The following is a 280,851-nucleotide window of genomic DNA, read 5'->3' as shown; positions in this document are numbered from 1 at the left end:
AATTATTTAGTAATCATTTTCTTGTTTTATAATTATTTAATTATCATTTCAATGTTTAATAATTATTATTTAATAATCATTTCATTATTTAATTATTTCAGCTTAGGGGCTTTGCAGTTCCACCTGCCTGCCGGCCACAGCCCAGCTTGGAGTCTGAGGAAGTCGACCTGCTGGCCAGCCCCTCCCAAGCCTTGGGGCTGAAGAGGGCTCCCTGCTGGCCGGTCCCTCCCTTGGCCTGTGGGCTGAGGAGGTCGATCTGCTGGCTGGCCCCAGCCCTGCCTGGGGGGGGGGGTCTGAGGAGGTCGACCTGGAGGCCGGCCCTAGCCCGCCTGGGGGCTGAGGGGCTCGACCTGCAGGATAGCCCCAGCCCTGCCTGGCGTTAGGGGAGGTCGGCCGGCTGGCCAGCCCCAGCCCAGCCTGGGGGCTAGGCGGTGGACCTGCAGGCGGGCCCCAGCCCTGCTTGGAGGCTGAGGAGGGCTCCCTGCTGGCCAGCCCCAGCCCTGCCTGGGGTATGAGGAGGTGGACTTGCAGGCGGGCCCCAGCCCTGCCTGGGGGCTGAGGATGTCGACCTTCAGGCCGGCCCCAGCCCAGCCTGGAGGCTGAGGAGTTGCACCTGCAGCCCGGCTAAAGGATAGCCTGGGGGCTTACAGGTGCATCTGCGGGCTGGCCCCAGCCCAGCCTGGGGGCTGAGGAGTTCGACCTGCAGGCGCGTCCCAGCCCGCCTGGTTGCTGAGGGGGTCGACCTGAAAGCCGGCCCCAGCCCTGCGTGGGGGCGGAGGGGGTCGACTTGCAGGCCGGAGAGAGCCCGGGAGAGTCCAGATGCCCCGGCCCGCCCGCCCTGCAGCCCCCACCCCACCCCGGATCCCGGCCCCTCCGCCCCGGCCCGCCCGGAGAGTCTGGGTGCTCAGGGGCCCGGAGCCTCTCCCCGGGGGCCTCCCGCCCGTCCCGCCCCGGGCGCCCGGCCGCGCTGTCGGGGAGACCGCGAGAGGCCCTCGCCAGCCCCCGGAGTCCCAGGACCCTCTGCCCGTGTGCTCGGAGCCCCCGGAGCCGGCCCCGCAGCCGCCCCCCGGCCGTCCTGGGCGGCTGGACCCGGCGCGGACGGGGACGCTCCCCCCAAGGCCTCGGGCGGGAGCGAGGGGCGCGGCTCCTCTCTGCGCCCACCGGACACCGCGCCGAGGGGGACGGTGCGCCCGGCGGGGGCGCCGCGGACGGACTTAGCCCGCTCAGAGCAGGTCTGGGGTGAGCGTCCCCCAAGCTCTGCCCGAGGAGGGGGACGACCCTGGAGGCGCCGCGGCCCCCCCGAAGGCAGACGCGGCCCGGGAGCGGCCCGGGGAGACCCGGGGGGAGGGCGAGCTGCCGGCGGGGACCCGCCCGGGACCGCGCAGACGCAGCGGGGGAGCAGGAGCCCGACGCCCCCCGTCCCCCGCTGCACCGGGGCAGCCCACGGAGGACGGGGCGGGGGCGCCTTCTCAGGGGGAGCGAGGGGCCCCTCTGTGCCCCCGGAGAGGCGAGTCGGGGTGCCCCAAGCGGCTAGCGGGCGGGGGTCTCCGCAGCAGGCGGGAGAGTCTCAAAAAGCCGCTCAGACCAGCCGAGGCGGGCGCCGAGGCCGGGGCCCTGCCCGTGGGGGACGAGCCGCGGGGCTCCCGGAGCAGCGGCGCCCCTCGCGGCCCCCGTGGGGGAGGCCCGCGGGCGGGAGCGGCGGGGGGGGCGAGGGCGGAGGAGCCTGGGGCGGGCGGGGCCGGGGCCTGCGGGGGCGCTGGAGCGGCCTTGGGAGCTGGTCTCCAGGGCCGGGCGCGGGGCCACGGCAGCGGGGGACGAGACCTGGAGCGGCGGGACGGCAGTGAGCACCCCGGGGGCTGGGCGGTCACCCCAGGAGAGCTGCGGTCTCAGGGCGGGGGCGGGGGCGCCTGGCGCTGAGCCCGCGCCCGGAGAGGCGGAGCCGACGCCCCTGCGCGGGACCGCGGGGGCCGCCCGGACGGAGCGGTGGTGCCCCCGCGGGGAGTGGGGGCCGTCGGGAGCGACCATGGGGGCCCTGCTCACGGGCGCCTCGTTCCGCCCTCGGGGCGCCCCGTCTGGAAGGAGCGGGTGTCTGTGGTGATGCTGTGCTCGGGGGCGCCGGGTTCCGTGGCCAGAGAAACCAGGTGGGGACGGTCCGGAGACAGCAAATGGCGGGTGGAGGAGGGGTACGGGAAGATGGCTTCCTTTTGGGGTTTGCGCCCGACGCCGTTGTGGCAAACCTGCAGCTGGGAAAAGTGGGGGCCGTTGGGAGTGTGCGCTTTGCGTCGGTTGCCTGAGGGGGAGCACCTGGGGGAAGAGGTGGGCAGGCTCACGCCGCACACCTGACCTGGGGGGCTGCGAAAATAAAGGCTGCTGCAGAGAGCAAGGAAGCGAAGAGGAACAACCAGAGCAGCGCCCCTGGATATAAGGGACGGGAACGCGGGTAGAGGGGCCAGGGGTGTCTGGCGCCCCCTGCCGACGACTCTGAGAAATGTCACTTTTGCGCCTGCGCAGTCGGGGGGCGGGGTCTGCTCACCTGGGGCGGCGCCTGGGGCTTCACCGCGCTGCTGGGCCAGGTGAGGCCGTTTCCCCTTCAGGGATGCGGGTTGCCCGGGGCTTGCGCGTGTGGTGGGGCGTCTGGGGGCCTATTTGCATTTTCTGGCAGGGGCCGCGGTCACCGTCTGCCTGTGGCTACGGGGGTGTCCTCCCTGACAGTGACCCCGCCCCTCCGCCCAGGGCGTCTTGGGGCACAGCCTGCCCCGGGGGTGTGAGTGCGAGCGGAGGGTGCCGGTGTCTTTCTACTCTCCGGAGAGTGTGGCCAGGGCCAGGGGGTGCTAGGAGGGTTCAGGGAGTCCTGGGGATGCAGTAGCTGGAGATCGGGGGGGGGGCGGGCGGGGTGCTTGCGCCCCTGCTCTGCTTGGAGCCCCCCGGCGTCTCAGGGTCGCGGACGGGGCCCTTGAGCGGCGCCGCCTCTGCTGAGGGGGGTCGGGCAGAGAGGCTCTGGCCGGGGTCAGCACGGGGGGAGGGGGACCCTGCCCTGAGCTCGGTCACTCCATCGTGATCCCCATGGCGGCGCCACTGTGGCGCCGTCTCTCCTGCAGCTCAGCTCGTGCTCAGCTTCCCCATGAGAACTGGGAACCATTTCAGGTCATGACATGGGCCTCCCGGGGAGCAGGGGGTGCTGATGGAGATCCCCAGCTCTGGCCAGCCCCTGCAGAATGAGTCCACCCCCCCGCGGGCCAGGAGCAGCCCACAGGGCGCAGCAGACCTCCCCGTCTCCCCGCTGCTCCCCTCATCCGTGGATTTCAGTCCATCCGCCACTTCTGCTCCCCACTCTGTCTCTGGTGACTTCTGTCACACACCCCGCCCCCGGACCTCTGGCCTGTACTCCAGATCTTGTATGCAAAAAGAAATAAATTTTAAAAAATAAAGGAGGAAGCGTGGAGCTAAAGAAGCGTTTATTACGAATGTGAGGTTTGGTCTGAGCTGCTGGGGCGCATCGGATGCAGCTGCAAGTGACGGGTCCCGCAGGGAGGAATGCACAAGTTGGTCTCCCCCATCTCGGGCATTTCCCCCCTCGAGTGACAGGTGTGTCTTCTCCCCTTCCCAGGAGCTGAGGAAAGCAGCCTGGAGCTCGCCCATCTGAGCCCCCCCCTTCCCCCTCCCCTTGGCAGACCCTCCCTCAGCTTCCCCTCTTTCCCCTTTGCATAAAGCCCCTGCCCTCTGCCCAGAGCAGGGCGGGGTCTGTCAGACATGAGTCCGCTGCCCTCAGGTTTGTCCACACATTCAACCACTTTCCACTCAGTTTCCTTTTTTCTTCTTAGATTTCATTTATTTATACAAGAACTGGCCTAGGGGTCAGAGGTGCTGGAGGGTGAGGCAAGTCACCAAACACAGAGCGGGGAGCAGAACAGGCAGACAGAAGGAGGACACTGCTGAGGGGAGCAGCCGGCGAGACAAGAGAGGTCTGTGGCGCCCTGTGGGTCACCTTCCCGGCTGGGGATGGAACTGGGGCTCCAGAGGCTGCGGATGGCTTCACAGTGCGGTGCTGAACCCCTGCCCCACCAGGCAGGCCTCTAGTCGTGCTTTTATGTCAGCTTCAGGTAAGGGGATTTTTTTTTAAAGATTTATTTCTTTATTTATACAAGCACTGGGCACAGTCAGAAGGGCGGGAGGGTGAGAGAATTCACCAGAGCCAGAGCGGGGAGCAGAGCAGGCAGAAGGACCGAAGGACACTGCTGAGGGGGCAGCGGGCGGCAGGAGAGGTCTGCGCGCCATGCGGGACCCTCGCCGGAGGCCGGGGATCGAACCGGTGCTGCAGAGGCTGCGGGCAGCTTCGCAAGCCAGCGCTCAAGCGCTGCGCCACTGGGGAGGCCCAGGTAAGGGGATTTTTAAGAATAATTAAAAAAAAATCTTTCCCAGAAATTCGAGAAACCTTGTTTGACGTTTCAATGACTAGCGGATAATGTAGAGTCACACTATTCCGGGCGAGGAGGAGACATTTGTCTGCATCTCAGTGTTTATTTGAGCCCCGCCCCGCCCCGCCCCGCCCCGCCCCGCCCCGCCCCGCCCCGCCCCGCCCCGCGCACCTGGGGCACCTGCGCCGCTGCCGCGCATGCGCCCTCGCCCAGGCCGGGCCCCAGGCCCTGTCGGCCCCAGACTCAGGGTGAGGTTCCGGCTGGGGTGAGCCTGGTCCTTCAGGAGCCCCGCGGGGGCGCCGCTGCCCTAGACCTGGGGAGCCGGCGGCGGGGAGCGGACAGGTGAGGCCGGGGAGGGAAGGCGCGAGAGCTCGGGGCGGCCCCAGCGCGCGGGCTGGTTGTGGAGAATTTGGGCTTTGGGGGTTCATCTTGGGGTCGGCGGGACCAGGGCCCCGGGTCCCTCCTGCTTGGGGCCCCGCCGCTCCCCGAGGCGTTTGCTCCCGACTGCGGGTCCTGGGCCTCCCTCCCCGCGGGCCTGTGCGTTTCTGCCCCGGGGGCTACAGTGCAGTTTGGGGACCGGGGTTTCCACTTTCCCGGGGCCCGTCCCTGCCCGCCCCGGGTCCAGCCGGCAGGAGGCCGAGCCTTGTCCTGTCTCCCGGGCTTTCCTGAGCCTTGAGTAACCAGGAGCCACGCGGCGGCTGCACTCCGGCTGCTCGTCTCTGGTTTTCTAAAATGGGTTATTTTTAACAGACTGAGTGTAGTGAGAGCAGTGGCCCTCTCCCTGTCACCAAAGGACCGGCCCGAGAAACAGAGCAGGTGCAGCCGGGCGCTGTCACCAACGAGGGGTGCAAAGTTCTTCATGGAGGATCATCTGAGACCTGGAACGGCCCTTTCCTGAGCTCTGGAGATCTTTTCTCTATGACCCCTGGTGCCAAGAGGATTCCTCCTATTTCAGGGGCTCCATCAGCCACAGTGACTCGTTCCCCTGGGAACTGGGCATTTTGTAGATAATCCACGTCGCCTCTTAACCGTTTTAACGTGTTAAAGTGATGTTACCTCCTTCCTTGAAAATCCCTGTTAGGCGGAGAAGTTGGGCTCCTCCGGGAAGGAGAAAAGAATCTCATTTACTGAGCACCAGCTGGAGGGGACCTGAGACCCTGCCGTGCACGCGCGACTGAAGTGAGTGATCTACGTTAATGATACTATAGAGATTTTTTTTTAAGCATTAACAATCTCCATTTTAATCATATAAGTTTAACAAAAGAGCTCAGGTGTGAAAATACAAATCATTGATTGAATCAATATCTACATTGATACTCTGTTAATATATATAAATTATTTTATTTTATATAATTCTTACATCAGTTTTCATTTTTGCATAATGTATGCATTTTCATTTTGGTTATATTCCCCATACAATTCCCACCCCCTTATTCTGACCCTAATCCCTCTTCTCCTCCACCCCCCCGCCCCCCACAGTAGTGTGTCTCTGATCTACAGTTGCTTGTTGATTTTGATTTTTACTGTATTGCAATTAGTCTTTTTCCTGGTCCCTTATTTAGGTTTTCTAGATTCCTGCTATGAGTGAGACCATCTGGTATTTTTCTTTTTCTTTCTGGCTTATTTCGCTGAGCATGATCCCTTCCAGCGCCATCCATGTTGCTGCAAATGGCATGAGCTTCTCTTTTTTGAATGCTGAGTAATATTCCATGGTGTATATGGACCACATCTTCTTGATCCAGTCATCTATTTTTGGGCATTTGGGTTGTTTCCGAAGCTTAGCTAGTGTAAATAGTGCTGCTATAAACATAGGGGTGCAGGTGCCCTTTTGAATTCATGTTTCTGTGTCCTTTGGGTAAATACCTAGGAGTGGAATTGCTGGATCCTATGGAAGCTCCCTCTTTAGCAGGTTGAGGAATCTCCACACAGCTTTCCATCGTGGTTGGACCAGTTTGCACTCCCACCAGCAGTGCAGGAGAGTTCCTTTTTCTCCACATCCTCACCAACATTTGTTGTAGCTGGTTTTTTTAATATGTGCCATTTTCACTGGTGTAAGATGGTGTCTCATTGTAGTTTTGATTTGCATTTCCCTGATTGCAAGTGATGCTGAACCTTTTTTCATATGCCTGTTGGCCATTTGCATTTCCTCTTTGGAGAAGTTTCTTTTTAACTCTTCTGCCCATTTTTCTTTAAAGATTTTTTATTTACTTATTTACACAAGAACTGGGGTACAGGCCAGATCTGCAGGAGGGTGAGAGGATTCACCAGAGACAGAATGGGGAACAGAACAGGCAGACTGACTGAAGTGCACTGCTGAGGGGAGCAGTGGGCGAGACAGGAGAGGTCTGCCACGCCATGTGGGACCCTCGCCGCCCAGCTGGAATCAAACCGGAACTGCAGAGGCTGACAGCTTCACAGAGCTGTGCTCAACCGCCTGTGCCACCAGGGCAGGCCTTTCTGCCCATTTTTTGACTGGATTATTTTCTTTGTTGTTGTTTTTTTTTTTTTTTTTAGTCTCATTAGCTCTTTGTAGATTGTTGTGATCAGTCCTTTATCATTAGGGTTGTGTGCAAAAATTTTCTCCCAGTCAGTGGAGTGTCTCTTTGTTTTGGTTACTGTCTCTTTTGCTGTGCAGAAGCTCTTTAATTTGATGTAGCCCCTGGTGGCTCGGGGGTTAAGGCTCAGTGCTATCACTGCTATGGCCTGAGTTCGATCTCTGGCCAGGCGCATGGTGGCCTCATGGCACAGCAGACCTCTCCTGTCTTGCCCACTGCTCCCCACAGCAGTGTAGATCACTGTTCAGTAGATTGACTTGTTCTGCTCTCCACTCTGTTTCTGGTGAATTCTCTCATGCCCCACACCCCTGGCCTACACCCCAGCTCTTGTATACATAAATAAAATAAATCTTTTTTTTAAAAAAGAGGAAATTTGGGCACAACAGGACACCATGGCTGCTCAGGCTGAGGAGAAAGGCCACATAAAGAGGCAACAAGAGATCAGCCATCTACAAGCCAAAGAGAGAACACTAAGAGGAAGCTCACCCTTCTCGTCCCTGGATCTTGAACTTTCAGCCCCCAGAACTGTGAGAGAATAAATTTTGTTGTTTGAGCCACCCAGTCGGTGGTGCTTTGTTATGGCAGCCCTGGCTGATGAATACACATACCTGTTGTTTAATTTGTTACTTGTAAAAGCATCCCTGATACTTTTCAGTTCTTTGAAACTTATGCTGGGAGTTTTTAGAACCCAGATTGAAAAAAGTCAAGTCTGACTAACATTTTTTCTCAGTAATGTAACTATTTCCCCCTCAACCCCAATGTCTTTAAACCTTTTTGGTGGTAATTTTCTTTACAGCCTTCACAATGCTCCATCCATAGTTTTTAGTGAAAGGACCATCACCCTAAGTAAATAAAATGTAAGTGACACCAGAGTTGAATAAGGTGCCATGTGGATAAAATTTCATCATTTAATAGCTTTCACAATAAAGAATTAGGAAACTTGACAGCTGTTACCATGAATGTTAATATAATTATTGAACTGACTTCTTCAAATACCATTTACACACCAATATAATGGGGAGGAGAGGCAGTAATGGGATTTGACCTTGTCAAATCAGATGTACAGAAAGGAAAAGGGTCTGTCTGCAAATGCCAAAGATTTCAGAGAAACATTATTCCAGGAATCACTGAGTGTATGAGCTCACAACCACCATCTTTTGAAAGCAATGATATAGATTGAAAATAGTTATACCTTAAGTTCTAAGAGAAGATAGTGATACTTGACTTAAAAGGTAATGTTGATGAAGGAAGTGTTAGGGGGAAAGGATGTCCTGAGCTAATCCCATACAGGCTTTGTGGACTCCACCCCCACTCCAGACCAAGCCATCAGGACACTGGGAAAGACAAATCCCATCACCATCAAAGGGAAGGTGGCTGGGACCTGAGGGTGGAGTTAAGCAGCCAGGTTTGGTATAAAAACCAGACACGTGGGCCTTGGGGTCTCTCTCTCCTCTTGGCTTCACGGCTCGTGGCTCGCAGCCAGCTCTCAGTGCCATCGGGATTCCAGGGCAGCAGAAAGGGTAGGGCGCATTTAAGACTTTATTTCCCTCTTTTCTCCCTGAGTTGTACATTTCCTCATTTCCCCTTCCCTTGTAAATAAACCTTTTATTAACCTTTTTGTATGTGCCTGCAGTAGAATATTAATAAGTCCTTTATAAGCGTGCGGGTGAGGACCCACAGTCAGGCAACCCATTTTACATCGGGGCTGCTGTGTAACAGAAGTAATGAAGGAAAATATTACTAATTTTGCCCCCCCCATTTTAACTTTTACAAAAAATATGCAGGGTCAAAATATAAACAAAGGAAAAGTTTCTACCTCACATGAGCAAACATGGGCTTCTCCTTATTTTACAAAGAGCTCGTCGTATCAGCAAGAAACAGGTAAACGATTCTATTGAAAAATAGATTATCAACAACAGTTCAATGACACTAAAAATGCAGAGAGATGTCAAACATGGGACAGCTCTCTCAGTTACATTCATAAAGAAATACAAATCAAAATGATGGTGCAGTGTAAATGATCATCTGCGTAACTCTGACACCAAACAAATGGACACAGTCTGGTGAGGTTTGCCTGGAGGTCTGGTGGGAAGGTAAATTTGCACAACATTTTGGTGCACAAAACCTGTCAAGATGTAAAATGCATTTCCTTTGCCAGTCAATTTTATCTTATGGATATATTTGTAAGTACATTATCTCTCTCTCTCTCTGTATCCTCTATCTGTATCAATATTTGTATCCATCTAATCTTACCTGTTTCTGTGCCTAAGGATATTTCTAGCAGCATTGCTTCTAAGGCAAAAAAAAAAAAAAAAAAAGAAAAGAAAAAAGAGGGGGTAGAGCTAAGTAAAACTCCTATGTCCACAAGTAAGAGACTAGATAAATTAAGGTGTATGCATATCATGGAATATTTTGTGGTTATTAACAGAATGAGATAGATCGATATATGCTGACATGGAAACTTCTGCAAGTCATAGCACTACTAAGTAAAAAGCAAGATTCAAAGCCACATGCGCAGAAACACAGATGTGGGTATATATGTGTATACAGGTGTGCTATATATTTCTGTGTGTATATGTGTATACTGATAATTTCATGTGGGTATGAATTTTTATATCAGAAGGCAGTGTAAGGGGGAAGGGTCTGAAGGAAATGGAGTTTGTTTGGGGGGTCAAGGTGCCCTTTGTTCTGATTCAGTCCTTAGCTCCAGGAGATCTGTGACTGGGGAGATGGATCCTTTCAGGCTGTGAGGTTGGTTTCAGCTGACATGAAATTGAAGCACACATTGCAGCATGTTACATAATTACAGTATAGCCTTTTTATAAGACACCAATTCAAGGGTTTCATTTTAACGTTGGGAAGTATCTGACGAACAAAGCAAACCACACACACCCAGGTGAGTTTCACTGTCAAAACCATTGAAACTGGGGCCTCCCGGGTGGTGCAGCAGGTTGAGCGCAGTGGCGTGAAGCTGTCCGCAGCCTCTGCAGCATGGGTTTGATTCCCGGCCAGCCAGGGAGATACCCACATGGCGCGGCAGACCTCTCCCACCTGGCCCGCTGCTCCCATCAATAGTGTTTTCAGTCTGTCTGCCTGTTCTGTTCCCTGCTCTGTCTCTGGTGACTCCTCTCACCCTCTCACACCTCCTGCCTGTACCCCAGCTCTTGTATAAAAATAAATAAATCTTTAAAGAAAAAACATTGAAACTGGCTTGGATCCATCTGGCAGCAAGATGGTAAAAATAGGTCCACATCTCGCTACCCACTGCTTGACTGAACACCTCTCCTTTTAGACTTCATGGGGAGGGGTATAATTCTGCACCTTTGTCTCTTGGTTTCTGGTGTGCATCTCCTGTCTTGGTTTCTTGGAACCCAGATACAAGGAAGAAGCCTCCACAACCTGGACCTTCCAGAACATGGATCCTGAGATTCTGCCAACAATGCCTAAGCGTCCAAAAAGCATGTCCACGGGGCAGTCCACAGAGAGGGTTTGGGAGACATTACTGCCTTGAAAAAAAATAAGTTTGCAGAAGCATATTCTTTAATTTTGTCCAGTTTCCCAAAAACTTTCCAAAGAAAGTGCTTGTCTTCACTCTAGAATGGCAAGGAACATTTCCCCCCCAAGAAGTAAAGCAGGAATAAGACAAAAAATACCTGGTGTCTGTTACTTTTATTATAATAGATGGAAAATGGGTTATCTTTGTTTTACACTGACACACACAATGAGAAAAACCAAGATTTTATATTTTTCATAAGAAAGTTTCGATTGCTGCAAAAAGTTTCAAAACTGTGGCACCGTAGTAAGTCATAAAGATATGATTTAGTTATAAAGTAAATTCATCTTTTTTCCATCCTTCCTCCCTCCCTCTCTCCCTCCTGCTTCTTCCTTGTCTCTTCTCCTTTCTTCCTACTCTTGACTGCCTTGCACTTGTTTGAGGACATGTTATCCATCTTCTCCACATGGAAGACTGCCTGGGCGTTTCCTGGAACCTCTTCCTTCCTGAGGGAACCCCAATTATGCTGAATAATACATTAACTCGAGGGCACCTCACAATTGGCTCCAAGTGCACGAGTCCCTTCCCTTACCAGAGGTGGGTCGAGGAGAAAACGTATGACCCAGTGTTGGCCAGCCTGCGTAAGAGGAATTCTGCTGGTGCTACTTGGAAATATCCCCCTTCCTGGTAGGGAAGAAAGGTGTAAGAAGAGGCTTTTGGCTTCTCTCTTCCTTTTTTGGTTGTGACTATTGGGCGGTCCCATGATGCCTGCAACTGGGGCAGCCGTCCTGCCACATCCCAGGGTGCTCCCTTGGCCCAGAGCCAGTGATAGCAGAGAAGAGGGACAGAAAGAACCTGGGATTGGAACAGTTCCAGCCTCCGCAAGAATTCGTAAGTAAACTAGAATTTTCCTAACGGTTCAAGTCAGGTTTTTCTGTGACTTGTAGCCACAAAAGCATTTCCCTGTACACCTGGGCTCTAAAATCAAGTGGAAAGCTCTATTACATTAAATAGAAAAGTAATCATGTTAATTATGATGACAGAAATATGATGAAAGAGCTTTGGCTCCAACCAAGACTGATAGTAGCACTGTTCGAGGAGAGCGCCCCATTCTGTCTCCAGGGAGGAGGGGTGGGTTTGGTGAGGCAACTGTGGTCACGGCTAAATCATCCTGAACAAGTTTATTTTTTTTTAAAGATTTATTTATTTATGCATACAAGAACTGGGGTACAGGCCAGGGTTCTGGGGTGGTGAGAGGATTCACCAGAGACAGAGTGGGGAGCAGAACAGGTGGATTGATGGAAACCCACTGCTGAAGGCAGCAGCGGGGAGACAGAAGAGGTCTGCTGCCCCTTGTGGGTAGCCCCCTGGCTAGCTGGGCATCCGAACTCGTGCTGCAGAGGCTGCAGAAGCTTCATAGCTTGCGTCTTAACTCCTTGCACCCCCAGGGAGGCCCTGAGCAAGTTTTTAAACCCAAGTGCACCCGTTTTGCCATTTTAGTGGCTTCCTGGAGTTTTCGTTGGTGTATTTCTGGAGAAGACAGGGCTATTTGCCTCCCTTTGAATTTCATTTTCCGGCTTGTCCGGCTGCCGCGGGCCTGTGCAGTGGGCGTGGCCACCGAGGGCGCGTCGGGGCGTGGCCGCCCCCACCTGCCCCACCTGCCCCACCTGCCCCACGGCACGCCCCCCCACGCATGCGCGCAGCGCAGTCGCTGCTGCTCCGCTCCCGCGGGCTTCCCCGACCTTGGGGGGAGTTGGGGTTGCTGGGACCTGGTCTCTGTGGACCCAGCCGGGAGTCGTCATCCCTGCGATTATTGGGGTCCCTCGGGCGGCAGAGAGGAGGTGAGCCGAGGGCGAGGGCGGGGGGACATCTCCCTGAGGGCGGCTGACCGCGGGGGGCAGGGGGCGCACCCAGGGCGAGAGGGCTGGAGGTGGAGAACTGGGGGCATTTGGGGTGCGTCCTGGGCCTGGAGGAATACCGGGTCCCGGCTCGTTCCTAAGCGTGACCCTCCGTGTCCGCCTCCAGGGCTGAAGCGCGGCCTCCGGCACCCGGGGCTCCCGGGCTTCTGCGCCGCTGGCCTGGGTGCGGGTATCACAGCGCGTTCGTCATGGAGTTTGGGGAGCAGGGAGCGTTTTCTGGGGCTGACGTCCCCCTCCCCGGGTCTAGGCGGCAGGAGGCGAAGCCGCCCCGAGGCCGGGTCTGAGGAGCCCCCCCCCCCCCCCGTGGCCCTGGAGGCGGGGAGAGAGGACGTGAGGAGGACGCTCCGCCTTTGGGGCTCGCCAGGCGTCCTTCAGAAAGAAGGTGAATCCTCCCGCATCGGCGTCTGTCTAGGCTGGGCCGGCGGGATGGAAGCCCCTGCCCAGGACCGGCGCATCCTCCGTGTCAGGGACTCTCTCCCCGGAGAAGCTGAATTCAGATTTGTTGTTTGGCGTCGTTCGCCCAGAATCACCCTGACCGCTCCCTGCGTTCAGAGCCTCACTTTCGTTACCTGCGAAATTACCTCCAGGGGAGACTGTTTCGTTCACAGTTTGAGTCCGGGAGCGAGACGCCTCCAGTCTCACTGGGGGGAGTCGGCGCTTCTGGGCCTCTGCGCCCGCCCCAGCGCTCCAGGAGGGTCAGTTTCTGGGAAAGCTGCCGCGGGGGCTGTGAGCAGGCTGCGCTGACGCTGTGGTTTGCTCTGGGAAGTCTGCACCTGTCAGTACGATTAACTATTCCCAGCACAGCACAGAGTCGCTTTCCCTTCATTTCAGCTTTTCATTTCTTTCACCGGCATGCGCTGCTTTTTCAGTGTGCAGGTTTTTCTTCATTAACTGTGTCCCCAGGTATTGCATTCTTTTTGACGCATTTGTACAGTTTTCCTATGGTGGCGTGATGCTTCCTGGCCGGGGATGGCACTCAGGCCACAGTAGCCTCCGACAGCTTCATAGCACCGAGATGAACCCCTGCACCCCCAGAAAGGACCGATTCTTCCTTTGTGGGCTGCTCCTCACTGATGGGATTCCCACATTGTGTCACAGAACTGCCCTTTGGGCCACAGCGTGGAGGGGTGCGGGGGGGTGCAGAGCCGGGAGCTGCATGCTGTGGTCCAGGGAGCGGCTCACGGCAGAGGCCTGCTCAGCAGGCTCCGTGTCGGGGCTGCATCCTGCACGGTCCAGTCACTCACGCTCCTTCCACTATGTCCATGTGACTGTCAATATTAAGACAATGGAAGGGCCTCCCTGTGACCCAAGGGGTTCAGCACTATGAGGTAATCTGCAGCCTTGGCAGCACAAGTTTGACCCCCCCACCAGCCAGGGAGCTACCGGCATGGCGCTGCAGACCTCTCCTGACTCACCCACTGCTCCCCTCAGCAGTGCATTTCTGTCAGTCTGCCTGTTCTGTTGCTTTGTCTCTGGTGAATCCTCTCACCCCCACACCTCTGGCCTGCACCCCAGCTCTTGGATGCATAAATAAATCTTTAAAAAATATATCTGCACCCCACACAGGGCCCTGCAGGACACACAGATGCTGGGACTCAGAAGTGCAAACGCGTCCCACAGCCCCTGCCCGCCCCTCCCCGCTGCCATCTCCTCCAGGAGGGCGTCCTCAGCTCCGTCTCCGAGGCGCGTCCGAATGTGTCCCCTGAGCTCCATCCTCGCCACCTCCTCGCTGCAGGCGTGTCCTCTCCCACCTGGCTTGTTGCAGCAGCCTCCTAACGGGTCTTCTCCTTCTAGAACATTCCGGAGCAACATTCCTGGAGGCTCCTCCTGGCTGCACACCGCCCCAAACCGGCAGGTCCAGGTATGGAGACGCCTCTCAACAAAGGGGTTTGGGTCCGACAGTCCGACGGGCGCACCCCTAAGCTCCGGTGGTCTCGGGCTCCCACTTTCCTGGCCCGTGTCCCCCCAGAAGGACAGGGAAGCCCTTTAGGCCTCGATCCCTTCTCCTTCCGCGGCATCTGCCGTTGGGCTGTTGGGCTCCCCGAGATGCCCGCGGGCGCGTGCGCTGGACCCTGCCGGTGGGTCAGTTGTGCTGCTTGTCTGGGTCACGGGGACGGCTCAAGTGTTTATCCATTTGCAGAAAAAAGTTCCATCCTCGCCTCAAACCACTCAAATAAGTCCGGAAGGGCCGAGCCCCTAAACACAAGGCTGGGACGTAGGCGGCGGCACGGGAACGGGAGCACCTGGGGGGGCGGGGGGAGCCCAAGAGATCAGCGCTTGGCCTCGGCCAAGGCCCCAGACCCGAGCCCTGGCGGGGCTGGCAGCCCGGAGGCCCCGCGGAACCCCTGGGCGCGGGGAGGCGGGAGGGGCGGGGACGCGGGAGGAGCCGCTCCACTTCTCAGGCCACAAGGAAAGGGGGGCTCCCCGCCGTGGGTGGTTTGTGGGACTCTGGCGGCGCCGGGAGAAGCGAAGGGCGGCGACGGCGCGCGCAGGACCCGGCTCCGCGGCTCTTGCTCTCCCGGCGCGGGCGCGGTGGGCGCCGTGGCTCCCCCATCAGGACGGGAAACTGAGGCCCGGGGAGGGCGCGGTAGTAACAATGGGCGAAGCCGGCCCCTGACCCGGCGGTCTGCGCCCCCTCCGGGCCGCCTGCCGCACCCCTGCTCCCGCCCGCCCCCCAGCTGCGGCCCCCCCAGAGCCGCCCCCCAGCCCCTGCGCGTCCACGCGCGATCCTGGCGCTCGCCGGCGCGCCCATCGGGTGGGCGCCGCGCCCCAGTGTGGCCCCAGCACCCGCGCGCCGGTTTGGGGGACCGCACCCCCCAAACGGAGCCGCGGACCGGAAGGCCCCGCGGTCCCCGCGCCCGCTCCGCCCCGAGGGCGCCCGCTCCGAGGGACCTGGGCGGGGACGGCGCCCCCTCCCCTGCTGCCCCCCCCCCCCCCCCCGTCCCCCGCTCGCCCCGCCCTCCTCCGCGCCTGCGCACCCGCGGTTGCTGCGGGCGGGCTCCGCGGTCCCGGGCTGGGGCTGGCCGGGGAGGTGAGTCCTGGCGGGGACCCGCGGGCGGCGGGAGGGGCCGGGACGGGGCGGGGGTGGGGTGGGGCGCGGTGGAGGCGCCCGGGGTGCGCGCGTCGGGCAGCGGCGCGGGAGGCGCGGAGGCTCTGGCGCGGGGTCTCCGAGCTGGGTTCCCGGGCGGGGTCCGTCCCGGCGGGTCCGTCTGCGGCCCGGGGGGCCCTCGCTCGCGTCTGGGCCCCGCGGAGGAGGGTCGTCTCGACCCGAGTCCCGACCATGTCCGCGCCCCGGTGACCCGCTGCGCGCGTGCGCCCCGCCCCGGTCCGCGCTGTGCCTGCCTGGGGTCCAGAGCGCGAAGCCCGCTGTGGGCGGGGCCCCGCCTGTCCCCGCCCCGCCCCGGCGCTGCCCCCCTCCAGGCTCGGCCTTCCCGCAGGCGCGTGCCCGCCCCTGGCCCGGATCCGCGGCCGCGCGCCCCGCGCAGCGCCCCCGCCTCGGTTCTGGGGTCACGTCAGGGAGGACGTGGGGCGGGGAGAGGCCGGCCCGGGGGTGCGCGCAGAGATGACTCCAGGGGGCAGCTCCGGGCCGTGGGCTTGTTCTGGGGCCCCCCCGGAGAGACGGGGGGGGGCGCAGGCGGAAGTGCGGGCGCCGCGGGCTGGAGGGGCCGGGGGCGGGGGCTGCCGGGGGCGGGTGTCTCTGGCGCTGCAGCCGCGGCCTTTGCTGCCGGGGGCCGCGGGGGCCGGCGACGAGGGTTGTCCTGGCCGCCGCGTCCACGGCCCCTCGCTGCCTCCTGTGCGTGTGGGGGGCACGGAGGGGGGCCGGGGCGGCTGGGGGGGAGGCGCGAGGGCTGGACGAGGTGGAGGGAGAGGGACTGGGGGCGAGCGCCCCGGGGCACCCCACCCCGCACAGCGGGCGCGCCAGGGCCTGTGCGGGCCTTGAGTGGGTCCCCGCTCCGGCCCCCGGCCCCTCCCAAGGCGCAGCCACCCCCTGCGGCCTCCTTCCAAGAAATGGGGGGATCTGCGGCCGTCCCAGGCGGGTGGTTCTTCGTGGGTTCAGGCAGGGACAGAGGCCGGCAGCACCAGGATGGGTCCATCCATTTCCCTCCAGCTTTGAGATGTTTCCCTTCATGAGGTCTTGGGTTTGAAAAAAATGTGTTTCTACTCCTCGTGTCACTGTGGAGGTGACGCCTTTGTGTTCTCCGACGGCACATGATCCCGTGGTGGAACCAGCCTCGGCAGCGTCTTGAAGTTGGACGCCCCGTGTTTATGTCACACTGTCCTGTTTCTAACGTGCAATAATTGGACTGACTCAGAAAGCCATTATCTTGATTTCTGGCTCTGCGAGGAAATGTGGCGTCTCCACCTCTTTCCCGAGCTTTCCGGAAGCCTTGGCTGCGGCACCGGGTGTGTGTGTGTGTGTGTGTGTGTGTGTGTGTGTGTGACATTTGAGGCTGATTTTCCATGTGTCGAATCCCAAACTCGGCTCTGACCCTGCGTGCGTCTTATGTTGGCCCGCCCGTGCCAAGCCTGTGAAGGTTACGGAGAAACCTGCCAGGACGAGTCTATTTTCTAATTTTTTGCTCTCCAGGCGCAGCAGCTGTGACTAGACATAGACTAGAGCGTCACTCTGCCGAGAATATGGGATTCACGCAAGAATCACAAATGGTGAAAGTGAGTCCTTCTGTCACTTGATTGGGATTCCAAGGGTTTTTTCCTGCTAGAGCAATGAGAACATGCAGGGTTGAAATGGTGGCTCTCCCCATCGTGCTCCTGGGGTGCAGTCACCCCAAGAAGAACGGGCATCGAAAGGGAAAGGACACAAATCTGAATAGGGTCACTGTAGTCACTTCCCTGTCCCCTCCCGCAGCAGCCCGTTGTAACGCCTTGCATCCTGTCCTGCCCCATCGAGTCCCGCCGTCCCCTTCCCGCCCCGTTGAGTCCCGTCGAACCTCGCTGTGCCTCGCCGCAACCCTTCCCACCCCGTCAAATCCTGCCATATTTTCGCGCCCCAGCTGAACAGGCCATCTGGTCGACCTGCAGAAACGCCTGCGGGTCCCCGGGCAGCCAACTGGTCGACCTCAGCAGGGCAAAGCCCCTCCTCCTACTGGAACCCAGCAGTGAGAAGTAGATCCAAGAGGCCCAGCTACAACCTAGAGACCAAAGCCCACAAGAGGTGGTGCTTGTGGAAGGAGACTTACCCTGTACCAGCCCAAACACTTGCACAAGCAGGGATAGAACCAGTGCACATGTAGTGCTCTCCTTAACAGCATTACTCCTACAGGCCCATGCAAGAGCTCCCCCCACTATAACTAGGCTGAAGCCCAACCACCTAAGGTGGGTGAGGCCTCACAGGTTGCATACTGTGAAGGGTACATAGCTCCATAGGGCAGAAACACAAAGAGCCAAAAACAGGAGCATAGGGTGAGGGGCAACATCTCACCTGGCCCCACCCCAAGGGCCTCCTGGAACTGGCCGGCTCAGGCCCTGGTCATCATAGTCTCCAGAGCAGAGTCCACACAGGAGCCTCTGACAGGACAGCGGTCAAGGAAAACAAACTTCCACCAAGGGCAAGAAACCTGCAGGGCCTGCAGTACCAACGCACACATCAATAGCCAGAGAACCATCACACACAGGGCCAGGCCCAAGCTGCTGTGGGAGAGAGCCCAACAGAAGGGCACTGCTCAGCAAAGGGAAGCAGCCACCTGGGTGGCACAGCACCCCTTCTGGCAATAGTGACCACTGCAGCAAGTTGAACCAACTGCACACCACCCCTGGCACCCTTCTTTAGCCCACTCTCACATCCCTCCACAATGTGGCAACATTCAGCCAACCATGAGCTAAGGCACCCAGCAGGGGGGTCAGGTCGGAAGGACTGACCTGGTCCAGCCATAATCTCCAAAACTGTAAGGCCTAGCCTGGGAGCTCCACTCCCGAGCCACCCCACAGGGTGCAAAGGCACCAAGCTCCCATAAGCAGCCCTGTTTTTGGGTACAAGCACTTCCAGCAACCACATACATCAAAATCCACACATCAGCCTGATGGCCCAGTTTCCCCCCACAGATCTCTGGTTCCCCTTCTGCCAAACATGCTGCTGTACCTCCCACAGGGCCAGGGTGACTGGGACACATCTCACTGACACAACCCCCCAAGCACCACTTAAACACCAAAACCTGGAGACCAAGCCCATGTGCTGGGGGCACAAATGCAAATCAACCCAGACACCACTGAGGGAGCGCCCCTGATACAGCCAGGGATGTCCAGTGCTCCAGGAGTAGCAGGTATAGTGTACCAGCCCCAACTTGCCAAGGGTCCCTGCACCAAGGGGTCCCAGGCCCCCCGCCAGTGTAAGACCATAAAGAGCCCTCCAAACGCCTGTAGCTCTGGGGCTAGCAGCAGATCAGTTATCCCATACTGCCATCCTCAGCCACGCACACTTTTTCCGGACGCATTTGAGGGTTTCCACACAGGTTTTGTGCCCAGGGGAACACGTTAGTTGAAAAGCAGGTACTAAGGAAAAATCAGCTCTTCACTGTCAAAGCCCAACAAACACTGGGAAATAGCCAAGCCGCCCCGCCCTGGGAGAGAACCCCACAAAAACAGCTCTGCTGCACGCACACGGTTCAGACAATACCCCCACGCTGTTGCTCCCGTGGTCGCGACCTACAAGGGCTAAAAGAGAGCCGCCCCCAAAGGCATGTCTCCCTACACCCACACACGGCCGCAGAGCGCCAGCTGCAGAGACATCAGATGCGCTGGAAGCGCACGGACGGCATCACCAGCAAGAAGCGCACAGCGCCCCAGCACACACGGATCTCGTTCTCGGAATAGCGCCATTTTCACCGCGGCAACGGGCGGGGCTGGCGGCAACAGCCGGGCATGCCCCTGCCTTCCTGAGACCCCACACCCGCAGGCAGGTGAGCGCAGCTTCGCGCACAGCACCCCATCAGCTCCAGGGAACTAGGCCCCACCCTTGGTGCACTCTCGGGGGAACTCGGCCCTGCGCCTGGCGGCGCATCCACGTGGCGACAGGCATGGGACGCGGGCTCAGACACCAGGGAACCCCCGCGCATTGGGGCATGATCACCCGTCGTCAGGAGGGGACGGGCTTGGTAAAGCCGTCCAGAAACAACCGATGAGTCGGAGCCTTGACAGGGCTGAAAACACTTGCAAGGGGATGACGGCTCCCCTTCAACAGGCACACGGGTGCGAAAACACCTCGCACGGCGTAGCTGACAGCGCTCACAAGACTCGTGCACCCCGCAACGAAAAGCTGGGTTTTGGGAAACCCAAAGAAACTTTCCTGCTCTGTCCAACAGCGCGTCGCGACACACAGAGCACCACATCGCTGCGGCCGCGCGGGGCCGTGTCCCACCAGGAAAGTCTTCTTGTTTGTGCGACGTGCTTTCGACTATGTTAGCAATGTTTTCATTCCACACAGTAGCAAGAAAAGCATCCACATAAAGTCGGTAAAGCCACAAAATAGCTCGCGCTGGCGGGGACACTCGCGGCCCCGGCGCACGCAAGGTTTCAGAAATGCAAACAGGACCGGAGGAAGCGCGTGGGATTTCGCCCAGGTAGGGGAGCCACCCGTAGCCTGGGGACAGAAATTGTTGATTTTGGGCCAGAAAAACCTGGGTGCCAGGGGCGGGGCCAAGCCGCAGGTCCCCGCGGGCCTCTGGAGCGGCGCCCCGAACCCCGGAGCCCCGCGCGACCCCTTTCCCCGCCCCGGGGCTGCTGGGCGCCCTCGGGCGCGGGGCGGCGCGGGGGGCCGGGACCCCGCTGCGGGGCTGTCCAGCTTCAGCCATGGGGGGGCTTCTCCGCGCCGGGGGCGTTGCCCGCCCGGCTCCCCCAGCGACCCTCCCGAGGGCGGCTCCGGCCCGACCCCGCCAGAGACCCGCGACCTGCGGCTGCGGGATCCCGGGATCCGGCCACGGGCGCCCGGCTTCAGCCCCGGCGCCCACCCCGGTTAACGGCCCCGGCCCCTCCGCGGGCTTCGGCGCGTAGCTCGCTCCTCGCGGGGCTCGCCCGGCCCCTCGCGCGGCCGCCCCCGTGACAGCGCCCGCCCCCGGTTCTCGGCCTGCTCACCCACGGCTGCCGGCCCGACTCCGGCTGCAGATCCCCAGCCTCGCGAACGCGGGCCCGCCCCGCAACTTGGCTAACAGCCGCGGCACCTCCGGCTTTTGGGCGGGACTGGACCCCCGTCGTCCATCACACCCCTGGGCACCCCGGGGCTCCCTCCCCCGGGGCGGGACGCAGCGGTCGGGCTGACGGAGATGCAGCCCCGGGCGCGGGACAGCCGCTGCCTCCCCGGGGCCCGCCCAGCAGATGCGCGCCCCGCTCTGGCCAGGTCCCGCGGGCCGCGGGGGTCCTGGGCGGGCTGGGCTCCCGGCGGGCTGGGCGCCTCAGGCTTCGGGTGGGCTGCGGGGGTCTTCGGGCGGGTGGGCGTCCCGGGCTCCCGAGCGGGGGATCCCGGCGGCTGCGGGAGGAGGCGCGGCCCCCGCGGGGAGCTGGTCGACCCGTGCCGCGCGCAGCCCCAGCCCCCCCTGGAGAGCGCTGCCCGCGCCCCTATAGCCCTGCGCCCGCAATCCCCCGGCGTCGGACGCCCCGCGCACAGCCCGCCCGCCCGGCCCGGCCCGCCCGCGCGCCCCGGCCTCCAGGAACCGCGCGCCGGGCGCCGCCGCCAGATCCGCCCCCTTCGCGGGTGGGCGTGGGGGCGGCAGGCGCCGTCTGCGCGGCCGCCAGGGGGCGCCCACGGGCCCCCCGCCCGCCCGGCTCCGCCTCGCGCGCGGCTCTGGCGGTTCCGGGCGGCCGCGCTCGCGGGGAGACGCCGAGACCCGGCGGCCGGGGCGAGGGGGGTCGGCGCGCCCCAGCACGAGCCACGCGGGGACGCGGGACACGACCCAATGGCCCCGGGCCTGGGAGGCGGGGGCGGAGGCGGCCGGTAAGTCCCTTCTCCGTCGGCAGGAATTGGGGAGCGGGTGTCCGGCGCCCGCCTGGGGACTCGGGGCGCAGGTGGGGCCCGGAAGTCAGGCCTCCTGCTGAGCAGCCGCGGGGCGGTGGCCTCGGGCCCTCCCCTGGGGTCGCCCCGCCTGCGCGGCTCTGCGGGGGTGGCTCCTGGGGCCCTCCCAGCCGGCTCAGGAGGACCTACTGTGTGCAAATGGCTGGGTGCAGGAAAGAACCAGAACGCTTGCCTTCTGACTTGGAGGGCCCCCAGGACTAGTGCTGTGGATGCTCACCGTGCATCTGTTCACCCCAGGACTCGTTCTTCCTGAGGACCCACTGTGTGCTGAAGCCTGGGTGACATCCAGAGTGCAGGGGAGATTCAGACCCCACGATTCTTGACCTGCTGGGCACCAGGGCCAGGCCAGGGCTTTCCCCACTTCCTCATTTCCCCGGATGTTTTCTGTGGACCTACTGTGTGCCAGGGCCAGTGCAGGTGATGCCAGAATGGAAGCAAAAAGCCCAACAGTCCCTGGTTCCTTGGCTGAGCTGAGCTGAGCTGAGCTGAGTGGCCTCCCAAGTCTGGACTCTCCTCCTCCAGTTATACACCCGCAGATCCTTGGTGCTTAACTTATTTTCAAATCATGTTTTTCAAACTTTTAGGGGTGGAACAAGGGAACCTGAGTATGGATTGTACAGGCATAAGAAGAGATTCATTCTGTTGGGATGACGTTGTGGCTGTTTAGATGATTTTCCTTAGACACGCGAGCAAAGGTATTTACCACCGAAGCGAGGTCAGATCTTACCATTTATTTCAAAATAAATTTGGAAACAGACATTTTCATGACCTATTTTAAAATCGGTTATCTGTTATAAAGCCTCGTAAACTCTTCTTTTTCTTGGTGATGTTTAAAATTTCAGCGGTGTTGGATTAGGGAATGCACCATGCTGTATGTACACTTTTTAGTATAATTGGAAACTCTCGTTTTTTTAAACGTGGGACTTTTGTGTAGACCTGTTGTCCCAGACACAGGACAGTTCGTCAGTTGACGTTGTGCCCAGACTGTGGGCACCTCGGGGTGCCCCACGTGTAAGGTGTAAAGGAACGAACGGGATCCCCAGGGGCCGCCCCTGTGGGGGCGCATTCAGGCAAAGGAGCCAATATTCACGCGAACCCTCACTTACCAGGACTTATGAGGAAATAGGGCAGAGGCAGCCCGGGGACTACAGACAATGGTGCCTGGGGGGCCCTTGGGAGGACTCTGGGGGGACTCGGTGCCTGTGGGGTGGGGACTTAGTACCTGGTGGGGGCTCGGCGCCCGGGGAGGGGTGGCTGGTTATCTTTCTGACTGCACAAGTTGCCCACCGCGGGGCCGTGACCGGTGAGATGATGTCGGGGTCCTGCTGGGATCATGGCTCCGAGGGAGGCCGCGGCGGACCCGCGCCCAGTGGGCCACGCGGTGCTGCGGCAGCGGGGCGCCCCGAAGGCGGCGGCTTCTGGAAGGGGGGGTCCTTCGATGAGTGGTGGCGCTGAGCCTGGAGGGCCGCCCCCCGCGCCTCCAGGGCTCCCCGACCCCGCGGCCGCGCTGTGTCCGTCCTCCAGCCCGCGGGAGGCGCCGCGCGGCCAGTCGCTCCGCGGCGGAGTCCGGCGGGGCCGCAGCCCGTGCGTCCAGCTCCCGGCGGCTCCGCGCAGTCTCGGTTCCGGACCTGCGGGGCAGACGAGGGACCCCCGAGCCGGTGCCCTTCGTGCCGGGAGCAGCGGCTTCGTGGGGAGCTGGTGGAGCGGGGTGGGCGCACGCGGGGTGGTGGGGCCCTTGCCGGGCGGGGTGGGCAGCGAGGGGAGCAGGGGAGGGGCGCGGAGGGGGAGCGGGGGCGGGGGGCGGGGCCCAGGCCCGGGCTGGGCAGCGGCGGCCACGCGGGCGGGGGTCAGATCGCGCAGGGGCTCGGGCGCTGCGGGCGCGGCCCCCCCGTGCTGGGGAACCCCGCGCCCTCGGGCTGCACCCCTCTCTTCCGGGGGGGCGCAGCGGGCGTCGGGGAGGGGACGGGCGGGCTGGGGGGGAGGGTGAGAAGGGGCCGGCGCGGGGGTCGCCCCGCCTCTGCACCGCCTGGGAACAGACGTGCACTCGCGCAGCCGCGCCCTCCCCGTCCGGGTCCCACGCCGGGGGCTTGGGGCGGCCTCCGCCGGGCGCGGCGAGTTCGGGCCGCTTCTCCTCGGCCCGGAGACCCCAGTCCCGGCGCGGGGCCGGGAGGCAACGCGTCCGGGAAGCAAACACTCCTGGGAACTACAACTCCCAGAAGGCGCCGCGCCCGCCGGCGCGCCGAGACTACAACTCCCAGAAGCCCGCGGGGCGGGGCCTGGGGCGGGGCCGGCGCGCGGACCCGAGAGGCGGAGGCGCCGCCCGGGGTCACACAGCGGCCCGCGGCGCCCCCAGCGGCGCGTCCAGCCCCCGCCGGTCACGCGCGGCTCGGCCGACGCCCCAGCGCTGGGCCGAGCGAGCTCCCCGCAAACGCCGGGGCGCCCCAGTGCGAACACGGGTGACGATGACAGCCCCCCCGCGCCCCGACGCCGCGGCCCCCTCGCGTGTCTCCCGCCGGCGGGACCCGAGGGGCAGAATAGGGGCGCCGGGGTCTCCGGGGGAGGAAGCGCCCGGGGGTGCCGGGAACCGTCCCGATGCGCAGCGACCTCTCGCCGCCCCCGGGGGTCTGTCCAGGGGACGGGGGCGCCCTCGGGAGCCGGACCCGCGGGGCGTCTGCGCCGAGAACCGGCTCCCCGGGGTCCCCGCGGGCCTCCCGCTGCCGGGACGAGGCCACCGGCGGGCCGGGGTCGCCCCGAGACGGACACACGGACACGAGCGCAGCCGCCGCCGCCCAGACCGAGTCCACTGGGGGGCCGGAGCCCGAGCAGGCACGCGGGACCCCCGGGCTCGGGAGGCCGGGCCGGAGGGGGAGGAGGGCGGGGAAGGGCCCGGGCGGGACCCCCCACCCCGGGCCCGGGAGGGCGGGCAGGCGCCCGGAAGGCGGGGAGCCCCTCCCCGAGCCCCGCCCTGGCGCGGGGTCCTGGACGCCGAGGGCCGCGCGGGGCAGGACGCGCTCCCGGGACGCGGCTCCGGGGCGCGAAAGGGCCGCGACCCCGAGACCGGCGCCCCCCGCGGCCTCCCCAGGGCCAGGCCCGCGGCCGTCGGGGCGCCGGGGCCCGAGCTCTCGGGAAGGGAACGGGGTGTCCGCGGGCCCCGAGAAGACGCCGGGCGGGGCGCGCAGGAGGCCGGGGCGCCGCGGGGTCGGGAGCCCGAGGCCGGGTCCGGGCGGCGCCGGCGGCGATTCCGGGGACCGAGGCGGCCGCGGGGAACCGGTCGGGGCCGCCGCGTTTAGGGCCGCGCGGGAGGAGTCGGCGGCTGCCCCGCCCGCCCGCCCCTCCGGGGCCCCGCTGGCCGGACCGTCCCCCGCGCCCGGTCCCGCCGCCCCCGCCGCCCGGCTCAGCCCGCGGGGACAGGACCGCGGCGGCCAGGACGGGGCGGGGGTCGCGGGGGGAGGGGCCGCTCCGCCAAACTCCTGCCGGACCCCGGACCCCGACGGCCGAGCCGCGGCCCGCAGCCCCCAGCCCGCTCTCCCGCCGGCGGGGGGGGGCCCGGGGCGCCCGGGGCCGCGGGAGCCCACGGAAGGCCCCGTCCCTGCGGCTCCGCGGCCCTCCCGGGCGGCTCCCCGCGGGCTCCGGGGCGGAGGCTGCAGGAGGCGGGACGCGGCGGGCCGGCTGGAGGGACCCCGGGCCACAGGGGCAGGTGACCCCTTGGTCTCACTTCCTGCCCTGGGGGGAGCCCGAACCCCGCCTCTGTGGGGCCCCCCACGGAAGGAACCGGCGCCGGCTGTGCGGCTGGAGCAGGAGACGCGAGCGGCTGTGGGGGGCGCCCCCAGCCACCATGTCCCCCCCCAGCCACCGCGTCCCCGCGGCCCCTCCTCCCCATCCTCTCCCCTCGCCGGGGCTCCCCCAGGCCGACAGGCCCCCCAGTGCGCCCCTCCCCCCTCTTGAGCAGCGCGGCCCGGGACCGGGAGACTCAGGGGGCGGCGGAGCCCGCGGGCGGCGGGGCCGGGGCGGGGGCGGAGGCGCTTCCCGGCCGCGCTCACCGTGTGGGGCGAGGAGCGCGGGGTGGGGCGGGCGGGGCGGCTGCTTCCTTCCTGGCGGCCGAGAATTCTCTGGGAAATTCTCTGGCCAGGCAGCGGCTGGGGCGGGCGAGCCGGGTGGGGCGGGGCCTGAGTCTGAGAACCCGCGGGCCCGGGTCACGCTGGGTAGGAGTGGGAAGGGGACCCGGGCCTGTAGGATGCCTGGGGTGCAGCGTCAGGACCCTGGGAAGGGACACGGAGCGCCCCCCAAAGCAGGACGGCGGGAGATCTGTGCAACTGTCATCTTTATAAAAACCGTTTCCTGAGAGAAATGCCTGCCCCTGCCGCTGGAGCCGTTTCTCTTTCGCCTGAACACGCTCATGTCATCCACCCCGGGGACGTCTTTTCTGTTTCAGGCTCATGAATGGCGCCCCTGACGTGGACGCAGCTCAGGGAGACCGGGAAGCTCGGGTAAGTGACACTCGGATGCGAGAGCTTGGGTTGCGACGCGTCCATGAAAGAGGAATCCGTGTTGATAAAAACCGTGACCGATGTTGTCCTCGCCTCTGGAGATCCCCTCACTCCTGGCTGCCCCACACAGGTTTCTTCTCATTTTGAGCTGGCATTTTGAGTTTTGTGACAAAAATATTTTCACAAAACTGCAATGAAATAAAATAAATTGCATACAGGTAGTGAGTCCCCCCTGACATGTTCCTTTTCCCTGTTATGAAACATTCATAAAACAGCATTTAAAAAACCCACATTGGTGATATTTTTCTTGGTGTGATTTTGGTGTTATTTTTCTGGACACATTAGATGTGCTTGGGGAAGATGTGCGTGGGGCGCTACCACAAAGGGTCACGTGAGTGTTTTAATGTCCCCGTCTTTCCTACTGCCTGTGAGGTCTCCACTGAGTGAACCAGGGTTTGAGCTCTAGGTGAGACAGAAAGTGAAAGCCACCGTTGAAGTATCAACTATGACCTTTGCCAGGACACTGGATTTATGCTAACCTGTGACAGTTTCAGCTGGACACAGGAATTCCATTCTATTCTATTCTGTTCTATTCTTTTTTTTTTCTTTTTGTAAAGGCAAGGAACTGGTCACAAGGAGAAGCTTTCAGTTATACAAAATTGTGTTTTAGGAAATATCATGGCTCCATTCATTATTTTGTCTTGCTCCTCCCATAGGTGTAGACAACTTTCAGGACTCTTGTATTTGGAAGCTGGAAGGGCCCAGACTTTGAAGTAGTGTCTTGTTTTCACTGCTTTATTTTTAATTAAAGCTATACACAGCTGTGGACTCAACAGTAAATTTATATATTTAAAAATGAAGAAAAAGGGGAAAAGATGTTTACTTGGGTTTAAAAGCTAGCCAGAGCACAGGTTCAGGCTAGAAACCCAAACCCCCTCACTAAAAAAAAAAAACAAAAAACAAAAAGAGGCGACCTTGACATTAACTCCCAATGCTGCTGCTCTGCCCTTACCTGCTTGGGTAGCAGGAAGCCATGTTTCATCCTAAAATGTTTCTCTGTTTTTTTTAAAAAGATTTATTTATTTTCATACAAGAACCGGGGTACAGGCCAGATGTGCGGGAGGGTAAGAGGATTCACCAGAGACACAGCGGGAAACAGAACAGGCAGACTAGAGAAATACACTGCTGAGGAGAGGAACAGGAGAGACAGGAGAGGTGTGCTGCGCCATGTGGGGAATCTCACCTGCCGGCCGGGATCGAACCCATGCTGCAGAGGCTGCGAACAGCTTCACAGTGTGGTGCTCAGCCACCTGTGCCACCACGGAGGCTCTAAAATGTAACCACAATGGAATTCTTAAGACTTTTTAGAAATTACTTTTCCCCTGCCAAGGAGCAAGGAGGTCATTTTACCCATGGAGTTTTCATCAATTTCTGTTACTGGTCCTGATAATGATAGGGAGTTGTGTACATTATAGAAAACATAGAAGTTGTGTACATTATAGAAAATGTCTATTGTAGAAGAGTAGAATAAAATAGGATGAACAGTATCAAAAAGTACTCTTATGACTTTGCACGTCTCCTTCCAAGTTTTTTCCCCCAATATTTGCAATTGTGAAGTAGAATACCTGTGTAGAAGATAGGTTGTAGCTTGAGAATTACAAAATGAGCTTCCTTTAAATAGGTCAAGGAATGTAAAATCACATCATCTGACCTTCGTCCATAAGGAAGCCCCTATATGGCTGTCACTCTTTTTTTTCTTTGCTCTTCACTACATATCCTAGGTATGTATCACTGCATGTATCATTAAAACGTGAGTTTAATTCTGTGTGAAGTTTATTATTTAAGTTAAACATGTTGTTTCTGTCTCGGATGTCACTCAACAATATGAAGGGAAGACTCGTCCACATTTTGGATGCAGCTAGACTGATTATCCTCCCTGCTGTGTCACGGCGCACTCGATGCAGTTGTTTACATTGTGTTCTGCTCACACTTAAGGGGTAAGGAGAGGATGTTTCACTAATATTTTCCTTTTGTGGTGGAATGACAGCACTGCTACAATTTTCCACTTTCAACATTTAATACTAATCAAGGACTTTCCACGTCATTAAAAACTATTTAGTGTTATTGTACCTAGTTTTTATATTTAATTTTGTATATATTGGCGGGTTTTATTTAGTTTCAAATCACTGTACTGTAAAGAAAGTGTAAGTGAACATAGTTACACACAAAGATTTTTTATCCGAATTTGAAATCATCTCCTTAGGTCATTTCCAAAAATAAAATTACTATTTCCATTGAGAACGTAGGTATTTTGGGGCCTCCCCGGGGCGCAGCGGGGTGAGCGCAGCCTGGGGAGCGGCCGCGGCCGTGACCCCGCGGCCTCGGGGCAGCCCCAGGGCGCGGCCCGTCTTGTCCCCGCTGCCTCAGCGGGGTGCGTCGACGGCGCCCGTCCTGCGCCCGCGCCGGCTCTGGCGGAGCCTCTCGCCCCTGCGCACCCGGCCGGTCCCGGCTGTTACATAAATACATAAATATTAAAAAAAAAAAAAAGAAAATGTAAGTATTTCAAATTCCCAGCTCCCCGCATTTGTTCTGCCCCGCGGTCCTGCCCAAGCCTCCCGCCCTCCCCTGCGGCGCGGCGCGGCCCTCACGCGTCTCAGCTCCCGCCATCCTCTGCGCGGCCCGCGGCGCTCTCAGGCCTCCCGCCCGTCCTTCATCAGCCCTTCGCTGTACTGGCCCTTTAAGTGCGCCCTGGGCAGTTACGTCATCACTCTGAGACTCCCAGGATGCACCGGGCGGAACGTGGCGGCTGCGACAAGAGCGGCTCCCAGGGGCAAATTAAAGGAGCAAGAGGAGCGAGTGTCGCCGCCTTGTGGACTGGGGTGGTATCGTGGGAAAATCACAGCCAGAAACCCAAGCGGGACCAGAAGTGGACGCGCCAAGAGCGACTCCTGGGGGCGAAATAAAGCGGTGAAAAGAGCGAGTTTCGCCACCTTGTGGACCCGTGTGGTATCGTGGGAAAATCGCAGCCAATAGGACAGCCAGACCGGAAGTGGCTGCGTGAAGAGCGGCTCCCGGCGGCAAAATAGAGGTGTGAGAGGAGTGAGTCTCGCCGCCTTGTGAACTGGGGTGGTATCGTGGGAAAATCGAGGCCTGAAACGCCAACTGTACCGGAAGTGGCCGCGCCAAGAGCGGCCCCCAGCGGCAAAATCAAGGGATGAGACGTGCAAATGTCGCCATCTTGTGGACTGGGGTGGTATCGTGGGAAAATCGAGGCCAGAACCACCAGCGGGACCAGATGTGGCCGCGCCAAGAGCGGCTCCTTGGTACGAATAAAGCGGCGAGAGGAGCGGATGTCGCCGCCCTGTGGACTGGGGTGGTATCGTGGGAAAATCGCCGCCCGAATCGCCACCCGGAATGGAAAGGGCTGCGCCAAGAGTGGCTCCTTGGTGCGAAATAAAGCGATGAGAGGAGCGCGTGTCGCCGCCTTGTGGACCGGGGTGGTATTGTGGGAAAATCGCGGCCCGAACGGCCAGGCGGACCGGAAGTGGCCTCGCCAAGAGCGGCTTCCGGCGGTGTTATGAAGGCGCGGTTGGAGCGGGTGGTCCCGCCTTGTGGCCCGGATGGATAATTTGGGGAAAACGCAGAATGATGATGGCAGGGGGGTGGGGAAGGGAATGCGCCAGGAGGGGTGAGAAAGTTGGCGAGCAAGGTGGGAAACGGGAGGAGGAACGAGGTCGCGGGGCCAAGCACGGAATACCGTGCGGGCTGGACTGTGAATAAGCTTCAGAGATGTTCCAGGGCAGTGGAAAGGGCGGTGAGGATCTTGTGAAAAATAACGGGGGAGGGCGCCGCCTGGTGGCCATCAGTGGCGAGACAGCACGTCCCTGACAAGTGGCCAAAGGGGAGGAAAGGCTGAGCTTGGGGACCACTAAGGGGGCCTGTGGGGCAGAGTCGAGTGATGGCGCGGGGACCAGCCATGACAGCCCGCGGGGAAGGGGCGGGCAGGCGCAGAGGCAGTAGCAGCAGAGCGTGGTGGGAATGTGTGTCCAGAGCCTTGAAGGGGAAACCCGGATAGACTAACATGTTTGTGAGCCTAGGACATCTGTCCTCACCATTCCTGAGAAGTAAGTTCACAACCCCTCTGCAGGGAACTTTGAATTTAAAATACTTATATTTCCAATGGAAATAATAATTTAATTTTTGGAAATGACCTAAGGAAATGTTTTCAAATTCAGATAAAAATCTTTATGTGTAAAAATGTTCACCAACACTTTATTTACAGTAAAATGATGAGACTATCTAAATAAAAATCCCCAATATATACTAAATTAAATGTAAAAACTAGATAGATACAGTAACACTGAATAGTTTTTAATGATGGGAAACTACTTATATTGCAGTGTTAAATGATGAAGTAGAATATAAAATTTTAACGATGATATAAGCATCCTCTCCTTAACCCTTATGTGTGAGTAGAACACAATGTAAACAACTGTACATCGAGTGGAATATTATACAGCAGTGAAAATAAGTCTCAAGCTGCATCCAAAATGTGAACTACTCTTGCCTTCATACTGTTAAGTGACATTCAAGACAGAAACAGAAATGACTTAATTTATTTAAATATTAAATACCAGACAAAATTAAAATCACGTTTTAATGATACATGTATCACTATACATACCTAGGATATGTAGTGAAGAGCAAAGAAAAAAATTCAGTGACAGCCATATAGAGGCTTCCTTATGGAGGAAGATCATGCTATGATGTGACTACATTTCTTGACTTATTTAATGGAAGCTCATTTTATAATTCTCAAGCTATAACCTACATTCTACATAAGCATTCTATTTCACAATTGCAAATATTGGGGGGAAAACTAGGAAGGAAACGTGCTAAGTCATAAGAGTACTTTTTGATACTGTTCATTCTATTTTATTCTAGTCTTCACATTTTCTATAATATACACAACTCCCTATCATTATCAGGGCCAGTAACAGAAATTGATGAAAACTCCATGGGTAAAATGACCTCCTTGCTCCTTGGCAGGGGAAAAGTAATTTCTAAAAAGTCTTAAGAATTCCATTGTGGTTACATTTTAGGGCCTCCGTGGTGGCACAGGTGGCTGAGCATCACACTGTGAAGCTGTTCGCAGCCTCTGCAGCACGGGTTCGATCCCGGCCGGCAGGTGAGATTCCCCAGATGGTGCAGCACACATCTCCTGTCTCACCCATTCCTCCCCTCAGTAGTGTATTTCTTTAGTCTGCCTGTTCTGTTTCCCGCTGTGTCTCTGGTGAATCCTCTTACCCTCCTGCACATCTGGCCTGTACCCCGGTTCTTGTATAAAAATAAATATTAAAAAAAAAACACAGAGAAACATTTTAGGATGAAACATGGTTTCCTGCTACCCAAGCAGGCGAGGGCAGAGCAGCAGCACTGGGAGTTCATGTCAAAGTCACCTCAGTTTTTTTAGTGAGGGGGTTTGGGTTTCTAGCCTGAACCTGTGCTCCGGCTAGCTTTTAAACCCAAGTAAACATCTTTTCCCCTTTTTCTTCATTTTTAAATTTATAAATTTATTCTGTTGAATCTACAGCTGTATATAGCTTTAATTATAAATAAAGCAGTGAAAACAAGACACTACTTCAAAGTCTGGGCCCTTCCAGCTTCCAAATACAAGTCCTGAAAGTTGTCTACACCTACGGGAGGAGCAAGACAAAATAATGAATGGAGCCATGATATTTCATAAAACAAAATTTTATGTAACTTTTTGCCTTTACAAAAAGACAAAAAAAGAATAGAACAGAGGGGCCTCCCTGGGGGTGCAGGAGGTTAAGATGCTGCACTATAAAGCTATCAACAGCCACTGCAGCACGAATTTGATCCCTGGCCAGGGAGCTACCCACATGGCACAGCAGACCTCTCCTGTCTCCCCACTGCTCCCCTCAGGAGTGTGTTTCAGTCTGCCTATTCTGCCCCTTACTCTGTCTTTGGTGAATGCTCTCACCCCCACATCTCTGGTCTGTGCCCTAGTCCTCTCTGGTGAGAGGACTCACCAGAGACAGAGTGGGGGAACAGAATAGGCAGATCTACTGAAATCCACTGCTGAGGGGAGCAGCGGGCGAGTCAGGAGAGGTCTGCTGCGCCATGTGGGAAGGCCCCTTGCCGGGGATCGAACTCATGCTGCAGCAGCTGCAAACAGCTTTATAGGTTGTGTCTTAACCCACTGCGCCACCAGAGAGGCCTCTAAATAAATAAATTTAAAAAACAAAATACAACAGAATAGAATGAAATTCCCGCATCCAGCTCAAGCTGTCACAGGTCAGTATAAATCGAGTGTCCTGGCAAACAAGATCACATTTGATTGTTTAATGGTGGCTTTCACTTTTTCTCTCACCTAGAGCTCAAACCCTGGTTCATTCAGCAGAGACCACCCCCCACCCCCCCACCCCCAGCAGGAGGGAAGACCGTGGCCTTAACACACTCACATGCGCTTGTGCAGCAGCTCCACAGTGGCCTTACTGCAGGGCAAGCTGGCAAACCATCCAAGGTCAGGAGCACCAAGAACAGAGAAAGTCAGTCCCCTCCGGGAACCGTACAAAGGCCAACAATATTTAAACCCCCATTTTAAAAAGGGTTCCCCCCAAAAAATATTTCAGTCTAAATGAATTTGTCAGCTGTCACGGGAAGAACGTGCCTCCCTCACCGTGGACACCTTCACAGCGTCCGCCCTCCCCTCGAGGCCCCCTGTTCTCACCTGGCGAACGTCAACCGAGCAAGGACAATAAATGTGAAGAGCCTCAGGCTCCGCCGATTTCGGCGATTGGGAAACCAAAGTGGGCACGAACCAAGTAAAACCTGTGTCATCACAAACATTTCCCGAGACGGTGGCGACACGTGAGCCTTCCCCGGGGGCCTCCGCGCTTTCCGGTGAACGGGTCCCCGAGAGGGCGCGGAGCATGCGCGCCTCCTCTCCCGGCTGGATTTGCAGTGTCCCCGCGCCTGCGAGGGCCGTGGCGGGGAGGCTCGAGACGCCTCGGTCTCCCCTGGAAGGGGTCCCTGACACGCACCGGGGCTCGGGCGGGGCTGCCTGGAAGCAGCGGAGACTCGCCCCGAGAGAGCCGGGCAGGAGACACGGGGCGCAGGAGACACGGGGCGCAGGAGACACGGGGCGCAGGAGCGCGCCGGCGAGGCACACGCGGGCGGGATGCAGACCCGGGGCCGGCCCGGCCCGGCGAGAACAGCCCGGGACGAGCAAACCCGGCCCGCAGCGGGTGAGCGGCCCCTGGGGCCGTGCGCGTCACGGACGTGGAACCAGAGCCCGGGCCGGGACCGGCTCCACCTTAGGGCCGTTTCACCTCCGGGGCAGGCCGCGCCCGCGCCAGGGACGTCAGCCCCACTCGCGGGACCGCAGTCCGGGCCCCGCGGCGCAGCGGGACGCCCTCCTGAGGCGGCGCCCGGCGGCAGAACGACGTGAGCAACACGCTTCCCCGCCGGGACGGCCTCGCGCCTTCCCCGAACGCACGCAGCGTGTCCTTCTAGAAAAGAGCCCCGAGGGGGTTTCTGAGGCTGTTTTAGGCTGTTCCCCAACAGGGGGAAGGAGCACGTCGGGGGGGCTCACGCCCTGCATGCCGCTGATTTCGCGTCACTGGTCTGGGAGGAAGAGTTTCTCTCACGCGAGCAGAGACCTGCGTGGGGGAGCCACGATGAGGGGCTCGCCAGAGGCGAGGACAACACGGGTCACGGTTTTTATCCACACGGATTCCTCTTTCATGGACGCGTCGCAACCCAAGCTCTCGCATCCGAGTGTCACTCACCCGAGCTTCCGGGTCTCCCTGAGCTGCGTCCAGTCAGGGGCGCCGTTCATGAGCCTGAAACAGAAAAGACGTCCCGGGGTGGATGACATGAGCGTGTTCAGGCGAAAGAGAAACGGCTCCAGCGGCAGGGGCAGGCATTTCTCTCAGGAAACGGTTTTTATAAAGATGACAGTTGCACAGATCTCCCGCCGTCCTGCTTTGGGGGGCGCTCCGTGTCCCTTCCCAGGGTCCTGACGCTGCACCCCAGGCATCCTACAGACCCCGGTCCCCTTCCCACTCCTACCCAGCGTGATCCGGGCCCGCGGGTTCTCAGACTCGCCGCCCGGCGGCTGTGCAGCTTCTGCCAAAGGGAGCCGCTCCCCTGTGCGAAGGTCTCGGCTCCCGGCGGGGGGCTCCCATCCGGGCGGGGTCTGGAATCAGAGATGGGGCAGCTCTGGACTCGGGGAGCACTCACAGAGCTACTGGGACTTCACCAGAAGAAAGGGGAGGGCAGGAGACAGTGGTTGACACAGCTGCAGGGGGGCGGGGTACAGGGCAGAGCCCCCAGAGAGGAAGGCGACGCTGTGCTTGGGGTCAGGGCCTCAGGTACCCACCATCATCTCCGCCAAGGCCCCCAGGCCCCCAGAGTCATAAAGTCAGCGAGTTGCCTGCGCTGTCGGGGAGAGGCGCTGCGCCAGCAGAACGTCCAAAGATAGGAGGGCGCCCACTTGGAAGTGGGGCCCGCGAATCAGCTGCTCTTTCAGTTTGTGACACTGAGGACAGGGAAAGAAAAGAGCAGGGGACAGGGAGGGCCTTGGGGGTGCAGTGAGGGGAGCGGGCAGGAGGGGGGGGGGAGCAGAGCAGGGGCGAAGTGTGCAGGGAGGGCCTTGAAAGATGGGGCCGGCGGGCAGGCCTTGTGTGAAGGTGCAGACGCCAGCGGGGTCCGCCAGGCCTAAGACCACGTTCCGGCTCCTGCTCTGGCCACCCCCTGGGGCACGCAGAACCGTGTACCGTGTGGCCTCGGGAGCGGGTCTTAAGGGGAGGCTTAAGATAAAGGGGAGCCCGCTGCCCTCAGGGGCTCCCCCATGGGGGAGAAGGGGAGGGGGGAGATTACAGGAGACAGGACTCTGCAGGCCACCCTAACAGAGGGGGAAGGGGAGACACCCCCCAAAGACATGGACCCCTGAAAGGCACTTGGGGTCAGCAGACTGAGGAGGCGCCGCCCCTCCCCATGCCCAGGTACTAGTACTGCGTTCATTTCAGTTCATTTTGCTTTATGGTGCAACCTAGAGAGTCTTCCAAGGACAGGGCGCCAGCTCCGACTGCCAGTGTTTTCATGTTCCTCAGCCGAACAGGTAAACCTGCGCTTCCCAGCGTCCAGGCACAGAATCCAAAACCATACCAGCCCCGGCCGTAAATATCCTGATCTCCTGATTTGGTAGCAAACAGTTTCCAAAGCGCTCAAGGACGACCTGCTGCCTACTCGGCAAATGTGCACGTCGCAGCATAAAGCATACGCGGCCGTTACTAACATCCTACACCTGAAAAACTTCATTTTGCATTAACTTTGGGGAACCATCCTGGGTTTCTCCCAGGGCTGCCACTGGCGCGGAAAACCCCGGCAGGGCTTGGGCGCCGCCTGCGCAGGGATTGCGCCAGGGGTTTCGGCCAAGAGTAAGACTCCGTGTGCAGAGGGAGCGTCTGCGCGGCAGGACACGCCAGGCCTTTGACCACCAACAAAAAGGCAAACCAGTTTTAAAAGGGACCCGAGGACTGGAGTAGAGGCTCCTCCGGAGGACACGGACCAACGCCCCACAGCCCCCGAAGGGCCTGTCAGCATCGCCAGTCGCCACTTAAGCCTCAGCACAGGGAAGCTGTCCGCAGCCTCTGCGGCGCCAGCTCCAGCCCCGCCAGGGAGCTGCCCACAGGGCGCAGCAGACCCCTCCTGCCTCCCCGCTGCTCCCCTCAGCAGTGGATTTCGGTCGATCTGCCTGTTCCGCTCCCCGCTCTGTCTCTGGTGAGCCCTCTCACCCGCCCCCCACCTCTGGCCTGCACCCCAGCTCCTGTATGCATAAATAAATCTAAAAAAAAAGAAAACTAAACCCACGTCCCGCTCCACGCTCGGACGGGAGGAAGGGAGGACACGAAACCGCCACACGCGAAGCGCGCGCAGGCGGACGGGCTGCCGTCTCCCTGCGGGCACGAGGCCTTTCCCCGCGAGCAACAGACGGCGCTGCCCCCCTTGGGCGTCCCCACTCCGGACGGGCGCCCGAAGACCTGGAAACGGGTGTTGAAGCTCCAATTGGCACACAACTATTTACAGCGGGGCCACAGTGGGGTGACGTGGGGCGCCCCTCCGGGGCGGAGAGGGGGGACCCCCCCGCAGCTGCGCACACCCGGGCGCCCGCTCTGCCCGCCCGCGGCTGGCCCAGGGCGGGAGGGGGCTCAGCCCGGAAAGTCTACAACGTGCGCCCCGAACTCCACCCTGGCCCGGCGGGAGTGCAAACAGCCCGCGGACAGAGGGGAGCCCGGCCCGGGGCGCCCTCAGGGCCCCGAGGAGCCGGGAGCGAGCCCGCGGCCGCGGGGGGTCACGCTCGGGAAAGGGGCGCCCGTGGGCTCCTCCGGGCCCAGCAGGAGCCCCGGAGCCCCGCGTCAGGCCCTTCCCGCCTCCCCAGGCCCGCCTCCCCACCGAGCGCGGGGGCCGGTGCCCGCCGCGACCTCGCCCCAAGTCCCCGGAAGCTGGCGCGGCGCAGGAGGGGCGGCGGGCGCATGCGTGGCAGAGGGCGCGGGCGCGCACAGGGCAGTGGGCGGGGCGAGCGCGGAGCCCTCCCGTGGCCACGCCCCCCGCGGCCAGGCTGGACGCTCGCTACGGAGGCGGGGGCGGGGCGCCGGGGCCGCCGCGAGGCCGTCCCCCAACGCGCCGGTGGCCGGGGCGGGACGCGCCTGCGAGGACGTGGAGCGTCAGGGCGCGTGAGCTCAGCCCGGAAACCCACGCCCCGCACTGAAACGCGGGGTCACGCGGACGCTGAGGCCCCGGGGGCCGCCGCTCTTGGGAGCCTGGGGGCGCCCCGAAGCCCACGCTGCCGCCCGGACCCCGCGGAGTCCCCGCGCGCAGAAGCGTCCCCGGCTGCGTGTCGGGGCCGCGGGCGGGCAGGGCGGTCGCCGCGGTGTTTTCGGCAGCTGTAGTTGACCCGTTCTGGCCATAAACGGGCGTGTGTGCATTACAGAAAATCTGAAAAGTAGTAAAAAAACAATGAACAATATTCGACTATGATTCTTCCATCAAAAGATACTTTCATGAGCCAGCTTATTTTATTCCCAGTATTGCCCAACATTTAAAATTGTGAACTATAGCACCTGAGTGTAAGGGTAGACGGTACCAACGTAGAGTTTGAGAATTACAAAATGAACTCCCATTAGCCAGGTCGAGAAATATCAAATCACATCATATCATAATCTTCCTCCATAAGGACGCACCAATATGACTTTCATTAAAATTATTTCCTTTGCTCTTCATTTTAATATATCATCTAAGTATGTATCACTAAATGCATAATTAAAACATGATTTTAATTTTGTCTGGTATTTAGAATTTAAATAAATCAAATCATATTATGTTTACTGTGTGTCTTGTCTCTTTCACTAAACAATATGTAGGCAAGATTAGTCCACATCATTGGCTATAGCTAGAACTTAATTTTTTTCACTGCTGTATAATATTCCACTTGATGCAATAAAATAATTTTTCGATTTTATTCTACACACACATAAGGGTTCACGACATCCTATCTCATTGATATTTTCCTTCTGTGGTGATATTACATTATCTCTAGAATTTTACATCGTACCTTCAGTTAACATCATACCGTAAGTATCTTTCACATCATTAAAAACTTCAGAATCTTGGTATCAATTGTTACATTTCATTTGTGTATATACTGTAATTTATTTAACCATTCCCTAGGGTTTTCATTTCCATTTCCAATTATTTGCTACTATCAAGAAAATGCTGGTGAACATTTTTACACATAAAGATTTTTATCTGTATTTCTAAGCATTTCCTTAGGCCATGCCTCCCAAATAGAAAGATGTATCAAGCAGCATAAATATTCTAAATTCACAGTTCTCTGCAGAAGAGATACTAATTCAATCTTTCTCAGGAATGAATAGGACTACATATTTCACCTCACCCTTGCCAACATTTCATTTTTTTTCTATATAAAAAGGAGCAGGCAGAGGCAGGAGCAGTGGTTACACTGCAGTTGGATGCAGAAGTTAGAGGTGAGAGAGGTTCTGAGAGGTCCACAGTCTGGAATTTCTTTCCACGAGGTCTGCACACGTCTTCCCAATGACTGTCTGCCAAGTTCTTGCCAAGAGAAGGACTCCATGAGTCTGGGTCTCTGAATGTCTAGAGCCTTGATTACATTCCTGGCCTTTTAAGCCCGATGCTTCCATTTTACAATTTCAGCTGTCTGACTGGAGCTGGTCCAGTGCCAACCAGACTCTTCCAGACTCTTCTTAATCATCTCAAAAGCAAACCCAGGCCTCTGCTGAGGTCAGGAGGCCTTGCTGGTGGTGGACTCAGGGGAGCCACGGCCAGTGCTGACTTTAGCAGGGCCTGGTGCTTGTCCTGGCTGGCGACGCGGCTGGACGTTGGGGCTGGTCTGCTGGCTTCAGGCCACTGGTTCTTAACCCGTCCCCACCCCGTGGTAGCAGCAGCCCTGGGGCTTTTGTTTCAGGGCCACTTGCCAGGTGCTCTGCTACAGCCCACTCCGCCTCAGCCCAGGCCTGCGGGTCTTAACACATGGGACCGACAAGCAAGCGCCCTTCGACAGGGGTTGGACAAAGGAACCGCGCAATACAGAATCAAGGGGCTGCTGCTCGGCCGTGACAACTATGAAGTGGTGTCTTTGGGGACAACCTAGATGGGACTTTAGCTGATTCTGCTAAGTGAAGTAAGTCAGAAAGTGAAACACAATTACTGGGTAGTTTCACTTATTTGTGGAATATAAATAAGCAAATTGGTAAAACAAACCAAAAATAACTCGAAGACTGAAAAATAGGGCGGTTACCAGAGGGGCAGGAGATGGAGGGAGGGAGGGAGGGGCGAGTCCTGGCCCGGAGCGGCTGTGGAGGGTCATGGTGGCTGACAGATGAATGACGTTTGCGGGGAAACCCACAGAAATGAAGGGGCGAGTGCTCTTTTTCTTTTCAAGAAGGACACAAACTCCCTTTAACCTGCCCCAACTGACCTTTCCACCATGATGTCCTTGCAGAGTTTGCTCACCTCGTCCCGGCTGCACAGCCTCAGGGAGGGCAACTGGCTTCTCCATAGCTGCCCAATGTCCTGGGTTGACATGAGCATTTGGGGGGCAATGGGTGCTCTTGGGGACACTGGGGATATGGATTGAGGTGATGGTGGTCATGGGATCTTCCTTGGTATCCCCTCCTCCCCTCACAGAGACCGCCCCACAATTCTCCTGGGTCTCTCTCTCCTGAGAAACCCTCTTAAAAAACTGCTTTTTGGCCAAGCAGTCCCTCCAGCCCGAGTGTGAAGCAGAGACATGGCCCTCCCCGCAACTCCGCCACTCCTCACACAGTGCCGGGGTGTCTGGCCTGGGTCGGCTGGAGGCTTGGGGAGGAACTGAAATGGGAAACCAGCAGGTTTCTCTTTCCCTGCTCAGCTGGGGTCCCCTGGAGGCTTTTACAGGCTCTCGCCAGACCCAGAGACTCAGTGGCTAGAGGCTGCTCCCCCCCAGACCCACAGCGCCGTGGGCACAGTTCCTCTCTCCGCTCATCTCCTGCGGCCCTTCCCGGCCTGCGGCGGTGGCCCGCGGTGTGGCCTCCTCACTGCTTCAGTCTAAGCCCAGGTGCCGACGCCCCGGCCCAGCCCCTGTCCTCCCTGCCCACTCACCGTGGCCCAGACAGCTGGTCCCCAGCAGGGCATGAGGGAGGCCGGGGTCCCAGGCACAGGAGGCTGCGTTCATCCCCCATGGAACCAGGCCTCAGGCAGGAGGAGGGGCGCATCAGGGCTTCCAGGGGCACCGACTCCGCTCTCCCTCAGCTGCCAGGACAGCCATGTCTGCCTACCCGCAGCGCTGTCCTCAGAAGTGGCTCCCGCACACTCTGGGCCAGATGCAGGCCTGGAGGGAGACACAGATGAGAGGGGTCCAGTCTGGCAGGATTGTGTCCCTGCCCCCTGTGGCCTTCTGTGGGCACCCCCGCCCCAACTCACCAAGACAGAGCAGGGTGGGAAGATGTGGCTCATGGCCCATGTGGCCTGCTGCTCATTTGAGGAAGGCTCCTGCGAAGGGGGGAGACCACAGGAAGCTGTGGGTTAGCCTCACCCAACTTCCTCACCCAACCTCCTCCTGGTGGGCATGCAGGCCGCAGAGGCACGGGCGGCTCTGAGGGCGGCTTCCCCCGCTGCACCAGGTCCTCTGTCCACGCTTGCTGCAGCTTCTCTGTGGGAGAACAGGGTCCTGGTGTCCCACACCGTGGTCATGGCCTGGGATCGGGAAGCCTGGTTAAAGATCTGTGCTGAGAAGGGGCTCCCCAGGGCTCGGAAGCTGATGGGAAATCCCACTGCTGAAATGAGGCTGATAGGACAAAAGCAGCTCCAGTGGGGTTTCCTTTCTCTACACCAGCGGAAAATCTATCATCTATTTATTGGCCACCCACCCACCCACCCACATCACCTGTCCTGTCCCAGCAGAGTGTCCTGTCCCGGGACACAGCACACTGTATTCTAGGACTATTTCCAGCCGTGCTAGTTAGCAGTTCCTTGCTCTGAGGAAGAACTTTTTGGAGGAAGGTGCAGAGAATGGACTATTGAGCTTTAAAACCTGCTGTCTCGGGCCTCTCTGGTGGTGCAAGGGGTTAAGCACAGCACTGTGAAGCTATCTGCAGCCTCTGCAGCACGAGTTCTATCCCCGGCCTGCCAGGGAGCAACCCACATGGCACAGCAGACCTCTCCTGTCTCCCTGCTGCTCCCCTCAGCAGTGTATTTCAGTAGATCTGCCTGTTCTGTTCCCCATTCTGTCTCTGGTGAATCCTCTCAACCCCTGTACCTCTGGCCTGTGCCCCAGTTCTTGTATGCATAAATAAATAAAAATCTTAAAAAAAACCAAAACCTGCCAGCTCTTTTCATATGCCCCAGAAATAAGAACAATTTGTCATTTTTATCTGATTAAAAAAGGAAGAGAAAACATGCCATGACTTCCAAACATGCCCTGCAGTTCAGTCTAAGGTCTAATAAGGGCAATTGTTCTGGGACACACGCTGCTTCTGTGACACTGTGTCACCTCCGGTCGCTCCTTGGATAAGAGCAGGGTCGGGGGGTCAAGAGATGGAAGTGACTCCAGAACCCCAGATATGTACTAGTGGCCTTGACAAAGAGCTGTCATTAAAACATGGCAGAGACAACAGATGGCATCTGAGAAAGTGTTCCGAGAGAACATTCTAGAAGTTCTGTGCATACTGATCACTGGGGAGATGTAGGCGAAGAGTGACTCGGGGTGGGGGTCAGCAGGCTCTAGCAGGGAGTGCAAGAGCCCACGATGGGCGAGGGAGGCTAAAGAGACAGTGACGGGTGTGCAGTCACCTCGTGTGTCCTTACAGGACACACGGCCACAGCGGCCTAAGTCCAGGACATCATCACGCACTTCTGTGGGTGGTAGGTGAGAATCAAGTCGCCCCATCGCCATCTTAGGAGCTGGGGCTAGTCTTTCTGTGATTCTGTTGCTTTCATCTCCTGCTTTCTGCCCATTTCCCTTCCAGACAAGGCAAGCCCCGAGCAGCAAGACCGGGCGAGCCTGGGAGCATGCAGCACCGTCGATGCCAAACGAGACCCCAGATGATGGTTCTACTTGGGGGTCTGCTTTCCACAGCCCTTACATTTATTTTATTTATTTTTTTAAAAGATTTATTTATTTACGCATACAAGAGCTGGGGTACAGGCCAGAGATGCGGGGGTGAGAGGATTCACCAGAGACAGAGTGGGGGAACAGGCAGATTGACCAAAGTACACTGCTGAGAGGAGTAGCAGGTGAGTCAGAGGAGGTCTGCTGCACCATGTTGGTTGCTCCCTAGCCCCGGGGATGGAACTTGTGCTGCAGAGGCTGCGGATTGCTTCATAGTGCTGTGCTTAGCCCCTTGTGCTATCAGGGAGGCCCAGCCCTTACATTCAAAAACAAGAGAGAGATGCTACTGGAAGGTCCTCAGCGTTTCTCCCCCAGCCCCTCGCCTTCCCTCCAATCACACCCGCCCTGCAATGGCCACCTTGCTGCGTCACCGGCCACGCAGCGGCAGCGCTCTCCTCAGTCACGTCCTGTCCTACGTTCTCAAGAGCAAACATTTCACCCAGGCCTGTGGACACATCTGAGGGCACAGCCGCTGGCCGCCACCGGCACCAAGCTGTGCTGGGGCTAACTCACCCCACCTGCTCACCTCCACCCCGGAGCCCGCGGTGGGAGCTTGCTTGGCAGAGGGGGCTGTGGGGACTGAGTGAGGGGAGGGCAGGGGTTATCCTGGGTGTCCAGGTGCGCCTGTGTGACCATGAGGGTCTGGACTGCAGAAGCAGGGGTGGGGTGGGTGGTGAGAGGCAGGAGGGGCCAGCACAGGGGCAGATGCTGCTGGCCAGGATGTCACCCAGAGGAGCCGCAGCGTCAGGGTGCAGCAGAGAGCAGGCATAGAGGCAAAGCTCAGAAGGCCAGAAATGAGACCAAAGGAACACAGGTCTGGGGATATGTTTTCAGACTCTGCTCTTGGGAAGCAAGGAGAATAAGCGTTTAACCCAGGGTGTTTATTCTGTCTGTCGCACACGCGATCGGAAGCGAGTCCACTCCATTGTCTGGGGTCCACTCGGCAGGGCTCCACGGTCCCGGCCCCCGGGGTCCACACCATCCTCAGCTGTCAGTGGAGGGTCCCCGTCTGTGTCTGCGCACAGGTGGGGCTTGTGGGAGCCCCTGTGAGAGCATCTTCCAGCTGTGCCAGGACTCAGCCATCACGACCAGCAGGACCAGGAGAACCAGGCCAGCCAGGCCCAGCTGGACCTGACACTCGGCAGAAGGAAGGTACGCTGCGGGCTCTGAGGGAACAGGACGGGAGGTCCGAGGCCGCTCTGCTCCTGGGCCCTGGCGGCCCAGCTCATCTCTGCAGAGGCCCCGGCTGCCGGCCTCGCCCATGGGCAACAATACCTTCCTGTCCTCCTGTCTGCTGAGCTGGGTTGTTTTTTAAAAAAGATTTATTTTATTTATGCATAGAAGAACTTGGGTGTAGGTCAGAGGCGTGGGGGTGAGTATTCACCAGAGACAGAGCGGGGAGCAGAACAGGCGGATCTACGGAAATCCACTGCTGAGGGGAACAGCGGGGAGACAGGAGAGGTCTGCTGCTCCCCGCCTGGAGATCGAACTCAGGCCACAGTGGCTGGCTACAGCTTGATAGCGCTGAGACTTAACCCCTGCACCACCAGGGAGGCCCCTGAGATTTTTTTTTTCTTTGTGGAAGTGAAATCTGTTACCCAAATCTGGAAAAGCACATTTATTTCAAGTTGAATCTCTTTCTGGAATTTTGGTTAATTCAGCTGGTTACCTCAGAGCTGGAATATGGGGTTCACCTTGATGCCATTTGATGCTTTCCCCTGTCATTTTATTTTGTGGCCATGATTGTCAAAGATCTCAGCTGTCGCTGACCCAGCTTTTATCAAAATAGCCTGGCGCTGGCCCAGCTTTTTGAAACACTGTGTGACCCCCGTGTCCTTGACAACCTTCCCATGCTTGGCCTGCACCCAACACGGCATTAAGAGTTACTCAGGCCTCCCTGGGGGTGCAGGGGGTGTCTCAGCACTGTGAAGCTGTCTGCAGCCACTGCAGCCCGAGTTCCATCCCCAGCCAGGGAGCTGCCCACAGGGCGCAGCAGACCTCTACCGTCTCCCCACTGCTCCCCTCAGCAGTGGATTTCAGTAGATCCCCCTGTTCTGCTCCCCACTCTGTCTCTGGTGAATCCTCTCACCCCCGCACCTCCGGCCAGCTCTTGTATGCATAAATAAATAAATCTTTTTTTTAAAAAGAGTTACTAGGTGACGTGGCTGTTGCTAACCCCCAAGGCGTCCCTCATCCTAAAGACAGGTGGCCGTCATGGCACCATGAAGGGAAATGTAGAAAGTGATAATCAGTTAGAGGCTGACTTCCCAGCAGAAGAAACAGCTCTAGCAAAATATCAGGGCTCGGCACCCCCTAATGTGAATGTGGAGAGAAACCGGCCTGTGATGGAGACACTCCTGTCAAGGACAGCTACGCAGACGGTCACTGCAGACCCCGGTGGGAGCCAGGCCTGACCGAGGGTAACCAGCGAACTTGTCAGAATCCGCCCAGGACCACGGTCAATGCCCCAGGCCCGCGGGCGCCCCTCCGGGCTTCCACCCAGCCGAGCTGACCACAGCAGGGCGCAGAGCCGGGCCAAGCGCGGCTGACGGCCACAGCCACAGCGCGTGGGCGCTTACGCCGCACGGTCCCGAGTCCTTAGTCGACTCAGAACACACCTCTCTGGCCGTCTTGGTTTTCTTATCCGCAGCTGGAACATCGAGACATAAACTCGTCTTTCTGTTGACTCAGCTGCGGCTGGCTTTCCAAGCTCCCTGAACTCAGTGGCGCCCCACTCTGTTGTCTGGGGCCGTGGCTGGGTCATCGGGAGCCTCTGTGAACAGGGGTGGGGTGGGCTCCTCACCACCTCCTGTCTGAGCCCAGGTGCTGACGCCCCCGCCCAGCGCTGCCCGCCCTCCCCACTTGGCGCGCTGGACGGCTGGTGCCCAGGGGGACACAAGGGAGGCACGGGGGGGGGGGGCGAGCTCACCTTGGACCGCCAGCTCCAGCGGGCGACTGGGGTGTGACCACACGTAAGGGCTGCTGTGGAAGGCGCCGTAGCACCTGTAGACCCCGGCCTGCGTGGGGCCGGCGCGGAGTATAAGGAAGGTGGCCTGGCGTCCACTGCCCTGTGGGCTGGCGCTTCGGTTCTGGGCGGTGCAGACGCCGTCTTCTTTGGTGAGGACAAACATTTCAAACTTGAGGCTGGAGGAACACTGCAGATTCGCGTCCTCGCCAGAAGCCAGCACCGTGCCAGCTGGGCTGGAGAGGGAGGGCCTGTTATAAGCGCCTGAGGGACAAGCAAATTTGGTGTGAGGTGGGGAGCTTGTCCCTTTCGTCCCGGGGGCACACGAGGCTCCTGCTTCTTCCCTCTCCTCCTGTGCCCCCGGGGGATCCGCTCCTGGTAACCTGGGCTCCTCCCGAGGGCAGAGGCCTCCCTCTGACTGTGCGCAGAGCCAGGGGGCCTGCAGCCCCTGAGCTGGCCCGGCAGGTGGTGTCCCTCTCACCGCTTATCGCCAGCTGCAGCGGGGCGCTGGGCCGGGACCACCGGCCTCCGGCCTGATAGGTGCACTCGTACAGCCTCGCGTGGCCGGGGGTCATCACTGGGATGTGCCAGATATGGGAGCTCACAGCCTCCGGGCGGCCCCCCTTCGGCCCACTGCCCACCTGAGCTATGCTGTAGGTGTCAGCGTCTGGGGGGCCCTGGCACAGGAGGGCCACGTTTGTCCTCCATGGAACCACGGCCCCGGGCAGGGCTGTGATCCGAGGTGGGGGGAGATCTCCTAGAAGGAGGGGAGCGTCAAGGGGCTTCCAAGGGCACCGTCTCCGCTCTCCCCACTATACCCTCAGAGGCTCTGGCCTCATGTCAAGTGCTCCCCCTCAGCTGCCGGGAGAGCCACGTCTGCCCAGCCGCGGCTGGGTCCCCAGGAGCGCTCAGAGCGACACTCACCCTTCTGCTCCTGTGTGCTCTGGGCCAGATGCAGCCCTGGAAGAAGACACAGGTGAGAGTGGCCCAACCTGGCAGGATTGCACCTCTGCCCCCCACCGACTCACCGAGACAGAGAAGGGCAGGGAGAACGGGGCTCATGGTCCTGTGTCCGTGCGGCCTGCTGCTGGTTTGAGGAAGGATCCTGTGGAACGGGAGACCACAGGAAGCTGTGGGCTGGTCTTGGGCCTCACCCCCAGGGAGGCTGCCTCTCTCCCACTTCCTCCTGGCAGGGTTGCAGAGAGCCTGCATCTTGGGTGGTTAATCATCTGAACTTTAGTCAGCCATAGTTGACTCTATTGTCTGTCCCTAATCCCACATCAACATTTTAGTCTGGCAATAAGAGAACTATACATTAAGCAATACAAGAAAAAGAAGTTCTGAAACAACAAAAATTACCTGAGAAATGACACTGTCACTGCAGACAAGTCCATATTCAACAGCATACTGACTCAATCATGTCAGCTTTCGAGGTTACGTTCATTTTCAAATTGGAAACGTTAAGAATAGCTGCGCTTACAGCGGTTGAGCGCTGGGTTGCGAAGCTGCCCACAGCCTCTGCAGCGCTGGTTCAAGCCCCGGCCACCGGGGAGGGTCCCACATGGTGCGCAGACCTCTCCTGCCGCCCGCTGCTCCCCTCAGCAGTGTACTTCCGTCCTTCTGCCTGCTCTGCTCCCCGCTCTGGCTCTGGTGAATCCTCTCACCCTCCCGCGCTTCTGACTGTACCCAGTGCCTGTATGAATAAATAAATAAATCTTTTGGGAAAAAAAAAGAATAGCTGCGCTTAAATAACTAAGAGAGTGTAAGCATCATGAAAACCAGTTACCTTTTCTTTTCTGTGGGGCTTGGATCCCATCTGCTTCTGACAAATGCTATATGGCCACCGTCGCCGTGGTTTCACTGACACTTCGTAATGTCATCAATTTTTCATTCCATAGAGAGAACATTTGCTGTCCACCCTCTCATCCACTTTCAAGCACACAGCTAACTGTACACTGGAGTCTGCAGGTCGTGCCCATCTTATCCGTGTAAGTCTGTACCCCGTAACCCAAATCTCCCTGTTCAGTTCACTCCCTTTCTACCTTATCCCTTTATCCCCCTCTCTCTCCCTCGCCCTCTATTTCTTCAATTTAAAATAAAATGGACAGAGTAACCAGCAAAAGTAAGGCAAATAGGGCGGGCGCCTTGGCTTCCATTCTGCTGTTGGACAGCGCCTCGGGGGCGTGTTCTCGCTCCCTCCTGTCCACCCTCAGCCCCATTTCAGGCAAACACTGGCTCGGCCTCCCCTCCAGGCAACGCCACCGCAGGGCACTGGAGTCCCACGGGGCTGGCTCCACGGCAACTCACTTGCAAGCATTCCAGGGTCGCTTTCAAACCCCGCATATACCCAGAGGCATATGCCCAGGCCCTGGACAGCCACGCCTGCCACGCCATATCTTGCTCACCTGCTCAGCTCAGCGGGGGTGCCCTCTTCTCCCCCTCCTCACAGCGGTGGGCAAGGGATGGTCTGAACAGGACAAAGTCCACTGTGGCCACAGGGCAGTCCCTGGGGAGGAGCGTGACTCACTGGGACCTCGGTCTTGGAGGGCAGGGGCGCGTGTTCATTAGCGTACAATAAATCCTGCAGAAGTCGCATACCCATTGGATGCCAATGCCTGTTCTTTCTGACGAGGGTATTAAAAGGTAAAGTCCCTTTTAAGGTAAAAAAGATAAGTATTCACGTAACATGGGTTTGTAACGTTACTTAGGTTTCCGGTATAAAGACGCACATGTCAAGATCTGCAGACACGACATTACGCCACCACCAACTGCGCTCCTCTCTCCTCTTCCTTTCTCCCTCGCTCTCCCTCCCATGCCTGTGCCATGGAAATCAGCCTTTCCCTACATTCCTCACAACCCACTGCCGGCAAGTCATAGGGGACTTTCTTTAAAGGTAACTCCGTGACCATACCTAAGGGGAGAAAGGACATATGGTCCCCAAATTAACAAGGACGTAAGAGAGAAGTACATCATGAAACAGTCAGTAGCTTAAAATAAACAGTAATTCCGTGTCCCCAATTACTGCGCACAGACCCCCAGGCACCGACAGACTGAATAATCTTACTCCTCGCTGAGTATTTCCACCATGCTTAGCAGGAAGCTGCATTACCCCTTTGTGAGAAGGTTAACATGGAGAAGTGAAAACCTCATTTATGACATCAAGGTTAATGATTCAGGGTGAGGGTCTCCCTGGTGGCGCAGCGGGTTGAGCGCAGCGTTGTGAAGCTGTCCGCAGCCTCCGCCGGTTCAATTCCCACATGGCCCAGGGAGATTCCCACATGACATGACAGACCTCTCCTGTCTCACCCGCTACTCCCCTCAGCAGTGTATTTCGGTCTGTCTGCCTGTTCTGCTCTGGTGGATTCTCTCACCCTCCCGTGTCTCTGGCCTGTACCCCAGTGCTTGTATAAATAAATAAAAATCTTTAAAAAATGATTTCAGGGTAAAATTATTACAGATTATAATATACATACATTAACTATAGTTAATCATTTACGTGGAAAGCTTAAATAACAAAAAATTCTTTACTTTTTGATTCAGGATTACATTTTACTCAGTGACGTTTACTCCCAACAGTTCTTTTTTTTTTTTTTTTAAAGATTTATTTATTTATTTATGCAACATCCGGGGTACAGACCAGACGCGTGGGAGGGTGAGAGGATTCACAACAGAGAGAACAGGGAACAGAACAGGCAGATTAAAGAAATACACAGCTGAGGGGAGCAGCGAGCGAGACAGGAGAGGTCTGCCATGCCATGTGGGATTCTCGCCAGTCAGGCGGGACTGAACCCGCGCTGCAGAGGCTGCGGACAGCTTCACAGTGCGGCGCTCAATTGCCTGCGCCACCAGGGAGGCCCCCAACAGTTCATATCTGCTGGTTTATAATCCTAAGGATGCAAAACCCCATGTTCTAAACTTTTAGATCAGACAAAGATGTCTTTTTAAATCTAATTTTTTTAGAGGCTGAACATTATTTGAAAAATATCTTTTTTTTGAGGTGATGATGGTTTACATACTATATGATTAGGGGTGCATGTCACCACACCACACTCACCACCAGAGTACCCACAGTCCCCCACTCTCACCCACTGGGCCCCCCCCACCTTTGCGCTCTGCCCCACCACCCTCCCTCACCAGTAGTCTCAGTACTACAGTCATATTTAAAGGGTTTGTTTGGATTAGTTTTGCCTGTTCCTTTTGTTCTCTGTATTCCACATATGAGTGAAACCATCTGGCATTTGTCTTTGTCCTTCTGGCTTATCTCACTTAGCATCGTTCCCTCCACCTGCATCCACGTTGTCACAAATGGCAAGAGTTGGTCTTCTTTACAGCCGAGTAGTATTCTACGATATATCCACGCCACATCCTCACCCCCTCCTCTGTCCTTGGGCACTTAAGTTGCTTCCTTAACTTGGCTGGTGTAAGTAGCACTGTCATGAGCAGTGGAGTGCAGAGATCCCTTTGAGTTAGTGGTTTTGTATCCTTGGACAGAATCCTAGGAATAGAATTGCTGGATCATTTGGTAGATCTATTTTTAATATTTTGAGAAAACTCCATACTATTTAAAGATTAGTCTTCCCCTCCCCGACAATTTTCTTATATTGTTGTTCATTTTGAATGATATTTGATTTTTCCCCTCAGATGTATTCCCATAAATCTCCCATCACCACCTCTCTTTTCTCCCCTGCTCTGACCCCTCCTCCTTCCTCTGCTGTATGTCTCAGATCTATGGTTTGCCTGCCATTTTTGTCTGTAACCTTAGTCTTAAAGAATAACTTGCCCACAGCAAATGCCAATCAAGAATACTCTGCCCTGCAAAGCTCTCCTTCCACTATGAAAAAAAATAAGGACCTTCTGAGACAAACAGAAACTCCAGAAATTCATTACAACTAAACCCCCACTCCAAAAAATTGTACAAGAAGTGCTAAAGCCAAAACCAGCAAAGGAATGATCAAGAAGAACAGAATAAAGTAAGGAACAAAATCACAAAAAAGACAAACAAAATGGCAAATACAGATGTCAACGTAAATGTAAATGGATTAAACTCATCAATAAAAAGACACAGAGTAGCACGCTGGATTAAAAAACAAAATCCATCCTTCTGCTGTCTCCAGGAAACACATTTAATCACAAAAGATAAACACATACTGAAAGTAAACAGTTGGGAAACAATCTTACAAGCAAATGAACCAAAAAAGAAGGCAGGAACAGCTATACTTACATCACATGAAATGGACTTCAAATTAAAAAAAGTAAAAAGAGACACAGACGAACACTACATTTATGACCAAGGGGACAATACATCAGGAAGATATAACACTCATCAAAATATACTCACTAAATGAAGGAGCACCAAAATATATTAGACAGTTACTATCAGCTCTGAAAATGGACATTAAAGAAAATACATATATAGTGGGAGACTTCAACACTCCACTCTCACCAATGGACAGATCAACGAGACAAAAAATAAATAAAGACATAGAACTCATGGACTTAACAGACATCTATAGGACACTGCGCCCAGAAAAATCCGAGTACACATTTTTCTCAAGCACACACGGATCATTCTCCAAAATCGATCACATACTGGGCCACAAGACAAACATCAACAGATATATGAAGATGAAAATCATTCCAACTATCTTCTCCGATCAAACTAGAAATAAATCATAAAAATAAAACAAGGAACCCTCCCACTTCATGGAGATTGAAATACGCAATACTGGAAAACCACTGGACTAATGAGAAAAAGAAAAAATTGCAAAAAAAGAAAAAGAAAAAAATTTTAAAAAAGAAAAAATATCAAAGAAAAAATTAAAAAATACTTTGAGTTGAACGACAAGGAGCACACCACTTTCCAGAATGTATGGGATGCAGCAAAAGCAGTAATAAGAGGAAAATATAGGGCCTCCCCTGGTGGCACAGGTGGTTGAGCACCGTGCTGTGTGTCCACAGCCTCTCCAGCTCCAGATGCCAGCCGGCCAGCGAGGGTCCCACATGGAGCGGCTGACCTCTCCTGTGGCGCCCGCTGCTCCCCTCAGCAGTATATTTCATCAGTATATTTCTATTCCCCACTCTGTCTCTGGTGAATCCTCTCACCCTCCCACGCATCTGGCCTGTACCCCTTTTCTTGTGTAAATGAGTAAATAAATCTTTTAAAAAATGTATTTTTTTAAAAAAGAGGAAAATATATAGCAATAAGGCTCACATCAAGAAACAAGAAAGAACTCAAAGAAACAACCTAACCTCACATCTCAAAGAGCTAGAAAAAGAACAAGAAAAACCCCTAAAGCCACTAGAAGAAAGGAAATAATAAAAATCAAAGCAGAAATAAAAGAAATAGAAATTAAAATAACAATCCAAAAGATCAATGAAACCAAAAGTTGGTTCTTTGAAAAAAATAAACAAAATAGACAAACCTCTAGTCAGGCTCACAAAGAAAAAAATGGGAGAAAAAACATATAAATAGGATTATAAATGAAAGAGAAGAAATCACAACAGACTCAGTAGAAATCAAAAGAATAATCAGAGATTATTATAACACTTATATGCAAACTACTTCAACAACCTAGAAGAGATGGGCACATTCCTAGAATGATACAATCATCCAAAGCAGGACAAACAAGAAATAGAACACCTAAACAGACCAATTACAAGCAGCAAAACTGAGGCAGTAATCAAAGCACTCCCCAAAAACAAAAGCCCAGAGCCAGATGGCTCCACAAATGAATTCTACCAAATGTTCAACAGTGAATTAGTGCCTATTCTACACAAACTCTTTCAAAAAACTGAAGAAGAAGGCATACTAACAAATACGTTCTACGAAGCCAACATTATACTAATACCAAAACTCAACAAAGACAGCAAAAAAAAAGAAAGAAAATTACAGGCCAATCTCTCTAATGAACACTGATGCAAAATTCCTCAACAAAACCCTTGCCAACAGAATCCAACAATGCATCAAAGGGATAATATACCACGATCAAGTGGGATTCATACTAGGGGCACAAGGATGGTTCAACATATGAAAATCGATCAGTGTAATACAACACATCAACAAAGAGAAAAATAAAAACAATATGATCATAACAATAGATGCTAAGAAAGCATTCCACAAAGTCCAACATCCATTTATGATGAAGGCCCTTGAAATTCTCGGGACTGAAGGAATATACCTTAACATGATAAAAGCCATATATGACAAACCCACCGCCAATATTATTCTCAATGGCGAAAAGCTGAAGGCCTTTCCTTTAAGATCAGGAACAAAACAAGGATGTCCTCTCTCACCACTGCTCTTCACTATAATACTGGAGGTCCTAGCCAGGGCAATAAGACAAGAGAAAGACACACAAGGAATCCAGATAGGGAAAGAAGAAGTAAAACTATCACTGTTTGCAGACAACATGATAATATACATAGAGAACCCTAAAAACTTCACAGAAAAACTACTCAAAATAATCAACCAGTTCAGTAAAGTAGCAGGATACAAAAATCAACACACAAAAATCAGTAGCCTTCCTATACACAATCTGAAGAAGAAATCAAGAAAACCGTCCCTTTATAATTGAAACAAAAAAAATCAAATACTTGGGAATAAACCTAACAAAAGAGGTGAAAGATATATTCAAAGAAAATGATAAAACACTGTTAAAAGAATAGAAGAAGATACAAAGAAATGGAAAGACATCCCCTGCTCATGAATTGGAAGAATTAACATTATTAAAATGTCTATCATATCAAAAGCAATACACAGATTCAACGCTATTCCAATAAATTTCTCAATGACATTCTTCCAAGATAGAACAAATACTGATGAAATTCATATGGAACCACAAAAAAACATGAATAGCCAAAGCCCTATTGTTGAAAACAAAGGAGAAAGGAGGTATCACACTTCCGAACTTCAAGCTATACTACAAAGCCATAATAATTAAAACAGTTTGGTACTGGAACAAAAACAGATGCACAGACCAATGTAACCGAATAGAGAGCCCAGAAATAAAACCACACTTACATGGACAACCGATCTTTGACAAAGACGCAAAGAATATGCAGTGGAACATGGACAGTTTGTTCAATAAATGGTGCTGGGAAAACTGGACCACTGCATGCAAAAAAAAAAAAAAAAACTAAACCACTACCTTTCACCATGCACAAAAATCAACTCAAAATGGATAAAAGAACTGGACATAAGACCTGAAACCACAAAATATATAGAAGAAAATATAGATAAAACACTACAAGACATACATTGTAATAACATCTTTAAAGACTCCTCACCCAAAGCAAAGAAAGTCAAGGAAAAGATAAACACCTGTGATTACATCAAACTGAAAAATTTATGCACAGCAAAAGAGACATTAACTAAAACAGAGAGACACCCCACTGATTGGGAAAAAAATCTTTGCATTCCAGTCAACTGATAAGGGACTGATGACAAAGATATACAAAGAACTCACACGACTCAACAAAAACAAAATAAACAATCCAGTCAAGAAATGGGCAGAAGAACTTAAAAGACATTTTTCCAAAGAGGAAATGCAAATGGCCAAGAGGCATATGAAAAAATGTTCAACAGCCCTTATCATCAGAGAAATGCAAATCAAAACTACATTGAGATACCACCTTACACCAGTAAGAACGGCACATATCAAAAAAACAAGCAACAACAAATACTGGCGAGGATGTGGTGAAAAAGGAAGTCTCCTACACTGCTGGTGGGAGTGCAAACTGGTCCAACCACCCTGGAAAGCTGTCTGGAGGTTCCTCAGTCTACTAAAAACGGAGCTACCATACGACCTGGCAATTCCACTCCTAGGGATCCACCCAAAGGGCACAAAAACATTGATTCAAAATATTATTCAAAATAATTGTGGGCCTCCCCAGTGGCGCAGCGGTTGAGCGCTGGGTTGTGAAGCTGCCACAAGCCTCTGCAGCGCTGGTTCGATCCCCGGCTGCTCCCCGGTCACCGGAGGAGGGTCCCCCATGGCGCGCAGACCTCTCCTGCCGCCCGCTGCTCCCCTCAGCAGTGTACTTTGGTCCTTCTGCCTGCTCTGCTCCCCGCTCTGGCTCTGGTGAATTCTCTCACCCTCCCGCGCTTCTGACTGTATCCAGTGCTTGTATAAATAAATAAATAAATAAATCTTTAAAAAAAAATAACTGTTGGATTTAAAGTGCACAATAAAAATAACTTAAAAAAAAACAAAACAAAAGAACACTTGTACCCCTATGTTTACTGCAGCTCTATTTACAATAGGTAAAACCTGGAAACAACACAAATGCCCAAAAATAGATGATTGGATTAAGAAGATGTGGCACATATACACAATGGAATATTATTCAGCAATCAAAAAGATAAACTCATGCCATTTGCAGCAACGTGGATGGCTCTAGAAGGAATGATGCTCAGTGAAATAAGCCAGAAGGAAAAAGGAAAATATCGGATGGTTTCACTTATAGCAGGCATATAGGGGAACCAAATAAGGCATCAGTGTAAAAAAATGAAAACAGTACAGAAACACAACAAAGCAAAAACGGACAATTATAAATCAGAGACATCCTGCAGGGGAGGAGGCGGGAGAGGGATCAGAGGAGGGAAGGGAGGAGCACAGGGGACTGAGGTGATGGTGCACAGGTGCACTGGGGAAGGAAACTCTATGGGGACTAGACCTGAGGGGGTGGGGAAAAGCAAATATTGTTTAAAAATGAACAATGATGTAAAAAATAAAAAATATATAAAAAATAAATAAAAATTTAAAAAAAGAATAACTTGCCTGGCACACAACTGACAGCGGCCACTTCTCATGCCTCTCTGCCCTGGGTTGGGGCTTGGTCCTCACTGTGGACGCATCTGTGCTGGGTCTGACCACCACGTCTTGTAGCCAGTCATTCCTGGCATTCTGGCTGTTGTCAACACAGTTCCTTTTCTTTAGAACTTCTTTTTGGGAACTGTCCTGTTTAGGCATACATTTCTTTTTGTTTATTTCTCATTTTATTTGCTTTACCTTTCAATGCTGCTCAGGATTCAGAACTTTTGGGGAAAAATTTAGTCTTCTTTATAGACTGTCTCTCTCCTATCTTCTATATTGTCTCGTCGTATCTCCCATGAAAACATACAGCTTGAAAAATCTGGGTTAGGCCCTTCTGCTGAATATATTAAATACATTTTGGCTGAAACGTGTAAATGGTCCAGCAAAAGTCCTATTATTGTATCAATAAACACAAGGAGAAGAGTCACGGCCTGATCTGGTATAGCCTCGAAGAAGCCAACCGAGTCTTGAAACCAACGTCCATGGGGCTGTAATGCCTGAGGCTTGTATGGCAGCTCCCTTTGTGCAGAAATGAAAGTCTTAGGGAATCTGGGGACAAAACAGCAGAGTTGACTGAGGACGGAGATTGGCCGACCCTGGGCAATGCATCATTGTTGCCGCCAGGGGGCGCTCCAGGCATCCAAGCGGGTGGAGACGGGGAGGCTGCTGAACACCCCAGTCTACGGGCGCTCACCCCCCACAAAGAATGACCCCGCCCCCAATTTCAGTGGTGCCGAAGGGGGAGCCTTCCCTCATAAGCAGGAGATGGTGACCGTTACATCTCAGAAGAGGGAGGCAAGGCCTGGAACCTTCCATCACACGCAGGGGGCAGCCTGCAGGGGAACGTTCTAGAAGTGGATGCGGGCGCACCTGCCATCCTGGATCTCGGCCCTCGGGGTCTCCCTGAGAACGCGCCCAGATCTTGCTCTGGGACCCGGGCAGCCCCCCATCTCCTCTGGCCCCCTGGTTCTCAGTGTGTGTGGGGGTGTCTCTGCCTCCCGGTCTCCGGAAACACTTTTGGGGGCATTCACCGGGTGCAGGGGCGCCACTGACACCTGCTGCAGTCAAACACCCCACAGCCACAGGGCGCGACCTACCTGGCCCCAGCGCCAAGCGCCCAGGCTGGTCCTTCGCGGGAGAACCCCCCGTGAGCGCTGCATCGCGGGGGGGCGGGGCTACGGCCCCCCAACTGGCCGGTCAGACACCCCGAGAGCGGGCACGAGGGTCCTGTCCATCACAGGGATTTTAAAGCAAAGCCTGGGGACGTGCACAGGGGGACGGCGTTTACGAAGAAAACCCTGAACGAAAGTTCTGGGCCCGGCCCTGCGGCCCTCATGAGTTCCGCTCTCGGGGGGACCCCGGCCTCAGCCCCCTGCGCGGCTCCTGCCCGCGCCCTTCCCGCCCCGTCGCCGCGGGAGGCGGCGCGTAGGCCCCGCCTGGAGCCCGCGGGGCGCGGGCCTGGTTCCCTCCCGCCCCCCGCCCCCCAGCCCGCGACCCCCGGCCCCGCCAACCCCCGCGACCCCCCACACCCCCGCAGACCCGAGACCAGGCGCGAGTCGCGGGCCGAGCAGCTCCAGCGCGCCCCGCCAGCGCCCCGCGGCCTCACCTGGCGCAGGTAGGGTGGGGCGGGACTCGCCGTCCAGGCGCCGCGGCCGCGGGAGGCGGAGCCCGGGAAGCCGAGGGTCCCGGTCCCCCCGCCCCGCCCGGCTCCGCCCTGACGCCTGCGCCCCGATGCCCGGACCCCGCGCGCGGGGCCCCCCCCCCGCCCCGCACACCCGGCCAGGCCCGGGGTCCCGGCCCGCCCGCTGGGGAGCTGCGCCCAGGCCTGCGCGGGGCCCGAGACGCCCCCACCGGGAAGCCGGCGCCCCACGCGCGCCTCAGAGCGGCCGGACACAGGCGAAATGGAGCCGCCAGGGAAGTCGTGGCGGTTTACGAACAAGCAAACAAACGAACAAGCAAACAAAGCAGGGCCCTCCCTGGTGGCGGGCGCGAGGGGTTAAGCACCGCCCTGTGAAGCTGTCCGCAGCCTCTGCAGCACGAGCTCGAGCCCCGGCCAGGGAGGAGACCCCCAGGGCGCGCAGACCCCTCCTGCCCGCCCGCTGCTCCCCTCAGCGGTGCGCCTCAGTCAGCCTGCGGGTTCTGCGCCCCGCTCTGTCTCTGGGGAATCCTCTCAGCCCTCATATCCCTGGCCTGTACCCCAGCTCTTGTATGCATAAATAAATATTTTTTTTTTTTTAAAAAAAAGAAACAAAGTAGGGCAGGCCTCACGAGGAAACACGGTTCCCCGGGATTCGAGGCAAGAACTAGCGCCACAAAGGACGGAGACGCAGCGGGCGCAGACGTGTCCGTGATGACGGAAACACAAAGCCCTGCGCTTGGACCGAGGCGGCAGGAGGCACCGCGAGGGCGGCTCGAAATCCCCATTCCCCGGCCAGACCTTGGTGGCCTCCTGCCTCCCTCACATCTCCCGAAGCATCGTTTCCCTTCGTGCTTCTGAGCGTGCAGCCCCCGGGGCGCGGGGCGGGGGGGGGGTGGGTTTGCTGCGGTGACCACGTCAGGGGCCGGCTGGCTGCTGGAAGCGCCCCCGCGTTTCTCAGAAGGCCGCCCTGTGTTATGTGACGCCGCCTGTGGTCAGGAGAGAGGAAAGGACGCGAGGGCGAGGCTTGAGCCCTGCCCTAAAGGCCATCCCACTGACGGCCATGCTGTGGGGAGATCAGCCAGGACTTTCCTCCCAGTTTCCCAGGAAGTGCTTCCCTGCAGCCAGCCCCTTAGTTGATCCTGGATTTCTGAGGTGGCCTTGCAGCGCTTCCTCACAATCCCAGGGGACCCTGCCCTGCCCCTGGTCCACCTCATTCCCGAAGGACAGCTGGCCTCTCCTGGCCCAGGAGCCAGCTCCCCGGTGCTCTGGATGGAGTCCAAGCTGACCAAGATGAGCAAATGAAGACACATGATGGGGGAGAGGCAAGTCAGGATGCTCGCTCAGCTGCAGGGAGGCAGCTGCTCATCTCCTCTCCAGAGAGGCTGCCCGCTCCCACGCTCGGGCAGCTACATGTTTGCACAGGCTGGGGGTGACAGCAGGCCTTCCTGTGCAGGCCTCTGTCCGCTCTGTCTCTGTGTGGTCAACGCGGAAACTCTGATGGGCGGCTCTGGCTTGTCACCACCACTTCCTCTGCACCCATCTTTCCTGTGCACACATCAAGGGAGAGCCCTCCACATCATGAAAAAAACCAGAAAATCTAATCAACAGAAGCGTTTCACTTTACCCTTTGGAGACTTTCCATGTGGACACACAAGAAAGTTGCAGCCCCATGAGCAACCCTGTTCACAGCAGGAGCTGAGCCGCTGAGCTTTAGCTAGAAGCTGCCCAGGATCCATGTCCAGGCTGGCATCTCCGTCAAGAGCCAACAGCTCACATTAGATTATCTGTTCCACAATAGCATGTGAGGACGGTGTTACAGACACAGGGGGATGGCTGCCCTCCACGTGGCATAAGGACATTTCTGGGGGAGACTGTCTAGATGAGTAGAATGGATGGGTGCTGGCGGGCTGCAGTGGGGGAGTTTTGAAATTTGTAGCTGAGGATTGAGACAATAGAAAAGAATGAAAATCCTGTTATTTACAAGAATGTGGCTGAACCCAGGGGACGCTGGCATCAGACAAGGAGGACAAATTCCGATGCTTTATGGGAAGATGAAATTGTAGTGTTGATTGTAGTGTCGGCTGCATGACTATGTGGATTTATCACAATGTGTAGAACTGAATGTGCAGAGAGAAGAAAGTTAATGGGAAATAGTCAGCAACATCCAAAGAAAGAAAAGATAACAGATTGGGGAAGGATATTTTCTCATAGACCATGAGGCGGAGTGCACATTGGTATACTGTTTCGTGGTTCAAAAATGGCTTAGGCCCTTTGAGAAACAGGACGAGGGACACATTTTGAGTTGAAAATACAGTAGAATATTTAAGAATCGAATCTTCAATTTCTGCGTTATAACAGCCTGAAGGAGTGTACTTATGTAAGAAATAGAATCTACTTTTGTATTTAAAAGTAGTGTTATTGAAACGTTATAACAAATCTTTGAAGATGATAGTGTAATCACTACATTGTGATGGAGCCGATTAGCTTATCCAGGCATAAGGATGCTGGTTATTGAGGGAATATTAGTTTACAACCCTGTATCAGTTTCAGGCACATAGTTTCTCACGTCGGCCAATGTCCATCATACCATGCATTCTGCCCAGTGTCCAGTCACCACCCACCACCAAGTGCCCACCACCAAGTGCCCAGGCCCTTCTCCCACTAGCCTCTCCCTTCTTCCACACTGGCCATTACCATACTCCTGTCAGTGTCTAAGCGCTTATTTTTGTTTTAGTTTTATTTGCCTTTTTCCCCTTTATATACCACAAATGAGTCAAATCATACAGTATTTGTCTTTTTCCTTCTGATTTAATTCACTAGCATCATCCCCTCAAGATCTATCCAAGGTTGTTGCCCATGGCAAGATTTCATCCTTTTTAATGGCTTAGTAGTATTCCACCGAGTGTGTATTTAGCACACCTTCTTTTTCATTCATCTGTGTCAGGCCCTTGGGCTGTTTTCCTGTCTTTACCATTGTTGAATAGTGCTGCAATAAATTTTTTTTTAAATTCTTGTTTCATATTCTTCAGGTAAGTACACAGAAGTAGGACTAGTGGATCACATGGTAGTTGTATTTTAACTTTTTTTGGGGGGGATCTCCAGACTGTTTTCCAGAGTGGCTGCACTAATTTACGTTCCCACCAATCCACAAGCTTGCTTTCCCTTTCTCCGCACCTTCACCAAATCTTGTTATTTCTTAGCTTTTTAATAATCACCATTCTAAGCAGTGTGAGGTGAAATCTCATTGTGGCTTTGATTTGTATTTCCCTAATGATAAGTGATAAGACATCTTTTCATAAACATGTGGCCCATTGGGATCTTCTTCAGTGAAATGTCTATTAAACTCATTTGTCCATTTTTTCAATTGGGTAACATGTTTTCTGCTGTTGAATTGGATGAGTGGCTTTGTATATTTGGGGCATTTACCCCTGCTCTGATGTGTGGTGGGTGAATGTCTTCTCCCATTCATTTTGGTCAAAATGCAACATTTTTGCATGATCAGATTTTTTTCCCTATTTCTGGACATAAAGTGCACATTTCAAAATTTAGAAACTGTCCCAGAAATGCGTTCCAGGAAGGGCAGACAATTGGCAGAGGACTTGTTAACCCACAGATGTGGTCAGAGACAGGGGTGGAAGGGAGCTGTTTACCTGCTTGCACTGTGTGAAAGCCCCATCGCAGCTTCACCCACCACATCCTGGGTGCCTCCGGCCCATGGGCTCAGTCCCGCCTGCCTGGACACCAGCCTGGTACATGTGCCGGCATGCCTTCCCTGCTCACTGCCCTGCTCTGCATCGGTGAGTCCTGCCCTGGGGGGAGGTGGGACCCAGGGTCCGCCTGCGGTGGGCAGTGCATCTCACGATTCCCGACTTCTAGGCCTGCCCCTGAGCCAGAGGATCAGCACCCAGACGCGTGAGTCCTTCCCACAAAGCCCCAGAGTCACCCTTCTGGGTTCAGACCAAGAATCCCCCTGATAACAATTTGAGGGGCAGGGCCTCTGGCTGGTAAGGAAGGCCAGAGGCAGGGGCTGGTGGGGATTCATTTGGGAAGGGCCCAATCTGGAGCTCCAGACTCTGATTCCCTTCCAGAGACGGTCCCCAAACCCACCATCTGGGCCGAGCCCGATTTCAAGATCCCCTGGGGAAAGCCAGTGGCCCTCTGGTGCCGGGGAGCTCATGAGGCCGTGGAGTACCAGCTGCACTTCGAGGGACAGCTCTCCGCCTCAGTGCGACCCAGCCCGCCTGAAGTGAGGGTCAGAGTCAGATTTGACATCCCGGCCATGACCTTAGGCACCGCGGGGAAATACAGCTGCGCCTATCAAAGCGGGGGGCTCTGGTCAGAGCCCAGTGACGCGCTGGATCTGGTGATGACAGGTAACCGTACTCTCGCCCTGCTGCCCATGCAGCTCCTCGGCCTGACCCCGGCGCCAGCTCCCGGCCTGGCTCAGACACTGCTGGCCGTGCACGTGGCTCGCTCGCTTTCCTGGGGCTTGTCTCGAGAAAGTTGTCTCTGTCAACAAAGATTTGCCCTCAGCCGGGTTCTCCGGGCAAGCCTCTAGAGGGATGTTTGCACGAGAGGGGGTTGCTGTGGATGAGGGGGCATGTTGCTGGGTGGGGGGCTGGGGGCTGTCTCCATGGAGACCATGGCAGAGGGACTCCGAGCCTGGGGCGGCCGCCAGAGCCCTCCCAGGATGCGGCTGGGGCCTCCGGGCTTTGTCTCAGCCTGGGCCCACGAGCACCGGCTGAGGGCCCTGCTGGGGAGGCACCAACTGACTTCCCAGCGCATCTGTGAGCCATCCGGACAAGACAGACCCGAGCTGAAGGGCAAAGGGCTCGCTCAGGTGGCCGCGAGGAGGCAAGCATGGCCGGGGAGAGAAGCAGAACCGAGCTGACTTGAGTGGGAGGCCAGACCCTCTGGGGTCGGGGCTCCCTGGGCGGAGGAAGGTGATTCTCAATGCCAGCAAATATCGGGATGTCAAGAGGCCTGTGGGGATGCAGCACCCCATGTCTGTGGCAGCTCTGTCGCAGTAGGCTGAAGGTGGGGAGACCCCTGTGTCCACCCATGTGCGGACATCCAGGGGAAGGGTGGGCTCCAGAGGACGGAGTGGGGTTCGCTGTGGAGAGGCAGGCCCACAACGAGGGGTGATGGTTGGTGGGGTGGGAGAAGTTAGAATCTCAAGGCACAGATTTTCAGTTTCCCGAGGTGAAGGGTTCTGGGGGCGATGGCTGGGAGGGATGTACGGCGTGTGAGTGCACTTGGTCTGCCGGACTCGGGTTCTTTGGTGGCGGGGACTCATGTACGCGGGGACCCCAATACTGCCCCAACAACCGAGATGGGTGTAAAACAACGGGACTTCCCGAAGGAGAAATGAGTAGGCTGGTAAATTTCGTGTTCTGTGTATTCTCCAATTCAAAATGACAATAACTTTTAAAAATACAGACGGCTGCCCCAGCCTGCATTTCTCACGCAGTAGGCCTGGGGTGGGGCCCGGGCACCTGCATTTGTAAAAGCTTCCGGGGCGGGGTGCCACGGGTGCTCAGACCACACTCAGAACCACTGGCCTGAGACAACTCCGGGAGGAGAGTCCCTTGAACACCCTGGAAGCCACGGCCGGGCCTGTCTCTGTCTTGATGTGATGTGAGGGGACAGGGCAGACGTGATCGTGACCGGGACAAGTTAAGGAGCTAGAAGGGACCCGGGTGACATCCCCCAAGTGACAACCAGGGGGCTGGGGACACAGGATCCAGGACAAGATGCTCTCGACCTACCAGCCACCTTCTCCCACAGGCATGCATGACACACCCACCCTCTCCGTGCACCCCGGGCCCGCAGTGGCCTCGGGGGAGAACGTGACCTTCTCTTGCCACCTGGAGACAGGAACAAGCAGGTTCTTTCTGCTCAGGGAGGGCAAGGCCAGCCGCCTGCAGCAGAAATACGGCAAGATCCCGGCCGAGTTCCCCTTGGGCCCCGTGACGGCAGCTCACAGGGGCACGTACAGATGCTTCGGCTCTTACAACAGCCACCTGTGGTCTTTCCCCAGCGAGCCTGTGGAGCTCCTCGTCACAGGTGACAAGCCCCCACTGCACCCCTGGTCCTCTCTGGAGGCCCAAGGGAACTGCAGCCAGCGAGGGGGCGGCGCAGAGGTCACACCCCCCCCCCCCGTGCCGTCCCCCACGCCCATCCCCGAGCAGCCCTGGGTGGCCATGAGGGCGGACGTCAGACTTAGGGCGGGGCAGGGCGTACAGAACGTGTGGGGAGACCAGAGGAACCCCACATGCTTACTTTTTCCCGTCCCTTCGCCAGATGTCGGCAACAGCAGCGTGGCCCCCCCAGAGGACACCTCTCCTCCCGGTGAGTCGGGCCTTCTTCCAGACTAGGGGGGACCCGGCTCCTCCAGCATGTGATGCCAGAGTGTGAGGCGGCGCGTGCTCGAAACACCCTGTATTGGGAGCCCTCTTGGCAGCCGGACACAGGTCCTCGCTCTGTGGCCTTCGTTTTCTAGCAGAGGCAAAAGCAGGATAGAGAAATCAGCCCCAGAGCTCAGGAGGAGGAGGTGAGGGTGTGGAAAGGGAGGACAGATGTAACGGGATGAAGGTGATCTAGTGGGGGGAGCACCTAGATGGAGTTCTCCCAAGGGACCCTACCGAGAGGGGGACCCCTGGCAAGGAGTGGAAAGGCTGAGGCGTTAGCCTCGTGACTCTGGGAAAGACCCCAGGGAGGGGGGCGCTCCCCGCACGCGCCCGACGGGAGGGCCGGAGGAACAGAGGGACAGCAGGGAGGCCGGGAGGCTGGAGGCGATGGCAGAGAGGAGCTGCTGCGGGCTGGTGGGGCCCGTGGGGAAGAGAAGAAATGGCGTTCGTTGCCTCCGGGAGGAGACTGAGGCTCGGCGAAGGGGTGGCTGGCATGAAGACACGCGCTTCTTAGCCCCGGAGCGGAGTTCTTCCTCGGGTCAGCTGCCTTTTGACGCCTCTCTCTTCCTGTCAGAAGCTGCTAGGACCTGAAGTGGGGGGTCGGGACCCTGAAACACTACGATGTCATGGGGTGGGTCTGAGGGAAGGAGGCGGCGCCTGGAGGAGAACGAACCATCTCTTTCCCTCCCACCTTCTCCTCCCCCGCCACCTGCAGACTCTTCGGACACCTACTTTTTACCGACAGAGCCAGGGCTCCAGGGAGGTAAGCAGGGAGCTCTGGAGGAGCTAAGATCTAGACGGGAGGGCGGGCGGGAGGGGGGCGAGGGAGTGCCCGCCGTGCTAACGTTCTTCTGGCCCCAGAACTCGCCCTCTGGAGCCACAACACCCGGAACCTCATTCGGGTCGGCCTGGGGTGCCTGGTGCTGCTGGCCCTCGTGAGTCTCCTGGTTGAAGACTGGCTTAGCCGGAGGAGGACTCAGAGGGGCGCCCAGAGGGCTTCGAGAAAGGAATGAGGAAGGTTCTGGAAACAAAGAGCCCTGGACAGAGGCCAAGCTGTGTGGTGGGCATGGTGGGAGCGCAGATCTGACCTTGAGGCTGTGACATCTCTGGTACCCAGAAAGAAGGACACGCTGCGGGAAACTCAGGGACACGGCCTGGAATTTAGCGGACGCCCCAGAGGCGGCACTGAAAGTGCCAAACTCCCTCTGCAATCCCAAGAGCGCTCGCAAGTGCGGCTTGTCCTCTTACTGCAAACCAGTCTTTCATCACCCAGGACTTTCCTGAAAAAAAAAAAAAAAAAAAAAAAAAAAAAACCAAAAACCAAAAACCAAAAACTCCCTTTATCAGTGTGGCCACGAGATTATTTCCTTCCCAGTCTGGTCTCTGTCTCCACTGCGCCCTTCCTTTCTGTGCAGGGGTCACGCAAGAGGTTTGACAGCCTGTAGGAGCGGCCACTGCTCCGTGGAAACAGGGAGACGACGCACAGGCCCCACCTGGGGGCCGCCACCCTCTATGTCCCCTGTCATCCACCAACACGCGACTGTTGCGTTTTCATGGAGCGAGCGCGGGCTTGCGTCATGATTTGTGTCACCGACGCGTTCCTGAGCGGCGCGGGGCTACGCTGTGAGCGTGTGAATTCACATGCCGGGCCCAACGCCTGTGCCCGCCGCCCCACCCCGAGAGCGCCAGGGACGTGTGATGGGCAAAGGCTGACACCGATGTGGGTGCGGCGTGGAGCTGGGGCTCCCCAGCGTGGCCTCAAGGGCTGCCCGGGCACAGGCATCCTTTCCATCGTCAGCGCCTTTACTCCACCAGCCATTGTGCTCCCGCCCCTCACACCTCCCCAGGCCAGTCGTTCCCGGACTTGGGGGTTTCTGTTCAACACCAGCAAACAGCAACTCCAGCCTCGGAGGTGCAGCATTTAATGAGAGAGTATCGAGGCGCCAGCTCAGGTGCTGACATAGGTCAACGTGGTCATTCCCAGGAATGGAAAGTTACAGAACTTACCACCTCCTTACCTGTGACCCCAATACCAAATTCTTTAGTTTATTCTTGTCTACGGGGTGTTCTAAGGTACAAGAAATTAATATCAAATTATAGTCTTCTTCATCCCCAAGTAAGACGGACAATCCAGATAGCCCCTTCCAGACAGCCCATTGCTGCTCTAGGGCAAGAAGTGCAGGTTCTCAAGGTAAAAATGTGTCGGAAATATTTTAGGTCTCAATATGTAGAAGCAGGGGCTTGCGCTGGCGGAGGAACCGCCTCTGAGCTTCCTCTTCTCACCAGTCCAAGTCAAAACCTTCCCCACCCGGTCAACAGGGAGTTACTCTTTTTGAAATACTCAACCTGGCTTGTATTCCAGACAGCAAAAGGGAGGCAAGGAGAGAGGGAGGGAGGGAGGCAGGGAGGAAAGGTGCCTTTTCCTCCCCAAGGCTACTGCCCCTTTTCTTAGGCCCCATAAGCTCACTGGGCCGACAGGTGACAGGTTCCCTGCTCTGGGCTCCACCGTGTGATGTGATTAAATTAGTCTTTTCTCTTGTGATCTGTCTTGTGTCCATGTAATTGCCTTGCGGTCACAATGGACCTAGAAGGTTCGAGAAGGCCAGCTTTCTCCCCAGCAGGCAGAGCGCCTCTGGGCCCTCCTCAGAGGTGGGGCTTCGCTTGGTCTCACCTGATCTGGCCACTAATGTTCCTTCCTACACTTATTTACTCACAATTCCACAGTATTTTATGTTTTCTAGACCTCACGATGAGCCGGCAGACTACGGAGCTCAGAGGGCTGAGACAACCCTTGGAGGCGCTAGTTGGACTGTTTCCAGAAATCTCTTTCCTTTGCATTGGAGGAAAGAGACATTTTCAAGGGTATCAGTGTCGGAAGAACAGGGTCCTCTTAGCAACGGGGCTAGCATGTGTCATACACATGTCAACACGGGGAAAGCTAGAAGCACACACGTGCCATCGCTATATGGAGTGCTGAGGGCACAGTATCCATCATTAATTATTAGTATTAATCGCTAGTGGAATCTTAAGCCTTAAGGTCTCAAGGAGGAGCAAAGCTGAGTTCTGAGTAAGAACTCCGGGAGCAGAAGGGTACAGAACGGTGAGCGGGACACTGGAGAACGCTTCGTGCTTTTATGGCAGGAAATGAACAAAGCCGAGACTACACAGCGAGGGTTTTATCACCAATGTCCAGGCAGGTGGGGGGCAAATACATCAGCTTCACATGATAAAGTAATAATCGATTGGCTTGAAAACGAGCTCAGTGACCCTGTGGGTGACTCTCTGCCCTTTGCAGTCTCCATGCGGCTCGTCAGGACTCCAGACGTGCTGGGTCACGTCTGCTTCGGGGCCCAGTGCCCACTGTGGCCGGTGGGGGCTCCTTCAGAGCTCCACGCTGCCTGGTGTGTCTGTTTACTCTGGTGTTTGCCGTCTCCCCCGCCTGGCACCTGCCGGCTGTGCCAGAATTCGGCCAGTAGGGCCAAGAGAGCCACGAGGACCAGCCCGGACGTGCCCATTCGGATCAGATTTTCCACGGTGTAATCTTGGTTCATGGTGTGCGGCCAAGGGACACAAATGACAGGAGAAGAACAGTCATTGGCTGTGCTCAATTCTGCCTTCAGGAGGACCCCGGAGGTTGGCTGGGGAGCACCAACCAGTGACCATGAGGGCTGGGGCATGCCTACCTATGGCCACGAGGGCTGGGGGGCCCCAACCAATGACCATGAGGGCTGGGAGCACCTACCTGTGACCACGAGCTCCAGGGCATTGCTGGGGGCCGACCACACATAAGGGGTGTTGTTGTGCCAACCGTAGCAGCTGTAGTTCCCTGAGAAGCCGGCGTCCACGGGCCCCAGGGTGAAGAGGCTCTGGTGTCCATCATGCCGGCACGGGGCCAGAGTGCGCCCGTTGTCCGCGGTCAGCGAGAACCCGTCGAACAGGCTGTGCTCCGAGCAGCACTGGAGGGGGACGGTCTCTCCCAGCTTCACCACAAGGCGCTGGCCCGGCGCCAGGCGGGGCTTTTCGTGTGAGCCTGGAAAGGAATGGGGGAGCGTCAGCTCGGTGCTCCCACTGCCTTTATCCCCCTGCTGGCGCGGGCTCTGTGCTCCGAGGGTCGGTGCTGACGTCTGCGTCCCGGAGGAGTGGGAGCCGAGTCCATTCCAGATGGGGTGTGCCAGTAAACAGCCTGCGGGGCTCAGATGGGGGCCCCACCTTAGAGGGAGAGCAGCCCTGGTCTCTCACGCCAGAAGAGCTGCGGGATTCTACTCCCAGTTACCAGGGGGTTGTTTTCCTTTCCCACGTCACCAAGTACCTGGAGAGCCCAGTGGGACGTCCGACACCTACCCAGTTCTGACGCGGTCAGGACGTCGGAAACCACAGGGGCCAGGCCCAGTCATACCGGACTGACCCCACCCACCTTTGCTGCCAACCCCAAGTCCACGTGTCTCTGTGCTCCTGAGGGTCAGTATTAACTCAGAGGTGGCCATGACTCCCTCCTGGGGTTCAGCTCATTGTTGGAGGGCCTCGCAGGACTCAGAAAAAGATCTCACCGGCTAGATGGCCAGTTTATTACAAAAAGGATACAAGCCAGGAATAGCCAGATGGAGGGGTGCGTGGGATGAGCTGGGGGAAGGGCACTGGGCTTCCGTGCCTTCTCCAGCACCCCACTATTCCCAGCACCTCCCTGTGTTCCCCAGCTGATTGCTCTCCAAACCCCACCCTTTCGGGTTTAATGGAGGTTTAGTGACAGAGGCAAGATCTTTGTAACTGAATTCAATCTCGGGCCTCCCCAGGGGCTGGGGGTGCGACGGACAGTCTCAGCCCCCCTCCCACCATTCTTGGTCTATTCTCCTAAAGACCTGACCCTTCCCTTAGGTGCTTTCTAAAAGTCTTGAACTCAGGTATGGCTGAAGGGATTTGTGAGGGTTATCACAGCACCTTGATAGCTTTGATCATTTAGGAGATTCCAAGGGCTTTGGGGGCTCTGTGCTTGAAGTGGGGGCAGAGACCAAATGCATATAATTCCTAGACATCAAAATATCACAAGACATGGACTAGGGAAGGGGAGTGTGGTATCCAGAGGGCTTGGGGACTACGTTAGGGACTGAAGGAAGAGACATTAGGTGAAAGGAAAGTCACAGGTCAAAGAAGCTGGAGTCTAAGGTGCATCCTTCTAGAAACACAGGCCTCTTTGAAGATAGAGCTGAAAACTGAGGGCTAAACAGGTAAGTCCCTACTGCATTGATACAGGCAAAATGCAGTGATTTCCTTCCACCTGGGAAGAGCGGAGGGAGGGTGAGTCACCGTACCCCCTCAGCCCGGGGCCATCTTCACAGCGCTGTGTCCCGGTCTCTCCCTCCCGCCTCCTGCCTTGTCACGGGGAAAGCATCCTTTTCCTCTAGTGGAACAGCCTATGAAATATCTGGCGAGCACTCTCCAAAATGGCCCATGTCATCAAAGACAAGGAAAGTCTGAGAAATATCTGTGAGTGTGACCAAGGAGCACCCAGGGACCCCAAACTATTAAGGGGTGCATGCTCTAAACAGGGCCCAGTTGTCCACATGCACCAAGGCAAGAAATCACACTGTTAGTGTGAAAGACTTTTAAGACTTGGTGTGCAGAGAGAGAGAGAAGAAAGGATTTCAAAAAACAGTTGACAGTAAAAGTCCAAATTGGGCATGTCCTCAGATTTGTGGCAAATGTCCAGTCACCGAAGCTCAAAAGCTTGCCACAAATCCAAGGCACTGTCGTGAGGGGAACCACAAAAGTGGGAGGAAACAGATCCCAGAGAGCTGGGGCAGGAGGAGAGACGGAGAGACTCAGCATTCATAAAGTACCACCCAAGCTACCGTGGGGCGGAGATAGTGCCTGGCCATGGGCCAGGAGCAGCCTCGCTGTGTCTCGCACCCATGGGTCTCCTCTCCTGTGTCTCCTCCCTTCCTCCATCCCACTTGCATTCACATGCCCGCCTCATCCTCCCCAGCACCCCCACGCAGGAGTCTGGCTCATGGCGGGCTGGGATTTGTAGTCCACGGGGCTGCATGCGAGTGGGGTGGGAAGATGGCACCTGCTCATGGCTGCGGCCTCTGCTCTTTCACAGAGATAGCTCTGCACCCTCCACGGCCAGGACGAGCCTGAAGGGCCACGGAAGCTACATGCGGGATGGCGTCTGGAGTAGAGAGAGGATGTTTGGTAAAAACTGAGGAATTCCAAATGCACGATGGGCCATTGGTTCATTAGTGGTAAGGAACGTGCCATGCGGGGTGCTGGGTAAAGGGGGTGCTGCGTTGCAGTCACTCAATTTTCCCGTAAGTCTCGAATTCTTCGAAAACAGTCCATCAAAGAATAATAATAATAGGGCCTCCCCGGTGGCGCAGCTGTTGAGCGCTGGGTTGCGAAGCTGCCAGCAGCCTCTGCAGCGCCAGTTCGATCCCCAGCTGCTCCCCGGCCACCGGAGGAGGGTCCCACAGGGCGCCCAGACCTCTCCTGCTGCCCGCTGCTCCCCTCAGCAGTGTCCTTCGGTCCTTCTGCCTGCTCTGCTCCCCGCTCTGGCTCTGGTGAATCCTCTCACCCTCCCGCGCTTCTGACTGTACCCAGTGCTTGTATAAATATATAAATAAATAAACAAACAAACAAAAAAAGAGTATCTATAAAAAAAAAAAGAATAATAATAATAAAAGCCCATCCTGAGGGCCGGGGCCTTGACTGTCCCTCACCTGTCACCACCAGGTCCAAGGCTCTGCTGTGAGGGGACCAGCCGGTCTTTACCCTGTAGCGGCACTGGTAACGCCCCGCGGTGCTGGCATCCATGTGGTTAATGGTGAATTCGGCCTCCTCCTGCAATACCAGTTTCCTCTCCACCTGTGTGTATGTGGAGTTCCTCAGCATGTCCAGCTGGTACAGGTAAGATAAGTTAGTTCCCCGGCACAGGATCGTCACAGGCTCATTCCAGGGAATCGGAGAACTGGGTTTGGCAAATATAGCAGGAAGGGGAAGGTCCCCTGGAAGAAAACAGAGCCAGACTCAGGCGGCCTGCTGTGAGGAAGCCATGTTCTTTCCTTCTCTGTGGGGGGAGCACAGATAAATCAAGGTGTGATGGGTTTACAAGTCCTTCCTTTTTAAAACAGTTTTCTAAGGGCCTCCCCGGTGGCGCAGCGGTTGAGCGCTGGGTTGCGAAGCTGCCCGCAGCCTCTGCAATGCTGGTTCAATCCCCGGCCACCCGGCGAGGATCCCACATGGCGCGCAGACCTCTCCTGCCGCCCGCTGCTCCCCTCAGCAGTGTACCTCGGTCCTTCTGCCTGCTCTGCTCCCCGCTCTGGCTCTGGTGAATTCTCTCACCCTCCCGTGCCTCTGACTGTACCCAGTGCTTGTATAAATAAATAAATAAATCTTCTAAAATAAATAAATAAATTAGTTTTCTAGGGTGGTATTTTCTAATTGTGTTAATTAGATCTACAGCATAAAAAATATCATGTTAACCATTTTTAAAGATATAGTTCAGTGACACGGTGCACACAGAGCTATAATCACCATATTGTGCAACCATTACCTCTACATATTTTCACAACCTTTTTATGACCACAAAAAACACCCTATAACCATTAAGTAGCAAGCCCGCCTCCCCCTCAACCTCTGCCACTTCCTCTGCCCTCACTCACGGGTAATTTCTAATCTACTTTTGGTCTCTATGAGTTGGCTTATTCTAGGGGCCTCCTATCAGTGGAGTAATAGAGTACTTCTCTTTCTGTGTCTGGCAATTCCACTGAGCATAATGCCCCAAAGTTTCAACTCAGCTGTCGCGCATGTTAGAATGTCCTTCCTTTTGATGGCTGAATAGTATTCCACTATATGTATGGGCCACATTTTGCTCATGTATTCATATCCGTGGATATCCGGGTTTTCTCCACCTTTTGGCTCTTGTGAATAATGCTGCTCTGAACCTTGGTGTACAAATATCTTTTGGTTCTCCACATGGAAGTGATCATATGATTTGCTTTTCAAGAACTGAAAAGCTTTTTGAGGAACCAAGTGCCTTCTTTTATGAATTAATATTTTCATCTTGAGGTGGCTTACGTACCATAACGTTAACCATTTTTAAAGTGCATGATTCAGTAGCGGCACAATTCTGTGCCACTCTTGCTGCCTGGTACGCTTCTCCACCCCTGCAGGAGACCCCACATCCATAACGTTCCTCCACCCTCTCTTCAGCCCCTAGCAATGGTGTGTGTGTGTGTGTGTGTGTGTGTGTCTGTGTGCGCGTGTGCTCTGGTTTGTTGTAATCCCCAACAACACACTTCTGCTTTCACTCTACAGTGAGGGCGCCGAGGCTTGGAGCAGCCAAGCCAGTCAATCAAAACCACAATGGAGCTCTGGTGGCACCTGGAAGCGGAGGTCGCCTCCCTCGGCTTCTGCGCCCCAACCTCGGCAGGTGGGGAGAGCTTCTCTGCTCCCATTCATTCACACCGAGAAGTTCTGAGCAGGTGATTTTGTGTTTCCAGCACTTCTGCTCCCACTTTTAACCCTGACACAGAAGCCAGCCACAGGACACCACTCAGGAAACCCGCTGGCCCCTGGCCAGACGTGGCGACTATTTTAGACCTGATGGCAATGGGCTCAGCTGCAGCTCCGTGAAGGGGGTCAAAGGAGTTTGTCATCCCCGGGAGGATCGTTGTCAAGTAGACAAATGTGTGTAGGAGGCTGTGGAAGGAGGTGACTATGTTTACTCCTTGCACTTAGTATCACTACTCCCGTGGCCGCCCTGCATTTGTTGCTCCAAATCTATGCAGTCTCCAATTAAATCTCCAGCCAAGCTTGTTAAATCTCCAGTTAAACCAGGCACACTGTTAATCCACTGGCATGTCCTAATATGACCTGTTTTTTGACCAATTTTGCCTCCCAGGGGCCAAGTTGACACTGCGTGGAGACATTTATGGTTGTCACAACTGGGGTGGCATCTAGTGGGTGGAGGCCACGGATTCTATAATGCACAGGACAGTCCCAAGCAAAGGGCTGTCTTGTCCCCAGTGCCAGCAGAGCTGAGGTGGAGAAACCCTGCCCTAAACGGACCTGGTTAATACCTTGAAGGAAATGGCGAGGGAATGGAAGACAGTAATTTAAAAAATACACAAGCATACAATTGTAGAGCATGGGGTGCGGGTGGTACATTAAAGATGCAGAATTTGAGATCTGATGACAGGTGCGAGGTTTAGCTGATGCGTGAGGGCCAGTGGGCATCACCTGGGTGATGTGGGTGGGCAGGCTGGGGCGCTGAGACAGAAGGGGCAGTGGGAGAGGACCCTATGTTGATAAAATGCAACAAGAGACAGAGAATCTACATGAAGGTCAGCGTCGGGGAGGAGCAGCGACTAAGCAGGGGCATGAAGACCTGCGGGAGAAGCAGTGGGTGGGACTGGGGAGAACCCGGAGGTTGATAGGTGAATCTGAAGATAAACTGCTGAGGAGCTTTAAGAGGAAGCACAGTCTAATGATAATTCAGACCCAAATAAGCCAGGCTACACTCTGTAGAAGAAGCTGGAGAGAAACGTGGCATTACACCCACTAGGGGCCACGGTGCGGCTGTGGAGAGGACTATGCAGCAGGGACAGAGCACCATGCAGTCCTCAGCACCGCGGCCTGGGAGCGTACACAGGAGGCACAGTAGGGCTGGGCGGGGGCAGTGTCCCTTTCAATGAAGCAAAGTGGTGGACTGGGGAGAATTCAGTTGTGAAATGAAGTGCATGTGACATGGGGACGGGTATTGGACAATCCAAGATGGCCACCAACTTCCTCATCGCTGCCCTTGCTAATGCTCAGTAAAACACACAGACAGATGGACAGACCAAAGACTATAGCTGCATCTGAGTGGGATGAGTTTGAGGCACCTGGAGAGACCAGAGCAAGGTAGAAATTAAGCGGGAGGAGCCGGGTAGAGACAGCTAGAAGGAGGAGTGACGTTGGCATTCAGGTGGGCATTAGGCCACTGCCCCAACACTTCTATCCCAGAGCTCCCTGAGAAAGTGAGGGGCTGGGGGCGACTTAGGGGAACACTCACCTTTCTGCGCCTGGATTTTCTGGCCCAGACAGAAGACTGGAAGGGAAAGATGCATGAATAGTCATTCCTCCACTTTCCACTGTCTGTGATTAATCACCTCACATATTTGCATTTATAGAGCTATTTCTAGAGCTTCTATGGCATAGCTGTCAGGTTCATCTTGTTTTACCTTTTAGATTGCAGCCCCCAAGATTCCCATCTATCAGGCCAGCATGGCACACCCTGAACAAAGAAGAGTAAGCTCCACAGATGACCTGGACTTGGGCGAACACAGTCCCAGATAGCCGGCCATCTCTCCATTAGGGGGACCAGGGTCTCCACAGCAGCCACAAAGACCTCTGGGTCCTCATGTGTAGAGGGCCTTGACTATTTTGGGATCCTCCCGATCTTCACCTCTAACCCACCTGAATTTTGGGATTCACCGAGACAGAGGAGGGTGGTATCTCTGGATGCCATCATTCTGACCCAGCCTCAGCCAGCCGGCCTTTACTGGAGCATACATGCAGGACAAAGGATTCTCACCGGACAGTAAATCCACAGGAAATATGAGGTCAGAGTTCCTCCTTTCTTCACGATTGCCCCCCAAGGAATGGTTCTGGCAGCTTAGTTCTGGCAGCGCTGGTGGAGCCCAAGAGGAGACCAAGTGAGCATTTCCCCCTAGGCCTTGGTGACTGCTTTCCAAGACACCGAGTGTTTTAAAGCACTGAGCTTCTCTCATCTTTTGGAAGCCCAGTCAGCTCTTGCATTGGCGACTGGACTTTGTGCAAATTGAAGTTATTCCTTTTTTCATCATGTTTCATCAGTTTCCAGGAAATTGCACACATCTCAGTTTTCTTGTGACTTATGCCTTCTTTCTGTCCTTCTTCCTGTCTTCTGTTGTTGTTTTTTATTTTTACTTTGGTACCGTTGGTTTGTAACACTGTGTGTGATTCAGAGGTCCAGGTTCACACCTTCTACCATACCCACCATCAAATCACCCATAGCCCCCCACCACAACCCCTGGGTGCTCCTCTCTGCCCCCTCCCCTTCTAGAAGCCTCAATTCTGCAGCCATATTTCTAGGGTGTGTTTTGGTTGAGTTATGTCTGTTCCTTTGTTTTGTTTCTCTATAATCCACAGGAAATGAAATCATCCGGTATTTGTCTTTCTCCTAAAACTTACTTCACTTGACATAATCCCCTACAGTTCCATCCAGATGATGATAGTGCTTTGTTGTTGTTGTTGTTTTTTAATAATTGCTGAGTAGTCTTCCTTCCTCCCTCCATCCGTCTATCCCTACTTCCTGAGTTCCTTTCTTTTTTCCTTCTCACGTGAACGGTACTTGGGTAGAGAGAAAAGTAACACCTATGTTCTTAGTTGGGCATTAAAACGGGGAAGGGAGTAGTGGAAATATTCATGGATTCCGGAGGCGGAATGACCCAGTTAAAAGTATTATCATTGCAAATACTATCATTAAAGACCAGGCGACTTTCCAGGGAGCAATGAGCATTGCTTGGTTGCCTTCCAAGACCCACGCTGAGCCACATTTGTTAATGAGGAAACATACTGTGGTATTAACTCACTACAACATGTGGGGTAAGTGTCTTGGCTTTATTCCCCATCCTTGTCTGAATGAGGAACACTAAAGTGACTAAGATTCTTTTCCACATCTCATTTTGCTCTTTTTCAAACCTATTTTGGCTCTTTCATTTCAATGTCATTAGATTCCATTCTCTCCTGAGTTCCCATGAATAGGAGTGAGATCCTAAATTAGGCCCATGTGTAGGGTATTAAAAAACATTCTTGGGCCTCTAGGCTCAATCTTAACCCAGGAGTTAGCAAGCTTTTCTGTAAATGACTAGAAAGTAAACATCACAGCCCTGGAAGAGAGGCCTGTGAGGTTGGCCCTGAGGTCTGAGCCAATTCTCTCCCCTCAGGTCCTGCCCACTTGAGCTCCTGAGCCTGAGTTTCCAGAACAAGGCTGGCGGCACCTCCCCGCCGATCCCCCCCACCCCTCCCATGCCCCCCACTGACCGAGGCTGAGAAGAGCAGAGAGGACAGGGAGCGTGGTGCCCATTCCGAGCGCCCCTGCTGTGCAGCTGGAGGAGCCTCCGGGGTCTGAAGGACAGACACACAGCCTAGGCGGTCAGTGCTGATGGCCCCTGCCTGGCTCCGCAGCTGTGGCCCCCAGGAAGGGCCGTCCTCTCTGGGCCTGGCTCTGACTTCTCCAGGGCCCTCCAGGGCCTCTGCACGGCTCAGCCCAGGCGAGCTCTCCCCTGGGCCCCTCTGCCTGGCCTGACCCCTGCTGGCGAGGCCGGGTTCCAGACTCGGCCCTGACAGGGTGACTCTCCCAGGGCACCCCACTTACGTCCTCAGCAACCCCACAACTGGATCTACTTTGTCTTCACCCATGACCAACATTCATGGTTCCCTCCCGCACTCACGGGGACGCACACGGGGAGAGCCGGGGCGCCATGGCCTGCTCTGTGGAAGGGAGGCCCCCCGAGAGGGGACAGGCCACAGGACGTCAGGAAGGACACGGCGCGTGTCGCTGACCACAGACGGGGAGCGGCGCCCACAGAGCTTGCCTTGCATCCGGGTGGTTCGCGTGCCAGGCCGAGGGCCGAAGCTGACTTACTGGAAATTGTTCAGACCAGCGCAATGGATTCCGGATCACCCGCGAGGCCCAGACTCGCAGTGCAGCTTGGACCCCGTCCTCATGGGCCAAGTGATGAAATTCTGTATCCCGTTAAAGTTCTTTGTCATATTTTTGCTGTGGTTTCATATCGAAGCATCCAGATCTTCACGTGTGATACACGAATGTGTCTGGTGTGCAGATTGGCTTAACTAAAAAAACAAGAGCCGGCCACACACAGGACCTCGTGAGGCAGCCCAGGAGAAACTCCTCCAGACCTGGCTGGGCCCTGAGGACTGCTCAGACGGGGCTGAGCACATCCCCCTCCCCAGAGTGCTGCCTCCGCAGAGCCACTGAGTCCTGGGGTCTCTCAGGCCAGACCTGGGAGGGGCGACCCACCCCTCCTCATTCCCTGAAGCTCACCCAAGAGGAGAAGGGCCACAAGTGCTGGGGTGCGGGTGCTGCCTCCCATGATCCCCAGCAGCGCAGACAATGTGAGACCCTGGCAGGACAGACAGACCCAGGGTGTGACCAGTTCCCTGTCAGGTGACAAGAAGGGGTTCCCCGTGGGGCCTCACAGGAAGGGGAACAACAGCCCCTCTGTGGGGCCCTGTTCTGCTCTCAAGAGGGTGGTCCCCGGAGTCATGGGATCTGGGACCTCCCAGAGCAGATGTGAGACCCCCCAAGCCCCCAGGATCTCCCTGCCCGGTGGCAAACCCTCATCCAGAGCAGGCCGGGCCCAGGGCAGGAGCCGAGGCTGCAGGAGGCCGCCTAAGACCAGGCGGGGCTGCTCCCCCCGGCTCTGCCTTCCCAGCCGGGGCTGCGTTCAGCACAAGAGCCAGCCCCGGGGACTCTGAAACGCTCCTATTTCCTCCACGGCGTCGCTCCACACAAGGAAGCTGGGAGGTTGCTCTGGTGGGGGCGCGTCCCCGGCCAGCGGAGCGGAGCGCGGTGCAGGCCTCTCCGCGCCCCGGCGCACCCACACGTTGCCCCCAGAGCAGGGCCAGGACCCCGCAGGGGACGCGGGGGCGGGATTCAGCCGAGGAGACCCGCCTGGGCAGCGGCTGCCGGGAGAACGAGGCCCGTCGCGGGCGAGGCCCGGCGGGGGCGGCAGGCAGGAGCGGGAGGAGCCGCGACCCGACCCCGCGGCTGGGCAGGGACCGTGGGCCGTGGGCGCCCGGGGAGGCTGGTCCCCGCGCCCTCACAGGGAGACGGAGGCCGGGCTGTCTGTGACACTGTCCGGTGACCCCCAGGAGGAGCCGCCGCCCCTCCCGTCCTGGGAATGTGGTTTCACTTCCCGGAGCTTCCCCTCTGCCTCCGGCTCTGCAGCTGCGGCACCCGGGGCTTCTCTCCGCAAGCGGCGCGCCCGACCCGACCCGGCCCCAGAGGGACCGTGACTCCAGGCTGGGGCCAGGCCAGCCGGAGGCCATAACGGGCTTAAACGACCCCGGGGGGCAACACTGACCGTCCCCACCCCCCACCCACCCCTCCCCGTGGGCGGCCAGTCCTCCCGCTCTGAGCGAGTCCAGACAGGCGGCCCGCGCCGCAGGGGACAGATGTGGGGCGCGCACCCCCCGCAAGCAGAAGCGGGTCACAAGCGCCCCGCATCCGGCCCGCAGCGCGGGAGCAGCACCCAGAGGTGCAGGGACGGCCCCCGAGGCCGCTCACCTGGGCGGGAGCCGCCCCAGCCCAGCACACGGAGGCTGCTCTGCCCGGAGCCCAACCAGGGTGTGGGGCCTGCGCTCTCCTCGCGTTTTCTTTTTTTTCTTTCTTTTTTTTTTAAAAAAAGATTTATTTATTTATTTATACAAGCACTGGGTACAGTCAGAAGCGTGGGAGGGTGAGAGAATTCACCAGAGCCAGAGCGGGGAGCAGAGCAGGCAGAAGGACCGAGGGACACTGCTGAGGGGAGCAGCGGGCGGCAGGAGAGGTCTGCGCGCCATGCGGGACCCTCCTCCGGTGGCCGGGGAGCAGCCGGGGATCGAACTGGCTCTGCTGAGGCTGCGGACAGCTTTGCAACCCAGCGCCCAACCGCTGCGCCACCGGGGAGGCCTCCTCGCATTTTCTTTTACTAAAATCTGCCCACATCACGTTCAATTCGCTTCAAAGACCCCGTGGACTCACATTGGACTCACAATGTTAAGGTCTCCACGTGGATGGATTCCAGGCTATTTTCTTCACCCCAAAGGAACCCTGTGCCCCAGAAGCAGGCAGTCTCCAGCCCCTCCCCTCACAGCATGAATGTGACTGCAGCTCTGGGGTCCCCGTGTCTCTGGCTTCATGTAAACGTGATCACCACGTGTGAGGTTTACACAGAGCCCGTGGAAACAGGACTCTCCACACTTGCGCTCATTGAGAAACTGTGTCTGTGTGTTGATAGAATGAGTGACATCGGCTCAATGATTCCTTTATTTTGAGTTAGAGCTGCAGCTTTGCTGTAGGTGACAGTGCACTCTCAAGAGGGAGTGCAGGCAGGTTCTGAGGAGAACCTCCATGGTCAGTGTGTCCAGCAGCCTCCGTGTGCAATGACCACACAGTCCCCTGGGGGTAGAGCACACACTAGCTGTGACCCGGCAGCACCAGGGCGTCGAGGAGACTGTAGCAGGTTCCTTGGATGGGAGGGAGGGGCTGGGGGTGCCAGAGAGGATGCCGGGAGTGGTTCCAGATCCATTTCCTCCGCATGAACCTGGTTTTTACCCCTTATTCACTTATTTACAGTGGATTTGGAGTTCTGGGGTATGGGGATGCAAATCAGGGAATGAGGAAATTAAAAATAAGGAAATAAGTTGACTAAACAGCAGAGAAAGCCAGGAAGGTGTATAAAGGGGAGAACCAAGGTGAGGCGGGGGCATCTGCCTGTCATGGGGTGATGGGACACGGCCAGGCCAGGAGAGCCAACGTGGCAGGAGGGCGGCACCAGGAGGAATCCTCCTCTGCAGGGACCCCCAGACGCTCTGTCCCCAACTACCGCCATGTTCTCTGCAGATTGTTCAAGCAAACAGGTCTCAGATTTTGGATCAGGATCTGGGCACAGTCACCTCCAGGCTCTTGCGCTCTGGCTGGGGCCTTGTCCCCTCCCGGGCCCCCCTCCCGCCGCGTCTCGGGTCCTCCTGTGGCTGTGAAGAGCCTCCAAGAGCAGGACCCCCAGGGCCAGCAGGAGGAAGGCGGCCACGCCCAGGCGGAGGAGGTTCCCCAGCGTGTAGTCCTGGGGGCGCGGGGCTGGGCCTGGGGGAGAGAGACACGCAGGTCACGCAGGGGACCAGGGCACCTCCCGTCAGGACACGGGGTGAACGAGGGGAGGGTCCTTCTCCATCCGACCAGCCCCTCCCTGCGGGGCTGCAGACTCCTCTGGCCCTGGCAACCCTGGTCCGCGCGTCCTGTCCCTGACTCTCCCTCCTGTGCGGACACTCGCAGCCGCAGCCCCACGAGCAACGTGTCTGTCCTGACCGGCGGGGACACGAGAGGGACATGAGGCTGCGTGTCTGCCGCCTCAGCGTCGGGTCTGTGTGGCCCGTCTACGCGGGCCTCTGAGGGGTCCCAGTGACGGTCCTGAGGGAGACGGGACGGAGCCGATTCCTGGCCAGAGGAGCCGAGAGGAGCCGGGACCAGACGGGCGAGGCTCAGGCTGCGGGACGGGCAGGTCCCCGGATGGTCTCAGCTGCTCTTCACCAAGGAAAGAGCCACCTTTGTGAGATGTGGGGTGCAGGGGAGAGGGGGGCTGAATATCTAGGGCTTCTGCCTTTGAAAGAGACCAGGGGGGACAGGACAGACCGCGGAGAATCACCTGCTCCTCCTCTTCCCTTGTCCCGTATCTCCCACCCTCTCCTGGGCTGCGCCCACCTCTGTGGAGCCCCCGGGGCCTCCGTTATTAGTGTCTCAAAGTCCCGAGGACAGGACCTGAGTGCCCTGCAGGGAGGACAGGGGAGAGCCTCACCTGAGACCAGGAGCTCCAGGGGCTCACTGGGGAGTGACCACACCTGGGGGGTGCTGTTGTAGTAGCCATAGCACCTGAGCAGCCACCTGTGATTGGGGGTCACAGGGCCCACAGGAAACAGGGCCTGGAACTGCCCATTGGGGAGTCGCTGTGAGTCCAGGGTCCAGGAGGAATTGTGTTCTCCTTCCTCAGTCAGATGGAACCTGTCAAATCCCTGCCAAGAACCACACTGGAGGGTCACATTCCCTCCTGAGGTCACCATGGGGCTTGGCAAGACTGAGAGGCTGGGTTTGGGGTAAGATCCTAGCAGAGGAGGAGACAGTGTGTTAAATGGGGACACTCCCACCACATCCCCCAGGGCTGGGCTGTGAGAGGGGAGACACCCCGAGAGCAGACCCCCTCCCTGAGGGCAGAGCCTGAGGCTGGACCCCTGAGTGTGCTCTCACCTGTCACCACCAGCTCCAGGGGGTCACTGTGCTCTGACCAGCCAGCAGAGGTAAGATAGTCACAGTGATATCTCCCTGCATAGTCCACTGACAGGAATGGGATGCGGAACCGGGCCTTGTCCCCGGGCACCAGTGGGGTCCCTCTGTCCCAGGGCACTGAGCTTCCCTCTTTATACAGATGGAACTCCTGGGCGCCCAGGGTCCCCTGACACCAGATGGTCACAGGTTCCCCCCAGGGGATCACAGAGCCTGGCTCAGCCCAGAGGGTGGGTTTGGGCAGGGCCCCTGGAAGGAATCAGAGGCTGGTCACAGGCAACCCCACCCCAGTTCCCAGCCCCCAGCCCAGCCCCTCCCAGACGTCCCCTCCATCACCCTGGTCCTGCTGTTCTCCACCCATCACCCTAGATGTCCCCTCCATCACCCCAGAACTGCTGTCTCCACCCCCAGCTAGGGGTGCCTAGGGGTGCCCCCTCCCCAGTGAGAAGGCGGGACCCGGGACACCTGGGCACAGACTCACCTGCCTGCTCTGGGGTCCCGGGGCCCACACTCAGCCCTGGAAGAGAGGCCAGTGAGAGGCCTGACCTGAGTCCTGACAGAGCTTCCTCCCGGAGCCTCCCGAGTCCTGGGTCCCCTGACAGACCAGGCCTGGCCGTGGGGTCCCTCCAGACCAGGGCGCCCTCCCTCCTCACACTCACCCAGGCAGAGCAGGGCCGTGAGGCTGGGGGTCATGGCGTCCTCTCCGTGACCTGGCTGTGGGGATGGAGGGTCCAGGGTGCCGGCAGGATGGACAGACACATGGGTGGGGACACTGGGGGCTGGTCCTCCCTGTCATGGGTTGTCAAGTCATCTCCCCACAGGAAGGGGAACTGTTCCGTTCCCCCTTTGGGCCCCCCTCTGGTTTCAGGGAAACACAAACGGAACTGGTGCCTCCTGAGGTACCCCATGTGGGAGGGAGACCCAGGGCGTGTCCTCCCTCAGAGCCTCCCCCTGGATGACCTCACCCTGTACCCGTCCACCAGCACATCCTGCGGTCTCACCCTAGGCAGGGTCCCCTGGCCCTGGAGTTCTCAGGGAGGGTCCCTGCTGCCTGCAGAGCTGAGGTCAGAAGGCCTCCGTTACTGTCCGCCTGAGCGTCAGGCCTGGACACGGACGACTGCCCAGGGGGACACTCAGGGACACAGGGGAGACTGGGCCTCCTCTGCCTGAGTGTGGCTTCTCTGTTCACAGCCCCTCAAGGCTTCTCTTTTTTCTGGCAGCAGCCTCCACCCTCACCTTCCTGGTGAGTCACTCTTGCGCCCCAGGCTGGCGCCCCTCCCTTCCTGGGACTTTGGCCTAGAACTTAAGGGATGGGGAGTGGGTTAGAACCTGAGAAGTTTAAGGAAATTGCTGTTTAATTCACTGTTTGTCTACAGCCCTCCGTGTGTGAATTGAGGAGTCAATTCCCGGTCAGATTATTTTCCCATTTGTCAATGTGACTTCATTGTTTATTTACTAATCTGGAAGCTGATTTTTGTTTTTTTTTTTTTTTTTTTTTTTTTTTTACTATCAGTGGAAAATTGATTTATTTTTTATTTTTTTTTTTTTTTGCTGTTTGAATATATATTATTTTTTTTTTTTTTTTTTATAAATTTTATTGTTATATTCCCCATACAATTGCAGCCCCCCATTCTGACCCCAATCCCTCCCCTCCCGCCCCCGCCCCCCTAAAAGTGTCTCTGGTTCATAGTTTTTTGTTGATTTTTGATTTTCACTTTCTTATAGTTATTCATTTTCCTGGTCCCTTATTTAAGTTTTCTAGATTCCTGCTATGAGTGAGACCATCCGGTAGGATGGCGCTGGAAGCTGATTTTTGTCTCTTGATGACCCCTAAGTTTTCTTACTGGCCTATGACCAAGTGTGGGTTTATTTGATGAAGAAAAACATCTGTAAGATTAAACCACACACAATAATTTATTCAAAGTGGATAAAGATATAAGATCTGAAACCATAAAACACTTAAAAGAGAACTCGGGGGACACCCTCCAGAGCCGGCCCAGGGACACAGCCCCGCACAGTGGAAGGGATGCAGTTACAAATGACTGGTCTCTCGGATAAGAATTAAGAACTTTGTCTTCCCTCATCTCTTGCAATTCCCCCCTTATTCGTGACACGTTTGCCTTCTTTATGACCCAGATCCCAGAGAAGCATTAAGAAGTTTGTCTCCCCCTATTTCTTGCAATTACCCCTGGTTTGGCAGGTTTGTCTTTATGGCCAGGCCTCTCAGATGAGCATTAACAAGTCCTCCTGCATTTCCAGGAAGAGGGAAGAAAAGCAAACTGGCGCCCACCTGTCTCCATCTACCCCATGCCCCTCCCCTTTGCAGACCCTAACCCATATCCACCTTTTTTTTGTGTATAAAGACCCCTGCCCTCTGCCAAAGAGCAGGCCGGTTGTCTCTCAGACATGAGCCGGCTGCCCTCCTCACGGAAGACAAATTAAACCACTTTCCTTTGTCTCAAACTCTTTTTCCTTTTGTTGGCTGAGGGAAACTGAGGCCGGGTTTGGTATCAGAAGCAGATTCACCAGCGGCTTTGGCGGAGGAAAGGACAGGAAACCTAAAGGAGGCATCACAAGACCGGAAGCCGACTCACACAGGAGGTGTGTAGGCGGGATGAGCATCAGCCATCAACCCGGGACAGAAACCAACACCCTTGGGCATCAACTCCCAGATCAGGAGGCGCAACACCAGGCAGGCATCGGACAGCTGTAGGGGGTGTGAGAACACAGACCATGCACCCACCAAGAGGAGCCCCTCCCTACCGGAAGAAGATGATAAAACCTGACGCTGCCCCCACAAAGGGGCAGCGTCCCTCTGCCCCACTGTGACTGTGCAGACGTCCCTCTGCCCTCCATGACTGTGCAGACGCTTGCTTTCACCACCTCTCTCCCTCCGCAGGGCAGCGGCCTCCCGGTTGCCCCGTACCCTGCTGGGGCTTCTCGGCACTGACCTCCCTCAGCAGAGGCCTCTCTGCTCAAGGCCGTCCGCCTGCGACCATGCAGGCCTCTCTCAGCAAACCTCTCCCTCTCGGGCAGCTCTTCCTGCCCGCTTGTGTCCATGCAAGTGTCCTTTACTTTTCTCTGCCTTTTCTAATAACCTGCTCTTTAAGTATAACCAACATCTCTGTCTCGTGGAGAAACTTGCCTGGGAAACGCCGCGTGCTGCTGAAAGGGGAGCTCTGGGGACACCTTTCCCAGAGGGAACCCACGGACCCCGCACTCCAAACTCACTGCCTCCAAAAACGAAATTAGGGTGAAGTAAACTAAATTTTTTAAAGATTTACTTTATTTAATTATGCATACAAGAACCAGGGTGCAGGCCAAGATGTGGGAGGTGAGAGAATTCACCAGAGACAGAGTGGGGAGCAGAACAGGCAGGTCCACTGAAACACAGTGCTGAGGGGAGTAGCAGGAGACAGGAGAGGTCAGTTCCCTGGCCTGGGATCAAACTCGTGTGGTGGAGAGCTTCACAGTGCCGAGCCTTAACCCCATAGGCCATCAAGTAGGTCCTGAACTAAAAACTTTTTGACTAAAAGAAAACCACAGGAACAAAGAAGAGCCTACCGCATGTGACAAGGGGGTCATTCCAAAACATACACCCCAATCGAAGATGGGCAGATGTCTAGAGAGACACGTCTATTTCTTAGGGTGAAGGATTTTGAATAGAGTTGGGGTGCAGAGAGAGAGAGAGGATTTCAAGTAACAGTTTCCCAACAAAACACCAAATGTCGCAGTGAATGCCAGGCTCAGCCTGACGCGCGGCGCTGAGGCCAGAAAGCGGCCCCAGGTCTGAGCCCTCCTGGCGGGGACCACCGTCAAGACCCCAGAGGCAGCCCAGAGACGGCCGAGAGACTCAGAATTCAAAATACGCTCCGACACCCAGCTTGGGGGCAGGATAACAGCTGCGGGTGTCCCGCCAGGACCAGGAGAGCCCCGACGTGGCCTCACCCCTTCGCCTCCTCCCAGAGTCTCCTCCCAGGGTCTCTCCATGTTCCCCCACTGGGAACAACTGTCCGGCTTCTCTGATCATAAGGGAGACGCGGATCCAGCCACAGGGGGCGCCGCCGCAGCCTGGGGGCGCGGAGGCTCCAGATGGTGGTGGTGACTTGAGGAAGAAGTTTTCTCCTGCTATGGCCGGGATGCGAGCGCTGCCGCGGCCACGATCACCGCAGGGAGAGTTCTTCGGGAAATAAAAATGGAAATTCCATATCATCTAGCATTCCTCTCTTAGCTATTTGCCCTATAAATTAATTAATAAATAATTAGAAAATGGTGCTACAAAAAGACTCACACACTCCTAAGTCCAGAGCCGCAATGTCCGGAATGACCAAGGCATGGACCCACCCAAAGGTCATAAAGATTCATGGGTCCGCCTCTGGGCCCTCCTGTGGCTGTGAAGAGCCTCCAAGAGCAGGACCCCCAGGACCAGCAGGAGGAAGGCGGCCACGCCCAGGCGGATGAGGTTCCCCAGCGTGTAGTCCCCGGGGGGCCGGGCTGGGCCTGGGGGAGAAAGACACACAGAGGTCAGAGCACAACACACCACACCCCGGTGTCTGCCTGACACATCTGACAAGCTGGTAACTGGCAACAGGAATAGCGGGACACACCAGGGAACACTGAGGTGGGCCCTGACCCCGAGCAGGACTCATGCAGGATGGCTGGAGGGGGAGCTGATCTGGCTGCAACTGGTCACATGGAAATCCAGGGGGAGCCCTGCTTGCTCCTCCCCCTGACAATGACAACGACTGTTCCTAGAAACCGGACGTGACTGCAGTGAACCGAAGACCCCGGATGGGGTCTACTTCCTACTTTCACAGGAAGTCACAGACTTGGAAATTCAGAGCTTACTGAGCCTAGACATCCAGGATGCACTTGACTTGGATGAGAGGACAATGATTCCCGATATGGATAAGTTTTAACAACGAGCTCAGTGCCAGAAGGTTCAGCCAATTCCTGCTCTGCTCAAGCCTCCTGGGGCGACCACAGCCCCTGACCTGAGTGAGCCCCTCCTGCTCCCGCGTGGGCTGATCCACACATGCAAAGGACCAGGACCCCGGGCTCAGCACCAAATAGCGCTGACACGCCTGCACTGTCCCATGTCAGCTGGGCTGTTGTCGGGTCCTCCACAGCCCCCAGCAGGCACCGTGACCCCCACAAGGCTGAGTCACGCCCTCCCTAAAGCGCCACCTCCATGCGCAGTCTGGTGGGAACACCCTTCTGTGAGAGGGAACCTGAACAAGGAGAAGCTGGGATCCAGCCGAGGATGGAGGCACAAGTCTCCTCCTGCCAAGAGGCCTCTGCTGCCCGCAGCCTGAGTGTCCTGAGGGTGCAGGGCTGCAGACAAATGACGCTGGACAGGGACAGGACAGGGCGAGGCTCCAGTCTCCTGCCTCTACTCCCTCCTCTTCGGCGGCTCCTCTCCCCCTGCACATGCCAGTCATGGCTGTGGCCTTGGGCGCGGGGGGTGGGGGGTGGGCAGGAAGGCAGGAGGGGGTGATAGTCACTGTCTTTCCCACCCTCTGTGGCCCCATAACCTGTGGTTCCCCCCCTGGATGTGTCTTCCTTCCGACGCTCTAGAAACTACTGGAAAAGGCTGAGGCTGAGGCCTGGACCCTCCACGGACATGGGGTGGGGGCTCCTCACCTGAGACTTGCAGCCGCAGGGGGTGACTGGGGTGTGACAGCAGGAAGGGGGAGGTGCTGTGTGAGCTGTAGCACCTGTAGGTGCCCCCGTGGGCTGAGGTCACAGCCCTGAAGGTGAAGAGGGCCTGAGAGGGGGCAGCTGTGTCCTGCAGACGCAGGCGCTGGGGGGACGCAGGCGACCCCTCCTTGGAGAGGTAGAAGGTGTCCGAGCGGGCGTCAGAGCGACACTGCAGGGTCACGTCCTCCCCCGGGGACACGGTGGGCCCGGGCTGGGCTGAGAGGGAGGGTTTCGGGTCCATTCCTGGGGGGAGGTTTGGCATTAGAGACCCCCCCAACCCCGCAACCTTGACCCTGCGTCGAGGGCCCCTGTCCTGGTCCGGGGCCTCTGGGACGCCCGGTCCTCCACTCCTGTGCGGGTCTCTCTATGTCTGTGCCCCTCACCCCACTTTCTCGCTCGCTCTCCCTCGACCACTGTCCATCTCGGCCTCTGCCAGGACCCTCCCCCTGGACACATCACCCCCAAGGTGACCTGGGCCCGGGCCTCAACAGCCCATCGGGACCCAGGGCGGCTCCTCACCTGCGATCAGGATGTCCAGGGGGGCGCTGGGGGCCGACCACACGTGGGAGAGGTTGTGTCCCCCGTAGCACCTGTACTGGCCCCCGTGGGTGCGGGCGACAGGGCCCAGGGGGAAGTCGGGGCTGTGCTGCCCGTCCAGACGCTGGGGGCCCGTGCGCCCCTCGTCCTTGGTCAGAGCGAAGCTGCCAAAGCCGGCCCCCGAGCTGCACCGCAGGGTCAGGTTGTGTCCAGACGGCACCAGGGGGCCCGGCTGCGCCGACAGGGAGGGCTCCCCGTACGCTCCTGGGGACACGGGGACAGTGGCCCCGAGGGTCACCCCGCATTGCCCACTGGGCAGCGGTGAGTTCTCACCGTCCCTCCCACGCCCCTGCGCTGGGATCTGGACCCAGGAGTCCACGTCACTGGCCCCACGTCACCCCCGGCTCCCCTGGACACGGGCTTAGCCAGTCCCTGGGCCTGGAGGGACGTGACAAGAGGTGCAGCCTCACCTGTGACCTGGAGACGCAGAGGGGCGCTGGGCGCGGACCACATGAGGGGGTAGGAGTAGGAATTATGGTAACAAATGTAGGTGCCCGCATGGGAAGGGCTCGAGGGGCTCAAGGGGAAGAGGGCCTGGTGTCTCCCCTGAAGGTACCAAGACCAGCTCTTGGGTTGGAGCGGGTCAGCGCCTCCCTCCTTCAGCAGATAGAAAGTGCCGGATGTGCCCTGTGAGCTGCAGGCGAGGGTCACGGTCCCTCCTGCGGCCACCACAGGGCTGGGCTGGGCTGAGAGGGAGGGTGCAGGGTACGCTCCTGAGGAAGAAGGAGGAAGCTGTGGAAAGAGGTCCCGCACCCTGATGTCTCGGGTGTAGACACTGAGGGGGGAGGTCCCCTGAGCCCACACTCCTTCCCTTCTGCTGGTGAAGGGGCCCGAGAAGGGAAGACACCCGGCTCCTTCTTACCTGTCACTTTCAGGACCAGGTAATTGCTCCCCATTGACCTGTCATGGCGGCTTCGATAATGACACCAGTACGATCCCTCCCAGCCGGCATGCATGGATTCGATGAGGAAACCGACCCCGTTCCTGAAGTTCTGAAGTGTCTTAATCTGCTCGGGTAGAGAGCCCCCCTCTCTGTGCAGATGGTAGACCTGCGCCTGCTGAGACCCCTGACACCAGATGGTCACAGGGCTCCCCACGGGGACCACGGGGCCTGGGTCGGCCCAGATGGCGGGTTTGGGGAGGGTCCCTGCAAAGGAGTCCGGTGAGTGTTGGGCTGCCTCTTCCTGTTTCCCCAGCTGTCACTCAGCCCCTCCAGGCTGGTCCCATCGCCCACACCACTGTGCTCCCCCCACTGTCCGGGGGCCCTGGGCTGAGGCAGGAGGTGTGGGGAGCACTCACCTGCCTGGACCTGCTCCCGTGGGCCCCGACACAGCCCTGGAAGAGAGGCCTGTGAGATGCATCCCCCCATGGGGAGCTCCTGGTTGGGCCCTGAGGGCTGCTCAGATCTGGGGCTGAGCACATCCTCCCTCCCCAGAGAGCTGCCCTCACAGAGCCCCTGCATCCTGGTGTCTCTCAGGTCAGACTCACCCCCTATTTTCCCCTGAAGCTCACCCAGGAAGAGAAGGGCTGTGAGGATCGGGGTGGGGGTGCTGCCTCCCATGGCCCCCAGTGGTGCAGAAGATGAGAGTCCACAGAGCCCGGCAGGGCAGACAGATCCTGGCAGGACAGGCACCCCCAGAAGGTGTGACCAGTTCTATGTCATGTGACAAGGCGGGGGTTCCTCATCTGCGGTCTCACAGGAAGGGGAACCGTCCTTGAGGGGCCTCCCACTGATTTTCCTGAGGGGCACGGGGAGACGGGAGCTTGGGCCGCCCAGAGAGTTGTGGGTCCAGCAGACCCCACACGCCCCGCCTCTGACAGGCTGTCCTGGGAGGGCCCTGGCCAGGGCGGAGGCGAGCGGGCGGCAGCGTTGAGACGAGACCATCTCAGCTCCGTCTGACTCTGCCTTGCAGAACCCCGCGAGTGCTGCCTCACTTTCCGTCCTGCCCCTTGTGGGCACGTCGTCCCTCCCGGCGATCGCCCATGTTGGCGCGTCCCGATGGAGACCCGGGGTGTAGCTGCGGGCCCTGCCCTGGACGCCAGAGCTGCGGGTGGCAACTGTGGTCAGAGTGTCTGTGCAGGGGACCCTCTGCCCGCACTCGACGACTCCACAGGCAACGGAAGATCGCGAGGGTGAGACTCGGTGGGAAGTGCGTCTCCCCCCAGTGGTGGCCTGGGGACCTTCTGAGAAGGGGAGACCAGGATTAGATGGGAGACAGGCATAGGGGGGTGAGTGGTGTCCTCTGCAGGGAACCTGGGGACCCTAAGAACTGCAGCTCAGGGCCTGGGCCTGGCGTCAGCGGCCTGCACACGTTGTCAGACGCGCCCCTCCAGACGCAGACATCTTCAGCGACGAGTCTGAGCTACTGCTGAGGCCGGGCCCTGCGCGCACAGCAGGAGACAGCTGTGGACAGTACCAGGGACAGACCCAACGGCCCCTGCGCCGGCAGCGGTGGGCTCCCCCTGCAGCCCCTGCAGAATCCCTGCCCCGGGCAGCAGGCCCGCGGGACACCGGGGCGGGGACTCGCCGTCATCGTCACGGCTGCTGGCCAAGGGCCGACGGGCCTGGGTCAGTGAGGAGCGGCCTGAGGACCCGCAGTGTGGTCGTGGCTCAGGGTGTGCCTGAGGTGGAGGCTGGGGTGAGTGTGGGGTGAGGGGGGCCGTCAGTGCTTGGTCAGGGACTTGGGCTCGACCTGGGCATTGGACCCGCGCAAGAGCAGTGGAGACTCTGTGTGTATTTAGGGGCGGTGGGGCCTACAGGAAGGCTCTGAGGGGAGACCCACAGCAGACAAGGCTGAAATCATGGCAGCGCACACGGCCCTGTCATAGGAAACAAGACTGAGGAGGGGGTGCCTGAACCCCGGCTGTGGCTGCGGGGTGGGCCAGGCCTGGAAGGAGGGCGGGCGGGCGGGCTGGGTGCTCCTGGCATGTGAGCTGGGAGGGGGCAGGGATGGGGCTCTTGCAGGTGCCTTGCCGACCTGGGGTGCCAAGGGGGCCCTCACAGGAGGAGACTGGATGAGAAAAGGGGGTTGGCGGATGTTGGAAGCTGGTGCTGACCACAGAGCAGCCGTCCCTCCCGGCCTGGTGCGCGGAGCTTCTCCACCCCCTTCCTCCCTGACTTCCCGGAGTCTCAGCTCCTCTGTCCGTCTCATCGTCCAGGGCTCTGCCTCGTCGCATCCTCCCGCCTCCCCCCGACCCGACCCTCTGGGGTGCGCGGATGCTGTCCCAGCGTGGCCGACGCAGTCGCTGGGCAGTCACGGGGCCTCCTTTGGGTGTTTGCCGTCGCCCCTTCCGGCGCCCGGGCCCCGTCCTCCTGTCTGCCGGGACGGACTCTGAAGGGGCGCGCCGGACTGTCCTTAGGCAATAAAGCGGAGCTCACAAATAAAATAATACAGATTTAAAGTATAACTTATTTAGAAAAGAAAAATGACTTTTTGCATTTTTCTTTCCTCTTCTTTTTTTTGCGATTCCTTTCTCTTGGCCTTACGGCAGTGGGAGTCGTCACACGAGGCGACGTCTGCTGGACACGTGTGTGGCTGCTCGGGGCTCTCCCCCGGCTCGGAGCGTCAGGGAGCGGCACGCAGCGCGCTAGAGACGAAAAACACGGCGTCACCGAGCCTGCCCGGGAAGCGAGAGTCTTGGGTCACTGACTGCATGGAAGTCTGGAGGGACCTGAGCTCACCCCACAGGGGCTCCATTTCCAGGTGGGCTCACCCTTCCCCTCATCCTCGCCCATATTTGATTTTCTTTTCTTCTTTGACGGCGAACACACTCATAGCAGAGGTAGCCCGTTGGGCGCCGTTCACACCACCCTGAGTTCGTGGGAGACATCGAAATCACCCAGGACCTGCTGCACCTCCATCCTCTCTCTTGGCAGGTGTGAGCAGGGGTTGAGCTTGGCCACCTCAAGGTCGCAGAGCCCTCTGCCCCGGGCCCAGCAGCAGGGCACTTGGTGACTGAGTAGCGCCCAGGCCCGCTGTCCTCGGCCGCCCCAAGGGACTCTCAGCGGCCTTTGGGGTCAGAGCTGAAGAGATGGAGACTCCACTACGGCATCACGGCGTGTGGTGACTAGAGAGGGAGAAACTGAGTCCCAGGAAGGCGCACTGAGCCCTACTGTGTGTGGGGCGTGGCCCCAGCCTTCCGGGTGGGACGAGGCCGATTCACAGAACAGGACAGGAGGGGAGCCATGGAGCTGACGCGCGTGGTGGGGAGGGGAGTCTCGCGTTTAATGACAGGAGGGTCCAGACCTTCACCTGCTCACAGCAAGGACCCTCCACCTCCCAGGGACCCGCAGACAGTCCCGGCGCTGCCCAGACCAGCTTCTGGCCTCCGGGCACAGTCACCTCCAGGCTCATGGGCTCTGGCCGGGGCCTTGTCCCCTCCCGGGCCCCGCTCCCGCCGCGTCTCGGGTCCTCCTGCGGCTGTGAAGAGCCTCCAAGAGCAGGACCCCCAGGGCCATCAGGAGGAAGGCGGCCACGCCCAGGCGGATGAAGTTCCCCAGCGTGTAGTCCCCGGGGGGCCGGGCTGGGCCTGGGGGAGAGAGACACGCAGGTCACACAGGGGACCAGGGCACCTCCCGTCAGGACACAGGGTGAACGTGGGGAGGGTCCTTCTCCATCCGACCAGCCCCTCCCTGCGGGGCTGCAGCCTCCTCTGCCCTGGCAACCCTGGTCCGCGCGTCCTGGCCCTGACTCTCCCTCCCGGGCGGACACTCGCAGCCGCAGCCCCACGAGCAACGCGTCTGTCCTGACCGGCGGGGACACGAGAGGGACATGAGGCTGCGTGTCTGCCGCCTCAGCGTCGGGTCTGTGTGGCCCGTCTACGCGGGCCTCTGAGGGGGTCCCAGTGACGGTCCCGAGGGAGACGGGACGGAGCCGATTCCTGGCCAGAGGAGCCGAGAGGAGCCGGGACCAGACGGGACCAGACGGGAGAGGCTCAGGCTGCGGGAGGGGCATGTCCCTGGATAGTCTCGGCTGCTCTTCACCAAGGAAAGAGCCACCTTTGTGAGATGTGGGGTGCAGGGGATAGGGGGCCTGAATATCTCGGGCTTCTGCCTTTGAAAGAAACCAGGGGTCAGGACAGACCGCGGAGAATCACCTGCTCCTCCTCTTCCCTTGTCCCGTATCTCCCAACCTCTCCTGGGCTGCGCCCACCTCTGTGGAGCCCCCGGGGCCTCTGTTATTAGTGTCTCAAAGTCCCGAGGACAGGACCTGAGTGCCCGGCAGGGAGGACAGGGGAGAGCCTCACCTGAGACCAGGAGCTCCAGGGGCTCACTGGGGAGTGACCACACCTGGGGGGTGCTGTTGTAGTAGCCATAGCACCTGAGCAGCCACCTGTGATTGGGGGTCACAGGGCCCACAGGAAACAGGGCCTGGAACTGCCCATTGGGGAGTTCCTGTGAGTCCAGGGTCCAGGAGGAATTGTGTTCTCCTTCCTCACTCAGATGGAACCTGTCAAATCCCTGCCATGAGCCACACTGGAGGGTCACGTTCCCTCCTGAGGTCACCATGGGGCTCGGCAGGGCTGAGAGGCTGGGTTTGTGGTAAGATCCTAGCAGAGGAGGAGACAGTGTGTTAAATGGGGACACTCCCACCATATCCCCCAGGGCTGGCCTGTGAGGGCAGCAAACCCCGACATAGGCCCCCTCCCTGAGGGCAGAGACTGAGGCTGGACCCCTGAGTGTGCTCTCACCTGTCACCATCACCAGCTTCAGGGGGTCACTATGCTCTGACCAGCCAGCGTGGCTGCCATAATCACAGTGATATCTCCCTGCATAGTCCACTGTCAGGTGTGGGATGCGGAATGGGGCCTTGTCCCCGGGAATCAGTGGGGTCCCTCTGTCCCAGGGCACTGAGCTTCCCTCTTTATACAGACGGAACTCCTGGGCGCCCAGGGTCCCCTGACACCAGATGGTCACAGGTTCCCCCCAGGGGATCACAGAGCCTGGCTCAGCCCAGAGGGTGGGTTTGGGCAGGGCCCCTGGAAGGAATCAGAGGCTGGTCACAGGCATCCCCACCCCAGTGCCCAGCCCCCAGCCCAGCCCCTCCCAGACGTCCCCTCCATCACCCTGGTCCTGCTGTTCTCCACCCATCACCCTAGATGTCCCCTCCATCACCCCAGAACTGCTGTCTCCATCCTAGCTGCCCAGGGGTGGCCCCTCCCCAGTAAGGGGGTGGGACCCGGGACACCTGGGCACAGACTCACCTGCCTGCTCTGGGGTCCCGGGGCCCACACTCAGCCCTGGAAGAGAGTCCAGTGAGAGGCCTGCCCCGAGTCCTGACAGAGCCTCCTCCCGGAGCCTCCCGAGTCCTGGGTCCCCTGACAGACCAGGCCTGGCCGTGGGGTCCCTCCAGACCAGGGCGCCCCTCCCTCCTCACACTCACCCAGGCAGAGCAGGGCCGTGAGGCTGGGGGTCATGGCGTCCTCTCTGTGAGCTGGCTGTGCAGATGGAGGGTCCAGGGTGCCGGCAGGAGGGACACACAGAGTGGGGACACTGAACGCTGGTCCTTCCTGTCACGGGTTGTCAAGTCATCTCCCACAGGAAGAGGAACAGTTACAGGGCAGGGAGAGGGGCAGCCCAAACCCTGTAAACCTGCCTATTCTAAATGGGTTCTGCCCTCCGCCGCATCAACACAAAGCATATGAGACATTTAATGGGAAGGAACTTCCATACAACTAGGAAACAAGACAGGAAAGGCAAAGAATCTAGTTTCTAAATGAAGCACCCAAAGTTACCCGTCCCCTCGTGGGTAAAACTCCATCCAAATGGGATCGGCCCAGAACAAGGCCTCAAAGCCTGCTACAAGTCTAAAGCATCTTCCAGTGGGGACCCACAGAAAAGGGTCACAAACAACCGGACAAGCCCGGAAGGAAAAGAGCAAAATCAACATCAAGATAAAAGCTGCCATGGTCACCTCCCCACGGGTCTCCCCCACATCTGTGTCACCCCGTCCACGACCAAAAGACAAGCGCAGTTTCTTCACGTGTCTCGAGGCTCCATGCGCCTCCTCCAGGTCTCCTGGCTCCATCCTGCTTCCTTCCTCAGTCTCTTCTGCAGCTTCTCCTCTTCCTGCTCAGCTCCACCCTCCCTTGGGTGGGGCAGGGAACCTCCCCCTTTCCTGGGGACCACCCTGTTACAATCCCCCCTTTTAATTTTTATTCCACCATATCTATGGTGGCACAGATCTCATGGTGTAATCTTAGGAGACAGTCTTTTTTCAGGGTTACAATGTGTGTAAGAGAAGCAACAATTAGTCAGCAGCATTGTCCATGAATGTCCAGTATGACAGTTTCATTACTTAAAAATAGTCCATTATCCAAGCCAAAAGAAAAAAAAATTGGAGCATTGGCTAAAACAAGATAGCAAATATATCACAATCACAGGGAAAAAAATTTAAAATGGTTCAACTTATGCAAAAACGAATTCTCTCAACCTTGATCCCAAACTTTAACAGCATAGCAAAAGTTTGCAAATTAAATTTACTTTTAAACCATTTTTCCTATTTTTGCATAAAATCACAGGGCAGAAAATAACTAACAGCAATTTTTAGCTGGTTTTGTTGAAATACTCCACATAGGATCAGAGCGAACCGGTGGCATCCAGTCGATGTAGGCTTCAGGTATAAAGTTGGTCTCATCAGACTCCACCTGGGCTTTCCTCTTCTCGAGGGTACCTGGGCATTTTTGTTGGCCGGGTTGTCCAGTCCTGCCAATGGAGGCGGCTTCCTCACCTTCTCTGGAGGTCTCTGGAACCCTACAAGCAAGGCAAACAGGTTCTCCTCTTCTTGGTTCAGCTCTTTTTCAACTTTTTGGAAGAACTCCACACAAAGCCACACAATCAAACTCACGTCCAATTTTTGTTAAAACAGGCAAAATCCCTATGGAAGTTATGCAAAAACAGACTCTAAGATAAGTAGCAAAATTACTACCACTATTTGTATGCTGTGTTGGTATCAAGGGGAGAGAAAATGTGACAAGGTAGCTTTGCTGGGAAAAAAAATTGCAACCTTTCTGCAGATCCTGGTTACTCAAAACAAAACAAAACAAAACAAAATCTTCGTGGATTCAGGACAGAATGCATAAAAAAATTTCCAGTATTATGTCAAAGAAACCTTAGTAAATGTCAGGTGTATTTCCAGGTCTATTCAGTCCTTTGTAGGAAAGTTTTTTACTCTCAACAGTTCCATCGATAGGAATCTGTTGAGACCTTTTCTCCCTAAATTTCCAGAAACAATTTCTGTAGGTGTGAAACAATTGAATTATACAATATTACAAGGTGACAATCACCATGACAATTTACATACATACCAGATACTACTGTTAACATTTTGTACATACCAAAGTTTTACCATTTTCCCAAGTGACAATGCTTCCCTTCCAGTTTTACTTCATTAGGGAAAAGCCAAATAGAACAAATTCATGTAATGTCTTCCCAGGAGGAAAAGGAGAAACTTTGTGGAGTGTCTCAGGAGCTCTACTGAGGTTCCACAAAATTTCCTTGCATCAGCCAAATGACAGGCCACCAAATTTGTACTTGAATTTAGATTTCTGGGAAGCTTTGCCATAAATATCAGAAAAGTAACAGAAACAACAATATTCAATCTCTATGAAGGCACCGGCTTAGTTCAGGAGCACAATGTTGACAATCAAACCATAACCTTTAGTTTTTCTCATAACTGGAGACTTTTTTTTTTTTCCAACGTCTATGGGCACCATGTATACCCATTTGTCGATCACTGGAGGTCAAGACAGACAGAAGGACATACAGACATACAACATATAGACAAAGACAGTCCTCCTAGCTATGCCACGCAGAATGCCATGCAACTGCAGCTCCACTCCACAGGCTCAGAAAAAAAACGTCAAAGTCCAAAAAAAATGCGGAGCGCCGCTGGCAGAAAAACCTCCGGCCGCCATCCCACAAACCCAAGACTTTGGAAACAGGAAGGAAAAGTTCCACCAATCACAAGGGTTACACGACCCTGTCCACCACCCCAGGGTTTTCAGTGTTGAAGACTTTCCACCAGAAGTCAAACCTGGGGCATTCTGTACAGCAACTGAAAGAATAAAAGTTAACTTTTAAGCAAAAGGAGTCATCTCTTTGTTAGCCACCAAGCAGGCTCTCCTTGGGTTTCCTGGAATAGAACCTGAAAAAGCAAAATCAAAATATCAGTAATTAACTTTCAATTAAAAGGAGTCATCTCCTTCCTTCTGTTAGCCACTCTGGGACAGAAGCTGAAAGAGCAGATTCAACATCTAAGCACAGATGACACCTCCCCCACACTAGGGAGGGACAACAACAACACAGGTATGAAAACCTGGTACAGTTACAGGATGCACCCTAAAGAGTGATTTCCATAACAGACCTTCCTCAGTAGGAAGCACAAACTTAGAATCTTGTCTTACACCAGCAGTTGAACAAATCCAGTATTCAAAATGGCAAACATGCCCAAAACAAATTGTGTAGACAAAATTCACAGTAGCAAATCCTTTCAGACTCAGACAAAATCTTGTTAATTTTTCTGATCCAGACTTTGCAAATATTCAAGTTATCTCCAAGAATCCATCAAGGATACCAGCAATTACCAGTTACTGCTTAAGGCTACTCTTTCCTTAACACCCAGGCATACATTTGCTAATTTAAACACCACTGCTCCACAATTGGCTTGCAAAATCCATCAGGCAGAGAGCAGGAAGTAGCCAAAGACAAAGCAACATACCACTGAAGAACCATTATTACCTTTAGAAATGCTAATGAGACAGCAGAGATTACAAAAAGAAAGAAAAAAAAAAAGTTCCAAGTGGCCTCAGACGCCATCTTTGATCTGGCCACATGGTCCAATGTACTGCCTAATCTTTTGAGTAAAACTGGCACAGAACAATTTCCACAAATTAAAATCTCTTAGCAAGTCACTACAAACAAATTACACACAAACACACAGAATCTTCACAAAGCCCAAGCCAGTTTTTCAACAGCAAATCGACATATGAAAGAAACACACTGGAGAAACCAAAAATCACATTTGCGCTTATGGTAGCCAGTGCCATAGGGAAGCCCAATTTCCTCATGGGGCTGACTAACCACGGATGGTTCTGTCCTAAATCTTCGTGGTCGCCAAATCTGTTATAGGGCAGGGAGAGGGGCAGCCCAAACCCCCGCAAACCTGCCTATTCTAAATGGGTTCTGCCATCCGCCGCATCAACACAAAACATGGGAGACTTTAATGGGAAGGAACTTTAATAAAACTAGGAAACAATACAGGTAAGGCAAAGAGTCTAGTTTCTAAATGAAGCACCCAAAGTGACCCATCCCCTCGTGGGTAAAACTCCATCCAAATGGGATCGGCCCAGAACAAGGCCCCAAAGCCTGCTACAAGTCTAAAGCATCTTCCAGTGGGGACCCACAGAAAAGGGTCACAAACAACCGGACAAGCCCGGAAGGAAAAGAGCAAAATCAACATCAAGATAAAAGCTGCCATTGTCACCTCCCCACTGGTCTCCCCCACATCTGTGTCACCCAGTCCACGACCAAAAGACAAGCGCAGTTTCTTTAAGTGTCTCTAGGCTCCATGCGCCTCCTCCAGGTCTCCTGGCTCCATCCTGCTTCCTTCCTCAGTCTCTTCTGCAGCTTCTCTTCTTCCTGCTCAGCTCCACCCTCCCTTGGGTGGGGCAGGGAACCTCCCCCTTTCCTGGGGACCACCCTGTTACAGTTCCACAAAATTTCCTTGCATCAGCCAAATGACAGGCTACCAAATTTGTGCTTGAATTTAGATTTCTGGGCAGCTTTGCCATAAATATCAGGAAAAATAACAGAAACAACAATGTTCAATCTCTATGAAGGCACCGGCTTAGTTCAATAGTTCAATGTTAACAATGAAACCATCACCTTTGTGTTTTTCTCATAACTGGAGACTTTTTTTTCAACGTCTATGGGCACCATGTCTACCAATTTTTCAAGCTCTCGAGGCCAAGACAGACAGAAGGACATACAGACATACGACATATAGACAATGACAGTTTTTTTTAGTTATGCCACATGGAATATCTTATGTAACTGCAGGTTTACTCCATAGGGTCAGAAAAAAAGGCCAAAGTCCAAAAAAAAATGTGGAGTGTTGCTGGCAGAAAACAGTTTCCAGTTGTCATCCTACAAACCTAAGACTTTGGAAATAGGAAGGAAAAGTTTTATTAATCACAAGAGTTACATGACCTTGTTTATCACGTTAGGGTTTTTAGTGTTGAAGACTTTTTATTAGAAGTCAACCCTGGGGTATACTGCACAGCAACTGAAATAGCAAAAGTAACAGTTCACTTTTAAGTCAAAGGAGTCATCTCATGTTAGTCACCAAGTAGGCAGCCCGTGGGTTTCCTGGAATAGAATCTGAAAAAGCAAAATCAAAATATCAGTAATTAACTTTCAATTAAAAGAAGTCATCTCCTTACTTCTGTTAGCCACTCTGGGACAGAAGCTGAAAGAGCAGATTCAACATCTAAGCACAGATGACACCTCCCCCACACTAGGGAGTGACAACAACAACACAGGCATGAAAGCCTGGTACAGTTACACGATGCACCCTAAAGAGTGCTTTCCACAACAGACCTTCCTCAGTAGGAAGCAGAAACTTAGAATCTTGTCTTACACTAGTGATTGAACAAATCCAGGATTCAAAATGGCAAACATGCCCAAAACAAATTGTGTAGACAAAATCCACAGCAGCAAATCCTTTCATACTCAGACAAAATCTTGTTAATTTTTCTGATACAGACTTTGGAAAAATTCAAGTTATCTCCAAGAATCCATCAAGGCTACCAGCACTTGGTGTTAACTTTTGTTAACACCCAGGCATACATTTGCTAATTTAAACACCACTGCTCCACAGTTGACTTGCAAAATCCCTCAGGCAGAGGTCAGGAAGTAGTCAAAGACAAAGCAACATGTCACTGAAGAATCATTATTGCCTTTAGAAATGCTAATGAGACAGCAGAGATTACAAAAAGAAAGAAAAAAAAGTTCCAAAGTCCTAGCAACAAGAACCTCTGAATTTTACAAGAGCCTGCCAAGTGGTCTCAGATACCATCTTTGATCTGGCCACATGGTCCAACGTACAGCCTAATCTTGAGTAAAACTGTTGCACAGAACAATTTCCACAAAATCAAATGTCTTAGCAAGTCACTACAAACAAATTACATAGAGACACACAGATCTTCACAAAGCCCAAGCCAGTTTTTCTTTTTATTTATTTATTTATTGGTTTATTGTTTGTTTGTTTTTGTTTATACAAGCACTGGGTACAGTCAGAAGCTCGGGAGGGTGAGGGGATTCACCAGAGCCAGATCGGGGAGCAGAGCAGGCAGAAGGACCGAAGGACACTGCTGAGGGGAGCAGCGGGCGGCAGGAGAGGTCTGCGCGCCATGTGGGACCCTCCTCCGGTGGCCGGGGAGCAGTTGGGGATTGAACCGGCGCCACAGAGGCCGCGGGCAGCTTCGCAACCCAGCGCTCAACTGCTGGGCCACCAGGGAGGCCCTCAAGCCAGTTTTTCAACAGCAAATTTACATATGATACAAACACACCAGAGAAACCAAAAATCACATTTGCACTTATGGTAGCCAGTGCCAAGGGAAGCCCAAGTTCCCCATGGGGCTGACTAATCACAGATGGCTCTGTCCTAAATCACGTTGGGCGCCAAATCTGTTACAGGACAGGGAGAGGGGCACTCCAGACCCCGCAAACCTGCCTGCTCTAAATAGGTTCTGCCATCCGCTGCATCAACACAAAACATATGAGACTTTTAATAGGAAGGAACTTTAATACAATTTGGAAACAATACAGGAAAGGCAAAGTATTTAGTTTCTAAGTCAAGCACCCAAAGTTGCCCATCCCCTCGTGGGAAAACTCCATCCAAATGAGATTGGCCCAGAGCAAGGCTCCAAAGCCTGCCACATGTCTAAAGCATCTTCCATGGGGACCCACAGAAAAGGGTCAGAAACAACCAGACAATCCGGAAGGAAAAGAGCAAAATCAAGATAAAAGCTGCCACTGTCACCTCCCCACAGGTCTCACCCACATCTGTGTCACCCCATCTACGATCAAAAGACAAGCGCAGTTTCTTCATGTGTCTCTAGGCTCCATGCACCTCCTCCAGGTCTCCTTCTGGCTCCATCCTGCTTCCTTCCTTCCTCAGTCTCCTCTGCAGCTTCTTCTCTCCCTGCTCAGCTCCACCCTCCCTTGGGTGGGGCAGAAAACCTGGAACCTTCCCCTTTCCTGGGGACCACCCTGTTACAGAACTGTCCTCAGGGCCCAGCTCTGGTTCATGGGAACAGCAAATAGAACTGGTGCCTCCTGAGATGGCCCTTCCTGGGAAGGGAGACCCAGGGCACGTCCTCCCTCAGAGCCTCCCCTGGGTGTCCTCACCCTCTGCCCGTCCATCAGCACATCCTGTGGTCTCACCCTGGACAGGGTCCCCAGTCCCTGGAGTTGCTCAGGGAGGGACCCTGCTGCCTGCAGAGCTGAGGTCATGAGGCCCTCGTTACCATCCACCTGAGTGTCAGGCCAGGTCACGGACGACTGCCCAGGGGGACATTCAGGGACTCAGGGGAGACCGGGCCTCTCCTGCCTGAGTGTGGCTTCTCTGTTCACAGTCCCTCATGGCTTCTTTTTCTTGCAGCAGCCTCCACCCTCACCATCCTGGGGAAGTCACTCCTGCCCCCTGGGGCTGACGCCCCTCCCTTCCTGGGAATGGGGCCTAAAATTTATGGGACAGGGGTTAGAACCTGAGCAGTTTAGGGAAATTGTCCTTTAAATCATTGTTTGTCTACAACCCACTCACCGAGTGAACCTAGAACATTCATGGTCAGATTACTTTCCCATTTGTCAGTGTTACCTCATTGTTTATTTGCTAGATTGGAGGCTGATTTTTGTCTCTTGGTCACCTTTAAGTTTTCTTATTGGCCTATGACCAAGTGTGGGTTTGTTTGACGAGGAAAAACATCTGTAAGATGAATCTATACACAATAATATATTGAAAGTGGATTAAAGATGTAAGAACCGAAACCATAAAACACTTCAAAGTACACACGGCAACACCCTCCAGGACAGCCCAGAGCCGGCCCCAGGGACACAGCCCAGCAGCAAGGGCAAGGGGAGCAGATAAACCAGCAGGACGAAGTAAACCAGAAACTTTCTGAACCTCAAAGTGAATCACAGAGATAAAGAGGAGCCTGCAGAATGGTGGACGATAGTTCCCATATCATATGTCAGGGGCTAATCCCTAATATACACCCCAATCCAAGATGGGCAGATGCCTAGATAGGCAATTTTCGTTTATTTCTTTAGTGTGAAGGATTTTAAATGGAATTGGAGTGGGGGGGGGGAGAGAGAAAGATTCAAATAATAGTTTCTAATAAAACTCCAAATATCGCAGTAAACGCCAGGCTCAGCCCGAAGTGTGGTGCTGAGGCCAGAAAGCTTGTCCCAGGTCTGAGGCCCCTCCTGGCAGGAACCACAGTAAAGACCCCAGGGACAGCCCCGAGAGCTGAGGGAGAGACACAGTCAGAGACTGAACACGGGGATGCAAGAGCTGCCACCTCCATGGGAACCAAATGGAAGGTTCTTAAGGAAGTAAAAATGGAAATTCCATCATTTGCCAAAAAGAAAAACGGCTACAAACAGGCTCACGCACTCTGTAGTCCAGAGCAGCTGGCTGGAAAGGCCACGGCGTGACCCACCGTGACTCCTGTCAACAGCCTGATGGATGCAGACGTGGCGGGTAAGTGCTCGGCGGCATATGACGCAGCTATTAAGCGGATGAAGCAGCGCCTTTAGGAACAGAACGGATGGAACTGGCAGCGCTGCACTGAGTGAGTAAGTCAGATGGGAAAGTCATACGGGAGATCCACCTGAACTGCGAAATAGAATGACAGAACAAGCACGGAGACAAAACGCACTCTCTCAAATGACAGCAAAAAAAAAAAAAAATCTTGTCCATAGTGAAAAAAATGTGCTGGTTCCCCGAGGGACAGTGGGAGGAAGAAGGGGTGGAGGCGTGGGCGGGCACTGGCTCAGGTGGTTGGTGGGGGAGAGAGGGATGTGCGCACGGGGAAGAGTAGATGCACCCCCAAAGTTATCATAATGAGATGAGGCATGTCGGTCCACAGAGGACCGTGTGGTCAGATAAACTAGTGTGTTGACAGCGTGACTGGATGAAGAGAAACACAAGCTCCCCTTCATACGCTGCTGTAAACTATCTCATGAGGTAAAAATAGTGAAGTGCATAGTAGGACAGCACGTGTGTGAAAAACAGGGGAGGGAGAGGGTCCTCAAGAACGTCCTCCTGGATTCTAGATGCCTCTGCCCCGTGATCCTTGATTTATCTGTGAGAATAAGAAGCCACCGTGGAGTTTGCCTCTGCAAAGGGCCGCTGGGTGACGGGGAAAAGCAGACAGACCTTTCATGGAGTAACCGAACTTGTACAGAGTCCAAGCACATAGACCTGTACAAAATCTAAGCACAAAGCTTAAAGAAGTGGGCTAATTCTTTTAAAAAGTTTCGGGTTTATCTTCCATACGTCTTTGAATAACCGAAGAGAGAAATATGCTGGACTAGAGTTGATTTTGTTTGATGATTTCAATTTTCAGTGCAGTTCATTTAGTCATTCAAAGGTCAGAAAAATACATGGGTCCGCCTGTGGGTCCTCTGGGCCCACCTCCTGCCACATCTCAGGCCCTCCTGTGGCTGTGAAGAGCCTCCAAGAGCAGGACCCCCAGGACCAGCAGGAGGAAGGCGGCCACGCCCAGGCGGATGAGGTTCCCCAGCGTGTAGTCCCCGGGGGGCCGGGCTGGGCCTGGGGAGAAAGACACACAGAGGTCAGAGCACAACACACCACACCCCGGTGTCTGCCTGACAAATCTGACAAGCTGGTAACTGGCAACAGGAATAGCGAGAAACACCCGGGAACACTGAGGTGGGTCCTGACCCCGAGCAGGACTCATGGAGGATGGCTGGAGGGGAGCTGATCTGGCTGCAACTGGTCACATGGAAATCCAGGGGGAGCCCTGCTTGCTCCTCCCCCTGACAATGACAACCACTGTTCCTAGAAACGGGACGTGACTGCAGTGAACCGAAGACCCCGGATGGGGTCTACTTCCTACTTTCACAGGAAGTCACAGACTTGGAAATTCAGAGCTTACTGAGTCTAGACATCCAGGATGCACTTGACTTGGATGAGAGGACAATGATTCCCGATATGGATAAGTTTTAACAACGAGCTCAGTGCCAGAAGGTTCAGCCAATTCCTGCTCCGCTCATGCCTCCTGGGGCGACCACAGCCCCTGACCTGAGTGAGCCCCTCCTGCTCCCACGTGGGTCGATCCACACGTCATGGGGCCGGGGCTCCAGGCTCAGCACCAAATAGCGCTGACACACCTGCGCTGTCCCATGTCAGCTGGGCTGTTGTCGGGTCCTCCACAGCCCCCAGCAGGCACCGTGACCCCAATAATGATGCGTCACACCCTCCATAAAGTGCCACCTCCATGCCCAGTCTGTGTGGGAACACCCTTCTGTGAGAGGGAATGTGAACAGGAGAAGCTGGGACCCCGCCTGGGATAGGGTCACTCATCCTGTCTCCTTGTGCCGAGAGGCCTCTGCTGCCCACAGCGTGAGTTTGTCCCGAGGGTGCGGGGCTTCAAACTCATGACGCTGGACAGGGACAGGACAGGGCGGGGCTCTGAGTCTCCTGCCTCTACTCCCTCCTCTGTGGCTGCTCCTCTCCCTAGTCCTCTCCCCCTGCACATACCAGCCCCTGGGGGGTGGGTGTAAGGCAGGAGGGGGTGAGAGTCACTGTCGTTCCCACCCTCTGTGGCTCCATGACCCGGGGTTCCCCTCCCAGATGCGTCTCCTTCCAAAGCTCCAGAGGCTACTGGAAAAGGCTGAGACTGTGGGTCTGGACCCTCCACGGACATGGGGTGGGGGCTCCTCACCTGAGACCTGGAGCCGCAGGGGGTCACTGGGGTGTGACAGCAGGAAGGGGGAGGCGCTGTGTGAGCTGTAGCACCTGTAGGTGCCCCCGTGGGCTGAGGTCACAGCCCTGAAGGTGAAGAGGGCCTGAGAGGGGGCAGCTGTGTCCTGCAGACGCAGGCGCTGGGGGGACGCAGGCGACCCCTCCTTGGAGAGGTAGAAGGTGTCCGAGCGGGCGTCAGAGCGACACTGCAGGGTCACGTTCTCCCCCGGGGACACGGTGGGCCCGGGCTGGGCTGAGAGGGAGGGTTTCGTGTCCATTCCTGGGGGAGGTTTGGCGTTAGAGACCCCCCCAACCCCACACCCCTGACCCTGCGCCAAGGGCCCCTGTCCTGCTCAGGGGCCTCTGGGACGCCCGGTCCTCCACTCCTGTGCGGGTCTCTCTATGTCTGTGCCCCTCACCCCCTTTCTCGCTCGCTCTCCCTCGACCACTGTCCATCTCGGCCTCTGCCAGGACCCTCCCCCTGGACACATCACCCCCAAGGTGACCTGGGCCCGGACCCTCAACAGCCCTTCAGGACCCAGGGCGGCTCCTCACCTGCGATCAGGATGTCCAGGGGGGCGCTGGGGGCCGACCACACGTGGGAGAGGTTGTGTCCCCCGTAGCACCTGTACCGGCCCCCGTGGGTGCGGGCGACAGGGCCCAGGGGGAAGTCGGGGCTGTGCTGCCCGTCCAGACGCTGGGGGCCCGTGCGCCCCTCGTCCTTGGTCAGAGCGAACCTGCCAAAGCCGGCCCCCGAGCCGCACCGCAGGGTCAGGCTGTGTCCAGACGGCACCAGGGGGCCCGGCTGCGCCGACAGGGAGGGCTCCCCGTACGCTCCTGGGGACACGGGGACAGTGGCCCCGAGGGTCACCCCGCATTGCCCACTGGGCAGCGGTGAGTTCTCACTGTCCCTCCCACGCCCCTGCGCTGTGATCTGGACCCAGGAGTCCACGTCACTGGCCCCATGTCACCCCCAGCTCCCCGGGACACGGGCTGAGCCAGTCCCTGGGCCCGGAGGGACGTGACAAGAGGTGCAGCCTCACCTGTGACCTGGAGACGCAGAGGGGCGCTGGGCGCGGACCACATGAGGGGGTAGGAGGGGGGATTATAGTAACATCTGTAGGTGCCCCCGTGGGAGGGGCTCGAGGGGCCCACGGGGAAGAGGGCCTGGTGTCTCCCCTGGAGAAAACTTGAGTTTCTTTGTCGGGGCGGGTCTGAGTCTCCCTCCTTCAGCAGATGGAAAGTGCCGGATACGTTCTGTGAGCTGCAGGCGAGGGTCACGTTCCCTCCTGCGGCCACCACAGGGCTGGGCTGGGCTGAGAGGGAGGGTGGGGTCCCCGCTCCTGAGGGAGGAGAGTGTGTGTTCGAGGGGGACCATCACCCCAATACCCAGTGAGGACAGCGAGGGTGAGGTCCGCTGAGCCCGCTCTTCTTCCCTCTGCCCGTGAGGGGGAGCCCCAGCGGGAGGGGACCCAGTTCCCCACTTACCGGTCACCACCAGGGCGAGGGGGTCACTCCTCTCGGAGGAGGCGCTGGAGCTGTTATAGGCGCACTGGTATCGGCCCGCATCGTGCGCACTTGTGTGTTCCCTGTGGAAGCCGACCCTGTCGCTGGAGCTGTGTGGGCGCTCCGTCTCCACGGCTCCAGAGACCCTCTCTTTGTACAGATGGTAGACCTGCGCCTGCTGAGACCCCTGACACCAGAGGGTCACAGGGCTCCCCACGGGGATCATGGGGCCTGGGTCGGCCCAGATGGCGGGTTTGGGGAGGGTCCCTGCAAAGGAGTCCGGTGAGTGTCGGGCTGCTTCTCCCTCAGTTTCCCCAGCCGTCACTCAGCCCCTCCAGGCAGGTCCCATCACCCACACCACTGTGCTCCCCCCACTGTCCGGGGGCCCTGGGCTGAGGCAGGAGGCGTGGGGAGCACTCACCTGCCTGGACCTGGTCCTTTGGGCCCCAACACAGTCCTGGAAGAGAGGCCTATGAAATGCATCCCCCCCCCACAGGGGAACTCAGGCCTGGCTGGGCCCTGAGGGCTGCTCAGATCCAGGGCTGAGTACGTCTCCCCTCCCCAGCGTGCTGCCCCCACGAAGCCCCCGAGTCTTGGGGTCTCAGACCTGGGAGAGGGGACCCAACCCTCCTCATTCTCTGAAGCTCACCCAGGCAGAGAAGGGCCATGAGGGCGGGGGTTGGGGTGCTGCCTCCCATGGCCCTCAGCGGTGCAGAGGATGTGAGCCCAGCAGGGCAGACAGATCAGGGGTCTTGACTACTTCTCCATCCGAATGACAGGCAGGGTTCCTCTCCTGGGCCCTCACAGGTAGGGAGCAACCCTCTGCAGGGTCTCTCTCTTCTTTCCCTGAGGACAGGCAACCGGGGATCTGTGAGTCTCCCCAAGGCCCCACAGGCTCTCCTTCCCCTTTTTGGCAAACCCAGGCCCAGCAGGCAACCCAGACCCAGAGGAGGAAGCCAAGGACGCTGGGCGGGGTCTGGAGTCAGATCACTTTCAGTTCTAATTTCCTTCTGCCCATTGCTTACCCTTTTTTTAAATTTTATTTTTATATTCCCCATACAATTGCAACCCCCTTATTTTGACCCCAATCCCTCCCCTCCCCTCCCCCCACCCCCCTTACAGTGTCTCTGGTTCATAGTATTTTGTTGATTTTGATTTTCACTTTCTTATAGTTATTCATTTTCCTGGTCCCTTATTTAAGTTTTCTAGATTCCTGCTGTGAGTGAGACCATCCGGTATTTTTCTTTTTCTTTCTGGCTTATTTCGCTGAGCAGGATCCCTTCCAGCACCATCCAAGTTGCTGCAAATTGCATGTGTTGCTTCCCATTTTTTAAGTATATTTTCAGATGCCGCCACCCTGTGAGTACAGTGGCGAGTGCCCTGGCCTCCTTCAGCCTTTACAGACGCTGCGTGGAGTTGGAAAGCTCTTCCTCTCCGGAGCTTCTCTAGATGCAAGTTTTCGTCTTTGATTCCTTCCCCAGACTTCCAACGTCCCTGAGCAGTGACGTGTTCAGAGAGTCCCTGGGGAGGCTGGCGGCCCCTTCCCTAGACTCACCACCTCTGGTTATGACGACAGAAACATGGGCGTATGGTTGATAATTGGCAGGAAAAGCGAGGGCAGTGAGCATGAGTGATACCCGGACATCCAGCATCTGAGTCACGGGGTGCGGGACCTTCAAGAGAAGGGGAGACCAGGAGCAGACAGGGTCCGCGCAGGTGTGGGGGGGGGACAGCATCCTCTGCCAAGAAGCGGAGCATCCTAAGACCTGGGCCATCAGGTGGCTGGGCCTGCTCTCACAGGGCTGGCCTCCCTGGGAGCACACCTGGATTGTGTCTTTCAGGTAACAGGTCATCTTAAGTTGCGGTGCTAGCGAGCTGATGGCTGGTGGAGAAGGCCTCCCGTGAAGAGAATGGACGTCGGATGTCGTGGGGATGACAGAGTGATAGAATCCCAACATTACTCCAACCCTAATCACGAGCCATCAGTATCCTGGATGGTTCATGAGAATTTTCACGTAACCCCTGTACGAATCCTACAACACAAACCCTTGAAGCTGTGTGGGGGGGAAGGCAAGAAGAATCTCCTTTTCATGGTCTGTGTGGTGGAAAGTCACTGCAGTGGTGAAATACTCGGAGAGCAGCCCCTGAGATGCCCAAGTGGGGTGATGGCAGGAAGCAGGGATGGGGCCGCCTGGGGTCAGTGTGGGTTGTTCGAGGAGCTGCTTTCCTGGGGCTGTTCTGACTCACTCAGCTGGACCATCAGCCACAAGCAACAACAGATGAGATTCTTGGATCTTACTGGAGAAGGAAGAGGCCTGTGAGGGCTTGTGCAGGGATCACCGGCAGTAGATAAATTTGCTGCCGACGAGAAAAAGCACCTCAAGAAGAAGTGGGCCCTGCAGCAGGAGGCCCAGGTGGAGGCTGAGGTGGGGGTGCCTGAACCCCAGCTGTGGCTGTGGCTGGGCCAGGCCTGGAAGGAGGGCGGGTGGGCTGGGTGTTCCTTCATGTGAGGTATGAGGCGGAGGGGCTGGGGGCTCTTCCAGGAGCCTTGTTGACTTGGGGTGCCAGCAGGGCCCTCACAGGAAGACCAAGGGGAGCAGAAAACTGGGGGATGTTGTAATCTGGTGCTGATCACAAGGCAGCCGCCCCCCATTCCTGGCCTAGTGCACAGAGCTTCTCCACCCACTTCCTCCCTGACTTCCCGGATTCTCAGCCCCTCTGTCCATCTCATCGCCCAAAGCTCTGCCTCATCGCATGCTCCTGCCTCTGCCCCTTTGACCCTTCGTCTGCCGTGAGTGCTCCGTTCGCACCTTGGGCACAAGTGCTAGCTGGGGACAGTTGCCGGTTTGGTGCGTTTCCTTGCATCCCTTCTCGCCATCTGAGGGCCTGGAGCTGCCGTCACTGTCGTGATGAGTCGTGCTATGAACGCGTTGGCAGAGGGGCTGCATTATTTGTAATTTCATTTCTGACCCCCAGGGCCAGCAGGAGGAAGGCGGCCACGCCCAGGCGGAGGAGGTTCCCCAGCGTGTAGTCCTGGGGGCGCGGGGCTGGGCCTGGGGGAGAGAGACACGCAGGTCACGCAGGGGACCAGGGCACCTCCCGTCAGGACACGGGGTGAACGTGGGGAGGGTCCTTCTCCATCCGACCTGCCCCTCCCTGCGGGGCTGCAGACTCCTCTGCCCTGGCAACCCTGGTCCGCACGTCCTGGCCCTGACTCTCCCTCCCGGGCGGACACTTGCAGACGCAGCCCCGCGAGCAACGCGTCTGTCCTGACCGGCGGGGACACGCAGAGGGACATGAGGCTGCGTGTCTGCCGCCTCAGCGTCGGGTCTGTGTGGCCCGTCTACGCGGGCCTCTGAGGGGGTCCCAGTGACGGTCCCGAGGGAGACGGGACGGAGCCGATTCCTGGCCAGAGGAGCCGAGAGGAGCCGGGACCAGACGGGCGAGGCTCAGGCTGCGGGACGGGCAGGTCCCTGGAAGGTCTTGGCAGCTCTTCACCAAGGAAAGAGCCACCTTTGTGAGATGTGGGGTGCAGGGGGGAGGGGGGCTGACTCTCTGGGGCTTCTGCCTTTGAGAGAGACCAGGGGGACAGGACAGACCGGGGAGAATCACCTGCTCCTCCTCTTCCCGCGTCTCCTCATCATTCTCTCTGTGTCTCTCTCTCTTTCTCTCTCATCCGCCTCTGCAAGCCCTCTACGTGGTCAGGAGAAAAGACTAATAATTTGACCTTTGCCTTCACACATCCTCCGCCCATCCATAGCAAACGAACAGAACCCGGAACCCAGCGTCTGTTCATACCCCTAAGGACACGGATCAGTGTTGTTACAAAACTGGGTGAACACAAGAAACGCTTTCCTGTGACCCGATTTTGAACAGTTTCGACAAAATAACTTTACAATTAAGGTCTGTCATTACAGATTCAGTGTACAATGTTTTCAATAAGCTTATGCATATTTCAGAAAATATAAATATATAAATAATCTACAAATGTTTGACATAACCGGAATTGAAATCATCTCACCCTAGTTCAAAACTAGTGGAAAAATAAAATAATTGTGTACATTATGCAAATATTTTTACTAAGTGAGGAACGCCTAATATAATTTAAAATATATTTTATGTAATAAAACCCTGATGTCTCGGAATAACGGACTGAAGTGACAAGTGATCGTGTTACATATAGAAAAAATATTTTCAATATAGTTGCCTGAAAGTACTTTGGGCTGATCATAAAGGCGTTTTCATAAAATGACACAAAAGAACGGATGAATTTTCACACTGTCGTCGTGACACAGCATTAAAGAAAAATAAATTGGTGGAAAATCCAGAAATGAAGTTACAGTTCAATCTTGTCTCCCCTCCTCCCCGTCCCCTGTCTCTCTCCCTCCCTGGGGACCCTGAACCCCACCTCCCGTCCATCATACCCGGGGCTCCCCTATAAAAGCCTGTGCAGACCGGGAACCTGCGTAGTGAGGGGAGGACATCGCACACCACCACAGAGAGACCAGGGGTGCAGGGTGGGTCCTCCACACACACCTTCTCCACCCTGACCCCAGAGTCACTGTCACTCAGAGCCTGTCTCTCTGGCCCAGGAGCCCCTGACTCACCCCACCCTCTCATGAGATTCTCTGAGAACAAAGACCCAACTGTTACGGTCCTTAGATGGGGCCAAGATGGGGACCCTCACCTGAGACCAGGAGCTCAAGGGGCTCACTGGGGAGTGACCACACCTGCGGGGTGCTCCTGTAGTAGCCATAGCACCTGAACAGCCATCTGTGACTGGGGGTCACGGGGCCCACATGAAACAGGGCCTGAACCTGCCACTGGGGAGTCGCTGTGAGTTCAGGGTCCAGGAGGAACTGGGTTCTCCTTCCTCAGTCAGACGGAGCCTGTCAAATCCGCGGCCTGAGCCACACTGGAGGGTCACGTTCCCTCTTGAGGTCACCACAGGGCTCAGCAGGGCTGAGAGGCTGGGTTTGGAATAAGATCCTAGGAGAGGGGGAGAGTGTGTGTTAAATGGGGACACTCCCACCACATCCCCCAGCGCTGGGCAGTGAGAGGGGAGACATCCTGAGAGCAGACCCCCCTCCCTGAGGGCACAGCCTGAGGCTGTACCCCAAGTGTGCTCTCACCTGTCAGCACCACCAGCTCCAGGAGGTCACTGCGCTCTGACCAGCCAGAAGGGGTGCCATAGTCACAGAGATATCTCCCTGCATAGTCCCCTGTCATGAGTCGGATAAAGAACTGAACCCTGTCCCTGGGCTCCAGTGTCATCTTTCTCTCCCAGGGTGCTGAGCTTCCTTGTTTAGCAAGACGGAACTCCTGGGCCCCCGGGGCCCCCTGACACCAGATGGTCACTGGATTCCCCCAGGGGATCACAGTGCCTGGCTAAGCCCAGAGGGTGGGTTTGGGCAGGGACCCAGGAAGGAATCAGAGGCTGGTCACAGGCGTCCCCACACTAGATCCAGCCCCCAGCCCAGACCTTCCCAGATGTCCCCCCATCACCCAGAGCTGCTGTCTCCACCCCAGCTGCCCAGGGGTGGCCCCTCCCCAGTGAGGAGGCGGGACCCGGGACACCTGGGCACAGACTCACCTGCGTGCTCTGGGGTCCCAAGGCTCACAATCAGTTCTGGAAGAGAGGCCGTGAGAGGCCTGCCCGAGTCCTGACAGAGCCTCCTCCCGGAGCCTCCCGAGTCCTGGGTACGCTGACAGACCAGGCCTGGCTGTGGGGTCCCTCCAGACCACAGGCAGAGCAGGGCCATGAGGCTGGGGGTCATGGCGTCTTCTCTGTGACCTGGCTGTGGGGATGGAGGGCCCAGGGTGCTGGCAGGATGGACAGACACACGGGTGGGGACACTGGTGGGTTGTTCCTTCCCACCAGTGGGACACTCAGGGACACAGGGGAGACAGGGCCGCTCCTGCCTGAGTGTGGCTTCTCTGTTCACAGTCCCTCACCACTTCTCTCTTTTTCTTGCAGCAGCCTCCACCCCCACCTTCCCGGTGAGTCACTCCAGGCCCCTGGAGCTGGTTCCCCTCCCTTCCTGGGACTGTGTCCTAAAACTTAAGGGATGGGAAGTGGGTTAGAAACTGAGAAGTTTAAGAAAATTGCTGTTTAATTCAATGTTTGTCTACAACAACTCACTGTGTGAATTCAGCCAATTCATGATCAGGTTATTTTCCCATTTATCAATGTTATTTCATCGAAGCTGATTTTGTCTCTTGAATCACCCACCTATGATCAAGTGTGGGTTTGTTTGATGAACAAAAATATAAGATTAACTCCACATACAATAATTAATTCAAAATGGATTAAAGATATAAGAACCAATGCCATGAAACAAAAAAAAACATAGGGACAGCCACCAGGACATCAGCCAGAGCAGGCCCCAGGGACACAGCCCAGCAGCAAGGGAGATGGAAGCAGAAAAACCAGCGGGATGAAGTAAACCAGAAATTTGTGAATCTAAAAGAAAATCACAGAAGCAAACAAGAGCCTGCGGAATGGTGGATGATAGTTGCCGGCACATGTATCAGGGGTTAATCCCAAATAGAAACCGCAGTCGAAACAGGCAGATGGAATCTACCCAAAGGACACAAAAACCTTAATTCAGAAGGACACCTGCACCCCTGTGTTTATTGTAGCACTACTTACAATAGCTAAGCTATGGAATCAACCCAACTGCCCAAAAATAGATGCCTGGATCAAGAGGAGGTGGTACATATACACGATGGAATATTACTCAGTCATCAAAAAAGATAAACTCAGGCCCTTTGTAGCAACATGGATGGAGCTGGAAGGGATCATGCTCAGCGAAATAAGCCCGAAGGAAAAGGAAAAATACCAAATGGTTTCACTTATAGGAGGAAGGTATAGAACCAATGAAGGGATCAAGAAAAAATAATAACAATAATCGAACAACAAAACCAGCAGGTGCCTGTGGGCAGGAGACATTCTGTGATGGAAAGAAGGAAAACGCGTCAGGGCGGGGGGGGGGAGAAGGGCACAAGGGCCTATGGTGGTGGTTCGTGGGTGGAGTGGTGGAGGGAATTTTATGGGGACCACACAGTGATGTAAAAGATAGGAATAAAAAATAAAAATAAATTAATAAATTTTAAAACGCAAAAAAACGGGCAGATGCCTTGGTAGACATTTTCTTCTATTTCTTTCATGTGAAGGATTTTTCATGGAGGTGGAGTTCGGGGCGGGGAGGATTTCAAGTAACAGTTTCCCAGCAAACTCCACATATCGCAGTGACTGCCAGGCTCGGCCTGACGCGCGGCGCTGAGGCCAGAAAGCGGCCCCAGGTCTGAGCCCTCCTGGGGGCACCACCGTCAAGACCCCAGAGGCAGCCCAGAGACGCCGAGAGACTCAGAATCAAACAGGCCCCATCACCCCCCCGGGGCAGGGCCAGGGCCGCGGGTGCCCCGCGGCGGCGCCAGCCCGGCCTACCCGCTGGGTCCCTCACCGGGCCTGGCAGCGGGCGGCGTCCTCGCGCTCTCCGCCGGGCGTCCCAGCACCGCGTCCACCCCGCCGCCCGCCTCCGACCTCGGCACCCCGCCGCGCCACGCCCGTCGCGCCACGCCCCGTCATGCCCCGCGCCACGCCGCGCCGCGCCGCGCCACCCACGTCACGCCGCTTGTCAGAGTGCGCATGCGCCGTGGGAGGGCTGCCCGGCCTGAAGCTTTTACTTTTGCTGAACCCCCCGCCACCCGGGACCAGGAGAGCCCCCCCCGCGGCGCCAGCCCCGCGCCTGCTCCCAGTGTCTCTCCACGGCCCCGCCTGACGCTCAGTGACATTTCCTCAGGAGACCCTCACGGCCCCGCCTGCGAACACCTGCCCGGGATCCCCGATCATAAGGGAGACGCGGAGCAGCCACGGGGAGGCGCCACCGCAGCCTGGGGGCGCGGAGGCAGCAGGGGGTGGTGGGCCCGTGAGGAAGGAGCTTTCCCCGCTGTGGCGGCGATGCAAGAGCTGCCGCCGCCGCTGGAGATGCGTGGGGAGTTCTTAAGGAGATAAAATTGGCCTCCCTGGTGGTGCAAGGGGTAAGAAACAGCCTCTGAAGCTACCCTCAGCCGGTGCAGAACGAGTTCCAGCCCCTGCCGGCCAGGGAGCTACCCACATGGCGCGGCAGACCTCGCCTGGCTCCCCGCTGCTCCCCTCAGCAGTGGGTTTCTGTCCCTCTGCCTGTTCTGCGCCCCACCCTGTCTATGGTGAATCCTCTCACCCCCCGCACCTCTGGCCTGTACCCCAGTTCTTGTGTGCATAAATAAATAAGTCTTTAAACACACACACACACACACACACACACACACACGCACGCAAAGTACAGAGGAAAAAAAATCCTGTACATAGTGAAAAAAATGTGCTGGTTCCCTGAGGGACAGTGGGAAGAAGAAGGGGTGGAGGCGTGGGCGGGCATTGACTCAGGTGGTTGGTGGGGGAGAGAGGGATGTGTGCGCACGGGGAAGAGTAGATGCACCCCCAAAGTTATCATAATGAGCTATAGCACGTTGGCCACAGAGGACAGAGTGGTCAGATAAATTAGTGTGTTGACAGTGTGACTGGAGGAAGAGAAACACAAGCTCCCCTTCATACGCTGCTATAAACTATCTCATGAGGTCAAAATAGCAAAGTGTACAGTAGGACAGCACGTGTGTGAAAAACAGGGGAGGGAGAGGGTCCTCAAGAACGTCCTCCTGGATCCTAGATGCCTCTGCCCCGTGATCCTTGATTTATCTGTGAGAATAAGAAGCCACCGTGGAGTTTGCCTCTGAAAAGGGCCGCTGGGTGACGGGGAAAAGCAGACAGACCTTTCATGGAGTAACCGAACTTGTACAGAGTCCAAGCACATAGACCTGTACAAAATCGAAACACAAATTAAATTTAAAATACTGGCTAATTATTTAAAGATGTGCATGGAATCTTCCATTATTTTTTCAATAACAAAATGGAGAAATTTTCTGGACTAGGGTTGATTTTGTTTGATGATTTTAATTCTCAGAGTTGATTTTGTTTGATGATTTTAATTATGTAGTTAATTTGTCTTTCAAAGGTCATAATGATTCATGGGTCCGCCTCTGGGTCCTCTGGGCCCACCTCCCGCAGCATCTCGGGTCCTTCTGTGGCTTGAAGAGCCTCCAAGAGCAGGACCCCCAGGGCCAGCAGGAGGAAGGCGGCCACGCCCAGGCGGATGAGGTTCCCCAGCGTGTAGTCCTGGGGGCGCGGGGCTGGGCCTGGGGGAGAGAGACACGCAGGTCACACAGGGGACCAGGGCACCTCCCATCAGGACACGGGGTGAACGTGGGGAAGGTCCTTCTGCCATCCGACCTGCCCCTCCCTGCAGGGCTGCAGACTCCTCTGCCCCTGGGTACCATCCACTGGGGCCCTGTGCTCTCTAATGCTGTCCCAGGGGACACCGCTCTGGCTCCAGGCTCCTGGACTGGTGGGAAGGCCTGTCCCCCTGTCCCCTGTGCCCGCCTTCTCCTTTAGCGAGACCTGAAGTACCTCCTCTCCGTCTCATCACTCGCAGCCCCTCAGAGACGCCAGGGGACGGAGCGCCCACACCACGGCGAGCACTCTGCCCTCCCTGACCCCATGTCCAGCTAAGACCCCTTCGCGTCTGCAGACCCAACAGCACACAGACATTTCATGTGTATCTGTGTCCCACGTGGAAGACCTAACTAAACCTCTTGGCCAACCGTCAAGAGAGACCATAGGAACACTCCGCAGACGAGGAGCTGGGCTCAGAGGAACGGGGCATGCCCAGGCCTGGCCGGGAGGCACAGGGAGAACATGCACCCTGCAGTGTGACCCCCGCCCCAGCTTGTTTTTGTTGACTTGGACCTTTTTCCTCTGATAGGACAGGCTGCGCACACAGGCTGCAGGGAAGGCCACACATCACGTGTCCCCGCTCTGTTCATCCCGACAGCCCCCCCGTGAGTCAGACCTGAGGGCTGGGCAGGTTCTCCTCCGTGACAAGGGGAGACGTGGAGGCCAGAGTCCGGGGAGGCTTCCAGCATCTCCATCACGGAGACTGGAAATAACTGGTGGACCCCAAGCCCCACCTCAGAGAGCAAGGCCGGGCAGCATCCTCCCTGCTAAGGCCCCTGACCTCCCCCAGGGAAGACCTCTATCCCCCACTGAGCAAGACCCCAGTGACTCACAAGCTTGGGTCCAGGAGTTGGGGGGCTGGGCTCCCCAGAAGATCCTGGGAAAAGCCAAGAGGGTGGAGGGGCTGGAGCTTCCCCGAGACCCAGAATCTGTTCAGACTCCTCTTGTGTCTGCCCTTGATCCCCAAGGTCCCCTCTGACGCCGAGGGAACTCCTGGTGATGGATGGTCAAGGGGAGAAGTGGGAACACACTTGTGTCCCCCAACCTTCTGAGGGTGGGCCAGTCAGGGTGACCCTCCTTGGAACCCTCTCACTCATAGGCAGGAAGGGGTCACCTGGACAGGACCATGAGCAGAGGGGACAGAGCTGGGGACCTTCACCTGAGACCAGGAGCTCCAGGGGCTCACTGGGGAGTGACCACACCTGCGGGGTGCTCCTGTAGTAGCCATAGCACCTGAACAGCCACCTGTGACTGGGGGTCACGGGGCCACAGGGAACAAGGCCCGGAAATGTCCATTGGGGAGTCGCTGTGAGTCCAGGGTTCTGGAGAAATTGTGGTCTCCTTCCTCGGTCAGACGGAACCTGTCAAATCTATGGCCTGAGCCACACTGGAGGGTCACGTTCCCTCCTGAGGCCACCACAGGGCTCGGCAGGGCTGAGAGGCTGGGTTTCCTATAGATATCTAAGAAAGGGGGAGACAGTGTGTTAAATGGGGACACTCCCACCACATCCCTCAGGGCTGCACCATGAGAGGGGAGACACCCTGAAAGCAGACCCCCCTCCCTGAGGGCACCGCCTGAGGCTGGACCCAGAGTGTGCTCTCACCTGTCACCACCAGCTCCAGGGGGTCACTGTGCTCCGACCAGCCAGCAGAGGTAAGATAGACACAGTGATATCTCCCTGCATAGAGCTCTATCAGACGTGGGATGGGCACCTGGGACCTGTCCCCGGGCTCCAGTGTCATCTGTCTGTCCCAAGACGCTGAGCTTCCCTCTCTATACAGACTGAACTCCTCGGACCCCCGGGCTCCCTGACACCAGATGGTCACAGGATCCCCCCAGGGGATCACAGAGCCTGGCTCAGCCCAGAGGACGGGTTTGGGCAGGGCCCCTGGAAGGAATCAGAGGTGGTCACAGGCGTCCCCACCCCAGTTCCCAGCTCCCAGCCCAGACCCTCCCAGATGTCCCCTCCATCGCCCCAGACCTGCTGTCTCCACCCCCAGCTGCCCAGGGGTGGCCCCTCCCCAGTGAGAAGGCGGGACCCGGGACACCTGGGCACAGACTCACCTGCCTGCTCTGGGGTCCCGTGGCCCACACACAGCCCTGGAAGAGAGTCCAGTGAGAGGCCTGCCCCGAGTCCTGACAGAGCCTCCTCCCGGAGCCTCCCGGGTCCTGGGTCCCCTGACAGACCAGGCCTGGCCATGGGGCCTCCAGACCAGGGCGCCCTCCCTCCTCACACTCACCCAGGCAGAGCAGGGCCGTGAGGCTGGGGGTCATGGCATCCTCTCCGTGACCTGGCTGTGGGGATGGAGGGCCCAGGGTGCCGGCAGGATGGACACATGGGTGGGGACACTCGGGTTGGTCCTCCTGTTGTGGGTTTGTCACATCGCGTCCCCACAGGAAGGGGAACCGCCCCACGAGGCTGACTCTCGTTTCCTCAGGGCAGGGCTGGGCTGGGCTGAGAGTGGATGTGGGGATGTTCTGACCACACCTGAGGCTTCTCTGCCCACGAGTTGCTGGCCCCACCTGACTCCTGTTCTTACCGTCTGCATGCACCTGCCCCAGGGCCACGTCTCAGACAGACTCACACTCAGGCCAGCAGACCACCCAGCGCCCCCCAGGCCCCCGGTTAATCACACCTGAAGTCCCTCCTGCCCTGGGCGGGGAGACACAGGCCCAGGTTCCGAGGACCGGACCCGCCATCCCCACAGGCCCCTGCCCTGCTGCCGACGCCTCAGACACTCCCTGCCCCGTCTCCAGTAAACCACTCTGTTCTCCAGGGGTGCTCTGCGGGCCCCACTCCAGGTTGTGGCTAGGGGCGCCTCCCCAGGAGGGAGCTCCTGTCCCGTGGTCACGCCTGCCCACGGCCGAGCCTCCGTCTCCCAGCCCAGGAGCGGCCGCAGCTGACTCACGAGGAGATGCGTCCTCTGCAGAAACGGCGTCGTGCACCTGAGCAGTGCCAGTGTCCCTGCAAGGCTCGTCTGTGCCTTCCCCCCCCCCCCAAGGGCTCGGGAAGGGCCTCATCCACACTCACGACCCGAACAGCCCCGGAGCTTGGGTCCTGCCGCTCTGCCCGTGCAGTGGCTGCTCCGGGTCGGGCCACTCAGCCCCGCAGCCGTCCAGGCCCAGGAAGGGGGCCGGGGCGGCCAAGGCTGCTGCTGTCCCCAGATTCCAAGCCTGCTCAGGGGAGCTTGAAGAGTCTCTTCAGGACGAGGCTCTGGTCACAGGGAGTTTCCCCAGGTGTGGGGCGTCTTCACCACTCAGGCTGCTGCAGCCCAGGGGTTCTGAGGCAGCAAGAACCTGAAGTTGGGGAGATTCTCTTTCCCAAGTCCCCTGATCAGCTGCTACTTCTGTTTTGGGGAGCCAGGATCTACTGTGCTGAGGGGTGAGGGGTCAGCGGGCGAGAGGGATCCACACCTCAGTCTGGATCACAGTGCCCAGTGCCCATGCAGGTGAGGGTGTGGGGACGCTGCTGATACTGACAGCCTGAGGCAGCCAGAGCCCCCAGCCTCGTGGAGCCCTGGGGAGAAACCCTCCACCCCGCACAGGTCCCTGCAGGAGGGGCCTGGGTGCCTCTCACAGGGACTCCTCAGCCCACAGGAACCCACATCGAAACCACCCCCACAGCGGAGCACACTCAGCTCCAGCTCTGGCCACCTCTGCGCTGGCCCAGCAGGGAGCGGCAGGGGGTGTGGGGGCACCTCCAGGGACTGGCAACCCTGGGATCCAGGAATCCTGTGATCCTGTGCTAGGAGAGGCCCTGTGGGGCCTGCACCTCCTCCTGCCATCAGGTCTCCTTCTCACACGTTGGAAGCCACAACCGTTTTTGAGGAGTCTGTGCCTCTGAGGTCCTGGACTAGAGAAGCAACTGCAGGTGGTCCAGGGACCCCAGCGGGTCTCCACGGCACCCCCTGAAGCTCCCACTCTGGCTGCAGACGCCAGTAGTGTGGGGTCTCCAGAGAAAATGGACATGGAACTCAGGCCCAGGCTCAGGCCCCGAGGGCAGGGCAGAAATGCCCACAGGAGGCCGCGGGGCTCACTCAGAAATGCCCACAGGAGGCTCGCCAGGGAAGAAGGCTGAGGTGTTGCATGACAGCCGCAGCCCCTGCCGGCTGGAGGGCCTGTGCTCAGTCTCAGCCCCCCATCCTCAGCCTCCGGTGCACTGTTCACACGGCACATGGGGGAGGCGCGGAACACAGACGTCCCTCCTCGCAGAGACACGGCTCCCCAGAGAGTGCCCCTCTGCCCGAGGCTGGCTGGGAATCCCCACTCTGTGGCTCCCTTTTCAGAGCAGGTGTCAGGTGTGGAGCTGCCACTCCTGGTGATCCCCACGCCGGCTGGTGGAGATCTCCACGGTGGCCCGTGCCCACCCCAGCCTGTCCTGGACCCTGCCTACACCCAGACCCCTTCTCCAGGGCCCTGGCTGTCTCCCCGCACCCATCCACCCCTTCAGGCCCGGGAACCCTCCTCTGGTCCTGTTTCGCGCCAGCTGCGGGCACTGTCTAGATCTTGCCCCAGGGAGGGCAGGGAGGGTGTCTCAGGTTTGTTAGGGTTTTAGAGAGAGACAGAACAAGTTAGGAAAGAGGGTGCCCCATCCAACATGAGCTCGTCTCTCATGGTCGAGTTGGCAGCACGACGCGCTCGCGCTGCAGCTCCCGGCAGACAAGCAGCGAGTGTTGGGGCGGCAAGTCCTTTCCCGACGGCAGCGGTGAGAATTCACCCTCCGATCCGCGCGCGAGGGAAGAGTCTGCGCACACGGACAGGACAGCGCGGCCCAGAAGGCCGGTGGGGCGGTCCTAGAGGAGACAGTTGCTGACTGGGTGTCACCCTGAAAATAGCTGTGATAAGGGATGAGTTAACAGCACCCCAGGGCCAAGGCACAGTAGGAAGAACGGTGAAGGCTGGTGGTAAGAGCCCAACATGGCAACAGCAATATAGGACTCCGTTTCCTCCCCCCCGAAACAGGGCAGGGCAGGGCCTGAGTTTCAGAATCGCCAGGATTTTCCTGCCCGACCCGGGCCGCGTGGAGGCGGAGTGGACGGAGCTGGGCGGCCACCGCGGGAAGAGGACACGGTGGGCGGCGCCGCCCCCGCTCTGAGGCCGCACCCCGCGAGCGGGCAGCAGGCAGGACAGCTCCTTCCAAGGGCTGCTCTCCAGGGTCCCACATAGGACCTGTGACTTCTGCTTTTTCGAAAGCGCGGGCCGTTAACCCCAGTTCTGGATCCCGGCGCCCCCCAACCCCCTTAGCCGGGTGAGCTCTTGTAGCTCTGGTCAGGATCCCGCGGGTTAGTGGGGGACAGGATGAGCTGGGACAGGAGGACTTTCACACTCTCGAACCTCCTAATTTCAACTGCTACTCCGAGGCTGGGAACGCGCTGAAGAGCAATTGTGTTGTCTGAGCGGGTGGACGGGCTGCTTGTGGGGTTGAGTTTGCAGGGTAGGGGGCTGGATTCCTGTCTGGCCCTATGTCCGGCACAGAAGGCCTGTCCACACAGGAAGTCTGTGCCTCCCTCCTGGGTCTCCATGTGTGTCCTTGACATGTGAAATCTCTCACAGCTCCAGGTCTGTCCTCCAGTGGCCCTGCGTTCTTGACACCTTTTAGGGTTCTGGTTCTTCTAGGGGGTGAACGGCATCCACTGGAGGCTGAACTGTCCGGTGGCCTCGGCTGACATTTCGGCTCACCTGCTCACATGGAGCCGGAAGCCTGAGGCCCTGGTCTGCTCTAGAGCTGCTGAGGCCCAGGGACACAACCCCGGGGGCAGCAGCCAGCACAGAGCAGGGGCCAGAGAGGGGACCTGGACTTGGAAGGGATGGCCCAGGGCTGTGGAGGGTCACAGCCCAAGGAAGAGGTTGCCTAGGAGAGCTCAGGCAGAGCCGCGTCTTTGGGAAGGACTTGGCGTCCTGGGCTCAGCCAGGAGCGGTCTGATGGGGCTCAAGGATCTGCAGTCAGTGGTGTGACCTCCTGGGATGGGTGGGGCCCAACTCCAGGGCATAGACCTGAGGCTTCTCTGACCTCATGCTCAAGGCCCTGTGGTGACTTTGTTCAGGGAGGAGACAATCAGGCTCAGGCACCTGCACCCCTGCAGACACGAGGCCAATGTGCTTTACGATTCTGGCCTGAACCCCACCTCTGCCTGGTGCAGGCCTAGTGCCCCAGCCCCACCTGGCACCTCTGAGACCTAAGCGCCCAGACCCAGCCAGTGCCCAGGGACAGCACTGGGAGTGCCTGCAGGGCTGGACCCATGGCTGCCGGGCAGGCGGCCTCACGTGCTGCGGGCCTGGGTCTGCGGGCAGAGCAGCCTGCTCAGCAAGCACAGCCCTTCCCGAGAGGCACACCAGCCTGGAGTCCCAGACACAGGAGGGAAGTGGCAGCCACGCTCTGGCGGACTCTCGCCTTCTCCAGACACCATGTCCCCAGGGCAGAGGGCATGCAATGGGGAGGGGGTGTCGGACACAGCGAGCGTGGGGAGAGGGCGGGGCTCAGGGAACAGGGTAGAAGCCACCAGTGGTTCCTGAGGAGGCGTGAGGTGGGAGGGAAGCCTTTGTGGGTTTTTAAGTGAAAGGGCAGTTCAAAGGGAGCTGCAAAATGTTGCTTGTCAGGAAACAAAACAGTGATGAATGTGCACAGCTGGGGAGGAATCAGCCATTCTCTGGCGTTTCTTTCAATTTTGTGCACAATATCGTTGCCTCTGGTCCCTCCGTTGCCCAGTTGCTGACCACCCTGCACTCAGCTCCCATTCCAAGCTGGCTCCTCAGCTCCGGGCGCCTCTCTCCGATCTCAGAGAGGGCTAATAACAGCCCAGTCTCTCTTCAGCAAGCCGCTTTGGAACTCCATAGAGGATTCCTGACTAAACCAGGATCCTGCTTTTGAATCCCTCAAATTTTGAGTAATTTGACTTTAAAGCAGCATCAGCTGTTCACTTTATCTGCAGCTCCAGGTTTTGGTAAGAGATCAGATCAAGTCAAAGTGCACAACCACCTGCAAGCGTGTTTTTTGTGCCACTGGGCACTGCTGTGTAGTCTTTCTGCTGTGCCACGTGGGTCAGCTCCCCGGCTGGGGATGGAACTCAGGCCTCAGTGGCTGGCGACACCTTGATAACGCTAACACAACCCCTGTGCCACCAGATAGGCCCAAACAGAATCAAGATTAAGGTGTGCCACGGAGAGTGTGTGCAAGGACTAGATGGGAGTGTTTGGACAGAACCAAATAGCATTTGCACGATAGTAACAGCTGCTTTGAGGCTTCATGTTTAAATAGTCTTTTAATTGGGCCTCCCTGGTGGCGCAGCGGTTGAGCTCTGGGTTGCAAAGCTGCCCGCAGCCTCTGCAGTGCCGGTTCGATCCTCGGCTGCTCCCCGGCCACTGGAGGAGGGTCCCACATGGAGCCAGAACTCTCCTGCCTCCTGCTGCTCCCCTCAGCAGTGTACTTCGGTCCTTCTGCCTGCTCTGCTCCCCGCTCTGGCTCTGGTGAATTCTCTCACCCTCCCGCGCTTCTGACTGTACCCAGTGCTTGTATAAATAAATAAATAAACATTTAAAAATAAATAAATACATAAATAAAATGCAACAGATGGGCCTCCCTGATGGCGGGAGGGGTTACACATCAGCACTATGAAGCTGTCCGCAGCCACTGCAGCACGAGTTCGATCCCCTGCTAGGGAGCTACCCACATGGCGCAGCAGACCTCTCCTGTCTCCCCACTGCTTCCCTCAGCAGTGGATTTCGGTAGATTGCCCTGTTCTGCTCCCCACTCTGTCTCCTCTCACCCCCATACCTCTGGCTTACACCCCAGCTCTTGCATACATAAATAAGCCTTTTTAAAAAACAGTAAAACGCAACTGAACGCTAACAGCAGGCCTTCTGCAACAGGTTTCTAGCTTTTCTTTGAAGTGAGCAGGAGACACTTGCGCCGCCTAGTGGCTCCCCGGGTAAGGTTCCGTTTTAAGCCGAGCCGTCCAGGGTCTGACCCCGTGAACACCCACCTCCCATGACAGCGACTCGGGGCTCTCCTAGCCAGGGCGCCGCGACCCGACATCCTGGACGGCACAGTCGGTGGCGCCCGGAGTCGTGGTCTGCAGGTCACGGTGTTTCTTTGCTGGGAGAGCCTGGGGCACCTTTGTGAGCAGCCAGGGAGCGTCAGCGAATACCTGAATAAGACGGTGGGCGGTTCTGGGGGAACCGCGAAGAGCGAGGACAGATCCAATAATGGAGGGACGCGGAAAGGAAGAGGGGTCGGTCGCTTTGCACACCACGGGCCCCGCGGGTTCAGTGCAGCGGGTCAGGGAGAGGGCGTGAGGCGCCAGGTGTGAGTCACGGTGTCTGTGTGGACTGGACACTGCGGCCTGGTGCGGGGGAGGAAAAGTAGAACCTGGGGAACTGCTCTCTGTCCACCACAAGGGAGGTTCTGGGGTCACAGCCACCAGGGCAGCTGCACCCTGGTCTGGGCGAAGCCCCCGTGTCAGGGTGTGATTCAGGGGCTATCTGTGAAGCCCATTACCCCCCTAGTAGCCCCAAGGACCCACTAAGTCCCCACTCCTTGCCCAGCAGGCAAGTTCAGGAGGCTTGAATAGAGAAGGCAAGCTATACGGTTGCCATGGAAATCGGGCCATAAGACCCACGGCCTCACCAGAAACAGCAGACCAGCTCCCGGAATGCAGAAGCAGGACCAGGGCACATTCCCTACTGAAGACCGGTGCCCAAGACCAGACATCCCAGCAGATAACTAGTGCAAAGCCATGCCCAAGTTGGAAAGTTCCATGAAAACAGAGTACAAAAGAGACCCTCAAATCTCTCTTCGCAGGCGGAAGGGTATCTCCCATCTCACCCCGCTCCCTCTCAGGGCATTTCAGTAAGTCAACCTGCTTCGTCTTCCACTCTGTCTCTGATGAATTCTTTCACCCCAGTATTAATTAGACTGCCATAGTTTCCATGACTCCTTCTTTGCGTCCAATTAATTGGCTAGAGTGGCTCTAGAGAACTCAGGAAAGCCACTTACATGCTAGATCCCTGGTTTACTTGCTACAAGAGAACATACTCAGGAAGAGCCAGATGAAGAGATGCACAGGACAAGGGACGGGGGGATGTTGCAGAGCTCTGTGCCCTCTCTGTACCACCCTCTGTGCCCTCTGAACCACGGTCCTCAGCTCTCCAAAGGTCTCCAGCCTGGGATTTCTCTGAATCTCCTTCCCTTGGATTTTTATGGAGGCATCATAACTCAGGCATGAGAATGATTACATAGTTGTCCATTGGCCATTGATTCAACTTCAGGCCCTTCTTCCCTCCTAGGAGATCAGGGTGTGGAGGATGAGAAATACTAACCCTCTGATCACAAGGTTGGTTCTCTGGCAATCTGCCTCCACCCTTAAGTGGGACTTAAAACCACCTCATTTGCAGTAACAAAAGACACCTTGCTCACTCAGGAAAGTCAACACTTAGGAAATTCAAGCATTTTGGGAGCTGTGGACCAGGCAGTGTGGAGGAAGATCAAACATACAAGAGAAATTTATATTTGGAAGGAAGGGGGGACAGCGTGGGAACAAAGGTTGAGGGGGCGCCACGGACTAGGGTAGAGGAATCTGGGTGCTTGGATGGTGGGGGTGGGATGGAAACATACATCTGATGAGGTATGAACATAACCCCCTAAATCATATACAGTGTTGTAAACCGATGTCACCTCAATAAGGGGGGGGGTGGGAGAATGCATAGTAGGAAATCTGCACACCCATTGTTTATGGCCTGTCTGCTCTGAGCTAATTTTCCGGCCCGAGGACATGTCTGGAGGGGTGTGGGGAGCAGTGCTATCTGCACGCCTGCCTCAGCACCGGGGGCCGAGCCTGAGGCCAGTGTCCAGGAGGGCGATAAGGAACTCTGGGTGGACATCACCAGCTCCTGGCAGCAGAGAAGCCTGCCCACTGCCCGACTGCCTTTGGTCAGCGCACTGTAAAGAGCCAGCTGTAGATGAAATGCGAAGGCGGCTTCTTTAGGGTGTTAACCCCATCATCCCGGTCGCCGGCTGCCAGATTGAAGAGCATCTTAAAGATTCAATTCCTGTTTCCACTTTATTGGCATTTGGCAGTGACAGGTGGCCTGAACTCCAGCCTTCTGGTTACAGAGGCTCAGCAAAATAGACTTCTACTCACCAGGCTGGCCTGCGACAGACACCACTGAGTGTCCAGTCTGCAGCAGCAGAGACCACCCTGAGCCCTGGTGTGGCACCATTCCCAGGCGTGATCAGGCAGCCACCCAGTGGCGGATTGATGACAATGGACTCTTCATCATGGAAGGGGCAGTGCTTTGTCTTTACTGCAATTGACACTTAATCTGCATATACGCTTGTCTCTCCTACACCCAATGCTGCTGCCAAAACTACTATCATCAGACTGATAGAACAGCTTGTTTGCAACTATGCTATCCCATACAGCATTGCTTCTGACCAAGGAACTCAATTCCCAAAAAAACGCACCCACGCTCATGGGATTCACTGGTCATATGTCCTGAGGACTGGCTTGACAGAACAGTGGAAAGCCCCATGAGAAACCCTGTCACAGTTTCAACGAGGTGACAGTACCTTGCAGGGTTGGTGCCAGGGTCTCTACAAGGAACAACTGTATATTACACACAGTCAGCATTGACTATATGGTGCTGGTTTTGCAATAATCCCGATTCATTCACAAGTCTAGGATTCATGGGATAGGAATGGAAGCGGCATCACTCACTACAACCCCTAGTGTCCCCCAAAACGAGACACCCACCCTATTGTACCCAGCAGTACCCAACTCCAGGAGAGAGGGTTCTGCTGTTGCTGTCCACTGTGCTGACTGGGGCCTCGCCATTAGATTCTTGTTTCAGCACCATGGTCAGAGTCTACGGGAGCCATATCTTTCACTCTTTGAGGGTGTTCCGTTGGCAAGTTTGCATAAACTGAGTCCAAAATAGCCTCCATGCAGTATTCTGACATAATATTCAGTCAGAGAATGAGTTGATATTGATTCAGACTGCCCGTGCGTCTTGAACAGAGATGGAATTCAGATCCTCGGGATGCTGGCCCCTCCCACACACAGCATGGCAGCCACAGAACAGACCAGGGTGTGATATAACGTGAGCTCTCCCTTCCCTCCCAAGACTGTCTCTTACCAGACCAGTGCAGGACACAGCTGCTGGGTATGAACAAAAGCTAGCAGACTTGGGGTCACACCAAATTCTTTGCAAAACTTCAACCTGCCTCTTGCTAGCTCTGTGTATTTGGGAAAGTGACTTTGAGTCTCTGCTTTTTTTTTTTTTTTTTGGCTTAGAAGAACTGGGGTGTAGACCAGAGGTGCGGTGTGGGGGGGGGTTGGGAGGATTCATCAGAGACAGAGTAGGGAGCAGAACAGGGGGATCTATGAAATGCACTGCTGAGGGGAGCAGCAGGGAGACAGGAGAGGTCTCATCAGATGTATGTTTCCATCCCACCCCCACCATCCAAGCACCCAGATTCTTCTACCCTAGATCATGGCACCCCCTCAACCTTTGTTCCCACGCTGTCCCCCCTTCCTTCCAAATATATATTTCTCTTGTATGTTTGAGCTTCCTCCACACTGCCTGGCCCACAGCTCCCAAAATGCTTGAATTTCCTAAGTGTTGACTTTCCTGAGTGAGCAAGGTGTCTTTTGTTACTGCAAATGAGGTGGTTTTAAGTCCCACTTAAGGGTGGAGGCAGATTGCCGGAGAACCAACCTTGTGATCAGAGGGTTAATATTTCTCATCCTCCACACCCTGATCTCCTAGGAGGGAAGAAGGGCCTGAAGTTGAATCAATGGCCAGTGGACAACTATTTAATCATTCTCATGCCTGAGTTATGATGCCTCCATAAAAATCCAAGAGAAGGAGATTCAGAGAAATCCCAGGCTGGAGACCTTTGGAGAGCTGAGGACCGTGGTACAGAGGGCAGAGAGGGTGGTACAGAGAGGGCACAGAGCTTGGCAACATCCCCCCGTCCCTTGTCCTGTGCATCTCTTCATCTGGCTCTTCCTGAGTATGTTCTCTTGTAGCAAGTAAACCAGGGATCTAGCATGTAAGTGGCTTTCCTGAGTTCTCTTGAGCCACTCTGCCAATTAATTGGACGCAAAGAAGGAGTCATGGAAACTATGGCAGTCTAATTAATACTGGGGTGAAAGAATTCATCAGAGACAGAGTGGAAGACGAAGCAGGTTGACTTACTGAAATGCCCTGAGAGGGAGCGGGGTGAGATGGGAGATACCCTTCCGCCTGCGAAGAGAGATTTGAGGGTCTCTTTTGTACTCTGTTTTCATGGAACTTTCCAACTTGGGCATGGCTTTGCACTAGTTATCTGCTGGGATGTCTGGTCTTGGGCACCGGTCTTCAGTAGGGAATGTGCCCTGGTCCTGCTTCTGCATTCCGGGAGCTGGTCTGCTGTTTCTGGTGAGGCCGTGGGTCTTATGGCCCGATTTCCATGGCAACCGTATAGCTTGCCTTCTCTATTCAAGCCTCCTGAACTTGCCTGCTGGGCAAGGAGTGGGGACTTAGTGGGTCCTTGGGGCTACTAGGGGGGTAATGGGCTTCACAGATAGCCCCTGAATCACACCCTGACACGGGGGCTTCGCCCAGACCAGGGTGCAGCCGCCCTGGTGGCTGTGACCCCAGAACCTCCCTTGTGGTGGACAGAGAGCAGTTCCCCAGGTTCTACTTTTCCTCCCCCGCACCAGGCCGCAGTGTCCAGTCCACGCAGACACCGTGACTCACACCTGGCGCCTCACGCCCTCTCCCTGACCCGCTGCACTGAACCCGCGGGGCCCGTGGTGTGCAAAGCGACCGACCCCTCTTCCTTTCCGCGTCCCTCCGTTATTGGATCTGTCCTCGCTCTTCGCGGTTCCCCCAGAACCGCCCACCGTCTTATTCGGGTATTCGCTGACGCTCCCTGGCTGCTCACAAAGGTGCCCCAGGCTCTCCCAGCAAAGAAACACCGGGACCTGCAGACCACGACTCCGGGCGCCACCGACTGTGCCGTCCAGGATGTCGGGTCGCGGCGCCCTGGCTAGGAGAGCCCAGAGTCGCTGTGATGGGAGGTGGGTGTTCCCGGGGTCAGACCCTGGACGGCTCGGCTTAAAACGGAACCTTACCCGGGGAGCCACTAGGGGGCGCAAGTGTCTCCTGCTCACTTCAAAGAAAAGCTAGAAACTGTTGCAGAAGGCCTGCTGTTAGCGTTCAGTTGCGTTTTTTTGTTTTTTAAAAAGATTTATTTATGTATGCAAGAGCTGGGGTGTAAGCCAGAGGAATGGGGGTGAGAGGAGACAGAGTGGGGAGCAGAACAGGGCAATCTACCGAAATCCACTGCTGAGGGGAGCAGTGGGGAGACAGGAGAGGTCTGCTGCGCCATGTGGGTAGCTCCCTAGCAGGGGATCGAACTCGTGCTGCAGTGGCTGCGGACAGCTCCATAGTGCTGATGTGTAACCCCTCCCGCCACCAGGGAGGCCCCTCTGTTGCATTTTAAAAGACTATTTAAACATGAAGCCTCAAAGCAGCTGTTACTATCGTGCAAATGCTGTTTGGTTCCGTCCAAACACTCCCATCTAGTCCTTGCACACACTCTCCGTGGCACATCTTAATCTTTTTTTTTTTTTTTTTTTTTTTTTTTTTTTTTTTTTTTTAATTTTCTAGAGGCATGTCTTATTTATTTATCTATTTGTTTGTTTGTTTGTTTGTTTGTTTGGTTTATACATGCACTGGGTACAGTCAGAAGCCGGGAGGGTGAGAGAATTCACCAGAGCCAGAGCAGGCAGCAGAACAGGCAGAAGGACTGAAGTACACTGCTGAGGGGAGCAGCGGGCGGCAGGAGAGGTCTGCGCGCCATGTGGGACCCTCCTCCGGTGGCCGGGGAGCAGCCGGGGATCGAACCGGCGCCGCAGAGGCCGCGGGCAGCTTCGCAACCCAGCGCTCAACCGCTGCGCCACCTGGGAGGCCCGGCACATCTTAATCTTGATTCTGTTTGGGCCTATCTGGTGGCACAGGGGTTGTGTTAGCGTTATCAAGGTGTCGCCAGCCACTGAGGCCTGAGTTCCATCCCCAGCCGGGGAGCTGACCCACATGGCACAGCAGAAAGACTACACAGCAGTGCCCAGTGGCACAAAAAACACGCTTCCAGGTGGTTGTGCACTTTGACTTGATCTGATCTCTTACCAAAACCTGGAGCTGCAGATAAAGTGAACAGCTGATGCTGCTTTAAAGTCAAATTACTCAAAATTTGAGGGATTCAAAAGCAGGATCCTGGTTTAGTCAGGAATCCTCTACGGAGTTCAAAGCGGCTTGCTGAAGAGAGACTGGGCTGTTATTAGCCCTCTCTGAGATCGGAGAGAAGGCGCCCGGAGCTGAGGAGCCAGCTTGGAATGGGAGCTGAGTGCAGGGTGGTCAGCAACTGGGCAACGGAGGGACCAAAGGCAACGATATTGTGCACAAAATTTAAAGAAACGCCAGAGAATGGCTGATTCCTCCCCAGCTGTGCACATTCATCACTGTTTTGTTTCCTGACAAGCAACATTTTGCAGCTCCCTTTGAACTGCCCTTTCACTTAAAAACCCACAAAGGCTTCCCTCCCACCTCACGCCTCCTCAGGAACCACTGGTGGCTTCTACCCTGTTCGGCTGAGCCCCGCCCTCTCCCCACGCTCGCTGTGTCCGACACCCCCTCCCCATTGCATGCCCTCTGCCCTGGGGACATGGTGTCTGGAGAAGGCGAGAGTCCTCCAGAGCGTGGCTGCCACTTCCCTCCTGTGTCTGGGACTCCAGGCTGGTGTGCCTCTCGGGAAGGGCTGTGCTTGCTGAGCAGGCTGCTCTGCCCGCAGACCCGGGCCCGCAGCACGTGAGGCCGCCCTGCCCGGCAGCCATGGGTCCAGCCCTGCAGGCACTCCCAGTGCTGTCCCTCTTCAGCGCGTTCCCAGCCTCGGAGTAGCAGTTGAAATTAGTAGGTTCGAGAGTGTGAAACTCCTCCTGTCCCAGCTCATCCTGTCCCCCACTAACCCGCGGGATCCTGACCAGAGCTACAAGAGCTCACCCGGCTAAGGGGGTTGGGGGGCGCCGGGATCCAGAACTGGGGTTAACGGCCCGCGCTTTCGAAAAAGCAGAAGTCACAGGTCCTATGTGGGACCCTGGAGAGCAGCCCTTGGAAGGAGCTGTCCTGCCTGCTGCCAGCTCGCGGGGTGCGGCCTCAGAGCGGGGGCGACGCCGCCCACCGTGTCCTCTTCCCGCGGTGGCCGCCCAGCTCCGTCCACTCCGCCTCCACGCGGCCCGGGTCGGGCGGGAAAATCCTCGCGATTCTGAAACTCAGGCCCTGCCCTGCCCTGTTTCGGGGGGGAGGAAACGGAGTCCTATTTTGCTGTTACCATTTTGGGCTCTTACCACCAGCCTTCACCGTTCTTCCTACTGTGCCTTGGCCCTGGGGTGCTGTTAACTCATCCCTTATCACAGCTATTTTCAGGGTGACACCCAGTCAGCAACTGTCTCCTCTAGGACCGCCCCACCGGCCTTCTGGGCCGCGCTGTCCTGTCCGTGTGCACAGACTCTTCCCTCGCGCGCGGATCGGAGGGTGAATTCTCACCGCTGCCGTCGGGAATGGACTTGCCGGGAGCTGCAGCGAGAGCGCGTCGTGCTGCCTACTCGACCATGAGAGATGAGCTCATGGTGGATGGGACACCCTCTTTCCTAACTTGTTCTGTCTCTCTCTAAAATCCTAACAAAACCTGAGACACCCTCCCTGCCCTCCCTGGGGTCTTAGCTGGATATGGGGTCAGGGAGTGCAGAGTGCACCCCATGGTGTGGCGCTCAGTCCCCTGGAGTCTCTGAGGGGCTGTGAGTGATGAGACGGAGAGGAGGTACTTCAGGTGTCGCTAAAGGAGAAGGCGGGCACAGGGGACAGGGGACAGGCCTTCCCACCAGTCCAGGAACCTGGACCCAGAGCGGTGTCCCCTGGGGAAGCATTAGAGAGCACAGGGCCCCAGTGGATGAGGATAGCCAGGGGCAGAGGAGTCTGCAGCCCCGCAGGGAGGGGCAGGTCGGATGGAGAAGGACCCTCCCCACGTTCACCCCGTGTCCTGACGGGAGGTGCCCTGGTCCCCTGCGTGACCTGCGTGTCTCTCTCCCCCAGGCCCAGCCCCGCGCCCCCAGGACTACACGCTGGGGAACCTCATCCGCCTGGGCGTGGCCGCCTTCCTCCTGCTGGCCCTGGGGGTCCTGCTCTTGGAGGCTCTTCACAGCCACAGGAGGACCCGAGATGCTGCGGGAGGGGGGCCCAGAGGACCCAGAGGCGGACCCATGAGTCATTATGACCTTTGAAAGACAAATTAACTACATAATTAAAATCATCCAACAAAATCAACTCTGAGAATTAAAATCATCAAACAAAATCAACCCTAGTCCAGAAAATTTCTCCATTTTGTTATTGAAAAAATAGTGGAAGATGCCATGCTCATCTTTAAATAATTAGCCAGTATTTTAAGCTTTAATTTGTGCTTAGATTTTGTACAGGTCTATGTGCTTGGACTCTGTACAAGTTCGGTTACTCCATGAAAGGTCTGTCTGCTTTTCCCCGTCACCCAGCGGCCCTTTGCAGAGGCAAACACCACGGTGGCTTCTTATTCTCACAGATAAATCAAGGATCACGGGGCTGAGGCACCTGCGATCCAGGAGGACATTCTTGAGGACCCTCTCCCTCCCCTATTTTTCACACACGTGCTGTCCTACTATGCACTTTGCTATTTTTTACCTAATGAGATAGTTTATAGCAGCGTATGAAGGGGAGCTTGTGTTTCTCTTCATCTAGTCACGCTGTCAACACTGTAGTTTATCTGACCACACGGTCCTCTGTGGACCGACATGCCTCATCTCATTATGATAACTTTGGGGGTGCATCTACTCTTCCCCGTGCGCACACATCCCTCTCTCCCCCACCAACTACCTGAGTCAATGCCCGCTCACGCCTCCACCCCTTCTTCTTCTCACTGACCCTCATGGAACCAGCACATTTTTTTCAGTATGGACAAGATTTTTTTTCCTCTGTATTTTGCGCGTGTGTGTGTGTGTGTGTGCGCGCGTGCGTTTAAAGATTTATTTATGCACACAAGAACTGGGGTACAGGCCAGGGGGGTGAGAGGATTCACCATAGACAGGGTGGGGAGCAGCACAGGCAGACGGACAGAAACCCACTGCTGAGGGGAGCAGCGGGGAGCCAGGCGAGGTCTGCCGCGCCATGTGGGCAGCTCCCTGGCCGGCAGGGGCTGGAACTCGTTCTGCCATGGCTGAGGGAAGCTTCAGAGGCTGTTTCTTACCCCTTGCACCACCAGGGAGGCCAATTTTATCTCCTTAAGAACTCCCCGCGCATCTCCAGCGGCGGCGGCAGCTCTTGCATCGCCGCCACAGCGGGGAAAGCTCCTTCCTCACGGGCCCACCACCCCCTGCTGCCTCCGCGCCCCCAGGCTGCGGTGGCGCCTCCCCGTGGCTGCTCCGCGTCTCCCTTATGATCGGGGATCCCGGGCAGGTGTTCGCAGGCGGGGCCGTGAGGGTCTCCTGAGGAAATGTCACTGAGCGTCAGGCGGGGCCCTGGAGAGACACTGGGAGGAGGCGCGGGGCTGGCGCCGCGGGGGGGGCTCTCCTGGTCCCGGGTGGCGGGGGGTTCAGCAAAAGTCAAAAGCTTCAGGCCGGGCAGCCCTCCCACGGCGCATGCGCACTCTGACAAGCGGCGTGACGTGGGTGGCGCGACGCGGCGCGGCGTGGCGCGGGGCATGACGGGGCGTGGCGCGACGGGCGTGGCGCGGCGGGGTGCCGAGGTCGGAGGCGGGCGGCGGGGTGGACGCGGTGCTGGGACGCCCGGCGGAGAGCGCGAGGACGCCGCCCGCTGCCAGGCCCGGTGAGGGACCCAGCGGGTAGGCCGGGCTGGCGCCGCCGCGGGGCACCCGCGGCCCTGGCCCTGCCCCGGGGGGGTGATGGGGCCTGTTTGATTCTGAGTCTCTCGGCGTCTCTGGGCTGCCTCTGGGGTCTTGACGGTGGTGCCCCCAGGAGGGCTCAGACCTGGGGCCGCTTTCTGGCCTCAGCGCCGCGCGTCAGGCCGAGCCTGGCAGTCACTGCGATATGTGGAGTTTGCTGGGAAACTGTTACTTGAAATCCTCCCCGCCCCGAACTCCACCTCCATGAAAAATCCTTCACATGAAAGAAATAGAAGAAAAATGTCTACCAAGGCATCTGCCCGTTTTTTTACGTTTTAAAATTTATTAATTTATATTTATTTTTTATTCCTATCTTTTACATCACTGTGTAGTCCCATAAAATTCCCACCACCACTCCACCCACGAACCACCACCATAGGCCCTTGTGCCCTTCTCTCCCCCGCCCTGACGCATTTTCCTTCTTTCCATCACAGAATGTCTCCTGCCCACAGGTGCCTGCTGGTTTTGTTGTTCGATTATTGTTATTATTTTTTCTTGATCCCTTCATTGGTTCCATACATTCCTCCTATAAGTGAAACCATTTGGTATTTTTCCTTTTCCTTCTGGCTTATTTCGCTGAGCATGATCCCTTCCAGCGCCATCCATGTTGCTGCAAATGGCCTGAGTTTATCTTTTTGGTGGCTGAGTAATATTCCATGGTGTACATGTGCCACCTCCTCTTGATCCAGGCATTTATTTTTGGGCATTTGGGTTGATTGATGCCCGGCAGCCATGGGTCCAGACCTGCAGGCACTCCCAGTGCTGTCCCTGGGCACTGGCTGGGTCTGGGCGCTTAGGTCTCAGAGGTGCCAGGTGGGGCTGGGGCACTAGGCCTGCACCAGGCAGAGGTGGGGTTCAGGCCAGAATCGTAAAGCACATAGGCCTCGTGTCTGCAGGGGTGCAGGTGCCTGAGCCTGATTGTCTCCTCCCTGAACAAAGTCACCACAGGGCCTTGAGCATGAGGTCAGAGAAGCCTCAGGTCTATGCCCTGGAGTTGGGCCCCACCCATCCCAGGAGGTCACACCACTGACTGCAGATCCTTGAGCCCCATCAGACCGCTCCTGGCTGAGCCCAGGCCCCAAGTCCTTCCCAAAGACGGGGCTCTGCCTGTGCTCTCCTAGGCAACCTCTTCCTTGGGCTGTGACCCTCCACAGCCCTGGGCCATCCCTTCCAAGTCCAGGTCCCCTCTCTGGCCCCTGCTCTGTGCTGGCTGCTGCCCCCGGGGTTGTGTCCCTGGGCCTCAGCAGCTCCAGAGCAGACCAGGGCCTCAGGCTTCAGGCTCCATGTGAGCAGGTGAGCCGAAATGTCAGCCGAGGCCACCGGACAGTTCAGCCTCCAGTGGATGCGGTTCACCCCCTAGAAGAACCAGAACCCTAAAAGGTGTCAAGAACGCAGGGCCACTGGAGGACAGACCTGCTGGAGCTGTGAGAGATTTCACATGTCAAAACACACATGGAGACCCAGGAGGGAGGCACGGACTTCCTGTGTGGACAGGCCTTCTGTGCCGGACATAGGTCCAGACAGGAATCCAGCCCCCTTCCCTGCAACTCAACCCCCCAAGCAGCCCGTCCTTCCCGCTCAGACAACACAATTGCTCTCCAGCGCGTTCCCAGCCTCAGAGTAGCAGTTGAAATTAGGAGGTTTGAGAGTGTGAAAGTCCTCCTGTCCCAGCTCATCCTGTCCCCCACTAACCCGCGGGATCCTGACCAGAGCTACAAGAGCTCACCCGGCTAAGGGGGTTGGGGGGCGCCAGGATCCAGAACTGGGGTTAATGGCCCGCGCTTTCTGAAAAAGGAGACGTCACAGGTCCTATGTGGACCCTGGAGAGCAGCCCTTGGAAGGAGCTGTCCTGCCTGCTGCCAGCTCGCGGGGTGCGGCCTCAGAGCGGGGGCGGCGCCGCCCACCGTGTCCTCTTCCCGCGGTGGCCGCCCAGCTCCGTCCACTCCGCCTCCACGCGGCCCGGGTCGGGCAGGAAAATCCTCGCGATTCTGAAACTCAGGCCCTGCCCTGCCCTGTTTCGGGGGGGAGGAAACGGAGTCCTATATTGCTGTTGCCATGTTGGGCTCTTACCACCAGCCTTCACCGTTCTTCCCACTGTGCCTTGGCCGTGGGTGCTGTTAACTCATCCCTTATCACAGCTATTTTCAGGGTGACACCCAGGCAGCAACTGTCTCCTCTAGGACCGCCCCACCGGCCTTCTGGGCCGCGCTGTCCTGTCCGTGTGCGCAGACTCTTCCCTCCCGCGCGGATCGGAGGGTGAATTCTCACCGCTGCCGTCGGGAAAGGACTTGCCGCGCCAACACTCGCTGCTTGTCTGCCGGGAGCTGCAGCGAGAGTGCGTCGTGCTGCCAACTCGACCATGAGAGACGAGCTCATGGTGGATGGGACACCCTCTTTCCTAACTTGTTCTGTCTCTCTCTAAAACCCTAACAAACCTGAGACACCCTCCCTGCCCTCCCTGGGGCAAGATCTAGACAGTGCCCGCAGCTGGCGCGAAACAGGATCAGAGGAGGGTTCCCAGGCCTGAAGGGGTGGATGGGTGCGGGGAGACAGCCAGGGCCCTGGAGAAGGGGTCTGGGGGTAGGTGCGGGTCCAGGACAGGCTGGTTGGGCACGGGCCACCGTGGAGATCTCCACCAGCCGGCGTGGGGATCACCAGGAGTGGCAGCTCCACACCTGACACCTGCTCTGAAAAGGGAGCCACAGAGTGGGGATTCCCAGCCAGCCTCGGGCAGAGGGGCACTCTCCGGGGGGCCGTGTCCCTGCGAGGAGGGACGTCTGTGTTCCGCGCCTCCCCCATGTGCCGTGTGAACAGTGCACCGGAGGCTGAGGATGGGGGGCTGAGACTGAGCACAGGCCCTCCAGCCGGCAGGGGCTGCGGCCGTCATGCAACACCTCAGCCTTCTGCCCTGGCGAGCCTCCTGTGGGCATTTCTGAGTGAGCCCCGCGGCCTCCTGTGGGCATTTCTGCCCTGCCCTCGGGGCCTGAGCCTGGGCCTGAGTTCCATGTTCATTTTCTCTGGAGACCCCACACTAGTGGCGTCTGCAGCCAGAGTGGGAGCTTCAGGGGGTGCCGTGGAGACCCGCTGGGGTCCCTGGACCACTGCAGTTGTTTCTCTAGTCCAGGACCTCAGAGGCACAGACTCCTCAAAAACGGCTGTGGCTTCCAACGTGTGAGAAGGAGACCGGGTGGCAGGAGGAGGTGCAGGCCCCACAGGGCCTCTCCTAGCACAGGATCACAGGATTCCTGGATCCCAGGGTTAAGTCCCTGGAGGAGCCCCCACACCCCCTGCCGCTCCCTGCTGGGCCAGCGCAGAGGTGGCCAGAGCTGGAGCTGAGTGTGCTCCGCTGTGGGGGTGGTTTCGATGTGGGTTCCTGTGGGCTGAGGAGTCCCTGTGAGAGGCACCCAGGCCCCTCCTGCAGGAGCCTGTGCGGGGTGGAGGGTTTCTCCCCAGGGCTCCACGAGGCTGGGGGCTCTGGCTGCCTCGGGCTGTCAGTATCAGCAGCGTCCCCACACCCTCACCTGCATGGGCACTGGGCACTGTGATCCAGGCTGAGGTGTGGATCCCTCTCGCCCGCTGATGCCTCACCCCACAACACAGTAGATCCTGGCTCCCCAAAACAGAAGTAGCAGCTGATCAGGGGGCTTGGGAAAGAGAATCTCCCCAACTTCAGGTTCTTGCTGCCTCAGAACCCCTGGGCTGCAGCAGCCTGAGTGGTGAAGACGCCCCACGCCTGGGGAAACTCCCTGTGACCAGAGCCTCCTCCTAAGGAGACTCTCCAAGCTCCCCTGAGCAGGCTTGGAATCTGGGGACAGCAGTACCTTGGCCGCCCCGGCCCCCTCCCTGAGCCTGGACGGCTGCGGGGCTGAGTGGCCCGACCCGGAGCGGTCACAGCACGGGCAGAGCGGCAGGACCCAAGCTCCGGGGCTGTTCGGGTCGTGAGTGTGGATGAGGCCCTTCCCGAGCCCTTGGGGGGGGGCACAGACAAGCCTCGTGGGGACACTGGCGCTGCTCGGCCACACGACGCCGTTTCTGCAGAGGACGCATCTCCTCGTGAGTCAGCTGCGGCCGCTCCTGGGCTGGGAGACGGAGGCTCGGCCGTGGGCAGACGTGACCATGGGACAGGAGCTCCCTCCTGGGGAGGCGCCCCTAGCCACAACCTGGAGTGGGGCCCGCAGAGCACCCCTGGAGAACAGAGTGGTTTACTGGAGACGGGGCAGGGAGTGTCCGAGGCGTCAGCAGCAGGGCAGGGGCCTGTGGGGATGGCGGGTCCGGTCCTCGGAACCTGGGCCTGTGTCTCCCCCCCCAGGGCAGGAGGGACTTCAGGTGTGATTAACCGGGGGCCTGGGGGGCGCTGGGTGGTCTGCTGGCACGAGTGTGAGTCTGTCTGAGACGTGGCCCTGGGGCAGGTGCATGCAGACGGTAAGAACAGGAGTCAGGTGGGGACAGCAACTCGTGGGCAGCGAAGCCTCAGGTGTGGTCAGAACATCCCCACATCCACTCTCAGCCCAGCCCTGCCCTGAGGAAACAAGAGTCAGCCTCGTGGGGCAGTTCCCCTTCCTGTAGGGACTCGATGTGACAAACCCACAACAGGTGGACCAACCCGAGTGTCCCCACCCATGTGTCCATCCTGCCGGCTCCCTGGGCCCTCCATCCCCACAGCCAGCTCACAGAGAGGACGCCATGACCCCCAGCCTCATGGCCCTGCTCTGCCTGGGTGAGGTGTGAGGAGGGAGGGGCACCCTGGTCTGGAGGGACCCCACGGCCAGGCCTGGTCTGTCAGGGGACCCAGGACCCGGGAGGCTCCGGGAGGAGGTTCTGTCAGGACTCGGGGCAGGCCTCTCACTGGACTCTCTTCCAGGGCTGTGTGTGGGCCACGGGACCCCAGAGCAGGCAGGTGAGTCTGTGCCCAGGTGTCCCGGGTCCCGCCTCCTCACTGGGGAGGGGGCACCCCTGGGCAGCTGGGTTGGAGACAGCAGGTCTGGGGTGATGGAGGGGACGTCTGGGAGGGTCTGGGCTGGGGGCTGGGAACTGGGGTGGGGACGCCTGTGACCACCTCTGATTCCTTCCAGGGGCCCTGCCCAAACCCACCCTCTGGGCTGAGCCAGGCTCTGTGATCACCTGGGGGGATCCTGTGACCATCTGGTGTCAGGGAGCCTGGGGGGCCCAGGAGTTCTGGGTGTATAGAGAGGGAAGCTCAGCATCTTGGGACAGACGGATGACACTGGAGCCCGGGGACAGGTCCCAGTTGCCAATCCCACACCTGACAGAGGACTCTGCAGGGAGATATCACTGTGACTATCTTACCTCTGCTGGCTGGTCAGAGCACAGTGACCCCCTGGAGCTGGTGGTGACAGGTGAGAGCACACTCTGGGTCCAGCCTCAGGCGGTGCCCTCAGGGAGGGGGGTCTGCTTTCAGGGTGTCTCCCCTCTCATGGTGCAGCCCTGAGGGATGTGGTGGGAGTGTCCCCATTTAACACACTGTCTCCCCCTTTCCTACATACCTACAGGAAACCCAGCCTCTCAGCCCTGCCGAGCCCTGTGGTGGCCTCAGGAGGGAACGTGACCCTCCAGTGTGTCTCAGGCCATGGATTTGACAGGTTCCGTCTGACTGAGGAAGGAGAACTCAATTCCTCCTGGACCCTGGACTCACAGCAACTCCCCAATGGGCAGTTCCAGGTCTTGTTCCCTGTGGGCCCCGTGACCCTCAGTCACCGGTGGCTGTTCAGGTGCTATGGCTACTACAGGAGCACCCCGCAGGAGTGATCACTTCCCAGTGAGCCCCTGGAGCTCCTGGTCTCAGGTGAAGGTCCCCAGCTCTGTCCCCTCTGCTCATGGTACTGTCCAGGTGACCCCTTCCTGCCTATGAGTGAGAGGGTTCCAAGGAGGGTCACCCTGACTGGCCCACCCTCAGAAGGTTGGGGGACACAAGTGTGTTCCCACTTCTCCCCTTGACCATCCATCACCAGGAGTTCCCTCGGCGTCAGAGGGGACCTTGGGGATCAAGGGTAGACACAAGAGGAGTCTGAACAGATTCTGGGTCTCGGGGAAGCTCCAGCCCCTCCACCCTCTTGTCTTTTCCCAGGATCTTCTGGGGAGCACAGCCCCCCGACTCTTGGACCCAAGCTTGTGAGTCACTGGGGTCTTGCTCAGTGGGGGATAGAGGTCTTCCCTGGGGGAGGTCAGGGGCCTTAGCAGGGAGGATGCTGCCCGGCCTTGCTCTCTGAGGTGGGGCTTGGGGTCCACCAGTTATTTCCAGTCTCCCTGATGGAGATGCTGGAAGCCTCCCCGGACTCTGGCCTCCACGTCTCCCCTTGTCACGGAGGAGAACCTGCCCAGCCCTCAGGTCTGACTCACGGGGAGCTGTCGGGATGAGCAGAGCGGGGACATGTGATGCGTGGCCTTCCCTGCAGCCTGTGTGCGCAGCCTGTCCTATCACAGGAAAAAGGTCAAAGTCACCAAAAACAAGCTGGGGCGGGGGTCACACTGCAGGGTGCATGTTCTCCCTGCGCCTCCCGGCCAGGCCTGGGCATGCCCTGTTCCTCTGAGCCCAGCTCCTTGTTTGCGGAGTGTTCTTATGGTCTCTCTTGACGGTTTGCCAAGAGGTTTAGTTAGGTCTTCTACGTGGGACACAGATACACATGAAATGTCCGTGTGCTGTTGGGTCTGCAGATGCGAAGGGGTCTTAGCTGGACATGGGGTCAGGGAGGGCAGAGTGCTCGCCGTGGTGTGGGCGCTCCGTCCCCTGGAGTCTCTGAGGGGCTGCGAGTGATGAGACGGAGAGGAGGTACTTCAGGTCTCGCTAAAGGAGAAGGCGGGCACAGGGGACAGGGGGACAGGCCTTCCCGCCAGTCCAGGAGCCTGGAGCCAGAGCGGTGTCCCCTGGGGCAGCATTAGAGAGCACAGGGCCCCAGTGGATGATAGCCAGGGGCAGAGGAGTCTACAGCCGTGCAGGGAGGGGCAGGTCAGATGGAGAAGGACCCTCCCCACGTTCATCCCGTGTCCTGACAGGAGGTCCCCGGTCATTTGTGTGAACTGTGACGTCTTTCTCCCCCATGCCTAGCCCGGTGCCCCCAGGACTATACGCTGGGGAACCTCATCCGCCTGGGCGTGGCCGCCTTCTTACTGCTGGTCCTGGGGGTCCTGCTCTTGGAGGCTCTTCACAGGCACAGAAGGACCCAAGATGCTGCGGGAGGGGGGCCCAGAGGACCCAGAGGCGGACCCATGAATCATTATGACCTTTGAAAGACAAATTAACTACATAATTAAAATCATCAAACAAAATCAACTCTGAGAATTAAAATCATCAAACAAAATCAACCCTAGTCCAGAAAATTTCTCCATTTTGTTATTGAAAAAATAGTGGAAGATTCCATGCTCATCTTTAAATAATTAGCCAGTATTTTAAGCTTTAATTTGTGCTTAGATTTTGTACAGGTCTATGTGCTTGGACTCTGTACAAGTTCGGTTACTCCATGAAAGGTCTGTCTGCTTTTCCCCGTCACCCAGCGGCCCTTTGCAGAGGCAAACACCACGGTGGCTTCTTATCCTCACAGACAAATCAAGGATCACGGGGCTGAGGCACCTGCGATCCAGGAGGACATTCTTGAGGACTCTCTCCCTCCCCTGTTTTTCACACACGTGCTGTCATACTATGCGCTTTGCTATTTTGACCTAATGAGATAGTTTATAGCAGTGTATGAAGGGGAGCTTGTGTTTCTCTTCATTCAGTGACGCTGTCACCACTGTAGTTTATCTGACCACACGGTCCTCTGTGGACCGACATGCCTCATCTCATTATGATAACTTTGTGGGTGCATCTACTCTTCCCCCTGTGCACACATCCCTCTCTCCTCCACCAACCACCTGAGCCAGTGCCCGCCCACGCCTCCACCCCTTCTTTTCCCACTGTCCCTCAGTGAACAGCACCTTTTTTTCACTATGGACAAGATTTTTTTTCCTCTGTACTTTGTGTGTGTGTGTGTGTGTGTGCGCGCGCGCGTTCGTGTGTTTAAAAATTAATTTATTTATGCACACAAGAACTGGGGTACAGGCCAGAGGTGCGGGGGGGGGGGTGAGAGGATTCACCATAGACAGGGTGGGGAGCAGCACAGGCCGAGGGACAGAAACCCACTGCTGAGGGGGGCAGCGGGGAGCCAGGCGAGGTCTGCCGCGCCATGTGGGCAGCTCCCTGGCCGGCAGGGGCTGGAACTCGTTCTGCCATGGCTGAGGGTAGCTTCAGAGGCTGTTTCTTACCCCTTGCACCACCAGGGAGGCCAATTTTATCTCCTTAAGAACTCCCCGCGCATCTCCAGCGGCGGCGGCAGCTCTTGCATCGCCGCCACAGCGGGGAAAGCTCCTTCCTCACGGGCCCACCACCCCCTGCTGCCTCCGCGCCCCCAGGCTGCGGTGGCGCCTCCCCGTGGCTGCTCCGCGTCTCCCTTATGATCGGGGATCCCGGGCAGGTGTTCGCAGGCGGGGCCGTGAGGGTCTCCTGAGGAAATGTCACTGAGCGTCAGGCGGGGCCGTGGAGAGACACTGGGAGCAGGCGCGGGGCTGGCGCCGCGGGGGGGGCCCTCCTGGTCCCGGGTGGCGGGGGGTTCAGCAAAAGTAAAAGCTTCAGGCCGGGCAGCCCTCCCACGGCGCATGCGCACTCTGACAAGCGGCGTGACGTGGGTGGCGCGGCGCGGCGCGGCGTGGCGCGGGGCATGACGGGGCGTGGCGCGACGGGCGTGGCGCGGCGGGGTGCCGAGGTCGGAGGCGGGCGGCGGGGTGGACGCGGTGCTGGGACGCCCGGCGGAGAGCGCGAGGACGCCGCCCGCTGCCAGGCCCGGTGAGGGACCCAGCGGGTAGGCCGGGCTGGCGCCGCCGCGGGGCACCCGCGGCCCTGGCCCTGCCCCGGGGGGGTGATGGGGCCTGTTTGATTCTGAGTCTCTCGGCGTCTCTGGGCTGCCTCTGGGGTCTTGACGGTGGTGCCCCCAGGAGGGCTCAGACCTGGGGCCGCTTTCTGGCCTCAGCGCCGCGCGTCAGGCCGAGCCTGGCAGTCACTGCGATATGTGGAGTTTGCTGGGAAACTGTTACTTGAAACCCCCCCCGCCCCGAACTCCACCTCCATGAAAAATCCTTCACATGAAAGAAATAGAAGAAAAATGTCTACCAAGGCATCTGCCCATTTTTTTACGTTTTTAAATTTATTAATTTATATTTATTTTTTATTCCTATCTTTGACATCACTGTGCAGTCCCATAAAATTCCCTCCACCACTCCACCCACGAACCACCACCATAGGCCCTTGTGCCCTTCTCCGCCCCGCCCTGACGCATTTTCCTTCTTTCCATCACAGAATGTCTCCTGCCCACAGGTGCCTGCTGGTTTTGTTGTTCGATTATTGTTATTATTTTTTCTTGATCCCTTCATTGGTTCCATACATTCCTCCTATAAGTGAAACCATTTGGTATTTTTCCTTTTCCTTCTGGCTTATTTCGCTGAGCATGATCCCTTCCAGCGCCATCCATGTTGCTGCACATGGCCTGAGTTTATCTTTTTGGTGGCTGAGTAATATTCCATCGTGTATATGTGCCACCTCCTCTTGATCCAGGCATTTATTTTTGGGCATTTGGGTTGATTGATGCCCGGCAGTCATGGGTCCAGACCTGCAGGCACTCCCAGTGCTGTCCCTGGGCACTGGCTGGGTCTGGGCGCTTAGGTCTCAGAGGTGCCAGGTGGGGCTGGGGCACTAGGCCTGCACCAGGCAGAGGTGGGGTTCAGGCCAGAATCATAAAGCACATTGGCCTCGTGTCTGCAGGGGTGCAGGTGCCTGAGCCTGATTGTCTCCTCCCTGAACAAAGTCACCACAGGGCCTTGAGCATGAGGTCAGAGAAGCCTCAGGTCTATGCCCTGGAGTTGGGCCCCACCCATCCCAGGAGGTCACACCACTGACTGCAGATCCTTGAGCCCCATCAGACCGCTCCTGGCTGAGCCCAGGCCCCAAGTCCTTCCCAAAGACGGGGCTCTGCCTGAGCTCTCCTAGGCAACCTCTTCCTTGGGCTGTGACCCTCCACAGCCCTGGGCCATCCCTTCCAAGTCCAGGACCCCTCTCTGGCCCCTGCTCTGTGCTGGCTGCTGCCCCCGGGGTTGTGTCCCTGGGCCTCAGCAGCTCCAGAGCAGACCAGGGCCTCAGGCTTCAGGCTCCATGTGAGCAGGTGAGCCGAAATGTCAGCCGAGGCCACCGGACAGTTCAGCCTCCAGTGGATGCGGTTCACCCCCTAGAAGAACCAGAACCCTAAAAGGTGTCAAGAACGCAGGGCCACTGGAGGACAGACCTGCTGGAGCTGTGAGAGATTTCACATGTCAAGGACACACATGGAGACCCAGGAGGGAGGCACGGACTTCCTGTGTGGACAGGCCTTCTGTGCCGGACATAGGTCCAGACAGGACTCCAGCCCCCTTCCCTGCAACTCAACCCCCCAAGCAGCCCGTCCGCCCCGCTCAGACAACACAATTGCTCTTCAGCGCGTTCCCAGCCTCGGAGTAGCAGTTGAAATTAGGAGGTTTGAGAGTGTGAAAGTCCTCCTGTCCCAGCTCATTCTGTCCCCCACTAACCCGCGGGATCCTGACCAGAGCTACAAGAGCTCACCCGGCTAAGGGGGTTGGGGGGCGCCAGGATCCAGAACTGGGGTTAATGGCCCGCGCTTTCTGAAAAAGGAGAAGTCACAGGTCCTGTGTGGGACCCTGGAGAGCAGCCCTTGGAAGGAGCTGTCCTGCCTGCTGCCAGCTCGCGGGGTGCGGCCTCAGAGCGGGGGCGGCGCCGCCCACCGTGTCCTCTTCCCGCGGTGGCCGCCCAGCTCCGTCCACTCCGCCTCCACGCGGCCCGGGTCGGGCAGGAAAATCCTCGTGATTCTGAAACTCAGGCCCTGCCCTGCCCTGTTTCGGGGGGGAGGAAACGGAGTCCTATTTTGTTGTTACCATGTTGGGCTCTTACCACCAGCCTTCACCGTTCTTCCTACTGTGCCTTGGCCCTGGGGTGCTGTTAACTCATCACTTATCACAGCTATTTTCAGGGTGACACCCAGTCAGCAACTGTCTCCTCTAGGACCGCCCCACCGGCCTTCTGGGCCGCGCTGTCCTGTCCCTGTGCGCAGACTCTTCCCTCCCGCGCGGATCGGAGGGTGAATTCTCACCGCTGCCGTCGGGAAAGGACTTGCCGCGCCAACACTCGCTGCTTGTCTGCCGGGAGCTGCAGCGAGAGTGCGTCGTGCTGCCAACTCGACCATGAGAGACGAGCTCATGGTGGATGGGACACCCTCTTTTCTAACTTGTTCTGTCTCTCTCTAAAACCCTAACACACCTGAGACACCCTCCCTGCCCTCCCTGGCGCAAGATCTAGACAGTGCCCGCAGCTGGCGCGAAACAGGATCAGAGGAGGGTTCCCAGGCCTGAAGGGGTGGATGGGTGCGGGGAGACAGCCAGGGCCCTGGAGAAGGGGTCTGGGGGTAGGTGCGGGTCCAGGACAGGCTGGTTGGGCACGGGCCACCGTGGAGATCTCCACCAGCCGGCGTGGGGATCACCAGGAGTGGCAGCTCCACACCTGACACCTGCTCTGAAAAGGGAGCCACAGAGTGGGGATTCCCAGCCAGCCTCGGGCAGAGGGGCACTCTCTGGGGAGCCGTGTCTCTGCGAGGAGGGACGTCTGTGTTCCGCGCCTCCCCCATGTGCCGTGTGAACAGTGCACCGGAGGCTGAGGATGGGGGGCTGAGACTGAGCACAGGCCCTCCAGCCGGCAGGGGCTGCGGCCGTCATGCAACACCTCAGCCTTCTGCCCTGGCGAGCCTCCTGTGGGCATTTCTGAGTGAGCCCCGCGGCCTCCTGTGGGCATTTCTGCCCTGCCCTCGGGGCCTGAGCCTGGGCCAGAGTTCCATGTCCATTTTCTCTGGAGACCCCACACTACAGGCGTCTGCAGCCAGAGTGGGAGCTTCAGGGGGTGCCGTGGAGACCCGCTGGGGTCCCTGGACCACCTGCAGTTGCTTCTCTAGTCCAGGACCTCAGAGGCACAGACTCCTCAAAAACGGCTGTGGCTTCCAACGTGTGAGAAGGAGACCGGGTGGCAGGCAGAGTTGCAGGCCCCACAGGGCCTCTCCTAGCACAGGATCACAGGATTCCTGGATCCCAGGGTTAAGTCCCTGGAGGAGCCCCCACACCCCCTGCCGCTCCCTGCTGGGCCAGCGCAGAGGTGGCCAGAGCTGGAGCTGAGTGTGCTCCGCTGTGGGGGTGGTTTCGATGTGGGTTCCTGTGGGCTGAGGAGTCCCTGTGAGAGGCACCCAGGCCCCTCCTGCAGGAGCCTGTGCGGGGTGGAGGGTTTCTCCCCAGGGCTCCACGAGGCTGGGGGCTCTGGCTGCCTCGGGCTGTCAGTATCAGCAGCGTCCCCACACCCTAACCTGCATGGGCACTGGGCACTGTGATCCAGGCTGAGGTGTGGATCCCTCTCGCCCGCTGACGCCTCACCCCACAACACAGTAGATCCTGGCTCCCCAAAACAGAAGTAGCAGCTGATCAGGGGGCTTGGGAAAGAGAATCTCCCCAACTTCAGGTTCTTGCTGCCTCAGAACCCCTGGGCTGCAGCAGCCTGAGTGGTGAAGACGCCCCACGCCTGGGGAAACTCCCTGTGACCAGAGCTTCCTCCTAAGGAGACTCTCCAAGCTCCCCTGAGCAGGCTTGGAATCTGGGGACAGCAGTACCTTGGCCGCCCCGGCCCCCTCCCTGAGCCTGGACGGCTGCGGGGCTGAGTGGCCCGACCCGGAGCAGCCACTGCACAGGCAGAGTGGCAGGACCCAAGCTCCGGGGCTGTTCGGGTCGTGAGTGTGGATGAGGCCCTTCCCGAGCCCTTGGGGGGGGGCACAGACAAGCCTCGTGGGGACACTGGCGCTGCTCGGCCACACGACGCCGTTTCTGCAGAGGACGCATCTCCTCGTGAGTCAGCTGCGGCCGCTCCTGGGCTGGGAGACGGAGGCTCGGCCTGGGCAGGCGTGACCACGGGACAGGAGCTCCCTCCTGGGGAGGCGCCCCTAGCCACAACCTGGAGTGGGGCCCGCAGAGCACCCCTGGAGAACAGAGTGGTTTACTGGAGACGGGGCAGGGAGTGTCCGAGGCGTCGGCAGCAGGGCAGGGGCCTGTGGGGATGGCGGGTCCGGTCCTCGGAACCTGGGCCTGTGTCTCCCCCCCCAGGGCAGGAGGGACTTCAGGTGTGATTAACCAGGGGTCTGGGGGGCGCTGGGTGGTCTGCTGGCACGAGTGTGAGTCTGTCTGAGACGTGGCCCTGGGGCAGGTGCATGTAGACGGTAAGAACAAGAGTCAGGTGGGGACAGCAACTCGTGGGCAGCGAAGCCTCAGGTGTGGTCAGAACATCCCCACATCCACTCTCAGCCCAGCCCTGCCCTGAGGAAACAAGAGTCAGCCTCGTGGGGCAGTTCCCCTTCCTGTAGGGACGCGATGTGACAAACCCACAACAGGAGGACCAACCCGAGTGTCCCCACCCATGTGTCCATCCTGCCGGCACCCTGGGCCCTCCATCCCCACAGCCAGCTCACAGAGAGGACGCCATGACCCCCAGCCTCATGGCCCTGCTCTGCCTGGGTGAGGTGTGAGGAGGGAGGGGCACCCTGGTCTGGAGGGACCCCACGGCCAGGCCTGGTCTGTCAGGGGACCCAGGACCCGGGAGGCTCCGGGAGGAGGTTCTGTCAGGACTCGGGGCAGGCCTCTCACTGGACTCTCTTCCAGGGCTGAGTTGGGCCCCGGTACCCCAGAGCAGGCAGGTGAGTCTGTGCCCAGGTGTCCCGGGTCCCGCCTCCTCACTGGGGAGGGCGCACCCCTGGGCAGCTGGGGGTGGAGACAGCAGGTCTGGGGTGATGGAGGGGACGTCTGGGAGGGTCTGGGCTGGGGGCTGGGAACTGGGGTGGGGACGCCTGTGACCACCTCTGATTCCTTCCAGGGGCCCTGCCCAAACCCACCCTCTGTGCCGAGCCAGGCTCTGTGATCACCTGGGGGGATCCTGTGACCATCTGGTGTCAGGGAGCCTGGGGGGCCCAGGAGTTCTGGGTGTATAGAGAGGGAAGCTCAGCATCTTGGGACAGACGGATGACACTGGAGCCCGGGGACAGGTCCCAGTTGCCCATCCCACACCTGACAGAGGACTCTGCAGGGAGATATCACTGTTACTATCTTACCTCTGCTGGCTGGTCGGAGCACAGTGACCCCCTGGAGCTGGTGGTGACAGGTGAGAGCACACTCTGGGTCCAGCCTCAGGCGGTGCCCTCAGGGAGGGGGGTCTGCTTTCAGGGTGTCTCCCCTCTCATGGTGCAGCCCTGAGGGATGTGGTGGGAGTGTCCCCATTTAACACACTGTCTCCCCCTTTCCTACATACCTACAGGAAACCCAGCCTCTCCGCCCTGCCGAGCCCTGTGGTGGCCTCAGGAGGGAACGTGACCCTCCAGTGTGTCTCAGGCCATGGATTTGACAGGTTCCGTCTGACTGAGGAAGGAGAACTCAATTCCTCCTGGACCCTGGACTCACACCGACTCCCCAATGGGCAGTTCCAGGTCTTGTTCCCTGTGGGCCCCGTGACCCTCAGTCACCGGTGGCTGTTCAGGTGCTATGGCTACTACAGGAGCACCCCGCAGGAGTGATCACTTCCCAGTGAGCCCCTGGAGCTCCTGGTCTCAGGTGAAGGTCCCCAGCTCTGTCCCCTCTGCTCATGGTACTGTCCAGGTGACCCCTTCCTGCCTATGAGTGAGAGGGTTCCAAGGAGGGTCACCCTGACTGGCCCACCCTCAGAAGGTTGGGGGACACAAGTGTGTTCCCACTTCTCCCCTTGACCATCCATCACCAGGAGTTCCCTCGGCGTCAGAGGGGACCTTGGGGATCAAGGGCAGACACAAGAGGAGTCTGAACAGATTCTGGGTCTCGGGGAAGCTCCAGCCCCTCCACCCTCTTGTCTTTTCCCAGGATCTTCTGGGGAGCACAGCCCCCCGACTCTTGGACCCAAGCTTGTGAGTCACTGGGGTCTTGCTCAGTGGGGGATAGAGGTCTTCCCTGGGGGAGGTCAGGGGCCTTAGCAGGGAGGATGCTGCCCGGCCTTGCTCTCTGAGGTGGGGCTTGGGTTCCACCAGTTATTTCCAGTCTCCCTGATGGAGATGCTGGAAGCCTCCCCGGACTCTGGCCTCCACGTCTCCCCTTGTCACGGAGGAGAACCTGCCCAGCCCTCAGGTCTGACTCACGGGGAGCTGTCGGGATGAGCAGAGCGGGGACATGTGATGCGTGGCCTTCCCTGCAGCCTGTGTGCGCAGCCTGTCCTATCACAGGAAAAAGGTCAAAGTCACCAAAAACAAGCTGGGGCGGGGGTCACACTGCAGGGTGCATGTTCTCCCTGCGCCTCCCGGCCAGGCCTGGGCATGCCCCGTTCCTCTGAGCCCAGCTCCTCGTCTGCAGAGTGTTCCTATGGTCTCTCTTGACGGTTGGCCAAGAGGTTTAGTTAGGTCTTCTACGTGGGACACAGATACACATGAAATGTCCGTGTGCTGTTGGGTCTGCAGATGCGAAGGGGTCTTAGCTGGACATGGGGTCAGGGAGGGCAGAGTGCTCGCCGTGGTGTGGGCGCTCCGTCCCCTGGAGTCTCTGAGGGGCTGCGAGTGATGAGACGGAGAGGAGGTACTTCAGGTCTCGCTAAAGGAGAAGGCGGGCACAGGGGACAGGGGGACAGGCCTTCCCGCCAGTCCAGGAGCCTGGAGCCAGAGCGGTGTCCCCTGGGGCAGCATTAGAGAGCACAGGGCCCCAGTGGATGATAGCCAGGGGCAGAGGAGTCTGCAGCCCTGCAGGGAGGGGCAGGTCGGATGGAGAAGGACCCTCCCCACGTTCATCCCGTGTCCTGACAGGAGGTCCCCGGTCATTTGTGTGAACTGTGACGTCTTTCTCCCCCATGCCTAGCCCGGTGCCCCCAGGACTATACGCTGGGGAACCTCATCCGCCTGGGCGTGGCCGCCTTCTTACTGCTGGTCCTTGGGGTCCTGCTCTTGGAGGCTCTTCACAGGCACAGAAGGACCCAAGATGCTGCGGGAGGGGGGCCCAGAGGACCCAGAGGCAGACCCATGAATCATTATGACCTTTGAAAGACAAATTAACTACATAATTAAAATCATCAAACAAAATCAACTCTGAGAATTAAAATCATCAAACAAAATCAACCCTAGTCCAGAAAATTTCTCCATTTTGTTATTGAAAAAATAGTGGAAGATTCCATGCTCATCTTTAAATAATTCGCCAGTATTTTAAGCTTTAATTTGTGCTTAGATTTTGTACAGGTCTATGTGCTTGGACTCTGTACAAGTTCGGTTACTCCATGAAAGGTCTGTCTGCTTTTCCCCGTCACCCAGCGGCCCTTTGCAGAGGCAAACACCACGGTGGCTTCTTATTCTCACAGACAAATCAAGGATCATGGGGCTGAGGCAACTGCGATCCAGGAGGACATTCTTGAGGACCCTCTCCCTCCCCTATTTTTCACACATGTGCTGTCCTACTATGCGCTTTGCTATTTTGACCTAATGAGATAGTTTATAGCAGTGTATGAAGGGGAGCTTGTGTTTCTCTTCATTCAGTGACGCTGTCAACACTGTAGTTTATCTGACCACACGGTCCTCTGTGGACCGACATGCCTCATCTCATTATGATAACTTTGGGGGTGCATCTACTCTTCCCCCTGTGCACACATCCCTCTCTCCTCCACCAACCACCTGAGTCAATGCCCGCTCACGCCTCCACCCCTTCTTTTCCCACTGTCCCTCAGTGAACAGCACCTTTTTTTCACTATGGACAAGATTTTTTTTCCTCTGTACTTTGTGTGTGTGTGTGTGTGCGCGCGCGCGTTCGTGTGTTTAAAAATTAATTTATTTATGCACACAAGAACTGGGGTACAGGCCAGAGGTGCGGGGGGTGAGAGGATTCACCATAGACGGGGGGGGGGGAGCAGCACAGGCAGACGGACAGAAACCCACTGCTGAGGGGGGCAGCGGGGAGCCAGGCGAGGTCTGCCGCGCCATGTGGGCAGCTCCCTGGCCGGCAGGGGCTGGAACTCGTTCTGCACCGGCTGAGGGTAGCTTCAGAGGCTGTTTCTTACCCCTTGCACCACCAGGGAGGCCAATTTTATCTCCTTAAGAACTCCCCGCGCATTTCCAGCGGCGGCGGCAGCTCTTGCATCGCCGCCACAGCGGGGAAAGCTCCTTCCTCACGGGCCCACCACCCCCTGCTGCCTCCGCGCCCCCAGGCTGCGGTGGCGCCTCCCCGTGGCTGCTCCGCGTCTCCCTTATGATCGGGGATCCCGGGCAGGTGTTCGCAGGCGGGGCCGTGAGGGTCTCCTGAGGAAATGTCACTGAGCGTCAGGCGGGGCCGTGGAGAGACACTGGGAGGAGGCGCGGGGCTGGCGCCGCGGGGGGGGCCCTCCTGGTCCCGGGTGGCGGGGGGTTCAGCAAAAGTCAAAAGCTTCAGGCCGGGCAGCCCTCCCACGGCGCATGCGCACTCTGACAAACGGCGTGACGTGGGTGGCGCGGCGCGGCGCGGCGTGGCGCGGGGCATGACGGGGCGTGGCGCGACGGGCGTGGCGCGGCGGGGTGCCGAGGTCGGAGGCGGGCGGCGGGGTGGACGCGGTGCTGGGACGCCCGGCGGAGAGCGCGAGGACGCCGCCCGCTGCCAGGCCCGGTGAGGGACCCAGCGGGTAGGCCGGGCTGGCGCCGCCGCGGGGCACCCGCGGCCCTGGCCCTGCCCCGGGGGGGTGATGGGGCCTGTTTGATTCTGAGTCTCTCGGCGTCTCTGGGCTGCCTCTGGGGTCTTGACGGTGGTGCCCCCAGGAGGGCTCAGACCTGGGGCCGCTTTCTGGCCTCAGCGCCGCGCGTCAGGCCGAGCCTGGCAGTCACTGCGATATGTGGAGTTTGCTGGGAAACTGTTACTTGAAATCCCCCCCGCCCCGAACTCCACCTCCATGAAAAATCCTTCACATGAAAGAAATAGAAGAAAAATGTCCACCAAGGCATCTGCCCATTTTTTTACGTTTTAAAATTTATTAATTTATATTTATTTTTTATTCCTATCTTTTACATCACTGTGTAGTCCCCATAAAATTCCCTCCACCACTCCACCCACGAACCATCACCATAGGCCCTTGTGCCCTTCTCCCCCCCCGCCCTGACGCGTTTTCCTTATTTCCATCACAGAATGTCTCCTGCCCACAGTTGCCTTCTGGTATTGTTGTTCGATTATTGTTGTTATTTTTTTGTGATCCCTTAATTGGTTCCATACCTTCCTCCTATAAGTGAAACCATTTGGTATTTTTCCGTTTCCTTCTGGCTTATTTCGCTGAGCATGATCCCTTCCAGCGCCATCCATGTTGCTGCAAATGGCCTGAGTCTATCTTTTTGGTGGCTGAGTAATATTCCATGGTGTATATGTGCCACCTCCTCTTGATCCAGGCATCTATTTTTGGGCATTTGGGTTGATTCCATAGCTTAGATGTTGTAAGTAGTGCTACAATAAACACAGGGGTGCAGGTGTCCTTTTGAATTAAGGTTTTTGTGTCCTTTGGGTAGATTCCATCTGCCTGTTTTGACTGCGGTTTCTATTTGGGATTAACCCCTGATACATGTGCTGGCAACTATCATCCACCATTCCGCAGGCTCTTGTTTGCTTCTGTGATTTTCTTTTAGATTCACAAATTTCTGGTTTACTTCATCCCGCTGGTTTCTCTGCTTCCATCTCCCTTGCTGCTGGGATGTGTCCCTGGGGCCTGCTCTGGCTGATGTCCTGGTGGGTGTCCCTATGTTTTCTTTTGTTTCATGGCTTTGGTGCTTATATCTTTAATCCATTTTGAATTAATTATTGTATGTGGAGTTAATCTTATATTTTTATTCATCAAACAAACCCACACTTGATCATAGGTGGGTGATTCAAGAGACAAAAATCAGCTTCGATGAAATAACATTGATAAATGGGAAAATAACCTGATCATGAATTGGCTCAATTCACACAGTGAGTTGTTGTAGACAAACATTGAATTAAACAGCAATTTTCTTAAACTTCTCAGTTTCTAACCCACTTCCCATCCCTTAAGTTTTAGGACACAGTCCCAGGAAGGGAGGGGAGCCAGCTCCAGGGGCCTGGAGTGACTCACCGGGAAGGTGGGGGTGGAGGCTGCTGCAAGAAAAAGAGAGAAGTGGTGAGGGACTGTGAACAGAGAAGCCACACTCAGGCAGGAGCGGCCCTGTCTCCCCTGTGTCCCTGAGTGTCCCACTGGGTGGGAAGGAACAAACCACCAGTGTCCCCACCCGTGTGTCTGTCCATCCTGCCGGCACCCTGGGCCCTCCATCCCCACAGCCAGGTCACAGAGAAGACGCCATGACCCCCAGCCTAATAGCCCTGCTCTGCCTGGGTGAGGTGTGAGGAGGGAGGGGCACCCTGGTCTGGAGGGACCCACGGCCAGGCCTGGTCAGGGGACCCAGGAACCAGGAGGCTCCGGGAGGAGGTTCTGTCAGGACTCGGGGCAGGCCTCACACTGGCCTCTCCTCCAGAGCTGATTGTGGGCCTTGGGACCCCAGAGCAGGCAGGTGAGTCTGTGCCCAGGTGTCTCGGGTCCCGCTTCCTCACTGGGGAGGGGCCCCCCCTGGGCAGCTGGGGTGGAGACAGCAGCTCTGGGTGATGGAGGGGACATCTGGGAAGGTCTGGGCTGGGGGCTGGATCTAGTGTGGGGACGTCTGTGACCACCTCTGATTCCTTCCAGGGGCCCTGCCCAAACCCACCCTCTGGTCTGAGCCAGGCTCTGTGATCCCCTGGGGGATTCCAGTGACCATCTGGTGTCAGAGGGCCCCGGGGGCCCAGGAGTTCCGTCTTGCTAAACAAGGAAGCTCAGCACCCAGGGAGAGAAAGATGACACTGGAGCCCAGGGACAAGGTTCAGTTCTTTATCCGTCGCATGACAGGGGACTATGCAGGGAGATATCTCTGTGACTATGGCACCCCTTCTGGCTGGTCAGAGCGCAGTGACCCCCTGGAGCTGGTGGTGCTGACAGGTGAGAGCACACTTGGGGTACAGCCTCAGGCTGTGCCCTCAGGGAGGGGGGGTCTGCTCTCAGGATGTCTCCTCTCTCACAGCCCAGCGCTGGCGGATGTGGTGGGAGTGTCCCCATTTAACACACACTCTCCCCCTCTCCTAGGATCTTATTCCAAACCCAGCCTCTCAGCCCTGCTGAGCCCTATGGTGACCTCAGGAGGAAACGTGACCCTCCAGTGTGGCTCAGGCCGCGGATTTGACAGGTTCCGTCTGACTGAGGAAGGAGAACCCAATTCCTCCTGGACCCTGAACTTACAGTGACTCCCCAGTGGCAGGTTCAGGCCCTGTTTCATGTGGCCCCCTTGACCCCCAGTCACAGATGGCTGTTCAGGTACTATGGCTACTACAGGAGCACCCCGCAGGTGTGGTCACTCCCCAGTGAGCCCCTTGAGCTCCTGGTCTCAGGTGAGGGTCCCCATCTTGGCCCCATCTAAGGACCGTAAGAGTTGGGTCTTTGTTCTCAGAGAATCTCATGAGAGGGTGGGTGAGGCAGGGGCTCCTGGACCAGAGAGACAGGCTATGAGTGACAGTGACTCTGGGGTCAGGGTGGAGAAGGTGTGTGTGGAGGACCCACCCTGCACCCCTGGTCTCTCTGTGGTGGTGTGCGATGTCCTCCCCTCACTACGCAGGTTCCCGGTCTGCACAGGCTTTTATAGGGGAGCCCCGGGTATGATGGACAGGAGGTGGGGTTCAGGGTCCCCAGGGAGGGAGAGAGACAGGGGACAGGGAGGAGGGGAGACAAGATTGAACTGTAACTTCATTTCTGGATTTTCCACCAATTTATTTTTCTTTAATGCTGTGTCACGACGACAGTGTGAAAATTCATCCGTTCTTTTGTGTCATTTTATGAAAACGCCTTTATGATCAGCCCAAAGTACTTTCAGGCAACTATATTGAAAATATTTTTTCTATATGTAACACGATCACCTGTCACTTCAGTTCGTTATTCCGAGACATCAGGGTTTTATTACATAAAATATATTTTAAATTATATTAGGCGTTCCTCACTTAGTGAAAATATTCGCATAAGGTACACAATTATTTTATTTTTCCACTAGTTTTGAACTAGGGTGAGATGATTTCAATTCCGGTTATGTCAAGCATTTGTAGATTATTTATATATTTATATTTTCTGAAATATGCATAAGCTTATTGAAAACATTGTACACTGAATCTGTAATGACAGACCTTAATTGTAAAGTTATTTTGTCGAAACTGTTCAAAATCGGGTCACAGGAAAGCGTTTCTTGTGTTCACCCAGTTTTGTAACAACACTGATCCGTGTCCTTCGGGGTGTGAACAGACGCTGGATTCCGGGTTCTGTTCGTTTGCTATGGATGGGCGGAGGATGTGTGAAGGCAAAGGTCAAATTATTAGTCTTTTCTCCTGACCACGTAGAGGGCTTGCAGAGGCGGATGAGAGAGAAAGAGAGAGACACAGAGAGAATGATGAGGAGACGAGGGAAGAGGAGGAGCGGGTGATTCTCCCCGGTCTGTCCTGTCCCCCTGGTCTCTCTCAAAGGCAGAAGCCCCAGAGAGTCAGCCCCCCTCTCCCCTGCACCCCACATCTCACAAAGGTGGCTCTTTCCTTGGTGAAGAGCTGCCAAGACCTTCCAGGGACCTGCCCGTCCCGCAGTCTGAGCCTCGCCCGTCTGGGTCCCGGCTCCTCTCGGCTCCTCTGGCCAGGAATCGGCTCCGTCCCGTCTCCCTCGGGACCGTCACTGGGACCCCCTCAGAGGCCCGCGTAGACGGGCCACACAGACCCGACGCTGAGGCGGCAGACACGCAGCCTCATGTCCCTCTCGTGTCCCCGCCGGTCAGGACAGACGCGTTGCTCGTGGGGCTGCGGCTGCGAGTGTCCACCCGGGAGGGAGAGTCAGGGCCAGGACGCGCGGACCAGGGTTGCCAGGGCAGAGGAGTCTGCAGCCCCGCAGGGAGGGGCTGGTCGGATGGAGAAGGACCCTCCCCACGTTCACCCCGTGTCCTGACGGGAGGTGCCCTGGTCCCCTGTGTGACCTGCGTGTCTCTCTCCCCCAGGCCCAGCCCCGCGCCCCCAGGACTACACGCTGGGGAACCTCCTCCGCCTGGGCGTGGCCGCCTTCCTCCTGCTGGCCCTGGGGGTCCTGCTCTTGGAGGCACTTCACAGCCACAGGAGGACCCGAGACGCGGCGGGAGGGGGTCCCGGGAGGGGACAAGGCCCCGGCCAGAGCCCATGAGCCTGGAGGTGACTGTGCCCGGAGGCCAGAAGCTGGTCTGGGCAGCGCCGGGACTGTCTGCGGGTCCCTGGGAGGTGGAGGGTCCTTGCTGTGAGCAGGTGAAGGTCTGGACCCTCCTGTCATTAAACGCGGGACTCCCCTCCCCACCACGCTGCGTCAGCTCCATGGCTCCCCTCCTGTCCTGTTCTGTGAATCGGCCTCATCCCACCCAGAAGGCTGGGGCCTCGCCCCACACACAGTCAGGCTCAGTGCGCCTTCCTGGGACTCAGTTTCTCCCTCTCTACTCACCACATGCCAGCTGAACCACGAGATCTGGTTTAGTCCGTCATCAAACTGGCATCACAAAGATCCATCCCGAGGAGCTAAATCTAGACGGTGCCTGAGCCCATCTGACCCCCACAACCTCCCCTTTATTATCAGGCTCCCCCTGTAGGTTTGGGACTCAAGACCCTTTATCTGAGGTGACAGCTCCGGGCTGACGCCCCTGGAGACCCCTGTGAACAGGAAGGTTTGAAGATTTACGAGTCTCTGTGGTGCCTCCTCTCCCTTCACGCCAACATCAAGGTGCCCCAGGTAGTGCGGGGGTTGGGGGGGTGCGACGGGGCCACCAGGCAGATCGGGGAAGTTTGCAGAATTGAGGTCACAGGACACTGCAAGCTGAGGACACCTGAGGTGCCACACCCAGGCCCCGCCTCCTTGTACTTACCCTCAGGATTATTCCTGCTTCATGTCACAGGGTCACTGCTGTCACGCTCTACCTCTAGCTGGTCCAGACATGAGGCAAAGAGATAACGCGTGTGATTGCCCCTGGGGCTGGAGGCTGACCGGGTGCCCTGGGCCCCCCTTGCTAAAGTGCAGATGCGCGCTGTGGTCTCCAGGGAGGCCTCAGAGACGTGCACGAATGGACCAGCTCCAGCCACAAGGACACTGAGAGTGATAGTATCAGCCAATTTTAATTAAAACACTGCCCACAGTATTAATCAACATAGAAGATGGGAGTATCAAATAGAAGATAGAAATGTGGTGTTCTGTGAAGAAATTCAACAATTCTGTGTCGGTGAAAATAAACAAAAATTGCAAATGGCCAAAATGATGGATGGGTGAGGTGTAAGAACATTGAGAGAACTCTGTGTTTACGATTATTCCGCTTCCTGAAGTTGCAAAGAAGACACCATGAATAATTTAGGAGTGTGTATATTCTTAAGTGAAACCCTACAAATAAGGGAAGATAATTCTACAAGATAGAGCAGTAACTGGCAGGGTACACCCCCTAGATGGGTCATCATTTGGGGAAAGTGAGCAGTGCTGTTGAGGGATTGGAGGAATAATCTGAACCCACGCGCTGGGCTGGGGTGATGTGAAACGGGTCGGCTGCTGTGGACTGCGGCTTGGCCCTTCCTGAAAAGTCAAGGCCAGAACCACCGTGTGACCTAGAAATTTTCCTTTTAGGTGTAAGTTTCAGTTGTGCAAGATTAGCAAGTTCTCGAAATTAGCAGCACAAGCCCACGCCTGTAGTCCACAGGATGTTACTGCAGGAGCATTTGTACCACAGTAGATCCCACATCATGTGGCTCCACCACAAGGAGAAGACTTGCACTTAGCAAAATACCCTCCAGGTCCATCCATGTTGGTGCAATTTGCAGGATTTTGTTGTTGTTGCAGCTGAGTAGTATCGCACCGCGTACACCTACGACACCTTCTCGCTCAGCCTCCCCTTGAATGCATTCAGGCTGTTGCCGTATCTTAGCTCTTGCAGGAAGTGCTGCAGTGAACACATTTTTGTAGAGCATTTTTATGTCTTTGGGTAAAAACCTATCCGAGAGGTAGCGGATCCTACGATACTTCTACTCTTCAGTGTTTTTTTTAATATATGTTTTACATCAGTCCTCATTTTTGTACAGTGCATGCTTTCTCCTCTCAGGTGTAGCCCCTGTGAAAAACCCACCCCCCGTTCACCCGGGTCCCATCACCATAGTCCCTTGTGCTCTTCTGTTTTGATCCTTCTTCCTTCTCCCCCGTGCAGAGTGTCTCTGATTTATAGTTACCTGTTGATTTTGATTTTTCATGTATTATAATTACTTTCTTGTTCTTGATCCCTTATGTGGTTCCTCTACATTCCTCCTATACGTGAAACCATCTGATATTTTTCTTTTTCTGTCTGGCTTGTGTCACTGAGCATGATCCCTTCCAGCTCCATCCATGTTGCTGTGACTGGCATGCCCCAGAATAGATGACTGGATCAAGAAGATGTGTCTGCATACACAATGGACTATTACTCAGCAATCAACAAAGACATGCTCTTACATGTTCTGAGGACCCTCCATACTCTTCCCAGCAGTGACGGTGCCAGTCTGCCATCCCTACCAGCAATGTTTAGGTTTCCCGCTTGTGCCTGCGGGGATAACGTGCTGCGATTTCCTTGTGCATTTCCCTGAGAATCGAGGGTGAGTACGTTTCCATGTGTTCTTTGCTGAAGTGTGTATTCGACTTATTATTTATTTATGTGTACGAGAGCTGGGGTACAGGCCGGAGGTGTGGGGGCGGGTGAGAATTCACCAGAGAAAGCAGGGAACAGAACAGGCAGCCTGACCCAAGTACACTGCTGAGGGGAGCAGTGGGCGAGTCAGGAGAGGTCTGCTGTGCCATGTGGGTAGCTCCTTGGCCAGGGATTGAACTCGTGCTGCAGAGGCTGCGGACAGCTTCATAGGTCGCGTCTTAACCCCTTGCACCACCAGGGATGCCCACTCTGCCCATTTTTAATCTGTTTTTCGTGATTGGCGGATGTTGAGCTATTAGTTCTTTATAATTTTAATTATTAAATGTTTCTCAGAAGTGATTGGCGAACACCTGCCTCTACCAGAGGGCTGCCTTTATGATGGGAGGGTGACAAATTGGCTGTGGGTGAAGGTCGCTGTGGAGTGTGCATGGGTGTCCCATCACATGCATCACATGTTGTCAGTGACGTCACTGGAATCACATTTTATCCAAAGAGAAAAAAAAATCAGAAATGAAATTACAAATAATCCAGCCCCTCTGCCAACGCGTACATAGCACGACTCATCACGACAGTGACAGCAGCTCCAGGCCCTCAGATGGCGAGAAGGGATGCAAGGAAACGCACCAAACCGGCAACTGTCCCCAGCTAGCACTTGTGCCCAAGGTGCGAACGGAGCACTCACGGCAGACGAAGGGTCGAAGGGGCAGAGGCAGGAGCATGCGAAGAGGCAGAGCTTTGGGCGATGAGGTGGACAGAGGTGCTGAGACTCTGGGAAGTCAGGGAGGAAGTGGGTGGAGAAGCTCTGCGCACCAGGTCAGGAATGGGGGGTGGCTGCCCTGTGGTCAGCACCAGATTACAACATCCCCCAGTTTTCTGCTCCCCTTGGTCTTCTTCCTGTGAGGGCCCTGCTGGCACCCCAAGTCAGCAAGGCTCCTGGAAGAGCCCCCAGCCCCTCCCCCTCCTGGCTCACATGCCAGGAACACCCAGCCCACCCGTCCTCCTTCCAGGCCTGGCCCACCCACAGCCACAGGTGGGGTTCAGGCACCCCTACCTCAGCCTCCACCTGGGCCTCCTGCTGCAGGGCCCACTTCTTCTCAGGTGCTTTGTCTTGTCGGCAGCAAATTTATCTACTGCCGGTGATCCTTGCACAAGCCCTCACAGGCCTCTTCCTTCTCCAGTAAGATCCAAGAATCTCATGTGATGTTGCTTGTGGCTGATGGTCCAGCTGAGTGAGTCAGAACATCCCCAGGAAAGCAGCTCCTCGAACAACCCACACTGACCCCAGGTGGCCCCACCCTCGCATCCTGCCATCACCCCACTTGGGCATCTCAGGGGCTCCTCTCCCAGTATTTCACCACTGCAGTGACTTTCCAAACCACACAGACCATGAAAATGAGACTCTTCTTGCCTTCCCCCCACACAGCTTGAAGGGTTTGTGCTGTAGGATTCGTATAGGGGTTACGTGAAAATTCTCAGAACCATCTAGGCTACTGATCGCTCGTGATTAGGGGTTGGAGTTATGTTGAGATTCTATCACTCTGTCATCCCCACGACATCCGACGTCCATTCTCTTCACGGGAGGCCTTCTCCACCAGGCATCAGCTCGCTAGCACCGCAACTTAAGATGACCTGTTACCTGAAAGACACAATCCAGGTGTGCTCCCAGGGAGGCCAGCCCTGTGAGAGCAGGCCCAGCCACCTGATGGCCCAGGTCTTAGGATGCTCCGCTTCTTGGCAGAGGATGCTGTCCCCCCCCACACCTGCGCGGACCCTGTAGCTCCTGGTCTCCCCTTCTCTTGAAGGTCCCGCACCCCGTGACTCAGATGCTGGATGTCCAGGTATCACTCATGCTCACTGCCCTCGCTTTCCTGCCAATTTCTAAAACTGTTGCCAATTATCAACCATACGCGCATGTTTCTGTCGTCACAACCAGAGGTGGTGAGTCTAGGGCAGGGGCCGCCAGCCTCCCCAGGGACTCTCTGAACACGTCACTGCTCAGGGACGTTGGAAGTCTGGGGAAGGAATCAAAGACGAAAACTTGCATCTAGAGAAGCTCCGGAGAGGAAGAGCTTTCCAACTCCACGCAGCGTCTGTAAAGGCTGAAGGAGGCCAGGGCACTCGCCACTGTACTCACAGGGTGGCGGCCTCTGAAAATATACTTAAAAAATGGGAAGCAACACATGCAATTTGCAGCAACATGGATGGCGCTGGAAGGGATCCTGCTCAGCGAAATAAGCCAGAAAGAAAAAGAAAAATACCGGATGGTCTCACTCATAGCAGGAATCTAGAAAACCCAAATAAGGGACCAGGAAAATGAATAACTATAAGAAAGTGAAAATCAAAATCAACAAAATACTATGAAACAGAGACACTGTAAGGGGGGTGGGGGTAGGGGAGGGGAGGGATTGGGGTCAAAATAAGGGGGTTGCAATTGTATGGGGAATATAAAAATAAAATTTAAAAAAAGGGTAAGCAATGGGCAGAAGGAAATTAGAACTGAAAGTGATCTGACTCCAGGCCCCGCCCAGCGTCCTTGGCCTCCTCCTCTGGGTCTGGGTTGCCTGCTGGGCCTGGGTTTGCCAAAAAGGGGAAGGAGAGCCTGTGGGGCCTGGGGAGACTCACAGATCCCCGGTTGCCTGTCCTCAGGGAAAGAAGAGAGAGACCCTGCAGAGGGTTGCTCCCTACCTGTGAGGGCCCAGGAGAGGAACCCTGCCTGTCATTCGGATGGAGAAGTAGTCAAGACCCCTGATCTGTCTGCCCTGCTGGGCTCACATCGTCTGCACCGCTGAGGGCCATGGGAGGCAGCACCCCAACCCCCACCCTCATGGTCCTTCTCTGCCTGGGTGAGCTTCAGAGAATGAGGAGGGTTGGGTCCCCTCTCCCAGGTCTGAGACCCCAGGACTCGGGGGCTTCGTGGGGGCAGCACGCTGGGAAGGGGAGATGTGCTCAGCCCTGGATCTGAGCAGCCCTCAGGGCCCAGCCAGGCCTGGAGTTCCCCTGTGAGGGGGATGCATCTCACAGGCCTCTCTTCCAGGACTGTGTCGGGGCCCACGGGACCAGGTCCAGGCAGGTGAGTGCTCCCCACACCTCCTGCCTCAGCCCAGGGCCCCCGGACAGTGGGGGAGCACAGTGGTGTGGGCGATGGTACCTGCCTGGAGGGGCTGAGTGACAGCTGGGGAAACTGAGGGAGAAGCAGCCCGACACTCACCGGACTCCTTTGCAGGGACCCTCCCCAAACCCGCCATCTGGGCCGACCCAGGCCCTGTGGTCCCCGTGGGGAGCCCTGTGACCCTCTGGTGTCAGGGGTCTCAGCAGGCGCAGGTCTACCATCTGTACAAAGAGAGGGTCTCTGGAGCCGTGGAGACGGAGCGCCCACACAGCTCCAGCGACAGGGTCGGCTTCCACAGGGAACACACAAGTGCGCACGATGCGGGACGATACCAGTGCGCCTACCACAGCCCCAGCGCCCCCTCCGAGAGGAGTGACCCCCTGGCCCTGGTGGTGACCGGTAAGTGGGAAACTGGGTCCCCTCCCGCTGGGGCTCCCCCACACGGGCAGAGGGAAGAAGACCGGGCTCAGGGGACCTCAGTGTCCTCACTGGGTATTGGGGTGATGGTTCCCCTCAAACGCACTCTCTCCTCCCTCAGGAGTGGGGCGCCCACCCTCCCTCTCAGCCCAGCCCAGCCCTGTGGTGGCCGCAGGAGGGAACGTGACCCTCGCCTGCAGCTCACAGAACGTATCGGGCACTTTCCATCTGCTGAAGGAGGGAGACTCAGACCCGCCCCGACAAAGAAACTCACGTTTTCTCCAGGGGAGACACCAGGCCCTCTTCCCCGTGGGGCCCTCGAGCCCCTCCCACGGGGGCACCTACAGATGTTACCATAATTCCTACTCCTACCCCCTCATGTGGTCCGCGCCCAGCGCCCCTCTGCGTCTCCAGGTCACAGGTGAGGCTGCACCTCTTGTCACGTCCCTCTGGGCCCAGGGACTGGCTAAGCCCGTGTCCAGGGGAGCCGGGGGTGACGTGGGGCCAGTGACGTGGACTCCTGGGTCCAGATCCCAGCGCAGGGGCGTGGGAGGGACGGTGAGAACTCACCGCAGCCCAGTGGGCAATGCGGGGTGACCCTCGGGGCCACTGTCCCCGTGTCCCCAGGAGCGTACGGGGAGCCCTCCCTGTCGGCGCAGCCGGGCCCCCTGGTGCCGTCTGGACACAACCTGACCATGCAGTGCGGCTCGGGGGCCGGCTTTGGCAGCTTCGCTCTGACCAAGGACGAGGGGCGCACGGGCCCCCAGCGTCTGGACGGGCAGCACAGCCCCGACTTCCCCCTGGGCCCTGTTGCCCGCACCCACGGGGGCCAGTACAGGTGCTACGGGGGACACAACCTCTCCCACGTGTGGTCGGCCCCCAGCGCCCCCCTGGACATCCTGATCGCAGGTGAGGAGCCGCCCTGGGTCCTGAAGGGCTGTTGAGGGTCCGGGCCCAGGTCACCTTGGGGGTGATGTGTCCAGGGGGAGGGTCCTGGCAGAGGCCGAGATGGACAGTGGTCGAGGGAGAGCGAGCGAGAAAGGGGGTGAGGGGCACAGACATAGAGAGACCCGCACAGGAGTGGAGGACCGGGCCTCCCAGAGGCCCCGGAGCAGGACAGGGGCCCTCGGCGCAGGGTCAGGGGTGTGGGGTTGGGGGGGTCTCTAACTCCATACCTCCCCCCAGGAATGGACAGGAAACCCTCCCTCTCGGCCCAGCCCGGGCCCACCGTGTCCCCGGGGGAGAACGTGACCCTGCAGTGTCGCTCTGACGCCCGCTCGGACACCTTCTACCTCTCCAAGGAGGGGTCGCCTGCGTCCCCCCAGCGCCTGCGTCTGCAGGACACAGCTGCCCCCTCTAGGCCCTCTTCACCTTCAGGGCTGTGACCTCAGCCCACGGGGGCACCTACAGGTGCTACAGCTCACACAGCGCCTCCCCCTTCCTGCTGTCACACCCCAGTGACCCCCTGCGGCTCCAGGTCTCAGGTGAGGAGCCCCCACCCCATGTCCGTGGAGGGTCCAGGCCTTCAGCCTCAGCCTTTTCCAGTAGCCTCTGGAGCTTTGGAAGGAGACGCATCTGGGAGGGGAACCCCGGGTCATGGAGCCACAGAGGGTGGGATCGACAGTGACTCTCACCCCCTCATCCCTTACACCCCCCCCCCCCAGGGGCTGGTATGTGCAGGGGGAGAGGACGAGGGAGAAGAGCAGCCACAGAGGAGGGAGTAGAGGCAGGAGACTCAGAGCCCCGCCCTGTCCTGTCCCTGTCCAGCGTCATGAGTTTGAAGCCCCGCAGCCTCGGGACAAACTCACGCTGTGGGCAGCAGAGGCCTCTCGGCACAAGGAGACAGGATGAGTGACCCTATCCTGGGCGGGGTCCCAGCTTCTCCTGTTCACATTCCCTCTCACAGAAGGGTGTTCCCACACAGACTGGGCATGGAGGTGGCACTTTATGGAGGGTGTGACGCATCATTATTGGGGTCACGGTGCCTGCTGGGGGCTGTGGAGGACCCGACAACAGCCCAGCTGACATGGGACAGCGCAGGTGTGTCAGCGCTATTTGGTGCTGAGCCTGGAGCCCCGGCCCCATGACGTGTGGATCGACCCACGTGGGAGCAGGAGGGGCTCACTCAGGTCAGGGGCTGTGGTCGCCCCAGGAGGCTTGAGCGGAGCAGGAATTGGCTGAACCTTCTGGCACTGAGCTCGTTGTTAAAACTTATCCATATCGGGAATCATTGTCCTCTCATCCAAGTCAAGTGCATCCTGGATGTCTAGACTCAGTAAGCTCTGAATTTCCAAGTCTGTGACTTCCTGTGACAGTAGGAAGTAGACCCCATCCGGGTCTTCGGTTCACTGCAGTCACGTCCGGTTTCTAGGAACAGTCGTTGTCATAGTCAGGGGGAGGAGCAAGCAGGGCTCCCCCTGGATTTCCATGTGACCAGTTGCAGCCAGATCAGCTCCCCCTCCAGCCATCCTCCATGAGTCCTGCTCGGGGTCAGGGCCCACCTCAGTGTTCCCTGGTGTTTCCCGCTATTCCTGTTGCCAGTTACCAGCTTGTCAGATTTGTCAGGCAGACACCGGGGTGTGGTGTGTTGTGCTCTGACATCTGTGTGTCTTTCTCCCCAGACGCAGCACGGCCCCCCGGGGACTACACGCTGGGGAACCTCCTCCACCTGGGCGTGGCCGCCTTCCTCCTGCTGGTCCTGGGGGTCCTGCTCTTGGAGGCTCTTCACAGCCCCAGGAGGGCCCAGAGGCGGACCCATGAATCTTTATGACCTTTGGGTGGGTCCATGCCTTGGTCATTCTGGACATTGCGGCTCTGGACTTAGGAGTGTGTGAGTCTTTTTGTAGCACCATTTTCTAATTATTTATTAATTAATTCATAGGGCAAATAGCTAAGAGAGGAATGCTAGATGATATGGAATTTCCATTTTTATTTCCCGAAGAACTCTCCCTGCGGTGATCGTGGCCGCGGCAGCGCTCGCATCCCGGCCATAGCAGGAGAAAACTTCTTCCTCAAGTCCCCACCACCATCTGGAGCCTCCGCGCCCCCAGGCTGCGGCGGCGCCCCCTGTGGCTGGATCCGTGTCTCCCTTATGATCAGAGAAGCCGGACAGTTGTTCCCAGTGGGGGAACATGGAGAGACCCTGGGAGGAGACTCTGGGAGGAGGCGCAGGGGTGAGGCCACGTCTGGGCTCTCCTGGTCCTGGCGGGACACCCGCAGCTGTTATCCTGCCCCCAAGCTGGGTGTCGGAGCGTATTTTGAATTCTGAGTCTCTCGGCCGTCTCTGGGCTGCCTCTGGGGTCTTGACGGTGGTGCCCGCCAGGAGGCCTCAGACCTGGGGCCGCTTTCTGGCCTCAGCGCCGCGCGTCAGGCCGAGCCTGGCATTCACTGCGACATTTGGTGTTTTGTTGGGAAACTGTTACTTGAAATCCTCTCTCTCTCTCTCTGTACCCCAACTCTATTCAAAATCCTTCACCCTAAGAAATAGACGTGTCTCTCTAGACATCTGCCCATCTTCGATTGGGGTGTATGTTTTGGAATGAACCCTTGTCACATGCGGTAGGCTCTTCTTTGTTCCTTGGTTTTCTTTTAGTCAAAAAGTTTTTAGTTCAGGACCTACTTGATGGCCTATGGGGTTAAGGCTTGGCACTGTGAAGCTCTCCACCGCACGAGTTTGATCCCAGGCCAGGGAACTGACCTCTCCTGTCTCCTGCTACTCCCCTCAGCACTGTGTTTCAGTGGACCTGCCTGTTCTGCTCCCCACTCTGTCTCTGGTGAATTCTCTCACCTCCCACATCTTGGCCTGCACCCTGGTTCTTGTATGCATAATTAAATAAAGTAAATCTTTAAAAAATTTAGTTTACTTCACCCTAATTTCGTTTTTGGAGGCAGTGAGTTTGGAGTGCGGGGTCCGTGGGTTCCCTCTGGGAAAGGTGTCCCCAGAGCTCCCCTTTCAGCAGCACGCGGCGTTTCCCAGGCAAGTTTCTCCACGAGACAGAGATGTTGGTTATACTTAAAGAGCAGGTTATTAGAAAAGGCAGAGAAAAGTAAAGGACACTTGCATGGACACAAGCGGGCAGGAAGAGCTGCCCGAGAGGGAGAGGTTTGCTGAGAGAGGCCTGCATGGTCGCAGGCGGACGGCCTTGAGCAGAGAGGCCTCTGCTGAGGGAGGTCAGTGCCGAGAAGCCCCAGCAGGGTACGGGGCAACCGGGAGGCCTCTGTCCTGCGGAGGAGAGAGGTGGTGAAAGCAAGCGTCTGCACAGTCATGGAGGGCAGAGGGACGTCTGCACAGTCACAGTGGGGCAGAGGGACGCTGCCCCTTTGTGGGGGCAGCGTCAGGTTTTATCATCTTCTTCCGGTAGGGAGGGGCTCCTCTTCGTGGGTGCATGGTCTGTGTTCTCACACCCCCTACAGCAGTCCGATGCCTGCCTGGTGTTGCGCCTCCTGATCTGGGAGTTGATGCCCAAGGGTGTTGGTTTCTGTCCCGGGTTGATGGCTGATGCTCATCCCGCCTACACACCTCCTGTGTGAGTCGGCTTCCGGTCTTGTGATGCCTCCTTTAGGTTTCCTGTCCTTTCCTCCGCCAAAGCCGCTGGTGAATCTGCTTCTGATACCGAACCCGGCCTCAGTTTCCCTCAGCCAACAAAAGGAAAAAGAGTTTGAGACAAAGGAAAGTGGTTTAATTTGTCTTCCGTGAGGAGGGCAGCCGGCTCATGTCTGAGAGACAACCGGCCTGCTCTTTGGCAGAGGGCAGGGGTCTTTATACACAAAAAAAGGTGGATATGGGTTGGGGTCTGCAAAGGGGAGGGGCATGGGGTAGATGGAGACAGGTGGGCGCCAGTTTGCTTTTCTTCCCTCTTCCTGGAAATGCAGGAGGACTTGTTAATGCTCATCTGAGAGGCCTGGCCATAAAGACAAACCTGCCAAACCAGGGGTAATTGCAAGAAATAGGGGGAGACAAACTTCTTAATGCTTCTCTGGGATCTGGGTCATAAAGAAGGCAAACGTGTCACGAATAAGGGGGGAATTGCAAGAGATGAGGGAAGACAAAGTTCTTAATTCTTATCCGAGAGACCAGTCATTTGTAACTGCATCCCTTCCACTGTGCGGGGCTGTGTCCCTGGGCCGGCTCTGGAGGGTGTCCCCCGAGTTCTCTTTTAAGTGTTTTATGGTTTCAGATCTTATATCTTTATCCGCTTTGAATAAATTATTGTGTATGGTTTAATCTTACAGATGTTTTTCTTCATCAAATAAACCCACACTTGGTCGTATGCCAGTAAGAAAACTTAGGGGTCAACAAGAGACAAAAATCAGCTTCCAGATTAGTAAATAAACAATGAAGTCACATTGACAAATGGGAAAATAATCTTGAGACAGGGCAAGCTAGGGTTATTAGGCAGTTTTAGGGATAGTGCAGGAGGGGACCTCTGAAGAATTCAGAAAGGCTTCAGAGATAAGGACAACCAAGGAAATGCAACCAGTTCCACTGGGAAAAACAAACACCATTGTTAAACACTAGGGGAAAACACACATCCTAGCACCACAGGTCATCTTGTTAAGGATGGTCCTGGTTTTCTTCAGATGATAAGATGAAGTGTAAAGATGCTCACCGGAGGGCAAGACCATAAAGGTAAAACAATAAACATAACAGATGGGAGATTCCCTATGGTTCCCAGCGCTACCTCTGCACCTAGGGAGAGCGGGCCGATGAGACCGCGGCTTCTCGGTGCCCTGTAGAGGTCTCGCCGGAGAGAGACACGCGGCCCTCACTGCCCCGGGTCACCGCTGGGCGAGGCCCCAGGGAGGTGAGCCCCGCAGCTCTGAGAGGGGCGGCGGTGAGAGGAGCCCCGGGGGCGTGGAGGCCGAAGTTCTCGGTGTGGGCTGCACAGATTGGCTTTGGATTTCCACAGGGGACAGTCTGAGGAAACGGTTTGTACAGTTCATCTCCTCATCGAAGGAAGGTGCAATGGCGAGAAATTTGTCTATCATCTTGATCCTGACCTTTGCCCTATCAGTTACAAATACTAGAACCAGAACTGCTTTCCCTCAGACCACTGAGAAAATTATTACAACTTGGGGCTCCAGCATTAATGTTGACTTGGCGTATACCACACAGCAACATCATCTGCAGCAACTTTTCCATCGCTATGGTGAAAACAATTCCTTGTCAGTTGAAGGGTTCAGAAAATTGCTCCAGAATGTAGGTCTAGATAAGATTAAAAGAATCCATATACACCATGACCATCACTCGGACCATGATCATCACTCTCACCATAATCATGCTACTTCCAGTAAAAATAATCGGAAAGCTGTTTGCCCAGATCATGACTCTGATGGTTCCAATAAAGATCCTAGAAACAGTCAGGGGAAAGGATCTCACCGATCAGAACATGCCAATGGCAGAAGGAATGTTTTAATCAAGGATGGCGTTGGTGCTAGTGAAGTGACCTCAACTGTATATAATGCTGTCTCAGAAGGAACACACTTTCTGGAGACAACTGAAACTCCAAAACCTGGAAAACTTCCCAAAGATGGGAGCAGTTCTACTCCACCCAGTATCACAGAAAAAAACCGGGTGATTCGACTGGCTAGTAGGAAAACAAATGAAGCTATGAGTGAACCCCCAAAAGGCTTTTTGTATTCCAGAAACACAAATGAAAATACTCAGGAGTGTTTCAATGCCTCAAAGCTGCTCACATCTCATGGCATGGGCATCCATGTTCCACTGAGTGCGATAGAGTTCAACTATCTCTGCCCAGCAATCATCAATCAAATGGATGCTAGATCATGTCTGATTCATACGACGCGTGAAAAGAAAGCTGAAATCCCACCAAAGACCTATTCCTTACAAATAGCTTGGGTCTGTGGCTTTATAGCTCTTTCCATCATCAGTTTCCTGTCTTTGCTGGGTGTTATCTTAGTGCCTCTCATGAATCGAGTATTTTTTAAATTTCTCCTAAGTTTCCTTGTGGCACTGGCTGTTGGAACGTTGAGTGGTGATGCTTTTTTACACCTTCTTCCACATTCTCATGCAAGTCATCACCATAGTCATAGCCATGAAGAACCAGCAATAGAAATGAAGAGAGGGCCACTTTTCAGTCATCTGTCATCTCAAAACATAGAAGAAAGCACCTATTTTGATTCTACATGGAAGGGTCTTACAGCTCTAGGAGGCTTGGACTTCATGTTTCTTGTTGAACATCTACTTACATTGATCAAGCGGTTTAAAGATAAGAAGAAAAAGAATCAGAAAAAACCTGAAAATGATGATGATGTGGAAATAAAGACGCAATTGTCCAAATATGAATCGCAACTTTCAACAAATGAGGAGAAAGTGGAAGCAGATGATCAACAAGAAGGCTATTGGCGATCAGAGTCACAAGAGCCCTCCCACTTTGATTCTCAACAGCCAGCAATCTTGGAAGAAGAAGAGGTTATGATAGCTCATGCTCATCCACAAGAAGTCTACAATGAATATGTACCCAGAGGGTGCAAGAATAAATGCCATTCGCATTTCCATGATACACTTGGCCAGTCAGACGATCTCATTCACCACCACCATGACTACCATCATATTCTCCATCACCACCATCACCAAAACTACCACCCCCATAGTCACAGTCAGCGCTACTCTCGGGAGGAGCTAAAAGATGCTGGCATTGCTACGTTGGCCTGGATGGTGATAATGGGCGATGGCCTGCACAATTTCAGTGATGGCCTAGCAATTGATGCTCCTTTTACTGAAGGTTTATCAAGTGGTTTAAGTACTTCTGTTGCTGTGTTTTGTCACGAGTTGCCTCACGAATTAGGTGACTTTGCTGTTTTACTAAAAGCTGGCATGACTGTTAAGCAGGCTGTTCTTTATAATGCTTTGTCAGCCATGTTAGCATATCTTGGAATGGCAATAGGAATCTTCATTGGCCATTATGCTGAAAATGTTTCTATGTGGATTTTTGCACTTACCGCTGGCTTGTTCATGTATGTTGCTCTGGTTGATATGGTACCTGAGATGCTGCACAATGATGCTAGTGACCATGGATGGAGCCGCTGGGGATATTTTTTTTTTTACAGAATGCTGGGATACTTTTTGGGTTTTGGAATTATGTTGCTTATTTCCATATTTGAACATAGAATTGTGTTTCGTATAAATTTCTAATTAGGCTGTAGCTGCTAGAGTGCTTGAAACATTGCTGTCTATAGTGACGGCAGCTCCAGGCCCTCAGATGGCGAGAAGGGATGCAAGGAAACGCACCAAACCGGCAACTGTCCCCAGCTAGCACTTGTGCCCAAGGTGCGAACGGAGCACTCACGGCAGACGAAGGGTCAAAGGGGCAGAGGCAGGAGCATGCGATGAGGCAGAGCTTTGGGCGATGAGATGGACTGAGGGGCTGAGAATCCGGGAAGTCAGGGAGGAAGTGGGTGGAGAAGCTCTGTGCACTAGGCCAGGAATGGGGGGCGGCTGCCTTGTGGTCAGCACCAGATTACAACATCCCCCAGTTTTTTGCTCCCCTTGGTCTTCTTCGTGTGAGGGCCCTGCTGGCACCCCAAGTCAGCAAGGCTCCTGGAAGAGCCCCCAGCCCCTCCGCCTCATACCTCATAACCCAGCCCACCCGCCCTCCTTCCAGGCCTGGCCCACCCACAGCCACAGCTGGGGTTCAGGCACCCCCACCTCAGCCTCCACATGGGCCTCCTGCTGCAGGGCCCACTTCTTCTTGAGGTGCTATGTCTCGTCGGCAGCAAATTTATCTACTGCTGGTGATCCCTGCACAAGCCCTCACAGGCCTCTTCCTTCTCCAGTAAGATCCAAGAATCTCATGTGATGTTGCTTGTGGCTGATGGTCCAGCTGAGTGAGTCAGAACAGCCCCAGGAAAGCAGCACCTCGAACAACCCACACTGACCCCAGGTGGCCCCACCCCCGCATCCTGCCATCACCCCACTTGGGCCTCTCAGGGGCTCCTCTCCGAGAATTTCACCACTGCAGTGACTTTCCAAACCACACAGACCATGAAAATGAGACTCTTCTTGCCTTCCCCCCCACACAGCTTGAAGGGTTTGTGCTGTAGGATTCGTATAGGGGTTACGTGAAAATTCTAATGAACCATCTAGGCTACTGATGGCTCGTGATTAGGGTTGGAGTAATGTTGGGATTCTATCACTCTGTCATCCCCACGACATCCGACGTCCATTCTCTTCACGGGAGGCCTTCTCCACCAGCCATCAGCTCGCTAGCACCGCAACTTAAGATGACCTGTTACCTGAAAGACACAATCCAGGTGTGCTCCCAGGGAGGCCAGCCCTGTGAGAGCAGGCCCAGCCACCTGATGGCCCAGGTCTTAGGATGCTCCGCTTCTTGGCAGAGGACACTGTCCCCCCGCCCACACCTGCGCCGACCCTGTAGCTCCTGGTCTCCCCTTCTCTTGAAGGTCCCGCACCCCGTGACTCAGATGCTGGATGTCCAGGTATCACTCATGCTCACTGCCCTCGCTTTTCCTGCCAATTTCTAAAACTGATGCCAGTTATCAACCATACGCGCATTTTTCTGTCGTCACAGCCAGAGATGGTGAGTCTAGGGAAGGGGCCGCCAGCCTCCCCAGGGACTCTCTGAACACGTCACTGCTCAGGGACGTTGGAAGTCTGGGGAAGGAATCAAAGACGAAAACTTGCATCTAGAGAAGCTCCGGAGAGGAAGAGCTTTCCAACTCCACGCAGCGTCTGTAAAGGCTGAAGGAGGCCAGGGCACTCGCCACTGTACTCACAGGGTGGCGGCCTCTGAAAATATACTTAAAAAATGGGAAGCAACACATGCAATTTGCAGCAACATGGATGGCGCTGGAAGGGATCATGCTCAGCGAAATAAGCCAGAAAGAAAAAGAAAAATACCGGAGGGTCTCACTCACAGCAGGAATCTAGAAAACCTAAATAAGGTTCCAGGAAAATGAATAACTATAAGAAAGGGAAAATCAAAATCAACAAAATACTATGAACCAGAGACACTCTATGGGGGGTGGGGGGCGGGGAGGGGAGGGACTGGGGTCAAAATAAGGGGGTTGCAATTGTGTGGGGAATATAAAAATAAAATTTATTTAAAAAAAAATGGTAAGCAATGGGCAGAAGGAAATTAGAACTGAAAGTGATCTGACTCCAGGCCCCGCCCAGCGTCCTTGGCCTCCTCCTCTGGGTCTGGGTTGCCTGCTGGGCCTGGGTTTGCCAAAAAGGGGAAGGAGAGCCTGTGGGGCCTTGGGGAGACTCACAGATCCCCGGTTGCCTGTCCTCAGGGAAAGAAGAGAGAGACCCTGCAGAGGGTTGCTCCCTACCTGTGAGGGCCCAGGAGAGGAACCCTGCCTGTCATTCGGATGGAGAAGTAGTCAAGACCCCTGATCTGTCTGCCCTGCTGGGCTCACATCGTCTGCACCGCTGAGGGCCATGGGAGGCAGCACCCCAACCCCCGCCCTCATGGCCCTTCTCTGCCTGGGTGAGCTTCAGAGAATGAGGAGGGTTGGGTCCCCTCTCCCAGGTCTGAGACCCCAGGACTCGGGGGCTTCGTGGGGGCAGCACGCTGGGGAGGGGAGACGTACTCAGGCCTGGATCTGAGCAGCCCTCAGCGCCCAGCCAGGCCTAGAGCTCCCCTGTGTGGGGGGATGCATCTCACAGGCCTCTCTTCCAGGACTGTGTCGGGGCCCACGGGACCAGGTCCAGGCAGGTGAGTGCTCCCCACACCTCCTGCCTCAGCCCAGGGCCCCCGGACAGTGGGGGAGCACACTGGTGTGGGTGATGGGACCTGCCTGGAGGGGCTGAGTGACCGCTGGGGAAACTGAGGGAGAAGCAGCCCGACACTCACCGGACTCCTTTGCAGGGACCCTCCCCAAACCCGCCATCTGGGCCGACCCCGGCCCCATGGTCCCCGTGGGGAGCCCTGTGACCCTCTGGTGTCAGGGGTCTCAGCAGGCGCAGGTCTACCATCTGTACAAAGAGAGGGTCTCTGGCGCCGTGGAGATGGAGCGACCACACAGCTCCAGCGACAGGGTCGGCTTCCACAGGGAACACACAAGTGCGCACGAAGCGGGACGATACCAGTGCGCCTATAACAGCCCCAGCGCCCCCTCCGAGAGGAGTGACCCCCTGGCCCTGGTGGTGACTGGTAAGTGGGGAGCTGGGTCCCCTCCCGCTGGGGCTCCCCCTCACGGGCAGAGGGAAGAAGAGCGGGCTCAGGGGACCTCACTGTCCTCACTGGGTATTGGGGTGATGGTCCCCCTGTAACACACTCTCTCCTCCCTCAGGAGCGGGGACCCCACCCTCCCTCTCAGCCCAGCCCAGCCCTGTGGTGGCCGCAGGAGGGAACGTGACCCTCGCCTGCAGCTCACAGAACGTATCGGGCACTTTCCATCTGCTGAAGGAGGGAGACTCAGACCCGCCCCGACAAAGAAACTCAAGTTTTCTCCAGGGGAGACACCAGGCCCTCTTCCCCGTGGGCCCCTCGAGCCCCTCCCACGGGGGCACCTACAGATGTTACCATAATTCCTACTCCTACCCCCTCATGTGGTCCGCGCCCAGCGCCCCTCTGCGTCTCCAGGTCACAGGTGAGGCTGCACCTCTTGTCACGTCCCTCCGGGCCCAGGGACTGGCTAAGCCCGTGTCCCGGGGAGCCGGGGGTGACGTGGGGCCAGTGACGTGGACTCCTGGGTCCAGATCACAGCGCAGGGGCGTGGGAGGGACAGTGAGAACTCACCGCAGCCCAGTGGGCAATGCGGGGTGACCCTCGGGGCCACTGTCCCCGTGTCCCCAGGAGCGTACGGGGAGCCCTCCCTGTCGGCGCAGCCGGGCCCCCTGGTGCCGTCTGGACACAGCCTGACCATGCGGTGCGGCTCGGGGGCCGGCTTTGGCAGCTTCGCTCTGACCAAGGACGAGGGGCGCACGGGCCCCCAGCGTCTGGACGGGCAGCACAGCCCCGACTTCCCCCTGGGCCCTGTCGCCCGCACCCACGGGGGCCGGTACAGGTGCTACGGGGGACACAACCTCTCCCACGTGTGGTCGGCCCCCAGCGCCCCCCTGGACATCCTGATCGCAGGTGAGGAGCCGCCCTGGGTCCTGATGGGCTGTTGAGGACCGGGCCCAGGTCACCTTGGGGGTGACGTGTCCAGGGGGAGGGTCCTGGCAGAGGCCGAGATGGACAGTGGTCGAGGGAGAGCGAGCGAGAAAGGGGGTGAGGGGCACAGACATAGAGAGACCCGCACAGGAGTGGAGGACCGGGCCTCCCAGAGGCCCCGGACCAGGACAGGGGCCCTCGGCGCAGGGTCAGGGGTGCGGGGTTGGGGGGGTCTCTAACGCCAAACCACCCCCAGGAATGGACACGAAACCCTCCCTCTCAGCCCAGCCCGGGCCCACCGTGTCCCCAGGGGAGAACGTGACCCTGCAGTGTCGCTCTGACGCCCGCTCGGACACCTTCTACCTCTCCAAGGAGGGGTCGCCTGCGTCCCCCCAGCGCCTGCGTCTGCAGGACACAGCTGCCCCCTCTCAGGCCCTCTTCACCTTCAGGGCTGTGACCTCAGCCCACGGGGGCACCTACAGGTGCTACAGCTCACACAGCGCCTCCCCCTTCCTGCTGTCACACCCCAGTGACCCCCTGCGGCTCCAGGTCTCAGGTGAGGAGCCCCCGCCCCATGTCCGAGGAGGGTCCAGACCCGCAGTCTCAGCCTTTTCCAGTAGCCTCTGGAGCTTTGGAAGGAGACGCATCTGGGAGGGGAACCCCGGGTCATGGAGCCACAGAGGGTGGGAAAGACAGTGACTCTCACCCCCTCCTGCCTTACACCCCTTCCCCCCAGGGGCTGGTATGTGCAGGGGGAGAGGACTAGGGAGAGGAGCGGCCACAGAGGCGGGAGTAGAGGCAGGAGACTCAGAGCCCCGCCCTGTCCTGTCCAGCATCATGAGTTTGAAGCCCCGCAGCCTCGGGACAAACTCACGCTGTGGGCAGCAGAGGCCTCTCGGCACAAGGAGACAGGATGAGTGACCCTATCCCGGGCGGGGTCCCAGCTTCTCCTGTTCACATTCCCTCTCACAGAAGGGTGTTCCCACACAGACTGGGCATGGAGGTGGCACTTTATGGAGGGTGTGACGCATCATTATTGGGGTCACGGTGCCTGCTGGGGGCTGTGGAGGACCCGACAACAGCCCAGCTGACATGGGACAGCGCAGGTGTGTCAGCGCTATTTGGTGCTGAGCCTGGAGCCCCGGCCCCATGACGTGTGGATCGACCCACGTGGGAGCAGGAGGGGCTCACTCAGGTCAGGGGCTGTGGTCGCCCCAGGAGGCTTGAGCGGAGCAGGAATTGGCTGAACCTTCTGGCACTGAGCTCGTTGTTAAAACTTATCCATATCGGGAATCATTGTCCTCTCATCCAAGTCAAGTGCATCCTGGATGTCTAGACTCAGTAAGCTCTGAATTTCCAAGTCTGTGACTTCCTGTGAAAGTAGGAAGTAGACCCCATCCGGGTCTTCGGTTCACTGCAGTCACGTCCAGTGTCTAGGAACAGTGGTTGTCATTGTCAGGGGGAGGAGCAAGCAGGGCTCCCCCTGGATTTCCATGTGACCAGTTGCAGCCAGATCAGCTCCCCCTCCAGCCATCCTCCATGAGTCCTGCTCGGGGTCAGGGCCCACCTCAGTGTTCCCTGGTGTTTCCCGCTATTCCTGTTGCCAGTTACCAGCTTGTCAGATTTGTCAGGCAGACACCGGGGTGTGGGGTGTTGTGCTCTGACCTCTGTGTGTCTTTCTCCCCAGGCCCAGCCCGGCCCCCCGGGGACTACACGCTGGGGAACCTCATCCGCCTGGGCGTGGCCGCCTTCCTCCTGCTGGTCCTGGGGGTCCTGCTCTTGGAGGCTCTTCACAGCCACAGGAGGGCCCGAGATGTGGCAGGAGGTGGGCCCAGAGGACCCACAGGCGGACCCATGAATTTTTATGACCTTTGAATGACTAAATGAACTGCACTGAAAATTGAAATCATCAAACAAAATCAACTCTAGTCCAGCATATTTCTCTCTTCGGTTATTCAAAGACGTATGGAAGATAAACCCGAACCTTTTTAAAAGAATTAGCCCACTTCTTCAAGCTTTGTGCTTAGATTTTGTACAGGTCTATGTGCTTGGACTCTGTACAAGTTCGGTTACTCCATGAAAGGTCTGTCTGCTTTTCCCCGTCACCCAGCGGCCCTTTGCAGAGGCAAACACCACGGTGGCTTCTTATCCTCACAGACAAATCAAGGATCACGGGACAGAGGCATCTAGGATCCAGGAGGACATTCTTGAGGACCCTCTCCCTCCCCTGTTTTTCACACACGTGCTGTCCTACTATGCACTTTGCTATTTTGACCTCATGAGATAGTTTATAGCAGCGTATGAAGGGGAGCTTGTGTTTCTCTTCATCCAGTCACGCTGTCAACACACTAGTTTATCTGACCACACGGTCCTCTGTGGCCACGTGCTACAGCTCATTATGATAACTTTGGGGGTGCATCTACTCTTCCCCGTGCGCACACATCCCTCTCTCCCCCACCAACCACCTGAGCCAGTGCCCGCCCACGCCTCCACCCCTTCTTCCTCCCACTGTCCCTCGGGGAACCAGCACATTTTTTTCACTATGGACAAGTTTTTTTTTTTTTGCTGTCATTGGAGAGAGTGCGTTTTGTCTCCGTGCTTGTTCTGTCATTCTATTTCGCAGTTCAGGTGGATCTCCCGTATGACTTTCCCGTCTGACTTACTCACTCAGTGCAGCGCTGCCAGTTCCATCCGTTCTGTTCCTAAAGGCGCTGCTTCATCTGCTTAATAGCTGCGTCACTTACCCGCCACGTCTGCATCCATCAGGCTGTTGACGGGAGTCACGGTGGGTCACGCCTTGGCCTTTCCAGCCAGCTGCTCTGGACTTCAGAGTGCGTGAGCCTGTTTGTAGCCGTTTTTCTTTTTGGCAAATGATGGAATTTCCATTTTTACTTCCTTAAGAACTTTCCATCTGGTTCCCATGGAGGTGGCAGCTCTTGCATCCCCGTCTTCCGTCTCTGACTGTGTCTCTCCCTCAGCTCTCGGGGCTGTCCCTGGGGTCTTTACTGTGGGTCCTGCCAGGAGGGGCCTCAGACCTGGGGCAAGCTTTCTGGCCTCAGCACCACACTTCGGGCTGAGCCTGGCATTCACTGCGATATTTGGAGTTTTATTAGAAACTATTATTTGAATCTTTCTCTCTCTCTATCACCCCCGCTCCAATTCCATTTAAAATCCCTCACACTAAAGAAATAAATGAAAATTGCCTATCTAGGCATCTGCCCATCTTGGATTGGGGTGTATATTAGGGATTAGCCCCTGACATATGAGCTGGGAACTATCGTCCACCATTCTGCAGGCTCCTCTTTATCTCTGTGATTCTCTTTGAGGTTCAGAAAGTTTCTGGTTTACTTCGTCCTGCTGGTTTATCTGCTCCCCTTGCCCTTGCTGCTGGCCTGTGTCCCTGGGGCCGGCTCTGGGCTGTCCTGGAGGGTGTCGCCATGTCTACTTTGAAGTGTTTTATGGTTTCGGTTCTTACATCTTTAATCCACTTTCAATATATTATTGTGTATAGATTCATCTTACAGATGTTTTTCTTCGTCAAACAAACCCACACTTGGTCATAGGCCAATAAGAAAACTTAAAGGTGACCAAGAGACAAAAATCAGCTTCCAATCTAGCAAATAAACAATGAGGTAACATTGACAAATGGGAAAGTAATCTGACCATGAATGTGCTAGGTTCACTCGGTGAGTGGGTTGTAGACAAACAATGATTTAAAGGACAATTTCCCTAAACTGCTCAGGTTCTAACCCACTGGCTGTCCCATAAATTTTAGGCCAAAGTCCCAGGAAGGGAGGGGCGTCAGCCCCAGGGGGCAGGAGTGACTTCCCCAGGATGGTGAGGGTGGAGGCTGCTGCAAGAAAAAGAAGCCATGAGGGACTGTGAACAGAGAAGCCACACTCAGGCAGGAGAGGCCCGGTCTCCCCTGTGTCCCTGAGTGTCCCCCTGGGCAGTCGTCCGTGACCTGGCCTGACACTCAGGTGCATGGTAACAAGGGCCTCATGACCTCAGCTCTGCAGGCAGCAGGGTCCCTCCCTGAGCAACTCCAGGGACTGGGGACCCTGTCCAGGGTGAGACCACAGGATGTGCTGATGGACGGGCAGAGGGTGAGGACACCCAGGGGAGGCTCTGAGGGAGGACGTGCCCTGGGTCTCCCTTCCCAGGAAGGGCCATCTCAGGAGGCACCAGTTCAATTTGCTGTTCCCATGAACCAGAGCTGGGCCCTGAGGACAGATCTGTAACAGGGTGGTCACCAGGAAAGGGGGAGGTTCCAGGTTTTCTGCCCCACCCAAGGGAGGGTGGAGCTGAGCAGGGAGAGAAGAAGCTGCAGAGGAGACTGAGGAAGGAAGGAAGCAGGATGGAGCCAGAAGGAGACCCGGAGGAGGCGCGTGGAGCCTAGAGACACGTAAAGAAACTGCGCTTGTCTTTTGGTTGTGGACTGGGTGACACAGATGTGGATGAGACCTGTGGGGAGGTGACAGTGGCAGCTTTTATCTTGATTTTTGCTCTTTTCCTTCTGGGCTTGTCTGGTTGTTTCTGACCCTTTTCTGTGGGTCCCCATGGAAGATGCTTTAGACTGTGGCAGGCTTTGGGGCCTTGCTCTGGGCCAATCCCATTTGGATGGACTTTTACCCACGAGGGGACGGGTCACTTTGGGTGCTTGATTTAGAAACTAGATTCTTTGCCTTTCCTGTCTTGTTTCCTAATTGTAGGGAAGTTCCTTCCCATTAAAAGTCTCATATGCTTTGTGTTGATGCGGCAGAGGGCAGAACCCATTTAGATTAGGCAGGTTTGCAGGGTTTGGGCTGCCCCTCTCCCTGCCCTGTAACTGTTCCTCTTCCTGTGGGAGATGACTTGACAACCCGTGACAGGAAGGACCAGCGTTCAGCGTCCCCACTCTGTGTGTCCATCCTGCCGGCACCCTGGACCCTCCATCGGCACAGCCAGAACACAGAGAGGACGCCATGACCCCCAGCCTCACGGCCCTGCTCTGCCTGGGTGAGTGTGAGGAGGGAGGGGCGGCCTGGTCTGGAGGCCCCACGGCCAGGCCTAGTCTGTCAGGGGACCCAGGACTCTGGAGGCTCTGGGAGGAGGCCCTGTCAGGACTCGGGGCAGGCCTCTCACTGGCCTGTCTTCCAGGGCTGAGTGTGGGCCCCGGGACCCCAGAGCAGACAGGTGAGTCTGTGCTCAGGTGTCCCGGGTCCCGCCTCCTCACTGGGGAGGGGCCACCCCTGGCAGCTGGGGGTGGAGACAGCAGTTCTGGGGTGATGGAGGGGACATCTAGGGTGATGGGTGGAGAACAGCAGGTCTAGGGTGATGGAGGGGACGTCTGGGAGGTTCTGGGCTGGGGCCTGGGCACTGGGGTGGGGATGCCTGTGACCAGCCTCTGATTCCTTCCAGGGGCCCTGCCCAAACCGACCCTCTGGGCTGAGCCAGGCTCTCTGATCGCCTGGGGGGAACCTGTGACCATCTGGTGTCAGGGGACCCTGGGGGCCCAGGAGTTCCGTCTGTATAAAGAGGGAAGCTCAGTGCCCTGGGACAGAGGGACCCCACTGATGCCCGTGGACAAGGCCCCGTTCCGCATCCCACACCTGACAGTGGACTATGCAGGGAGATATCACTGTGATTATGGCAGCCCCGCTGGCTGGTCAGAGCACAGTGACCCCCTGGAGCTGGTGATGGTGACAGGTGAGAGCACACTCAGGGGTCCAGCCTCAGTCTCTGCCCTCAGGGAGGGGGCCTATGTCGGGGTGTCTCTCCCCTCACAGCCCAGCCCTGGGGGATATGGTGGGAGTGTCCCCATTTAACACGTTGTCTCCTCCTCTGCTAGGATCTTACCACAAACCCAGCCTCTCAGCCCTGCCGAGCCCCATGGTGACCTCAGGAGGGAACGTGACCATCCAGTGTGGCTCATGGCAGGGATTTGACAGGTTCCATCTGACTGAGGAAGGAGAACGCAATTCCTCCTGGACCCTGGACTCACAGCAACTCCCCAAGGGGCAGTTCCAGGCCCTGTTTCCTGTGGGCCCTGTGACCCCCAATCACAGGTGGCTGCTCAGGTGCTATGGCTACTACAACAGCACCCCCCAGGTGTGGTCACTCCCTAGTGAGCCCCTGGAGCTCCTGGTCTCAGGTGAGGCTCTCCCCTGTCCTCCCTGCAGGGCACTCAGATCCTGTCCTCGGGAATTTGAGACACTAATAACAGAGGCCCCGGGGGCTCCACAGAGGCGGGCGCAGCCCAGGAGAGGGTGGGAGATATGGGACAAGGGAAGAGGAAGAGCAGGTGATTCTCCGCGGTCTGTCCTGTCCCCCCTGGTCTCTTTCAAAGGTAGAAGCCCTAGATATTCAGCCCCACCCTCCCCACGTTCACCCCGTGTCCTGACGGGAGTTCCCCTGGTCCCCTGTGTGACCTGCGTGTCTCTCTCCCCCAGGCCCAGCCCGGCCCCCCGGGGACTACACGCTGGGGAACTTCATCCGCCTGGGCGTGGCCGCCTTCCTCCTGATGGCCCTGGGGGTCCTGCTCTTGGAGGCACTTCACAGCCACAGGAGGACCCAAGACGCGGCGGGAGGGGGGCCCGGGAGGGGACAAGGCCCCGGCCAGAGCCCATGAGCCTGGAGGTGACTGTGCCCAGAGGCCAGAAGCTGGTCTGGGCAGCGCAGGGACTGTCTGCGGGTCCCTGGGAGGTGGAGGGTCCTTGCTGTGAGCAGGTGAAGGTCTGGACCCTCCTGTCATTAAACGCGGGACTCCCCTCCCCACCACGCTGCGTCAGCTCCGTGGCTCCCCTCCTGTCCTGTTCTGTGAATCGGCCTCGTCCCACCCGGAAGGCTGGGGCCACGCCCCACACACAGTCGGGCTCAGTGCGCCTTCCTGGGACTCAGTTTCTCTCTTTCTAGTCACCACACGCCGTGATGCCGTAGTGGAGTCTCCATCTCTTCAGCTCTGACCCCAAAGCCCGCTGAGAGTCCCTTGGGGCGGCCGAGGACAGCGGGCCTGGGCGCTACTCAGTCACCAAGTGCCCTGCTGCTGGGCCCGGGGCAGAGGGCTCTGTGACCTTGAGGTGGCCCAGCTCAACCCCTGCTCACACCTGCCAAGAGAGAGGATGGAGGTGCAGCAGGTCCTGGGTGATTTCGATGTCTCCCACGAACTCAGGGCGGTGTGAACGGAGCCCAACGGGCTACCTCTGCTATGAGTGTGTTCGCCGTCAAAGAAGAAAAGAAAATCAAATATGGGCGAGGATGAGGGGAAGGGTGAGCCCACCTGGAAATGGAGCCGCTGTGGGGTGAGCTCAGGTCCCTCCAGACTTCCATGCAGTCAGTGACCCAAGACTCTCGCTTCCCGGGCAGGCTCGGTGACGCCGTGTTTTTCGTCTCTAGCGCGCTGCGTGCCGCTCCCTGACGCTCCGAGCCGGGGGAGAGCCCCGAGCAGCCACACACGTGTCCAGCAGACGTCGCCTCGTGTGACGACTCCCACTGCCGTAAGGCCAAGAGAAAGGAATCGCAAAAAAAAGAAGAGGAAAGAAAAATGCAAAAAGTCATTTTTCTTTTCTAAATAAGTTATACTTTAAATCTGTATTATTTTATTTGTGAGCTCCGCTTTATTGCCTAAAGACAGTCCGGCGCGCCCCTTCAGAGTCCGTCCCGGCAGACAGGAGGACGGGGCCCGGGCGCCGGAAGGGGCGACGGCAAACACCCAAAGGAGGCCCCGTGACGGCCCAGCGACTGCGTCGGCCACGCTGGGACACCCTCCGCGCACCGCAGAGGGGCGGGTCGGGGGGAGGCGGGAGGATGCGACGAGGCAGAGCCCTGGACGATGAGACGGACAGAGGAGCTGAGACTCCGGGAAGTCAGGGAGGAAGGGGGTGGAGAAGCTCCGCGCACCAGGCCGGGAGGGACGGCTGCTCTGTGGTCAGCACCAGCTTCCAACATCCGCCAACCCCCTTTTCTCATCCAGTCTCCTCCTGTGAGGGCCCCCTTGGCACCCCAGGTCGGCAAGGCACCTGCAAGAGCCCCATCCCTGCCCCCTCCCAGCTCACATGCCAGGAGCACCCAGCCCGCCCGCCCTCCTTCCAGGCCTGGCCCACCCCGCAGCCACAGCCGGGGTTCAGGCACCCCCAACTCAGTCTTGTTTCCTATGACAGGGCCGCGTTCACTGATGAAGGATTTTCCTCTCATGATTTCAGCCTTGTCTGCTGTGGGTCTCCCCTCAGAGCCTTCCTGTAGGCCCCACCGCCCCTAAATACACACAGAGAGTCTCCACTGCTCTTGCGCGGGTCCAATGCCCAGGTCGAGCCCAAGTCCCTGACCAAGCACTGACGGCCCCCCTCACCCCACACTCACCCCAGCCTCCACCTCAGGCACACCCTGAGCCTCGACCACACTGCGGGTCCTCAGGCCGCTCCTCACTGACCCAGGCCCGTCGGCCCTTGGCCAGCAGCCGTGACGATGACGGCGAGTCCCCGCCCCGGTGTCCCGCGGGCCTGCTGCCCGGGGCAGGGATTCTGCAGGGGCTGCAGGGGGAGCCCACCGCTGCCGGCGCAGGGGCCGTTGGGTCTGTCCCTGGTACTGTCCACAGGTGTCTCCTGCTGTGCGCGCAGGGCCCGGCCTCAGCAGTAGCTCAGACTCGTCGCTGAAGATGTCTGCGTCTGGAGGGGCGCGTCTGACAACGTGTGCAGGCCGCTGACGCCAGGCCCAGGCCCTGAGCTGCAGTTCTTAGGGTCCCCAGGTTCCCTGCAGAGGACACCCCCCCCCACGCCTGTCTCCCATCTAATCCTGGTCTCCCCTTCTCAGAAGGTCCCCAGGCCACCACTGGGGGGAGACGCACTTCCCACCGAGTCTCACCCTCGCGATCTTCCGTTGCCTGTGGAGTCGTCGAGTGCGGGCAGAGGGTCCCCTGCACAGACACTCTGACCACAGTTGCCACCCGCAGCTCTGGCGTCCAGGGCAGGGCCCGCAGCTACACCCCGGGTCTCCATCGGGACGCGCCAACATGGGCGATCGCCGGGAGGGAAGACGTGCCCACAAGGGGCAGGACGGAAAGTGAGGCAGCACTCGCGGGGTTCTGCAAGGCAGAGTCAGACGGAGCTGAGATGGTCTCGTCTCAACGCTGCCGCCCGCTCGCCTCCGCCCTGGCCAGGGCCCTCCCAGGACAGCCTGTCAGAGGCGGGGCGTGTGGGGTCTGCTGGACCCACAACTCTCTGGGAGGCCCAAGCTCCCGTCTCCCCGTGCCCCTCAGGAAAATCAGTGGGAGGCCCCTCAAGGACTGTTCCCCTTCCTGTGAGACCGCAGATGAGGAACCCCCGCCTTGTCACATGACATAGAACTGGTCACACCTTCTGGGGGTGCCTGTCCTGCCAGGATCTGTCTGCCCTGCCGGGCTCTGTGGACTCTCATCGTCTACACCACTGGGGGCCATGGGAGGCAGCACCCCCACCCCGATCCTCACAGCCCTTCTCTTCCTGGGTGAGCTTCAGGGGAAAATAGGGGGTGAGTCTGACCTGAGAGACACCAGGATGCAGGGGCTCTGTGAGGGCAGCTCTCTGGGGAGGGAGGATGTGCTCAGCCCCAGATCTGAGCAGCCCTCAGGGCCCAACCAGGAGCTCCCCATGGGGGGATGCATCTCACAGGCCTCTCTTCCAGGGCTGTGTCAGGGCCCACGGGAGCAGGTCCAGGCAGGTGAGTGCTCCCCACACCTCCTGCCTCAGCCCAGGGCCCCCGGACAGTGGGGGGAGCACAGTGGTGTGGGCGATGGGACCTGCCTGGAGGGGCTGAGTGACGGCTGGGGAAACTGAGGAAGAGGCAGCCTGACCCTCACCGGACTCCTTTGCAGGGACCCTCCCCAAACCCGCCATCTGGGCCGACCCAGGCCCCGTGGTCCCCGTGGGGAGCCCTGTGACCCTCTGGTGTCAGGGGTCTCAGCAGGCGCAGGACTACCATCTGCACAGAGAGGGGGGCTCTCTACCCGAGGAGATTAAGACACTTCAGAACTTCAGGAACGGGGTCGGTTTCCTCATCGAATCCATGCATGCCGGCTGGGAGGGATCGTACTGGTGTCATTATCGAAGCCGCCATGACAGGTCAATGGGGAGCAATTACCTGGTCCTGAAAGTGACAGGTAAGAAGGAGCCGGGTGTCTTCCCTTCTCGGGCCCCTTCACCAGCAGAAGGGAAGGAGTGTGGGCTCAGGGGACCTCCCCCCTCAGTGTCTACACCCGAGACATCGGGGTGCGGGACCTCTTTCCACAGCTTCCTCCTTCTTCCTCAGGAGCGTACCCTGCACCCTCCCTCTCAGCCCAGCCCAGCCCTGTGGTGGCCTCAGGAGGGACCGTGACCCTCGCCTGCAGCTCACAGGGCACATCCGGCACTTTCTATCTGCTGAAGGAGGGAGGCGCTGACCCGCCCCAACCCAAGAGGGGGTCTTGGTACCTTCAGGGGAGACACCAGGCCCTCTTCCCCTTGCGCCCCTCGAGCCCCTCCCACGGGGGCACCTACAGATGTTACCATAATTCCTACTCCTACCCCCTCATGTGGTCCGCGCCCAGCGCCCCTCTGCGTCTCCAGGTCACAGGTGAGGCTGCACCTCTTGTCACGTCCCTCCGGGCCCAGGGACTGGCTAAGCCCGTGTCCCGGGGGGCCGGGGGTGACGTGGGGCCAGTGACGTGGACTCCTGGGTCCAGATCCCAGCGCAGGGGCGTGGGAGGGACGGTGAGAACTCACCGCTGCCCAGTGGGCAATGCGGGGTGACCCTCGGGGCCACTGTCCGCGTGTCCCCAGGAGCGTACGGGGAGCCCTCCCTGTCGGCGCAGCCGGGCCCCCTGGTGCCGTCTGGACACAACCTGACCCTGCGGTGCAGCTCGGGGGCCGGCTTTGGCAGCTTCGCTCTGACCAAGGACGAGGGGCGCACGGGCCCCCAGCGTCTGGACGGGCAGCACAGCCCCGACTTCCCCCTGGGCCCTGTCGCCCGCACCCACGGGGGCCAGTACAGGTGCTACGGGGGACACAACCTCTCCCACGTGTGGTCGGCCCCCAGCGCCCCCCTGGACATCCTGATCGCAGGTGAGGAGACGCCCTGGGTCCTGAAGGGCTGTTGAGGCCCGGGCCCAGGTCACCTTCGGGGTGACGTGTCCAGTGGGAGGGTCCTGGCAAGGGCCGAGATGGACAGTGGTCGAGGGAGAGCGAGCGAGGAAGGGTGGTGAGGGGCACAGACATAAAGAGACCCGCACAGGAGTGGAGGACCGGGCGTCCCAGAGGCCCCGGAGCAGGACAGGGGCCTCGGCGCAGGGTCAGGGGTGCGGGGTTGGGGGGGTCTCTAATGCCAAACCTCCCCCAGGAATGGACACGAAACCCTCCCTCTCGGCCCAGCCTGGGCCCACCGTGTCCCCGGGGGAGAACGTGACCCTGCAGTGTCGCTCTGACGCCCGCTCGGACACCTTCTACCTCTCCAAGGAGGGGTCGCCTGCGTCCCCCCAGCGCCTGCGTCTGCAGGACACAGCTGCCCCCTCTCAGGCCCTCTTCACCTTCAGGGCTGTGACCTCAGCCCACGGGGGCACCTACAGGTGCTACAGCTCACACAGCGCCTCCCCCTTCCTGCTGTCACACCCCAGTGACCCCCTGCGGCTCCAGGTCTCAGTGAGGAGCCCCCACCCCATGTCCGTGGAGGGTCCAGGCCTTCAGCCTCAGCCTTTTCCCGTAGTTTCTAGAGTGTCAGAAGGAAGACACATCCAGGGGGGGAACCACAGGTTATGGGGCCACAGAGGGTGGGAAAGACAGTGACTATCACCCCCTCCTGCCTTCCTGCCCACCCCCCCCCCCCGCCGCGCCCAAGGTCACAGCCATGACTGGCGTGTGCAGGGGGAGAGGAGCCGCCGAAGTGGAGGGAGTAGAGGCAGGAGACTCAGAGCCTCGCCCTGTCCTGTCCCTGTCCAGCGTCATTTGTCTGCAGCCCTGCACCCTCGGGACACTCAGGCTGCGGGCAGCAGAGGCCTCTTGGCAGGAGGAGACATGTGCCTCCATCCTCGGCAGGATCCAGCTTCTCCTTGTTCAGGTTCCCTCTCACAGAAGGGTGTTCCCACCAGACTGCGCATGGAGGTGGCGCTTTAGGGAGGGCGTGACTCAGCCTTGTGGGGGTCACGGTGCCTGCTGGGGGCTGTGGAGGACCCGACAACAGCCCAGCTGACATGGGACAGTGCAGGTGTGTCAGCGCTATTTGGTGCTGAACCCGGGGTCCTGGTCCTTTGCATGTGTGGATCAGCCCAGGCGGGAGCAGGAGGGGCTCACTCAGGTCAGGGGCTGTGGTCGCCCCAGGAGGCTTGAGCAGAGCAGGAATTGGCTGAACCTTCTGGCACTGAGCTCGTTGTTAAAACTTATCCATATCGGGAATCATTGTCCTCTCATCCAAGTCAAGTGCATCCTGGATGTCTAGACTCAGTAAGCTCTGAATTTCCAAGTCTGTGACTTCCTGTGAAAGTAGGACGTAGACCCAATCCGGGTCTTCGGTTCACTGCAGTCACGTCCAGTGTCTAGGAACAGTGGTTGTCATTGTCGGGGGGAGGAGCAAGCAGGGCTCCCCCTGGATTTCCATGTGACCAGTTGCAGCCAGATCAGCTCCCCCTGCAGCCATCCTCCATGAGTCCTGCTCGGGGTCAGGGCCCACCTCAGTGTTCCCTGGTGTTTCCCGCTATTCCTGTTGCCAGTTACCAGCTTGTCAGATTTGTCAGGCAGACACCGGGGTGTGGTGTGTTGTGCTCTGACCTCTGTGTGTCTTTCTCCCCAGACGCAGCCCCGCGCCCCCAGGACTACAGGCTGGGGAACCTCATCCGCCTGGGCGTGGCCGCCTTCCTCCTGCTGGCCCTGGGGGTCCTGCTCTTGGAGGCTCTTCACAGCCACAGGAGGACCCGAGATGCGGCGGAGGGGGGCCCGGGAGGGGACAAGGGCCCGGCCAGAGCCTATGAGCCTGGAGGTGACTGTGCCCGGAGGCCAGAAGCTGGTCTGGGCAGCGCCGGGACTGTCTGCGGGTCCCTGGGAGGTGGAGGGTCCTTGCTGTGAGCCGGTGATGGTCTGGACCCTCCTGTCATTAAACGCGAGACTCCCCTCCCCACCACGCGCGTCAGCTCCATGGCTCCCCTCCTGTCCTGTTCTGTGAATCGGCCTCGTCCCACCCGGAAGGCTGGGGCCACGCCCCACACACAGTCGGGCTCAGTGCGCCTTCCTGGGACTCAGTTTCTCTCTTTCTAGTCACCACACGCCGTGATGCCGTAGTGGAGTCTCCATCTCTTCAGCTCTGACCCCAAAGGCCGCTGAGAGTCCCTTGGGGCGGCCGAGGACAGCGGGCCTGGGCGCTACTCAGTCACCAAGTGCCCCGCTGCTGGGCCCGGGGCAGAGAGCTCTGTGACCTTGAGGTGGCCAAGCTCAACCCCTGCTCACACCTGCCAAGAGAGAGGATGGAGGTGCAGCAGGTCCTGGGTGATTTCGATGTCTCCCACGAACTCAGGGTGGTGTGAACGGCGCCCAACGGGCTACCTCTGCTATGAGTGTGTTCGCCGTCAAAGAAGAAAAGAAAATCAAATATGGGCGAGGATGAGGGGAAGGGTGAGCCCACCTGGAAATGGAGCCCCTGTGGGGTGAGCTCAGGTCCCTCCAGACTTCCATGCAGTCAGTGACCCAAGACTCTCGCTTCCCGGGCAGGCTCGGTGACGCCGTGTTTTTCGTCTCTAGCGCGCTGCGTGCCGCTCCCTGACGCTCCGAGCCGGGGGAGAGCCCCGAGCAGCCACACACGTGTCCAGCAGACGTCGCCTCGTGTCACGACTCCCACTGCCGTAAGGCCAAGAGAAAGGAATCGCAAAAAAAAGAAGAGGAAAGAAAAATGCAAAAAGTCATTTTTCTTTTCTAAATAAGTTATACTTTAAATCTGTATTATTTTATTTGTGAGCTCCGCTTTATTGCCTAAGGACAGTCCGGCGCGCCCCTTCAGAGTCCGTCCCGGCAGACAGGAGGACGGGGCCCGGGCGCCGGAAGGGGCGACGGCAAACACCCAAAGGAGGCCCCGTGACTGCCCAGCGACTGCGTCGGCCACGCTGGGACACCATCCGCGCACCGCAGAGGGGCGGGTCGGGGGGAGGCGGGAGGATGCGACGAGGCAGAGCCCTGGACGATGAGACGGACAGAGGAGCTGAGACTCCGGGAAGTCAGGGAGGAAGGGGGTGGAGAAGCTCCGCGCACCAGGCCGGGAGGGACGGCTGCTCTGTGGTCAGCACCAGCTTCCAACATCCGCCAACCCCCTTTTCTCATCCAGTCTCCTCCTGTGAGGGCCCCCTTGGCACCCCAGGTCGGCAAGGCACCTGCAAGAGCCCCATCCCTGCCCCCTCCCAGCTCACATGCCAGGAGCACCCAGCCCGCCCGCCCTCCTTCCAGGCCCGGCCCACCCCGCAGCCACAGCCGGGGTTCAGGCACCCCCAACTCAGTCTTGTTGTTTCCTAAGACAGGGCCGCGTTCACTGATGAAGGATTTTCCTCTCATGATTTCAGCCTTGTCTGCTGTGGGTCTCCCCTCAGAGCCTTCCTGTAGGCCCCACCGCGCCTAAATACACACAGAGAGTCTCCACTGCTCTTGCGCGGGTCCAATGACCAGGTCGAGCCCAAGTCCCTGACGGCCCCCCTCACCCCACACTCACCCCAGCCTCCACCTCAGGCACACCCTGAGCCACGACCACACTGCGGGTCCTCAGGCCGCTCCTCACTGACCCAGGCCCGTCGGCCCTTGGCCAGCAGCCGTGACGATGACGGCGAGTCCCCGCCCCGGTGTCCCGCGGGCCTGCTGCCCGGGGCAGGGATTCTGCAGGGGCTGCAGGGGGAGCCCACCGCTGCCGGCGCAGGGGCCGTTGGGTCTGTCCCTGGTACTGTCCACAGGTGTCTCCTGCTGTGCGCGCAGGGCCCGGCCTCAGCAGTAGCTCAGACTCGTCGCTGAAGATGTCTGCGTCTGGAGGGGCGCGTCTGACAAGGTGTGCCGGCCGCTGACGCCAGGCCCAGGCCCTGAGCTGCAGTTCTTAGGGTCCCCAGGTTCCCTGCAGAGGACACCCCCCCCCACGCCTGTCTCCCATCTAATCCTGGTCTCCCCTTCTCAGAAGGTCCCCAGGCCACCACTGGGGGGAGACGCACTTCCCACCGAGTCTCACCCTCGCGATCTTCCGTTGCCTGTGGAGTCGTCGAGTGCGGGCAGAGGGTCCCCTGCACAGACACTCTGACCACAGTTGCCACCCGCAGCTCTGGCGTCCAGGGCAGGGCCCGCAGCTACACCCCGGGTCTCCATCGGGACGCGCCAACATGGGCGATCGCCGGGAGGGAAGACGTGCCCACAAGGGGCAGGACGGAAAGTGAGGCAGCACTCGCGGGGTTCTGCAAGGCAGAGTCAGACGGAGCTGAGATGGTCTCGTCTCAACGCTGCCGCCCGCTCGCCTCCGCCCTGGCCAGGGCCCTCCCAGGACAGCCTGTCAGAGGCGGGGCGTGTGGGGTCTGCTGGACCCACAACTCTCTGGGAGGCCCAGAGCTCCCCTCTCCCCGTGCCCCTCAGGAAAATCAGTGGGAGGCCCCTCAAGGACTGTTCCCCTTCCTGTGAGACCGCAGATGAGGAACCCCTGCCTTGTCACATGACATAGAACTGGTCACACCTTCTGGGGGTGCCTGTCCTGCCAGGATCTGTCTGCCCTGCCGGGCTCTGTGGACTCTCATCGTCTACACCACTGGGGGCCATGGGAGGCAGCACCCCCACCCCGATCCTCACAGCCCTTCTCTTCCTGGGTGAGCTTCAGGGGAAAATAGGGGGTGAGTCTGACCTGAGAGACACCAGGATGCAGGGGCTCTGTGAGGGCAGCTCTCTGGGGAGGGAGGATGTGCTCAGCCCCAGATCTGAGCAGCCCTCAGGGCCCAACCAGGAGCTCCCCATGGGGGGATGCATCTCACAGGCCTCTCTTCCACAGGTCTCTCTTCCGTGACACATCAGGGCCCACGGGAGCAGGTCCAGGCAGGTGAGTGCTCCCCACACCTCCTGCCTCAGCCCAGGGCCCCTGGACAGTGGGGGGAGCACAGTGGTGTGGGCGATGGGACCTGCCTGGAGGGGCTGAGTGACGGCTGGGAAAACTTAGGGAGAGGCGGCCTGACAATCACCGGACTCCTTTGCAGGGACCCTCCCCAAACCCGCCATCTGGGCCGACCCAGGCCCCGTGGTCCCCGTGGGGAGCCCTGTGACCATCTGGTGTCAGTGGTCTCAGCAGGCGCAGGACTACCAACTGTATAGAGAGGGGGGCTCTCTACCCGAGGAGATTAAGACACTTCAGAACTTCAGGAACGGGGTCGGTTTCCTCATCGAATCCATGCATGCCGGCTGGGAGGGATCGTACTGGTGTCATTATCGAAGCCGCCATGACAGGTCAATGGGGAGCAATTACCTGGTCCTGAAAGTGACAGGTAAGAAGGAGCCGGGTGTCTTCCCTTCTCGGGCCCCTTCACCAGCAGAAGGGAAGGAGTGTGGCCTCAGGGGACCTCACCCCTCATGTCTATACCAGAGACATCGGGGTGCTGGGCCCCTTTCCACAGCTTCCTCCTTCTTCTTCAGGAGCGTACCCTGCACCCTCCCTCTCAGCCCAGCCCAGCCCTGTGGTGGCCGCAGGAGGGACCGTGACCCTCGCCTGCAGCTCACAGGGCACATCTGGCACTTTCTATCTGCTGAAGGAGGGAGGCGCTGACCCGCCCCAACCCAAGAGGGGGTCTTGGTACCTTCAGGGGAGACACCAGGCCCTCTTCCCCTTGCGCCCCTTGAGCCCTTCCCATGGGGGCACCTACAGATGTTACCATAATTCCATGTCCTACCCCGACCTGTGGTCCGCGCCCAGCGCCCCTCTGCGTCTCCAGGTCACAGGTGAGGCAGCACCTCTTGTCACGTCCCTCCGGGCCCAGGGACTGGCTAAGCCCGTGTCCCGGGGAGCCAGGGGTGACGTGGGGCCAGTGACGTGGACTCCTGTGTCCAGATCCCAGCGCAGGGGCGTGGGAGGGACGGTGAGAACTCACCGCAGCCCAGTGGGCAATGCGGGGTGACCCTCAGGGCCACTGTCCCCGTGTCCCCAGGAGCGTACGGGGAGCCCTCCCTGTCGGCGCAGCCGGGCCCCCTGGTGCCGTCTGGACACAACCTGACCCTGCGGTGCGGCTCGGGGGCCGGCTTTGGCAGCTTCGCTCTGACCAAGGACGAGGGGCGCACGGGCCCCCAGCGTCTGGACGGGCAGCACAGCCCCGACTTCCCCCTGGGCCCTGTCGCCCGCACCCACGGGGGCCAGTACAGGTGCTACGGGGGACACAACCTCTCCCACGTGTGGTCGGCCCCCAGCGCCCCCCTGGACATCTTGATCGCAGGTGAGGAGCTGCCCTGGGTCCTGATGGGCTGTTGAGGGCCCGGACCCAGGTCACCTTGGGGGTGACTTGTCCAGGGGGAGGGTCCTGGCAGAGGCCGAGATGGACAGTGGTCGAGGGAGCGCGAGCGAGAAAGGGGGTGAGGGGCACAGACATAGAGAGACCCACACAGGAGTGGAGGACCGGGCGTCCCAGAGGCCCCAGAGCAGGACAGGGGCCCTTGGCACAGGGTCAGGGGTGTGGGGTTGGGGGGGTCTCTAACGCCAAACCTCCCCCAGGAAAGGACACAAAACCGTCCCTCTCACCAGCCCGGGCCCACCGTGTCCCCGGGGGAGAACGTGACCCTGCAGTGTCGCTCTGACGCCCGCTCGGACACCTTCTACCTCTCCAAGGAGGGGTCGCCTGCGTCCCCCCAGCGCCTGCGTCTGCAGGACACAGCTGCCCCCTCTAGGCCCTCTTCACCTTCAGGGCTGTGACCTCAGCCCACGGGGGCACCTACAGGTGCTACAGCTCACACAGCGCCTCTCCCTTCCTGCTGTCACACCCTAGTGACCCCCTGTGGCTCCAGGTCTCAGTGAGGAGCCCCCACCCCATGTCCGTGGAGGGTCCAGGCCTTCAGCCTCAGCCTTTTCCAGTAGTTTCTAGAGCGTCGGAAGGAAGACGCATCCAGGGGGGGAACCACAGGTTATGGGGCCACGAGGGTGGGAAAGACAGTGACTCTAACTCCCTCCTGCCTTCCTGCCCCCCCCGCCCCCGCCCCACCCCCCTCCGCGCCCAAGGCCACAGCCATGACTGGCATGTGCAGGGGGAGAGGAGCCGCCGAAGAGGAGGGAGTAGAGGCAGGAGACTGGAGCCTCGCCCTGTCCTGTCCCTGTCCAGCGTCATTTGTCTGCAGCCCTGCACCCTCAGGACACTCAGGCTGCGGGCAGCAGAGGCCTCTTGGCAGGAGGAGACTTGTGCCTCCATCCTCGGCTGGATCCCAGCTTCTCCTTGTTCAGGTTCCCTCTCACAGAAGGGTGTTCCCACCAGACTGCGCATGGAGGTGGCGCTTTAGGGAGGGCGTGACTCAGCCTTGTGGGGGTCACGGTGCCTGCTGGGGGCTGTGGAGGAACCAGAAACAACCCAGCTGACATGGGACAGCTCAGGATTCTCAGCGCTATTTGGTGCTGAGCCCGGGGTCCTGGTCCTTTGCATGTGTGGATCAGCCCAGGCGGGAGCAGGAGGGGCTCACTCAGGTCAGGGGCTGTGGTCGCCCCAGGAGGCTTGAGCAGAGCAGGAATTGGCTGAACCTTCTGGCACTGAGCTCCTTGTTAAAACTTATCCATATCGGGAATCATTGTCCTCTCATCCAAGTCAAGTGCATCCTGGATGTCTAGACTCAGTAAGCTCTGAATTTCCAAGTCTGTGACTTCCTGTGAAAGTAGGAAGTAGACCCCATCCGGGGTCTTCGGTTCACTGCAGTCACGTCCAGTGTCTAGGAACAGTGGTTGTCATTGTCAGGGGGAGGAGCAAGCAGGGCTCCCCCTGGATTTCCATGTGACCAGTTGCAGCCAGATCAGCTCCCCCTGCAGCCATCCTCCATGAGTCCTGCTCGGGGTCAGGGCCCACCTCAGTGTTCCCTGGTGTTTCCCGCTATTCCTGTTGCCAGTTACCAGCTTGTCAGATTTGTCAGGCAGACACCGGGGTGTGGTGTGTTGTGCTCTGACCTCTGTGTGTCTCTCTCCCCCAGGCCCAGTCCGGCCCCCCGGGACTACACGCTGGGGAACCTCCTCCGCCTGGGGGTGGCCGCCTTCCTCCTGCTGGTCCTGGGGGTCCTGCTCTTGGAGGCTCTTCACAGCCACAGGAGGGCCCGAGATGTGGCAGGAGGTGGGCCCAGAGGACCCATAGGCGGATCCATGAATTTTTATGTCCTTTGAACGACTAAATGAACTGCACTGAAAATTGAAATCATCAAACAAAATCAACTCTAGTCCAGCATATTTCTCTCTTCGGTTATTCAAAGAAGTATGGAAGATAAACCCGAACCTTTTTAAAAGAATTAGCCCACTTCTTCAAGCTTTGTGCTTAGATTTTGTACAGGTCTATGTGCTTGGACTCTGTACAAGTTCGGTTACTCCATGAAAGGTCTGTCTGCTTTTCCCCGTCACCCAGCGGCCCTTTGCAGAGGCAAACACCACGGTGGCTTCTTATCCTCACAGACAAATCAAGGATCACGGGGCTGAGGCATCTAGGATCCAGGAGGACGTTCTTGAGGACCCTCTCCCTCCCCTGTTTTTCACACACCTGCTGTCCTACTATGCACTTCACTATTTTTACCTCATGAGATAGTTTATAGCAGCGTATGAAGGGGAGCTTGTGTTTCTCTTCCTCCAGTCACGCTGTCAACACACTAGTTTATCTGACCACACGGTCCTCTGTGGACCGACATGCCTCATCTCATTATGATAACTTTGGGGGTGCATCTACTCTTCCCCGTGCGCACACATCCCTCTCTCCCCCACCAACCACCTGAGCCAGTGCCCGCCCACGCCTCCACCCCTTCTTCCTCCCACTGTCCCTCGGGGAACCAGCACATTTTTTTCACTATGGACAAGATTTTTTTTTTTTTTGCTGTCATTGGAGAGAGTGCGTTTTGTCTCCGTGCTTGTTCTGTCATTCTATTTCGCAGTTCAGGTGGATCTCCCGTATGACTTTCCCATCTGACTTACTCACTCAGTGCAGCGCTGCCAGTTCCATCCGTTCTGTTCCTAAAGGCGCTGCTTCATCTGCTTAATAGCTGCGTCATATGCCGCTGAGCACTTACCCGCCACGTCTGCATCCATCAGGCTGTTGACGGGAGTCACGGTGGGTCACGCCGTGGCCTTTCCAGCCAGCTGCTCTGGACTTCAGAGTGCGTGAGCCTGTTTGTAGCCGTTTTTCTTTTTGGCAAATGATGGAATTTCCATTTTTACTTCCTTAAGAACTTTCCATCTGGTTCCCATGGAGGTGGCAGCTCTTGCATCCCCGTCTTCAGTCTCTGACTGTGTCTCTCCCTCAGCTCTCGGGGCTGTCCCTGGGGTCTCTACTGTGGTTCCTGCCAGGAGGGGCCTCAGACCTGGGACAAGCTTTCTGGCCTCAGCACCACACTTCGGGCTGAGCCTGGCGTTTACTGCGATATTTGGAGTTTTATTAGAAACTATTATTTGAATCTTTCTCTCTCCCCCCCCACTCCAATTCCATTTAAAATCCTTCACACTAAAGAAATAAACGAAAATTGCCTATCTAGGCATCTGCCCATTTTGGATTGGGGTGTATATTAGGGATTAGCCCCTGACATATGATATGGGAACTATCGTCCACCATTCTGCAGGCTCCTCTTTATCTCTGTGATTCTCTTTGAGGTTCAGAAAGTTTCTGGTTTACTTCGTCCTGCTGATTTATCTGCTCCCCTTGCCCTTGCTGCTGGGCTGTGTCCCTGGGGCCGGCTCTGGGCTGTCCTGGAGGGTGTTGCCGTGTGTATTTGAAGTGTTTTATGGTTTCGGTTCTTACATCTTTAATCCACTTTCAATATATTATTGTGTATGGATTCATCTTACAGATGTTTTTCTTCGTCAAACAAACCCACACTTGGTCATAGGCCAGTAGAAAACTTAAAGGTGACCAAGAGACAAAAATCAGCTTCCAATCTAGCAAATAAACAATGAGGTAACATTGACAAATGGGAAAGTAATCTGACCATGAATGTGCTCAGTTCACTCGGTGAGTGGGTTGTAGACAAACAATGATTTAAAGGACAATTTCCCTAAATGCTCAGGTTCTAACCCACTGGCTGTCCCATAAATTTTAGGCCAAAGTCCCAGGAAGGGAGGGGCGTCAGCCCCAGGGGGCAGGAGTGACTTCCCCAGGATGGTGAGGGTGGAGCTGCTGCAAGAAAAAGAAGCCATGAGGGACTGTGAACAGAGAAGCCACACTCAGGCAGGAGAGGCCTGGTCTCCCCTGTGTCCCTGAGTGTCCCCCTGGGCAGTCGTCCGTGACCTTGCCTGACACTCAGGTGGACGGTAGCAGGGGCCTCATGACAGCTCTGCAGGCAGCAGGGTCCCTCCCTAAGCAACTCCAGGGACTGGGGACCCTGTCCAGAGTGAGACCACAGGATGTGCTGATGGATGGGCAGAGGGTGAGGACACCCAGGAGAGGCTCTGAGGGAGGACGTGCCCTGGGTCTCCCTTCCCAGGAAGGGCCATCTCAGGAAGCACCAGTTCAATTTGCTGTTCCCATGAACCAGAGCTGGGCCCTGAGGACAGTTCTGTAACAGGGTGGTCCCCAGGAAAGGGGGAGGTTCCAGGTTTCCTGCCCCACCCAAGGGAGGGTGGAGCTGAGCAGGGAGAGAAGAAGCTGCAGAGGAGACTGAGGAAAGAAGGAAGCAGGATGGAGCCAGAAGGAGACCTGGAGGAGGCTCATGGAGCCTAGAGACATGTGAAGAAACTGCGCTTGTCTATTGGTCCGACGGGGTGACACAGATGTGGGTGAGACCTGTGGGGAGGTGACAGTGGCAGCTTTTATCTTGATTTTGCTCTTTTCCTTCCGGGCTTGTCCGGTTGTTTCTGGCCCTTTTCTGTGGGTCCCCACTGGAAGATGCTTTAGACATGTGGCAGGCTTTGGGGCCTTGCTCTGGGCCAATCCCATTTGGATGGAGTTTTACCCACGAGGGGACGGGCAACTTTGGGTGCTTGATTTAGAAACTAGATACTTTGCCTTTCCTGTCTTGTTTCCTAATTGTATTAAAGTTCCTTCCCATTAAAAGTCTCATGTTTTGTGTTGATGCGGCGGATGGCAGAACCTATTTAGAGCAGGCAGGTTTGCAGGGTCTGGAGTGCCCCTCTCCCTGTCCTGTAACAGATTTGGCGCCCAACATGATTTAGGACAGAGCCATCTGTGATTAGTCAGCCCCATTGGGAACTTGGGCTTCCCTTGGCACTGGCTACCATAAGCGCAAATGTGATTTTTGGTTTCTCTGGTGTGTTTGTATCATATGTAGATTTGCTGTTGAAAAACTGGCTTGGGCTTTGTGAAGATCTGTGTGTCTCTATGTGATTTGTTTGTAGTGACTTCCTAAGACATTTGATTTTGTGGAAATTGTTCTGTGCAACAGTTTTACTCAAGATTAGGCTGTACGTTGGACCATGTGGCCAGATCAAAGATGGTATCTGAGACCACTTGGCAGGCTCTTGTAAAATTCAGAGGTTCTTGTTGCTAGGACTTTGGAAATTTTTTTTTTCTTTCTTTTTGTAATCTCTGCTGTCTCATTAGCATTTCTAAAAGCAAAAATGATTCTTCAGTGACATGTTGCTTTGTCTTTGACTACTTCCTGACCTCTGCCTGAGGGGTTTTGCAAGTCAACTGTGGAGCAGTGGTGTTTAAATTAGCAAATGTATGCCTGGGTGTTAACAAAAGTTAACTGGTAAGTGCTGGTAGCCTTGATGGATTCTTGGAGATAACTTGAATTTTTGCAAAGTCTGTATCAGAAAAATTAACAAGATTTTGTCTGAGTATGAAAGGATTTGCTACTGTGAATTTTGTCTACACAATTTGTTTTGGGCATGTTTGCCATTTTGAATCCTGGATTTGTTCAATCACTAGTGTAAGACAAGATTCTAAGTTTCTGCTTCCTACTGAGGAAGGTCTGTTATGGAAAGCACTCTTTAGGGTGCATCGTGTAACTGTACCAGGCTTTCATGCCTGTGTTGTTGTTGTCGCTCCCTAGTGTGAGGGAGGTGTCATCTGTGCTTAGATGTTGAATCTGCTCTTTCAGCTTCTGTCCCAGAGTGGCTAACAGAAGGAAGGAGATGACTCCTTTTAATTGAAAGTTAATTACTGATATTTTGATTTTGCTTTTTCAGGTTCTATTCCAGGAAACGCACGGACTGCCTGCTTGGTGGCTAACAAGAGATGACTCCTTTTACTTAAAAGTGAACTGTTACTTTTGCTCTTTCAGTTGCTGTACAGTATACCCCAGGATTGACTTCTAATAAAAAGTCTTCAACACTAAAACCCCTAACGTGATAAACAAGGTCATGTAAGTCTTCTGATTAATAAAACTTTTCCTTCCTATTTCCAAAGTCTTAGGTTTGTAGGATAACAACTGGAAACTGTTTTCTGCCAGCAACACTCCACATTTTTTTTTTTGACTTTGACCTTTTTTTCTGAGCCTATGGAGTAAAACTGCAGTTACATAAGATATTCCACATGGCATAACTAAAAAAACTGTCATTGTCTATATGTTGTTTGTCTGTATGTCCTTCTTTCTGTCTTGGCCTCGAGAGGTTGAAAAATTGGTATATACATGGTGCCCATAGACGTTGGGAAAAAAAAGTCTCCAGTTATGAGAAAAACACAAAGGTTATGGTTTCATTGTTAACATTGAACTATTGAACGAAGCCGGTGCCTTCATAGAGATTGAACATTGTTGTTTCTGTTATTTTTCCTGATATTTATGGCAAAGCTGCCCAGAAATCTAAATTCAAGCACAAATTTGGTAGCCTGTCATTTGGCTGATGCAAGGATATTTTGTGGAACCTCAGTAGAGCTCCTGGGACACTCCACAAAGTTTCTCCCTTTCCTCCTGGGAAGGCATTAGATAAATTTGTTCTATTTGGCTTCCCCAGTGAAGTAACACTGGAAGGGAAGCATCATCACTTGGGAAAATGGTAAAACTTTGGCATGTACAGAAAGGTTAACACTGGTTTTCTAAAATGTGTATAAAACCTCTCAGTACCTGATCTGTATGTAAATTGTCAATGGGGACTGTCACCTTGTACTATTGTACACCTCGATTGTTTATTGACAGAAATTGTTTCTGAAAAATAGGGAGAAAAGACCTCAACAGATTCCTATTGATGGAACTGTTGAGAGTACAAATTTCCTACACAGGACTGAATACACCTGGTATTTTCTAAGTTTTCTTTGACATAATGCTGGTAATTTTTTGCATTTTGTTCTGAATCCACAAAGGTTTTTTTTGTTTGGAGTGACCAGCACCTGCAGCAAGGTTGCGTTTTTTTTTCCAGCAAAGCTAACTTGTGTCACATTTACCCCACCTTGAAACCAACACAGCAACAAATAGTGGTAGTAATTTCTTTTTTGCTACTTATCTCAGAGTCTGTTTTTGCATAACTTCCATAGGGATTTTGTCTGCTTAAACTAAAAAAAAATTGGACATGAGATTCATTGTGTGGCTTTGTGTGGAGTTCTTCCAGAAAGTTGAAGCAGAGCTGAACCAAGAAGAGGAGAACCTGTTTGCTTTGTTCGTAGGGTTCCAGAGACCTCCAAAGAAGGTGAGGAAGCTGCCTCCATTGGCAGGACTGGACAACCCGGCCAACAAAAAAGTCCTGTACCCTCGAGAAGAGGAAAGCCCAGGTGGAGTCTGATGAGACCAGCTTTGTTCCTGAAGCCTGCATGGACCGGATGCCAACGGTTCGCTCTGACCCTATATGGAGTCTTCCAACAACGCCAGCTAAAAATGCTGTTTAGTTATTCTGCCCTGTGATTTTATGCAAAAATAGGTAAAATGGTTTAAAAGTAGATTTAGTTTGCAAACTTTTGCTGTGCTGTTAAAAAGTTTGGGCTCGAGGTTGAGAGAATTCGTTTTTGCGTAAGTTGAACCAATTTTAAGATTTTGTTCCCCTGTGATTTTGATAGGTTTGCTGTCTTGTTTAGCTAATGCTCCAGATTTTTTTTCCTTTTGGCTTGGATAATGGACTATCTTCCAGCAATGGAAACTCTCATCCTGGACATTCATGGACAGTGCTGCTGACTAATTGTTGCTTCTCTTACACACACTGTAACCCTGAAAAGAGACTGTCTCCTAAGACCACACCCTGAGATCTGTGCCACCATAGATATGGCGGAATAAAAATTAAAAGGGGAGATTGTAACAGGGTGGTCCCCAGGAAAGGGGGAGGTTCCAGGTTCCCTGCCCCACCCAAGGGAGGGTGGAGCTGAGCAGGGAAAAAAGAAGCTGCAGAGGAGACTGAGGAAGGAAGGAAGCAGGATGGAGCCAGAAGGAGACCTGGAGGAGGCGCGTGGAGCCGAGACACGTGATGAAACTGCGCTTGCCTTTTGGTTGTGGGCGGGGTGACACAGGTGAGACCTATGGGGAGGTGACAGTGGCAGCTTTTATCTTGATTTTTGCTCTTTTCCTTCTGGGTTTCTGGTTGTTTCTGACCCTTTTCTGTGGGTCCCCATGGAGGATGCTTTAGACTGTGGCAGGCTTTGGGGCCTTGCTCTGGGCCAATGCCATCTGGATGGAGTTTTACCCACGAGGGGACGGGCAACTTTGGGTGCTTGATTTAGAAACTAGATTCTTTGCCGTTCCTGTCTTGATTCCTAGTTGTATGGAAGTTCCTTCCCATTAAAGTCTCATATGCTTTGTGTTGATGCGGCCGAGGGCAGAACCCATTTAGAATAGGCAGGTTTGCAGGGTTTGGGCTGCCCCTCTCCCTGCCCTGTAACTGTTCCTCTTCCTGTGGGAGATGACTTGACAACCCGTGACAGGAAGGACCAGCGTTCAGTGTCCCCACTCTGTGTGTCCCTCCTGCCGGCACCCTGGACCCTCCATCTGCACAGCCAGGTCACGGAGAGGACGCCATGACCCCCAGCCTCACGGCCCTGCTCTGCCTGGGTGAGTGTGAGGAGGGAGGGCGCCCTGGTCTGGAGGCCCCATGCCAGGCCTGGTCTGTCAGGGGACCCAGGACTCGGGAGGCTCCGGGAGGAGGCTCTGTCAGGACTCGGGGCAGGCCTCTCACTGGCCTCTCTTCCAGGGCTGAGTGTGGGCCCCGGGACCCCAGAGCAGACAGGTGAGTCTGTGCTCAGGTGTCCCGGGTCCCGCCTCCTCACTGGGGAGGGGCCACCCCTGGCAGCTGGGGTGGAGACAGCAGGTCTAGGGTGATGGAGGGGACGTCTGGGAGGCTCTGGGCTGGGGGCTGGGAACTGGGGTGGGGTTGCCTGTGACCAGCCTCTGATTCCTTCCAGGGGCCCTGCCCAAACCCACCCTCTGGGCTGAGCCAGGCTCTCTGATCCCCGGAGGGAACCTGTGACCATCTGGTGTCAGGGGACCCTGGGGGCCCAGGAGTTCCGTCTGTATAAAGAGGGAAGCTCAGTGCCCTGGGACAGAGGGACCCCACTGATGCCCGGGGACAAAGCCCGGTTCCGCATCCCATTCCTGTCAGTGGACTATGCAGGGAGATATCACTGTGATTATGGCAGCCCCGCTGGCCTAGGGGTTAAGTCTCAGCACTATAACCACTATAGCCTGAGTTCAATGCCCAGCCAGGGAGCTGACCCACATGGTGCAGCAGACCTCTCCTGTCTCCCCGCTGCTCCCCTCTGCAGTGCATTTCAGTAGATCCGCCTGTTCTGCTCCCTACTCTGTCTCTGATGAATCCTCCCAACAGCCCCCCCCACTGCACCTCTGGTCTACACCCCAGTTCTTCACAGCCAAAAAAAAAAAAAAAAAGCAGAGAGGCAAAGTCACTTTCCCAAATACACAGAGCTGGCAAGAGGCAGGTTGAAGTTTTGCAAAGAATTTGGAGTGACCCCAAGTCTGCTAGCTTTTGTTCATACCCAGCAGCTGTGTCCTGCACTGGTCTGGTAAGAGACAGTCTTGGGAGGGTAGGGAGAGCTCACGTTATATCACACCCTGGTCTGTTCTGTGGCTGCCATGCTGTGTGTGGGAGGGGCCAGCATCCTGAGGATCTGAATTCCATCTCTGTTCAAGACGCACGGCAGTCTGAATCAATATCAACGCATTCTCTGACTGAATATTATGTCAGAATACTGCATGGAGGCTATTTTGGACTCAGTTTATGCAAACTTGCCAACGGAACACCCTCAAAGAGTGAAAGATATGGCTCCCGTAGACTCTGACCATGGTGCTGAACAAGAATTTAATGGCGAGGCCCCAGTCAGCACAGTGGACAGCAACAGCAGAACCCTCTCTCCTGGAGTTGGGTACTGCTGGGTACAATAGGGTGGGTGTCTCATTTTGGGGGACACTAGGGGTTGTAGTGAGTGATGCCACTTCCACTCCTATCCCTCGAATCCTGGACTTGTGAATGAATCGGGATTATTGCAAAACCAGCACCATATAGTCAATGCTGACTGTGTGTAATATACAGTTGTTCCTTGTAGAGACCCTGGCATCAACCCTGCAAGGTACTGTCACCTCGTTGACACTGTGACAGAGTTTCTCGTGGGGCTTCCCACTGTTCTGTCAAGCCAGTCCTCAGGACACATGACCAGTGAATCCCATGAGCGTGGGTGCGTTGCCCCACTTTTTTGGGAATTGAGTTCCTTGGTCAGAAGCAATGCTGTGTGGGATAGCATAGTTGCAAACAAGCTGTTCTATCAGTCTGATGATAGTAGTTTTGGCAGCAGCATTGGGTGTAGGAGAGACAAGCATATAGGATGAAGCACTGCCCCTTCCATGATGAAGAGTCCATTGTCATCAATCCGCCACTGGGTGGCTGCCTGATCACCCCTGGGAACGTTGCCACACCAGGGCTCAGGGTGGTCTCTGCTGCTGCAGACTGGACACTCAGTGGTGTCTGTCGCAGGCCAGCCTGGTGAGTAGAAGTCTATTTTGCTGAGCCTCTGTAACCAGAAGGCTGGAGTTCAGGCCACCTGTCACTGCCAAATGCCAATAAAGTGGAAACAGGAATTGAATATTTAAGATGCTCTTCAATCTGGCAGCTGGCGACCGGGAAGATGGGGGTAACACCCTAAAGAAGCCGCCTTCGCATTTCATCTACAGCTGGCTCTTTACAGTGCGCTGACCAAAGGCAGTCGGGCAGTGGGCAGGCTTCTCTGCTGCCAGGAGCTGGTGATGTCCACCCAGAGTTCCTTATCGCCCTCCTGGACACTGGCCTCAGGCTCGGCCCCCGGTGCTGAGGCTGGCCTGCAGATAGCACTGCTCCCCACACCCCTCCAGACATGTCCTCGGGCCGGAAAATTAGCTCAGAGCAGACAGGCCATAAACAATGGGTGTGCAGATTTCCTACTATGCATTCTCCCACCCCCCCCCCTTATTGAGGTGACATCGGTTTACAACACTGTATATGATTTAGGGGGTTATGTTCATACCTCATCAGATGTATGTTTCCATCCCACCCCCACCATCCAAGCACCCAGATTCCTCTACCCTAGACCATGGCATCCCCTCAACCTTTGTTCCCACGCTGTCCCCCCTTCCTTCCAAATATAAATTTCTCTTGTATGTTTGAGCTTCCTCCACACTGCCTGGCCCACAGCTCCCAAAATGCTTGAATTTCCTAAGTGTTGACTTTCCTGAGTGAGCAAGGTGTCTTTTGTTACTGCAAATGAGGTGGTTTTAAGTCCCACTTAAGGGTGGAGGCAGATTGCCAGAGAACCAACCTTGTGATCAGAGGGTTAGTATTTCTCATCCTCCACACCCTGATCTCCTAGGAGGGAAGAAGGGCCGGAAGTTGAATCAATGGCCAGTGGACAACTATTTAATCATTCTCATGCCTGAGTTATGATGCCCCCATAAAAATCCAAGAGAAGGAGATTCAGAGAAATCCCAGGCTGGAGACCTTTGGAGAGCTGAGGACCGTGGTACAGGGGCACAGAGGGTGGTACAGAGAGGGCACAGAGCTCTGCAACATCCCCCCGTCCCTTGTCCTGTGCATCTCTTCATCTGGCTCTTCCTGAGTATGTTCTCTTGTAGCAAGTAAACCAGGGATCTAGCATGTAAGTGGCTTTCCTGAGTTCTCTAGAGCCACTCTAGCCAATTAATTGGACGCAAAGAAGGAGTCATGGAAACTATGGCAGTCTAATTAATACTGGGGCGAAAGAATTCATCAGAGACAGAGTGGAAGACGAAGCAGGTTGACTTACTGAAATGCCCTGAGAGGGAGCGGGGTGAGATGGGAGATACCCTTCCGCCTGCGAAGAGAGATTTGAGGGTCTCTTTTGTACTCTGTTTTCATGGAACTTTCCAACTTGGGCATGGCTTTGCACTAGTTATCTGCTGGGATGTCTGGTCTTGGGCACCGGTCTTCAGTAGGGAATGTGCCCTGGTCCTGCTTCTGCATTCCGGGAGCTGGTCTGCTGTTTCTGGTGAGGCCGTGGGTCTTATGGCCCGATTTCCATGGCAACCGTATAGCTTGCCTTCTCTATTCAAGCCTCCTGAACTTGCCTGCTGGGCAAGGAGTGGGGACTTAGTGGGTCCTTGGGGCTACTAGGGGGGTAATGGGCTTCACAGATAGCCCCTGAATCACACCCTGATACGGGGGCTTCGCCCAGACCAGGGTGCAGCTGCCCTGGTGGCTGTGACCCCAGAACCTCCCTTGTGGTGGACAGAGAGCAGTTCCCCAGGTTCTACTTTTCCTCCCCCGCACCAGGCCGCAGTGTCCAGTCCACACAGACACCGTGACTCACACCTGGCGCCTCACGCCCTCTCCCTGACCCGCTGCACTGAACCCGCGGGGCCCGTGGTGTGCAAAGCGACCGACCCCTCTTCCTTTCCGCGTCCCTCCGTTATTGGATCTGTCCTCGCTGAACTGCCCACCGTCTTATTCAGGTATTCGCTGACGCTCCCTGGCTGCTCACAAAGGTGCCCCAGGCTCTCCCAGCAAAGAAACACCGGGACCTGCAGACCACGACTCCGGGCGCCACCGACTGTGCCGTCCAGGATGTCGGGTCGCGGCGCCCTGGCTAGGAGAGCCCCGAGTCGCTGTGATGGGAGGTGGGTGTTCACGGGGTCAGACCCTGAACTGCTCGGCTTAAAACGGAACCTTACCCGGGGAGCCACTAGGGGGCGCAAGTGTCTCCTGCTCACTTCAAAGAAAAGCTAGAAACCTGTTGCAGAAGGCCTGCTGTTAGCGTTCAGTTGCGTTTTATTCTTTTTTAAAAAGACTTATTTATGTATGCAAGAGCTGGGGTGTAAGGCAGAGGTATGGGGGTGAGAGGAGACAGAGTGGGGAGCAGAACAGGGCAATCTACCGAAATCCACTGCTGAGGGGAGCAGTGGGGAGACAGGAGAGGTCTGCTGCGCCATGTGGGTAGCTCCCGAGCAGGGGCTCGAACTCGTGCTGCAGTGGCTGCGGACAGCTCCATAGTGCTGATGTGTAACCCCTCCCGCCACCAGGGAGGCCCCTCTGTTGCATTTTAAAAGACTATTTAAACATGAAGCCTCAAAGCAGCTGTTACTATCGTGCAAATGCTGTTTGGTTCCGTCCAAACACTCCCATCTAGTCCTTGCACACACTCTCCATGGCACATCTTAATCTTGATTCTGTTTGGGCCTATCTGGTGGCTCAGGGGTTGTGTTAGCGTTATCAAGGTGTCGCCAGCCACTGCGGCCTGAGTTCCATCCCCAGCCGGGGAGCTGACCCACATGGCACAGCAGAAAGACTACACAGCAGTGCCCAGTGGCACAAAAAACACGCTTGCAGGTGGTTGTGCACTTTGACTTGATCTGATCTCTTACCAAAACCTGGAGCTGCAGATAAAGTGAACAGCTGATGCTGCTTTAAAGTCAAATTACTCAAAATTTGAGGAATTCAAAAGCAGGATCCTGGTTTAGTCAGGAATCCTCTATGGAGTTCCAAAGCGGCTTGCTGAAGAGAGACTGGGCTGTTATTAGCCCTCTCTGAGATCGGAGAGAAGGCGCCCGGAGCTGAGGAGCCAGCTTGGAATGGGAGCTGAGTGCAGGGTGGTCAGCAACTGGGCAACGGAGGGACCAAAGGCAACGATATCGTGCACAAAATTTAAAGAAACACCAGAGAATGGCTGATTCCTCCCCAGCTGTGCACATTCATCACTGTTTTGTTTCCTGACAAGCAACATTTTGCAGCTCCCTTTGAACTGCCCTTTCACTTAAAAACCCACAAAGGCTTCCCTCCCACCTCACGCCTCCTCAGGAACCACTGGTGGCTTCTACCCTGTTCGGCTGAGCCCCGCCCTCTCCCCAAGCTCGCTGTGTCCGACACCCCCTCCCCATTGCATGCCCTCTGCCCTGGGGACATGGTGTCTGGAGAAGGCGAGAGTCCGCCAGAGCGTGGCTGCCACTTCCCTCCTGTGTCTGGGACTCCAGGCTGGTGTGCCTCTCGGGAAGGGCTGTGCTTGCTGAGCAGGCTGCTCTGCCCGCAGACCCAGGCCCGCAGCACGTGAGGCCGCCTGCCCGGCAGCCATGGGTCCAGCCCTGCAGGCACTCCCAGTGCTGTTCCTCTTCAGCGCGTTCCCAGCCTCGGAGTAGCAGTTGAAATTAGGAGGTTCGAGAGCGTGAAACTCCTCCTGTCCCAGCTCATCCTGTCCCCCACTAACCCGCGGGATCCTGACCAGAGCTACAAGAGCTCACCCGGCTAAGGGGGTTGGGGGGCGCCGGGATCCAGAACTGGGGTTAACAGCCCGCGCTTTCTGAAAAAGGAGACGTCACAGGTCCTGTGTGGGACCCTGGAGAGCAGCCCTTGGAAGGAGCTGTCCTGCCTGCTGCCCGCTCGCGGGGTGCGGCCTCAGAGCGGGGGCGGCGCCGCCCACCGTGTCCTCTTCCCGCGGTGGCCGCCCAGCTCCGTCCACTCCGCCTCCACGCAGCCCGGGTCGGGCAGGAAAATCCTCGTGATTCTGAAACTCAGGCCCTGCCCTGCCCTGTTTCGGGGGGGAGGAAACGGAGTCCTATTTTGCTGTTGCCATTTTGGGCTCTTACCACCAGCCTTCACCGTTCTTCCTACTGTGCCTTGGCCCTGGGGTGCTGTTAACTCATCCCTTATCACAGCTATTTTCAGGGTGACACCCAGTCAGCAACTGTCTCCTCTAGGACCGCCCCACCGGCCTTCTGGGCCGCGCTGTCCTGTCCGTGTGCGCAGACTCTTCCCTCGCGCGCGGATCGGAGGGTGAATTCTCACCGCTGCCGTCGGGAATGGACTTGCCGGGAGCTGCAGCGAGAGCGCGTCGTGCTGCCAACTCGACCATGAGAGACGAGCTCATGTTGGATGGGACACCCTCTTTCCTAACTTGTTCTGTCTCTCTCTAAAACCCTAACAAAACCTGAGACACCCTCCCTGCCCTCCCTGGGGTCTTAGCTGGACATGGGGTCAGGGAGTGCAGAGTGCACCCCATGGTGTGGCGCTCAGTCCCCTGGAGTCTCTGAGGGGCTGTGAGTGATGAGACGGAGAGGAGGTACTTCAGGTGTCGCTAAAGGAGAAGGCGGGCACAGGGGACAGGGGACAGGCCTTCCCACCAGTCCAGGAACCTGGACCCAGAGCGGTGTCCCCTGGGGAAGCATTAGAGAGCACAGGGCCCCAGTGGATGAGGATAGCCAGGGGCAGAGGAGTCTGCAGCCCCGCAGGGAGGGGCAGGTCGGATGGAGAAGGACCCTCCCCACGTTCACCCCGTGTCCTGACGGGAGGTGCCCTGGTCCCCTGCGTGACCTGCGTGTCTCTCTCCCCCAGGCCCAGCCCCGCGCCCCCAGGACTACACGCTGGGGAACCTCCTCCGCCTGGGCGTGGCCGCCTTCCTCCTGCTGGTCCTGGGGGTCCTGCTCTTGGAGGCTCTTCACAGCCACAGGAGGGCCCGAGATGCTGCGGGAGGGGGGCCCAGAGGACCCAGAGGCGGACCCATGAGTCATTATGACCTTTGAAAGACAAATTAACTACATAATTAAAATCATCCAACAAAATCAACTCAGAATTAAAATCATCAAACAAAATCAACCCTAGTCCAGAAAATTTCTCCATTTTGTTATTGAAAAAATAATGGAAGATGCCATGCTCATCTTTAAATAATTAGCCAGTATTTTAAGCTTTAATTTGTGCTTAGATTTTGTACACGTCTATGTGCTTGGACTCTGTACAAGTTCGGTTACTCCATGAAAGGTCTGTCTGCTTTTCCCCGTCACCCAGCGGCCCTTTGCAGAGGCAAACACCACGGTGGCTTCTTATTCTCACAGACAAATCAAGGATCACGGGGCTGAGGCACCTGCGATCCAGGAGGACATTCTTGAGGACCCTCTCCCACCCCTATTTTTCACACACGTGCTGTCCTACTATGCACAGTGCTATTTTTTACCTCATGAGATAGTTTATAGCAGCGTATGAAGGGGAGCTTGTGTTTCTCTTCATCCAGTCACGCTGTCAACACTGTAGTTTATCTGACCACACTGTCCTCTGTGGACCGACATGCCTCATCTCATTATGATAACTTTGGGGGTGCATCTACTCTTCCCCGTGCGCACACATCCCTCTCTCCCCCACCAACCACCTGAGCCAGTGCCCGCCCACGCCTCCACCCCTTCTTCCTCCCACTGTCCCTCGGGGAACCAGCACATTTTTTTCACTATGGACAAGATTTTTTTTCCTCTGTACTTTGTGTGTGTGTGTGTGTGTGTGTGCGCGCGCGCGTGCGTTTAAAGATTTATTTATGCACACAAGATAGCTTCAACCTGCCTCTTGCTACCTCTGTGAATTTGGGAAAGTGACTTTGCCTCTCTGCTTTTTTTTTTTTTTTTTGGCTGTGAAGAACTGGGGTGTAGACCAGAGGTGCAGTGGGGGGGGCTGTTGGGAGGATTCATCAGAGACAGAGTAGGGAGCAGAACAGGCGGATCTACTGAAATGCACTGCTGAGGGGAGCAGCGGGGAGACAGGAGAGGTCTGCTGCACCATGTGGGTCAGCTCCCTGGCTGGGCATTGAACTCAGGCTATAGTGGTTATAGTGCTGAGACTTAACCCCTAGGCCAGCGGGGCTGCCATAATCACAGTGATATCTCCCTGCATAGTCCACTGTCAGGAATGGGATGCGGAATGGGGCTTTGTCCCCGGGCATCAGTGGGGTCCCTCTGTCCCAGGGCACTGAGCTTCCCTCTTTATACAGACGGAACTCCTGGGCGCCCAGGGTCCCCTGACACCAGATGGTCACAGGTTCCCTCCGGGGATCAGAGAGCCTGGCTCAGCCCAGAGGGTGGGTTTGGGCAGGGCCCCTGGAAGGAATCAGAGGCTGGTCACGGGCATCCCCACCCCAGTTCCCAGGCCCCAGCCCAGAACCTCCCAGACATCCTGTCCATCACCCTAGACCTGCTGTCTCCACCCCAGCTGCCAGGGGTGGCCCCTCCCCAGTGAGGAGGCGGGACCCGGGACACCTGAGCAGAGACTCACCAGTCTGCTCTGGGGTCCCGGGGCCCACACTCAGCCCTGGAAGAGAGGCCAGTGAGAGGCCTGCCCTGAGTCCTTACAGAGTCTCCTCCCAGAGCCTCCAGAGTCCTGGGCCCCCTGACAGACCAGGCCTGACATGGGGCCTCCAGACCAGGGCGCCCTCCCTCCTCACACTCACCCAGGCAGAGCAGGGCCGTGAGGCTGGGGGTCATGGCGTCCTCTCCGTGACCTGGCTGTGCAGATGGAGGGTCCAGGGTGCCGGCAGGATGGACACACAGAGTGGGGACACTGAACGCTGATCCTTCCTGTCACGGGTTGTCAAGTCATCTCCCACAGGAAGAGGAACAGTTACAGGGCAGGGAGAGGGGCAGCCCAAACCCTGCAAACCTGCCTATTCTAAATGGGTTCTGCCCTTCGCTGCATCAACACAAAGCATATGAGACTTTAATGGGAAGGAACTTCCATACTACTAGGAAACAAGACAGGAACGGCAAAGAATCTAGTTTCTAAATCAAGCACCCAAAGTTGCCCGTCCCCTCGTGGATAAAACTCCATCCAGATGGCATTGGCCCAGAGCAAGGCCCCAAAGCCTGCCACAGTCTAAAGCATCTTCCATGGGGACCCACAGAAAAGGATCTGAAACAACCAGTCAAACCCAGAAGGAAAATAGCAAAATCAAGATAAAAGCTGCCACTGTCACCTCCCCACAGGTCTCACCCACATCTGTGTCACCCCGTCCACGACCAAAAGACAGGCGCAGTTTCTTCATGTGTCTCTAGGCTCCACGCGCCTCCTCCAGGTCTCCTTTTGGCTCCATCCTGCTTCCTTCCTTCCTCAGTCTCCTCTGCAGCTTCTTCTCTCCCTGCTCAGCTCTACCCTCCCTTGGGTGGGGCAGGGAACCTGGAACCTCCCCCTTTCCTGGGGACCACCCTGTTACAATCTCCCCTTTTAATTTTTATTCCACCATATCTATGGTGGCACAGATCTCAAGGTGTGGTCTTAGGAGACAGTCTTTTTTCAGGGTTACAATGTGTGTAAGAGAAGCAACAATTAGTCAGCAGCACTGTCCAAGAACGTCCAGGATGAGAGTTTCCATTACTGGAAGAGAGTCCATTGTCCAAGCCAAAAGAAAAAAAAATCTGGAGCATTAGCTAAACAAGACAGCAAACATATCAAAATCACAGGGAAAAAAAATCTTAAAATTGGTTCAACTTACGCAAAAAACGAATTCTCCCAACCTCGAGCCCAAACTTTTTAACAGCACAGCAAAAGTTTGCAAACTAAATCTACTTTTAAACCATTTTACCTATTTTTGCATAAAATCACAGGGCAGAATAACTAAACAGCATTTTTAGCTGGCGTTGTTGGAATACTCCATATAGGGTCAGAGCGAACCGTTGGCTTCCGGTCCATGCAGGCTTCAGGAACAAAGCTGGTCTCATCAGACTCCACCTGGGCTTTCCTCTTCTCGAGGGTACAGGACTTTTTTGTTGGCCGGGTTGTCCAGTCCTGCCAATGGAGGCAGCTTCCTCACCTTCTTTGGAGGTCTCTGGAACCCTACGAACAAAGCAAACAGGTTCTCCTCTTCTGGTTCAGCTCTGCTTCAACTTTCTGGAAGAACTCCACACAAAGCCACACAATGAATGTCATGTCCAATTTTTTTTTAGTTGAAGCAGACAAAATCCCTATGGAAGTTATGCAAAAACAGACTCTGAGATAAGTAGCAAAAAAGAAATTACTACCACTATTTGTAGGCTGTGTTGGTTTCAAGGTGGGGGGAAATGTGACACAAGTTAGCTTTGCTGGAAAAAAAAAGGCAACCCTGCTGCAGGTGCGGGTCACTCCAAACAAAAAAAACCTTTGTGGATTCAGAACAAAATACCAAAAATTACCAGCATTATGTCAAAGAAAACTTAGAAAATACCAGGTATGTTCAGTCCTGTGTAGGAAATTTGTACTCTCAACAGTTCCATCAATAGGAATCTGTTGAGGTCTTTTCTCCCTATTTTTCAGAAACAATTTCTGTCAATAAACAATCGAGGTGTACAATAGTACAAGGTGACAGTCCCCATTGACAATTTACATAAATAACAGGTTCTGAGAGGTTTTATACACATTTTAGAAAACCAGTGTTAACCTTTCTGTACATGCCACCGTGGTGTTTGCCTCTGCAAAGGGCCGCTGGGTGACGGGGAAAAGCAGACAGACCTTTCATGGAGTAACCGAACTTGTACAGAGTCCAAGCACATAGACCTGTACAAAATCTAAGCACAAAGCTTCAAGAAGTGGGCTAATTCTTTTAAAAAGGTTCGGGTTTATCTTCCATACGTCTTTGAATAACCGAAGAGAGAAATATGCTGGACTAGAGTTGATTTTGTTTGATGATTTCAATTTTCAGTGCAGTTCATTTAGTCGTTCAAAGGACATAAAAATTTATGGGTCCGCCTGTGGGTCCTCTGGGCCCACCTCCTGCCACATCTCGGGCCCTCCTGTGGGTGTGAAGAGCCTCCAAGAGCAGGACCCCCAGGACCAGCAGGAGGAAGGCGGCCACGCCCAGGTGGAGGAGGTTCCCCAGCATGTAGTCCCCGGGGGGCCGGGCTGGGCCTGCGGGAGAAAGACACACAGAGGTCAGAGCACAACACACCAGACCCTGGTGTCTGCCTGACAAATCTGACAAGCTGGTAACTGGCAACAGGAATAGCGGGAAACACCAGGTGACACTGAGGTGGGTCCTGACCCCGAGCAGGACTCATGGAGGATGGCTGGAGGGGGAGCTGATCTGGCTGCAACTGGTCACATGGAAATCCAGGGGGAGCCCTGCTCGCTCCTCCCCCTGACAATGACAAGGACTGTTCCTAGAAAGGGGACGTGACTGCAGTGAACCGAAGACCCCGGATGGGGTCTACTTCCTACTTTCACAGGAAGTCACAGACTTGGAAATTCAGAGCTTACTGAGTCTAGACATCCAGGATGCACTTGACTTGGATGAGAGGACAATGATTCCCGATATGGATAAGTTTTAACAACGAGCTCAGTGCCAGAAGGTTCAGCCAATTCCTGCTCTGCACAAGCCTCCTGGGGCGACCACAGCCCCTGACCTGAGTGAGCCCCTCCTGCTCCCACGTGGGTCGATCCACACGTCATGGGGCCGGGGCTCCAGGCTCAGCACCAAATAGCGCTGACACGCCTGCGCTGTCCCATGTCAGCTGGGCTGTTGTCGGGTCCTCCACAGCCCCCAGCAGGCACCGTGACCCCAATAATGATGCGTCACACCCTCCATAAAGTGCCACCTCCATGCCCAGTCTGTGTGGGAACACCCTTCTGTGAGAGGGATGTGAACAGGAGAATTGGGACCCCGCCCAGGATAGGGTCACTCATCCTGTCTCCTTGTGCCGAGAGGCCTCTGCTGCCCACAGCGTGAGTTTGTCCCGAGGCTGCGGGGCTTCAAACTCATGATGCTGGACAGGGACAGGACAGGGCGGGGCTCTGAGTCTCCTGCCTCTACTCCCTCCTCTGTGGCTGCTCCTCTCCCTCGTCCTCTCCCCCTGCACATACCAGCCCCTGGGGGGGGGTGTAAGGCAGGAGGGGGTGAGAGTCACTGTCTTTCCCACCCTCTGTGGCTCCATGACCCGGGGTTCCCCTCCCAGATGCATCTTCCTTCCAAAGCTCCAGAGGCTACTGGAAAAGGCTGAGACTGTGGGTCTGGACCCTCCACGGACATGGGGTGGGGGCTCCTCACCTGAGACCTGGAGCCGCAGGGGGTCACTGGGGTGTGACAGCAGGAAGGGGGAGGCGCTGTGTGAGCTGTAGCACCTGTAGGTGCCCCCGTGGGCTGAGGTCACAGCCCTGAAGGTGAAGAGGGCCTGAGAGGGGGCCGCTGTGTCCTGCAGACGCAGGCGCTGGGGGGACGCAGGCGACCCCTCCTTGGAGAGGTAGAAGGTGTCCGAGCGGGCGTCAGAGCGACACTGCAGGGTCACGTTCTCCCCCGGGGACACGGTGGGCCCGGGCTGGGCTGAGAGGGAGGGTTTCGTGTCCATTCCTGGGGGAGGTTTGGCGTTAGAGACCCCCCCAACCCCACACCCCTGACCCTGCGCCGAGGGCCCCTGTCCTGCTCCGGGGCCTCTGGGACGCCCGGTCCTCCACTCCTGTGCGGGTCTCTCTATGTCTGTGCCCCTCACCCCCTTTCTTGCTCGCTCTCCCTTGACCACTGTCCATCTCGGCCTATGCCAGGACCCTCCCCCTGGACACGTCACCCCCAAGGTGACCAGGGCCCGGACCCTCAACAGCCCATCAGGACCCACGGCGGCTCCTCACCTGCGATCAGGATGTCCAGGGGGGGCTGGGGGCCAACCACACGTGGGAGAGGTTGTGTCCCCCGTAGCACCTGTACCGGCCCCCGTGGGTGCGGGCGACAGGGCCCAGGGGGAAGTCGGGGCTGTGCTGCCCGTCCAGACGCTGGGGGCCCGTGCGCCCCTCGTCCTTGGTCAGAGCGAAGCTGCCAAAGCCGGCCCCCGAGCCGCACCGCCGGGTCAGGTTGTGTCCAGACGGCACCAGGGGGCCCGGCTGCGCCGACAGGGCGGGCTCCCCGTACGCTCCTGGGGACACGGGGACAGTGGCCCCGAGGGTCACCCCGCATTGCCCACTGGGCAGCGCTGAGTTCTCACCGTCGCTCCCACGCCCCTGCGCTGTGATCTGGACCCAGGAGTCCACGTCACTGGCCCCACGTCACCCCCGGCTCCCCTGGACACGGGCTTAGCCAGTCCCTGGGCCTGGAGGGACGTGACAAGAGGTGCAGCCTCACCTGTGACCTGGAGACGCAGAGGGGCGCTGGGCGCGGACCACAGGAGGGGGTAGGAGCGGGGATTATAGTAACATCTGTAGGTGCCCCCGTGGGAGGGGCTCGAGGGGCCCACGGGGAAGAGGGCCTGGTGTCTCCCCTGGGGAAAACTTGAGTTTCTTTGTCGGGGCGGGTCTGAGTCTCCCTCCTTCAGCAGATGGAAAGTGCCCGATACGTTCTGTGAGCTGCAGGCGAGGGTCACGTTCCCTCCTGCGGCCACCACAGGGCTGGGCTGGGCTGAGAGGGAGGGTGGGGTCCCCGCTCCTGAGGGAGGAGAGAGTGTGTTACAGGGGGACCATCACCCCAATACCCAGTGAGGACAGCGAGGGTGAGGTCCCCTGAGCCCGCTCTTCTTCCCTCTGCCCGTGTGGGGGAGCCCCAGCGGGAGGGGACCCAGTTCCCCACTTACCAGTCACCACCAGGGCCAGGGGGTCACTCCTCTCGGAGGGGGCGCTGGGGCTGTTATAGGCGCACTGGTATCGTCCCGCATCGTGCGCACTTGTGTGTTCCCTGTGGAAGCCGACCCTGTCGCTGGAGCTGTGTGGGCGCTCCGTCTCCACGGCTCCAGAGACCCTCTCTTTGTACAGATGGTAGACCTGCGCCTGCTGAGACCCCTGACACCAGAGGGTCACAGGGCTCCCCACGGGGACCACGGGGCCTGGGTCCACCCAGATGGCGGGTTTGGGGAGGGTCCCTGCAATGGAGTCCGGTGAGTGTCGGGCTGCTTCTCCCTCAGTTTCCCCAGCCGTCACTCAGCCCCCCCAGGCAGGTCCCATCACCCACACCACTGTGCTCCCCCACTGTCCGGGGGCCATGGGCTGAGGCAGGAGGCGTGGGGAGCACTCACCTGCCTGGACCTGGTCCCGTGGGCCCCGACACAGTCCTGGAAGAGAGGCCTGTGAGATGCATCCCCCCCCAACTGGGGAACTCCAGGCCTGGCTGGCCCTGAGGGCTGCTCAGATCCAGGGCTGAGCACATCTCCCCTTCCCAGCGTGCTGCCCCCACGAAGCCCCCGAGTCCTGGGGTCTCAGACCTGGGAGAGGGGACCCAACCCTCCTCATTCTCTGAAGCTCACCCAGGCAGAGAAGGACCATGAGGGCGGGGGTTGGGGTGCTGCCTCCCATGGCCCTCAGCGGTGCAGACGATGTGAGCCCAGCAGGGCAGACAGATCAGGGGTCTTGACTACTTCTCCATCCGAATGACAGGCAGGGTTCCTCTCCTGGGCCCTCACAGGTAGGGAGCAACCCTCTGCAGGGTCTCTCTCTTCTTTCCCTGAGGACAGGCAACCGGGGATCTGTGAGTCTCCCCAAGGCCCCACAGGCTCTCCTTCCCCTTTTTGGCAAACCCAGGCCCAGCAGGCAACCCAGACCCAGAGGAGGAGGCCAAGGATGCTGGGCGGGGCCTGGAGTCAGATCACTTTCAGTTCTAATTTCCTTCTGCCCATTGCTTACCCTTTTTTTTTTAATAAATTTTATTTTTATATTCCCCATACAATTGCAACCCCCTTATTTTGACCCCAATCCCTCCCCTCCCCGCCCCCCACCCCCCATAGAGTGTCTGGCTCATAGTATTTTGTTGATTTTGATTTTCCCTTTGTTATAGTTATTCATTTTCCTGGTCCCTCATTTAAGTTTTCTAGATTCCTGCTGTGAGTGAGACCATCCGGTATTTTTCTTTTTCTTTCTGGCTTATTTCGCTGAGCAGGATCCTTTCCAGCGCCATCCATGTTGCTGCAAATTGCATGTGTTGCTTCCCATTTTTTAAGTATATTTTCAGAGGCCGCCACCCTGTGAGTACAGTGGCGAGTGCCCTGGCCTCCTTCAGCCTTTATAGACGCTGCGTGGAGTTGGAAAGCTCTTCCTCTCCGGAGCTTCTCTAGATGCAAGTTTTCGTCTTTGATTCCTTCCCCAGACTTCCAACGTCCCTGAGCAGTGACGTGTTCAGAGAGTCCCTGGGAGGCTGGCGGCCCCTTCCCTAGACTCACCGCCTCTGGTTGTGACGACAGAAACATGCGTATATGGTTGATAACTGGCAACAGTTTTAGAAATTGGCAGGAAAAGCGAGGGCAGTGAGCATGAGTAATACCTGGACATCCAGCATCTGAGTCACGGGGTGCAGGACCTTCAAGAGAAGGGGAGACCAGGAGCAGACAGGGTCCGCGCAGGTGTGGGGGGGGACAGCATCCTCTGCCAAGAAGCGGAGCATCCTAAGACCTGGGCCATCAGGTGGCTGGGCCTGCTCTCACAGGGCTGGCCGCCCCGGGAGCACACCTGGATTGTGTCTTTCAGGTAACAGGTCATCTTAAGTTGCGGTGCTAGCGAGCTGATGCCTGGTGGAGAAGGCCTCCCGTGAAGAGAATGGACGTCGGATGTCGTGGGGATGACAGAGTGATAGAATCCCAACATTACTCCAACCCTAATCACGAGCCATCAGTATCCTAGATGGTTCACGAGAATTTTCACGTAACCCCTATACGAATCCTACAGCACAAACCCTTCAAGCTGTGTGGGGGGGAAGGCAAGAAGAACCTCATTTTCATGGTCTGTGTGGTTTGGAAAGTCACTGCAGTGGTGAAATACTCGGAGAGGAGCCCCTGAGATGCCCAAGTGGGGTGATGGCAGGATGCGGGGGTGGGGCCACCTGGGGTCAGTGTGGGTTGTTCGAGGTGCTGCTTTCCTGGGGCTGTTCTGACTCACTCAGCTGGACCATCAGCCACAAGCAACATCATATGAGATTCTTGGATCTTACTGGAGAAGGAAGAGGCCTGTGAGGGCTTGTGCAGGGATCACCGGCAGTAGATAAATTTGCTGCCAACGAGACAAAGCACCTCAAGAAGAAGTGGGCCCTGCAGCAGGAGGCCCAGTTGGAGGCTGAGGTGGGGGTGCCTGAACCCCAGCTGTGGCTGTGGGTGGGCCAGGCCTGGAAGGAGGGCGGGTGGGCTGGGTGTTCCTGCATGTGAGGTATGAGGCGGAGGGCCTGGGGGCTCTTCCAGGAGCCTTGCTGACTTGGGGTGCCAGCAGGGCCCTCACAGGAAGACCAAGGGGAGCAGAAAACTGGGGGATGTTGTAATCTGGTGCTGACCACAGGGCAGCCGCCCCCCATTCCTGGCCTGGTGCACAGAGCTTCTCCACCCACTTCCTCCCTGACTTCCCAGAGTCTCAGCCCCTCTGTCCATCTCATCGCCCAAAGCCCTGCCTCCTTACATGCTCCTGCCTCTGCCCCTTCGACCCTTCGTCTGCCGTGAGTGTTCCCTTCGCACCTTGGGCACAAGTGCTAGCTGGGGACAATTCCAGTTTGGTGCGATTCCTTGCATCCCTTCTCGCCATCTGAGGGCCTGGAGCTGCCGTCACTGTCGTGATGAGTCGTGCTATGAACGCGTTGGCAGAGGGGCTGGATTATTTGTAATTTCATTTCTGATTTTTTTTCTCTTCTGGATAAAATGTGATTCCAGTGACGTCACTGACAACATGTGATGCATGCGATGGGACACCCATGCACACTCCACAGCGACCTTCACCCACAGCCAATTTTCCACCCCCCCATCATAAAGGCAGCCTGGTAGAGGCAGGTGTTCGCCAATCACTTCTGAGAAGGATTTAATATTTAAAATTATAAAGAACTAACAACTCAACATCCGCCAGTCACGAAAACCAGTTTAAAAATAGGCAGAGTGGGGCCTCCCTGGTGGTGTAAGGGGTTAAGACACAACCTATGAAGCTGTCCGCAGCCTCTGCAGCACGAGTTCAATCCCTGGCCAAGGAGCTACCCACATGGCACAGCAGACCTCTCCTGACTCGCCCACTGCTCCCCTCAGCAGTGTACTTGGGTCAGGCTGCCTGTTCTGTTCCCTGCTCTCTCCGGTGAATTCTCTCTCCGCCTCCACACCTCTGGCCTGTACCCCAGCTCTCGTACACATAAATAAATAAATAAGTCGAATACACACTTCAGCAAAGAACACATGGAAACGTACTCACCCTCGATTCTCAGGGAAATGCACAAGGAAATCGCAGCATGTTATCCCCGCAGGCACAAGCGGGAAACCTAAACATTGCTGGTAGGGATGGCAGACTGGCACCGTCACTGCTGGGAAGAGTATGGAGGGTCCTCAGAACATGTAAGAGCATGTCTTTGTTGATTGCTGAGTAATAGTCCATTGTGTATGCAGACCACATCTTCTTGATCCAGTCATCTATTCTGGGGCATGCCAGTCACAGCAACATGGATGGAGCTGGAAGGGATCATGCTCAGTGACACAAGCCAGAAAGAAAAAGAAAAATATCAGATGGTTTCACGATAGGAGGAATGTAGAGGAACCACATAAGGGATCAAGAACAAGAAAGTAATTATAATAAATTAAAAATCAAAATCAACAGGCAACTATAAATCAGACACACTCTGCACGGGGGAGAAGGAAGAAGGATCAAAACAGAAGAGCACAAGGGACTATGGTGATGGGACCCGGTGAACGGGGGGTGGGTTTTTCACAGGGCTACACCTGAGAGGAGAAAGCATGCACTGTACAAAAATGAGGACTGATGTAAAACATATATTAAAAAACATCCTGAAGAGTAGAAGTATCGTAGGATCCGCTACCTCTCGGATAGGTTTTCACCCAAAGACATAAAAATGCTCTACAAAAATGTGTTCACTGCAGCACTTCCTGCAAGAGCTAAGATACGGCAACAGCCTGAATGCATTCAAGGGGAGGCTGAGCGAGAAGGTGTCGTCTGTGCACGCGGTGCGATACTACTCAGCTGCAACAACAACAAAATCCTGCAAATTGCACCAACATTGCTGCACCTTCCCCTGCAGTGACCTTTAGGGCTAACCGGCCCTAAGTCCGGCTGGGCAACCAGCGCGCAGGGGAAGAACAGCAAAACCCTACATACCTGCTGCACCTCCCACCGCAGTGATCTTTAGGAATGGCTTTCGCCATGGTCCCTAGATCCGGGTGGGCAACAGCGCGCGGTGGGAGAACAGTCTGAAGCAGAGGAAGTGCAGCTGAAGTACCCTGAAAAGGCAGAAGCTTATCAAAAGACAAGGACCAGGAAGAACCACTACAAGAATGCTAAAAATCTTATCCCTCTTCCTAGAACTACAAACTTTAATCCCTTATTTGTCTTTCTAAACTTCCTTCTTTCTTCTATAATGGTCATTGCTTGTCATGTAGATCACCTCCCTGATAGTGATAGACTGAGCCCATGAGCAAGCTAATTTCCTTGATATTCATTCCTGTGCTTTTGGAAAACATATATATACTGGTCACAAATTTAGAGAAAATGACACTCAGATTTTCACTCTTGAAGTGTATCTGTTTGTCATTTCTTTCACCGACGCCCTGACCACCCTGCACGCTTCTCTCAACCCTGAGGTGGCCTCATCGTCTACTGCTGTGCTGGTCTGCAGCAGGTGGCGCCCGAACGTGGGGCCCCGACATTTCATTTCATTTCATTTCATTGTGTCTTCCACCCAAAGAAGAGGTGAGTAACGAAGAGATCGCGTTGGGTAAGCTATCTCCCTTCTTGTGTGTGAGTGTGAATGTGATTCCCTTAAAATACCCTCTTTTAAACAGTCAGGGATAGGATCCTCACTGGAGCGTCCGCAGCTCGCTGATAAAGGATGATCAGTTTGAGACAGTGAGAAGTTTTTCTAAGAGTGAACGCTCGTGGTGCTGCGTGTGTGTGCGAGTGTATGATTACGGCTCCACGGCCTCGTGGCTACGGAGTCTGAGTGGGCTGCACCCGCGGTTCCCGTGGAGGAACGTCCTATGGCATAACGGTCATCTGCTCCTTGGAGCAGCCTGGTCCGGGGTTTATACGGACAGACCTTAGCTAAGACGCCTCCGCAAGTTCCCGCGAGGGACACGGGCCGGACAGCACAGTTGAAAGAAATCTTTGCTTGAGTGAACAACAGCACCACGAGACCAAAAACAAAAATCTTTTTCTATCTATATTAAAAAATATGATTGAAACACGAGGTATTAAAGAAAATAAGAAAGCTCTACTGCAACTTTATAAATTTATATTACGGGTCCGCCCGTGGTTTCCAGAAGAAGGTAGTTTGTCACTGGAAACTTGGAAGAAAGTAGGAAAAGAAGTGAAAGAGTTTTATGCCCTTCATGGACCATCTCAGGTTCCGAGACAGGCTCTGTCCTTGTGGGTACAAATTAGAGATTTGTTGGTTGATGCCACTGAGGCAGAATTGTGGGAAGGCCAACAGAATGAAGTTCAGGATAATCCTAAAAACAATACTGATCCAAACACGTCATTATTCGCTCAAGCCTCTGCTCCCGTATCAAAAGAATCCCTTTCCCAGTCAGAGGATGAGTTTAATGATCATGAATATACTGAAATGCTAGATAAATTAACTTTCAAAAATGATAAACCCTCCCCACCCGCTAACCTTTTTCCAGTTGTTACCAAACCTAAAATTGCATTACATAATAATCCTAATCATATCAAAGCCCATCAAGGGCCCCTAGGTGGCATTTTAGGATTAGCAAAAAAGGCCAGTAAGGAGATTTTTCATTTACTTTTCCCGTGGCCGGACCTCCGGCTTTGTCTCGCGCTGATTAAGGCCCTGCATGGGAGGCCATCCCCATAAAAACTCTTAAAAAATTACAGTTAGCTGTTCAGACAACAGGTCATAACTCCCCTTATATTTATCAAATTATTGACATGTTATCAGCCACCTGGATGACCCCTTATGACTGGCATAATCTTGCCAAGGCTGTTCTTCCTTCAGCAATGTATGTATTATTTCACATGGAATATGAGGACCAAGTACATGCCTTCCTTAAGAATCATGATGAGGTTAGGGATGAGAAAATTTCCCTTTCTATGTTCATGGGAACAGACAAATATGCTTGAAAGGTCCATGCAGCAGGCCGGAATGCAGGAGCCAGCCAGGAAGCCCACCGGGGGGCAGGAATGTGGATACCTGCCTGGAGGACTCAGACAAGGAGCCTCCCCCCTCCCACTACGAGTCTCATCTCAGACAAAGAACCTCTACCTTCCCTACAAACTAGAACCTCTACCTGCCCTACAAACTTTTCCGGCCTTACGAGCCCAACTACCCACCTGACCTCTCCTCACCCTATAAAACCCTGCTTCCCCCTAACAACGGGCACGGCTTCACTGACCCCCACCTTGGGTGCGTGAGGTCCGCCCGGGGCGCAATAAACTTTCCCCCCCCCTTGAGAAATGTAGCCTGGCTCTCCTTGTCTTTACCGCGCCGAACCTTTCAATGCTGAGGTACGCAGACAAGCTGCCCTTCCAAAAGAAGTCCTAGTTGAAATTAATAAACTAGCAGTTGCCTCATGGAAAAATCTTCCTTCACCTGAGTACAAACCCACTAATCTCACTGATACACCAACGCCAGGATGAAATGTACCAGGATTTTGTGGCTAGATTAGAAACTGCTCTGGATAAGGTTCTTCCATCCTCCCGGAGCATGAGATTTATTGTTTAAACAACTTGCATGTAAAATGCTAATTCCCTCTGTAAAGAACTTATTAGACCTATAAGAAAAACTGGTATGCTTCAACATTACATTAAAGTTTGCTTAAATGCTTCCCCCGCGACACTAGATCAAGGGTCTGAATTAGAGAAAATAAATAAAAAACTCAAACTTATGGCTGTCTGTATCCCTAAATAACATCAAAGAGGACTCAGCTGACAGCCCCGTATTAATAAAACAATTGCCTAAACAGATAGGTCGTTTTTGCCTGGCTGGAGACAAAATTAAATATTCAAAACAAAAGGTAAAATAAAAAATAGCCTGCAGTATTACAGAAAGTGATCAGGATTCTTGGGATAGTAAAATTGTTTTTCAAAAGCCAAAAGTTTTTTCTAGAGCCAATGCTGACCCCTTTGCAGAGGCATCGGTTCCCAATTATGAGACCATTCCAAAATCCAGCCCAAATTTCCAGCTCGGACTTGGCTAAAATTGTTGAGATAAAAATAAAAACTCAAAAACAAATAAAAGATAATGTGTCATAATCTTAAATAAAACAAAACAAAACAAAAATGCTCCAATCTTTTCCTGTTAATTATTTGGGGAAGAGACTAGGTTCCCCCCAGTGAAGTTTTTTGCCATTTGTTTCTTTTAAAATAAATAAATAAATAAAGCATTTTTAAATAATAGTATTCAAAGTTAATTCACAATTGTTAAAGTTTATTATAAAAAATGGTTAAATATGAGTGTATGAGACTATATGACCATAATATAAATAAAAGGTTTTTATTAAAATAGTATGAACCCACTGCAGTGGGCCGGTGGAGGCTGCCCTTGATCTCAACAAGCAGCTGCCTGGACTGTTTCTCCAGTGTTGGGATCACTGACAGGTCTCTACTACCTTCCTGCTGTGGAGGACTGAGCTTTTCTATTATCCACCTTAAATGACTATTGGTTCATTCTACAAAAAAAAAAAAAAAAAAAAGTTCCATTTCCCTGTGTTTCTCTGATTTTAAAGTTTAAATTGTCTTAGGCAGAAACTGCTGAGTTACTTTTGACGTGCTAACAAGCTATACAAAATGCTTATTGGTTGAATAAAAGCTTTTAATTTTACTTATTGGACCTGTAAAAGATTAAGTTTCTTGTTAAAACAACCTAACCTGGTAAAACATAAAGTGATGATACAGACATTTTTGAGCTAAATTCTAAACCTCAAATTTTACAGGCAGACTGTAAAAATTTACCTCTTCTCCTGTTCTCAAGATAACAGTGTACTTTTATGTTTTAAAATATGACCGTTCCCAGTGAGATAATATGTTAACAACCTAAAGGCATATAATCATTTCTTAAAAATGTAAACTCCAAAAATATTTTCTTATCAAAAAAAAAAAATAGTAAAAACTGCCGACTACTGTGGTCTCGAGCCCAAGGTCTTTGGTAATAATTAAGATTAGACACTTATTCTGTGTACAGATTTTAGCTGTTAACTCATTAAAAACCTCAGTATCTTCACACATTGCTAAAATAACTGTTTCAAAATATATGCACATGGCCAAAATTTTAAATGTTATCAAGAGATCTCTGTATCTGTTTGTCTGTCTTTGTGTTTGTTTTGTTTTTTACCTCCGGAGGACTAATTATAAATGGCGCCTTTAAATTATCATAAAACAAATCTTAAGATCTTAATCAAACAATTTTTTAATAAACAAAAACTAGTTTAAATTTTATAATATAATTCAAACCATATATGCCTTAAAGTTATAAATACTTTGTTTAAATGTGTTTCAAAAAGAAATTTCTGGTATAAAAAGTACTTTTCTCCTTCCTACTGAGTCACATGTATGTGAAAAATGTACATAGTATCTATAGGGTGCTCTGATTTTTTTTTGTTTTTATTAATTTGCCTAATTGCTTCTTTATTAGCTAGCCTACAAAAACCTAGGTATGTGCCATTATATTATTAACAGCCATGCAAAATGGAATTCCAGTCATAACAAACTAAAACTACAACTAAACTTTCAGGTTTACTTTTTGCACCTATTTGTGAAACCTAAAAATTCTAATGTCATATTACCTTGTGTGTTCACATTTAAGTCATCTAGTACAAACAGATAACAGTATTATAATGCCTTACTGCTAATGAAAGATGTGACAATCCTAAATGGATGTAATGTAAAATGTGTGTTTACAAAGAAAAACATGTATTAAAAATAGATATTTTAATGGTCCTAAAAGTAAAGTGATAAGTGTTAAAGCAAATATTGAAGGTCTAAAATAATTAAAAAGTAACAAGGCTAAGGAAAGTGTTAAATCTCAAAAAGAAATTTTACAAAAACAAATTTTGTATACTCAAATGATTTATATTATTTTAGTATTTTGGGAACACATTAGCTAAAAAATAATTTTTGGTTAATAATAACTGAGTTTTAATCTAATGGGTTGTTTCAAAACATGTACTTATACACTAACATTGGGTAGAATCTTGGCCCTTGTCTAGGTTAATGATTTCGGGTACATAATGTCTTTTAGTGTCTGAAAAACTAAGATTTTTGAGATGACAATTAAAGGTTATGATTTGATTGTCAATATTATACTCAGGGCTAGAATTTTTATAAAAATTAAATATGGTTGTTTTTGCTGTTTTCTAAGTATTTATGACACAGCTTCCCAAAAATCTAAATTAAAATAAAATTTGGTAGCCTGTCATTTAATCAATTAAAGGAAATTTTGTGAAACCTCAGCAGAGCTTTAGAGATACTCCACAAACTTTCTCCTTTTCCTCCTGGGAAGGACATTAGATAAATTTATCCTATCTGGTTTACCTGGTAAAGTTACACTACAAGGAAACCACTGTCACTTCAAAAAATGGTGAAACTCTAATATGTACAAAAATGTTAACATTGGTTTTCTAAAACAAAATCTTTCAATTCCTGATATATGTAAATTGTCAATGATTATTGTTGCCTTGCAATATTATATACTTCAATGGTTTAATGTCTGCAGCACTTGTTTCTACACAATATAAGAAGAAAAGGCCTCAATTGATTCAAAATGATAAACTTTTGAGAGTAAAAATCTTTCTACAAAGGACTGTATAGACTGTTGGATATAAACCTGATTTTTACTGTTTTGTTTGGCATAACATTGAAAATGTTTTTACATTTTGCCTTAATTCAACAAAGTTTTCTTGTTTTGACTGACCACACTCTACACCAATGTTATATATATATATATATATGTATATTTTTCTTTTGTGTGGCTTTGAGTACAATTCTTCCAGGGAGTTGACATAGAGCTAAACTAAAATGTGGAGAAACTGCTGCTTTGTTCGTAGGGTTCCAGACACCTCTGAAAATGATGAGGAAGTTTGCCTCCATTGGCAGGACGGAATAACCCGGTTCCCTGAACAGAAAGCTCTGTCATAAAGCCTAAACTCTTTTGTCTTTTCGCTGCCTTTGATGTACACTTCAAACAACCTGGACAGGACACCACTAAGATCCCAGTGCGTGCCTACGTTGGATACCCCTTCGCTATACTTCTGGGGAATGCCTCAGCTACACACATTCAATCGCGTGGGACTTCTTACTCCATTCATTGTTCCAGTTGCATTGTTACTAATTGTATTATCCCCTCTCTTGTTCGTCTATATCCTGTTGTTAGGGGGAAAAGGATGTCCCAAAGCAAATTCCATACAGGCTTTGTGGACTCCACCCCCACCCCAGGTCAAAGCCAAAGACACTGGGAACTCCACATCCCATCACCACCCAAGGGAAGGTGGCTGGGACCTGAGGGTGGGGTGAAGCAGCCAGGTGGATACAAAAGGCAGACACATGGGCTTTGGGGGGCTCTCTCCATTTTGGGCTCTCGGCCAGCTTGCAGCGTCCGGTCAGCTCTGAGAGTGACTTTGGGTTTCCAGGTCGTCGGATCGGGTAGGACGCATTAAAGACTTTATTTCCCTATTTTCTCCCTGAGTTGTACCTTTTCCTTATTTTCTTTTTCTCTTGTAAATAAACCTTTTATTAACCTTTTGCGTGTGTCTGTAGTAGAGTATTCATAAGTCCCTTTAAAGCGCGCGGGTGAGGACCCACAGCCAGGAACCCGTTTAATATCGGGGCTGCTCTATAACAGCTTGGCGCCCAACGTGATTTGCAATTTCACCCGTGGTTGACCAGCCCAAAGTAATTTTTCTTGCGTTGGTCACCATAAAAGCGCATTAGGTCTGCAGGACTCGCAGTGAAACTCTTTGTTTCACGTCTTGAAAAGTTTTTTTTTTCCCCCCGCGCATACGGCCGTTGTGGGTGTGGTTTTGACCCAAACGCGGCCTCAACCATGAACTTCAGCAGTTTAATCCCTAACTTGAGTTCTTTCAGTTTTTTTCCGGCCTTGAATTTAAGTAGCCTTTTTCCATTAAATATTACCACCAGTTTGATAAGTGTAAATAATTGGATTAGACCTAGCTTATGGCACGTGATTTTAATTCTGTATACATATATGAATGGTTTACAAGCCATCCCTTTGCAGTCTGTGCTTCTAGGTGTTTTTTTGGTAATGTGCATAGGCGCCATGTGCTACATTTTTGTTTCTATGAGAAGTAGTGGTTGTACTTCACATACTGAGAATGTGCTGCAACAAATTCAAGCTCTTAACTTAGCGATGAAACAACAAAATCAGGCTTTTGAGTCAGCTTTTCAAAGCGTGCAGCATCAAGTGCAACGACAAAATCAGACTTTTGAGTCAGCTTTTCAAAGCATGCAGGATCAAGTGCAACGACAAAATCAGGCTTTTGATTCAGCTATTGGCAGTGTGAGGGACGAAAATCGTAACGTTTTTGAGTCCGCCTTTAAAAGTGTGCAGGACCAGATACAGGCCGCCCTCCATGAATGGGATATGACGCAGAAAAAGGCTAGCATAATGGTGCAGAGAAGAGATAAATGTTCTCCTTCCCATGAGGACTGCAGAAAGGCAGATATAGAAGAAGAGGAAGAGATTCATATGCTAAATACCTTAAACTCATCGGGACAAAGGCTTTCTCCACGTGAAGAGGCCCCTCCCGCACAGATTCCTGAGGCTTCAGGACAAGGGCCTTCGCCAGGTGACCAGGCCCCTCCTGAGGCCCCTCCCGTACAGATTCCTGAGGCTTCACAGCCTCCATTGCCCTCCAGGGAGGCAGTTATCATGGCGTCTCCTCCCCACACTAGGAGCGGCACCCATTTTGGCAGGAACGATCGCCCTGAGGCAGGACAGTTTCCTCTTCGCCAGCTGCCGATAGGTTTTGTTAATGCAGAGGGGAAACCTGCTGGGTACTTTTGGTCACACCATCCTTTTAGCACCGGGGACCTCCTAACTTGGAGGAACTCTGTTCCCTCGTACCGGCAGGCTCCTAAGAGGATGGCGAACTTGTTTGCCTCCGTTTTTCTCTCCCACCGCCCTAACTGGGCAGATATACAGATGATGTTACATGTTTTACTAGGTCTAGATGAGCGGAGGATAGTAGTGAGGAAAGCCAGGGAAGAGGCTGCACGTCTCCACCAACAGGATAGCCAAAACCCGAAGCCAGAGATTGCTGTCCCAGAGGTAGATCCTCAATGGGACCCCAACAATGGAGGACTGGCGAAGTTGGATCTCTATAAAAAATGTTTATTGGCAGGACTGGAGCAGGGAATCCCCAAACAAAAAAATTTTAATAAAATATTGGAACTTACACAAGGGGCTAATGAGGATCCATCTGAATTCCTTGAGAGGATTATTCAGACGTATTCAGACCACACGGATTTAAATCCAGATGCCCCAGAAAATGCTCGTGTGCTCACTGTGGCGTTCATCACAAATAGTGCTCCAGACATAAGGAGAAAGTTAGCAAAGATAGACGGCGTCACAGAGATGAGTCCGTCCCAGGTAGTGGACTTAGCATTTAAGGTTTATAATAATAGAGAGGACAGGAGAGAGGACAGGAGACCGAAACCTGCGACTGTTTTTGTACAAAGAGAGCACAGGCCAGAGTTTCGGGATAACAGTAATGGACAGAGACGTGAACCCCTAGGAAGAGATCAGTGTGCTTTCTGTAGGGAAGAGGGACATTGGAAGGACAGTTGTCCCAGGTTACAGGACAGAGGCAGACGCAGTAATTCCAGCAGACAGGATAGAAGACCGAGGACACCACGACAGGATGATTCACGTAGGGGTTACAGGAGGGAATATAGGAGGAGTACACAGAACCAGGAACCAAGGAGAGAGGAAAGAGCACAGAGTAGAGGCTCAGATGAAGATAGGAGGGAATATAGACAGAGTAGAAGGAATCGAGAGCCCAGCACAGAGGACAGGAGACCAGTGATAGCACAGAGTAGGGTCTCAGGTGAAGATAGGAGGGAATATAGACAGAGTAGAAGGAATCGGGAGCCAAGTGTGGAGGAAAGGAGACAAATGATAGTTCATGGAGAAGGTTCAGATGAAGAATAGGGGTGCCCAGGGGTTCCACTAGATCTTAAACCCATCAAAATAACCCCCTCGGAGCCCCGGGTAACCCTCGCTGTGGGGGATCGCCTGATTGATTTCTTGGTGGACACTGGAGCAACATACTCAGTTTTGAATTCGAAATTAACTAAAATGAGCAAAAAGACTGCAGCAGTCATTGGAGTTACAGGAAAGTCACAACAGACACCCTTCCTGCAACCTTTGGAGTGCCGGCTGGGCACCACACAGCTCCAGCACAGCTTCCTGTACATGGAAGAGTGTCCAATCCCTCTCCTTGGTCGTGACCTTTTAAGTAAGCTCAATGCACGAATTATATTCTCACCCAAAAATCAGAGGCTTCACCTACAGGTTCCTCCAGAGCATGCTCTGCGGTTCCAGATGTTGCTTACTCAAGATGCTCCACCAAAAAGTGAAATTTTACCTCCAGAAATTGTTGAAAGAGTAAGTAAAGGGGTATGGGCTGATGGAACCCCAGGACGTGCGAAAAATGCGGAGCCTGTAAAGATAGAAGTGATAGAGGGGAGCAAAACCCCGAGAAGGAAACAATACCCCTTAAGGGAGGAGGCCTTGAGGGGAACTGAGCCAGTATTGAAAAGGTTCCTTCAATCTGGACTCATTCGGCCCTGTCGCTCACCGTACAATACTCCAATTCTGCCAGTGAAGAAACCCCATACAGGCGAGTACCGTTTTGTCCAAGATTTAAGGGCTATTAATGACATTGTTCAGGATTTACATCCCACTGTGCCTAATCCGTACACCCTATTAACTGCCATACCTGGTGACTATGGGTGGTTTTCAGTATTAGACCTGAAGGATGCCTTTTTCTGTATTCCAATTGATGTCCAGGATCAACTGCTTTTTGCCTTTGAGTGGCAGGACCCTAAGTCCAAGAGCACTCTCCAGTATTGCTGGACCGTGCTTCCACAGGGATTTAAGAACTCCCCAACTATTTTTGGGGAAATACTGGCCAGGGATCTCAGGAAGGTTCAACTAAACCAGGGTGTCTTATTGCAATATGTAGATGATTTATTGATTGCAAGTCCAGACTACGAATCTTGTCTGGAAAATACCATAGTGGTACTGAACCACCTGGCAAAATGTGGCTACAAGGTGTCACCTAACAAGGCACAGATATGCAAACAAACTGTGACGTATTTGGGGTTTGAAATCAAGAAAGGCAGACGGAGCCTGATGACGGAAAGAAAACAGGTAATTTCTGCCCTTAGAATCCCCAGTAACCGACGACAGTTGCGCGGATTTTTGGGTATGGCTGGGTTTTGTAGGATTTGGATTCCTAATTTTGGACTAATAGCAAAACCTTTATATGATGCTCTCAAAGGCCTGGACTCTGAACCTTTGTCTTGGACTCCGGAATGTCAAAAGGCTTTTGATGAAATAAAAGTAAAGTTGATCTCAGCACCAGCATTAGGACTTCCGGATCTTAGGAAGCCATTCAGACTTTATGTACATGAGAGACAGGGGGTTGCCCTAGGAGTGCTGATCCAATTGTTGGGACCAGAAATGCAGCCCGTTGCATATCTGTCCAAACAGTTGGACCACACCACTAAGGGATGGCCTTCATGCTTGCGTGCTGTGGCTGCCACTTGTGACCTCCTACACGAGGCAGAGAAGTTTACATTGGGTCAGCCCATCACTGTGTGTGTGCCACATCAGGTCTTGACATTGCTGGAGCAGAAGGGTGGACTTTGGTTAACCGCTGGGCGAATGGGAAAGTATCAAGCAGCTCTGTTGGACAATCCTAATGTGAAACTGCAGGTTTCTAATTCCCTGAATCCTGCCACACTGCTTCCAAGCAATGCAGACGGACTTGAGGATGACACTTTAATCCATAACTGTTTAGAAACCATAGACACAGTGTATGCCAGCCGACCAGATCTAACGGACCAGCCTCTGCCGGATCCAGAGTGGGAGCTATTTACAGATGGCAGCAGCTTTATGGATCAAGGCCGTCGATGTGCTGGATATGCAGTGGTGACACTCAGAACACCGTGGAGGCCAAGGCTCTTCCGAGGTACATCAGCGCAGAAAGCCGAATTAATAGCCCTGACCCGTGCCTTGGAACTCTCAAAAGGTAAAAGAGTCAATATATTTACCGACTCAAAATACTCTTTTATGATTCTCCACATGCATGGGGCCATTTGGAAGGAGCGGGGACTTCTTACGGCTAGCAACAAGGATGTCAAACACCCATTAGAAATCCTGGCCTTGTTAAAGGCAGTGGCTTTACCATCAGCTGTCGCGGTGATGCACTGTCCTGGCCACCAAAAGGGTGGGTCTGACTTGGCAAAGGGCAACAGGGCAGCTGATCGGGCAGCTAAGGCCGCTGCCCGTTCTGCCCTCCAGGGTGCACTCATCCCTCTTGTGGACCTGACTCAGTATGCTCCTGAATACACCGAGCGGGATGAGGAGAGAGCTCGTGCATGGGGATTTACTGAGTTTGACCCCAGCTCTACTTGGAGAGTAAACTCCCATGGGATGATACTCCTCCCGGAGGCCCTGGTATATCCGGTGCTAAAACATCTTCACGAAGGATCCCACTATGGGAGAGATGCCTTATTAGAAACTGTGCGCCCATATTTGAAGGGACCATATTTGCATAGAACAGCATAACGGATCACCCGAGGTTGTCAACTATGTGCCAGGAATAACCCCAAGACTGACTCCCACCCCAGAGCCGTTGGGGTTCAATATCGAGGCAAGTGCCCTTTTGAGGACTGGCAGGTGGATTTTACACAAATGCCTAGAACAACGGGCAACTTCAAATACCTGTTGGTTTTTGTGGATACGTTCTCGGGATGGGTGGAAGCATTTCCCACAAAGACGGAAAAAGCCTCTGAGGTTGCAAAACAGCTGCTAAAGGAGATAATTCCTCGCTTTGGGTTGCCGGATTCTATCCAGAGTGATAATGGGCCAGCATTTGTCTCTGATGTTACTCATGCAGTAAGCAGCGCGTTACAGATCAACTGGAAATTGCATGCTGCATGGAGACCACAGTCTTCTGGACAAACGGAGAAAATGAATCACACCTTAAAGAAAACCTTGGCGAAACTGTGCCAAGAAACACAGCTTCGTTGGGACCAGGTACTATCCCTTGCCCTCCTCCGCATAAGAGTGGCACCTAGAAGTGGGCTACAATTAAGCCCCTTTGAAATTGTGTTTGGAAGACCCTTCCAGGCCTCAGTTCTGAAAGCCAGTCCAGAAATAGCTCAAGATTGCCGGATCACACAATATGTGAAACACATCCAGGAGGTTCTGGCAGTAATTCATAACTTTGCAAACTCAAGGATCTCTGTGCCTCCTGATCAACCATTGCATCCCTTCAAACCTGGAGATCAGGTCTTACTGAAGACCTGGCAGAGTGGGGATGCCCAAAACCAGTTGTCAGAAAAATGGACCGGTCCATATGACGTTTTGCTAAGCACACATACTTCTCTAAAACTTGCAGGAATAAAACCCTGGGTACATCATTCCAGAGTTAAGAAAGCGCCAGAAGGAACGGACCCAGAGACGAAGTCCCATTGGTCTTGTGAACCCATTGAAGACTTGAGATATTTATTTAAGAAACAGAAAGAAACTTGAATGTTACTGACTTCTTTTCCAGTTATTGTTGCAGGATACCCAAGAACTCGTTTTTTTTTTCTGAAGAAACCCTGAGAAGAAAAAAAAACTACCATGCTCTAACCAATCTCTTCCTTGCAAAGTTTAGGAGATGTGAAATAACATCTAGGATCATGCATATGCTGACAGTATTTTTTTTACATAGAAAGGTTTTTAATCTTGATTTTGTTATTTCCTATCAACTTTTGTTTTTTTTTACTTTGAAGTTTTTTTGTTTCCCTGCTTGTTTTTTTATTGTTACTTTGGCCTATCAGACAAACTGCAGTTGCACGGGATATCCCACGCGTGATGAATGGTAACTAAAGAGCTCTTTGTGTCTATATGTTGTCTGTCAGTATGTCCTTGTGTCTAACCGTCTTGACCTCCAGTGATCGACAAATTGGTATACATGGTGCCCATAGATGTTGGAAAAAAAAAAAGTCTCCAGTTATGAGAAAAACAAAAAGTTATGGTTTGATTGTCAACATTGTGCTACTGAACTAAGCCGGTGCCTTCATAGAGATTGAATATTGTTGTTTCTGTTACTTTTCTGATATTTATGGCAAAGCTTCCCAGAAATCTAAATTCAAGTACAAATTTGGTGGCCTGTCATTTGACTGATGCAAGGAAATTTTGTGGAACCTCAGTAGAGCTCCTGAGACACTCCACGAAGTTTCTCCTTTTCCTCCTGGGAAGGCATTACATGAATTTGTTCTATTTGGCTTTTACCTAATGAAGTAAAACTGGAAGGGAAGCATTGCCACTTGGGAAAATGGTAAAACTTTGGTATGTACAATATGTTAACAGTAGTATCGGGTATGTATGTAAATTGTCAATGGTGATTGTCACCTTGTAATATTGTATAATTCAATTGTTTCACATCTATAGAAATTGTTTCTGGAAATATAGGGAGAAAAGGTCTCAACAGATTCCTATTGATGGAACTGTTGAGAGTAAAAAAAAAAAAAAAAAAAGCTTTCCTACAAAGGACTCAATAGACCTGGAAATACACCTGACATTTACTAAGGTTTCTTTGACATACTGGAACTTTTTTTTATGCATTTCTGTCCTGACTCCACGAAGTTTTTTTTTTTTGTTGTTTTGTTTTGTTTTGAGTAACCAGGATCTGCAGAAAGGTTGTAATTTTTTTCCAGCAAAACTAACTTGTCACATTTTCTCTCCCCTTGATACCAACACAGCATACAAATAGTGGTAGTAATTTTTGCTACTTATCTTAGAGTCTGTTTTTTGCATAACTTCCATAGGGATTTTGTCTGTTTTAAAAAAATTGGACGCGAGTTTGATTGTGTGGCTTTGTGTGGAGTTCTTCCAAAAAAGTTGAAACAGAGCTGAACCAAGAAGAGGAGAACCTGTTTGCCTTGTTTGTAGGGTTCCAGAAACCTCCAAAGAAGGTGAGGAAGCTGCCTCCATTGGCAGGACTGGACAACCCGGCCAACGAAAATTTCCTGGTACCCTCGAGAACAGGAAAGCCCAGGTGGAGTCTGATGAGACCAACTTTGTACCTGAAGCCTACATCGACTGGATGCCACCGGTTCGCTCTGATCCTGTATGGAATATTTCAACAAAGCCAGCTAAACAAATTGCTGTTAGTTATTTCTACCCTGTGATTTTATGCAAAAATAGGAAAAATGGTTTAAAAGTAGATTTAGTTTGCAAACTTTTGCTTTGCTGTTAAAAGTTTGGGATCAAGGTTGAGAAAATTTGTGGTTTTTTTTACATCAGTTGAACCATTTTAAGATTTTTTTTTTTCCTGTAATTTTTACATATCTGCTGTCTTGTTTTGGCTAACACCTCCAGATTTTTTTTTTTGGCTTAAACTGATGAACTATTTTTCCTGGAGTGGAGGACTTTTGCTTTCCACAATGGACAAATACCTGGAGAGACTGGTTTTCTTTCACACTGGAACCTGACAAAATGTTCATCTGAGACTGCATCCCAACCTCCATATATTCGATCTTCATCACCATGGAAATGGTGGCAACAAGTGAAAGGGGGGAATTGTTAGGGGGAAAAGGATGTCCCAAAGCAAATTCCATATAGGCTTTGTGGACTCCACCCCCACCCCAGGTCAAAGCCAAAGACACTGGGAACTCCAAATCCCATCACCACCAAAGGGAAGGTGGCTGGGACCTGAGGGTGGGGTTAAGCAGCCAGGTGGATACAAAAGGCAGACACGTGGGCTTTGGGGGGCTCTCCATTTTGGGCTCTCGGCCAGCTTGCAGCGTCCGGTCAGCTCTGAGAGTGACTTTGGGTTTCCAGGTCGTCGGATCGGGTAGGACGCATTAAAGACTTTATTTCCCTATTTTCTCCCTGAGTTGTACCTTTTCCTTATTTTCTTTTTCTCTTGTAAATAAACCTTTTATTAACCCTTTTGTGTGTGTCTGTAGTAGAGTATTCATAAGTCTCTTTAAAGCGCGTGGGTGAGGACCCACAGCCAGGAACCCGTTTAATATCGGGGCTGCTCTATAACACTGTGGTGGTCTTGCTCAAAAGACCCTCCTATGTTATGTTACCAATTGATTTACATGACATGCCTTGGTATGAAAATACTGCCATGCAAGTTTTAGATGAAGTACATGCTCTTCTTCGTCCCAAACGTTTTATTGCTGCCCTTATTCTAGGCATTGCTGCTCTGATTTCCTTAGTTACCTCTTTAGCTGCTTCCTCCGTTGCTTTAATTCAGGAAGCTAAGACAGCTTCTTTTGTAAATGACCTTACCAAAAACGTGTCCATGGCGCTCGCAGTACAGCAGGACATTGATTATAAGTTAGAAAGAAAGTTAAATGCTCTGGAAGAAATTGTTATTGCTATTGGCAATGAGGTTCAACTTCTCAAACAACAACTGTCTACTCGTTGCCATGTTCAGTTTCGTTTCATTTGTGTTACGCCTTTACATTATAACTCTTCCTTACATTGGAATCTTATCAAACATCAACTATTAGGCATCTGGCAAGACAATGACCTTTCTCATGACCTTTCGTCTCTCCAAGCTGAAATTTCTGCTGTCAGTAAGTCTCATCTGCACACTTCACTCTCTTCCTTTGCTCATTCTTTAGCTTCTACTCTCCAATCTTTGACTCCTACTCACTGGTATCATCTCATTCTCTCCTTTATTGTTCTTTCCCTACTCGTCCTGTTCCTTTGTTTACTCCTTCCCCTCTGTGTCCGCTTACTTCACAGGTCCATTCATCATCTTAAACGAGATATGTACGCCTTCCAGCTCCATTCTAAAAACAAAGGGGGACCTGCTGTACCTTCCCCTGCAGTGACCTTTAGGGCTAACCGGCCCTAGGTCCGGCTGGGCAACCAGCGCGCAGGGGAAGAACAGCAAAACCCTACATACCTGCTGCACCTCCCACCGCAGTGATCTTTAGGAATGGCTTTCGCCACGGTCCCTAGATCCGGCTGGGCAACAGCGCGCGGTGGGAGAACAGTCTGAAGCAGAGGAAGTGCAGCAGAAGTTCCCTGAAAAGGCAGAAGCTTATCAAAAGATAACAACCACGAAGAACCACTACAAGAATGCTAAAAATCGGGGCCTCCCCAGTGGCGCAGCGGTTGAGCGCTGGGTTGCGAAGCTGCCCGCGGCCTCTGCGGTGCCAGTTCGATCCCGAGCTGCTCCCCGGCCACCGGAGGCGGGTCCCACATGGTGCGCAGACCTCTCCTGCCGCCCGCTGCTCCCCTCAGCAGTGTACTTTGGTCCTTCTGCCTGCTCTGCTCCCCGCTCTGGCTCTGGTGAATTCTCTCACCCTCCCGCGCTTCTGACTGTACCCAGTGCATATATAAACAAAAAACAAACAAACAAACAAATAAAATAAAATAATAATAAAATAAAAAAAACATAAAAAAAAAAGAATGCTAAAAATCTTATCCCTCTTCCTAGAACTACAAACTTTAATCCCTTATTTGTCTTTCTAAACTTCCTTCTTTCTTCTATAATGGTCATTGCTTGTTATGTAGATCACCTCCCTGGTAGTGATAGACTGAGTCCATGAGCAAGCTAATTTCCTTGATATTCATTCCTGTGCTTTTGGAAAACATATATATACTGATCACAAATTTAGAGAAAATTACACTCAGATTTTCACTCTTGAAGTGTGTCTGTTTGTCATTTCTTTCGCCGACGCCCTGACCACCCTGCACGCTTCTCTCAACCCTGAGGTGGCCTCATCGTCTACTGCTGTGCTGGTCTGCAGCAAACATGGATGGACCTGGAGGGTATTTTGCTAAGTGCAAGTCTTCTCCTTGTGGTGGAGACACATGATGTGGGATCTACCGTGGTACAAATGTTCCTGCAGTAACATCCTGTGGACTACAGGTGTGGGCTTGTACTGCGAATTTCGAGAACTTGCTAATCTTGCACAACTGAAACTTACACCTAAAAGGAAAATTTCTAGGTCACACGGTGGTTCTGGCCTTGACTTTTTAGAAAGGGCCCAGCCGCAGTCCACAGCAGCCGACCCGTTTCACATCACCCCAGCCCAGCGCGTAGGTTCAGATTATTCCTCCAATCCCCCAACAGCACTGCTCACTTTCCCCAAATGATGACCCATCTAGGGGGTGTACCCTGCCAGTTACTGCTCTATCTTGTAGAATTATCTTCCTTTATTTGTAGGGTTTCACTGAAGAATATACACACTCCTAAATTATTCATGGTGTCTTCTTTGCAACTTCAGGAAGCGGAATAATCGTAAACACAGACTTCTCTCAATATTCTTACACTTCACCCATCCATCAGGTTTGGCCATTTGCAATTTTTGTTTTTCACCGACATAGAACTGTTGAATTTCTTCACAGAACACCACATTTCTATCTTCTATTTGATACTCCCATCTTCTATGTTGATTAATACTGTGGGCAGTGTTTTAATTAAAATTGGCTGATACTATTGTTGTAGAGCAACCCCGATACAAAACGGGGTGCCTGACTGTGGGTCCTCACCCGCGCGCTTAAAAGGACTTATCAATGCTCTACTGCAGGCACACGTGAAAGGTTAATAAAAGGTTTATTTACAAGGGAAGGGGAAATGAGGAAATATACAGCTCTGGGAGAAAAGCGGGAGACAAAGTTTTAAATGAGTCCTACCCGATCCGCTGATCAGGAACCCCAAAATGGCGCTCTGAGAGCTGGCCGCCAGCCAGGAGCGGTGAAGCCGGGAGGCGAGGGATCGCGAGCCAGAGAGAGCCCTAGGCCCACGTGTTTGGTTTTTTATATCCAACCTGGCTGCCCAACTCCACCCTCAGGTCCCAGCCACCCTCCCCTTGGTGGTGATGGGATTTGTCTTCCCCAATGTCCTGATGGTTTTAGTCTGGAGTGGGGGTGGAGTCCACAAAGCCTGTATGGGATTAACTCAGGACATCACTTCCCCCTAACAATTCTCCCCTTTCACTTTTTGCCACCATTTCCATGGTGATGAAGATCAAACATATGGATGCTGGGATACAGTCTCAGATGAAAGTTTTCCAGGGTTCCAGTCTGAAAGAAAACGAATCCCTCCAGGTATTGTCCATTGTGGAAAGCAAAAGTCCTCCATTCCTGGAAAAACAGTTCATCAGTCCCAGCCGAAAGAAAACATCTGGAGGCATTAGCCAGAACAAGACAGCAGATATGTCAAGATCACAGGAAAAAAAATGTTAAAATGGTTCAACTTATGCAAAAATGAATTCTCTCAACCTTGATCCCAAACTTTAACAGCATAGCAAAAGTTTGCAATTAAGTCTACTTTTAAACCATTTTGCCTATTTTTGCATAAAATCACAGGGCAGAATAACTAAGCAGCAATTTTAGCTGGCTTTGTTGAAATACTCCATATAGGATCAGAGCGAACCATTGGCATCCGGTCAATGTAGGCTTCAGGTACAAAGTTAGTCTCATCAGACTCCACCTGGGCTTTCCTCTTCTCGAGGGTACCAGGGCATTTTCGTTGGCCGGGTTGTCCAGTCCTGCCAATGGAGGCAAGCTTCCTCACCTTCTTTGGAGGTCTCTGGAACCCTACAAACAAGGCAAACAGGTTCTCCTCTTCTTGGTTCAGCTCTGTTTCAACTTTCTGGAAGAACTCCACACAAAGCCACACAATGAAACTTATGTCCAATTTTTTTCAGTTTAAACAAAATCCCTATGGAAGTTATACAAAAACAGACTCTGAGATAAGTAGTAAAAGATTACTACCACTATTTTTATGCTGTGTTGGTATCAAGGGGAGAGAAAATGCAAATACAAGTTAGCTTTGTTGGAAAAAAAAATTACAACCTTGCTGCAGATCCTGGTCACCAAAACAAGAAAACTTTGTGGATTTAGAGCAAAATGCAAAAAAAATCATCAGTATTATTATGTCAAGGAAAACTTAGTAAATATGAGGCGTATGTCCAAGTCTATTCAGTCCTTAGTAGAAAAGTTTTACTCTCAACAGTTCCATCAATAGGAATCTGTTGAGACCTTTTCTCCCTATATTTTCAGAAACAATTTCTGTAGATGTGAAACAATTGAATTATATAATATTACAAGGTGACAATCACCATTGACAATTTACATACATACCAGATACTGCTGTTAACATTTTGTACATACCAAAGTTTTACCATTTTCCCAAGTGACAATGCTTCCCTTCCAGTTTTACTTCATTAGGTAAAATCCAAATAGAAAAAAATTCATCTAATGCCTTTCCCAGGAGGAAAGGGAGAAACTTTGTGGAGTGTCTCAGGAGCTCTACTGAGGTTCCACAAAATTTCCTTGCATCAGCCAAATGACAGGCTACCAAATTTGTACTTGAATTTAGATTTCTGGGAAGCTTTGCCATAAATATCAGAAAAATAACAGAAACAACAATGTTCAATCTCTATGAAGGCACCGGCTTAGTTCAGTAGCACAATGTTGACAATCAAACCATAACCTTTAGTTTTTTTCTCATAACTGGAGACTCTCTTTTTTTTTTTTTTTTTTTTCAACGTCTATGGGCACCATGTATACCAATTAGTCAATCACTTGAGGTCAAGACAAGGACACAAGGAAAGGACATACAGACATACAACATATAGACACAAAGAGCTCATTAGTTACCATTTATCACGCGTGGGATATCTCATGCAACTGCAGTTTCACTCATTGGCCAAAGTAACAAAAAGAAAGCAGAGAAAAAAATCTCAAAGGTAAAAAAAAAAGCAGAAAGTTAAAAAAATAACAAAATCAAAATCAAGATTGAAAACCTTTCTGTGTAAAAAAAAATAGTGGCACCATATGCATGATCCTAGATGTTATTTCACGTCTCCTAAACTTTGAAAAGAAGAAGATTGGTTAGAGCATGTTAGTTTTCTCAGGGTTTCTTCAGGAAAAAAAAATGAGTCCTTGGGTATCCTGTAACAATAACTGGAAAAGAAGTCAGTAACATTCAAGTTTTTGTCTGTTTCTTAAACAAATACCTCAAGTCCTCAATGGGTTCACAAGACCAGTGGGACTTCGTCTCTGGGTCAGTTCCTCCTGGGGCTTCCTTAACTCTGGAATGATGTACCCAGGGTTTTATGCCTGCAAGTTTCAGAGAAGTATGTGTGCTCAACAAGACATCATAGGGACCAGTCCATTTTTCTGACAGCTGGTTTTGAGCATCCCCGCTCTGCCAAGTCTTCAGTAAGACCTGATCTCCAGGTTTGAAGGGATGCAATGGTTGATCAGGAGGCATAGAGATCCTTGAGGTTGCAAAGTTATGAATCACTGCCAGAACCTCCTGGATGTGTTTCACATATTGCGTGATCCGGCAATCTTGTGTTATTTCCGGACTGGCTTTCAGAACTGAGGCCTGAAAAGGTCTTCCAAACACAATCTCAAAGGGGCTTAATTGTAGCCCACTTCTAGGTGCCACTCTTATGCGGAGGAGGGCAAGGGATAGTACCTGGTCCCAACGAAGTTGTGTTTCTTGGCACAGTTTTGCCAAGGTTTTCTTCAAGGTGTGGTTCATCTTTTCTGTTTGCCCGGAAGACTGCGGTCTCCAAGCAGCATGCAATTTCCAGTTTATCTGTAACGCACTGCTTACTGCATGGGTGACGTCAGAGACAAATGCCGGCCCATTATCACTCTGGATAGAGTCCGGCAACCCAAAGCGAGGAATTATCTCTTTCAGTAGCTGTTTGGCAACCTCGGAAGCTTTTTCCGTCTTTGTGGGAAATGCTTCCACCCATCCCGAGAACGTGTCGACAAAAACCAAGAGATATTTGAAATTGCCTGTTGTTCTAGGCATTTGTGTGAAGTCCACCTGCCAGTCCTCAAAAGGACACTTGCCCCGATATTGAACCCCAATGGCTTTAGGGTGGGAGTTAGTCTTGGGGTTATTCCTGGCACATAATTCACAACCTCTGCTGATCCGTTGTGCTATTTTGTGTAAATATGGGCCCTTCAAATATGGGCGCACTGTTTCTAATAAGGCATCTCTCCCATAGTGAGATCCCTCGTGAAGATGTTTTAGCACCGGATATACCAGGGCCTCCGGGAGGAGTATCATCCCATGAGAGTTTACTCTCCAAGTAGAGCTGGGATCAAACTCAGTAAATCCCCATGCACGAGCTCTCTCCTCATCCCGCTCGGTGTATTCAGGAGCATACTGAGTCAGGTCCACAAGAGGGATGAGTGCACCCTGGAGGGCAGAATGGGCAGAACGGGCAGCGGCCTTAGCCACCCGATCGGCTGCCCTGTTGCCCTTTGCCATGTCAGACCCACCCTTTTGGTGGCCAGGACAATGCATCACGGCAACAGCTGATGGTAAAGCTACTGCCTTTAACAGGGCCAGGATTTCTAATGGATGTTTGACATCCTTGTTACTGGCAGTAAGAAGTCCCCGCTCCTTCCAAATGGCCCCATGCATGTGGAGAATCATAAAAGAGTACTTGGAGTCGGTAAATATATTGACTCTTTTACCTTTCGAGAGTTCCAATGCACGGGTCAGGGCTATTAATTCAGCTTTTTGCGCTGATGTACCTGCCGGAAGAGCCTTGGCCTCCACGGTGTTCTGGAGCGTCACCACTGCATATCCAGCACATCGACGGCCTTGGTCCATGAAGCTGCTGCCATCTGTAAATAGCTCCCACTCTGGGTCTGGCAGAGGCTGGTCAGTTAGATCTGGTCGGCTGGCATACACTGTGTCTATGGTTTCTAAACAATTGTGGATTAAAGTGTCATCCTCAGGTCCATCTGCATTGCTTGGAAGCAGTGTGGCGGGATTCAGGGAGTTAGAAACCTGCAGCTTCACATTAGGATTGTCTAACAGAGCTGCTTGATATTTTCCCATTCGCCCGGCAGTCAACCAAAGTCCACCCTTCTGCTCCAGCAATGTCAAGACCTGATGTGGCACACACACAGTGATGGGCTGACCCAATGTAAACTTCTCTGCCTCATGTAGGAGGTCACAAGTGGCAGCCACAGCACGCAAACATGGAGGCCATCCCTTGGTGGTGTGGTCCAATTGTTTGGACAGATATGCAACGGGCTGCATTTCTGGTCCCAACAATTGGATTAGTACTCCAAGGCCAACACCCTGTCTCTCATGTACATAAAGTTTGAATGGCTTCCTAAGATCTGGAAGCCCTAATGCTGGTGCTGAAATCAACTTTACTTTTATTTCTTCAAAGGCCTTTTGACATTCTGAGGTCCAAGACAAAGGTTCAGAGTCCAGGCCTTTGAGAGCATCGTACAAGGGTTTTGCTATTAATCCAAAGTTAGGAATCCAAATCCTGCAAAACCCAGCCATACCCAAAAATCCACGCAACTGTCGCCGGTTGCTGGGGACTTTAAGGGCTGAAATTACTTGTTTCCTTTCTGTCATCAAGCTCCGTCTGCCTTTCCTAATTTCAAACCCCAAATACGTCACCGTTTGTTTACAGATCTGTGCCTTTTGGGGTGACACCTTATAGCCACATTCTGCCAGGTGGTTCAGTACCACTATGGTATTTTCCAGACAAGATTTGTAGTCTGGACTTGCAATCAATAAATCATCTACGTATTGCAACAAGACGCCCTGGTTTAATTGAACCTTCCTGAGATCCCTGGCCAGTATTTCCCCAAAAATAGTTGGGGAGTTCTTAAACCCCTGTGGAAGCACAGTCCAGCAATACTGGAGAGTGCTCTTGGACTTAGGGTCTTGCCACTCGAAGGCAAAAAGCGGTTGATCCTGGACATCTATTGGGATACAGAAAAAGGCATCCTTCAGGTCTAATACCGAAAACCACCCAAAATCACCAGGTATGGCAGTTAATAAGGTGTAGGGATTAGGCACAGTGGGATGTAAATCCCGAACAATGTCATTAATGGCCCTTAAGTCTTGGACAAAACGGTACTCGCCTGTATGGGGTTTCTTCACTGGCAGAATCGGAGTGTTATACGGTGAGCGACAGGGCCGAATGAGTCCAGATTGAAGGAACCTTTTCAATACTGGCTCAATTCCCCTCAAGGCTTCCTCCTTTAAGGGGTATTGCTTCCTCCTTGGGGTTCTACTCCCCTCTATCACTTCTATCTTTACAGGCTCAGCATTTTTCGCACGTCCTGGGGTTCCATCAGCCCATACCCATTTACTTACTCTTTCAACAATTTCTGGAGGTAAAATTTCACCTTTCGGTGGAACATCTTGAGTAAGCAACATCTGGAACCGCAGAGCATGCTCTGGAGGCACCTGTAGGTGAAGCCTCTGATGTTTTGGTGAGAATATAATTCGTGCGTTGAGCTTACTTAAAAGGTCACGACCAAGGAGAGGGATTGGACACTCTTCCATGTATAGGAAGCTGTGCTGGAGCTGTGTGGTGCCTAGCCGGCACTCCAAAGGTTGCAGGAAGGGTGTCTGTTGTGACTTCCCTGTAACCCCAATGACTGCTGCAGTCTTTTTGCTCATTTTAGTTAATTTCGAATTCAAAACTGAGTATGTTGCTCCAGTGTCCACCAAGAAATCAATCAGACGATCCCCCACAGCGAGGGTTACCCGGGGCTCTGAGGGGGTTATTCTAATGGGCTTCTCTAGATCTAGTGGAGCCCCCGGGCACCCCTATTCTGCATCTGAACTTTCTCCATGAACTATCATTTGTCTCCTTTCCTCTGCACTCGACTCTAGATTCCTTCTACTCTGTCTGTATTCCCTCCTATCTTCACCTGAGGCTCTACCCTGTGCTGTCATTTGTCTCCTGTCCTCTGTACTGGGCTCTCGATTCCTTCTCTGTCTGTATTCCCTGTCATCATCTGAGCCTCCACTCTGTGCTAACATTTGTCTTCTTTCCTCTCTCCTTGGTTCCTGGTTCTGTGTGCTCCTTCTATATTCCCTCCTGTAACCCCTACGTGAATCATCATGTCTTGGGGTTCTCTGTCTTCTATCCTGCCTTCTATAATTATTGCGTCTGCCGCTTCCCTGTAACCTGGGACAACTGTACTTCCAATGTCCCTCTTCCCTACAGAAAGCACACTGATTTCTTCCTAGGGGTTCACGTCTCTGTCCATTATTGTTTCCCTGAAACCCTGTTCTGTGTTCTCTTTGTAAAAAAACAGTCGCAGGTTTCGGTCTCCTGTGCTCTCTATTATTATAAACCCTGAATGCCAGGTCCACTACCTGGGACGGACTCATCTCAGTGACGCCGTCCACCTTAGCTAACTTTTTCTTTATGTCTGGGGCACTATGGGTAATGAAAGCCGTAGTGATCAGACGAGCATTTTCTGGGGCATCTGGGTTTATGTCCGTGTGGTTAGTGTAAGTTTGAATAATCCTCTCAAGGAACTCTGACGGATCCTCATTAGCTCCTTGCTCGAGTTCCAATATTTTGTTAAAGTTTTTTTGTTTGGGGATCCCCTGCTTCAGTCCTACCAATAAGCATTTTTTATAGAGATCCAACATCGCCGTTCCTCCATTGTTAGGGTCCCATCCAGGATCTCTCTCTGGGACAACAACCTCCGGCTCTGGGGACTGCCTATCCTGTTGGTGGAGACGGTCAGCCTCCTCCCTGGCTTTCCTGAATACCATCCTCTGCTCATCCAGCGTTAATAAAGTATGCAGCATGGACTGTATATCTGCCCAGTTAGGGCGGTGGGAGACAAAGATAGAGGCAAACAAGTTCGCCATCCTCTGAGGAGCCTGCCGGTACGAGGGAACAGAGCTCCTCCAATTTAGGAGGTCCGCAGTACTGAACGGATGGTGCGACCAAAAGTACCCAGCAGGTCTCCCATGTTCATTTAAGCCACCCATTGGCATCTGGCGAAGGGGAAACTGCCCTGCCTCAGGTTGATCCTTCCTGCCAAAATGGGTGCCGAGTCTAGTGTGGGGAGGGGACGCCATTTTAGTGTCCTCCCCAGAGGGCAGTGGAGGCTGTGCAGCCTCAGGGGTCTGTACGGGAGGGGCTTTGTCACGTGGAAGAGGATTTTGTCCTCGTGTATTTAAAGTATTTAAAATATGATGCTCCTCCTCTTCTAACTCTGCTCGCTGGCTGTCCTCATGGAAAGGGGAAGGTCTATCCTTTCTCTGCACCATTAGCCTAGCCTTCGCCTCCGCCATATCTAATTTATGGAGGGCGGCCTGCATCTGGTCCTGCATACCTTTAAAAGCTGACTCAAAAGTCCGATTTTGTTGTTGCACTTGAGACAGCATGCTTTGATAAGCTGACTCAAAAACGTTACGATTTTCATCCCTTATACTCTTAATAGTTAAATCAAAAACCTGATTTAGTTGTTGTATGGCCACGTTAAAAGCCTGAATTTGTTGTTGCACATTCTCAGTATGTGAAGTAGAACTTCTACCTCTCACAGAAACAAGAATGTAGCAAACTGCGCTTACACATATTACCAAAAAACCACCCAGAAGCACAGTCTGTAAAGGGATGGCTTGTAAACCACCCATGTATGTATACAATAGTAAAATCACGTGCCATACACCAGGCTTCATCAAATTATTTATATTAATGAAACTGGTGGTGATATTTAATGGAAGAAGGCTGCTCAAATTCAAGGCCGGAAGGAAACTGAAAGAACTCAGGCTAGGGATGAAACTGTATAGGCTCATGGTTGAGGCCATATTTGAGTCAAAACACACCCACAAGGGCTGTACGCACAGGGAAAAAAAAAAACAGACTTTTCAGGACTAGAGACAAATATTATACTGCTAGTCCTGCAGAACTAGTGCGCTTATGGTGACCAACGCAAGGAATGTTACTTTGGGCTGGTCAACCGCGGGTGTAACTTGGAAACCACGCTGGGCGCCAAACTGTTGTAGAGCAACCCCGATACAAAACGGGGTGCCTGACTGTGGGTCCTCACCCGCGCGCTTAAAAGGACTTATCAATGCTCTACTGCAGGCACACGTGAAAGGTTAATAAAAGGTTTATTTACAAGGGAAGGGGAAATGAGGAAATATACAGCTCTGGGAGAAAAGCGGGAGACAAAGTTTTAAATGAGTCCTACCCGATCCGCTGATCAGGAACCCCAAAATGGCGCTCTGAGAGCTGGCCGCCAGCCAGGAGCGGTGAAGCCGGGAGGCGAGGGATCGCGAGCCAGAGAGAGCCCTAGGCCCACGTGTTTGGTTTTTTATATCCAACCTGGCTGCCCAACTCCACCCTCAGGTCCCAGCCACCCTCCCCTTGGTGGTGATGGGATTTGTCTTCCCCAATGTCCTGATGGTTTTAGTCTGGAGTGGGGGTGGAGTCCACAAAGCCTGTATGGGATTAACTCAGGACATCACTTCCCCCTAACACTATCACTCTCAGTGTCCTTGTGGCTGGAGCTGGTCCACTCATGCACGTCTCTGAGGCCTCCCTGGAGACCACAGCGCGCATCTGCACTTTAGCAAGGGGGGCCCTGTGCACCCGATCAGCCTCCAGCCCCAGGGTCAATCACACGCGTTATCTCTTTGCCTCATGTCTGGACCAGCTAGAGGTAGAACGTGACAGCAGTGACCCTGTGACATGAAGCAGGAATAATCCTGAGGGTAAGGAACAAGGAGGCGGGGCCTGGGTGTGGCACCTCAGGTGTCCTCAGCTTGCAGTGTACTGTGACCTCAATTCTGCAAACTTCCCCGATCTGCCTGGTGGCCCCGTCCCACCCCCCCAAGCCCCCCATCGCCCCAGGGCACCATGATGTTGGCGTGAAGGGAGAGGAGGCACCACAGAGACTCGTAAATCTTCAAACCTTCCTGTTCACAGGGGTCTCCAGGGGCGTCAGCCCGGAGCTGTCACCTCAGATAAAGGGTCTTGAGTCCCAAAACTACAGGGGGAGCCTGATAATAAAGGGGAGGTTGTGGGGGTCAGATGGGCTCAGGCACCATCTAGATTTGCTCCTTGGGATGGATCTTTGTGATGCCAGTTTGATGACGGACTAAACCAGATCTCGTGGTTGAGCTGGCATGTGGGGACTAGAGAGGGAGAAACTGAGTCCCAGGAAGGTGCACTGAGCCCGACTGTGTGTGGGGCGTGGCCCCAGGCTTCTGGGTGGGACGAGGCCGATTCACAGAACAGGACAGGAGGGGAGCCATGGAGCTGACGCAGCGTGGTGGGGAGGGGAGTCCCGCGTTTAATGACAGGAGGGTCCAGACCTTCACCTGCTCACAGCAAGGACCCTCCACCTCCCAGGGACCCGCAGACAGTCCCCCGCTGCCCAGACCAGCTTCTGGCCTCCGGGCACAGTCACCTCCAGGCTCATGGGCTCTGGCCGGGGCCTTGTCCCCTCCCGGGCCCCCCTCCCGCCGCGTCTCGGGTCCTCCTGTGGCTGTGAAGAGCCTCCAAGAGCAGGACCCCCAGGGCCAGCAGGAGGAAGGCGGCCACGCCCAGGCGGAGGAGGTTCCCCAGCGTGTAGTCCTGGGGGCGCGGGGCTGGGCCTGGGGGAGAGAGACACGCAGGTCACACAGGGGACCAGGGCACCTCCCGTCAGGACACGGGGTGAAGGTGGGGAGGGTCCTTCTCCATCCGACCAGCCCCTCCCTGCGGGGCTGCAGACTCCTCTGCCCTGGCAACCCTGGTCCGCGCGTCCTGGCCCTGACTCTCCCTCCCGGGCGGACACTCGCAGCCGCAGCCCCACGAGCAACGCGTCTGTCCTGACCGGCGGGGACACGAGAGGGACATGAGGCTGCGTGTCTGCCGCCTCAGCGTCGGGTCTGTGTGGCCCGTCTACGCGGGCCTCTGAGGGGGTCCCAGTGACGGTCCCGAGGGAGACGGGACGGAGCCGATTCCTGGACAGAGGAGCCGAGAGGAGCCGGGACCAGATGGGCGAGGCTCTGGCTGCTGGACGGGCAGGTCCCTGGAAGGTCTTGGCAGCTCTTCACCAAGGAAAGAGCCACCTTTGTGAGATGTGGGGTGCAGGGGAGAGGGGGGCTGACTCTCTGGGGCTTCTGCCTTTGAGAGAGACCAGGGGGAGAGGACAGACCGGGGAGAATCACCTGCTCCTCCTCTTCCCTTGTCCCGTATCTCCCACCCTCTCCTGGGCTGCGCCCACCTCTGTGGAGCCCCCGGGGCCTCTGTTATTAGTGTCTCAAAGTCCCGAGGACAGGACCTGAGTGCCCGGCAGGGAGGACAGGGGAGAGCCTCACCTGAGACCAGGAGCTCCAGGGGCTCACTGGGGAGTGACCACACCTGGGGGGTGCTGTTGTAGTAGCCATAGCACCTGAGCAGCCACCTGTGATTGGGGGTCACAGGGCCCACAGGAAACAGGGCCTGGAACTGCCCATTGGGGAGTTGCTGTGATCCAGGGTCCAGGAGGAATTGTGTTCTCCTTCCTCACTCAGATGGAACCTGTCAAATCCCTGCCATGAGCCACACTGAAGGGTCACGTTCCTTCCTGAGGTCACCACAGGGCTCGGCAGGGCTGAGAGGCTGGGTTTGTGGTAAGATCCTAGCAGAGGAGGAGACAGTGTGTGAAATGGGGACACTCCCACCACATCCCCCAGCGCTGGGCTGTGAGGGGAGAGACACCCCGACAGTAGGCCCCCTCCCTGAGGATAGAGACTGAGGCTGGACCCCTGAGTGTGCTCTCACCTGTCACCATCACCAGCTTCAGGGGGTCAGTGTGCTCTGACCAGCCAGCGGGGCTGCCATAATCACAGTGATATCTCCCTGCATAGTCCACTGTCAGGTGTGGGATGAGGAACGGGGCCTTGTCCCCGGGAATCAGTGGGGTCCCTCTGTCCCAGGGCACTGAGCTTCCCTCTTTATACAGACGGAACTCCTGGGCGCCCAGGGTCCCCTGACACCAGATGGTCACAGGTTCCCCCCAGGGGATCACAGAGCCTGGCTCAGCCCAGAGGGTGGGTTTGGGCAGGGCCCCTTGAAGGAATCAGAGGCTGGTCACAGGCAACCCCACCCCAGTTCCCAGCCCCCAGCCCAGACCCTCCCAGACGTCCCCTCCATCACCCTGGTCCTGCTGTTCTCCACCCATCACCCTAGATGTCCCCTCTATCACCCCAGAAGTGCTGTCTCCACCCCCAGCTGCCAGGGGTGGCCCCTCCCCAGTGAGGAGGCAGGACCCGGGACACCTGAGCCCAGACTCACCTGCCTGCTCTGGGGTCCCGGGGCCCACACTCAGCCCTGGAAGAGTCCTGTGAGAGGCCTTTCCCGAGTCCTGACAGAGCCTCCTCCCAGAGCCTCCTGAGTCCTGGGTCCCCTGACAGACCAGGCCTGGCCGTGGGGCCTCCAGACCAGGGCGCCCCTCCCTCCTCACACTCAACCAGGCAGAGCAGGGCTGTGAGGCTGGGGGTCATGGCGTCCTCTCTGTGAGCTGGCTGTGCAGATGGAGGGTCCAGGGTGCCGGCAGGATGGACACACAGAGTGGGGACACTGAACGCTGGTCCTTCCTGACACGGGTTGTCAAGTCATCTCCCACAGGAAGAGGAACAGTTACAGGGCAGGGAGAGGGGCAGCCCAAACCCTGCAAACCTGCCTATTCGAAATGGGTTCTGCCCTCCGCCGCATCAACACAAAGCATATGAGACTTTTAATGGGAAGGAACTTCCATACAATTAGGAGACAGGACAGGAAAGGCAAAGAATCTAGTTTCTAAATCAAGCACCCAAAGTTGCCCATCCCCTCGTGGGTAAAACTCCATCTAAATGGGATTGGCCCAGAGCAAGGCCCCAAAGCCTGCCACAGTCTAAAGCATCCTCCATGGGGACCCACAGAAAAGGGTCAGAAACAAGCAGAAACCCAGAAGGAAAAGAGCAAAAATCAAGATAAAAGCTGCCACTGTTACCTCCCCATAGGTCTCACCTGTGTCACCCCGCCCACAACCAAAAGGCAAGCGCAGTTTCATCACGTGTCTCGGCTCCACGCGCCTCCTCCAGGTCTCCTTCTGGCTCCATCCTGCTTCCTTCCTTCCTCAGTGTCCTCTGCAGCTTCTTCTCTCCCTGCTCAGCTCCACCCTCCCTTGGGTGGGGCAGGGAACCTGGAACCTCCCCCTTTCCTGGGGACCACCCAGTTACAATCTCCCCTTTTAATTTTTATTCCACCGTATCTATGGTGGCACAGATCTCAGGGTGTGGTCTTAGGAGACAGTCTTTTTTCAGGGTTACAATGTGTGTAAGAGAAGCAACAATTAGTCAGCAGCACTGTCCATGAATGTCCAGGATGAGAGTTTCCATTGCTGGAAGAGAGTCCATTATCCAAGCCAAAAGGAAAAAAAAAATCTGGAGCATTAGCTAAACAAGACAGCAAACCTATCAAAATCACAGGGGAACAAAATCTTAAAATTGGTTCAACTTACGCAAAAACGAATTCTCTCAACCTCGAGCCCAAACTTTTTAACAGCACAGCAAAAGTTTGCAAACTAAATCTACTTTTAAACCATTTTACCTATTTTTGCATAAAATCACAGGGCAGAATAACTAAACAGCATTTTTAGCTGGCGTTGTTGGAATACTCCATATAGGATCAGAGCGAACCGTTGGCATCCGGTCCATGTAGGCTTCAGGAACAAAGCTGGTCTCATCAGACTCCACCTGGGCTTTCCTCTTCTCGAGGGTACAGGACTTTTTTGTTGGCCGGGTTGTCCAGTCCTGCCAATGGAGGCGGCTTCCTCACCTTCTTTGGAGGTCTCTGGAACCCTACAAACAAGGCAAACAGGTTCTCCTCTTCTTGGTTCAGCTCTGTTTCAACTTTCTGGAAGAACTCCTCTCAAAGCCACACAATGAAACTCATGTCCAATTTTTTTTTTAGTTGAAGCAGACAAAATCCCTATGGAAGTTATGCAAAAACAGACTCTGAGATAAGTAGCAAAAAAGAAATTACTACCACTATTTGTAGGCTGTGTTGGTTTCAAGGTGGGGGGAAATGTGACACAAGTTAGCTTTGCTGGAAAAAAAAACGCAACCCTGCTGCAGGTGCGGGTCACTCCAAACAAAAAAAAAACTTTATGGATTCAGAACAAAATGCAAAAAATTACCAGTATTATGTCAAAGAAAAGTTAGGAAATACCAGGTGTATTCAGTCCTGTGTAGGAAATTTGTACTCTCAACAGTTCCATCAATAGGAATCTGTTGAGGTCTTTTCTCCCTATTTTTCAGAAACAATTTCTGTCAATAAACAATCTAGGTGTACAATAGTACAAGGTGACAGTCCCCATTGACAATTTACATACAGATCAGGTACTGAGAGGTTTTATACACATTTTAGAAAACCAGTGTTAACCTTTCTGTACATGCCAAAGTTTTACCATTTTCCCAAGTGACGATGCTTCCCTTCCAGTGTTACTTCATTGGGGAAGCCAAATAGGACAAATTCATCTAACGCCTTTCCCAGGAGGAAAGGGAGAAACTTTGTGGAGGGTCCCAGGAGCTCTACTGAGGTTCCACAAAATTTCCTTGCATCAGCCAAATGACAGGCTACCAAATTTGTGCTTGAATTTAGATTTTTGGGCAGCTTTGCCATAAATATCAGGAAAAATAATAGAAACAACAATGTTCAATCTCTATGAAGGCACCGGCTTAGTTCAATACTACAATATTAACAATGAAACTGTTATAGAGCAACCCCGATATTAGACGGGTTCCTGGCTGTGGGTCCTCACCCGCGCGCTTTAAAGGGACTTATGAATACTTTACTACAGACACACGCAAAAGGGTTAATAAAAGGTTTATTTACAAGAGAAAAAGAAATAAGGAAAATATACAACTCAGGGAGAAAATAGGGAAATAAAGTCTTTAGTGCGTCCTACCCGATCCGACGACCTGGAAACCCAAAGGCACTCTCAGAGCTGGCGGGATGCTGCGAGCTGGCGGAGAGCCAAAAATGGGGGATCCCAAAGCCCATGTGTCTGCCTTTTCTATCCACCTGGCTGCTTAACCCCACCCTCAGGTCCCAGCCACCTTCCCTTTGGTGGGGATGGGATTTGGAGTTCCCAGTGACTTTGGCTTTGACCTGGGGTGGGGGTGGAGTCCACAAAGCCTATATGGAATTTGCTTTGGGACATCCTTTTCCCCCTAACAATTCCCCCCTTTCACTTGTTGCCCTGTCCTATAACAAAACCATAAACTTCGTGTTTTTCTCATAACTGTAGACTTTTTTTCAACATCTATGGGCACCATGTATACCAATTTTTCAACCTCTCGAGGCCACGACAGACAGAAGGACATACAGACATACAACATATAGACAATGACAGTTTTTTTTAGTTATGCCATGTGGAATATCTTATGTAACTGCAGTTTTATCCATCGGCTCAGAAAAAAAGGTCAAAGTCCAAAAAAAATGTGGAGTGTTGCTAGCAGAAAACAGTTCTCAGTTGTCACCCTACAAACCTAAGACTTTGGAAATAGGAAGGAAAAGGTTCATTAATCACAAGAGTTACATGACCTTGTTTATCACGTTAGGGGTTTTAGTGTTGAAGACTTTTTATTAGAAGTCAATCCTGGGGTATACTGCACAGCAACTGAAAGAGCAAAAGTAACAGTTCACTTTTAAGTAAAAGGAGTCATCTCTTGTTAGCCACCGAGCAGGCAGTCCGTGGGTTTCCTGGAATAGAACCTGAAAAAGCAAAATCAAAATATCACTAATTAACTTTCAATTAAAAGGAGTCATCTCCTTACTTCTGTTAGCCACTCTGGGACAGAAGCTGAAAGAGCAGATTCAACATCTAAGCACAGATGACACCTCCCCTACACTAGGGAGGGACAGCAACAACACAGGCATGAAAACCTGGTACAGTTACACGATGCACCCTAAAGAGTGCTTTCCACAACAGACCTTCCTCAGTAGGAAGCAGAAACTTAGAATCTTGTCTTACACTAGTGATTGAACAAATCCAGGATTCAAAATGGCAAACATGCCCAAAACAAATTGTGTAGACAAAATTCACAGCAGCAAATCCTTTCATACTCAGACTAAATCTTGTTAATTTTTCTGATACAGACTTTGCAAAAATTCAAGTTATCTCCAAGAATCCATCAAGGCTACCAGCACTTACCAGTTAACTTTTGTTAACACCCAGGCATATATTTGCTAATTTAAACACCACTGCTCCACAGTTGACTTGCAAAACCCCTCAGGCAGAGGTCAGGAAGTAGCCAAAGACAAAGCAACATGTCACTGAAGAATCATTATTGCCTTTAGAAATGCTACTGAGACAGCAGAGATTACAAAAAGAAAGAAAAATAAAGTTCCAAAGTCCTAGCAACAAGAACCTCTGAATTTTACAAGAGCCTGCCAAGTGGTCTCAGATACCATCTTTGATCTGGCCACATGGTCCAACGTACAGCCTAATCTTGAGTAAAACTGTTGCACAGAACAATTTCCACAAAATCATATGTCTTAGGAAGTCACTACAAACAAATCACATAGAGACACACAGATCTTCACAAAGCCCAAGCCAGTTTTTCAACAGCAAATCTACATATGATACAAACACAGCAGAGAAACCAAAAATCACATTTGCGCTTATGGTAGCCAGTGCCAAGGGAAGCCCAAGTTCCCCATGGGGCTGACTAATCATGGATGGCTCTGTCCTAAATCACGTTGGGCGCCAAATCTGTTACAGGACAGGGAGAGGGCACGCCAGACCCCGCAAAAGTGCCTGCTCTAAATAGATTCTGCCATCCGCCGCATCAACACAAAACATGAGACTTTTAATGGGAAGGAACTTTAATACAATTAGGAAACAAGACAGGAAAGGCAAAGTATCTAGTTTCTAAATCAAGCACCCAAAGTTGCCCGTCCCCTCGTGGGTAAAAGTCCATCCAAATGGGATTGGCCCAGAGCAAGGCCCAAAGCCTGCCACAAGTCTAAAGCATCTTCCAGTGGGGACCCACAGAAAAGGGCCAGAAACAACCGGACAAGCCCAGAAGGAAAAGACCAAAATCAAGATAAATGCTGCCACTGTCACCTCCCCACAGGTCTCACCCACATCTGTGTCACCTATCCACGACCAAAAGGAAAGCGCAGTTTCTTCACGTGTCTCTAGGCTCCACGCGCCTCCTCCAGGTCTGCTTTTGGCTCCATCCTGCTTCCTTCCTTCCTCAGTCTCCTCTGCAGCTTCTTCTCTCCCTGCTCAGCTACACCCTCCCTTGGGTGGGGCAGAAAACCTGGAACCTCCCCCTTTCCTGGGGACCGCCCTGTTACAGAACTGTCCTAAGGGCCCAGCTCTGGTTCATGGGAACAGCAAATAGAACTGGTGCCTCCTGAGATGGCCCTTCCTGGGAAGGGAGACCCAGGGCACGTCCTCCCTCAGAGCCTCCCCTGGGTGTCCTCACCCTGCCGCGGACCAGCACAGCGATGGACGATGAGGCCGTCTCAGGGTTGAGAGACTGCGCAGGGTGGTCAGGGATTCGATGAATAAATGACACACAGACACACTTCAAGAGAGTGAAAATCTGAGTGCATCTTTATTAAGCTAGTGGTCAGTATATATATGTTTTTCTAAAAGCATAGGAACAGTGAACATCAAAGAGATCAGTTTGCTCATAGGCTTAGCTTAATTGACAGGGCAGTGATTTATGTCCGAAGTTACATCTGGACCTAGCCTCATTCCTAATTGGACAGGCTATAAATTCTTTCTACTGTTTTATATAATTATTTTCTAGTTGCACTAACTATCATTTTTACTCATAATTAATTGTCATGGGTGAATTTATTTTATAATGCAGTTAATATCAAAGGTACTAAAGTTAAGCACATAATAGAAAGATTATTAAACTAACAATTCTATTATAACACAGTGTTTAGTAATGTTTCATTTGCATTAGCCTAATTATTAAATTATGTATGTTTTTTAATTAGCAATCAATGACCAGAAAAAGGAAAGATTTTAGAAAGACAGTTGTAGCAGAATAAAGTTTGTGGGCCTTGAGAAAGCGAGATAAGGTTCCAGGTGGTCAGCATTTCTTTTAATCATCTTTGTGGCAGCTTCTGGTGGTCATTATTTATTGGCAGGCATTCGGCTTCTCTGCATCTTAGGGAGTTTGCTGTTCTCCCCCTGCGCGCATGGTTCCTTGCCCACGCCGGACCTCAGGGACCATGGCAACAGCCATTAGCCCTGAGGGTCACTGCGGGGGGGGGGTGCAGCATCACCCTCTGCCCGTCCATCAGCACATCCTGTGGTCTCACTCTGGACAGGGTCCCCAGTCCCTGGAGTTGCTCAGGGAGGGACCCCGCTGCCTGCAGAGCTGTCATGAGGCCCCTGCTACCGTCCACCTGAGTGTCAGGCAAGGTCACGGACGACTGCCCAGGGGGACACTCAGGGACACAGGGGAGACCAGGCCTCTACTGCCTGAGTGTGGCTTCTCTGTTCACAGTCCCTCATGGCTTCTTTTTCTTGCAGCAGCCTCCACCCTCACCATCCCGGGGAGTCACTCCTGCCCGCTGGGGCTGACGCCCCTCCCTTCCTGGGAATGGGGCCTAAAATTTATGGGACAGGGGTTAGAACCTGAGCAGTTTAGGGAAATTGTCCTTTAAATCATTGTTTGTCTACAACCCACTCACTGAGTGAACTGAGCACATTCATGGTCAGATTACTCTCCCATTTGTCAATGTTACCTCATTGTTTATTTGCTAGATTGGAAGCTGATTTTTGTCTCTTGGTCACCTTTAAGTTTTCTTACTGGCCTATGACCAAGTGTGGGTTTGTTTGACGAAGAAAACATCTGTAAGATGAAGCCATACACAATAATATATTGAAAGTGGATTAAAGATGTAAGAACCGAAACCATAAAACACTTCAAAGTAAACATGGCGAAAAGGGGGCGGAGCAACATGGCGGCGAGGAGACGCTGCGAGTAAGATCTCCCATTAAAAAAAGTTAATAGGGAGGAAAAGCGGCAGGTCCCAGTGAGAACTGGGACACGGAAGATAAACGGGTGACTCCAGCAAACTGCCCGAAGAAGAAAGTGGCCATAAAAGAGGACTAGAAGGGAGGGAAGCGCAGAACCCTGCTCCCCTCCCCCGCCCACAGAGGCGGCACTCTCCGACCGGCAGAGAGGAGGGAAACAACAAACCAAAACGGCCAACAAGAACAAAGGACGCAGCAAGCGGGACTGTGAGTGGAAAGGAACTATGGCAGCCACCACACCCCGTGAACGGGAGCTGAGGCGAACCCTGCAGGATTCGCCGCGGCGGTGAGCGAACGACTCCCGGCGCCATTAGAGAAGAACAAAGACCCCGGGAGATGCGCACACAACCCGGGCTGCCTGTAAGCTTGCGCGGAAAAGCGGTGCGCTTGGCGCGCTTGAAAAGCAAATGCAGACCCAGATCGCGGCTGCCCAGGTACCCGCGCCTGCGACCTAGGCTTGCGGGGAGACACGCGGAGGTCCTCACTGAGGTGAAGGTCCCTCCCTGAGTAAGCAGGAACCAGGCGCCCAGGCACGGGAGCGGTGCAAAAGGCGCCATTCCCGCGCCACTGAACTGGGCTACAGCCCGCGTCCTGGACCTGAGGGCTTTGAACTGAGACCCGGGGCACGAAAATTCGGGGCGTGGGTTCTCCACGACGGTGGGGCACAAGGCAGACACAGCACCCCAAAGCTGTTGAGGTGTACCCTACCATTCCCGCTCTGTTCCCTGTCCCACGGGGTGGGGGGAGGCGAAAAACAGCCCCCCAAGGACAATAGGAGAGATCTCTGGCGCCACCTAGCGACCAGGAAAAAAAAGTCACTAACACCCCATAGAACAGGAAATTTCTTAAAACTGCTTGAAAAGGGCAGAAGGCTTCTGGAGGAACCAGTGGCCAGCCAGGAAGTTAGCCCACGCCAGGCCCCTTCCGACCAGCAGTCTGAGCCCACAGAGGGAGCAGGCACCCACGTCCGGGGCAGACCGGGTGCGCAGAAGAGTGTGCCTGAAACCGGAGGCACAGGGACTGCATCCCGCTTCGCCATTTTAGAACAGGGACATTTCTTCAGTAAAAACTGCCTAAAACCAGCAGAAAGCTCCCCCAGAAGACACAGATGGCTCCTGGAAGAGCCAGAGGGGAGCGGAGAAGTTCACCCAAGATGCCAGTCAGTCCGAGCAACACAGTGTCCCAACGCATACGACAAATTAGAAAACAGACAGTAGGGAGTAGAAGAACCACACGCAACCTAACAACTCCTCAGGAAAGAAGCACACCACAAAAAGAAAACCACTCCCCAGATTGCAACGACAGCAACTTGGAAGAACTTCTGAGCCTTCCAGAAAGAGAATTTAAAATTGCCATGATTAAAAAAGTGATAGATCAGAAGAAGGAAATTGAGTCCCTAAAGAGGGAAGTAAGAGAAATGCAGGAGATCAAAGAATTAATGGAGGAACTAAAGAACTCTGGGAAAAGCAATGAAAGCAGAATAGATGAAATGGAAGAACGAATAAATAATCTTGAAGACACAGAAATAAAAAGAACCAAAACAGAAAAGGAAAGAGTAGTACAAAGGAAAAAGAATGAAGAAAGACTTCGGGAACTATCTGACTCCATGAGGAAAGGAAATATAAGAGTTATAGGAATTCCAGAAGGAGAGGAGAGAGATGTAGGAACAGAGAAAATATTCATGGATATAATTGAAGAGAACATCCCAAATGCGAAGAAGGAGCTGAAAATTGATATACAAGAAGCAAGAAGAACACCAAACTTCCATGACGAAAGGAAAAACACAGCAAGACACATAATAGTAAAGCTCCCAAGAATCCAGGACAAGGAAAAAATAATGAAGCTGACAAGAGGGAAGAAACAGATAACATTCAAAGGAAAACCAATCAGGCTGACATCAGACTTCTCTGAAGAAACACTACGGGCAAGGAGAGAGTGGAGGGACATAGTCAACAGACTCCAAGAAAACAGATGCCAACCAAGAATACTCTATCCCGCAAAGCTCTCTTTCCTCCATGAAGAAAGAATATGGACCTTCCCAGACAAAGAGAAACTCCGGAATTTCATTGCGACTAAATCCCCACTCCAAAAAATACTACAAGGAATCCTAAAGCCAGAACCTCAGAGGGACGAATAACAATGAAAGAAGACAAAAAAAAAAGTTATTAAAAGAATAAATAAAATCAAAGGAAAGACAAACATAATGGCAAATACAGATGCTAACATATCAATATTAACTCTAAATGTAAATGGACTAAACTCTTCAATAAAAAGACACAGAGTTGCAGCCTGGATTAAGAAACAAAACCCAACCTTTTGCTGTCTCCAGGAAACACATTTAGCTACAAAAGATAAAAATAGGCTCAAAGTCAAAGGATGGAAAACAATCCTACAGGCAAATGGGCCAAAAAAGAAAGCAGGAACAGCTATACTTATATCAGATAAAACAGACTTCAAACTCAAAAAAATAAAAAGAGACCCCAGTGGTCACTACATTATGATTAAGGGGACAATACTTCAAGAAGAAATAACACTCATTAACATATACTCACCAAACGAAGGAGCACCAAAATATATCAGACAACTGTTGTCCTCTCTGAAAACAGACATCAGAGAAAACACATACGTAGTGGGAGACTTCAACACACCACTATCAACAATGGATAGATCAACAAGACAAAAAATAAGTAAAGAAACTAAAGCTCTAAATAAGGACCTAGACCATTTGGGCTTAACAGACATCTATAGAATACTAAACCCAAAAAAAACGGAGTACACATTTTTCTCAAGCGCACACGGATCATTCTCCAGGATCGATCACATACTGGGGCACAAGACAAACATCAACAGATACACCAAGATTGAAATCATACCAACCATCTTTTCTGACCACGAAGGCATCAAACTAGAAATAAATCATAAAAAGAAGGCAAGGAACTATCCTACCTCATGGAGATTAAAAGCCACACTACTGGAAGACCACTGGACTAACGAGGAGATCAAAGAAGAAATTAAAAAATTCTTTGAATTGAATGACAAGGAGGACACCAATATCCTAAATGTATGGGATGCAGCAAAAGCAGTAATAAGAGAAAAATATATAGCAATAGAAGCTCACATCAAAAAACAAGAAAGAACTCAAAGAAACAACCTAATCTCGAAGCTCAAAGATCTAGAAAAAGAACAACAAAAAACCCCAAAACCAGTAGAAGAAAAGAAATAATAAAAACCAAAGCAGAAATAAATGAAATTGAAACTAAAAAAAAACAATCCAAAAGATCAATGCAACCAAGAGCTGGTTCTTTGAAAAAATAAATGAAATAGACAAACCCCTAGCCAGGCTCACAAACTTAAAAAGGGAGAAAGCACAAATACACAGGATCATAAATGAAAGAGGAGAAATCACAACGGACACAGCAGAAATCAAAAGAATAATCAGTAACTACTATGAACAGTTATATGGAAACAAGTTCAACAATCTAGAGGAGATGGACAAATTCCTACAACTCTACAATCACCCAAAGCTAGATAAAGAAGAAATAGAACACCTAAACAGACCAATTACAAGCAGCGAAATTGAAATGATAATCAAAAACCTCCCCAAAAACAAAAGCCCAGGACCTGATGGATTTACAAATGAATTCTACCAAACATTCAGAGACGAATTAGTGCCTATACTTCACAAACTCTTCCAAAAAATTGAGAAGGAAGGGACAATACCAAACACGTTCTATGAAGCCAGTATTACACTAATACCAAAACCGAATAAGGACAACACAAAAAAGGAAAACTATAGGCCAATCTCCCTAATGAACACTGATGCAAAAATCCTCAATAAAATTTTAGCTATCAGAATCCAACAATGTATCCATAAGATAATTCACCACGACCAAGTTGGATTCATTTCAGGGGCACAAGGATGGTTTAACATCCGAAAATCAATCAACGTTATCCAACACATCAACAAAAAGAAATATAAAAACCATATGATAATATCAATAGATGCTGAGAAAGCTTTCGACAAAGTGCAACACCCATTCATGATAAAAGCCCTTGAAATCCTTGGGATACAAGGAACATACCTCAACATCATAAAGGCCATCTATAACAAGCCAACAGCCAGTATCATTCTCAATGGTGAAAAGCTGAAAGCAATTCCATTAAGATCTGGAACAAGACAAGGATGTCCACTCTCACCACTGCTTTTCAATATAATACTGGAAGTCCTAGCCAGGGCAATAAGACAAGAGAAAGACATCCAAGGAATCCAAATAGGAAAAGAAGAAGTCAAACTATCACTATTTGCAGATGATATGATAATATACATAGAGAACCCCAAAATCTCCACAGAAAAACTAATTCAACTCATCAATCAATTCAGTAAAGTGGCAGGATACAAAATCAACATGCAAAAGTCAGTAGCCTTCCTATACACAAACAATAAATCTGAAGAAGAAGAAATCAAAAAAACCGTCCCTTTTATTATCGAAACAAAAAAAATCAAATATTTGGGAATAAATCTAACAAAAGAGGTAAAGGGCCTATACAAAGAAAACTATAAAACACTGTTAAAAGAAATAGAAGAAGACACAAAGAAATGGAAAGACATCCCCTGCTCATGGATTGGAAGAATAAACATTATTAAAATGGCCATCCTTCCAAAAGCAATATACAGATTCAATGCTATTCCAATCAAAATCTCAATGGCATTCTTCAAAGAAATAGAACAATTATTGATGAAATTCATATGGAATCACCAAAAACCCCGAATAGCCAAAGCTCTACTGAAAAAAAAAAAAGAAGGGAATGGAGGCATCACACTCCCAGACTTCAAACTATACTACAAAGCCATAATCATCAAAACTGCATGGTATTGGAACAAGAACAGACATACAGACCAATGGAATCGAATAGAAAATCCAGAAATAAACCCACAGATTTATGGTCAACTAATCTTTGACAAAGGAGCAAAGACTATGCATTGGAGCAAAGAAAGTTTGTTCAATAAATGGTGCTGGGAAAACTGGGTCGCTACATGCAAAAGAATGAAGCTTGACCACGACCTCACACCATACACAAAAATCAACTCAAAATGGATTAAAGAACTAGACATAAGACCTGAAACCATAAAATACATAGAAGGAAATATAGGCGAAACACTACGGGATTTGCACATCAAAGACGTCTTTACAGACACATCACCCAAAGCAGTGATAGTGAAGGCAAAGATAAACAGCTGGGACTACATCAAATTAAAGAGCTTCTGCACAGCAAAAGAGACAATAACAAAAACAAAGAGAAACCCCACCAACTGGGAGAACATTTTTGCACCCAACACTAATGATAAAGGACTGATCACAAAAATCTGCAAAGAGCTGATGGGACTCAGCAACAACAAAGAAAATAATCCAGTCAAAAAATGGGCAGAAGAGCTAAAAAGAAACTTCTCTGAAGAGGAAATGCAAATGGCCAACAGACATATGAAAAAATGTTCAACATCAATTGTCATCAGGGAAATGCAAATCAAAACTACCATGAGATACCATCTCACACCAGTGAGAATGGCACATATTAAAAAAACTAGCAACAACAAATGCTGGCGAGGGTGTGGAGAAAAAGGAACTCTCCTGCACTGCTGGTGGGAATGCAAACTGGTCCAACCACTATGGAGAGCTGTGTGGAGATTTCTGGACCTACTAAACATAGAGCTTCTATAGGATCCAGCAATTCCACTCCTAGGTATTTACCCAAAGGACACAGAAACATCCATTCCAAAGAGCACCTGCACCCCTATGTTTATAGCAGCACTGTTTACAATAGCTAAGCTTTGGAAACAACCCAAATGCCCAAAAATAGATGACTGGATCAAGAAGATGTGGTCCATATACACCATGGAATATTACTCAGCATTCAAAAAAGATAAACACATGCAATTTGCAGCAACATGGATGGCGCTGGAAGGGATCCTGCTCAGCGAAATAAGCCAAAAAGAAAAAGAAAAATACCGGATGGTCTCACTCATAGCAGGAATCTAGAGAACTTAAATAAGGGACCAGGAAAATGAATATAAGAAAGTGAAAATCAAAATCAACAGAAAACTATGAACCAGAGACAGTTTTTGGGGGGTGGGGGGCGGGATGGGAAGGATTGGGGTCAGAATGGGGCATTTGCAATTGTATGGGGGAATATAAAAATAAAATTTATTATTTAAAAAAAAAAAACAAAGTAAACATGGCGACACCCTCCAGGACAGGCCAGAGCCAGCCCCAGGGACACAGCCCAGCAGCAAGGGCAAGGGGAGCAGATAAACCAGCAGGACTAAATAAACCCGGAACTTTCTGAACCTCAAAGAGAATCACAGAGATAAAGAGGAGCCTGCAGAATGGTGGACGATAGTTCCCAGCACAAGTGTCAGGGGCTAATCCCAAATATACACCCCAATCCAAAATGGGCAGAAGCCTAGATAGGCAATTTTCATTTATTTCTTTAGTGTGAAGGATTGTAAAAGGAATTGGCGTGGTGGGGGGAGGGATTGAGAGAGAGAGAGAGAGAGAGAGAGAGAAAGATTTCAAAAAATAGTTTCTAATAAAACTCCAAATATCGCAGTAAATGCCAGGCTCAGCCTGAAGTGTGGTGCTGAGGCCAGAAAGCTTGTCCCAGGTCTGAGGCCCCTCCTGGCAGGAACCACAGTAAAGACCCCAGGGACAGCCCCGAGAGCTGAGGGAGAGACACAGTCAGAGACTGAAGACGGGGATGCAAGAGCTGCCACCTCCATGGGAACCAGATGGAAAGTTCTTAAGGAAGTAAAAATGGAAATTCCATCATTTGCCAAAAAGAAAAACGGCTACAAACAGGCTCACGCACTCTGAAGTCCAGAGCAGCTGGCTGGAAAGGCCAAGGCGTGACCCACCGTGACTCCCGTCAACAGCCTGATGGCTACAGACGTGGCGGGTAAGTGCTCGGCGGCATATGACGCAGCTATTAAGCAGATGAAGCAGCGCCTTTAGGAACAGAACGGATGGAACTGGCAGCGCTGCACTGAGTGAGTAAGTCAGACGGGAAAGTCATACGGGAGATCCACCTGAACTGCGAAATAGAATGACAGAACAAGCACGGAGACAAAACGCACTCTCTCCAATGACAGCAAAAAAAACCAAAAAAATCTTGTCCATAGTGAAAAAAATGTGCTGGTTACCCGAGGGACAGTGGGAGGAAGAAGGGGTGGAGGCGTGGGCGGGCACTGGCTCAGGTGGTTGGTGGGGGAGAGAGGGATGTGTGCACAGGGGGAAGAGTAGATGCACCCCCAAAGTTATCATAATGAGCTGTAGCGTGTTGGCCACAGAGGACCGTGTGGTCAGATAAACTAGTGTGTTGACAGCGTGACTGGATGAAGAGAAACACAAGCTCCCCTTCATACGCTGCTGTAAACTATCTCATGAGGTAAAAATAGTGAAGTCTATAGTAGGACAGCACGTGTGTGAAAAACAGGGGAGGGAGAGGGTCCTCAAGAACGTCCTCCTGGATCGCAGTTGCCTCAGCCCCGTGATCCTTGATTTATCTGTGAGAATAAGAAGCCACCGTGGTGTTTGCCTCTGCAAAGGGCCGCTGGGTGACGGGGAAAAGCAGACAGACCTTTCATGGAGTAACCGAACTTGTACAGAGTCCAAGCACATAGACCTGTACAAAATGTAAGCACAAAGCTTAAAGAAGTGGGCTAATTCTTTTAAAAAGGTTCGGGTTTATCTTCCATACATCTTTGAATAACCGAAGAGAGAAATATGCTGGACTAGAGTTGATTTTGTTTGATGATTTCAATTTTCAGTGCAGTTCATTTAGTCATTCAAAGGTCAGAAAAATTCATGGGTCCGCCTGTGGGTCCTCTGCGCCCACCTCCTGCCACATCTCGGGCCCTCCTGTGGCTGTGAAGAGCCTCCAAGAGCAGGACCCCCAGGACCCCTCCTGCACTATCCCTAAAACTGCCTAATAACCCTAGCTTGCCCTGTCTCAAGATTATTTTCCCATTTGTCAATGTGACTTCATTGTTTATTTACTAATCTGGAAGCTGATTTTTGTCTCTTGATGACCCCTAAGTTTTCTTACTGGCCTATGACCAAGTGTGGGTTTATTTGATGAAGAAAAACATCTGTAAGATTAAACCATACACAATAATTTATTCAAAGCGGATAAAGATATAAGATCTGAAACCATAAAACACTTAAAAGAGAACTCGGGGGACACCCTCCAGAGCCGGCCCAGGGACACAGCCCCGCACAGTGGAAGGGATGCAGTTACAAATGACTGGTCTCTCGGATAAGAATTAAGAACTTTGTCTTCTCTCATCTCTTGCAATTCCCCCCTTATTCGTGACAAGTTTGCCTTCTTTATGACCCAGATCCCAGAGAAGCATTAAGAAGTTTGTCTCCCCCTATTTCTTGCAATTACCCCTGGTTTGGCAGGTTTGTCTTTATGGCCAGGCCTCTCAGATGAGCATTAACAAGTCCTCCTGCATTTCCAGGAAGAGGGAAGAAAAGCAAACTGGCGCCCACCTGTCTCCATCTACCCCATGCCCCTCCCCTTTGCAGACCCCAACCCATATCCACCTTTTTTTGTGTATAAAGACCCCTGCCCTCTGCCAAAGAGCAGGCCGGTTGTCTCTCAGACATGAGCCGGCTGCCCTCCTCACGGAAGACAAATTAAACCACTTTCCTTTGTCTCAAACTCTTTTTCCTTTTGTTGGCTGAGGGAAACTGAGGCCGGGTTCGGTATCAGAAGCAGATTCACCAGCGGCTTTGGCGGAGGAAAGGACAGGAAACCTAAAGGAGGCATCACAAGACCGGAAGCCGACTCACACAGGAGGTGTGTAGGCGGGATGAGCATCAGCCATCAACCCGGGACAGAAACCAACACCCTTGGGCATCAACTCCCAGATCAGGAGGCGCAACACCAGGCAGGCATCGGACTGCTGTAGGGGGTGTGAGAACACAGACCATGCACCCACGAAGAGGAGCCCCTCCCTACCGGAAGAAGATGATAAAACCTGACGCTGCCCCCACAAAGGGGCAGCGTCCCTCTGCCCCGCTGTGACTGTACAGACGTCCCTCTGCCCTCCATGACTGTGCAGACCCTTGCTTTCACCACCTCTCTCCTCCGCAGGGCAGCGGCCTCCCGGTTGCCCGTGCCCCGTACCCTGCTGGGGCTTCTCGGCACTGACCTCCCTCAGCAGAGGCCTCTCTGCTCAAGGCCGTCCGCCTGCGACCATGCAGGCCCCTCTCAGCAAACCTCTCCCTCTCGGGCAGCTCTTCCTGCCCGCTTGTGTCTATGCAAGTGTCCTTTACTTTTCTGTCCCTTTTCTAATAACCTGCTCTTTAAGTATAACCAACATCTCTGTCTCGTGGAGAAACTTGCCTGGGAAACGCCGCGTGCTGCTGAAAGGGGAGCTCTGGGGACACCTTTCCCAGAGGGAACCCACGGACCCCGCACTCCAAACTCACTGCCTCCAAAAACGAAATTAGGGTGAAGTAAACTAAATTTTTTAAAGATTTACTTTATTTAATTATGCATACAAGAACCAGGGTGCAGGCCAAGATGTGGGAGGTGAGAGAATTCACCAGAGACAGAGTGGGGAGCAGAACAGGCAGGTCCACTGAAACACAGTGCTGAGGGGAGTAGCAGGAGACAGGAGAGGTCAGTTCCCTGGCCTGGGATCAAACTCGTGCGGTGGAGAGCTTCACAGTGCCGAGCCTTAACCCCATAGGCCATCAAGTAGGTCCTGAACTAAAAACTTTTTGACTAAAAGAAAACCACAGGAACAAAGAAGAGCCTACCGCATGTGACAAGGGTTCATTCCAAAACATACACCCCAATCGAAGATGGGCAGATGTCTAGAGAGACACGTCTATTTCTTAGGGTGAAGGATTTTGAATAGAGTTGGGGTACAGAGAGAGAGAGAGAGGATTTCAAGTAACAGTTTCCCAACAAAACACCAAATGTCGCAGTGAATGCCAGGCTCAGCCTGACGCGCGGCGCTGAGGCCAGAAAGCGGCCCCAGGTCTGAGGCCCTCCTGGCGGGGACCACCGTCAAGACCCCAGAGGCAGCCTAGAGACGGCCGGAGAGACTCAGAATTCAAAATACGCTCCGTCACCCAGCTTGGGGGCAGGATAACAGCTGCGGGTGTCCCGCCAGGACCAGGAGAGCCCCGACGTGGCCTCACCCCTTCGCCTCCTCCCAGAGTCTCCTCCCAGGGTCTCTCCATGTTCCCCCACTGGGAACAACTGTCCGGCTTCTCTGATCATAAGGGAGACGCGGATCCAGCCACAGGGGGCGCCGCCGCAACCTGTGAGCAGGAGGCACCAGATGGTGGTGGTGACTTGAGGAAGAAGTTTTCTCCTGCTATGGCCGGGATGCGAGCGCTGCCGCGGCCACGATCACCGCAGGGAGAGTTCTTCGGGAAATAAAAATGGAAATTCCATATCATCTAGCATTCCTCTCTTAGCTATTTGCCCTATAAATTAATTAATAAATAATTAGAAAATGGTGCTACAAAAAGGCTCACACACTCCTAAGTCCAGAGCCGCACTGTCCGGAATGACCAAGGCATGGACCCTCCCAAAGGTCATAAAGATTCATGGGTCCGCCTCTGGGTCCTCCTGTGGCTGTGAAGAGCCTCCAAGAGCAGGACCCCCAGGACCAGCAGGAGGAAGGCGGCCACGCCCAGGCGGATGAGGTTCCCCAGCGTGTAGTCCCCCGGGGGCCGGGCTGGGCCTGGGGAGAAAGACACACAGAGGTCAGAGCACAACACCCCACACCCCGGTGTCTGCCTGACAAATCTGAGAAGCTGGTAACTGGCAACAGGAATAGCGGGAAACACCAGGGAACACTGAGGTGGGCCCTGACCCCGAGCAGGACTCATGGAGGATGGCTGGAGGGGGAGCTGATCTGGCTGCAACTGGTCACATGGAAATCCAGGGGGAGCCCTGCTTGCTCCTCCCCCTGACAATGACAACCACTGTTCCTAGAAAGGGGACATGACTGCAGTGAACCGAAGACCCCGGATGGAACTTCTGGACCTACTTTCACAGGAAGTCAGAGACTTGGAAATTCAGAGCTTACTGAGTCTAGACATCCAGGATGCACTTGACTTGGATGAGAGGACAATGATTCCCGATATGGATAAATTTGAACAAGGAGCTCAGTGCCAGAAGGTTCAGCCAATTCCTGCTCCGCTCATGCCTCCTGGGGCGACCACAGCCCCTGACCTGAGTGAGCCCCTCCTGCTCCCACGTGCGGACGACAGGGCCCAGGGGGAAGTCGGGGCTGTGCTGCCCGTCCAGACGCTGGGGCCCGTGCGCCCCTCGTCCTTGGTCAGAGCGAAGCTGCCAAAGCCGGCCCCCGAGCCGCACCGCAGGGTCAGGCTGTGTCCAGACGGCACCAGGGGGCCCGGCTGCGCCGACAGGGAGGGCTCCCCGTACGCTCCTGGGGACACGGGGACAGTGGCCCCGAGGGTCACCCCGCATTGCCCACTGGGCAGTGGTGAGTTCTCACCGTCCCTCCCACGCCCCTGCGCTGTGATCTGGACCCAGGAGTCCACGTCACTAGCCCCACGTCACCCCCGGCTCCCCGGGACACGGGCTTAGCCAGTCCCTGGGCCTGGAGGGACGTGACAAGAGGTGCAGCCTCACCTGTGACCTGGAGACGCAGAGGGGCGCTGGGCGCGGACCACATGAGGGGGTAGGAGCGGGGATTATAGTAACATCTGTAGGTGCCCCCGTGGGAGGGGCTCGAGGGGCCCACGGGGAAGAGGGCCTGGTGTCTCCCCTGGAGAAAACTTGAGTTTCTTTGTCGGGGCAGGTCTGAGTCTCCCTCCTTCAGCAGATGGAAAGTGCCCGAAATGTTGTGTGAGCTGCAGGCGAGGGTCACGTTCCCTCCTGTGGCCACCACAGGGCTGGGCTGGGCTGAGAGGGAGGGTGGGCGCCCCACTCCTGAGGGAGGAGAGAGTGTGTTCAAGGGGGACCATCACCCCATTACCCAGTGAGGACAGCGAGGGTGAGGTCCCCTGAGCCTGCTCCTCTTCCCTCTGCTCGTGAGGGGGAGCCCCAGCGGGAGGGGACCCAGCTCCCCACTTACCGGTCACCACCAGGGCCAGGGGGTCACTCCTCTCGGAGGAGGCGCTGGGGCTGTTATAGGCGCACTGGTATCGGCCCGCATCGTGCGCACTTGTGTGTTCCCTGTGGAAGCCGACCCTGTCGCTGGAGCTGTGTGGGCGCTCCGTGTCCACGGCTCCAGAGACCCTCTCTTTGTACAGATGGTAGACCTGCGCCTGCTGAGACCCCTGACACCAGATGGTCACAGGGCTCCCCACGGGGATCATGGGGCCTGGGTCCACCCAGATGGTGGGTTTGGGGAAGGTCCCTGCAAAGGAGTCAGGTGAGTGTCGGGCTGCCTCTCCCTCAGTTTCCCCAGCCGTCACTCAGCCCCTCCAGGCAGGTCCCATCGCCCACACCACTGTGATCCCCCCACTGTCCGGGGGCCCTGGGCTGAGGCAGGAGGTGTAGGGAGCACTCACCTGCCTGGACCTGGTCCCGTGGGCCCCGACACAGTCCTGGAAGAGAGGCCTGTGAGATGCATCCCCCACACACAGGGGAGCTCTAGGCCTGGCTGGGCGCTGAGGGCTGCTCAGATCCAGGGCTGAGCACATCTCCCCTCCCCAGGGTGCTGCCCCCACGAAGCCCCCGAGTCCTGGGGTCTCAGACCTGGGAGAGGGGACCCAACCCTCCTCATTCTCTGAAGCTCACCCAGGCAGAGAAGGGCCATGAGGGCGGGGGTTGGGGTGCTGCCTCCCATGGCCCTCAGCGGTGCAGACGATGTGAGCCCAGCAGGGCAGACAGATCAGGGGTCTTGACTACTTCTCCATCCGAATGACAGGCAGGGTTCCTCTCCTGGGCCCTCACAGGTAGGGAGCAACCCTCTGCAGGGTCTCTCTCTTCTTTCCCTGAGGACAGGCAACCGGGGATCTGTGAGTCTCCCCAAGGCCCCACAGGCTCTCCTTCCCCTTTTTGGCAAACCCAGGCCCAGCAGGCAACCCAGACCCAGAGGAGGAGGCCAAGGACGCTGGGCGGGGCCTGGAGTCAGATCACTTTCAGTTCTAATTTCCTTCTGCCCATTGCTTACCATTTTTTTTTAAATAAATTTTATTTTTATATTCCCCACACAATTGCAACCCCCTTATTTTGACCCCAATCCCTTCCCTCCCCGCCCCCCACCCCCCATAGAGTGTCTGGTTCATAGTATTTTGTTGATTTTGATTTTCCCTTTCTTATAGTTATTCATTTTCCTGGTCCCTTATTTAGGTTTTCTAGATTCCTGCTATGAGTGAGACCCTCCGGTATTTTTCTTTTTCTTTCTGGCTTATTTCGCTGAGCAGGATCCCTTCCAGCGCCATCCATGTTGCTGCAAATCGCATGTGTTGCTTACCATTTTTTAAGTATATTTTCAGATGTGAGTACAGTGGCGAGTGCCCTGGCCTCCTTCAGCCTTTATAGACGCTGCGTGGAGTTGGAAAGCTCTTCCTCTCCTGAGCTTCTCTAGATGCAAGTTTTCGTCTTTGATTCCTTCCCCAGACTTCCAACGTCCCTGAGCAGTGACGTGTTCAGAGAGTCCCTGGGGAGGCTGGCGGCCCCTTCCCTAGACTCACCATCTCTGGTTGTGACGACAGAAACATGCGCGTATGGTTGATAACTGGCAACAGTTTTAGAAATTGGCAGGAAAAGCGAGGGCAGTGAGCATGAGTGATACCTGGACATCCAGCATCTGAGTCACGGGGTGCGGGACCTTCAAGAGAAGGGGAGACCAGGAGCTACAGGGTCCGCGCAGGTGTGGTGGGGGAACAGCATCCTCTGCCAAGAAGCGGAGCATCCTAAGAACTGGGCCATCAGGTGGCTGGGCCTGCTCTCACAGGGCTGGCCGCCCCGGGAGCACACCTGGATTGTGTCTTTCAGGTAACAGGTCATCTTAAGTTGCGGTGCTAGCGAGCTGATGGCTGGTGGAGAAGGCCTCCCGTGAAGAGAATGGACGTCGGATGTCGTGGGGATGACAGAGTGATAGAATCCCAACATTACTCCAACCCTAATCACGAGCGATCAGTATCCTAGATGGTTCATGAGAATTTTCACGTAACCCCTGTACGAATCCTACAGCACAAACCCTTCAAGCTGTGTGGGGAGGAAGGCAAGAAGAATCTCCTTTTCATGGTCTGTGTGGTTTGGAAAGTCACTGCAGTGGTGAAATTCTGGAAGAGCAGCCCCTGAGATGCCCAAGTGGGGTGATGGCAGGAAGCGGGGACGGGGTCGCCTGGGGTCAGTGTGGGTTGTTCGAGGAGCTGCTTTCCTGGGGCCGTTCTGACTCACTCAGCTGGACCATTGTGGCGGCTCCTGAGGGCAATGTGACTATTGCCACAATTTCTCATTAGAACAGAGTGGCTGTGCGATTATGGTACATAAGTTCCTCTTCCCCTGTGTGCTGGACTGGACAGTCAATGACGGGTAAGATCAGAAAGGAGTTTCTCTCAACCTAAGACAGACGCAGTCCCCAAGGGGATTTTAATGGTTCCCACCTTTCACTTATGGAAAATAACTAGGAAAACAGGCCTGGAAGATGTTGAGGCACAACCAAGTCATGTTGTTAATCATTACTAGGCAGTAGTTTCACAGTAAAGGAAAGCAATCATGGCCAAGGAAACTGGTTCTATTGTTTTCAGTAAACGTGTGACCAAGTAGAATTATAGGAATAATAAGTAGAAATGGGAGCTATAAAAGTAAGATTATGATAGGTATGTATAATCATAACAGTGAATCGCAAGACCTAGAACAGACCTCCACTGAGGGGGGTAAAATATGAAATGTTCTTGATTTGTTCCTGATTTCTTGGTAAATAATAAACAAGATGTTATGTTGTTCATGTTTCACTGCATTTACGAACAATCTGATAGATGATTAACCGCATACTGTGAAAGACATAATGAAGCAATCACTGTGAAAATGTATAAAAAGAGATGGCTGATCCTAATAAATTGCACTCAGATTTTCACTCTCCCTTGAGTGTGTCTGTGTGTCATTCTTGTCCCTCGCCCTAATTCCTTCGACCACCCTTTGCTCATTCTCGCTCAAACCCTGAGATTGTCTCAATCTCCCGCCGCCGCTGGGCTGGTCCGCGGCAGACCATCAGCCACAAGCAACATCAGATGAGATTCCTGGATCTTACTGGAGAAGGAAGAGGCCTGTGAGGGCTTGTGCAGGGATCACCGGCAGTAGATAAATTTGCTGCCAACGAGACAAAGCACCTCAAGAGGAAGTGGGCCCTGCAGCAGGAGGTCCAGGTGGAGGCTGAGGGGGGGGGTGCCTGAACCCCAGCTGTGGCTGTGGGTGGGCCAGGCCTGGAAGAAGGGAGGGAGTGCTGGGTGTTCCTGGCATGTGAGCTAGGAGTGGGAGAGGCTGTGGGCTCTTCCAGGAGCCTTGCTGACTTGGGGTGCCAGCAGGGCCCTTACAGGAAGAAGACCAAGGGGAGCAGAAAACTGGGGATGTTGTAATCTAGTGCTGACCACAGGGCAGGTGCCCGCCATTCCTGGCCTGGTGCACGGAGCTTCTCCACCCACTTCCTCCCTGACTTTCCGGAGTCTCAGCCCCTCTGCCCATCTCATCGCCCAAAGCTCTGCCTCTTCCCATGCTCCTGCCTCTGCCCCTTCGACCCTTCGTCTGCCGTGAGTGCTCCGTTCGCACCTTGGGCACAAGTGCTAGCTGGGGACAGTTGCTGGTTTGGTGCGTTTCCTTGCATCCCTTCTCGCCATCTGAGGGCCTGGAGCTGCCGTCACTGTCGTGACGAGTCGTGCTATGAACGCGTTGGCAGAGGGGCTGGATTATTTGTAATTTCATTTCTGATTTTTTTTTCTCTTTTGGATAAAATGTGATTCCAGTGACGTCACTGACAACATGTGATGCATGCGAAGGGACACCCATGCACACTCCACAGCGACCTTCACCCACAGCCAATTTTCCACCCTCCCATCATAAAGGCAGCCCTCTGGTAGAGGCAGGTGTTCGCCAATCACTTCTGAGAAAGATTTAATATTTAAAATTATAAAGAACTAACAACTCAACATCCGCCAGTCACGAAAACCAGATTAAAAATGGGCAGAGTGGGGCCTCCCTGGTGGTTAGGGGTTAAGACGCGACCTATGAAGCTGTCCGCAGCCTCTGCAGCACGAGTCCCATGTGGCCAAGGAGCTACCCACATGGCACAGCAGACCTCTCCTGACTCGCCCACTGCTCCCCTCAGCAGTGTACTTAGGTCAGGCTGCCTGTTCTGTTCCCTGCTCTCTCCGGTGAATTCTCTCACCCGCCCCCACACCTCTGGCCAGTACCCCAGCTCTCGTACACACAAATAAATAAATAAGTCGAATACACACTTCAGCAAAGAACACATGGAAACGTACTCACCCTCGATTCTCAGGGAAATGCACAAGGAAATCGCAGCACGGTATCCCCGCAGGCACAAGCGGGAAACCTAAACATTGCTGGTAGGGATGGCAGACTGGCACCGTCACTGCTGGGAAGAGTATGGAGGGTCCTCAGAACATGTAAGAGCATGTCTTTGTTGATTGCTGAGTAATAGTCCATTGTGTATGCAGACACATCTTCTTGATCCAGTCATCTATTCTGGGGCATGCCAGTCACAGCAACATGGATGGAGCTGGAAGGGATCATGCTCAGTGACACAAGCCAGACAGAAAAAGAAAAATATCAGATGGTTTCACGTATAGGAGGAATGTAGAGGAACCACATAAGGGATCAAGAACAAGAAAGTAATTATAATACATGAAAAATCAAATTCAACAGGCAACTATAAATCAGAGACACTCTGCACGGGGGAGAAGGAAGAAGGATCAAAAGAGAAGAGCACAAGGGACTATGGTGATGGGACCCGGGAGAACGGGCGGTGAGTTTTTCACAGGGCTACACCTGAGAGGAGAAAGCATGCACTGTACAAAAATGAGGACTGATGTAAAACATATATTAAAAAAAACACCCTGAAGATTAGAAGAATCATAGGCTCCGCTACCTCTCGGATAGGTTTTTACCCAAAGACATAAAAATGCTCTACAAAAATGTGTTCACTGCAGCACTTCCTGCAAGAACTAAGATACGGCAACAGCCTGAATGCATTCAAGGGGAGGCTGAGCGAGAAGGTGTCGTCTGTGCACGCGGTGCGATACTACTCAGCTGCAACAACAACAAAATCCTGCAAATTGCGCCAACATGGATGGACCTGGAGGGCATTTTGCTAAGTGCAAGTCTTCTCCTTGTGGTGGAGCCACATGAGGTGGGATCCACCCTGGTACAAATGCTCCTGCAGTAACATCCTGTGGACTACAGGCGTGGGCTTGTACTGCGAATTTCGAGAACTTGCTAATCTTGCACAACTGAAACTTATACCTAAAAGGAAAATTTCTAGGTCACACGGTGGTTCTGGCCTTGACTTTTTAGGAAGGGCCAAGCCGCAGTCCACAGCAGCCGACCCGTTTCACATCACCCCAGCCCAGCGCGTGGGTTCCGATTCCTCCACGCGCTCAACAGCACTGCTCACTTTCCCCAAATGATGACCCATCTAGGGGGTGTACCCTGCCAGTTACTGTTCTATCTTGTAGAATTATCTTCCCTTATTTGTAGGGTTTCACTTAAGAATATACACACTCCTAAATTATTCATGGTGTCTTCTTTGCAACTTCAGGAAGCGGAATAATCGTAAACACAGAGTTCTCTCAATGTTCTCACACTTCACCCATCCATCAGGTTTGGCCATTTGCAATTTTTGTTTATTTTCACCGACACAGAATTGTTGAATTTCTTCACAGAACACCACATTTCTATCTTCTATTTGATACTCCCATCTTCTATGTTGATTAATACTGTGGGCAGTGTTTTAATTAAAATTGGCTGATACTATCACTCTCAGTGTCCTTGTGGCTGGAGCTGGTCCACTCGTGCACGTCTCTGAGGCCTCCCTGGCACCATCTGGGGCGCATGGCGGCTGGAGGAGGGAGCGCGGTGCCCGGGGCGGGGGCGAGGGCTGCCTGTATGCGCGGAACCAACGCATTCTCCTGGCAGTGCCAGGGAGAGGAAACGCCAGCACGTGGGAGCTGGATCAGTGTCCACGCGCCCGAGTGTTCCGGGAGGTCACACCAAGCATCACGCGCCTCGTGTCCGTGGGCGAGAGAGAGAGAGAGAGAGAGAGAGAGAGAGAGAGAGAGAGCGAGCTTTGACAGAAAGGGCCGCCGCCCCGGGTAACACTCCGTGTCTGCGTCTCACCGACACACCGGAGGACGGGTTCGCCCCAACAGCAGATGCGGTTTACGCCGCGCCTCCCTCCTCCCTTTCTGCACAGCTCAGCTCCAGTCACCAGTGCCCTCTGGCTTCGCCCCATCCCCCCGCTACCATGGGCTCCTTCATGTTGCATGAAGGGAGTGGAGGCACCACAGAGACTCGCAAACCTTCAAACCTCCATGTTCAAAGGGCCTCCGGGGGTGTCTGCACAGAGCTGTCACCTCAGACAACAGGTCTGGGTCGCAACCCTGCAGGGACCCTGATAATAAAGGGAAGGTTGTGGGGCTCAGAGGGCGTGGGCACCCTCTGGATTTAGCTCCTCGGGATGCTCTTCGTGATGCCAGTTGGATGATGCGCTAAACCAGATCGCGTGGTTGAGCTGAGGAGCTGGAGACTCCGCTGCAGGCATCATGGCGTGTGGTGACTAGAGAGGGAGAAACTGAGTCCCAGGAAGGCGCACTGAGCCCGACTGTGTGGGGGGCGTGGCCCCAGCATTCCGGATGGGATGAGGCCCATTCACAGAACAGGACAGGAGGGGAGCCATGGAGCTGACGCAGCGTGGTGGGGAGGGGAGTCCCGCGTTTAATGACAGGAGGGTCCAGACCTTCACCTGCTCACAGCAAGGACCCTCCACCTCCCAGGGACCCGCAGACAGTCCCCGCGCTGCCCAGACCAGCTTCTGGCCTCCAGCACAGTCACCTCCAGGCTCATGGGCTCTGGCCGGGGCCTTGTCCCCTCCCGGGCCCCCCTCCAGCTGCGTCTCGGGTCCTCCTGTGGCTGTGAAGAGCCTCCAAGAGCAGGACCCCCAGGGCCAGCAGGAGGAAGGCGGCCACGCCCAGGCGGAGGAGGTTCCCCAGCGTGTAGTCCTGGGGGCGCGGGGCTGAGCCTGGGGGAGAGAGACACGCAGGTCACGCAGGGGACCAGGGCACCTCCCGTCAGGACACGGGGTGAACGTGGGGAGGGTCCTTCTCCATCCGACCAGCCCCTCCCTGCGGGGCTGCAGCCTCCTCTGCCCTGGCAACCCTGGTCCGCGCGTCCTGGCCCTGACTCTCCCTCCCGGGCGGACACTCGCAGCCGCAGCCCCACGAGCAACGCGTCTGTCCTGACTGGCGGGGACACGAGAGGGACATGAGGCTGCGTGTCTGCCGCCTCAGCGTCGGGTCTGTGTGGCCCGTCTACGCGGGCCTCTGAGGGGGTCCCAGTGACGGTCCCGAGGGAGACGGGACGGAGCCGATTCCTGGACAGAGGAGCCGAGAGGAGCCGGGACCAGACGGGCGAGGCTCAGGCTGCGGGACGGGCAGGTCCCTGGAAGGTCTTGGCAGCTCTTCACCAAGGAAAGAGCCCCCTTTGTGGGATGTGGGGTGCAGGGGAGAGGGGGGCTGACTCTCTGGGGCTTCTGCCTTTGAGAGAGACCAGGGGGACAGGACAGACCGGGGAGAATCACCTGCTCCTCCTCTTCCCTCGTCTCCTCATCATTCTCTCTGTGTCTCTCTCTCTTTCTCTCTCATCCGCCTCTGCAAGCCCTCTACGTGGTCAGGAGAAAAGACTAATAATTTCACTTTTGCCTTCACACATCCTCTGCCCATCCATAGCAAACGAACAGAACCCGGAATCCAGCGTCTGTTCATACCCCGAAGGACACGGATCAGTCTTGTAATAAAACTGGTGAACACAAGAAACGCTTTCTTGTGACCCGATTTTGAACAGTTTCGACAAAATAACTTTAAAATTAAGGTCTGTCATTACAGATTCAGTGTACAATGTTTTCAATAAGCTTATGCATATTTCAGAAAATATAAATATATAAATAATCTACAAATGCTTGACATAACCGGAATTGAAATCATCTCACCCTAGTTCAAAACTAGTGGGAAAATAAAAAAAATTGTGTACATTATGCAAATATTTTTACTAAGTGAGGAACGCCTAATATAATTTAAAATATATTTTATGTAATAACACCCTGATGTCTCGGAATAACGAACTGAAGTGACAAGTGATCGTGTTACATATAGAAAAAATATTTTCAATATAGTTGCCTGAAAGTACTTTGGGCTGATCATAAAGGCGTTTTCATAAAATGACACAAAAGAACGGATGAATTTTCACACTGTCGTCGTGACACAGCATTAAAGAAAAATAAATTGGTGGAAAATCCAGAAATGAAGTTACAGTTCAATCTTGTCTCCCCTCCTCCCTGTCCCCTGTCTCTCTCCCTCCCTGGGGACCCTGAACCCCACCTCCCGTCCATCATACCCGGGGCTCCCCTATAAAAGCCTGTGCAGACCGGGTACCTGCGTAGTGAGGGGAGGACATCGCACACCACCACAGAGAGACCAGGGGTGCAGGGTGGGTCCTCCACACACACCTTCTCCACCCTGACCCCAGAGTCACTGTCACTCATAGCCTGTCTCTCTGGCCCAGGAGCCCCTGCCTCACCCACCCTCTCATGAGATTCTCTGAGAACAAAGACCCAACTGTTACGGTCCTTAGATGGGGCCAAGATGGGGACCCTCACCTGAGACCAGGAGCTCAAGGGGCTCACTGGGGAGTGACCACACATGCGGGGCGCTCCTGTAGTAGCCATAGCACCTGAACAGCCATCTGTGACTGGGGGTCACGGGGCCCACATGAAACAGGGCCTGAACCTGCCACTGGGGAGTTGCTGTAAGTTCAGGGTCCAGGAGGAATTGGGTTCTCCTTCCTCAGTCAGACGGAACCTGTCAAATCCGCGGCCTGAGCCACACTGGAGGGTCACGTTTCCTCCTGAGGTAACCACAGGGCTCAGCAGGGCTGAGAGGCTGGGTTTGGAATAAGATCCTAGGAGAGGGGGAGACTGTGTGTTAAATGGGGACACTCCCACCACATCCCCCAGCACTGGGCTGGGAGAGGAGTGACATCTGAGAGCAGACCCCCCTCCCTGAGGGCACAGCCTGAGGCTGTACCCCAAGTGTGCTCTCACCTGTCAGCACCACCAGCTCCAGGGGGTCACTGAGCTCTGACCAGCCAGTAGGGGTGCCAAAGTCACAGAGATACCTCCCTGCATAGTCCCCTGTCATGTGTCAGATAAAGAACTGAACCTTGTCCCTGGGCTCCAGTGTCATCTTTCTCTCCCAGGGTGCTGAGCTTCCTTGTTTAGCAAGAAGGAACTCATGGGCCTCCGGGGCCCCCGGACACCAAATGGTCACTGGATTTCCCCAGGGGATCACAGAGCCTGGCTCAGCCCAGAGGGTGGGTTTGGGCAGGGCCCCTGGAAGGAATCAGAGGCTGGTCACAGGCGTCCCCACCCTAGTTCTCAGCCCCCAGCCCAGAGCCTCCCAGATGTCCCCTCCATCACCCCAGACCTGCTGTCTCCACCCCTAGCTGCCCAGGGGTGCCCCCTCCCCAGTGAAGAGGCGGGACCCGGGACACCTGGGCACAGACTCACCTGCCTGCTCTGGGGTCCCAAGGCTCACAATCAGCTCTGGAACAGAGGCCAGTGAGAGGCCTGCCCCGAGTCCTGACAGAGCCTCCTCCCGGAGCCTCCTGGTTCCTGGGTCCCCTGACCAGGCCTGGCCGTGGGGTCCCTCCAGACCAGGGCGCCCGTCCCTCCTCACACCTCACCCAGGCAGAGCAGGGCTATTAGGCTGGGGGTCATGGCGTCTTCTCTGTGACCTGGCTGTGGGGATGGAGGGCCCAGGATGCCGGCAGGATGGACAGACACACGGGTGGGGACACTGGTGGGTTGTTCCTTCCCACCCAGTGGGACACTCATGGACACAGGGGAGACCGGGCCGCTCCTGCCTGAGTGTGGCTTCTCTGTTCACAGTCCCTTACCACTTCTCTCTTTTTCTTGCAGCAGCCTCCACCCCCACCTTCCTGGTGAGTCACTCCAGGCCCCTGGCGCTGGCTCCCCTCCCTTCCAGGGACTGTGTCCTAAAACTTAAGGGATGGGAAGTGGGTTAGAAACTGAGAAGTTTAAGAAAATTGCTGTTTAATTCAATGTTTGTCTATAACAACTCACTGTGTGAATTCAGCAAATTCATGATCAGGTTATTTTCCCATTTATCAATGTTATTTCATCAAAGCTGATTTTTGTCTCTTGAATCAGCCACCTATGATCAAGTGTGGGTTTGTTTGATGAACAAAAATATAAGATTAACTCCACATACAATAATTAATTCAAAATGGATTAAAAATATAAGCACCAATGCCATGAAACAAAAGAAAACATAGGGACACCCACCAGGACATCAGCCAGAGCAGGCCCCAGGGACACAGCCCAGCAGCAAGGGCGATGGAAGCAGAGAAACCAGCGGGATGAAGTAAACCAGAAATTTGTGAATCTAAAAGAAAATCACAGAAGCAAACAAGAGCCTGCGGAATGGTGGATGATAGTTGCCAGCACATGTATCAGGGGTTAATCCCAAATATAAACCACAGTCAAAACAGGCAGATGGAATCTACCCAAAGGACACATAAACCTTAATTCAAAAGGACACCTGCACCCCTGTGTTTATTGTAGCACTGTTTACAATAGCTAAGCTATGGAATCAACCCAAATGCCCAAAAATTTATGCCTGGATCAAGAGTTGGTGGTACATATACACGATGGAATATTACTCAGCCATCAAAAAAGATAAACTCAGGCCATGTGCAGCAACATGGATGGCGCTGGAAGGGATCATGCTCAGCGAAATAAGCCAGAAGGAAAAGGAAAAATACCAAATGGTTTCACTTATAGGAGGAATGTATGGAACCAATGAAGGGATCAAGAAAAAATAATAACAATAAGCGAACAACAAAACCAGCAGGCACCTGTGGGCAGGAGACATTCTGTGATGGAAAGAAGGAAAACGCGTCAGGGTGGGGGGGAGAAGGGCACAAGGGCCTATGGTGGTGGTTCGTGGGTGGAGTGGGTGTGGGAAATTTATGGGACTACACAGTGATGTAAAAGATAGGAATAAAAAATAAATATAAATTAATAAATTTTAAAACGTAAAAAAATGGGCAGATGCCTTGGTAGACATTTTTCTTCTATTTCTTTCATGTGAAGGATTTTTCATGGAGGTGGAGTTCGGGGGGCGGGGGGGGATTTCAAGTAACAGTTTCCCAGCAAACTCCACATATCGCAGTGACTGCCAGGCTCGGCCTGACGCGCGGCGCTGAGGCCAGAAAGCGGCCCCAGGTCTGAGCCCTCCTGGGGGCACCACCGTCAAGACCCCAGAGGCAGCCCAGAGACGCCGAGAGACTCAGAATCAAACAGGCCCCATCACCCCCCCGGGGCAGGGCCAGGGCCGCGGGTGCCCCGCGGCGGCGCCAGCCCGGCCTACCCGCTGGGTCCCTCACCGGGCCTGGCAGCGGGCGGCGTCCTCGCGCTCTCCGCCGGGCGTCCCAGCACCGCGTCCACCCCGCCGCCCGCCTCCGACCTCGGCACCCCGCCGCGCCACGCCCGTCGCGCCACGCCCCGTCATGCCCCGCGCCACGCCCCGCCGCGCCGCGCCACCCACGTCACGCCGTTTGTCAGAGTGCGCATGCGCCGTGGGAGGGCTGCCCGGCCTGAAGCTTTTGACTTTTGCTGAACCCCCCCCCACCCGGGGCCAGGAGGGCCCCCCCCGCGGCGCCAGCCCCGCGCCTCCTCCCAGTGTCTCTCCAGGGCCCCGCCTGACGCTCAGTGACATTTCCTCAGGAGACCCTCACGGCCCCGCCTGCGAACACCTGCCCGGGATCCCCGATCATAAGGGAGACGCGGAGCAGCCACGGGGAGGCGCCACCGCAGCCTGGGGGCGCGGAGGCAGCAGGGGGTGGTGGGCCCGTGAGGAAGGAGCTTTCCCCGCTGTGGCGGCCATGCAAGAGCCGCCGCCGCCGCTGGAGATGCGTGGGGAGTTCTTAAGGAGATAAAATTGGCCTCCCTGGTGGTGCGAGGGGTAAGAAACAGCCTCTGAAGCTACCCTCAGCCATGGCAGAACGAGTTCCAGCCCCTGCCGGCCAGGGAGCTACCCACATGGCGCGGCAGACCTCGCCTGGCTCCCCGCTGCCCCCCTCAGCAGTGGGTTTCTGTCCCTCGGCCTGTGCTGCTCCCCACCCTGTCTATGGTGAATCCTCTCAACCCCCGCACCTCTGGCCTGTACCCCAGTTCTTGTGTGCATAAATAAATAAGTCTTTAAACACACGCACGCACACACACACGCACGCAAAGTACAGAGGAAAAAAAATCCTGTACATAGTGAAAAAAATGTGCTGTTCCCTGAGGGACAGTGGGAAGAAGAAGGGGTGGAGGCGTGGGCGGGCACTGACTCAGGTGGTTGGTGGGGGAGAGAGGGATGTGTGCACACGGGGAAGAGTAGATGCACCCCCAAAGTTATCATAATGCGATGTAGCGTGTCGGTCCACAGAGGACAGTGTGGTCAGATAAACTACAGTGTTGACAGCGTGACTGGATGAAGAGAAACACAAGCTCCCCTTCATACGCTGCTATAAACTATCTCATTAGGTCAAAAATAGCACTGTGCATAGTAGGACAGCATGTGTGTGAAAAATAGGGGAGGGAGAGGGTCCTCAAGAATGTCCTCCTGGATCGCAGGTGCCTCAGCCCCGTGATCCTTGATTTGTCTGTGAGGATAAGAAGCCACCGTGGTGTTTGCCTCTGAAAAGGGCCGCTGGGTGACGGGGAAAAGCAGACAGACCTTTCATGGAGTAACCGAACTTGTACAGAGTCCAAGCACATAGACCTGTACAAAATCGAAACACAAATTAAATTTAAAATACTGGCTAATTATTTAAAGATGAGCATGGCATCTTCCATTATTTTTTCAATAACAAAATGGAGAAATTTTCTGGACTAGGGTTGATTTTGTTTGATGATTTTAATTCTCAGAGTTGATTTTGTTTGATGATTTTGATTATGTAGTTAATTTGTCTTTCAAAGGTCATAATGATTCATGGGTCCGCCTCTGGGTCCTCTGGGCCCCCCTCCCGCAGCATCTCGGGTCCTTCTGTGGCTTGAAGAGCCTCCAAGAGCAGGAACCCCAGGGCCAGCAGGAGGAAGGCGGCCACGCCCAGGCGGATGAGGTTCCCCAGCGTGTAGTCCTGGGGGCGCGGGGCTGGGCCTGGGGGAGAGAGACACGCAGGTCACACAGGGGACCAGGGCACCTCCCGTCAGGACACGGGGTGAACGTGGGGAAGGTCCTTCTGCCATCCGACCTGCCCCTCCCTGCAGGGCTGCAGACTCCTCTGCCCCTGGGTACCATCCACTGGGGCCCTGTGCTCTCTAATGCTGTCCCAGGGGACACCGCTCTGGCTCCAGCCTCCTGGACTGGTGGGAAGGCCTGTCCCCCTGTCCCCTGTGCCCGCCTTCTCCTTTAGCGAGACCTGAAGTACCTCCTCTCCGTCTCATCACTGGCAGCCCCTCAGAGACGCCAGGGGACGGAGCGCCCACACCACGGCGAGCACTCTGCCCTCCCTGACCCCATGTCCAGCTAAGACCCCTTCGCGTCTGCAGACCCAACAGCACACAGACATTTCATGTGTATCTGTGTCCCACGTGGAAGACCTAACTAAACCTCTTGGCCAACCGTCAAGAGAGACCATAGGAACACTCCGCAGACGAGGAGCTGGGCTCAGAGGAACGGGGCATGCCCAGGCCTGGCCGGGAGGCACAGGGAGAACATGCACCCTGCAGTGTGACCCCCGCCCCAGCTTGTTTTTGGTGACTTGGACCTTTTTCCTCTGATAGGACAGGCTGCGCACACAGGCTGCAGGGAAGGCCACACATCACGTGTCCCCGCTCTGTTCATCCCGACAGCCCCCCCCGTGAGTCAGACCTGAGGGCTGGGCAGGTTCTCCTCCGTGACAAGGGGAGACGTGGAGGCCAGAGTCCGGGGAGGCTTCCAGCATCTCCATCACGGAGACTGGAAATAACTGGTGGACCCCAAGCCCCACCTCAGAGAGCAAGGCCGGGCAGCATCCTCCCTGCTAAGGCCCCTGACCTCCCCCAGGGAAGACCTCTATCCCCCACTGAGTAAGACCCCAGTGACTCACAAGCTTGGGTCCAGGAGTTGGGGGGCTGGGCTCCCCAGAAGATCCTGGGAAAAGCCAAGAGGGTGGAGGGGCTGGAGCTTCCCCGAGACCCAGAATCTGTTCAGACTCCTCTTGTGTCTACCCTTGATCCCCAAGATCCCCTCTGACGCCGAGGGAACTCCTGGTGATGGATGGTCAAGGGGAGAAGTGGGAACACACTTGTGTCCCCCAACCCTCTGAGGGTGGGCCAGTCAGGGTGACCCTCCTTGGAACCCTCTCACTCATAGGCAGGAAAGGGGTCACCTGGACAGGACCATGAGCAGAGGGGACAGAGCTGGGGACCTTCACCTGAGACCAGGAGCTCCAGGGGCTCACTGGGGAGTGACCACATCTGCGGGGTGCTCCTGTAGTAGCCATAGCACCTGAACAGCCACCTGTGACTGGGGGTCACGGGGCCCACAGGGAACAAGGCCCGGAAATGTCCATTGGGGAGTCGCTGTGAGTCCAGGGTTCTGGAGAAATTGTGTTCTCCTTCCTCGGTCAGACGGAACCTGTCAAATCTATGGCCTGAGCCACACTGGAGGGTCACGTTCCCTCCTGAGGCCGCCACAGGGCTCGGCAGGGCTGAGAGGCTGGGTTTCCTATAGATATCTAAGAAAGGGGGAGACAGTGTGTTAAATGGGGACACTCCCACCACATCCCTCAGGGCTGCACCATGAGAGGGGAGACACCCTGAAAGCAGACCCCCCTCCCTGAGGGCACAGCCTGAGGCTGGACCCAGAGTATGCTCTCACCTGTCACCACCAGCTCCAGGGGGTCACTTTGCTCCGACCAGCCAGCAGAGGTAAGATAGTAACAGTGATATCTCCCTGCATAGAGCTCTATCAGACGTGGGATGGTCAACTGGGTCCTGTCCCCGGGCTCCAGTGTCATCTGTCTGTCCCAAGACGCTGAGCTTCCCTCTCTATACAGACGGAACTCCTCGGACCCCCGGGCTCCCTGACACCAGATGGTCACAGGATTCCCCCAGGGGATCACAGAGCCTGGCTCAGCCCAGAGGGTGGGTTTGGGCAGGGCCCCTGGAAGGAATCAGAGGTGGTCACAGGCGTCCCCACCCCAGTTCCCAGCTCCCAGGCCAGACCCTCCCTGATGTCCCCTCCATCACCCCAGACCTGCTGTCTCCACCCCCAGCTGCCCAGGGGTGGCCCCTCCCCAGTGAGAAGGCGGGACCCGGGACACCTGGGCACAGACTCACCTGCCTGCTCTGGGGTCCCGTGGCCCACACACAGCCCTGGAAGAGAGGCCAGTGAGAGGCCTGCCCCGAGTCCTGACAGAGCCTCCTCCCGGAGCCTCCCGGGTCCTGGGTCCCCTGACAGACCAGGCCTGGCCGTGGGGTCCCTCCAGACCAGGGCACCCCTCCCTCCTCACACTCACCCAGGCAGAGCAGGGCCGTGAGGCTGGGGGTCATGGCGTCCTCTCCGTGACCTGGCTGTGGGGATGGAGGGCCCAGGGTGCCGGCAGGATGGACACATGGGTGGGGACACTCGGGTTGGTCCTCCTGTTGTGGGTTTGTCACATCGCGTCCCCACAGGAAGGGGAACTGCCCCACGAGGCTGACTCTCGTTTCCTCAGGGCAGGGCTGGGCTGGGCTGAGAGTGGATGTGGGGATGTTCTGACCACACCTGAGGCTTCTCTGCCCACGAGTTGCTGTCCCCACCTGACTCCTGTTCTTACCGTCTGCATGCACCTGCCCCAGGGCCACGTCTCAGACAGACTCACACTCGTGCCAGCAGACCACCCAGCGCCCCCCAGACCCCCGGTTAATCACACCTGAAGTCCCTCCTGCCCTGGGGGGGGAGACACAGGCCCAGGTTCCGAGGACCGGACCCGCCATCCCCACAGGCCCCTGCCCTGCTGCCGACGCCTCAGACACTCCCTGCCCCGTCTCCAGTAAACCACTCTGTTCTCGAGGGGTGCTCTGCGGGCCCCACTCTAGGTTGTGGCTGGGGCGCCTCCCCAGGAGGGAGCTCCTGTCCCGTGGTCACGCCTGCCCACGGCCGAGCCTCCGTCTCCCAGCCCAGGAGCGGCCGCAGCTGACTCACGAGGAGATGCGTCCTCTGCAGAAACGGCGTCGTGTGGCCGTGCAGCGCCAGTGTCCCCGCAAGGCTTGTCTGTGCCTTCCCCCCCCCCAAGGGCTCGGGAAGGGCGGCCTCATCCACACTCACGACCCGAACAGCCCCGGAGCTTGGGT

At 54.9% G+C, this 280,851-nt stretch overlaps 13 protein-coding genes and 4 pseudogenes across 17 annotated transcripts; 6 read left to right on the top strand and 11 right to left on the bottom strand.

Annotated features, from left to right (window-relative positions):
- Positions 1-59,785: 59,785 nt before the first annotated feature.
- Positions 59,786-63,445, top strand: NCR1 (natural cytotoxicity triggering receptor 1; the record flags this gene model as incomplete). Its single annotated transcript, XM_084257048.1, has 5 exons — positions 59,786-59,819; positions 60,111-60,395; positions 61,810-62,373; positions 63,148-63,195; positions 63,294-63,445. 5 exons carry the CDS (start codon positions 59,786-59,788, stop codon positions 63,443-63,445), a joined length of 1,083 nt encoding a protein of 360 aa, XP_084113174.1.
- Positions 63,446-65,764: 2,319 nt separating this feature from the next.
- On the bottom strand, positions 65,765-70,509 carry LOC311186165 (immunoglobulin alpha Fc receptor-like; the record flags this gene model as incomplete). The annotated part of the gene is made up of 5 exons (XM_084257047.1): positions 65,765-66,030; positions 66,175-66,462; positions 66,672-66,741; positions 69,009-69,430; positions 70,503-70,509. 5 exons carry the CDS (start codon positions 70,507-70,509, stop codon positions 65,765-65,767), a joined length of 1,053 nt encoding a protein of 350 aa, XP_084113173.1.
- A 1,251-nt stretch (positions 70,510-71,760) lies between these two features.
- On the bottom strand, positions 71,761-80,202 carry LOC311186164 (leukocyte immunoglobulin-like receptor subfamily A member 5; the record flags this gene model as incomplete). The annotated part of the gene is made up of 6 exons (XM_084257046.1): positions 71,761-71,814; positions 78,188-78,318; positions 79,028-79,330; positions 79,474-79,758; positions 79,991-80,026; positions 80,169-80,202. The coding sequence occupies 6 exons, from the start codon at positions 80,200-80,202 to the stop codon at positions 71,761-71,763; spliced, it is 843 nt and encodes a 280-aa protein (XP_084113172.1).
- A 3,658-nt stretch (positions 80,203-83,860) lies between these two features.
- Positions 83,861-92,223, bottom strand: LOC311186163 (leukocyte immunoglobulin-like receptor subfamily A member 6; the record flags this gene model as incomplete). The annotated part of the gene is made up of 12 exons (XM_084257045.1): positions 83,861-84,009; positions 85,129-85,452; positions 85,729-86,010; positions 86,217-86,519; positions 86,669-86,953; positions 87,742-87,851; positions 88,235-88,391; positions 90,178-90,336; positions 91,054-91,356; positions 91,498-91,785; positions 92,011-92,046; positions 92,190-92,223. 12 exons carry the CDS (start codon positions 92,221-92,223, stop codon positions 83,861-83,863), a joined length of 2,430 nt encoding a protein of 809 aa, XP_084113171.1.
- A 9,297-nt stretch (positions 92,224-101,520) lies between these two features.
- LOC311186162 (leukocyte immunoglobulin-like receptor subfamily A member 3) lies at positions 101,521-105,004 on the bottom strand (the record flags this gene model as incomplete). Its single annotated transcript, XM_084257044.1, has 7 exons — positions 101,521-101,645; positions 102,227-102,342; positions 102,654-103,080; positions 103,356-103,637; positions 103,844-104,143; positions 104,289-104,573; positions 104,956-105,004. The coding sequence occupies 7 exons, from the start codon at positions 105,002-105,004 to the stop codon at positions 101,521-101,523; spliced, it is 1,584 nt and encodes a 527-aa protein (XP_084113170.1).
- A 103-nt stretch (positions 105,005-105,107) lies between these two features.
- Positions 105,108-110,083, bottom strand: LOC311186161 (leukocyte immunoglobulin-like receptor subfamily A member 5; annotated as a pseudogene). The gene is made up of 5 exons: positions 109,900-110,083; positions 109,439-109,726; positions 108,994-109,295; positions 107,277-107,359; positions 105,108-105,152 (listed from the first exon to the last, which is right to left on the bottom strand). The product of its transcript is annotated as a leukocyte immunoglobulin-like receptor subfamily A member 5 (transcript).
- A 2,024-nt stretch (positions 110,084-112,107) lies between these two features.
- Positions 112,108-212,551, bottom strand: LOC311186160 (leukocyte immunoglobulin-like receptor subfamily A member 5; annotated as a pseudogene). The gene is made up of 5 exons: positions 212,503-212,551; positions 115,242-115,526; positions 114,797-115,098; positions 113,404-113,540; positions 112,108-112,290 (listed from the first exon to the last, which is right to left on the bottom strand). The product of its transcript is annotated as a leukocyte immunoglobulin-like receptor subfamily A member 5 (transcript).
- LOC311186711 (leukocyte immunoglobulin-like receptor subfamily A member 6) lies at positions 136,287-137,369 on the top strand (the record flags this gene model as incomplete). The annotated part of the gene is made up of 3 exons (XM_084257861.1): positions 136,287-136,320; positions 136,676-136,960; positions 137,104-137,369. 3 exons carry the CDS (start codon positions 136,287-136,289, stop codon positions 137,367-137,369), a joined length of 585 nt encoding a protein of 194 aa, XP_084113987.1.
- On the top strand, positions 145,199-146,281 carry LOC311186710 (leukocyte immunoglobulin-like receptor subfamily A member 6; the record flags this gene model as incomplete). The annotated part of the gene is made up of 3 exons (XM_084257860.1): positions 145,199-145,232; positions 145,588-145,872; positions 146,016-146,281. 3 exons carry the CDS (start codon positions 145,199-145,201, stop codon positions 146,279-146,281), a joined length of 585 nt encoding a protein of 194 aa, XP_084113986.1.
- Positions 165,943-168,164, top strand: LOC311186732 (zinc transporter ZIP6-like). Its single transcript, XM_084257886.1, has one exon. It carries the CDS (start codon positions 165,946-165,948, stop codon positions 168,133-168,135), a length of 2,190 nt encoding a protein of 729 aa, XP_084114012.1. The 5' UTR covers positions 165,943-165,945; the 3' UTR covers positions 168,136-168,164.
- LOC311186709 (leukocyte immunoglobulin-like receptor subfamily A member 6) lies at positions 179,290-185,103 on the top strand (the record flags this gene model as incomplete). The annotated part of the gene is made up of 7 exons (XM_084257859.1): positions 179,290-179,311; positions 180,455-180,622; positions 181,890-182,174; positions 182,324-182,626; positions 182,833-183,114; positions 183,389-183,718; positions 184,832-185,103. The coding sequence occupies 7 exons, from the start codon at positions 179,290-179,292 to the stop codon at positions 185,101-185,103; spliced, it is 1,662 nt and encodes a 553-aa protein (XP_084113985.1).
- On the top strand, positions 187,802-205,083 carry LOC311186708 (leukocyte immunoglobulin-like receptor subfamily A member 6; the record flags this gene model as incomplete). Its single annotated transcript, XM_084257858.1, has 9 exons — positions 187,802-187,874; positions 188,030-188,077; positions 188,232-188,516; positions 188,665-188,967; positions 189,174-189,472; positions 189,731-189,849; positions 189,921-190,046; positions 191,182-191,318; positions 204,896-205,083. The coding sequence occupies 9 exons, from the start codon at positions 187,802-187,804 to the stop codon at positions 205,081-205,083; spliced, it is 1,578 nt and encodes a 525-aa protein (XP_084113984.1).
- LOC311186707 (leukocyte immunoglobulin-like receptor subfamily A member 6) lies at positions 206,354-212,405 on the bottom strand (the record flags this gene model as incomplete). The annotated part of the gene is given in 10 exon segments (XM_084257857.1): positions 206,354-206,418; positions 206,594-206,629; positions 209,057-209,194; positions 210,146-210,151; positions 210,270-210,629; positions 210,905-210,928; positions 210,931-211,185; positions 211,392-211,691; positions 211,837-212,121; positions 212,348-212,405. Coding segments are annotated over 10 exon segments (1,527 nt in total).
- Positions 212,552-243,625: 31,074 nt separating the features above from the next.
- LOC311186159 (leukocyte immunoglobulin-like receptor subfamily A member 5) lies at positions 243,626-245,679 on the bottom strand (annotated as a pseudogene). The gene is made up of 4 exons: positions 245,499-245,679; positions 244,958-245,245; positions 244,513-244,814; positions 243,626-243,804 (listed from the first exon to the last, which is right to left on the bottom strand). The product of its transcript is annotated as a leukocyte immunoglobulin-like receptor subfamily A member 5 (transcript).
- A 17,164-nt stretch (positions 245,680-262,843) lies between these two features.
- On the bottom strand, positions 262,844-266,646 carry LOC311186158 (leukocyte immunoglobulin-like receptor subfamily A member 6; the record flags this gene model as incomplete). The annotated part of the gene is made up of 5 exons (XM_084257043.1): positions 262,844-262,992; positions 263,512-263,703; positions 263,910-264,209; positions 264,355-264,639; positions 266,634-266,646. The coding sequence occupies 5 exons, from the start codon at positions 266,644-266,646 to the stop codon at positions 262,844-262,846; spliced, it is 939 nt and encodes a 312-aa protein (XP_084113169.1).
- A 4,663-nt stretch (positions 266,647-271,309) lies between these two features.
- On the bottom strand, positions 271,310-274,239 carry LOC311186156 (leukocyte immunoglobulin-like receptor subfamily A member 5; annotated as a pseudogene). Its single transcript has 5 exons — positions 274,206-274,239; positions 274,030-274,065; positions 273,565-273,852; positions 273,121-273,422; positions 271,310-271,488 (listed from the first exon to the last, which is right to left on the bottom strand). The product of its transcript is annotated as a leukocyte immunoglobulin-like receptor subfamily A member 5 (transcript).
- Positions 274,240-277,520: 3,281 nt separating this feature from the next.
- Positions 277,521-280,068, bottom strand: LOC311186155 (leukocyte immunoglobulin-like receptor subfamily A member 5; the record flags this gene model as incomplete). The annotated part of the gene is made up of 5 exons (XM_084257041.1): positions 277,521-277,690; positions 278,949-279,251; positions 279,395-279,679; positions 279,856-279,891; positions 280,035-280,068. 5 exons carry the CDS (start codon positions 280,066-280,068, stop codon positions 277,521-277,523), a joined length of 828 nt encoding a protein of 275 aa, XP_084113167.1.
- Between the last annotated feature and the right edge of the window lie 783 nt (positions 280,069-280,851).

This window comes from Talpa europaea (genome assembly GCF_964194135.1).
Source record: "Talpa europaea genome assembly, chromosome: 16".
Lineage (NCBI taxonomy): Eukaryota > Metazoa > Chordata > Mammalia > Eulipotyphla > Talpidae > Talpa > Talpa europaea.
Note: the sequence above shows the minus strand (reverse complement) of the source record. Positions and strands in the feature narration are given on the sequence as shown.

What these genes read in the sequence shown, in the direction of transcription:
- LOC311186732 (XM_084257886.1), top strand. Translation starts at nt 165,946, where the DNA reads ATGGCGAGAAATTTGTCTATCATCTTGATCCTGACCTTTGCCCTATCA.